Source organism: Macaca nemestrina, chromosome 20, assembly GCF_043159975.1.
Source record: "Macaca nemestrina isolate mMacNem1 chromosome 20, mMacNem.hap1, whole genome shotgun sequence".
NCBI lineage: Eukaryota > Metazoa > Chordata > Mammalia > Primates > Cercopithecidae > Macaca > Macaca nemestrina.
The window spans coordinates 62,160,834-62,449,191 of record NC_092144.1 but is presented as its reverse complement, the minus strand read 5'-3'; the positions used below and the strand labels follow the sequence as shown (position 1 = coordinate 62,449,191).

The window sequence follows — 288,358 nt, the reverse complement described above, 5'->3', positions numbered from 1 at the left end:
CTGGGAGGTGGAGGTTGCAGTGAGCCAAGATTGCATCACTGCACTCCAGCCTGGGCAAGAGTGAGACCCTGTCAAAAAAAATAATAAATAAATATATATATATATATATATACTCCTCTAGAATCACTCCAGGCACCAAAGTCTCTATTAGTCAGGGTTCTCTATAGGTACAGAACCAATGGGATACATGTATATATAAAAGGGAGTTTATAGGGAGAATTGGCTCACACAATTACAAGGCAAACATCCTAGGATAGGCTGTATGCAAGCTGGAGAAGAGAGAAGGTGGTAGTGGCTCAGTCCAAGTCTGAAAGCCTCACAACCAGGGAAGCCAACAGTGCAACCTTCAGTCTGTGGTCAAAGGCCCAAGAGATCTCAGGAAGCTGCTGGTTCAAGTCCCAGAGTCCAAAGACTGAAGAACCTATAGTCTGATGTCCAAGGGCAGGAGAAGCTTAAGCAAGCAACCAGCATGGGAAGAAGAAAGAGAGCCAGAAGACTCAGCAAGTGAGGTTATCCCACGTTCTTCCACCTGCTTTGTTCTAAACATACTGGCAGCCAGTTGGATGGTGCCCACTCACATTGAGGGTGGGTCTTCCTCTCCTAGTCCACTGACTCAAATAATCTCCTCTATCAACACCCTCACAGACATACCCGGAAACAGTATACTTTATCAACCATCTAGACACCCTTCAATTCACTCAAGTTGACACCTAATATTAACCATCACATTATTCAGACATCACAAAATGAAGTCTAACTCTTTAGGATAACACTGAATGTTTACTCTTGAAACTCCAGACTTGGTTAGGAGAGACTTCAATTTTCTTCATGGTAATAGCTTATTACATTCCTCTTGTGGCTGCACACATAGGTCCCATTGCACAATATGACTGTGGAAAATACTTGTGAAATATTGTTTAGTAAAACTGCCTAAGATATTTTTCATAGCAGTTCAGTGAAAATTATTGTGAAGTGTTTACTACATAATATATTATTATATAATTGTTATATAATAAATATGATTCTACAAGAAGAGCATTTTTCCAAAAGCTATGGAAATGTCATTTTTGATTATGGTATTAAGCAAAACATTCTCTGGTTCTTTTTCAATTGTAATAAAATTATTTTTTATTTTTGTATATAATTTAAAATTTTTTTTTTCTTTTCCATAGGTCGCAGTCTACATTCTATGTTTGATGCATTTCTTCCCTTTGTTACTGTAGTGAAAGGATTAGGGGACACATAAATGAGGCTGTTATTTGGAGAAAAAAATATGACATGAGTATGCACATAAGACCATGGCAGGTATAAACTAGGATTATTGTAAATACGAAGAAAGAAGGAAATACTTATACTACATTAGAAGCCTTGAAATCACATGAAATGATTCCAACACTTTATTTTTTTTCCAGATGTTTTAGGCATTCTAGTTTTTTCTCTTCTTTTGCCTTTCTACATAATTTTTTGGATAATCTTGTTAGTATCTACAAAATGGCTTGATAGGAAATGTATTAATATTGTGTATCAATTTGGTTAATTTCACATTGTTTCTATGTTGAGTCTTCCAATAAATTGACATTTTATATGTCTCCATTTGAGTGTTTTTGATTTCTTTCATCAGCACTTTGTAGCTTGTTTCCTTTCTTTCTTTTCTTTTTTTTTTAAAAGAGTTGGGGGTCTCACTCTATTTCCCACAGGCTGGAATACAGTGGTTTGATTATGCTTACTGCAGTCTCAACTGCTGCCCTCAAGTGATCCCCCCACCTCAGCCTCCCAAGCAGGTGGGACTACAGGTTTGTGCCACCATGCTCAGCTAATCTAAAAAAATTTTTTTTTTTTTTTTTTTTTTTTAGGTGACACTTCGCTCTTGTTGCCCAGACTGGAGCGCAGTGGCACGATCTCGGCTCACCATAACTTCCGCCTCCCAGGTTCAAAAAGTTACTAACAGATATAATCTACAAAGGTAAATTGAGGCATGGTGATTCATACCTGTAATCCCAGTCAGCATTTGGGAGGCTGAGACCAGTGGATTGCTTGAGGTCAAGGCTTCAAGACCAACCTGGCCAACATGGCAAAACCCCGTCTCAACTAAAAATACAAAAATCAACTAGGCATGTTGCCATGCACCTATAATCCCAGCTATTTGGGAGGCTGAGGCAGAAGAATCACTTGAACCTGGAAAGCAGAGGTTGCAGTGAGCCAAGATTGTGCTACTGCACTCCAGTCTGGGCAACAGAGTGAGACTCTGTCTCAAAAAAAAAAGAAAAAGTAAATCGAGAGAGGGTTGCCTGGTAAAACATGAAATGAGTTCAAGGATAACAACATGGAACTTCATGAAAGGTTATTATATATTCATTATATATGCACACATTATATACACACACATGCAAACACATATTACAGTACTATGCTTACTATTATTCAACTCAATGTGACAACACAGGAAAAATTTAAGGCCATGGAAACTATTGTAGAGATAATTTCAAGTGTTAAATATAAAACTTATTGATTAAATTATGATGAGTGTTTGATGAGAGCCATGACTTGCTCATCCATGCACTTGTGTAGACATATATATATATATACACAAGATTAAATTAACTCATATAACAGTTGTCTACCAATGAGTTTTTCAGCAACTTCTTAAAAATCACCATTTTTGTTTGTTTCTATTTCAGCACGTATGGAAAAATGAAATGTATCAACTGTTCTTAATTTAGTTCATCAACATTTTTCTATTTTAAGCTAGTAAAAAATGGTACAAACATTTTTAAAAAAATAGAGAAAACTATTGGGAAAAGGGCTTATGGGGTGCCTGTATAAACTGGTCATAAAAATATGGGACAATAAGCTGTGGAAAGCCACAAGAGGCCTCTGAGGAGGAAAGCCTCCTAATTGCCATCATGTTCCCATGCTCTAAGCAAGACCTACTCTCTTATCTGTAAACACTGTGTTCAAGGAGAAAGACACTCCTTTGAAGCATTGGAATGTGGCCAGACTTGCTGGCTTCTAGTTAAGCCCACTCCCCACAGCTGCTCTCCGATAAGTTAAAGAATAAATCAGTAGTAAAGTTTATGCTGCTTCAGCACAAAGAAAATTTACCTAAACTGCCACTGCTAAAGATTACGTGTATGACACATCACATCCCTTTCACCGTTTCACCCCTGAACATCTGCTTCTTATCAAAGTGATTGTACTCAATAAACAGTATGGAGACCAGAGCTCGGGTCTCCTAACTTGCATCTGGCCCCCTGATCCCCACCTTTATGCACTCTTAACTTGTCTCTTCTCATTCCTTCATCACCATCGGACTTTGGGTACCCTACGGGTGGTGTTGAGGCTGGTCCCCAACATCTTGGTGCCCAACAATGGGGCCCGAGAGAATCCGGTAAAGGAACGCTCAAGCGTGTGAAATGGAGGGCCAACGGATAGAGGACTCCTGAGGATGAAAAAGCTTTTAAGCTCTGCAGGTAAGTGAGGCACTTGGAGAAAGGCAGGGACACAAAGGGGACAAACTGAAAGTAAGTACGCCACGTATTTGAGCTTGCTACGGCAACTCTTGAAGCGTAGTGGGGCAAAAGTTGATCTGAAAAATCTTATGGATTGTTTCAAGCTGTGGAACAGTTTTGTCCTTGGTTCCCTAAACAGGGAACTTTGGAATTGAAAGATTGGGAAAGAGTTGGAAAGGACCTTAAAAGAGCACAGAGAGAAGGAAAGGAAATTCCTTTGCCTGTTTTGTCAGTTTGGTCATTGGTGCGGGCAGCACTGGAGGCTCTTCAGACAGACGATGAGGCCGAGTCAGAGGACGAAAGAGAGGAGTTTGATCATCAGAACTCTGAACCACCTCTACCAAGTACTAGCCAAAGGAGAGTCCAGGTGTGATTTATGCCAAGCCCCCGCACCCAGTCTCCCTAAACCTACTCAGAAAATTGTTCAACCCACAGCTCTTCCAGAGGAATGCCGGGAATGGCCACCTACTCCTCAACCAAGTGAGTGCTGGGGGAGGGGCCCCGAGACTCGGCTCAACTCGTCAATTATTGCCTGCCCCGCAGTTCATGATGGAGAGGGGGCGATTCAGGCTCGCCCTGCAGTTTACTACTGTCTCAGTCAAACAGCGGCCACTCCGTAAGGAATCGTTGGGAGGGCATATCATTAAATACTTAAAGAACTACTAGAAAAAGGACACGTTTCACCCACTTTCTCTCCTTGGAATTCCCCAATATTTGTAATTAAGAAAAAGTCTGGCAGATGGCGCACGCTGACTGACTTGGGCAGGGGGGTCAAAGCTGTAATTCAACTGATGGGAGCTTTACAACCCGGGCTTCCATCCCCTACCATGATCCCTAAAGACTGGCCACTTGTTATTATAGATTTAAAAGACTGCTTTTTTACAATTCCTTTAGCAGAGGCAGATTCTGAAAAATTTGCCTTTACCACCCCTGCTGTTAATAACAAAGAACCTGCAGTCAGATATCATTGGAAATTTTTACCCCAGGGTATGTTAAACAGTCCCACAATTTGTCAAACTTTTGTGGGCAGAACTATCCAGCCTGTTAGAGATCAATTTCCAGATTGTTACATCATTCATTATATGGATGATACACTATGTGCAACATAAAATAGAGACCAACTTATCTAATGTTATTCATCTTTACAAAAGGCAATTACAAATGATGGATTACTTATAGCACCTGACAAAATTCAAACGACTCTTTTTCAGTATTTGGGGATGCAAGTACAGGATAGAGCCATTAAGCCTCAAAAGGTTCAAATTAGAAAAAATGCTTTAAAAACCTTAAATGATTTTCAAAAATTGTTAGGAGATATTAATTATATTTGACCCACCTTAGGAATTCTTACTTATGCTATGTCTATCCCTTCTCAATATTGAGGGGAGATTCCAACTTACAGAGTAAAAGAGAACTAATGCCTGAGGCCATTAAAAAGTAAGAGTAATTGAAGAAAAAATTCAGCAAGCCCAAGTCAGTAGGATTGACTCAGACTTGCCTTTACAATTCATTGTGTTCCCTGCTTTGCACTCCCGAATGGTGGTTATTATTCAAAATGATGATTCAGTTGAATGGTCCTTTTTGCCACATAATACCATAAAAACATTTACAGTATATTTAGATCAGATGGCAATTTTAACTGAACAGGCTGGTATATGAATTGTTAAACTTTGTGGTACTGAGCCAAATAAGATTATAGTTCCAATGAATAAAAATCAAGTTAAACAGGCATTTATTAACTCAGTTACATGGTAAGTTAATTTAACAGAATTTGTTGGATGTATTGATAATCATTATCCTAAAAATAAAACTTTCCAGTTCTTAAAATTAATTACATGGATTCTTCTGAAAATTACCCATGATGTTCCTGTGGGAGAAGCCGTGACTATTTTTACTGATGGCTCCTGTACTGGGAAAATGGCATATGTGGGACCTTGTGATAAAGTTATCTACACTTACTTTTCCTCAGCCCAAAGAGCTAAATTACAGGTGGTGATTACAGTATTAGAAGATTTTAATCAGCCAGTTAATATTGTTTCAGATTTAGCTTATGTTGTGCAAGCTACTCTGCATATTAAAACTGCCTTAATTAAATATATTATTGAGGAACAGCTTTATCAGTTGTTCAACTCTGTACAAACAGCTGTGCATGCTTGGGAGTCTCCTTTCTATATAACTCATATCTGAGCACACACCAATCTTCCAGGACCCTTGGACTAAGGGTCATGAGCAAGCTGACTTGTTGGTTTCCCCCTCACTTACTGATGCCCAAAATTTCCACTCATTAACACACCTTAATGCAACAGGACTTAAAAACAAATACCAAATTACGTGGAAGCAGGCCAAGGACATTATACAGCATTGTCCTCAGTGCCAAGCTATTACCACATCAAGGAACTGGTGTTGAGCCTCGAAGGTTGGCATCTAACATGATCTGGCAAATGGATGTCACCCACGTTCCTACATTTGGCAAACTTTCTTATGTCCATTAACCATAGATACATATTCTCATTTTATATGGGCTACTTGCCAAACCGCTGAGACTGCAGCACATATAAAAAGACACTTGCTTACCTGTTTTGCTGTCATGGGAATTTCAAAAAAATTAAAACCAGACAATAGGCCTGGCGCAGTGGCTCACGCCTGTAATCCCAGCACTTTGGGAGGCCAAGGCAGGTGGATCACGAGGTCAGGAGATCGAGACCATCCTGGCTAACATGGTGAAACCCTGTCTCTACTAAAAATACAAAAAAATTAGCCATGTGTGGTGGCGAGCACCTGTATTCTCAGCTACTCAGGAGGCTGAGGCAGGAGAATGACTTGAACCCGGGAGGCGGAGGTTGCATTGAGCCGAGATCGCATCACTGCACCCCAGCCTGGGCGACAGAGCGAGACTCTGTCTCAAACAAAACAAAACAAAACAAAAACAAAAACAAAAAAAATCAGACAATGGACAGGTTACTGTAGTAAATCTTTCCAAACATTTTTCAAACAATGGAGCATTAAACACAGTACAAGTATCCCCTAAAATTCTCAAGGGCAAGCGATTGTTGAGTGAGCCAATCGAACCTTAAAAATTCAATTACATTAACAGAAAATAGGGGGAAATAGGGAAGATTCCACCCCTCATGTGCAATTATAATTGACTCTTGTTACCTTAACTTTTTGAACATCTCCCGGGATCAGGTTACTATAGTAGCTGAGCAGCATTTAACAGGACACAAGATAAATGTTCATGAAGGAAAATCTGTGTGGTGGAAGGACTTTAAAACAAAGACCTGGGAAAGAGGGTTTGCTTGTATTTCCCCAGGAGAAAACCAGCTTCCAGTTTGGGTACCTACAAAACATCTTAAACTCTACCATGAGCAAAATTCCAAAGGAAAGGATTTTGGAATCAAGATCTTGACCCCCCAGCACACTGATGGCTTGAATGAACATTTCAGCTGACCAGATGAAGACCAACAAAACCCGTCAAGCAAGCCCAACAACTTGGGACAGATCAAGAAGCTGACCCAACTTGCAGAGGAAAACCTGAAAAACCACTAAACTCTAGTAAGCTCATGGTGGCTATGATTGCAGTAATTGTTGTGGCGGTAAGTCTCCCTACGGCTACAGCAGACCAAAATTGTATCTATTGGGAATATGTCCCATTCCCACCTTTAACTAGGTCTGTCACTTGGTTGGAATCCCTGGTTGAGGTTTATGTTAATAATAGTGTTTGGATGCCTGAGCCTACAGATACTCATGGGCACTCTCACCCAGAGGAGGAAGGAATGTTGATAAATGTGTCCGTGGGTTATCAGTCCCCCCTCTTTGCATAGGGCCAGCTATCGGTTGCCTAAAAGGCTACCAACAATATTAGCTAGTTAAGACTCCGGGTCGTAATCAAAGACCAGTATCCTATAATTTATTTTCTGGATGGAGCCTGGTTCATTCACAGACTTTAGTCCAACTGGAACAGTTTAAGACCAGAAAAGAGAGGCCGGGCGCGGTGGCTCAAGCCTGTAATCCCAGCACTTTGGGAGGCCGAGACGGGCGGATCACGAGGTCAGGAGTTCGAGACCATCCTGGCTAACACAGTGAAACCCCGTCTCTACTAAAAAATACAAAAAACTAGCCGGGCGAGGTGGCGGGCGCCTGTAGTCCCGGCTACTCGGGAGGCTGAGGCAGGAGAATGGCGTAAAAACCCGGGATGCAGAGCTTGCAGTGAGCTGAGATCCGGCCACTGCACTCCAGCCTGGGCGACACAGCGAGACTCCGTCTCAAAAAAAAAAAAAAAAAAAAAAAAGACCAGAAAAGAGGTGCCAACAATCTCAACAATGGTCAAAGGATTTAGAAATGCTGATTTGGAAAGATTGCATGGCTGACCACGGTGTGTTACTGCAAAATAATTCCTATGGAATCATCATTGATTGGTCCCCTAAGGGGACCTTTGCAGTTAATTGTACCAATCAGAATGATAGATGCAAGACAAAACTAAAACAGGATCTATACTATCAAAGAGATGACACTACTTACACTGAAAAGCATGTTCATTTTCCCATAATTTTGACCAATTTTGATATGGCCGGCCCACATCCAAAAATAATTAATCCAATAATAGGCCCTGGACACCCTGAATTTGGAAGTTAATGATGGCCCGATCTCATATTAGGGTTTGGGAAGGAAAATATTATTTTGAGGGAAAAGGTGAGACTTCAATTTGTGTATCAGTTTTCTTCCAACCTAACAGTACCCATTCAGAGGTGTGTCAAGCCTCCTTTTATGTTGATGGTTGGAAATATTCATATTTGACCCAATTCTCAAACTATTAATTGTCAAAACTGTCACCTCTTCACCTGTATTGATTCCATGTTTGGTGTGAAAACATCTGTGTTGCTGGTAAGGGCTAGAAAAGGAACTTGGATACCGGTTTCCCTCAATAGACCTTGGGAAGCCTCTCCTTCCATTCATATCATCACAGAAATGTTAAGGGGGTGTTTACCACAACAAAAAGATTTATTTTACCATTATAGCAGTCATTATGAGCCTCACTGCAGTCACAGCTACCGCTGCAGTTGCTGGAATTGCTTTACATTCCTCTGTTCAAACTGCAGAATATATAAATAATTGGCAAAATAATTCCTTTAAATTATGGAATTCTCAGACTCAAATACATCAAAAATTGGCAAATCAAATAAATGATCTTAGACAGACTGTTATATGGATGGGAGATTGTATAATGAGCTTAGAGCATCGACTGCAAATGTAATGTGATTGGAAATACTTCTAATTTCTGCATAACTCCCCATTCATATAATGCTACAGAACATCATTGGGAAAAAGTTTGACATCATCTGGAAGAAAGGGATGGAAATTTAACATTGGATATAGCCAAATTAAATGAACAGGTTTTTGAAGCATCTCAGGCTCATTTAACTCTACTGCCTGGTACTGACATCCTAGCTGGAGCTGCTGATGGACTTTCAAACGTAAATCCTCTTAAATAGGTTAAGACCACTGTAGGATCAACTACTGCAAATTTTGCTTTAATGTGTATCTGTTTATGCTGTTTGCTTTCAGTCTGCAGACAGGGAAGACACCTCTGGAGAGAGACCAGACAACACGAACAAGCCATGATAGCAATGGTGGTTTTAAAAAAGAAAAAAGGGGTGGTGTTGAGGCTGGTCCTCAACAAAAACTATACCACTACTATTAATATAATTCAGGGCCGGGCGCAGTGGCTCAAGCCTGTAATCCCAGCACTTTGGGAGGCCGAGACGGGCGGATCACGAGGTCGGGAGATCGAGACCATCCTGGTTAACACGGTGAAACCCCGTCTCTACTAAAAAAATACAAAAAACTAGCCGGGCGAGGTGGCGGCGCCTGTAGTCCCAGCTACTCGGGAGGCTGAGGCAGGAGAATGGCGTGAACCCAGGAGGCGGAGCTTGCAGTGAGCTGAGATCCGGCCACTGCACTCCAGCCTGGGTGACAGAGCGAGACTCCGTCTCAAAAAAAAAAAAAAAATATATATATATATATATATATATAATTCAGGACAAAAACCATGCCATCATCTCAATTGATGCAAAAAGAGCATTAGGAAAAATTCAACAGCATTTCTGGATTAATACACTTAACAAACTAGGAATAGAAGAAAACCTCATGACATTGGTTTTGGAAAAGATTTCTTGGATATAATACCAAAAGCACATACAAGAAAAGCAAAAAACTAACAGATCTACATCCAACTTAAAAGCTTTTGCACTTCAAAGGAATCAATCAAAAGAAAGAAAAGGCAAACCTATGGAATGGGAGAAAAGTTGCAAATCATATATCTGGTAGGCATTAATAGATTATCAAGTAACTTCTACAACTCAACACCAAAAATAAATAGCCCAATTAATGAATGGGCAAAGGAACTGAATAGACATTATTCCAAAGAAGATGACAATATGGCCAACAAGCACATGATAAGATGCTCATCACCACCAATCATAAGACAAATGCAAATCAACATTACAATGAGGTATCACCTCACACCCATTAGGATGGCCATTATCAATAGGCAGGAGAATCACTTGAACCTGGGAGGCAGAGGTTGCAGTGAGCCAAGATCGCACCACTGCACTCCAGCCTGGCGACAGAGTAAGACTCTATCTCAAAAAAATAAAATAAAATAAAAAACATATATATATACACACACACATATATACACACACCCAGAAGTGAGACTGCCGGATCATATGGTAGCTGGATCATACACACATATATGTGTGTATATATGTGTGTGTGTGTGTATATATATGTGTGTATATATATATACACACATTAAAGACTTGAAAGCAGGCCCTCAAAGAGATATTTGCAAATCCCTGCTCATCACAGCATTATATTCAAGAGCTAAGAAGACGGAAAAACTAACATGTCTATCTACAGATGAATGGATAAAGAAAATGTGGTATACACATGTAATGGAATATTGTTCAGCTTTATAAAAGGAGAAAATCCTGTCATATGCTATAACATGGATGAACCATGAGGACATTACACTAGGGAAAATAAGACAGTCACAAAAGGACAAATACTGTGTGATTCCATTCACATGGGATACTAAAGTAGTCGAATGCATATAAACATGACGTAGAAAGATGAGTTGACAGAGGCTATAGTGAGGTCAGAAGGGATGTACTGTATTCTGGGTATACAGTTTCAGTTTTGCAAGATGAAAAATTCCTAGATATGTTGCACAGTAATATGAATGTACTTAACATTACTGAACTATAAACAGGCAAATAAACTTTACTAACAGACATAATAAAGACAGGAACATGGACCAGAAAACCCAATTCCTATTAGCAGATGTGGTGACACAAAGACCTCTCTGACTAGGAATCCACAGCCATTCAAATACAAAAGAAGTATATGAGTTTTTAATGACTGTGTCCTGTCAAAAGAGAACCAACATGATTTTGAAAAGAAAAACAAAATGGAGGGGTTTGCCAAATATGTAAGAACCTTTTATAACAAACATCTGTAATTTTATAATGAATCAAATAAAATACTTATGATATACACAAAAATTCAAATTAAACACAGATGTAAACAAAATTTTAAACAACAAAACTTTATTCCTAAATGAAACTTAGTACTTAATAATCATGCAAGGCCTTCCAAATCAAGATGAAACAAACAAAGGCACAACAAAACTCAGAAAGTATAAAGGAAAGATTTGTCTTACACTTAAAAAATGTATAACCTAAAATAAAAGACATCAGGGCATATGTAAAGAATAAAAACCACAGGAATTAAAACAGATACTAAAATACATGGAAAGAAAATTGAGCAAGGTATGAAAATTCATTTTATATATACATGTCCCCAAAACAATAAAACCTATGTAGACTGACAATAAATTGAAAAAATGAAAATATAGAGGGTTGTCATTTTCCCCAGATTTTCAAAATATATATATAAATATAGTAGCAAGTTTTTTTAAAATGAGGGGGAAAATCTAACATGTTCTTGGTGAGAGAGGTACCCTTGCAGTTGGGGATAACAGGAGAACCTTGCAAGATCTAAGAAAATAGGAAATGCCCCATCCTAGAAGAAGTATTACTCAAGTCTTACCATTTTCACCTGAAACATCTGTCTCACAAGAGTCTCTGTAGGAATAACACAGTCTCCACGGAATGGATGTACTTAGAATGGTTTAAAGAATCTCTTGTTGTTAAATATTTATTACAAATGGAGTATAAAATCAGGCAGAAAAGATTTCCTCTTCCTAATCTCTTCTTCCAAATTTTATCATGCATTTGTGCACATTAAGACTTCCACGTGCAGCTTCTATAATCCAGTCTACAGAGAGCTGGCAGTGCATCCACACCTGGTCCTTAAACAACCCCTCAATCCCTGCTGCCCAATAGCAGAGACACCATGGGGCCCACACCCTGTCTCCGTCCATGACTGGGTATAAGCCCTTCCCAATGGAGCCTCTTCACAAATTCCATATCACCGGTCACTGTGAGATGGAATTTAAGTGACATGAGAGGGACTGAGGGAAGACCATGGGTGAGCGTGAGCAAACATGACAGGCAGGATGCTTCAGACTCAGAGAAGACTGACATCTCCAATGCCCGGTGTGTACAGGGAAAGCTCTCCTCAAATCGTGTTTTTCCTCTACTCTCATACCACAACAATCATCAACACGGAAGACCTCTGTGACTAAATGTATGTGGGTTATTTACCCACATACCAAGCAGCAGACACTAGCTGGGTATCTTCCAATTTACTTTCAACATTGTCTCCCTGGACACAGTGTCAGATCACATGGGTTGATGGCTCAGTCTCCAAGACTGCCTCCACACACACCAGTCACAAGTCCAGGCCTTCAGAACTTATGACCACCCAGCTTCAAATTGGGGTTCCCATGACCCCCTTTTTGGGTTCAATTAACATGCTAGATTGGCTCACAGAACTCAGGGAAGCACTTACTTACCTTTACCAGTTTATTATAAAGGATACTGCAAAGGATACAGATGAAGAGGCACTTGTGGTAAGGTATGGAGGAAGGGGTGCAGGGCTTCCATGCCCCCTGAGGGGTGCAGAGTTTCCATGCCCCCACTGGGCTTACCAGCAGGCTTAACACACCCAACATTATAACAAAAGACTGTAACAAGGGCTATGGAGGTTATGAGCCAGGAACCATCAATGGAAACCGATATATATGATAACACCACCTGTGGCATTTCAAAAAGGAAAGAGACACGGAACAGTCCACTGAGAATATCACCATACCTGAGTAAGAGCCGTTCCTGATTCCTTTTCTTTCCTCTTCCTCCTCTTCTAGGCTTCTTCCTTAGGAGAGATGAAAGAGGCTTTAGAAGCTAATCCTGAAAGAAAAAAAAATTTTTTTAAAAGGAAGTTAAGCTGGAGTGTTCAAAATATGCTGTTTATTGCTAAAAATCAACACACCTGCTCCCTGTGCCACAACCACACACACAGGAGAGACCTCACCCTGTGGAAAGATGGGCCTCTGCTGCCCACAGCACCAGGGATGATGCAGACAAGAAAGTCCTACAGGAAGAACAAGTGAGTTTTTGAGTTCTTCAAAGCTTACCACCCTCCTAAAGAAGCCCACATACACATTGCAGCAGTAGGGTGCTGGACTGGACTGAGCTCCCCTTCAGGGCACAGATATGGCCCTGACCAAACCCCATGCAGAGCACAGCCTTTCCCCTCTCTGTGGATCACAGGCTGGAAGACACAGCACCCTGATGTTCAATGATGAATACAGATTAGAATCATGTGGGACACTGCACTCGAACCTATATGCATGGGAATCTCTGGAAAGGAGGCACAAGAGATATATTTGCAAAATGTCTCAGCATTCTAATGTGAAGCCAGGGTTGAGTTAAACTCAGAGGGAGCAAGCCCAGAACAACCCCCACCTTGTGGCTCTGCTCTCCTCTTGGGTCCTTGTTGTCACCAGGATCCAGACAGTGGACAGAAAAGGAGCAGAAAGAAACATCCAAGGCAGGCAATATGGGCCAGAGTTGGTGAGGGTGAGATAGGGAAGGGTCACATAAACCTCCACTGAGAAGGTGACATCAGAACACAGACCTAGGAAAGGGATGATGTTTGTCACCTGCAACTGAGGGGCTAGAGAGTCCTAGGCAGAGGGACAGCCCAGGTGAAGGCCCTGAGACAGGAGCAACCTCAGCTCCAGGAAAAGGAAAGAGGCCTGTGTGTCTGGAGCAGAGGGAGCAAGCTGACACAGGGAGGAGATGAGATCAGAGAGGTCCTGGGGGTGCAGATCAGATAGGGCAGAGGCCTTTTAACATCTTTCTCCCTCACCTCAAAAGAATTTTGGAAATGCTAGTTTCTCACCCATTTTAAGCAATCATGTAATTTTTTCTTTATATTATTCGTTAAAACACTTTCAAAAAGGAACTGTCTCCTAGACTTTAAATATATACCAATATGTTCACTTAAGCTCCCAGAAGTATGGGGTCACTCTTATCTGAGATAGGCAAGACTGCAGGGGGGTGTACATGGGAGAATTCAGGACGTCACTAGTGGACACGTAAATACGGAGATACCTGTTGGATGTCCCAGCAAAGAGTTGAGACAACTGGACACAGAATTCTAGAAATTAGGAGAGAAGTCTACAAGGGATGGAGACAGAAAGGTGGAGTTTAAAGCCATGAGATGAAATGATAAAGAAAGGCAGTGGCTGGGCGTGGTGGCTCAAGCCCATAATCCCAGCACTTTGGGAGGCCGAGGTGGGTGGATCATGAGGTCAGGAGTTTGAGACCAGCGTGACCAACATGGAGAATCCATCTCTACTAAATATACAAAAGTAACCAGGTGTGGTAGCACATGACTGTAATCCCAGCTACTCGGGAGATTGAGGCAGAAGAATCGTTTGAACCTGGGAGGTGGAGGTTGCCATGAGCTGAGATCACATCATTGCACTCAAGCCTGGACAACAAGAGCGAAACTCCGTCTCAAAAAAATGGTTGGAGAACTAAGCCATGGGTCACTCCCACATTCAGAAAACAGTGAGTCAGGACATACCGGCACAGAAAAATGGTAAGAGATGAAGATGACATCAAGAAAATTAAAGAGCAGGAACAGATCCTTTCCGGTCAATACTGAGTAGAAAGCACGGGGCTTGAGATAGGTGGGTGAACTTGTTACAAATATCTTCCCATCATCGAGACAGGAAACAACAAACTGTTTTTATTGCTCTCGTGCTCAACACAGAATACTTTACTTCTGGTCAAGAAAAGGTGTGGTTTTCCCTACACTGACAAGTTCCTTGCAGACTTCCACCTGAGAATCCTAAAATTTAGCTCAATTCTTACACTATCTACAAGGAGATAGTGTCAGATCCCATAGGTGAAAAGTTCAGTCCCATAAGACTACCCTTCACCTTAGAAGCTGTACATAAGTAGTAGTTGTCACCTCTACTTCTGACTGACCAGACAAACATCATGGTTCCCAAATCCCCTCCTGCATTCAATTAATTTTCTAGAACTGCTATTCCATCTGGCTGTTTATCTGCAACCTTTGTAATATCCTTTAAAACAAATGAGTACATCCATGTAAAACGTTTCTGAGTTCTGTGAGCTGCTCTGGCAAATTAATAAATACTGAAGATTGGGTCATGGGAATCCTCAATTTATACCCAGTAGCTTAGAAGTTCAGGTTCCAACCTGGGACTTGTAATTGACATCTGAAGTGGAGAAGTCTTGCGGACTGAGCCTTTAATCTGTGGGATCTGATGCTTACTCCAGGTAGAGCTGTCAGAAATGAGGTAAACTATGGGACACGGAGTTGGTGTCTGATAGAGAACTGCTTGTTAGTGGGGAGAAATCCCCACACATTCGGTGACCACAGGTGAAGTATTCTGGGTTCAGTGTTTACTATCGTGTTGAGTTTCAGAGGAGGAAAGACTAAATAAAGCGTTTTTCCTCTGGACGAGCACATTTTCCAGCGGGTACAATTTGGAACGAAAAAACACTGTCAAAAGTCAGGCCCCGTCAACTCCCTCAAAACGGGGTAAGGAATGCGGTGACCGTGAAGGGGAAACCTGGGGAACAGAAGGGCCCAGCCCAAGGAGGACAAGGGTTGGGGTGGATTAGGAGAGGGATGGGGTTTCCAAAACCCCGGGCCGGGCAGAGGACACGGCGCTGATGCATTCGGACTGCGGGGCTGAGCTCCAAGGGACCAGAAGGGCGAGACTTGGAGGACCCAGAGGACATGAATCCACCTCGTGGGTGAGGGCTTTTACCTGACGCGGGACCAAAGAAGTGGTCAGTAAAGGGTAAGCAGGTAAACGGGACAAAAAGCGTCTACGTGGCCTGAAGGCAGAGAACCCAGGGGCAGGACCAGCAGCGTCCGGGCGATTTAACCTCTGAATTTCTTGGCGACATATTAATTTACCTAGGGTGGAGGGAAAGGCGGGAGGACTTTAAGGTCAGTAGGAACCCCTCCACCAACACTGAGTACAGAAGCGCTGGAAGCGGATCTAATCTAAAGAAAGAGAAACTCAGCCAATGCTGTAAGACTGTCACCCCAAGCGAGCGACTTCCGGGTCTTCAGGAAACTGGGCTTGCGAGTTCACTCCCCACGATTCACTTCCGGGTTTGCAGGAAACGGTGCGCAGGGAAGCCAGGGCTGGGCGAGGCACGGGAGAAGTGAGGATGGGGCGAGGTGGAGCGGTGAGCGGCGGGGTCTGCGCTTCCTTCTTCCTCTCTGGGCGCGCCTGTTTTCCAGGTTTTTGAGCAAAGACCATATCGGTGACCAGCAGCCAAGCGGTCTGGGAACTGGGATCGCTATGAGAGGGTCAAAGTAGGGACAGTGATTGGACCTAAGATAGCTCCTGCAATTAAAGTTAATTTTAGTATTTTAATGTAAAAGCCCTGGAATTTTCTGGGACAGGGATGCGAACTAGAATGTGAAATGCAAAGCCCTGCGTGGGTGGAACATGCAAATTGATGCTGGCTCCCACAGAACAGTAGAAATCCTCTCCTCTTCTATTCTCCCTACATTCTGGAGTGTGAGGATCAACCCTGTGCTCAGCTCCTGAGAATTTCCCAGGGACAATGCCTTGGGCATGGACGGCTAAGGCCAGGGATAAGTTAGGTCCCCAACTGTTGCTTTTAAAATGGAAAGCTAAAACTTTTAGATGATAGATATAAATGACTCTTAAACTTTTAAACAATAGATATAAATAGCTCTCCCTTATGCCTGTTACTCTATTCCAAACTTCAGATGAATTAACCTCAAACACCTCTGAGATAAACTTTATTGACATCATAATGTCAATAATTTCTATATGTAGAGTGAATTTCAAATTTACATGCACTCTGAATGTAAATAGAAAAGATGCTTTTTGGCTGGGTGTGTTGGCTCATGGTTCTAATCCTGTAGCAGGACGAGTCACAGACAAAACTCCTCAGACACTGGATTAAAAATGGAAGAGGTTTTTATTCGGCTGGGAGCGTCAGCAGACTCGCATCTTAAGAGCTGAGCTCCCCGAAAAAGATATTCCTAGCCCTTTTAAGGGCTTACAACTCGAAGGGGTCCACTTGAAAGGGTCGTGATAGATCAAGTAAGCGTGAGGAATGTGACTGGGGGCTACATACATCAGCGTACAGAACAAAAAGTTTTACAGTGCTTTCTCATATGTCTGAAATTTACAGATAACACAAGTAGTTTTGGTCAGGGGTTAACATTAGTATTATTTTAACCACCAGGGCCAGGTGGTGGCACCAAGGTCATCTAGCTATTTATCTTACTTCTGTTTCTTTCCAACTTTTTGCTTTCTCCCTTTTCTCCTGTCTTACAAACTAGGGAAAAGGGATGTGGCAGAGAAGCTGGGAAGGACAACAGGAAAAGTGGTGGTCTCATTCCAATCCTAGCACTTTGGGAGGCTGAGATGGGAGGATCTCTTGAGGCTAAATGTTCAAGACTAGCCTGGGCAACAGAGCGAGTCCGTCTCTCTTAAAAATTACACACACAGCTGGGCAGTGGCTCACACCTGTAATCCCGGCACTTTGCGAGGCCAAGTCGAGCAGATCACCTGAGGTTGGGAGTTTGAGACCAGCCTGACCAACATGGAGAAATCCTGTGTCTTCTAAAAATACAAAATTAGCTGGGCTTTGTGGCACATGCCTGTAATCCCAGTTACTCAGGAGGCTGAGGCAGGAGAATGGCTTGAACCTGGGAGTTGGAGGTTGTGGAGAGCAGAGATCGGGCCATTGCCCTCCAGCCTGGGCAACAAGAGTGAAATTCCGTCTCCAAACAAAACAAAACAAAAAAACAAAAACCAAAAACACACAAAAAAACCAAAAACACACTTTTTGTTTTTTTTTAAGTTGCTGAAGGGGTGTCATTTCTTGAATTAAATAATGCAGGATTTTTTAAAAATCTGTAACTGATTTACATTTGATTTTTAGGAGACAGTGTTTACATCAGCTCACTACAAAGTAGATTTACATACAACTATTGCAGAAAAAGAAAGTTTCTTTGTGATCCAAACACAAAGAAATATTTTTTATGATCTTTTCCTTGATCATAAAAAAAAAATGCAGTACTTTTAGAAGGTAAAGCTAGTACTTTACAGAAGTGCAAAACACCAAAACACTTTAAGCAAAAACTCCATGTTTTTAAGAAAAAGGTATGACTTCTCGTTTTCTGTTCTTGGCATAAATTTTAATTCTTTCCAGTAGAACCAAAACCTCCTGAACCCCTTTTGGTGTCATCCAAAGCTTGAACTTCTTCTATTTCTGGATAGAACATCCGTTCACAAATGAGCTGTGCAATTCGATCACGTTATTTGACTTCAAACTTTTCTTTGCCAAAATTAAAGACTACAACACCAATATTTCCTCTATAATCTTCATCTGTGACACCAGCTCCTACATCTACAACGTGTTTTGCAGCCAAGCCAGACCGTGGAGCTACTCTTCCATAATACCGAGAAGAAAGTGCTATCTGAATGTCCATTTTCACAAGAGCCTTCTCCATAGGTGATATTGTGTAACCATAGGCACTGTACAGGTCATAGCGCGCATGCCCGAGAGCCAGGCAAAGCGGAGCTGTATGTTGCCCTCCTCCAAGGACTGGGCCCCCGTGCTGGGTGAAAGGGCGGGTCTTAGCTCCACAGCAGCCTCTGCTTAGGACAGCCGCCTGGGCGTCCAGTGCTGTACTGCGTGGATGAGGGGTGGGCCTGGCCCGGAGAGCCCTGCGGCCCCGGCCCCTTGCCGTGAGCCTCACGCGTTTTGCATCACCAAGCAAAGTAGAGAGGGAAGGAAATGCTAGCAGAGCGCGGGGCAAGGGCAGAGGGACTCATTTCCCCCAAAGTTTGGGCTGGTTGGCTCCTCGGCACCTCTGGACGTGTGCCAGGCTTCCACCCTGAAGACGCGCGCGTCCCAGGCCAGAAGTGAAAAATCTCTGGGTAGAAAATTATAAACAGTGATGAAAGAAGTGGAAAGGTTACACAAAAAGTAAAGACATCTCATCTTGATGGGTGGGAAAAATTAATATTGTGTATATGATCACACTACCAAACGCAATGTACAGCTTCAATACATTCTCTTTCAAAATATCCAAAGACATTATTCACAGAAATAGAAAAAAAAGAATCCTATGGCTGGGTGTGGTAGCTTATGCCCGTAATTCCAGCACTTTGGGACGCCAAGATGGGTGGATCGCCTGGCTCGGGAATTTGAGACCAGCCTGGGCAGCAATGCAAAACCCAACCCTACAAAAAATACAAAAATTAACCAGGTGCAGTGGTGCGCACCCGTGGTCCTAGCTACTCAGGAGACTGAGGTAGGTGAATCGCTTGAGCCTGGGAGGTAGAGATTGCAGTGAGCTGAAATCGCGCTATGGCACTCCAACCCTGGCAATAGAGAGAGACCACGTCTCAAAAAACAACAAAAAAAAAATCCTAAAATTCATAGGGAACTACAGAAGATCCAAAAAAGCCAAAGCAGTTTTGAGCAAAATGAACCAACCTGAGGGATATTACACTACCTGACTTCAAAATATACTAGAAAGTAATGGTATCCAAAACAGCTTGTTACTGGGATAAAAATAGACACATACACTAACTGAACAGAACAGAGAACAAAGAAATAAACCCACATCTTTGCAGCCAGCTGATTTTTGACAAAGAACATGCATTGGGAAAAACGACAGTCTCTTCAAAAAATTGTGCTGGCAAACTGGATATCCATATGCAGAAAAATAAAACTAGACCCCTATTTCTCACCATACACAAAAATAAAATCAGAATGGATTTGACATAAATGGAAGATCTGAAATTATAAAACTATAAGAAACAATAGGAAAACTCTTCAGGGCATTGATCTGGGCAAAGACGTCTTAGGTAAGACCTCAAAAACACAGGCAACAAGGGCAAAAATAGACAAAATGGATTATGTCAAACTAAAAAGATTCTGCACAGCACAGGAAACAGTCAAGATAGTGAAGAGACAAGTGACAGAATTGGAGAAAATATTTACAATCTATCCTTTTGACAAGGGATTAATAAACGGAATATATAAGAAACTCAAACACCTCAATTGCAATTTTTTTTTTTTGAGACGGACTCTCACTCTGTAACCCAGGCTGGAGTGCAGTGGCATGATCTTGGCTTACTGTAACCTACCCCCTCCCGGGTTCAAGTTATTCTCATGCCTCAGCCTGCCAAGTAGCTGGTATTACAGGGGTGCACCACCACGCCTGGCTAATTTTTGTATTTTTAGTAGAGACAGAGTTTCACCACCTTGGCCAGGCTGGGCTTCAACTCCTGACCTCGTGATCCACCTGCTTCGGCCTCCCAAAGTGCTGGGATTATACGTGTGACCCACCGCACCTGGCCACAAATAAATTTTTAAAGCCAATTGAAAAACGGAGCAATTACCTGAAAAGACATTTCTCAAAGGGAGACACACAAACGACCCACAAGCCTGTGAAAAAATGCTCAACATCACTAAGTATCAAGTAAATGCAAATGAAAACCACAGTGAAATATAACTTCACCTCATTAGAATGGACATCATCAAAAATACAAAAAATAACAAATGCTGGTGAATATGCAAAGGAAGAAAATGCTAGCACACTGGTTGGTGGGAATGCAAATTAGTATAGCCGTCATGGAAAATAGTATGGAGTTTCCTCAATAAACTACAAACAGAACTACCACATGATCCAACAATCCCACTGCTGGAAAGAGAGAAATAGAGAGAGAGTGAGAGCAAGCATGAGCAAGTGCACGATTGAGAGAGAGAGGCAATGAGAATAAATAGAAATCTGCACACGCATGTTTACTGCAGCACTGTTCTCAATAGCCAAGATATGGGATCAACTTACATTTTCATCACGAACAAATGGATAAAAAAGTATATATAGACAATGAAATACTGTTCATCCTTTAAAAAAAAGGAGGCCTAGCAGAAGGTCAACCAGAACAAAATTAGTACATTAAACAACCAAAACTCAGGACCCTCACAGAGTCCATTTCACCCCCCTGCCACCTACACTGGAGCAGGTCCTGGTGTCCACAGCTGAGAGACCCACAGACAGTTCACATCACAGGACTCTGTGCAGACAACTCCCAGTACCAGCCTGCAGCCTGGTAGATCTGCTGCTGGCTAGATCATCCAGATAGGAGATAACAATCACTACAGCTCGGCTCTCAGGAAGCCACATCCCTAGGAAAAGGGGGAGAGTACTACATCAAGGGAACACTCCGTGTGACAATCTGAACAACAGCCTTAAGCCCTAGACGTGCCCTCTGACACAGCCTAAGCAAATGAGAAGGAACCAAAGCCAACTCTGGTAATATAACAAAACAAGATTTTTTAACATCCTCCAAAAAATCATACTAGCTCACCAGCATTGGATACAAACCAAGAAGAAATCCCTGATTTACCTGAAATCAGGTCAGTTATTAAGCTAATCAAGGAGGCACTAGAGAAATAAATGATACTATAAATGAGGAGAGAAATTTCAGTTAAATAGATAGCACAAATAAAAAACAATCAAAACTTCAGGAAACAATGGATGTGCTTACAGAAATGCAACACACTCTGGAAAGTCTCAGCAAAAGAATCAAACAAGCAGAAGAAAGAATTTCAGAGCTCAAATACAAGGCATTTTTGTTTGTTTTGAGATGGAGTCTCACTCCATTGCCCAGGCTGGAGTACAGTGGCGAGATCTTGGCTCACTGCAACCTCCACCTCCCACGTTCAAGCAAATTCTTCTGCCTCAGCCCCCGGAGTAGCTGGGACTACAGGCACTCACTACCACACCCAGCTAATTTTTGTATTTTTAGTAGAGATGGGGTTTCACCATATTGGCCAGACTGGTCTTGAACTCCTGACCTTGTGGTCTGCCCATCTCAGCCTCCCAAAGTAAGACAAAGTTTTTGAATTAACGCAATCCAACAAAGACAAAGAAAAAATAGGAAAATATGAACAGCCGGGCGCGGTGGCTCACGCCTGTAATCCCAGCACTTTGGGAGGCCGAGGCGGGCGGATCACAAGGTCAGGAGATCGAGACCACGGTGAAACCCCGTTTCTACTAAAAATACAAAAAATTAGCCGGGCGCGGTGGCGGGCACCTGTAGTCCCAGCTACTCAGGAGGCTGAGGCAGGAGAATGGCGTGAACCCGGGAGGCGGAGCTTGCAGTGAGCCGAGATTGCGCCACTGCACTCCAGCCTGGGCGACAGAGCGAGACTCTGTCTCAAAAAAAAAAAAAAAAAAAAAAAAGGAAAATATGAACAAAGCCTTGAGGAAGTCTGGGATTATGTTAAACAATGAAACCTAAGAATAATCGGCATTTCTGAGGAAGATGAGAAATCTAAAAGTTTAGAAAACATATTTAGGGTAATAATTAAGGAAAGCTTTCCCAGCCTTGCTAGAGACCTAGACATCCAAACATAAGAAGCTCAAAGAACACATGGGAAATTCATCCCAAAAAGATAATCACCTAAGCACACTGTCATCAGGTTATCGAAAATTAATAACATTCCCATTCTGTGTGCTCAGACTTAAGAGAAAATGCATGTTTTCTCTTCCACTTCAAAAATAAGACTACTGTTTTCCATCTTTGCTAAACAGGAACTATTGCTATTCAATTGAGGAGGTAATCACCCCTTCCCCTGCATGATTTCTACCATGTAATCAGTACCGAACAACAATTATTCTCTTCCCATAAAAATGTCATGCCTTTAATGGCATGCTCTATTTTATGGCTATTAGAGCACAGAAGCACTACACCCTTGTCAAGAAAAGGGTGGGCGGAAGGCAATAAGCCTGACTGCTTCATGCAGTCATCATTTTATGTTATTCTCTACCCATGTCCCTGCTGTCTAAATCAGACAACATTTAATATAAAAAGGCAGTGTTCGGCCGGGCGCGGTGGCTCACGCCTGTAATCCCAGCACTTTGGGAGGCCGAGACGGGCGGATCACGAGGTCAGGAGATCGAGACCATCCTGGCTAACACGGTGAAACCCCGTCTCTACTAAAAAGAAGTACAAAAAACTAGCCGGGTGAGGTGGCGGGCGCCTGTAGTCCCAGCTACTCGGGAGGCTGAGGCGGGAGAATGGCGTAAACCCGGGAGGCGGAGCTTGCAGTGAGCGGAGATCCGGCCACTGCACTCCAGCCTGGGCGACAGAGCGGGACTCCATCTCAAAAAAAAAAAAAAAAAAAGGCAGTGTTGTTCTTCCAGGAAATTGAATAGAAATTATCTCCAGCTAGTGAAATAAGCCCTGTCATCCTATTGATTCTTTCAATTGATTCTTTCCCAGAGACCACAGTAAAAGGCTTGTAGAAGGAGGCACATATCAAGATCCCAAGTAGCTTTGTGCTGAGACCAGCTCAGTGGTGGAGACCCTAACCCAGCGGTGCTAAAGGACTTAACTTAAAGACACTCACACAGAAATATAGAGTGTGGAGTGGGAAATCAGGGGGCTGACAGCCTTCAGAACTGAGAACCACGAACAGAGTTTTACCCACATATTTATTGATAGCAAGCCAGTGATAAGCATTATAGATTATAGATTACATAAAAGCATTCCTTATGGGAAACAAAGGGATGGGCCAAAGGGATGGGCTCTGGTTATCTGCAGCAGGAACATGTCCTTAAGGCACAGATGGCACATGCTATTATTTGTGGTTCAGGGAAACCTTAAGCGGCTTTCTGCCCTGGATGGGCCACGTATTCTTTGACCTCATTCTGGTAAACAAACAACCTTCAGGGTGGGCGTCATGACCATCAAGAACATATCACAGCACTACAGATTTTGTTTATGGCCAGTTTTGGAGCCTGTTTCTGGCCAGATTTGGGGGCCTGTTCCCAACACTTATAGGAAAAAAGATAATAATTAAATTCTATCATTTTCTCCAGTAATGGTCCTTGGATATCCTCAGTATACACAATCCATCTGTGTGGTTTTATCCAAGAAGTGTATTTTGATTTCTAGTGATTTGGAAGGCCTCAGGAAAGCCTGGGTCACATACATTACATTTATATGATTTCTCCTTGGTATGGAATCTCTGATGTTCATTAATGCTAGAGCTCATGATGAGATTTCCATACACAGTTTGTAAGGACTCTTTCATGAATAAATTATCTGATGCTGTCCAAGGTGTGAATGGTGACTAAAACATCTTACCATGTACATTGCATTTGTAAGGTTTCTCTCCATTATGTGGTGATTTGCATTAGTAAGGTTTCTCTCCATTATGTGGTGATTTGCAAGGTGTGAATTTCAATTGGAGACATTGCCACATTCAAAGGTTTGTCTGCAGTATGGATTACAAGATGGGCAATAAGGCCTGAACATTATCTAAATGCTTTGCCACATTCACTGAATTTGTAAGGCTTCTCTGCAGTATGAATTCTATGGTGATTGGTTAAGGAATACTTGTGACTGATGACCTTTCACATTGTTTGTTCGCTGATTTGTTTCTTTGTTTTTCTAGATAGGGTCTCACTCTGTCACCCAGACTGGAGTTCAGCACTGCAAACATGACTCACGGCAGCCTCAACCTCCCAGGCTTAAATGATCCTTCTGCCTCAGTCTCCCAAATAGTTGGGAATACAGACATGTACCAACACACCTGGCAAATTTTTTATTTGTAGAGGTGGAGTTGTCCTTATGTTACCCAGGTGGGTCTGAAACCAGCCTGGCTAACATGGTGAAAACCTGTCTCTACTAAAAATACAAAAAAGTAGCCAGGCATGATGGCATCATGTGTTTGTAGTCCTAGCTACTTGGGAGGTAGAGACAGGAGAATCGCTTGAACCCAGGAGGTGGAGGTTGCAGTTAGCTGACATTGCACCACGGCACTCCAGGCTGAACATCAGAGCGAGACTCTGTTTCTTAAAAAAAGAAAAAAAAAAAAAAAGACTTCTCTCCACTATGAATTACAAGATAAACAGTAAGATCTGAACACCCTCTAAATACTCTGCCATATTCATTACATTTGTAATGCTTCCTTCCAGTATGAATTCTTTTTTTTGGGGGGGGGGGGGACGGAATCACACTGTCACACAGGCTGGAGTGTAGTAGCACATTCTTGGCTCACTGCAAACTCCGTCTCCCGGGTTTATGTGATTCTCCTGCCTCAGCCTCCTGAGTAGCTGGGATTACAGGCACCCACCACCACACCTGACTAATTTTTTTGTTTTTAGTAGTGATGGGGTTTCAACATGTCGGTCAGACTGGTCTCAAACTCCTGACCTCAACTGATCCATCTGCCTTGGCCTCCCAAAGGGATTACAGGCATGAGCAACTGCACCCAGCCTCCAGTATGAATTCTTTGATGTACAAGGAGTGAATTGTGACTTTGACCTTGTCACATTCATTACATTTAAAAGTTATCTCTGCAGTATGAATTTTCCAATGTTGTGCCAGGTGTGCATTTTATTTGAAGATGTCACATTCATTTGTAAGGTTTCTCTCCAGTGTGGATTCTAAGATAGTTTACAAGGTGTATATTTTAAGTGAAGACCTTGCTACACTTGTTACATGTTTACAGTCGATCACCAGCGTGAATTCTCTTGATGAGAGGTCAGGGGAAACATAAGCCTGGAGACCTTCATGTATTCTTTACATTTGTAAGGTTTCCTTCTAGTATGGATTAACAGATGGATAGAGACGCCTGATTTCGTAAGAAATTCTTTGCCATATTTATTACTTTTGTAAGGCTTCACCAATTTTTTTTTTTTTTTTTTGCTCCTCTTGCCCAGGTTGGAGTGCAATGGTGCGATCTTGGCTCACCACAACCTCGGCCTCCTGGGTTCAAGCAATTCTGCCTCAGCCTCCCAAGTAGCTGGAATCACAGGTGCCTGCCACTTCAGCCAACTAATTTTGTATTTTTAGTAGGGAAAGGATTTCTCCATGTTGGTCAGGCTGGTCTCGAACTTCCGACCTCAGGTGATCCGGCCCAGCCTCCCAAAGTACTGGGATTAAAGGCATGAGCCACCACGCCTGACAGCTTCACTAAATTTTTTTTTCTCTCTCTTTTTGAGACGGAGTTTCACTCTGTTGCCTAGGCTGGAGTACAGTGGCTCACTCGGCTCACTGCAGGCTCGACCTCCCAGGTTCATGCCATTCTCCTGCCTCAGCCTCCCAAGTTGCTGGGACTACAGGCACCTGCCACCATAGCCAGCTAATTTTTTTTTTTTTTTTTTTTTTAGTAGAGACAGGGTTTCACCATGTTAGCAAGGATGGTCTTGATCTCCTGACCCCATCATCCACCAACCTTGGACTCCCAAAGTAATGGGCATACAGGTGTAAGCCACTGTGCCCTGCCAGCTTCACTAAATTTTTAAGGTTTCTCTCTGGTATGAATTCTCCAATGTTGTACCAGGATTCAGTTTTTACTAAAGACCTTAACACACTCATTACAACTGTATGTCTTCTTTCCAGTATGAATATTCCTATGCTGTGCAAGGTGTGAATTCTGACTGAAGACCTTGCTACATTCATTTCATTTATAAAGCTTCTCTCCAGTATGAATTTTCCTATGTCGTGAAAGGTGTGAATTCCTACTGAAGACCTTGCCACATTCATTACAACTGTAAGCCTTCTCTCCAGTATGAATATTCCTATGTTGTGTAAGGTGTGAATTCTGACTGAAGACCTTGCCACATTCATTACATTTGTAAAGCTTCTCTCCAGTATGAATTTTTCTATGTCGTGCAAGGTGTGAATTCTGACGGAAGACCTTGCCACATTCGTTACATTTGCAAGGCTTCTCTCCAGTATGAATTCTAGAGTGATAAGTTAGGGAAGACTTGTGCCCGAAGACCTTGCCACACTCTATACATTCATAAGGTTTCTCTCCAGTATGGATTAGAAAATGGGCAGTGAGATCTGAATACTGTCTAAATGCTTTGCCACATTTATTACATTTGCAAGGCTTCTCCCCAGTATGAATTTTCCTATGTCGTGCAAGGCGTGAATTGCCAATAAAGACCTTGCCACACTCATTACATTTGTAAGGTTTCTCTCCAGTATGAACTTTCCAATGCCTTACAAGGAATGCAATTCGACTAAAGCCCTTGCCACATTCCTTACATTTGTATGGTCTCTGTGTAGTATGAATTGTCCGATGAATGGTTGGGGAACACTTGTGACTGAAGACCTTGCCACGTTCCTTACAATCATAAGGTTTCTCTCCAGTATGGATTAAAAGAGGAGCAGTAAGACTGGAACACACATTAAATGCTCTGCCACATTCACTACATTTGTAAGGCTTCTCTCCAGTATTAATTTTCCTATGTTGTGCAAGGTAGGCATGGTGACTAAAGACTTTGTCACATTCATTGCAATTGTAAGGTTTCTCTCCAGTATGAATTTTCTGATGTTGTGCAAGGTATGAATTCTGATTGAAGACCTTGCCACATTCATTACATTTGTAAGGCTTCTCTCCAGTATGGATTCCTTGATGTTGTGCAAGGTTTGAATTGCTACTAAACATCTCGCCACAGTCACTTTGTTTGTAAGGTACATCTGCAATATGGATTACTTGATGGTTAATAAGGCTTGAAGATGCTCTGAAGACTTTGCCATGCTCTTTACATCCATAAGGTTTTCCCCTAATGTGTATTTTCTGTTCTTGTGGGAGTATTGTAGAAAAAACAAAATCATTTTTGTAGTTATTACAAATATGGGTTTTGACATTGGAAAAATGTATTTGAACTGGTAAAACTGAAGAATTGTCACTGATAGATTTTTCAACATGCTTACATCCATAAACATTCCTTACAGCTTGAAGTGGCTGCCATTCAGCCAGATGTAACTCAAGAGTTAATCCATGTTGATTTTTAAGTGGCTTATTTCCTGCATTGCTTCCCAATTTAGAACTCTTCTCTAGAAAAGCAAGAAAACATTGGAACTTAATCCATGATTCTGGCATGTTTAAAGTCTGACAGAAAACAAGATTCTGGATCACTTGACTCAGACATTGAAAGTATCAGCATACTTTGCTTTTATTGAGATGGAGTCTCACACTGTCACCCAGGCCAGAGTGCAATGGTGTGATCTTAGCTCACTACAACCTCTGCCTCCTGGGTTTAAGCAATTCTACCTCCCGAGTAGCTGGGATTACAGGTGGCTGCCACCACGCCTGGCTAACTTTATGTATTTTAGTAGAGACGGGGTTTCACTATGTTGGTCAGGCTGGTCTCAAACTCCTGACTCGTGATCCACCTGCCTCAGCCTCCCAAAGTGCTGGGATTACAGGCATGAGCCACCGTGCCCGGCCAGTATCAGCATACTTTGTATAACATGTTGGTACTGCAGAAAACACAAGGGAGTGAGGTGATGTACTGGAGCATCTGGAATCTGCAGGAGTCAGGGGAACTATGGGAGAGCTTGAGAGAGATTATAAGCAGACAAATAAAAGAGAAACTAACAGCTTCTGTGAAAAAGCAGGGATAAGTCTCTTAAGGAAAATAAGATATTTAAGAGCAGCAGTGTAGACATTTGTAATACTACTTTCACAAAGTCAGGAAAGATATAGCCCAGAAAAGAATCGAGTGTTCATATACCCTTACAAGAAGGTCTCCCACAGCACATTATAAAAAATAACTGAAAAAAGTGGTTGTTTTCCCAAACCTAAACCAAAAACTACTATAAAGGCCTATGAAAAGATGAGAAAATATGGCTTAAAGAATAACAAATAAATATATAAATAAATAAAACTCCAGATACAAAAATAAAAGATAACAGAGACAGAAAATTAAATAAAATGAGAAAAATAATACGTGAAAAGAATGAGGATAACAAACATGGGAAATCATTAAAAACAAGAGAACAGGCTAGGCGCAGTGGCTCAAGCCTGTAATCCCAGCACTTTGGGAGGCCGAGACAGGTGGATCACGAGGTCAGGAGATCGAGACCATCCTGGCTAACCTGGTGAAACCCCATCTCTACTAAAAAATACAAAAAACTAGCCTGGCGTGGTGGCGGGCGCCTGTAGTCCCAGCTACTCGGGAGGCTGAGGCAGGAGAATGGCGTGAGTGAACCCGGGAGGCAGAGCTTGCAGTGAGCTGAGATCGCACCACTGCACTCCAGCCTGGGCGACCAAGCAAGACTCCGTCTCAAAAAAAAAAAAAAAAAAACAAAGACAATTGTCGTTCACAACTCAAAGGATTTCAACTTTGGTTTTCCCACAGAATTCTCCCACTTGCAGTTTCCCAAACACTATGTAATAGTGTGGCTTTGCAGAGTATAGTGGCTCAAGCCTGTAATCCCAACATTTTGGAAGACCAGCCAGAAGGATCATCCCTAAGTCCAGGAGTTTAAGGCTGCTGTGAGCTATGATTGCCACTGCACTCTAGCATAGATGACAAAGTGAGACCCTGTCTCAAAAAACAAAAATTATGGGGCCTCCACTCTGCCCACCCGAATTCTCACCTGTTTTCACACCTTTGATGTACTCCCTGCCATTTGGATTGTTTGCTACTTTCACATCACTCTGCAGAGTCCAGGGATCTCTCTTTTGCTCCAAAATGGAGATAACACTCAGGTCAGGAAGACAGATTCCTATTTATAAAAAGAAAGAATAAATGCGTGCTGTGGCATCTCCGAAGTCCAAGCCCTATATTTAGGTAAGAGAGAGCCTATTACAAATTAATCAAGAATATTTCACAAATTCATCCACTGACTGCCACCTTCTGAATGCTGAGGGAACATTGTAACATGTAGACATCAAGCCCCCTTTCAAGAACTACTGAATCAAAAGCACAGGGGTATAAAACAGGGAACTGAATAATTATTAAGTCTGTCATAAGGTTTCATGCTTACTTCAGCAGTGGTGCCACCAATGACGAATCATGAAGGAAGCAGAATATCTGAAGAAAGGGGACTTTTTTTTTTTTTTTTGAGACAGAGTCTCACTCTGTCGCCCAGGCTTGAGTGCAGTGGCATGATCTCAGCTCACTGCAGCCCCTGCCTCCCAGGTTCAAGCAATTCTTCTGCTTCAGCCTCCCGAGTGGCTGGGACTACAGGCATGTACCACCATGCCTGACTAATCTTTGTATTTTTAGTAGGGATGGGGTTTCACCATGTTGATCAGGCTGGTGTAAGGGGACATTTCAAGTCCAGAAAGGATAATGCTTTTCATTTCTCAGTCAACAGGTTTCAATCTCAGTCAAGCAATGCAGGGGCTCCCAAGAGACAGACAAGAGAAAATGCAAAAAGATATACCAGAGCAGATCCAGGCTTCTGGAGGAACATTATCCTCACCTAGGGAGATCAGGTTCCTGTAGTTCTCTAACATCACATCCCTGTATAAAGCTTTCTGCCCAGGGTTCAGGCATTTCCACTCCTCCTGAGAGAATTCTATGGCCACATCCCTGAATAACAATTGTCCCTAAAAGGAAATCCACATTTCAAAAACAGGATATGGAGAGAGTACTTATCTTCAAAGAGAATGAGAAGATAGTTGGAAGGATTGACTGCATTGAAGTGAGCATTGTGACAAATCCACATTAACATATTCTTGAGTTAGTTATGTGTCTGTGATTGTGTTTTATTACACTTTTCCATAAGAAGTGGTGACGTTCTGGCCGGGCGCGGTGGCTCACGCCTGTAATCCCAGCACTTTGGGAGGCCGAGGCAGGCGGATCACGAGGTCAGGAGATCGAGACCATCGGTGAAACCCCGTCTCTACTAAAAATGCAAAAAATTAGCCGGGCGAGGCGGCGGGCGCCTGTAGTCCCAGCTACTCGGGAGGCTGAGGCAGGAGAATGGCGTAAACCCGGGAGGCGGAGCTTGCAGTGAGCCGAGATCGCGCCATTGCACTCCAGCCTGGGCGACTAAGCGAGACTCTTTGTCTCAAAAAAAAAAAAAAGAAGTGGTGACGTTCTTTAAATCAGAGTACATGTTTCATTTTGTGGATAATACAAGTAATACAAACAAAAAATTAAACCAGGGTTATCTCTACAGAAATGTTAGGTATTATTGCCGGGCGCGGTGGCTCACGCCTGTAATCTCAGCACTTTGGGAGACAGAGGCGGGTGGATCATGAGGTCGAGATCAAGACCATCCCGGCCACACGGTGCAACCCCATCTCTACTAAATACAAAAAATTAGCCAGGCGTGGTGGGGGGCGCCTATAGTCTCAGCTACTCAGGAGGCTGAGGCAGGAGAATGGCGTGAATCCAGGAGATGGAGCTCGCAGTGAGCCGAGAATGCACCACTGTACTCCAGCTTCCACAACAGAGCGAGACTCCATCTCAAAAAAAAAAAAAAAAAAAAAGAAAAGAAAAGAAAAAGAGGCCGGGCGCGGTGGCTCAAGCCTGTAATCCCAGCACTTTGGGAGGCCGAGACGGGCGGATCACGAGGTCAGGAGATCGAGACCATCCTGGTTAACACGGTGAAACCCCGTCTCTACTAAAAAATACAAAAAACTAGCCAGCCGAGGTGGCGGACGCCTGTAGTCCCAGCTACTCGGGAGGCGGAGGCAGGAGAATGGCGAGAACCCGGGAGGCGGAGCTTGCAGTGAGCTGAGATCCGGCCACTGCACTCCAGCCTGGGTGACAGCGCGAGACTCCGTCTCAAAAAAAAAAAAAAAAAAAAAAAAAAAAAAAAAAAAAAGAAAAAGAAATGTGAGGTATTATTTTTGACACATCTAGTGATATTTAGTATCTACCTGAGATACAAGTGTGTCTTCAGAGATGACAATGTCTACAGTGCTCTTTCTCTTTTTGAGATAGGATCTTACTCTGTTTCCCAGACTGGAATGCAGGGGTGTGATATCGACTCACTGAAACCCCCGCCTCCCAGGCTCAAGTAATCCTCTAACCTCAGCCTCCCAAGTAGCAGGGACTACAGGCTCACACCACTATGCCCAGCTAATTTTTGTATGTTTTGTAGAGACAGAGTCTCATCAGGTTGTCCAAGCTGGTCTCAAACCCCTAAGCTCAAGCAATCCTCCCACCTCAGCCTACAAAAATGCTGGGATTACAGGCATGAGCTACCACATCCGACCTATAGTGGTTTTTAAAAATGGTCAAAATCTGGGCCGTGGGTGGTGACTCACGCCTGTAATCCCAGCACTTTGGGAGGCCGAAGCAGGTGGATCAGGAGCTCAGGAGTTCAAGACCAGCCTGGTCAACATGGTGAAACCCCATCTCTACTAAAAATACAAAAAATTAGCTGGGCATGGAGTTGTGCACCTCTAATCCCAGCTACTCAGGAGGCTGAGGCAGGAGAATGGCTTGAACGTGGGAGGCAGAGGTTGCAGTGAGCCGAGACTGTGCCATTGCACGCCAGCCTGGGTGACAGGGTGAGACCCTGTCTCAAAAAAAATAAAATATAATAAAATTTTAAAATGGCCAAAATCTGAAAACTGTGATGCTAACAGTAGCAATGGCTGAATAGAACACTTCCCATGTGATAGGCACTATTCTAAATGATTTACATGAACTAACTGGTATAGCAACAAAAGCCAATGAAAGAATGATCTGTTCCTATCTTACTGAAGAGACAACTCTTTCACATGCACGCTAGCTTGCCCCAGGTGTGAGGGCTGAAACAGCAGAGTAAGCACCAGATTCCAGGTCTCTGAGCATGAGAATCAAACCTAAAGAACCAAACAGTTAAGTAACAGATCAGCATCAATTGACAATTACCTAATTCACTAAATTCAAAACAACTTCAAGGATTAAAAACATGGAATTGCCGGCCGGGCGCGGTGGCTCAAGCCTGTAATCCCAGCACTTTGGGAGGCTGAGACGGGCGGATCACGAAGTCAGGGGATCGAGACCATCCTGGCTAACCCGGTGAAACCCCGTCTCTACTAAAAATACAAAAAACTAGCCGGGTGAGGTGGTGGGCGCCTGTAGTCCCAACTACTCGGGAGGCTGAGGCAGGAGAATGGCGTGAACCCGGGAGGCGGAGCTTGCAGTGAGCTGAGATCCCGCCACTGCACTCCAGCCTGGGCGGCAGAGCGAGACTCGGTCTCAAAAAAAAAAAACAAAAAACAAAAAACATGGAATTGCCTAAAAGTTCATCATATGTGCATATATATAATAGATATCCCCATAATACATTACTATAAGATTCTTTTAGCCATTGCCTCATTAACATAATGTAGAAAAATTTGAATATCCTGATGAATAGATATAATTTCAACTGATAAAAATATATATAAAATTATGACATGCTATTTATAAAACACTATAGGCTTGCTCATCTGTGCATTCATGCAAACATATCACATGTACACACTTATATATACTAACACTCATATACATTAGTACACATATACTAATGTGTATGTGTAGTATGTGTAGTACACATATACTAATGGCTGAGATCACAAAACCACACTCCAGCCTGGGCAACAGAGTGAGACTCTGTCTCAAAAAAAAAAAAAAAAAAAAAAAGGAATTCCACATGCAGCTTCTCTAATCCTAGTCCACAGAACACTCTCAGTGCATCCAGATGTGGCCCCTGAACAATCCCTGCTGCCCAACAGTACTGACACCACAGGGCCCTCATCCCATCTCCTTCCATGTCTGGATGTGAGCCCCTTGCAGGTCCATGCCCAGTGGGACCTCTTCCCAAGTTCATGTCACTGGGTAATAGGCAACTGGAATCTTAAGTGGAAGTGAAAGGAACTGGAAGAAGCCATGGGTAAGTGCAATGAAATGAGTCAGGCAGGATCCTTCAGAGTCAGAGATTGGCAACTCCAAGGCCTGGCATTTCAGGAAGAAACAGAGACAGAAGAATCCACTGAGAATATTACCTTACATGAGTGAGGGCCATTCCTGACTTCTTTTCTTTCCTCTTCTGAGTTGCTTCCTTGCATAATATGTCTCTTTGAAAGTGAATCCTAATATCAAAAATAATGCTGTTTAGGGCTTAGAATCAACACACCTACTTCCTGTGCCATAGCCTCACGTGTGGGGAAAAGAAAGAGATCAGCCTGTTACTGTGTCTATATAGAAAGAAGTAGACATAAGAGACTCCATTTTGTTCTGTATTTGAGATGCTGTTAATCTGTGACCCTACCCCCAACCTTGTCCTTGCAAGAGACATGCGCTGTGGTAACTCAAGGTTTAATGGATTTTGGGCTGTGCAGGATGTGTCTTTGTTAAACAAGTACCTGAAGGCAGCTTGCTGGTTAAAAGTCATCACCATTCTCTTAATTTCAACTACCCAGGGACCTCTGCCTAGGAAAGCTAGGTATTGTCCAAGGTTTCTCCCCATGTGATAGGCTGAAACAATGCTGCTGAAAGGTTTATGGAGATGTTTGCATATGCATCTCAAGGCACAGCATTTTCCTTTAAACTTATTCATGTCACAGAGATTTTTGTTCAAATGTCTTACTGCTGATTTCCTCCCTACAATGATCCTATTGTCCAGCCGCTCCCTTATTTTTAAGATGGTAAAGATAATTATCAATAAATACTAAGGGAACTCAGAGACCGGTGCTGGCGTGGGTCCTCTGTAAGCTGAGCGCCCATCCCCTGGGCCCACTTTTTCTTTCTCTATACTTTGTCTCTGAGTCTCATTTCTTTTGTCAAGTCTCTGGTTCCACCTAACGAGAAACACCCACAGGTGTGGAGGGGCAGGCCACCCCTTCATCTGGTGCCCAACATGGGAGCTTTTCTCTAAGGTGAAGGTACGCTGGAGCGTGGTCATTGAGGACAAGTCGCCAAGAGACTCCTGAGTACGTCTACAGTCAGCCTTGCAGTAAGCTTGTGCGCTCGGAAGAACCTAGGGTAACAATGGGGCAAACTAAAAGTAAATATGCCTCTTATCGCAGCTTTATTAAAATTCTCTTAAAAAGAGGGGGAGTTGGCCGGGCGCGGTGGCTCAAGCCTGTAATCCCAGCACTTTGGGAGGCCGAGACGGGTGGATCACGAGGTCAGGAGATCGAGACCATCCTGGCTAACACCGTGAAACCCCGTCTCCACTAAAAAATACAAAAAACTAGCCGGGCAAAGTGGCGGGCGCCTGTAGTCCCAGCTACTCGGGAGGCTGAGGCAGGAGAATGGCGTGAACCTGGGAGGCGGAGCTTGCAGTGAGCTGAGATCCGGCCACGGCACTCCAGCCTGGGCAACAGAGCAAGACTCCGTCTCAAAAAAAAAAAAAAAAGAGGGGGAGTTAAAGTCTCTACCAAAAATCTAATTACGCTATTTCAAACAATAGAACAGTTTTGTCCATGGTTTCCAGAACAGGGAACTTTAGATCTAAAAGACTGGGAAAAAATTGGCAAAGAATTGAAACAAGCAAGTAGGGAAGGTAAAATCATCCCACTTACAGTGTGGAATGATTGGGTCATTATTAAAGTAGCTTTAGAACCGTTGCAAACAGAAGATAGCGTTCCAGTTTCTGATGTCCCTAAAAGCTGTGCAGTAGATTGTGAAAAAGAGGCAGGGATAGAATCCCGGAAAGGAAAGTTCACACTGTAAATGTGTATCAGAGCCGGTAATGGCTTGGTCAATGCAAAATGTTTATGATAATCAATTACAGGAGGTAGTATATCCTGAGACGTTAAAATTAGAAGAAAAAGGTCCAGAATTAGCAGAGCCATCACAGTCTAAACCACGATGGCCAACTCCTCTTACAGCAGCTCAGATGCCTGTAACTTTACAACCTCAAATGCAGGTTAAACAAGTACAAACTGCAAAAGAAGATCAAATAGAAAAAGATAGAGTCTCTGTCATGGCAATGCCAATCCATATACAGTGTCCACAATATCAGCCAGTAGAAAATAAGACCCAGCCGCCAGTAGCCTATCAATACTGGCCGCCAGCCGAACTGCAGTATCGGCAGCCCCCAGAAAATCCGTATGGACAGCCAGGAACATTTCCAGTGCCACAGGGCAGGGCGCCATATCCTCAGCCGCCCACCATGAGACTTAATCCTACAGCACCGCCTAGTACACAGGGTAGTGCGTTACATAAAATTATTGATGAGGCAAGAAAACAAGGAGATATTGAGGCGTGGCAATTCCCGGTAATATTAGAAGCAAGACCACCTGGAGAAGAGGCCCAAGAGGGAGAGCCTCCTGTAACTGAAGCCAGGTATCAGTCCTTTTCTATAAAAATGCTAAAAGAAATGAAAGAGGGAGTAAAACAGTATGGACCCAACTCTCCTTACATGAGAACATTATTAGATTCCATTGCTCATGGACATAGACTCGTTCCTTATGATTGGGAGATTCTGACAAAATCCTCACTCTCACCCTCTCAATTTTTACAATTTAAGACTTGGTGGATTGATGGGGCACAAGTACAGGTCCGAAGAAATAGGACTGCCAATCCTCCAATTAACATAGATGCAGATCAACTATTAGGAATAGGTCAAAATTGGAGCACTGTTGTCCAACAAGTAATAATGCCAAATGAGGCCATTTAAGGCCCTGGGAGAAAATCCAAGACCCAGGAACTGCCTGCCCCTCCTTTAATACAATAAGACAAGGCTCTAAAGAGCCCTACCCTGATTTTGTAGCAAGACTTCAAGATGCTGCTCAAAAGTCAATTACGGATGAGAATGCCCGTAAGGTCATAGTGGAGTTGATGGCCTATGAAAACGCCAATCCTGAGTGTCAGTCAGCCATTAAGCCATTAAAAGGAAGGGTTCCCACAGGATCAGATGTAATCTCAGAGTATGTTAAAGCCTTCGATGGAACTGGAGGAGCTATGCATAAAGCTATGCTTATGGCTCAAGCAATCACAGGAGTTGCTTCAGGAGGACAAGTTAGAGCATTTGGGGGAAAATGTTATAATTGTGGTCAAATTGGTCATCTAAAAAAGAATTGTCGGCCGGGCGCGGTGGCTCAAGCCTGTAATCCCAGCACTTTGGGAGGCCGAGACGGGCGGATCACGAGGTCAGGAGATCGAGACCATCCTGGCTGACACTGTGAAACCCCGTCTCTACTAAAAACTACAAAAAACTAGCCAGGCGAGGTGGCGGGCGCCTGTAGTCCCAGCTACTCGGGAGGCTGAGGCAGGAGAATGGCGTGAACCCGGGAAGCGGAGCTTGCAGTGAGCCGAGATCACGCCACTGCACTCCAGCCTGGGTGGCAGAGCGAGACTCCGTCTCAAAAAAAAAAAAAAAAAAAAAAAAGAATTGTCTAGTCTCAAATAAACAAAATGTAACTACTCAAGCTACTACCACAACAGATAAAGAGCCACCTGGCCTATATCCAAGATGTAAAAAGGGAAAACATTGGGGTCATCAATGTCATTCTAAATTTGATAAAAATGGGCAACCACTGTCAGGAAACGAGAGGAGGGGCCGGCCTCAGGCCCTGCAACAAACTGGGGCATTCCAAATTCAGCCCTTTGTTCCTCAGGGTTTTCAGGAACAACAACCCCCACTGTCACAAGTGTCTCAGGGAATAAGCCAGTTATCACAATACAGCAATTATCCCCCGCCACAAGCGGCAATGCAGCGGTAGATTTATGCACCATCCAAGCAGTCTGCTTCCAGGGGAGCCTCCTCGAAAAATCCCCACAGGGGTATACGGCCCATTGCCTGAGGGGACTGTAGGACTAATCTTAGGAAGATCAAGTTTAAATCTAAAGGGAGTTCAAATTCATACTGATGTGGTTGATTCAGACTGTAAAGGCGAAATTCAATTGGTTATTAGTTCCTCAATTCCTTGGAGTGCCAGCCCAGGAGACAGGATCGCTCAATTATTACTCCTACCATATATTAAAGTTGGAAACAGTAAGATAAGAAGAACAGGAGGGTTTGGAAGCACTGATCCGGCAGGAAAGGCTGCATATTGGGCAAGTCAGGTCTCTGAGAGCAGACCTGTGTGTAAGGCCATTATTCAAGGAAAACAGTTTGAAGGGTTGGTAGACACTGGAGCAGATACCTCTGTCATTGCTTTAAATCAGTGGCCAAAAAATTGGCCTAAACAAAAGAGTGTTACAAGACTTGTCGGTGTAGGCACAGCTTCAGAAGTGTATGAAAGTACAATGATTTTACATTGTTTAGGACCAGATAATCAAGAAAGTACTGTTCAGCCAATGATTACTTCAATTCCTGTTAATCTATGGGGTCGAGATTTATTACAACAATGGGGTGTGGAAATCATTATGCCCGCTCCATTAAACAGCCCCACAAGTCAAAAAATCATGACTAAGATGGGATATATACCAGGAAAGGGATTAGGAAAAAATGAAAATGGCATTAAAGTCCCAATTGAGACTGGAAAAAATCAAGAAAGAAAAGGAATAGGGTATCCTTTTTAGGGGCGGCCACTGTAGAGCCTCCTAAACCCATTCCATTAACTAGGAAAACAGAAAAACCCGTATGGGTAAATCAGTGGCCGCTACCGAAGCAAAAACTGGAGGTTTTACATTTATTAACAAAGGAACAATTAGAAAAGGGACACATTGAGCCTTCATTCTCGCCCTGGAATTCTCCTGTATTTGTAATTCAGAAAAAAAAAATCAGGCAAATGGCGTATGTTAATGGACTTAAGAGCCGTAAATGCTGTAATTCAACCCATGGGGCCTCTTCAACCCGGATTGCCCTCTCTGGCCATGATCCCAAAAGACTGGCCTTTAATTATAATTGATCTAAAGAATTGCTTTTTTACCATTCCTCTGGCAGAGCAAGATTGTGAAAAATTTGCCTTTACTATACCAGCCATAAATAATAAAGAACCAGTCACCAGGTTTCAGTGGAAAGTATTACCTCAGGGATTGCTTAATAGTCCAACTATTTGTCAAACTTTCGTAGGTCAAGTCCTTCAACCAGTTAGAGACAAGTTTTCAGACTGTTATATCATTCACTATGTTGATGATATTTTGTGTGCTGCAAAAACAAGAGACAAATTAATTGACTGTAACACATTTCTGCACGCAGAGGTTGTCAGTGCAGGACTAACAATAGCATCTGATAAGATCCAAACCTCTGCTCCTTTTCATTATTTAGGGATGCAGATAGAAAAATAGAAAAATTAAGCCACAAAAAATAGAAATAAGAAAAGACACATTAAAAACATTGAATGACTTTCAAAAATTGTTAGGCGATATTAATTGGATTCAGCCAACTCTAGGCATTCCTACTTATGCCATGTCAAATTTGTTCTCTATCCTAAGAGGAGATCCAGACTTAAATAGTAAAAGAACATTAACCCCAGAGGCAACAAAAGAAATTAAATTAGTGGAAGAAAAAATTCAGTCAGCGCAAATAAGTAGAATAGATCCCTTAGACCCCCTCCAACTTTTGATTTTTGCTACTACACATTCTTCAACAGGCACCATTGTTCAAAATACTGATCTTGTGGAGTGGTCATTCGTTCCTCACAGTACAATTAAGACTTTTACATTGTACTTGGATCAAAGAGCTACATTAATTGGTCAGGCAAGATTACGAATAATAAAATTGTGTGGAAATGACCCAGACAAAATAGTTGTTCCTTTAAACAGGGAACAAGTTAGACAAGCCTTTATCGATTCTGGTGCATGGCAGACTGATCTTGCTGATTTTGTGGGAATTATTGATAACCATTACCCAAAAACAAAAATCTTCCAGTTTTTAAAACTGACTACTTGGATTTTACCTAAAATTACCAGACATGAACCTTTAGAAAATGCCCTGATAGTATTTACTGACAGTTCCAGCAATGGAAAAGCAGCTTACACAGCGCCAAAAGAGCGAGTAATCAAAACTCAATCTCAATCAGTTCAAAGGGCAGAGTTGGTTGCAGTCATTACAGTGTTACAAGATTTTAATCAACCTGTTAATATTATATCAGATTCTGCATATGTAGTACAGGCTACAAGGGATGTTGAGACAGCTCTAATTAAATATAGCATGGATGATCAGTTAAACCAGCTGTTCAATTTATTACAACAAACTGTAAGAAAAAGGAATTTCCCATTTTGTATTACTCATATTCGAGCACACACTAATTTACCAGGACCTTTAACTAAATTAAAGCAAATGAACAAGGTGACTTACTGGTATCCTCTGCATTCATAAAAGCCTGAGAACTTCATGCTTTGACTCATGTAAATGCAGCAGGGTTAAAAAACAAATTTGATGTCACATGGAAACAGGCAAAAGATATTGTACAACACTGCACCCAGTGTCAAGTACTACACCTGCCCACTCAAGAGGCAGGAGTTAGTCCCAGAGGTCTGCGTCCTAATGCATTGTGGCAAATGGATGTTACCCATGTACCTTCATTTGGAAAATTATCATATGTTCATGTAACAGTTGATACTTATTCACATTTCTTTTTTTTTTTTTTTGAGACAGAGTCTAGCTCTGTTGCCCAGGCTGGAGTGCAATGGCCGGATCTCAGCTCACTGCAAGCCCCGCCTCCCGGGTTCACGCCATTCTCCTGCCTCAGCCTCCCGAGTAGCTGGGACTACAGGCGCCCGCCACCTCGCCCGGCTAATTTTTTTTGTATTTTAGTAGAGACGGGGTTTCACCGTGTTAGCCAGGATGGTCTCGATCTCCTGACCTCGTGATCCGCCCGTCTCGGCCTCCCAAAGTGCTGGGATTACAGGCTTGAGCCACCGCGCCCGGCCATTTATTCACATTTCATATGGGCAACCTGCCAGACAGGAGAAAGTACTTCCCATGTTAAAAAACATTTATTATCTTGTTTTGCTGTAATGGGAGTTCCAGAAAAAAATTAAAACTGACAATGGACCAGGTTATTATAGTAAAGCTTTCCAAAAATTCTTAAATCAGTGGAATATTACACATACAACAGGAATTCCTTATAATTCCCAAGGACAGGCCATATTTGAAAGAACTAATAGAACACTCAAAACTCAGTTAGTTAAACAAAAAGAAGGGGGAGACAGTAAAGAGTGTACCACTCCTCAGATGCAGCTTAATCTAGCACTCTATACTTCAAATTTTTTAAACATTTATAGAAATCAGACTACTACTTCTGCAGAAAAACATCTTACTGGTAAAAAGAACAGCCCACATGAAGGAAAACTGATTGGTGGAAAGACAACAAAAATAAGACATGGGAAATAGGGAAGGTGATAACCTGGGGAAGAGGTTTTGCTTGTGTTTCACCAGGAGAAAATCAGCTTCCTGTTTGGATACCCACTAGACATTTGAAGTTCTACAATGAACCCATCAGAGATGCAAAGAAAAGCGCCTCCACGGAGACTGAAACACTGCAATCAAGCACCATTGACTCGCAAGATGAACCAAGTGGTGATATCAGAAGAACGGATGAAGTCGCCACGCACCAAGAAGGCGGCGCTGCCAACCTAGGCACAGTTAAAGAAGCTGACACCGTTAGCTGGAAAAAGCCTAGCTAGCACAAAGGTGACACAAACCCCAGAAAAAATGCTGCTTACAGCTTTAATGATTGTATCAACGGTGGTAAGTCTCCCCATGCCTGCAGGAGCAGCTGCAGCTAATTATACCTACTGGGCCTATGTGCCCTTCCCGCCCTTAATTCGGGCCGTTACATGGATGGAGAATCCTATTGAAGTATATGTTAATAATAGTGTGTGGGTTCCTGGTCCCACAGATGATCGTTGCCCTGCCAAACCGGAGGAAGAACGAATAATGATAAATATTTCCATTGGGTATCGTTATCCTCCTATTTGCCTAGGGAGAGCACCAGGATGTTTAACGCCTGCTATTCAAAATTGGTTGGTAGAAGTACCTACTGTCAGTCCCACCAGTAGATTTACTTATCACATGGTAAGCGGAATGTCACTCAAACCACAGGTAAACTATTTACAAGACTTTTCAGTCACAGCTACAGCCGCTGTGACAGGAGTTACATTGCACTCTTCTGTTCAGACAGTAAGCTTTGTTGACAATTGACAAAAGAATTCCACAAGGTTGTGGAATTCACAATCTGGTATCGATCAAAAATTGGCAAATCAAATTAATGATCTTAGACAAACAGTCATTTGGATGGGAGATAGGCTTATGAGCTTAGAACATCGTTTCCAGTTACAGTGTGACTGGAATACGTCAGATTTTCGTATTACACCCCAAGTTTATAATGAGTCTAAACATCACTGGGACATGGTTAGATGCCATCTACAGGGAAGAGAAGATAATCTCACTTTGGATATTTCTAAATTAAAAGAACAAATTTTTGAAGCCTCTCAAGGTCACTTAAATATTGTGCCTGGAGCTGAGGCATTAGATCAAGTGGCAAAACATCTTTATGGATTAAACCCCACGACTTGGATTCAGTCTATTGGGAACTCTACTGCGTAAATTTTGGAATTATGTGTCTCTGTTTAATCGGCTTGTTTTTAGTGTGCCAGACCAGTCGAAGAATCCTGCGTCAAAATCGAGAGAACGAACAAGCCTTCATCGCCATGGCACATTTATATAGAGGAAAAGGGAAAGAGAATGTTGCGGGAAGTCAGGGACCTTGAACGCAGGGACTGGCTGAAGCCACGGCAGAAAAACATAAAATGTGAAGATTTCATGGACATTTAATAGTTCTCCAAAATTAATACTTTTGTAATTTCTTATGTATGCCTTTACTTAGGTCTCTTAATTCTATCATCTTCTTTGTAAGCTGAGGAGGATATATGTCACCTCAGGACCCTGTGATGATTGCCTTAACTGCACAAATGGTATGTGGAGCATGTGTGTTTGAACAATATGAAATCTGGGCATCTTGAAAAAAGAATAAGATAACAGTGATGTTCAGGAAACAAGGGAGGTAACCTTGAACTGGCCGCCGGACGGAACAGAGCCATATTTCTTCTCTTTTCTTATGCAAATAGGAGAAATATCGCTGAATTCTTTTTCTCAGCAAGGAACATCCCTGAGAAAGAGAATGCGCTCTGAGGGTAGGCCTATAAACGACCCCCTTGGAAGCGTGCCACCTTTTACGGTTGAAGCCCAAGGGATGAAATAAGCCCCAGCCTCCTATAGCGCTCCCAGGCTTCTTAGGATGAGGAAATTCCCACCTAATAAATTTTGGTCAGACAGGTTGTCTGCTCTCAAACCCTGTTTCCTGATAAAATGTTATCAATGACTATGCATGCCCAAAATTTCATTTTTAATTTTAATTTTAACACCATCCTGTGATCTCATCCTGCCTCCACTTGTTTTGTGATATTTTATTAGTTTGTGAAGTATGTGATCTCTGTGTTGATACCAAAAACTGAGGCAATTGCAGGAGTTGCTGATGGCCTCGCAAATCTTAACACTGTCACTTCGTTTAAGACCATCTAAAGTACTGCTGTTGTAAATTTCATATTAATCCTTGTGTGCCTGTTCTGTCTGCTGTTAGTAGGCAGGTATACCCAACAGTTGCAAAGAGACAGTGACCAACGAGAACGAGCCATGATGACAATGGTGGTTTTGTTGAAAAGAAAAGGGGGAAATGTGGGGAAAAGAAGGAGATCAGCCTGTCACTGTGTCTATATAGAAAGAAGTAGACCTGGCCGGGCGCGGTGGCTCAAGCCTGTAATCCCAGCACTTTGGGAGGCCGAGGCGGGCGGATCACGAGGTCAGGAGATCGAGACCATCCTGGCTAACACGGTGAAACCCCGTCTCTACTAAAAAATACAAAAAACTAGCTGGGCGAGGTGGCGGGCGCCTGTAGTCCCAGCTACTCGGGAGGCTGAGGCAGGAGAATGGCGTAAACCCGGGAGGTGGAGCTTGCAGTGAGCCGAGATCGCGCCACTGCACTCCAGCCTGGGTGACAGAGCCAGACTCCGTTTCAAAAAAAAAAAAAAAAAAAAGAAAGAAGTAGACCTAAGAGATTCCATTTTGTTCTGTATTTGAGATGCTGTTAATCTGTGACCCTACCCCCAACCTTGTTCTTGCAAGAGACAAGTGCTGTGGTGACTCAAAGTTTAATGGATTTTGGGCTGTGCAGGATGTGTCTTTGTTAAACAAGTGCCTGAAGGCAGCTTGCTGGTTAAAAGTCATCACCATTCTCTTAAGGCCAAAGGTCGCAGGGACCTCTGCCTAGGAAAGCTAGGTATTGTCCAAGGTTTCTCCCCATGTGATAGGCTGAAACAATGCTGCTGAAAGATTTATGGAGATGTTTGCATATGCATCTCAAGGCACAGCATTTTCCTTTAAACTTATTCATGTCACAGAGATTTTTGTTCATAAATCTTACTGCTGATTTCCTCCCTACAATGATCCTATTGTCCAGCCACTCCCTTATCTTTAAGATGGTAAAGATAATTATCAATAAATACTAAGGGAACTCAGAGACCGGTGCCGGCGTGGGTCCTCTGTAAGCTGAGCGCCGGTCCCCTGGGCCCACTTTTTCTTTCTCTATACTTTGTCTCTGTGTCTCATTTCTTTTCTCAAGTCTCTCGTTCCACCTAACAACAAACACCCACCCACAGGTGTGGAGGGGCAGGCCACCCCTTCATCCACAAAAAGGGAAGACCTCACCCTTGATGGTCCTCTGCTGCCCACTGTTGATCTCCTACAGGAAAATCAACAAGTAAGTTTTTGACTCCCTTCCTCAAAACTCTCTCCTCTCTTGGTGAGCAACACACACGCTGCAGCAGTGTGGAGCTGGGCTGGACTAAGCTCCCCTTAAAAGCACAGACTTGGCCAGGCGCCATGACTCACACCTGTAATCCTAGCACTTTGGGAGGCCGAGGCAGGCAGACCATGAGACCAGCCTGGCCAACATAGGGAAACCCCCATCTCTACTAAAGATACAAAAAATTAGCTGGGTGTGGTGGCACGGGCCTGTAATCCCAGCTACTCGGGAAGCTGAGGCAGGAGAATCCCTTGAACTTAGGAGGCAGAGGTTGCAGTGAGCTGAGATCGCACCATTGCACTCCAGCCTGGGCGACAGGGTGAAACTCCGTCTTAAAAAAAGAAAAAGAAAAAAAGAGGCCAGGCGCGGTGGCTCACACATGTAATCCCAGCACTTTGGGAGGCCAAGGCGGGTGGATCACGAGGACAGGAGTTCAAGACCAGCCTGGCCAAGATGGTGAAACCCCGTCTCTCCTAAAAATACAAAACTTAGCTGGGAATGGTGCCAGGCACCTGTAATCCCAGCTCCTCGGGAGGCTGAGGCAGGAGAATTGCTTGAATCCCAGCGGCAGTGGTTGTAGTGAGCCAAGATTGTGACTCTGCACTCCAGCCTAGGCGACAGAGTGCAACTCCATCTCGGAAAAAAAAAGCACTGACTTAATCATCCTGACCAAACCTCATACAGAGCACACGCCCCTCAGCCCTCTGTGGATCACAGCGCTCAATTCTAGATACAGAATATAGTAGAATCCTTTTATCGGTGTGCACTATGTTCCAAGAGCTCCAGTGGATGCCTGAAACCTCCATCAGTACTGAATCCTATTAATTCCACTTAAAGACTCCATGTTACAGCTTCTCACTGGCATATCCAAATTGTCAGCATCAATACTCATGTGCGTGGAGGGCATTGTTAAGCGGGGGGAAAAAAAGATTACATAAAAAAAAAACACACTGAGATACTATAAAGGTGGATCTCATCAAAAAGAAGACTATTGGCCAGGTGCGGTGGCTCATGTCTGTAATCCCAGCACTTCAGGAGGATGAGGCAGGCAGATCACCTGAGGTCGGGAGTTGGAGACCAGTCTGGCCAGCATGGTGAAACCTCACCTCTACTAAAAATTCAAAATTAGAGAGGCATGTTGGTGCATGCCAGTAATCCCAGCTACTCGGGAGGCCGAGGCGGGAGAATCCCTTGACTCAGGGAGGCGCAGGTTGCAGTGAGCTGAGATCACGCCATCGCACTCCAGCCTGGGCAACAAGAGCAAACCTCAGACTCAAAAAAAAAAAAAGACTATTGGCCGGGCGCGGTGGCTCAAGCCTGTAATCCTAGCACTTTGGGAGGCCGAGACGGGCGGATCACGAGGTCAGGAGATCGAGACCATCCTGGCTAACACGATGAAACCCCGTCTCTACCAAAAAATACAAAAAACTAGCCGGGCGAGGTGGCGGGCGCCTGTAGTCCCAGCTACTCGGGAGGCTGAGGCAGGAGAATGGCGGGAACCCGGAAGGCGGAGCTTGCAGTGAGCTGAGATCCGGCCACTGCACTCCAGCCTGAAGGCAGAGCGAGACTCCGTCTCAAAAAAAAAAAAAAAAAAAAAGACTATTAAGTGAATAACGAGCAGATAGAGTCTAAAGTCAGCCCTTGGTATCTCTGGGGTCCACATCAATGGATTCAACCAACTACAGACTGAAATAATTACCAAAAAAATGGAAAAAAAAATAGCAAAGTGCTGGGATTACAGGCGTGAGCCACCGCGCCCGGCCCCGAAGCCTCCAATCGGTTTTAAGACGCAGGGAAGCGACCTCCAGACTCTCCAGAGGACGCCTGAATTTACTCGGAATGGATGGAGCTGTGCCGGGACTTCAAGGTCTGCATAAACCCTCAGATCGCGGGTGTAGAAGCACAGAGGAACTGGGCAGCCTAAATTTAATCTAGACAAAGACAAACTCACGCGGGGAGGCTAGACGGTCTTTCCACGCAATCGGCTGCCGGGTCTACAGGAAAAAGCGCATGAAATGTCCACTCTACGATCTCGACTTCCGGGTCTGCAGGCAATTGCGCGCGCATCCTACAGGCGGGGCCGGGAGCCGAGGGCGGGGCAGGGACAGGGCGGGGCAGGGACAGGGCGGGGCAGGGACAGGGCGGGCCCAGGACGGGGCCTGTGCTACTGTCAGCCTGACTCTGCGATCCTGTCTTAGGGTTTTGGAAGCGAGATCTGCTCAGCAGTCTGGAAACTGATATTGCTGGGGCAGAGCAAAATCGGTTGGTGATTAGATCCAGGAGAATTCCTGCTATTAAAATAAAGTTTAAGTCCCAGGTACTCTGGAAGCAGAGAGAGAAGAGAGAGTGAAAAGAATGCGAAAAGAAAGACAAGGCCGGGCGCGGTGGCTCACAGAATAGAAATACTTTTCATTTACATTCCCCATTCACTCCAGAGGGTGAGGTCAACCCTGTGCTCAATTCCAGAAACTTTCCCAGGGACACTACTTTGGGCTTAGAGGACTAAGGCCAGTGTGAAGTTAGGTCAACAACTCTTTCTTTTTAAAAAAAGCCAATAACTGTTAAAAATAGGTATAAATTATTTAGTTTAAGACTTTTTTTTTTTTTTTTTTTTGAAGACAGGGTCTCACTCTGACACCCAGGCTGGAGTGCAGTGGCACAATCATAGCTCACTACAACCTTGACTTCCTGGGGTCATGGTCGCCTCCTACCTTAGCCTCCCAAGTAGCTGGAAGTACAGGCCTGTGACATTGGACTGTGCTAATTTTTTAGTTTTATATCATTATTACTTTGTAGAGATGGAGTCTCACTTTGTTGCCCAGCCAGGTGTCCAAGTTCTGACCTCAAGTGATCCTTCTGTCTACACTCCCAAAGTACTCAAATTATAGGCATGAGTCACTGTGCACAGGAGGTAAGAATCCCACATCAGGACCTCAAGTATTATTGAAATACAAATACATAAGACCCACAAGCAGGACTATTGGCTGGAGACAGTGGGGTCACCTGAAGAAAATTTATTTGACCTGAATAGCAACTCCTCACCTAGGTCACTGGGATCCTGGACTATGGCACTGCTCCAGGCAGGCCTGGTTATCCTGCTTGAGACAGCTATACTCTTGAGCCTAGTGAAATGCAACTGGCTGTACCTCAATGATGTTGCACCGAGATTCTGCCAGTCAACGTATTACTTCAGTCTCCTGAGACCAGCCTCTTCTTCCAGATCCAGGAAGGTCAGTGCAGACGTGAATGGACTAGCTTTATTAAAGGGGATACTGAGTTGGTGGGGAGACTGCAAGACAGCACTCAAGTGGGGTTGAACTGGCCCAGTTGCGTCTGACTTCTCACTTGTAGTTCAAAAGAATGAATACAGAATGTTCTAGAAAAGCAACATCCTGAGAGGAAGGACAGGATCCTGTACACCCTGACCAGAGAAGGGCAGGATCTGTTCCAGTCCCCCCAGAACAGGATGCCCTTCATTGTTTTAGGCAAACGCACCATACATCCCTGGAGCATGAAACTTGGGCTGGGCTGCCTTCCAGCCTCCCTCAGCTGTGATGCAAGTGGAGCACACACAGAGACTGAATCTGCACTGGGTGGTTTTCCTGAACCTTCGGGAGCAGCATGCACGAACCCCAGGCATCTGTTGTCCCTTGCTGCCAATCTATAAGTAAGAAATTCACAGGCCGGGCGCGGTGGCTCAAGCCTGTAATCCCAGCACTTTGGGAGGCCGAGGCGGGTGGATCACGAGGTCAGGAGATCGAGACTATCCTGGCTAACATGGTGAAACCCCGTCTCTACTAAAAATACAAAAAACTAGCCGGGCGTGGTGGCGGGCGCCTGTAGTCTCAGCTACTTGGGAGGCTGAGGCGGGAGAATGGCGTGAACCCGGGAGGCGGAGCTTGCAGTGAGCCGAGATCACGCCACTGCACTCCAGCCTGGGAGACACAGCGAGACTCCGTCTCAAAAAAAAAAAAAAAAAAAAAAAAAAAAAAGAAATTCACTTCCTGTAACTTACTGTGTGTGCACGGCAAGATTTCTCACTCAACTCAAACACATTGGTAACCAGTGTGCAGTGAACCTGCTTCACAAGCAAGGTTGTGGAGAAATTGTAATCTTCATACATTTGGTGGGAATTGAAAATTCTGATGAACGCTTACGCCCGGTTCGCGCAGGAGCATAGTTTTTGTTGTGAGGGTTACAAGGTGGGAACAATCCCAGACGTAGAAATACCCTGCCATGGGTGAAACTTCCTGAGGATTTGAAAGATCCAGAGGTGCTCCTGGTCCAGATGCGGCTGCTGGAAGCCATGTTCGGCCCGGACGGATCTCAAATCCCTTACATCGAGCAGGTGAGCAAGATCATGCTCATGCGGAAGGCTCTGGAGTCTTCAGACCTCACCGAGGTTGTCGTTTACGGCTTCTATTTGTGCAAGTGCCGGACCAAGTGGATGCTCCAGTCCATGACTGAGTGGCATTGCCAGCACCAGGAGCGAGGGATGCTCAAACTTGCGGAAAGCATGACTGCGGTTGAACTAGGCCCTTGGGTGAAGTGAGTCAGCTTCCAGCCAATGCAAAGAAGGCCAAGATGTAGAGATCAGGTTGTGGCCAGAGCTGGAATGGTAACTCCAGCTTGGTTTAAACTCTGCTCCAGCCTGATGAATTAAAATTAAAAAAAAAAACACTGGGTGCCATGGCTCATGCCTGTTATCCAGCACTTTGGGAGGCTGAGGCAGGTGGATCACCTGAGGTTGGGAGCTTGGGAGCAGCCTGAACAACATAGAGAAACCCCGTCTACTAAAAATAAAAAAAAAAATTAGCTGGGTGTGGTGGTGCATGCCTGTAATCCCAGCTACTTGGGAGGCTGAGGTAGGAAAATCACTACAACCTGGGAGGCAGAGGTGAGCCAAGATGTGCCATTGCACTCCAGCCTGAGCAACAAGAGCAAAACTATCTCTCAAAAAGAAAGACGAAAGAAAGAAAGAAAGAAAGAAAGAAAGAAAGAAAGAAAGAAAGAAAGAAAGAAAGAAAGAAGAGAGAGAGAGAGAGAGAGAGAGAGAGAGAGAGAGAGAGAGAGAGAGAGAGAGAGAGAGAGAAAGAAAGAAAGAAAAGAAAAAACCATCTGTCTGGGGGTTTCTGCCCTTGTTCTAAGTCTTGTGAATATCACTTTTGAAGGTTGCCAATAAAAAAAGTTATTTTTCAGAAAAACGAGACTGCAGTCTGTATGGAAAACAGTATCATGGGACATTTCCTCAACTCAAGATCACCCAGCAATTCATAAAGGACCATCATACATTCTGGTGAAAGACATAAAGATTCCCCCAGGGGTAGAGAATGAGGCAAGGAAGTCCACTCTTATCACTACTATTCTACACAGTATGAAAAGTTCCAGCCAGTGAAATAAAGGAAGAAAAGGAAATTAAAGTTACAGGCTGGATGTGGTATCTGAGGCCTGTAATCGCAGCACCTTGGGAGATTCATGAAGAATCACAGAACTGTGGACCCATATTAGATATGTTACCTACAGAATTGTAGAAGAATACATTTTTCTTCTTTTAAGCCAATCACTGTATGGTAGCAATGAGGAAGGAGGGTGGCTTGAGGACAGGAGAAAAAAAATAGTGTACTCTCAGAAAATATGATGGTTGCACAGGTCATCCCTGTAACCTGTTACTGGATATGTTTTCATATCCTCATCCCTGTAACATGTGTTACTGGATATGTCAAAAGGGAGTCTGCAAATGTGGTCTAGTTAAGGATCTTTAGATAGACATTATCCTCGATTATATGGTCAAAGTGATAGAACCACAAGGTTCAATATCAGAAGGATGCAGGTAGACCCTGAGGGACAGTGGTGATCTGTTGCAAATAGAAAGATAAAGCCAATTTTATCTCGCCTTTAAAAATAGAGGAAGCAGGCCGGGCGCTGTGGCTCACGCCTGTAATCCAGCACTTTGGGAGGCCGAGGCAGGCGGATCCCAAGGTCAAGAGATCGAGACTATCCTGGTTAATGTGGGGAAAGGAAAGAGATCAGCCTGTGACTGTATCTATATAGAAAGAAGTAGACATGAGACTCCATTTTGTTCTGTATTTGAGATGCTGTTAATCTGTGACCCCACCCCCAACCTTGTCCTTGCAAGAGACATGTGCTGTGGTGACTCAAGGTTTAATGGATTTTGGGTTGTGCAGGATGTGTCTTTGTTAAACAAGTGCCTGAAGGCAGCTTGCTGGTTAAAAGTCATCACCATTCTCTTAATTTCAACTACCCAGGGACACGTACATGGCCAATCGTCGCAGGGACCTCTGCCTAGGAAAGCTAGGTATTGTCCAAGGTTTCTCCCCATGTGATAGGCCGAAACAATGCTGCTGAAAGGTTTATGGAGATGTTTGCATATGCATCTCAAGGCACAGCATTTTCCTTTAAACTTATGTCACAGAGATTTATGTTCATATGTCTTACTGCTGATTTCCTCTCTACAATGATCCTATTGTCCAGCCACTCCCTTATCTTTAAGATGGTAAAGATAATTATCAATAAATACTAAGGGAACTCAGAGACCGGTGCCGGCGTGGGTCCTCTGTAAGCTGAGTGCCAGTCCCCTGGGCCCACTTTTTCTTTCTCTATACTTTGTCTCTGTGTCTCATTTCTTTTCTCAAGTCTCTCATTCCACCTAACGAGAAATGCCCACAGGTGTGGAGGGGAAGGCCACCCCTTCAGGTTAACATGATGAAACCCTGTCTCTACTGAAAATACAAAACATTATCTGGGTGTGCCTGTAGTCCCAGCTACTCGGGAGGCTGAGGAAGAGAATCGCTTGAATCAGGGAGGTGGAAGTTGCAGTAAGCCAAGATCATGCCACTGCACTTCATCCAGGGACACAAGAGTGAAACTCTGTCTCAGAAAAAAACAGGGAGGAAGTGGACTATAAGTCAGAGGATGTAAGTGGCCTCTGGAACCTATAAAGGGTAAGGAAATAAATTCTTCCCTGGAGATTCATGAAGAATCACAGAACTGTGGACTCATATTAGATATGTGACCTACAGAATTGTGAAAGAATAAATCTTTGTTTTAAGCCAATCACTGTGTGGTAGCAGTAAGAATCTGATGAAATAATTTTATGTAGAAAATTCCAAAAAATCTACAAAAATCTCTAAACAAGGAAAATGTAAAGGTGGCAAGGTGTAAGATCAACATACAGCAATCTTGTATATTTCATCAGCCAGGCATGGCAGCTCACGCCTGTAATCCCAGCACTTTGAAAGGCCAAGGCAGGTGGATCGCTTGAGTGCAGGAGTTTGAGACCAGCCTGGGTAACATGGCAAAACCCTGTCTCTACAAAACACGAAAATTAGCAGGCCATGGTGGCACGCACCTGCAGTCTCAGCTACTCGGGCACCAGGGGTGGGAGGATCACTTAAGGCTGCAGGACACAGGTTCCACTTAGCTGACATCGTTCCACTGCACTATACCCTGGTGACAGAGTAAGACCTTGTCTCAAAAAAATAATAATCTTGCATATTTCTGTACACTAGCAATTTACACATGAAAGCTGATATTAAAAATAAAATACCATGTATGATTGCTCCATTAAAAATGTAGGTCAGCCGGGCATGGAGGCTCATGACTGTAATTCCAGCACTTTGGGAGGCCAAGGCGGGCAGATCACTTGAGGTCAGGAGTTTGAGACCAGCCTGGCCAACATGGTGAAACCCCATCTCTACTAAAAATACAAAGATTAGCCACAGTGATGGTGTGCGCCCGTAATCCCAGCTAATTGGGGGGCTGAGGGAAGAGAATTGGTTGAACTCAGGAGACAGAGGTTGCAGTGAGCCAAGACCACATCACTGTACCCCAGCCAGGCCAAAAGTGAGATTGTGTCTCAAAAAAAAAAAAAAAAAAAAAGTCAAAGAAATACGTGTCAAAATATTCACAGAACTGTTATGTTAAAACTAAAAATGCTGATGAAGGAAACCAAAGACACCAAATACAGACACATATACAATGTACATTTATTGGAAGATTCTACTGAAAGCAATATGAAATTATACCAAATTGGCCGGGCGCGGTGGCTCAAGCCTGTAATCCCAGCACTTTGGGAGGCCGAGGCGGGTGGATCACGAGGTCAGGAGATCGAGACCATCCTGGCTAACACGGTGAAACCCCGTCTCTACTAAAAATACAAAAAACAGACCGGGCGCGGTGGCTCAAGCCTGTAATCCCAGCACTTTGGGAGGCCGAGGCGGGCGGATCACGAGGTCAGGAGATCGAGACCACAGTGAAACCCCGTCTCTACTAAAAATACAAAAAATTAGCCAGGCGCGGTGGCGGGCGCCTGTAGTCCCAGCTACTCGGAGGCTGAGGCAGGAGAATGGCGTGAACCTGGGAGGTGGAGCTTGCAGTGAGCCGAGATCGCGCCACTGCACTCCAGCCTGGGCAACAGCGTGAGACTCCGTCTCAAAAAAAAAAAAAAAAAAAAAAAAAAAAATACAAAAAACTAGCCGGGCGTGGTGGCGGGCGCCTGTAGTCCCAGCTACTCGGAGACTGAGGCAGGAGAATGGCGTGAACCTGGGAGGCGGAGCTTGCAGTGAGCCGAGATCGCGCCACTGCACTCCAGCCTGGGTGACACAGCGCGAGACTCTGTCGCAAAAAAAAAAAAAAAAAAAAAAAAAGAAATGTGTTAATCCTATGTGTCAATTTGGTATAATTTCTTTTTTTTTTTTTTTTTTTGAGACTGAGTCTCACTCTGTCGCCCAGGCTGGAGTGCAGTGGCTGGATCTCAGCTCACTGCAAGCTCCGCTTCCCGGGTTTACGCCATTCTCCTGCCTCAGCCTCCCGAGTAGCTGGGACTACAGGCGCCCGCCACCTCGCCCGGCTAGTTTTTTGTATTTTTAGTAGACACGGGGTTTCACCATGTTAGCCAGGATGGTCTCGATCTCCTGACCTTGTGATCCGCCCATCTCGGCCTCCCAAAGTGCTGGGATTACAGGCTTGAGCCACCGCGCCCGGCCTGGATTAACACATTTCCTAATCAAGGCATTCTGCAGATACTAACAAAGTTATCCAATTATGTAGAAAGGCAATGAAACAAACAAAAAACCCCAAACCCCGAAATCTAAAATAGCTAAAACATCCCAATCAAAACAGAAAGACTGAAATCACTTCATGTGATTTTAAGTCTTCTAACATAGTAAAAGCACTTTTTTCCTTTTTCATATTTACAGGAAACCTAGTTTGTACTTCCCATTGTCTCGTGTTGCATACTAATGTCACAACATTTTCTTTCCAAACAACAGCCACATTTATGTGGCCTCTAAATTTTCACTCAAGTAACACACTGAAGAAACGTATTAAACAAGTAATCTGGGCTGCAATTTTTTTTTTTTTTTTTTCTTTTTTTTTTTTTGAGATGGAGTCTCGCTCTGTCGCCCAGGCTGGAGTGCAGTGGCGCAATCTCGGCTCACTGCAAGCTCCGCCTCCCGGGTTCACGCCATTCTCCTGCCTCAGCCTCCCGAGTAGCTGGGACTACAGGCGCCCGCCCCTGCGCCCGGCTAATTTTTTCTATTTTTAGTAGAGACGGGGTTTCACCATGGTCTCGATCTCCTGACCTTGTGATCCGCCCACCTCGGCCTCCCACAGTGCTGGGATTACAGGCGTGAGCCACCACGCCCGGCCGCTGCAATTTATAAAAAAGATTTTTAGTGGCCGGGTGCGGTGGCTCAAGCCTGTAATCCCAGCACTTTGGGAGGCTGAGACGGGCGGATCACGAGATCAGGAGATCAAGACCATCCTGGCTAACACGGTGAAACCCCTTCTCTACTAAAAAATACAAAAAAACTAGCCAGGCGAGGTGGCGGGCGCCTGTAGTCCCAGCTACTCGGGAGGCTGAGGCAGGAGAATGGCATAAACCCGGGAGGCGGAGCTTGCAGTGAGCTGAGATCTGGCCGCTGCACTCCAGCCTGGGCGACAGAGCGAGACTCTGTCTCAAAAAAAAAAAAAAAAAAAACTAGCTGGGCGAGGTGGTGGACGCCTGTAGTCCCAGCTACTTCGGAGGCTGAGGCAGGAGAATGGTGTGAACCCGCGAGGCGGAGCTTGCAATGAGCCGAGATCATGCCAATGCACTCCAGCCTGGGCGACAGAGCGAGACTCCCTCTCAAAAAAAAAAAAAAAGATTTTTAGTGTAACTCATATAAAGAAGCACAAAATAAATTTTTTCGAGACAGTGTCTCCTTTTGTCATCCAGGCTGGAGTACAGTCGTACAATCAAGGAAGACTGCAGCCTCAACCTTCTGGGATCAAGCGATCCTCCTACTGCAGCACCCCTAAAAAGTTGAGACCACAAGTGTGCGTGACTCCACCCGGCTATTTTTAAAATTTTTTTGTAGATATGAGCTTTTGCTCTGTTGCCCAGGCTGGTCTTCAACTTCTGGGCTCAAGTGATTTTTCCCACCTTGGCCTCTCGAAGTGCTGAGGTTACAGGTGTGAGCCACCCCACTCAGCCCGAAAAAAATTGCTTCATACCATAATCTGACAACGACATTTCCACAGCTTTTGGCAAAATGCTCTTCTAGTAAAATCTTATCTATTGTATAATAAATATATATCAATAAATATTTGAACAAATACTGATTTTATAATAAACACTTTTGTACAATAATTTTCATGGAACTAGGGTAAAATATATCTCAGGCAACTTCATTGGACACTTTACTAAACAGTAATTCACAAGCATTTTCAACAATCACAGGTGCAGTGAAACCTACATGTCCAGCCAAGAGGAATGTAACCAGCTATCACCACGAAGAAAATTGGGGTCTTTCCCAACCAAGAAGTGCTCCCTCATTTGGCACCGGGTGGAAGTTCAAACCACAAGTATGTACCCAAATCCCAGCCTTACCCTTCAACAATCATAACACCCAAAGTAGTCACCTATCCCAGTTCTTTCATGACATTTTTGGACTAACTGGGGAAGTCTAACCTGCTTTCCTCAGAAAGCCTTATTATGTAATAAACATTCTCAGACCACTTCAGTACATAGCATCATCATTCCCAATATCCAAGTCAAACCTTAGGTGGACGTCAAACAAGTTCTAGTGGAGGCCAGGTGCATGGCTCACGCCTGTAATCCTAGCACTTTGGGAAGCTGAGGTGATTTGAGCCCAAGAGTTGCAGTCCAGCTGGGCAACATTGTGAAGCATCTTTAACAAAAAACAACCCAAAATTAGCTGGGTGTGTTGGTGTGCGCCTGCAGTCACAGCTATTCATAAGGCTAAAGTAGGAGGATCACTTGAGCCGGGGAGGTTGAGGCTGCAGTGAACCCTAATCGTGCCACTGCACTCCAGCCTGTGCAAGAGACCTTGTCTCAAATTTTTAAAAAAATTTTTTTCAAGGTTCTAGTGGAGTGGGCAAAAGTTCAAACTACCACAAAGGTTGTGAGGGTGAATATATGAAGTTCCAAGTTAAAATACCAAACAAAGCAAAACACAATTCCCTTCTGTGTGTCCACCCTTACGAGGAAATTTATGAACATTAATAATTTCAAATTATGTCACTGAGCACAAGAACAAAAAATAGATTGTGTTACACTATTTTTAACCTTATCCCCACATTTTTATCTCATGTCATATTTGTATTTTTGCTTCATAAAAGTGAAAGTGTGTGCCATGGGTCTGATTTGGCACACAAGAAAAAGGCACATAGAAATATGACACAGCGAACATTCGCCAATGGCGATGAACACATTTGAGGGTATAGGATGCTGGAATTGCACTGCTATGGGATTTTCACTGTACCCACAGAAGCATTCTAGGGCAGAGTACAGACACAATCATTCAAGTACTAAATATGATTGCTCATATTCACATTTACCTAAGGATATGTACCCAAAGGACATGTTGTTTCATTTCACAACCAGAAAACTTGCTCTGGATGCTCCAATCTTAAAATCCCAATGGTGCACTACTGTGTGCAAGTATCCATCTTCCTGAGGTGGGATGAAATTATGATGGTAGAAAAGACATGATTCGGCCGGGCACGGTGGCTCAAGCCTGTAATCCCAGCACTTTGGGAGGCCGAGACGGGCGGATCACGAGGTCAGGAGATCGAGACCATCCTGGCTAACATGGTGAAACCCCGTCTCTACTAAAAATACAAAAAACTAGCCGGGCGAGGTGGCGGGCGCCTGTAGTCCCAGCTACTCAGGAGGCTGAGGCAGGAGAATGGCGCAAACCTGGGAGGCGGAGCTTGCAGTGAGCTGAGATCCGGCCACTGCACTCCAGCCCGGGCTACAGAGCAAGACTCCGTCTCAAAAAAAAAAAAAAAAAAAAAAAAGAAAAGACATGATTCACTCACTTAGGAAAAATGAAACTTTATTAGTACAAACATGAGAGCTACATACATTCTAAATCAAACAGTTGCAACTTATAATGCCAAGAACTAAATGTGAATCCTACTCAAGAATATGCTGATCTGGCTGGGCTCGGTGGCTCATGCCTGTAATCCCAGCACTTTCAGGCTAAGGCGGATAGATCACCTGAGGTCAGGAGTTTGAGACCAGCGTGGCCAACATGGTGAAACCCCATCTCCACTAAAAATACGCACCTGTAATCCCAGCTACTTGGGAGGCTGAGACAGAAGAATTGCTTGAAACAGGGAGGCAGAGGTTGTAGTGAGCCGAGATTGTGCCACCACACTCCAGCCTGGGTGACAAGGGTGAGACTCTGTGTCATATAAAAAAAAGAATATGCTGATCTGGTCATTTTGATTAAACGCTCAACTGTGATATCTGTTCTTTCTTCCATTTCAAAAATGAAGCTGGGCGCAATGGCTCATGCCTGTAATCCCAGCACTTTGGGAGGCTGAGGTGAATGTATCACTTGAGGTCAGGAGTTGGAGACCTGCTTGGCCAACATGGTAAACCCTGTCTCTACAAAAAATACAAAAATGAACTGGGTGTGGTGGCACACACCTGTAGTCTCAGCTACTTAGAAGGCTAAGGCAGAAGGATTGCTTGAACCCAGGAGGCGGAGGGTGCAGTGACCCAAGAACACACCACTACACTCCAGCCTTGGCAACAGAGTGAGACACTATCTCGGGGGAAAAAAAAAAACAAAACTATTTCTCATCAGTCTTTGCTAAACAGCAGCTACTGCTATTCAATGGAGAAAGCGTCTACCTTTTTCCTTGCATTATTTCTACTATATAATCAGACACTAGCAACCTATTACTCTCTTCCCATTAATAACCTATGCCTTAAGATCACGGCATACTCTATTTCATGGTCAGTTGGTGGCAACTGAAGCACTGTGCACTTAGGTCGGGAGAAAGTGTGTTGACTGCAACAGTATGATGATGGTCATCAGAGTTTTATGTTACTCTGCCCACTTCTCCATGCTCTCTAAATCAGACAATATTTAATCTGAAAAGGCAATGTCCTTCTTCATCAGGAAACTGGATAGAAATAATCCTCAGCTAATGAATTCAGTCCTGTCATCCTACTGATTCTTTCCCAGGAACCACAGTGAATGGCCTGTATGGAAGGCACGTGAAGAGATTTTAAAGTCATAAAGTAGCCTTTTCTACGGACCCCAAATAATTGAATTTTTTGTAGCCTGAATAAAACTGGTCATTTACATACCGTTGCACCTTTGATATACATCATGTCATGAGAATCAACATACGTTGACTTAGCATTATTCTGCAGAATGCAATATCATAAATATCAGAGAACTAGAGATTGAGTTCCTTCTTGTGTAAATCCTATCTGTGTTCTATAGTAACGGTCCTTGAATAATGACCCGAGTACACACAATCCATCTGTGTGGTTTCACCCTCCACAGTGATGTGGTGATGTCTAGTGACTTGGCAGGCCTTGATAAAGCCTGTGTCACACACATTTATGATTTCCAGTTAGTATGGACTCTCTGATGTTGATTAATGCTAGAATTCATGATGATGGTTTGCCATACACAGTTTGTAGGGAGTCTCATGAATGAATTCTCTGATGCTGTGCGAGGTCGGAATTGTGACTAAAGACCTTAATGCACAGGGTGCATTTGTAAGGCTTCTCTCCAATATGAATTCTATGGTGATTGGTGAGGGAAGACTTGTGAGTGAAGATCTTGCCACATTCTTTACACTCATGAGATTTCTTCTCAGTATGGATTGCAAGATGGGCAGTAAGGCCTGAACACCCTCGAAATGCTTTGCCACATTTATTACATCTGTAAGGCCTCTCTCCAGTATGAATTATTTGATGTCTTGTAAGGTATGACGCTTGATTAAAGACCTTGCCACATTCATTACATTTGTAAGGCTTCTCTCCTGTATGAATTTTCTGATGGCATACGAGGTTTGAACTCCGACTGAAGACCTTGCCACATTTGTTACATTTGTAAGGCTTCTCTCCAGTATGAATTCTATGATGACTGGTTAGAGAAGACTTGTACCTGAAGACTTTGCCACATTCTTTACATTCGTAAGGTTTCTCTCCACTATGGATTAGAAAATGGGCAGTAAGGTCTGAAAACTCTCTAAACGCTGTGCCACATTTATTACATTTGTAAGGTTTCTCATCAGTATGAATTTTTCGATGTCGTATAAGGTCTGATTTCTGACTAAAGATCTTGCCACACTGATTGCATCCGTAAGGTCTCTCTCTAGTATGAATTCTCTGATGAGAGGTCAGTAAACACTTGCGCCCAAACACCTTGTCACATTCTTTACATTTGTAAGGTTTCCTTCCAGTGTGAATTAGCTGATGGGTTATGAGGCTGGAACGCACTGAAAATGCTTTGCCACATTCTTTACATTTGTAAGGTTTCTCACCAGTATGAACTGTTTGATGTTCTGCTAGATATGAATGGCGACTAAAGACCTTGCCACATTTATTACAACTGTAAGGTTTCTCTCCAGTATGAATTTTTTCATGTCGTACAAGGTGTGCAATTTGATTGAAGACCTTGTCACATTCATGACATTTGTAAGGCTTCTCTCCTGTATGAATTCTTTGATGTTGTGCAAGTTTTGAACTGCTTCGAAAGACCTTGTCACATTCATGACATTTGTAAGGTTTCTCTCCAGTATGAATTCTTTGATGTTGTGAAAGGTTTGAATTGCTACTAAAGAGCTTGCCACATTCATAACATTTGTAAGGCTTCTCTCCAGTATGCATTCTTCGATGTATCACAAGCTTTGAACTGCAACTAAAGACCTTGCCACATTCATTGCACTGGTAAGGATTATCTGCATTACGGATTACTTGATGGTTAGAAAGGCTTGCAGATGCTCTAAAGACTTGGCCAAGCTCATTACATTTATAAGCTTTTTCCCTAATGTGTGCTTTCTGTTTTTGTGGAAGTAATGGAGCATCATCAAAATTATTTCTATGTTTATTTAAAAGGTGGGATTTGACACTGGAAGAAATTTTTTCCAGCAGTGAAACTGAGGAGTTGTCATTGATGAGTTTTTCAATATGCTTAGACCCAGAAATTTTCCTTTCAGCTTGAAATAGCTGCAGATCATTCAGATGTAACTGAGAAGTGAATCCAAGTTGACTTTTACAAGGCTTGTTTCCTGCATTACTTCCCAATTTAGAGCTCCTCTCTAAAACAGAAAGAAAAGAATGGAACTTCAACCCATGATAATGGCATCTTTAGTGTCTGACAGAGGGTCCAGATTCTGCCTCACCTAACTCAGACATTGGTAGGAGTTTCAGCATATTGTGTATATCATGCTGGCAGTGCAGAAAAGAGAAGGAACTGAGGTGATGCATTGGAGCAGTGGGGAATCTGCAGGAGTCAAGAGAATTATGGGTAAATCTGAAAGAGATTATGAGCAGAGAAATACAACAGAAACTGAAAACTTCTGGGAAGAAGCAGGGATGAGCCTCTTAGGGAAAATCAGAAAGCCGAGAGCAGCTGCATAGACATTAATAATGGTACTTCCACAAACCAGAAAAATCACATCCCCAGAAAAGGACTGAGTGTTCCCACATGTAGGAAGCTAAAGGCCCAAGAGATGTGACCAACTCAGCATTCCACTGGAGAATATATGATCAAACAGCAAACTGTTTATCATGAATGCAGGATGTGGGCAAACTCAGGACTGTACCTGCCACCAGAAGATTTGCTGAAGGCAATCACTCCCTGGGGCCGTGCTCATTGAAATTATCTACTGGGACATCTAGAGCCTATTGCTTGAATGCAGTATTGCAAGCCTGCTGCAAATTAAGCCGCTGACCAATAATCACCACCCCCCTTTCCCTATCTCCTTTACCTAATAAAATGCAAAGGGCTCTAAAGCTCAGGGTCCTTGTTTAATAGAAGCCAGGAGCCCCCAACCCCTTCTTCCAAATATACTCCTTTGTCTTTTATTCTCACATTTGCCCCCTTTGTTCAGTCCCCCAAGGTCTGTGCAGGTGGCAACTGGTGACCCAGAACAGGGACTCCAAGGATGTCTACAAGTGGCCTCCGAACACAGGACTTTGAGGACACAAAGAAGGTCCTGCTGGAGCAGAGGAACTGAAATTGACAAGGTGAACGCGGAACCCTGGATGAGTATGCTGGCAGCAGATATAAGGTCAGTGCCCTAAAGAGGTACTAAGAGCGATACAAGGTCACTGCTCTAAAGTAGTGGGAACGGTAAGTTTTCTGAATTAGGGTAACATGGGGCAGAATTTCTCTGCTGAAGAAAAACAGTATGTGCAGTTGTTTAATCTATTGAGACAGTCTGGAGCTCAGGTTAATTCACAGACATTAAGCCTCTGTAGGAGATTATTATGCATAACCCATGGTTTCCACAGGCAGGCGCTCTTGATGTGGAAAACTAGCACAGAGCAGAAAGATTAAAAAAGGCTCATCATAAAGGTCTTAAAGTTTATTCTTCTGTCTTCTCCACGTGGAGTCTAGTTTGTACTGTTCTGCCATTATCTCATTATTCTGCTGGGCAGCAGGTTGAGTCTAAAAATCTAAATCTAGCCAGGCGCCGTGGCTCAAGCCTGTAATCCCAGCACTTTGGGAGGCCGAGATGGGCGGATCACAAGGTCAGGAGATCGAGACCATCCTGGCTAACATGGTGAAACCCCGTCTCTACTAAAAAAATACAAAAAACTAGCCGGGCGAGGTCGCGGGCGTCTGTAGTCCCAGCTACTCGGGAGGCTGAGGCAGGAGAATGGCGTGAACCCGGGAGGTGGAGCTTGCAGTGAGCTGAGATCCGGCCACTGCACTCCAGCTTGGGTGACACAGTGAGACTCCGTCTCAAAAAAATAAAAATAAATAAAAATAAAAATAAAATAAAAATAAAAATCTGAATCTGTTGTCCCACCCACAGATCCAATTGAAAATAAAAAACAGGAGAGGGAAGATAAAAATTGTTTTTTACCGCCCCCTCCAGTTGCAGGAACAACTGTACCACTTCCTTCGGGAGCAGAAATAGAGACCCCAGTACAAAGAATTTTACACTCTGCTGCCACAGCTGGAGAGTCCTTAGGACCTTGCACTTTTCCTGTTTCCATAAGGCCTGATCCAATCTGCACCACTTTGTTCATGAAAATACCCTGCTAGAGTTTAGTTGTTGAAGGAATTAAAAACGACTGTAGTTAATAATGGAATACTGAACTCACTCACTTTAGGATTGCTAGAATCCGTATTCAGTGCTATGTGCCTTCTACTTTTTGATGTAAAACATTTTGGCTCAAACTTGTCTGCTAGTGCATATCTGACATGGAATTTAAACTAGCAAGAACTGTGCAGACCAAGCTAGACAGAATCTTGCCGCTTGTCAAGGAGACATTACAGAGGATATGCTATTGGGTAATGACCCTTATTCAGACCTGGAACATTAAATGGCACTCCCAAATCCTGCTTATCAGCAGTGTTCACAGGCTGCTAAATGCATATGGGTCACAATTCCAGAAGCAGGAGTCCCAGTACAATTCTTTTTGCATATCATGCAAGGGTTGTAGGAGCCCTATGCGCAATTTCTTGCAAGATTACAAAAGGCAGTGAAGCGTCAAATTCCTCACACTGCTGCTGCCGAAATGTTAACCTTAACTTTAGCTTTTGAGAAGGCAAACATGGATTGCAAATGTGCACTGACACCTGTAAAGTGTACAAAAAACGTGGGAAACTTTCTCAGAGCTTGTCAGGATGTAGGAACTGAGCTTCATCACTCTTCAATGTTAGCTGAAGCATGGCTAATTTAGTACTTGACAAATCTAAAAGCAGCAAAGGATCAAACCCTAAAGTGGAAAAATGTTATACCTGCAGAAAAACCAGACATTGAAAAAAGGAATGCCGCCAGATTTCAGGACAGAAAGGACCTTACAATGCAGTGCCCCCATCCAGTGGAAAAAACGGCAGGACTCTGCCCTCACTGTAACAAACGAAATCACTGGGCTAATCAGTGCCACTCAAGATTTCATCAGAATGGCACCCCGCCCCCCTAGGTTGGGAAACAAGAAGGGGGCCTGGACCCAGGCACCTCAAACAATGAGGTCATTCTCAGTTCAGACCACAACCCCATTTCAGGGGTGGGTCCCAGGAGAAACATTGATTCTCTCACCCCAGAAACACCAGGAAGTACAGGATTAGATCTCCCAGTCAGAGAAATAACAGTAGTTGGTGGAGACAAACCCACCAAAATTCCCACTGGCATTTGAGGACATTTACCAACAGGATACATGGGACTAATTTTAGGCAAAAGCCGCCTTAACTTGCAAGGCATCACTGTAGTCCCAGGACTGATTGACTCCGATTATGAAGGAGAAATTCAAGTAATTTTAATGTTATAAGATCTTTGGGTTTTTGAACCGGGAGAATATACTGCTCAGCTATTGCTTAGTCCCTGCAAATTACACCCGTCTTCACAAAACGAGAAATGAGGAAATAAAGGCTTTGGGAGCACAATTACATGGGAAATCTATCCCAACCCACAGCCTCTAACAGACCCACCTGCGTAGTACAAATTAAAGGAAAGAAATTGTATGGGTGAATGGACACAGGAGCTGATGTGTCAGTAATATCCAGTAAAGACTGGCGCCCAGCATGGTCTCTGAGACTAACCTCCACATCCCTAGTGGGAGTAGGAGCAGCTAAAAGTGTTCAACAGAGTGGTGAGATTTTACCTTGTCTTGGTCCGGATGGACAAGCACGTACTTTCCAGCCTTATGTTGCAAATACAGCCATCAATTGACAGGGTCAAGACTTACAGCATGGGATATGAGACTTACGAATGAAAACATTGGTAACCCAGGATTTAAAATGTTGAAGGACATGGGATATCAGAGTAGAAAAGGCTTAGGGAAATTCCTACAAGGAAACCCTAATCCGTTATCAGTAACTGGAAAAACAGAAAAGGGCTAAGACGTCAGGATTTCTGACAGGGGTCATTGATATTTCTCCTCCGCCCACTGCCTTACCATTAGAATGGCTTAGTGACAAATCTGTGTAGGTGGATCGATGGCCCCTAACACAGGAGAAGCTAGATTGACTTCAACTGTTGGTAAAAGAACAACTGAACGCAGGACATATACAGCAGTCAGTCCGTGGAATTCACCAGTATTTGTTATTCCAAAGAAGTCTGGAAGATGGTGATTGGGGCATGATTTGAGAGCTATTAATGCACAAATTAAACCAATGGGTGCATTCCAGCAGGGTTTTACCTTCCCCGGCGGCCACAGACTGGCCTCCTGTAGTAATAGATTTCAAGGATTGTTTCTTTACCATTACACGAGAAGGATAAGCCTCAATTTGCCTTCTCTGTGCCTTCTGTTAATCATAGAGAACCTGTTTCTTGCTATCAATGGAAAGTTTTACTTCAAGGCTTGCTTAACAGTCCTACATTATGTCAGCATTTTGTGGGAAGAGCATTAGAGGAGCCTCAAAATATGTTTGCCACTGCGTATATCATTCATTTTATGGATGATATTCTTTTGGCCGCTCCTACAGATCAAATTTTACATCAATTATTCAGAGATGTAATGCAAGCTCTTGTTAAATGGAATCCCAAAATTGTTCCAGAGAAAGTGCAAATAACTTCCCCATACCATTATGAAGGAAATATTGTTACAGAGAGGAGTGTACGGCCTCAGAAAACAGTTCTTGGTAAAGACACATTATAGACTTTAAATGATTTTCAACAATTACTAGGAGATATTAATTGGCTACACCCAATGCTAGGTATTGCCACCAATCAACTTACACATCTTTACCAAACCCTGCAAGGAGATTCTTCCTTCAATTCCCCATGGCAATGAAGAGGCTGAAGAAGAATTATGGCTTGTAGAGCAAATGCTTCAGCAGAGAAATGCCTCCTGGCTACAGCTACAGAAACCTTTGCTTTTATTCTACCTACCCCCTATTTCCTATAGAACTTTTAGGTAGGCCAATGCTTAGATAAATCTGTAACAGTAATACATAAACACAAAGGGGAAGACATAGGGAGCCGATGGCCCGAGAGACGTGACCAACTCAGCATTCCATTGGAGGCTTTATGACCAAACAGCAAACTATTTATCATGAATGCAGGATGTGGGCAAACTCATGACTGCGCCTGCCACCATAAGGTTTGCTGAAAGCAATCATTCCCTGGTGCTGTGCTCATTACCTACTGGGACATCTTGAGCCTATTGTTTAAAGAATGCAGTCTTGTAAGCCTGCTGTAAATCAAGCCACTGACTGACAACCACCACCCCCTTCTCCCTCTATCCTTTACCCAATAAATTGTGAAGGGCTCTAAAGCTCAGGGCCCTTGTTTACTAGAAGCAAGGAGCCCCCTAACCTTTTCTTCCAAATATACTCTATTGTCTTTGTCTTTTATTCCCACATTTGCTCCCTTTGTTCAGTCCCCCAAGGTCCATGCAGGTGGCACCCACATCCTTTACAACAGGTTGATTTGTAAAGGTCTCACCCTGTACAATTCTTAGACAAAGGAACTGGAACAGTCAGTGCAGTGGCTCATGCCTGTAATCCCAGCACTTTGGGAAACCAAGGCAGGCTGGACAACTTGAGGTCAGTAGTTAGAGACCCGGCTGGGCATGGTGGCTGATGTCTATAATCCCAGCACTTTTGGAGGCAGAGATGAGTGGATCACCTGAGGTCAGGAGTTCAAGACCAGCCTGACCAATAAGGTGAAACCCCGTCTCTACTAAAAATACAAAAATTAGCCAGGCGTGGTGGTGTGCGCCCAGAGTCTCAGCTACTCAGGAGGCTGAGACAAGACAATTACTTGAATCTGGGAGGTGGAGGTTGAAGTGAGCCAAGATCACACCACTGCACTCCAGTCTGGGCAACAAAGACTCTGTGTCAAACAAGAAAAAAAAAAAAAAAAAAAAAAAAAAAAAAAATTGGAAGAAGTGGTTGTTTTAGCAAACCTAAAACAAAAATTACAAGGCCTACATAAGGACATGGAAATATGGCTAAAATTATAATTAAAAAAAATTTTTTTCCACAAACCCGACCTAGAAAAAGGCAGCCTTCTGATTACTTGACAAACTGAAAGCAACTTTTTTTTTTTTTTTGAGACGGAGTCTCACTCTGTCGCCCAGGCTGGAGTGCAATGGTGCAAGTTCTGCCGCCTCCCAGGTTCAAGCCATTCTCCTGCCTCAGCCTCCCTAGAAGCTGGGACTACAGGCGCCCGCCACCACACCTGGCTAATTTTTTTTTTTTTGTATTTTTAGTAGAGACGGGGTTTCACCGTGTTCGCCAGGATGGTCTTGATCTCCTGACCTCATGATCCGCCCGCCTTGGCCTCCCAAAGTGCTGGGATTACAGGCTTGAGCCACCGCGCCCAGCCGAAAGCAACTGTCTTAAGATGCTTAACGAGCTAAAACATAAATGAGATAGACAACTAAATGAAATCAGGAAAACAATGCATGAAAAAGAGACTATCATGGCAGGTGCCTGTAATCCCAGCTACCTGTGAGGCTGATGCAGGAGAATCGCTTAAACCCAGGATGGGGAGGTTGCAGTGAGCCAATATCATGCCATTGCACTCCAGCCTGGGCAACAAGAGTGAAACGCCATCTCAAAAAAAGAAAGAGAAACTTGATCATTCTAACTAAAATTAACCCAAATACATTCACACAGAGACATACTATAAAGTAATTATCAAAAGTCAAAAAAAGACAAAGACAAAATATTGACAGTAGCAACAAAAAAGAGACTTGTCAGACAATAGGAAACTGTCAGATTATATGTATTTTCCAGCAGACATCTTCAGGCTAGAAGGCAGTGAGGTGACATACCGACAGTGCTTAAAGAAAAACAGGCAAAAACAGCAATGAAGAATATTACACTTAGCAAATCTCACCTGCAAAAATAAAGGCGAATTTTAGACTTTCCTAAAGAAAGCCTGAGGAAGTTAATTAGTATTCTAGACCTGTCCAAGAAGAAATGCTGAAACGAGGATTCAAGATGAAATGAAAGCACTCCGGATAGGATCTTGAACCCAAACGAAAATATAAAGGTCATCATAGGCAGGGCGCGGTGGCTCATGCCTGTAATCCCAGCAATTTGGGAGGCCGAGGTGGGTGGATCACCTGAGGTCAGGAGCTCGAGACGAGCCTGGCCAACATGGTGAAACCCCGTTTCTCCTAAAAATACAAAAACTAGCTGGGCATGGTGTCTGTAATCCCAGCTACTCGGGCGGCTGTGGCAGGAGAATCACTTGAACCCAGGAGGCAGAGGTTGCAGTGAGCCAAGATCCTCCCATTGCATGCCAGCCTGGGCAACAGAGAGAAACTCCATCCCCTAAAAATAAAAATAAAAAGCTCATCATAAAAGGTCAACAAATGATCAAATACAGAAACATGTATTGTTGCACATTTCATTTGTAGCTTGACTTTTAATTCTTTCCTACAATTTAAAAGACACAATCAGGCCAGGTACAGTGGCTCATGCCTGTAATTCCAGCACTGTGGGAGGCCAAGGCAGGTGGATCACTTGAGGTCAGGAATTGGAGAGCAGCCTGGCAAACATGGAAAAAACCTGTCTCTACTAAAAATACAAAAATTAGCTGGGGATGGGGATGGGTGCCTGTAATCCCAGCTACTCAGGAGGCTGAGGCAGGAGAATCACTTGGACCAGGGAGGCAGAGGCTGTAATGAGCCGAGATCAGCCTAGGAGATAGAAGGAGACTCCATCTCAAAAAAAAAAAAAAAAAAAGAAACCACTCTCATTTAAACAGTATTAAAAACATATGTTAATGGGAACATAAAATATATAGGATTAATTTCTGCCAGTAATAACAGAAAGCGAGAACACAGTTGTTAAGCAGAGCTTTGGGTACCTAATCAAAGATAAGCTGTTAACATTTAAAATAGAATGTTTTGGGCTGGGTGAAGTGGCTCACACCTGTAATCCCAAGCACTTTGGGAGGCTAAGGGAGGATAATCACATAAGGCCAGGAGTTCGAGACCAGCCTGCCCAACATGGAAAAATCCCATCTCTATTCAAAGTACAAAAATTAGCCAGGCGTGGTGGTGCACGGCTGTAATCCTAGCTACTCCGGAGGTGGAGGCATGTAATGTTGAAATTAACAAAAGAAAAAAAATGTATTTTTTTTTTTTTTGAGACAGGGTCTCACTCCATCACCCAAGCCAGGGTGCAATGGCGTAATCTTGGCTCACTGCAACCTCTGCCTCCTGGATTCCAGCGATTCTCCTGCCTGAGCCTCCTGAGTAGCTGGGATTACAGGCACCTGCCACCACACCCAGTTGATTTTTGTTATTTTAGCAGAGGCAGCGTTTCACCATATTGGCCAGACTGGTCTTGAACTCCTAGCCTTAAGTGATCTGCCTGCCTCGGCCTCCCAAAGTGCTGGGATTACAGGCATGAGACACCGTGCCCAGACAAAAGAAGAAAAATTTAAAGATCCACAAATATGTGTCAATTAAACAACACACTTTGCTGGTTACAGTGGCTCACACCTATAATCCCAACACTTTCGGAAGCTGAGGCAGGCAGACTGCTTGAGCCCAGGAGTTCAAGACCAGCCTGGGTAACATGGTGAAACCCCATCTCCACAGAAAATACAAAAAATTAGCCAGGCATGGTGGCGTACACCTGTAGTCCCCGCTATTCAGGAGGCTGAGGTGGGAGAATCACTTAAGCCCAGGAAGTCCAGGATGCAGCAAGCCGTAATCGCGCCACTACACTCTGGCCTGGGCGACCCAAGAGAGATCCTATCTCCAAGAAGAAATAGGAAAATAAAGAAAAATATCTGTTCAGAAATCACAAGATTTCAACTTTTGTTTTCCCACAGAATTCTCCCATTTGCAGGGAGTTTCCCAAATACTATGTAATAGGGTGGCTTTGCAGGGCACAGTGGCTCCTGGCTGTAATCCCAACACTTTGGAAGAGCAAGCCAGAGGGATCCCTTAAGTCCAGGAATTCAAGGCTGCAGTGAGCTATGATTGCCACTGCTCTAGCCTGGATGAGAGAGTGAGACCCTGTCTCAAAAAATAAAAAATATGGGGCCTCCACTCTGCCCACCCGAGCTCTCACCTGTGTTCACACCTTTGATGCATTCCCTGCCATCTGGATTGTTTGCTATTTTCTCTTCACTCTGCAGGATCCAGGGATCTTTCTTTTCCTCTAACGTGGAGATAACACTCAGGTCAGGCAGACAGATTCCTATTTATAAAAGAAAGAATAAATGTGTGCTGTGGCATCTCCCAAGTCCAAGCTCTATATTTAGGGAGGAGAGAGGATATTACTAATAAGTCAAAAATAGTATTTAGGCCGGGCGCGGTGGCTCAAGCCTGTAATCCCAGCACTTTGGGAGGCCGAGACAGGCAGATCACAAGGTCAGGAGATCGAGACCATCCTGGCTAACACGGTGAAACCCCGTCTCTACTAAAAAAATACAAAAAAAACTAGCTGGGCAAGGTGGCGGGCGCCTGTAGTCCCAGCTATTCAGCAGGCTGAGGCAGGAGAATGGCATAAACCTGGGAGGCGGAGCTTGCAGTGAGCCGACATCCGGCCACTGCACTCCAGCCTGGGCGATAGAGCGAGACTCCGTCACAAAAAAAAAAAAAAAAAGTATTTCACAAATTCATCTACTGACTGCCTCTTTCTGAGCACTTAGGGAATATTGTAACATGCAGACATAGATCCCCCTTCCAAGAACTACAGAATCAAAAGCACAGGGCTAGAAAACAGGAAATTGGATATTTTTAAAGTTTGTCATAAGGTTTCATGCATACTTCAGCCCTGGTGCCACCAATGATGAATCGTGAAGGCAGGAGAACACCTGAAAAAAGGGGACATTTCAAGTCCGGAAAGTGTAATAGAGCTTTTCAATTCTGAGTCAACGAGGGTTCAATCTCAGTCAAGCAATGCAGGAGCTTCCAAGAGGCACACACGACACCAATGCAGAGATCCACCAGGGCAGATCCCAGCTTCTGAAGCGACATTATCCTCACCCAGGGAGACCAGGTTCCTATAGTTCTCCAACATCACGTCCCTGTACAGAGTCCTCTGAGCAGGCTCCAGGCATTTCCACTCCTCCTGAGAGAATTCTATAGCCACATCCATGAATTTCAGGGGTCCCTAAAAGAAAATCCACATTTCAGCAACAGGGTATGCAGGCAGTACTCACCGCCACACAGAACGGGAAGACAGGATTGACTCCACTGATGTGAGCACTGTGAAAAATCCGTATTAAGGTACGCTTGAGCCAGTTCTGTGTAATTGTTGTTTTATTACACTTCTCCATAAGAAATTAAGGCATTCTTTAAATCAGTGTAGATGTCTCATTTTTGAACAATACAAACAAAAATTTAATCCAGGGTGATCTCTATAGGAGTGTTAGGTGCTTTTAGACACCAAGTGATATCCAGTATCTACCTGAGATGCAATTCAAGTGGTGTCTTCAGAGATCACGATGTCTACAGTGGTTCTGTATTTTTTCTGAGACAGGGTGTCACTCTGTCACCCACTGGAGTGCAGTGGCACAATCTTGACTCACTGCAACCTCTGCCTCCCAAATGCAAGTGATCCTCCAACCTCAGCCTCTGGAGTAGCCAGGACTACAGGCTCATGACACCATGCCTGGCTTATTTTTGTATTTTTTAATAAATATGGTGTCTCACCATGTTGCCCAGGCTGGTCTTGAGCTCCTAAGCTCAAGCCATCCTCCCACCTTGGCCTCCCAAAGTCCTGAGACAGGGATGAGCCACCGCACCCAACCTACAACCTACTGTAGTTTTGGGCTTGTTTGTTTGTTTGAGACGGTGTTTTGCTCTTTTTGCCCAGGCTGGAGTGCAATGGCGTGATATCGGCTCACTGCAACCTCCACCTCCCAGGTTCAAGTGATTCTCCTGCCTCAGCCTCCCATGTAGCTGGGATTACAGGTACCTGCCACCACGACCGGCTAATTTTTTGTATTTTTAGTAGAGATGGGGTTTCACCATGTTGGCCAGGATGGTCTCGATCTCTTGACCTCCTGATCTGCCCGCCTTGGCCTCCCAAATTGCTGGGATTACAGATGTCAGCCACCATGCCCGGCCCCAACCTACTGTAGTTTTTAAGAATGGACAAAATCTTGGCCAGGTACAGTGGCTCATGCCTGTAATCCCAGCACTTTGGGAGGCCAAGGCAGGTGGATCACCTGAGGTCAGGAGTTCAAGACCAGCCTGGCCAACATGGTAAAACCCTGTCTCTACTAAAAATAGAAAAAACTTAGCCAGGTGTGGTGGTGAGAGCCTGTAATCCTAGCTACTCAGGAGGCTGAGACAGGAGAATCTCTTGAACCTGGGAGACGGAGTCTGCAGTGAGCTGAGATCATGCCACTGCACTCCAGCCTGGGCAACAGACAAGAGTAACACTCTGACTCAAAAAAACAAATAAATAAAATAAAAAATGGTCAAAATCTGAAAGCTGTGATAACAATAGCAATGGCTGAATGGAACATTTTCCATGTGATAGGCACTATTCTAAATGCTTTACATGAACTGGAGGATCACAAGGCAGGCGGATCACAAGGTCAAGAGATTGAGAGCATCCTGGCCAACATGGTGAAACTCAGTCTCTGCTAAAAATACAAAAATTAGCTGGGTGTGGTAGCACACACCTGTAATCCCAGCTACTTGGGAGGCTGAGGCAGGAGAATTGCATGAACCTGGGAGGTGGAGGTTGCAGTGAGCCAAGATCTCGCCACTGCACTCCAGAATGGGTGATAGAGCAAGACTCCATCTAAAAAAAAACAACAAAAAAAAGAAAGAATGGTCTGTTCCTATCTTACTGAAGAGACAACTCTTTCACATATATTCTAGGAAACTCCCCCCAGGAGTCAGGACTAAAAATGGCAGTGTAAGCACCGGATCCCAGGTGTCTGGACATTAGAATCAAACCTAAAGAATCAAACAGTTAAGTAACAGATAGCATCAAAAGAAAATTGACATTTACCTAATTCAGTAAACTTAAAATAAGTTCAAGGATTAAAAACACCAAACTGCCTAAAAGGTCATTATCTCTGCGTATATATAATATATTATATGTCACCATAATACATTCTTATTCTTATAGCTATCAGCTCATTAGCATGATAGTATAGAAAAATTTGAACCTGGTAAATACTTAAGACGTAATCTGAACTCATTAAAAAATATAAAATTTATATAAAATGACATGCCATTCATAAAAATCATAGGCTTGCTCATCTGTGCACTCATCCACACACCACATGTACACACTTATACACATTAACACTCATATACATTAGTACACATATACACTTACACACATCAGCTGAAATAAGAGGAGTTGTCTCTCTGACCTATTTTTTTTTTTTTGAGATGGAGTCTTGCCCTGTTGCCCAGGCTGGAGTGCAGTGGCGCGATCTCGGCTCACCACTACAAACTCCGCCTCCTAGGTTCAAGCGATTCTCCTACCTCAGCTGCCCATGTAGACGGGACTACAGGCACGCGCCACCACGCCTGGCTAATTTTTGTACTTTTAGTAGAGACGGGGTTTCACTATGTTGGCCACGCTGGTTTCAAACTCCTGACCTTTTGATCCACCCACCTCGGCCTCCCGAAGTGCTGGGATTACAGGCATGAGCCACTGCACCCAGCCCCAGTGACCTATTTTTTACATGATATTTTTCATCAATAGTTTGGTTTGCAATTTTTAGACACAGGGTCTCAATACAGTGTCCAAATTGGATGGCAGTGGCTATTCATAGTGCACCACAACCTTGAACTCCTGGCGTCAAAGGATCCTTCCTCGTCAGTCTCCCAAGTGGGAAACTAAAGGCATGCACTACTGTGCCTACTTGTAAGTACTATTTTTCCTAATGTGTATTTCAGCATGTTTGCAACAATAAAAATGTATAAATTGTACCAATTTAGTTTATAAACATATGGTAGGTGATTAAAAATGGGAGACCATGTAAAACTACAGAAACTTGAACTCCAATCTCTACTGAATATCCATATTCAAAAATATAATATTTTTAAAATTTCAGACAGGGTCTCACTAGGTTGTCCAGAATAGTTTCAAACCTGGGCTGAATGGATCCTCCCGCCTCAGCTCCCCCAAGAAGCTAGGATTATAGGCACACGTCACTGCTTCTGGCCTATAAATATAGATTGGTCCATTAAAATATTGTTATTTAGATATTAACAAAATTCAATGAAATTTACTAATTTATTCCATTAATGAAAAGGTGGTATGTTACAGGAAATTAGTATATTAAGTTGACATATTAAGGTCAAAGAAAATACCTCAGCACCCTATACCTTAAGAAATTACTAGATATGGCTGGGAGTGGTGGCTCATGCCCGTAATCCCAGCACTTTGGGAGGCTGAGGCAGGTGGATCATGAGGTCAGGAGATCAAGACCATCCTGGCTCACACAGTGAAACCCCGCCTCTAATAAAAATACAAAAAATTAGCCGGGCGTGGTGTCAGGTGCCTGTAGTCCCAGATGGTTGGGAGGCTGAGGCAGGAGAATGGCATGAACCTCGGAGGAAGAGCTTACAATGAGCCGAGATCGCACCACTGCCCTCCAGCCTGTGTGACAGAGTGAGACTCTGACTCAAAAAAAAAGAAAAAAGAAATTACTCCATATTGGCCGGACGCAGTGGCTCATATCAATAAGCATTTTGGAAGGCAGAGGCAGGCAGATCACATGAGGTCAGGAATTTGAGACCAACCTAGCCAACATGGCGAAACTACGTCTCTCCTACAAATACAAAAATTAGCCGAATGTGGTGGCACACACCTGTAATCCCAGCTACTTCATAGGCTGAGGCACGGCAATTGCTTAAGCCTAGGAGGTGGAGGTGAAGTGAGTTGAGATTGTGCCACTGCACTTGAGTCTGGGTGACAGAGAGACTCTGTCTCAAAAAAAAAAAGGCTGGGTGCAGTGGCTCAAGTCTGTAATCCCAGCACTTTGGGAGGCCGAGACGGGCGGATCACGAGGTCAGGAGATCGAGACCATCCTGGCTAACACGGTGAAACCCCGTCTCTACTAAAAATACAAAACACTAGCCAGGCGAGGTGGCAGGCGCCTGTAGTCCCAGCTGCTCAGGAGGCTGAGGCAGGAGAATGGCATGAACCCGGGAGGTGGAGCTTGCAGTGAGCTGAGATCCGGCCACTGCACTCCAGTCTGGGTGACAGAGCGACACTCCGTCTCGGAAAAAAAAAAAAAAAAAAAAATCAAGCCAAAACCAAACTGGAAAACAAAACAAGAAAAACCCCTCATGATATTAAGCAAGAACATCTCACGAAAGATCTTAATTAGCAGTAAACATGGAATAGATTTCCTCTACTTTAAGAGATGGAAAAGGGGGCTGGTCTACGCTGTAGCCAATCCTCACTACACGGGATGCCTGAGCAGAGACAAGAAGCAGAGGGACAAGGTAGAAAGAAAAAGTGACAGAAAAGAGCTGGATCTGTTAATACTAATGAATGACATGACTGTAATCAAGAAAAAGAATGCAATCTTAGCATATTAACCAAGAACAATATATTGAAAACAAGTTTCCTTCGTTAGCAGCACTATTTATACAATGACATACACACAAAGAAACATCCTACATCTCCCTCAGTAAATCTACAAGGCATCTAACTAAAAGACATTCCAGACCCGTGTATGAAATCTACAAGTATACTCAAAGAGTCCTATCAGCAAGATACAGGAATAGGAAGCCACAGACCATTTTATCTCCATGGAGATACAAATTCAACAACAGATAGGCCAACTGCCTTTGTGAGAAATCCAGAAGCCACTCAGGAAGTTCTTGCACCCAGAGAGGCACCAGCACCAAGTGAACCTGCTGGGAGCCCCACGGGAAAAATGTGTGACACCCATTTGCTGGAGCCCCTGCCTGGCATGACGTGGCATCATGCAGAGGAAACCACAAACTCCTGACTTTTCTCTCCTTTTTTGGGGGGCGGGGGGAGGGCAGTGGTGCAATTTCAGCTTATTGTAGCCTCGGCCTCCCAAGTTCAAGCAATTCCTCAGCCTCAGCCTCCTGAGTACCTGGGATTACAGGCACCTGCCACCACACCTGGCTAATTTTTTTTTTTTTTTTTTTTACCAGTAGAGACAGGGTTTCACTATGTTGGCCAGGCTGGTCTTGAACTCTTGGGCTCAGGTGATCCACCTGCCTTGGCATCTCAAAGTGCTGAGATTATAGGTGTGAGCCACCACACCCAACTAATGTTTTTTTTTTTTGAGACAGAGTTTCGCTTTGTCACCCAGGCTGGAGTGCAGTGGCGTGATCTCAGCTCACTGCAACCTCCACCTCCCAGGTTCAATCAATTCTTCTGCCTCAGCCTCCCGAGTACCTGGAATTACAGGCGCCTGCCACCACACCTGGCTAATTTTTGTATTTTTTAGTAGAGATGGGGTTTCACCATCTTGGCCAGGCTGATCTTGGAACTCCCGACCTCATGTTTCACCGGCCTCAGCATCCCAAAGTGCTGGGATTACAGGCGTGAGCCACCACGCGTGGCCTTACTAATTTTTTGTATTTTTGGTAGAGACGGGTTTTTATCACGTTGGCCAGCTTGGTCTCGAACTTCTGAGAGAGGTGACTGATTTCTAATTCAGAGAACATTCACATGAGGATGTAAAGGGCAAGCAATCCATCTTCCTAACATGAAAACACACAAATTTTCACAACTTTCAGAATAAAATATCACAACAAAACAACCACTGAGGACTTAAAAGCATGTTATCACAATGCTATGTAAATACATTTGTCTAGGACTTGAGAGGACTCTTGACACAGAGCTGACAACAGTGGCTCCCCAATGAGATATGAGAGAGAGTGGAAGGCTGGACAGCGGATGGGATGCTTTGTATTTGCTGTGCTAATAAGCTGCATGTTTTTTTGGACTTTTCCTATTAAAAAATACACATAATTTCATTGCTTAAAATAAAAAATTCTTCATAATAATTGGTGGTACAAGAATATGATTTCCTCCTCTCTAGAGAGAAAGAAATTCTAGGCTGGGCACAGTGGCTCACACCTGTAATCCCAGCGCTTTGGGAGGCCAAGGCAGGAAGATGGCTTGATCCCACAAGTACAAAACCAGCCTAGGCAACAGAGTGAGATTCCATCTCCTTTTTTTTTAAAAAAAAAAAAAAAAAAGAAAAAAGGAGAGAAAAGGAAGGGGAGGAAAGGGGAAGGGTGGGGAAGGGAGGGGAGAGGAGGGGAGGGGAAATTCTACTGCAATCTCTAAGCAAAATTATAACCTTTTTCGACTAGCACAGCAGTTGTACAAGACTTCCTGCAGGAGCACCAGTCTCTGTGGAAGGGATGTGCTAAGAATGACAACAGAATGTCCTCCCTGAACCAAGTCAGAGACAGAGACAAAAAACAGGAAAAGGTGACAGATTTGTAAATGCTTTTGAATCTCTTGCTGTTAAGACATTAAACTTGATTTCATATTTTAAAATAGAACAGTTTATAAAGGGAATAAAACACTATCACTGATGTCTTTATCTAAACATTCCATTACTTTACCAAACATTAAGATAATCTGAGTTAAGTTACTCACTTGTTTAGCTTCCACTGTAATCCAAAATCAGGCAGAAAATATTTCCCTTTTGTGAACTCTTTTTCCAGAATTTACCAAATACTCACGCACATTAATATGTAACTTGTGGCTGGGTGAGGTGGCTCATGCCTGTAAACCCAGCACTTCGGGAGGCCGAGCTGACCGAATCACTTCAGGCTGGCATTCAAGATCAACCTGACCAACATGGCGAAACCCCATCTCTACTAGAAACACAAAAATTAGACTGGAGTGGTGGTGCACACCTGTAATCCCAGCTACACGAGAGGCTGAGGTGGAAGAAACCTTTGAACCTGGGAGGCGGAGGTTGCAATGAGCAGGGATCATGCCACTGCACTCCAGTCTGGGCAACAAAGCAAGACTCTGTCTCAAAAAAAAAAAAAAAAAAAAAAGAAAAGAAAGGAAAAACGAAAGAAAGGAACTTGAAACTATGACACGCAGCTTCTCTAATTCTAGTCCACAGAACACTGACAGTGCATCCAGATGTGATCCCTTAAAAATCCCGCTGCCCAGCAGCACTGACACCATGGGACCCATACCCCATATCCATCCATGTCTGGGTGTGAGCCCTTCCCAGGACCATGCCCAGTGCAGGCTCTTTCCAAGTTCGTGTCACTGGGTCACAGTGAACTGAAATCTCAAGTGGAAATGAAGGACTGGAAGAAGCCATGGGTAAGTGCCAGCAAACGTGTCAGGCAGGATGCTTCAGAGTCAAAGATTAGCAACTCCAAGGCCTGGCATTTTAGGAAGAAACAGAGACAGAACAATCCACTGAGAATATTACCTTACCTGAGTAAGGGCCATTCCTGACTCCTTCTCTTTCATTTTCCGAGTTGCTTCCTTGCATAATATGTCTCTTTGGAAGTGAATCCTGAATGCCAAAATACGCTGTTTAGGGCTGAGAATCAACATACATCCTTCCTGTGTCATAGCTACACAAAAAGGGAAGACCTCCCCATGAGGTAATCCTCAAACTGTGACTTTCTACATAGGCCTGGTTTAGCCTAACTCAGCAAACAGATGTTAACCATTTTGGAATTCACCCACCATGTAGTTAAGGTACCTCATCTGTTGAGTGGATTCCCTCTGAGATTTCTCCACTTTATTCTCCCTTTCTTAAAATTTGTGAACCTAAAAAAAAATAATAAAAAATAAAAATAAAAATAAATTCTTCATGTGGCAATAAACTGTGTGATTCCTACAATCATACTTCGATCAAGCACTTATTTTAAAAATACAAAACGCTCTCGGAAAAGGAAAGGGGGCTGTCTAGTTGCAGCAGAGGGAGCGGGAAGAACAGAGGCAGGAGATGAGGTCAGAGAGGTCCTGGGGAAGCAGATCAGGCAGGGTTGAGCTCTTCAAATATTTTCTCCCACACATCAAAAGAAATTTTGAAACAATCAATTTCCTCAATCATTTTAAGTAAACATGTCATTTATTCTTTACCTTAGAAATTAAAACATAAATAGTATCTCATATATTTTAAGCACATTTTGACAGGTTTAGTTAACCCCCAGAAAGTACAAGGCATCCGTCATCTGAGCTACGCAGCACTGTAGGGAGAACACGTTTGAGGGAGTTCAGGAGGTCTCTTTTGGACACGTAGAGGTGGAGATCCCTGTGGATGTCCCAGCAGAGATGTTGAGAACACCACTGGATACAGGATTTTGGAATTCAGGGGACCGGGGTGGGTGGTGAGGGAAAATGGAGACATGGTGGTGGTGTTTAAAGCCATAGATGAGATCAAAAGGAAAAGCAGAGGGTGTGGGCAGACAGAACAGGTTTAACGACTAAACTGGGTGACATTTCCATATTCAGAGAAGACACGTCAGAAGACACCAGCAGAGGTAACTGGTAAGATACTACAGTGATGAGAAAAATTTTAAACAGATTTTTAAAAATATGAGCAGTATCTTCAAAGCTGAGAAAAAATAGAGTGATCAGCTGTGAAACATGCTGCTGACAGAAAAAGACAGATGCGGACGGAAAATTCAAAGTCGGATTTAAGCAGGGTACAGGGGCTGGTGCCTCTAATCCCAGCACGCTGGGACTTGTTTGCAGGATGGCTAGAAGTCAGAAGTTCAAGACCAGCCTGGGCAATGTAGTAAGACTCTGTCTCTAAAAAAAATTTTTTTAATCAGCCAGGTAGAGGGACAGGCCCATAGTCCTTCTACTCCAGAGGCTGAGATGGGAGGATTGCTGGAGCCCAGGGGTTTGAGGTTATGGTGAACTATGACTGTGCCACTGCATGCCAGCTTGGGTGACACAGCAAGACTTTGTCTCTAAAAATTAAATGAAAAAATAACTAGATTTAGAAACAGAGATGTCACTGGTGACTCATAAAAAAAAGGAGCAGGCCGGGCGCGGTGGCTCAAGCCTGTAATCCCAGCACTTTGGGAGGCCGAGACGGGCGGATCACAAGGTCAGGAGATCGAGACCATCCTGGCTAACACGGTGAAACCCCGTCTCTATTAAGAAATACAAAAAACTGGCCGGGCGCGGTGGCTCAAGCCTGTAATCCCAGCACTTTGGGAGGCCGAGACGGGCGGATCACGAGGTCAGGAGATCGAGACCTTCCTGGCTAACATGGTGAAACCCCGTCTCTACTAAAAAATACAAAAAACTAGCCGGGCGACGTGGCGGGCGCCTGTAGTCCCAGCTGCTCGGGAGGCTGAGGCAGGAGAATGGCGTGAACCCAGGAGGCGGAGCTTGCAGTGAGCTGAGATCCGGCCACTGCACTCCAGCCTGGGCGGCAGAGCGAGACTCCGTCTCAAAAAAATAAAAAATAAAAAATAAAAAATAAAAATAAAAAAAAAAAGGCCGGGCGCGGTGGCTCAAGCCTGTAATCCCAGCACTTTGGGAGGCCGAGGCGGGCGGATCACAAGGTCAGGAGATCGAGACCACAGTGAAACCCCGTCTCTACTAAAAATACAAAAAATTAGCCGGGCGCGGTGGCGGGCGCCTGTAGTCCCAGCTACTCAGGAGGCTGAGGCAGGAGAATGGCGGGAACCCGGGAGACGGAGCTTGCAGTGAGCCGAGATCGCGCCACTGCACTCCAGCCTGGGCAACAGCGTGAGACTCCGTCTCAAAAAAAAAAAAGAAATACAAAAAACTAGCCGGGCGAGGTGGCGGGCGCCTGTAGTCCCAGCTACTCGGGAGGCTGAGGCCGGAGAATGGCGTAAACCCGGGAGGCGGAGCTTGCAGTGAGCTGAGATCCGGCCACTGCACTCCAGCCTGGGTGACAGAGCGAGACTCCGTCTCAAAAAAAGAAAAAAAAAAAAAGGAGCAGAGGAGTGGTTGATGTCAAAAACTGATTGGATGCGGTCAAGCAAGAAGTGGAGGAAAGAGTGAGAGACAGCGTAAACAAGATTTTGGTATATTGTGCTCTTACATGGAGCACAGAAGAGGCAGACTTACTGCAAGTAAAAATGTAGCTAATACTTTGTTTTTTCTTTTGAGGATGAAATAGTGGGAAAAATAAAGGTATGTGCGTGTGTTTTAATGGGCAACAGCTCCATCTGGATACAATAACCAAAATAATTCCCTTGAAATAAAAATTGATGACACTGTGGAGGAGGGGTGCCATGGCATCAGGAGAGTGTGAATGGGGCTGGCCTCTGGCACACAGTCTCAGAGTCAGCAGCAGCCAGGAGCAGGGACAGACAATTCCCAGTCACTACTGAGTAAGAACACAGTCCTAGAGACAGGTGGGTGGGCCTATTGGAAAATTCTTGCCCTTACTGTTTGAGACAGGAAAAAAACCACAGTTTTTACTACTCTCACACCCAAGAGAATACCTCACCTCTCGTGATCAAAATGTGTGTGTGACTGTTCCTACACTAACCAGTTAAACTGAGTAAAATTACAGAACACCCAGGTGCTGTCTGATGAAGAATTGCTTGTTGGTGACAAGTAATTCCCATATGATTTTGGTGAGCAGAGATGAGGCATTCTGGGTGCTGTGCTCTGTATTGTATTCACTGTGAGCACAAAAACCACTTTAGTTTTTCCTATCTTATACACTCGCTCACGCCCTAGTCCATCCAAAGAAAAGAGAAGAGAGTGAACCACACCTGAATGAGCCAAGTCACCGCCCCCTAGCAGAATACAGATTACAAGCGGAAGCTAACCTCTGATGCCAGGAATTATAAAACGCACATGCCTTAGAAATAGTGTTCCAATTCTCATCTTCATCTGTGGTTATTATTATTATTATTATTATTTTTTTTTTTTTTGAGACGGAGTCTCGCTGTGTCACCCAGGCTGGAGTGCAGTGGCGCGATCTCGGCTCACTGCAAGCTCTGCCTCCCGGGTTTACGCCATTCTCCTGCCTCAGCCTCCGAGTAGCTGGGACTACAGGCGCCTGCCACCACGCCCGGCTAGTTTTTTGTATTTTTAGTAGAGACGGGGTTTCACCATGTTAGCCAGGATGGTCTCGATCTCCTGACTTCGTGATCCACCCGCCTCGGCCTCCCAAAGTACTGGGATTACAGGCTTGAGCCACCGCGCCCGGCCTTATTTTTTTTTTTTGAGATGGAGTCTTGCTCTGTCACCTAACCTGGAGTGTAGTGACGCAATCTCAGCTCACTGCAACCTCTGCCTCCCAGGATTAAGCAATTCTCCTGCCTCAGCCTCCTGAGTAGCTGGGATTACAGGCCCAGGCCACCAGGCCCAGCTAATTTTTGTATTTTTACTAGAGACAGGGTTTCACCATGTTGGCCAGACTGGTCTCACTCAACTCCTGACCTCAAGTGATCTGCCCACCTCAGCCTCCCAAAGTACTGGTATTACACGTGTTAGCCACAGCCCCTAGCCTCATGTATTTTAAACAGATTTTATAGAGAAATTAATACGTCACAATTCAATCATAATTTCCAATCAACTCACCACTCATCTGTAACCAGTGTCCCCCTTTCCTCACTACTGTTTCCCTCCCTCATTCTGTACATATCTCTCATTCTCATCTTTTTTCCCTAGCTGTTTTTTTCCTCTTTATTTTTCCCTAGGATTGTGTTCATCTTGAGTCCCTCCTCTTCTCTTTGTCCCATTCTTCTTTCTATTCTTTCTCTCCCGCCTGTTCTGATCCATTTTTACAACTTGTTTCACCTCTTGATTCCTCTTTCTGCCCAATCTTTCACTGTCCCTAATCTCCATATATTTCTGCCTCTTTCCTCCCACATTTTGGCTCCCCTTGGGCTCTCCCTGTTAAATTCAATCTTCGATGTTACACAACCCTGTCCCCACTCTCTGGCACCCTCAGATCCCAGGCCTCCCCCTGCTGTGGTTCTCCCTCTGTTCTCCTTGTGACCAGCTGCCCGCTCTGGCTGTCCCAGCGCCACGCTGCTCTATCTGACCTGGCTCCAAATCCCTCCTCCTCTCCCCCACTCTCTGTCTGAGAAGCCTTCCCTATCTTGTTGAACTTCATCTTTCTACAGACCCAGGTTTGTCTATCTTTTTAGTTACTTTTCTCCCCCTGCTTTTTTCTCGGCACCTTCTTTCACTGTGCCGCCGCGAACCCCTCACTCACCTTCTACTTTGCCGTCTGTCAATGGTTCTCTCATTCTTCATTTCTCTTTCAAAATTTCTCTATTTCCTCTGACTCGTTCCCATCTCTTTTTCTCCACACATTCACAGGGAGGGTATTGGAATAAGATGCCCATCTCCGGAAAAGCTCATTTTCGGTGGGCTGGAAGCTGGCTCGAGAGAACACTGGATGTCAGGAGACTGAAGTCACTCCCCACATTCGGGGTCAGGAGAACCAGTGGCTGGGAAAGGGAGGCCTGGGGAACAGAGGGTCCAGATTAAGGAGGAAAAAGGCAAGAGTGGGTCAGAAGAGGGGTGGAGTCTGCAGAAACCAGGTCCGGGCAGAGGACGCGGCCTCTCGTGCCCCGCTGGGGCGCTGAGCTCCAGCGGGCAAGAAGGGTGAGGCTGGGGGAACGGACAGTGAGGATTTTACATGGTGCGGGGCGTGTGTAGGGGTTACTAAAGGACTTGAAGCAGGAAAAGCCCACGATAGGAGGTGTCTACGTGGGCATATGACAAAAAGACCGGGCACAGGACCAGCCTCCAAGCGATTTTAACACGCACAAAGCGACTCCCAGACTCTCAAAGGACATCTGAATTTATTTGGGATGGGGGAAGCAGTGCCGCGATTTCAAGGTCTGCACGCCCCTAAGATTCCGGGTATAGAAGCGCAGAAGAACGGGGTAGCCTAGATTTAATAGGGACAAAAGGAAACTCACGGGCTCCTACGAAACAGTTCCTCCACGCGATGGGCTTCCGGGTCTACCGGAAACTGCGCTCTAGGCGTTCACCCCCAACGGTCCGCTTCCGGGTTTGCGGGAAATTGCGCGCGCATCCTAGAGGCCGGACTGGCTGGGACCACGGCGGACCGGGACAAGGCCTGGGCGGGGCCTGCGCTTCTGTTTGCCTGACTGGCCGCGCTTGTTTTCAGGGTTTTGGAGGCAAGATCCGCTTAGAGATCTCAAAACGGATCTTGCCTGCGCAGAGCAAAATCGGTTGTTGATTATATCCACGCAAATTCCTTCTATTAACATGAATTTCAAGTCCCACCTACCCTGGAAGCAGAAAGAGAGAGAAGAGAGAGAGTAAAGAGAGATAAAGAGAAAACAGAGAAGTTGAAAAAGAGAAAACCAAGAAAGAAAGAGAGAAAAAACGAAAATAAATGGACAAGAAAGAAAAGTAAGGAGGAAAGGGAAGGGAGGAAGGGAAGGGAAGCTTTAGGAATTGAATTAACACACTTTGGAATTGTCTGTGAAGGGGATGCAAGCTAAAATGTGAAATGCAAAACCCTGCCAGGGTAGAATGTTCTATTTCATGCCAATGTCCCACAGAAGATATATACTTTTCATTTATCTTCCCCATTCACTCTAGAAGGTGAAAGTCAACCCTGTGCTCAATTCCAGAGACTTTCCTTGGGACATCATGTTGGGCATGGAGGACTAAGGCCTGTGTAAAGAGAAGTTACCAACTGTTTCTTTAAAAAAAAAAAAAAAGAAAAGAAACAATAACTTTTAAAAATAGTCATAAACAACTAAGTTTTTGTTGTTGTTGAGACAGAGTTTCCCTCTGTCGCCCAGGCTGGAGTACAGTGGCACGCACTCAGCTCACTGTAACCTTTGCCTCCTCGGTTCAAGTGATTCCCCTGCCCCAGCCTCCAGAGTAGCCACCATGGCCGGCCCAACTTAGTTTTTTAATGCTTTTTAAAATGTTAAGACAGGGTCTCTGCCACCCAGGCTGGAAAGCAGTGGCACAATCATCGCTCACTGCAACCTTGACTTCCTGGGGTCCTGGGCACCTCCCATCTCAGCCTGGCAAGTAGCTGGAAGTAAAGGCCTGTGCCTCTCCACTGTGCTAATTTTCTGTGTTTGTTTTTAATAGAGATGTAGTCTGGCTTTGTTGCCCAGGCTGGTCTCCAGCTTCTAGCCTCAAGCAATCTTCCCATCTGCTCCTCCCGAAGTGCTGGGATTATAGGCATGAGTCACCTTGCATGGGAGATGAGGACCCCACATCAGGACCTCAGGTTATTTTTGAAACGCAAATACCTAAGACCCACAAGCAGGCCCACTGGCTGCAGACAGTGGGGTCACCTGAAGAACTTTTCTTTGATCTGAGTACCAACTTCTCACCTCGGTCACTGGGATCCTGGACTATGGCACTGCTCCAGGCAGGCCTGGTTATCCTGCTGGAGGCAGCAATCCTCTTGAGCCTAGTGAAATGCAACTGGCTGTACCTCAATGATGTTGCCCTGAGATTCTGCCAGTCAAGGTATTACTTCAATCTCCTGAGACCAGCCTCTACCTCCAGATCCAGGGAGGTCAGTGGACTAGCTTTATTAAAGGGGATATCTGGGCCAGGCGTGGTGGCTCATGCCTGTAATCCCAACACTTTGGGAGGCCGAGGCAGGCAGATCACCTGAGGTCGGGAGTTAGAGACCAGCCTGGCCGACATGGTGAAACCGCATCTCTACTAAAAATACGAAATATGTATATGTATATATATATATATATAGGCCAGGGATGGTGGCACATGCCTGTAGTCCCAGCTACTTGAGAGGCTGAGACACAAGAATTGCTTGAATCCAGGAGGTGGAGGTGCAGTAAGCCAAGATTGCATCACTGCACTCCAGCCTGGGAGACAGAGCGAGACGCTGTCTCAAAAAATATAAAAATAAAAGGGTATCTGGATTGGCGGAGAGACTGCAGGACAGCATTCAAGTGGGGTTGAATTGGCCCAGTTGCATCTGACTTCTCACTTGTAGTTCCCAAGAATGAATATAGAATGTGCTGGAAAAGCAACATCCTGAGAGGAAGGGAGCGGTGAGAAAAGGACAGGATGTGTTCCAGACCCCCAGAACAGGATGCCCTTTGTTGCTTTAGGCCAATGTGCCATGCATCCCTGGAGCATGAAACCCAGGATGGGCTGCCTTCCAGCCTCCCGCAACTGTGATGCAAGTTGTGATGCAAGTTGAACACACAGAGAGAGACTGCATCTGCACTGGGTGTTTTTCCTGAGCCTTGGGGAGCAGAACACATGAATCCTAGGCATCTGCTGATCTGTATGTAACAAATCCACTTCATGTAACTTACTGTGTTTGCGTGAGATTCTCTCTCACTCAACTCAGGCACATTGGCAACCAGTGTGCAGTGAACCTGCTTCACAAGCAAGGATGTGGAGAAACTATCTTGGTACATGTTGTGGGAATCTGAAATACTGCAGTCAGTATGGAAAACAGTATCATGGGAAACTTCCTCAACTCAAGATCACCTACCAACCCTTACAGAATCATCATACATACTGGGGAAAGCAGAGTTTCCCCCAGAGGTTGGGATGATGGCAAGGATGTCTCCTCTCATCACTACTGTTCCACACAATATCAAAGGTTCCAGCCAGTGAAATAAAGGAAAATGAAATAAAAGTGACAGGCTGGATGTGGTGTCCGAGGCCTGTAATCACAGTGCTTTGGGAGGCTGGGGAAGGAGGGTGGCCTGAGGACAGGAGAAAAAACAATAGTGTACCAACAGAAAATACGATGGTTGTGCAGGCTAATACCTTCCCCAAAGGAAGGTATCTTCATCCCTGTAACATGTGTTACTGGACATGTCAAAAGGGAGTTTGCAAATGTGGTCTAGTTAAGAATGTTTAGATAAAACATTATCCTGAATTATATGGTCAAAGGGATAGAATCACAAAGTTCAATATCAGAAGGGTGCAGGTGGACACCAAGGGACAGAGACAGTGGTGACGTGTTGAAAATAGAGGGATAGGCCGGGCGCGGTGGCTCAAGCCTGTAATCCCAGCACTTTGGGAGGCCGAGGCGGGCGGATCACAAGGTCAGGAGATCGAGACCACAGTGAAACCCCGTCTCTACTAAAAATACAAAAAAATTAGCCGGGCGCGGTGGCGGGCGCCTGTAGTCCCAGCTACTCAGGAGGCTGAGGCAGGAGAATGGCGGGAACCCGGGAGGCGGAGCTTGCAGTGAGCCGAGATCGCGCCACTGCACTCCAGCCTGGGCAACAGCGTGAGACTCCGTCTCAAAAAAAAAAAAAAAAAAAAAAAAAAAAAAGAGAGGGATAAAGAGATTTTTTTCTCGCCTTTAAAGATGGAGGAAGTGGACCATGAGTCAAAGGATGTAAGTGGCCTCTGGAACCTACAAAAGGTAAGGAAACAAATTCTCCCCTGGAGATTCATGAAGAGTCACAGAACTGTGGACCCATATTAGATATGTGACTTACAGAATTGCAAAATAATAAATTTTTGTTGTTTTAAGCCAAGCGCTGTGTATAGCAATAGGAAACTGATGAAATGATTTTATGTAGAAAATTCCAAAAAAAAATCTACAAAAATCTCTAGAACAAGAAAAATGTAAAGGTAGCAAAGTATAAGATCAACCTACAAAAATATCGTATATTTCATCAGCCAGGCATGGTGGCTTATGCCTGTAATCCCAGCACTTTGGGAGGCCAAGGTGGGCACATCTCTCGAGCTCAGGAGTTTGAGACCAGCTGGGTAACATGGTGAAACCCACTATAAAACCCAAAAATTTAACAGGCCATGGTGGCCCATGCCTGCAGTGCCAGCTACTCGGGAAGCTGAGGTGGGAGGATGACTTAAGCCTGCAGGATAGAAGTTGCAGTAGCTGAGACTGCTCCATTGCACTCCAGCCTGGATGACAGAGTAAGATCCTGTCTCATAATAATAATCATCATCTTGTATATTTCTATACACTAGGAATTTATACATGAAACCTGATATTAAAAATAAAATACTATGTATGATTGCTCCATTAAAAAAAAGGTCAAAGAAATACATGTCAAACATTCATAGAACTGTTATGTTACAACTACCAAATGCTGATGAAAGAAGTCAAAGACAGCATATAGAGACATATACCATATACATTTATTCGAAGACTCCATATAAAACAATATGAAATTACACAAACCTGACACATAGGGTTAATAGCTTTCCTAATTAAGGCATTCTGCAGATACTAACAAGGTTAGCAGTTATGTAGAAAGACAAAACCAAACACTTAAAATAGCTAAAACAACAACAACAAAAGACTGGAATCCCTTCATGCGATTTCAAGTCTTCTAATACAGTAAAAGCATTTTTTCCCTTTCTCATATTTACAGTAAACCTAGTTTGTACTTGCCATTGTCTCGGAGCGAGAACCTGTCCCAGAAAAAAAAAAAAAAGAAAATTTCCATTCAAAACTAACAGGATTTAGGCCAGGCACGGTGGCTCACACCTGTAATCCCAGCACTTTGGGAGGCTGAGGCAGGCGGATCAACTGAGGACAGGAGTTCAAGACCAGCCTGGCCAACTTGGTGAAACCCCATCTCTACTCAAAATACAAAAATTAGCCAAGGATGGTGGCAGGCACCAGTAATCCCAGCTACTCAGGAGGCTGAGGCAGGACACTAGCTTGAACCTGTGAGGCAGAGGTTGCAGTGAGCCAAGATTGTGCGACAGCACTCCAGCCTGGGCAACAGAGTGAGACTGTCTCAGAAAACACACACACACACACACACACACACACACACAAACCAGGATTTATACTATACTATACTATACTATACTATACTATACTATACTATACTATACTATACTATTTATACTGGTTTTCCACAGAATTCTCCCAGTTGCAGAGTTTCCCAAGCACTATTTATTAGTGTGGCTTTGCAGGGTGCAATGGCTCACACCTGTAATCTCACCAGTTTGGGAGGCAGAGGAAGGAGGATGACTTGAGTCCAAGAGTTCCAGGCTGCAATGAGCTATGATTGCCACTGCACTCCAACCTGGCTAACAGAGCAAGACCCTGTCTCAAAAAAAAAAAAAAAAAAAAATCATGCAGCTTCTACTCTGCCCATCTGAGCTCTTACCTGTGTTCACACCTTTGATCCGTTCCCTCCCATCTGGATTTTTTGCTATTTTCCCTTCACTCTGCAGAGTCCAGCGCTCTCTCCTTTGTTCTCACATAGAGATAATACTCAGGTCGGGAAGACAAATTCCTGTTTATAAAAAAAAGAGAACCAAGGTGTACTGTGACACCTTTAAAACTCAAGCCCTGGGCTGGGTCAGTGGCCCACGCCTGTAATCCCAGCACTTTGGGAGGCCGAGGCAGGCAGATCACTTGAGGTCAGGAGTTCAAGACCAGCCTGGCCAACATGGCAATACCCTGTCTCTACTAAAAATATAAAAATTAGCCAGGCATGGTGGCAGACGCCTGTAATCCCAGCTACTTGGGAGTCTGAGGCAGAAGAATCACTTGAACCCAGGAGGTAGAGGTTGCAGTGAGCCGAGATAGCACCACTGCACTCCAGCTTGGGTGACAGAGCGAGGCTCCATCTAAGTAAAAAAAAGAAAGAAAATCCATGGTTTCCAAAACATACTTGTTTCCATTAATTTATTAGGAACGCTCTTCCGTCTGGCTGTTCATCTGTATCCTGTGTAATATCCTTTATAACAAAAGGTACACCTAAGTAAACTGTTTCTCCGAGTTGTGTAAATCTCTCTAGCAAATTCTGGGGGCAGTTTTGTGCAACTGAGCCCCTCAGCCTCCTGTGAGATCTAATGCTAACTCCCTATAAATGGTGTCAAATTGAGTTCAATTACAGAACACCCAGTTTTTATCTGATGAAAAATTCCTTGTTGGTGGGAAGTAATGCTCACACTTTTTTTTTTTTTTTTTTTTTTTGAGACGGAGTCTCGCTCTGCCGCCCAGGCTGGAGTGCAGTGGCCGGATCTCAGCTCACTGCAAGCTCCGCCTCCCGGGTTTACGCCATTCTCCTGCCTCAGCCTCCCCAGTAGCTGGGATTACAGGCGCCGCCACCTCGCCCGGCTAGTTTTTTGTATTTTTTAGTAGAGACGGGGTTTCACCATGTTAGCCAGGATGGTCTCGATCTCCCGACCTCGTGATCCGCCCGTCTCGGCCTCCCAAAGTGCTGGGATTACAGGCTTGAGCCACCGCGCCCGGCCCCTTGAGCCACCGCACCCGGCCCTATGCTCACACATTTTGATGACCAGAGATGAGGCATTTTGTGTTGAGTGTTCACTATTGTGTTGATTGTGCGAGTAGAAAAAACACTTTGGTTTTTCCTCCTATCTTATACACTCGCCCACAGCCTACCCCATCCCAAGAGAAGTGAAGATAGTAACCCACACCTGAATGAGTCAAGTCACTGCCCTCTGGCAGAATAAGGACAGCAAGTGGAAGCTAACCTCTGATACCAAGAATGATGAATTGCACATGCCTTATAGACAGTTTTCCAGTTCTCATCTTCATCTGTATATTTTAAACAAATTTTATGTTTATTATAAAGAAATTAATCATAATATCCAATCAATTCATCATTCATCTGGACTGAGCGTGCCCCGTTTCCTTATTACTGTGTTTCCTTCCCTCATTCTCTACCTATGTCTCATTCTCACCTTCTTTTCCTAGCTCTTGTTTTTCTCTTTATTTTTCCCCTAGGATTCTGCTCATTTCAAGCCCTTCTTCCTTCTCCCGCTCTTCCCTCTATCCTTCTCTTCCACTTGTTCTGCTCCTTTCTCACTTCTTTCACCTCTTATTCTTCTTTCTGCCCAATCTTTGTCTCCAATCTTCATATATTTCTGCCTCTTTCTTCCCCCGTCTCTTGCTGCCGCTTAGGTTCCCCTGTTAAATTCCCTCTTCCCTGCTACACCCCCCATCCCCACTCTCTGGCACCCCCAGATCCCAGGTCTCCCCGGCTGTGGTTCTCCCTCTGCTCTCCTCACTGGCTGCCCCTCTTGCTGCCCCCCAGCACCATGCTGCTCTGTCTGCCCTGGCTCCAAATCCCTCCTTCTCTCCCCAAGTCTCACATCTGGGAGGAGCCTCCTCCTTTCTGCCCCTCTCCCTATCTTGCAGAACTCTATCTCTCTAGAAACCCAGTTTTTCTCTAAATTTCTCTAGTTGCTTTTCTCCCTCTGCTCCTTTCTCAGCATCTTCATTCACTGTCTCTGCAAATCCTTCATCCACCATCTACTTTGCCATCTGTTTTCTGGTTTTTGTTTGTTTGAGATGGAGCTTTGCTCTTGTCGCCCAGGCTGGAGTGCAATGGTGCGATCTTGGATCACCACAACCTCCGCCTCCCGGGTACAAGCAATTCTCCTGTCTCAGCCTCCAGAGTAGCTGGGATTACAGGCATGTGCCACCACACCCGGCTAATTTTGTATTTTTTATAGAGACGGGGTTTCTCAATGTTAGTCAGGCAGGTCTTGAACTCCCGACCTCAGGTAATCTGCCCGCCTCAGCTTCCCAAAGTGCTGAGATTACAGGCATGAGCCATCGCGCCCGGCTGCCATCTGTTTATGGGTCTCCTTCATTCTTCTTTCCCATCTCACCATTTTTTCTATTTCCTCTCCTTCACACATTCACAGGGAAGGGATTAGAGTCAGATCCCCACCTCAAGAGCACCTTTTCTGTGGGATGGAATTTGGGATGAGAGAAACCTTAATGTCCTGAGATAGAAGTCACGTCCCCACACTCGAAATCAGGAGAAGCAGTGGCCAGAAAGGGGAGACCTGGGGAGCAGAAGGGCCCCCAATCAAGGAGGAAAAAGGCAGGAGAAAGTCAGGAGAGGGCGGGGTCTGCAGGATCCCAGGACCAGGAAGAGTTCGCGGCCTCCCTGGGACTGGGGCTGCGTCCCTGCTCTCCAGGGGCCGATGAGGGAGCGGCTGGGAAGCACCCAGGGCGGGAATCAACCTTGCCGTGAGGACCTTAGAAAAGCTGCAGGCGAGTGTAGGGGACACTGAAGGATTTGAGGCAGGAAAACTCCACGATAAGAGCTGTCTACATGGCCCTGTGGCAGAAGCTCAGAGGACACGACCTTGTGGAATTGAGTCCATTAAACCTCTTTGTCTTCATAAATTACCCAGTCTTGGGTATTTCTTTATTAGCAGCATGAGAACAGACTAATACAGTAAATTGGTAATGGTAGAGTGGGGTGCTGCTATAAGGATACCTCAAAATGCGGAAGCAAATTTGGAACTGGGTAACCGGCAAAGGCTGCAACAGTTTGGAGGGCTCAAAAGAAGACAGGAAGATGTGGGAAAGTTTGGAGCCTCCTAGAGAATGGTGTTGAATGGTTCCGACCAAAAAGTCCAGGCTGAAGGTGGTCTCAGATGGAGATGAGGAACTTTATTGGGAACTGGAGCAGAGGTGTGCTGCAGGGGCAGAGCCCTCATGGAGAACCTCTGCTAGAGCAGTGCAGAAGTAAAATGTGGGGTTGGAGCCCCCACACAGAATACTCACTGGGGCACTAACTAGTGAAGCTGTGAGAAAAGGGCCACCCTCCTCCAGATCCCAGAATGGTACATTCACCGACAGCTTGGAGCGTGTACCTGGAAAAGTAGCAGACACTCAACACCAGCCTGTGAAAACAGCCAGGAGAGCAGCTGTACCCTGCAAAGTCACAGGTGCAGAGGTGTCCAAGACCATGGGAACCCACCTCTTGCATCAGTGTGACCTGGATGTGAGACATGGAGTCAAAAGAGATCATTTCAGAGCTTTAAGATTTGACTGCCCTGCTGGATTTCAGACTTGCATGGGGCCTGTGACCTGTTTTGGCCAATTTCTCCCATTTGGAATGGGTGTTATTTATCCAATGCCTGTACCTCAATTGTACCTAGGAAATAACTAACTTGCTTTTGATTTTACAGGCTCATAAGCAGAAGAGACTTGCTTGTCTCAGATGAAACTTTGGACTGTGGACTTTTGAGTTAATGCTGAAATAAGACTTTGGAGGACTGCTGGGAAGGCATGATTGGTTTTGAAATGTAAGGACGTGAGATTTGGGAGGGACCAGGGGCAAAATGATATGGTTTGGCTGTGTCCCCACCAAATCCCATCTTGAATTGTAGCTCCCATAATCCCCACATGTTGTGGGACGGACCAAGTGGGAGGTACGTGAATCATGGGGGTGGGATTTTCCCATACTGTTCTCATGATAGTGAATAAATGTCATGAGATCTTATGGTTTTGTAAAGGGCAGTTTCCCTACATAGGCTCTCTCTTGCCCGCCACCATGTAAAACATGCGTATGCTCCTCCTTCACCCTCCGCCATGATTGTGAGGTATCTCTAACCCTGTGGAACTGCTAGTCCATTAAACCCCTTTTTCTTTATAAATTACACAGTCTTGGGTATGTCTGTATTAGCAGCATGAGAACAGACTAATACAATATCCCAGGCTACTCACCTATCCCTGTTCTCCAATTTGGACCAGCTGGGGAAGTCCATCCTGCTTTTCCCAGAAAGCCTCATTATGTAGTAAACATTCACAGACCATGTCAGTCTATGGCATCACCATTCTCAATATCTAAACCAAACTTTAGGTGGACTTCAAACAAATTCCAGTAGAGCAGTCAAAAGTTCAAATTATCAACCAGGCATGGTGGCTCACACCTATAATCCCAGTACTTTGGGAGGCTGAGGTGGGCGGATCACAAGGTGAAGAGATCAAGACCACCCTCGCCAACATGGTGAAACCCCGTCTCTATTAAAAATACAAAAATTAGCTGGGCGCGGTGGCTCAAGCCTATAATCCCAGCACTTCGGGAGGCCGAGGCAGGTGGATCACGAGGTCAGGAGATCGAGACCATCCTGGCTAACACAGTGAAACCGCGTCTCTACTAAAAATACAAAAAAATAGCTAGGTGAGGTGACAGGCACCTGTAGTTCCATCTACTCAGGAGGCTGAGGAGAATGGCATGAACCCAGGGGCAGAGCTTGCAGTGAGCCGAGATCGCGTCACTGCACTCTAGCCTGGGCGACAGAGACTCAGTCTCAAAAAAAAGAAAAAAATTTATGAATATTAATATTTTTCCACTTATGTCACCAAGGACTACTAGGAAAAAAAAAAGGCCAGGCACGGTGGCTCAAGCCTGTAATCCCAGCACTTTGGGAGGCCGAGATGGGCGGATCACAAGGTCAGGAGATCGAGACCATCCTGGCTAACCTGGTGAAACCCCGTCTCTACTAAAGAATACAAAAAACTAGCCGGGCGAGGTGGCGGGCGCCTGTAGTCCCAGCTACTCCAGAGGCTGAGGCAGGAGAATGGCGTGAACCCGGGAGGCGGAGCTTGCAGTGAGCTGAGATCCGGCCACTGCACTCCAGCCTGGGCGACAGAGCAAGACTCCGTCTCAAAAAAAAAAAAAAAAAAGACATTGTGGTACAGTAATTTCACTCTTATTCAATACCTTCATTTAATAGTATTTGTCATATATTTGTATTTTCGTGTTATAAAAATTAAGGTGCATGCCATGAGTCTTCTTTGGCACACTTAGGCACACAGAAATATAATGAACAGTGAAATGTTTGATGGACTTTTGAGGGTGTATGAGGCTGAAGTGGCACTGTTATGGATTATATGTACCCATATAAGCATTCTTTGCCAAAGCACAGAGAGAATAACTCAAGTATTAAGTATGATTAGTCTAAATTATACTTACCCAAGGTTATGCACTCACAAGTGTATGCATATGTTGTTTCATTTCACACATACACAAAACTGTTCTGGATGCGTCAACCTTAAAATTCTTTTTTTTTTTTTTTTTTTTTTTTGAGACGGAGTCTCACGCTGTTGCCCAGGCTGGAGTGCAGTGGCGCGATCTCGGCTCACTGCAAGCTCCGCCTCCTGGGTTCACGCCATTCTCCTGCCTCAGCCTCCTGAGTAGCTAGGACTACAGGCGCCCGCCACTGCGCCCGGCTAATTTTTTTTTTTGTTTTTTTTTTTTTTAGTAGAGACGGGGTTTCACTGTGGTCTCGATCTCCTGACCTTGTGATCCGCCCGCCTCGGCCTCCCAAAGTGCTGGGATTACAGGCTTGAGCCACCGCGCCCGGCCAACCTTAAAATTCTAATGGTGCATTTTTTTAAATGCCTATTTTATACTAGAGTAGTTAGACACATATCACTGCTACATAGCTCGGTGTGAAGACCAAAAAAACCAAATTGCAGAGTATTTACTATTAATGGTGCATTATTGTGCAGTATATTCTCCTAAGGGGGAATAAAACAGTTGGTAAAAATGATGTGATTCATACTTAGGAAGATTTTAATTTTATTAATTAAAACATGAGAACTATGTACATTCTAAATCAAACAGTTGGAAATTATGCCAACAGTTAAATGTAAATGCTACTCAAGAACATGGCATACTGGTAGTTTAAATTCTCTAATCTAACTCTTCTCTCTTCCATTTCAAAAATGACCACTGTTTTTTTTTTTTGTTTTTTTTTGAGACAGAGTTTTGCTCTTGTCACCCAAGCTGGAGTGCAATGGTGCGATCTTGGCTTACTGCAACCTCTGCCTCCCAGGTTCAAGCGATTCTCCTGCCTCAGCCTCCAGAGTAGCTGGGATTACAATAATCTGCCACCACACTCAGCTAACTTTTGTATTTTTAGTAGAGAAGGGGTTTGGCGATGTTGGCCAGGCTGGTCTCAAACTCCTGACCTCAAGTGATCCACCCACCTCAGCATCCCGAAGTGCTGGGATTATAGGTGTGAGCCACCGCACCCAGCCAAAAATGACTACTTTTTAATCATTCTTGCCTAAACAGTGATTGCTATGCAATTCATGTGGCCACCATCTCCCTTGCATTGTTTCTACAGATACGCTGTATTTCATGGCTAGTTGGTAGAGCACAGAAGCACTGTGCCCTTCTGTCAGGAAAAATGTGCTCAGCAACAGTATGATGACTGCCATCATAGTTTTATATGATTCCTCCCCAGCTCCATGCTCTCTAAATCAGACAATAATCTGAAAACACAGTGTCCTTCTTCCTCGGGAAACTGACAGAAATGATTTTCAGCCAATGAAGTCATCCCTGTCATCCTACTGATTCTTTTTTTTTTTTTTTTTTTGAGACCGAGTCTCACTCTATCACCCAGGCTGGAGTGCAGTGGCGCAATCTCAGCTCATTACAAGCTCCACCTCCCGGGTTCATGCCATTCTCTTGCCTCAGCCTCCCAAGTAGCTGGGACTACAGGTGTCTGCCACCACGCCCGGCTAATTTTCTGTGTTTTTAGTAGGGACAGGGTTTCACTGTGTTAGCCAGGATGGTCTCGATCTCCTAACCTCATGATCCGCCTGCCTCAGCCTCCCAAAGTACTGGGATTACAGGCATGAGCCACCGTGCCTGGCATCCTACTGATTCTTTTCAAGAGACCACAGTGAAAGGTCTGTCAAGAAATCACATGAAGTGATTTCAAAGTTGAGGATGAAAGTCATAAAATGTAAAGTAGCCTTTCCAAAAAACCCCATATGATTATGTTTTTTAATTGCCTGAATATAACTGACCATTTCCACATGCCCTTGGACCTTTGACATACATCACATCATGAGATTCAACATATTTGGAGCTGTGATTTTTCTGCAGCATGCAATATCATAAATATTGGAGAACTAGAGCCTGAGTTACCGCTTGTGTAAATCTTATGTTCCATAGTAATGGTCCTTGAATAATAGCCTCAGCACACACAATCCATCTGTGTGGTTTCATCCAAGATGTATATTTTGATATCGAGTCATTTGGCAGGCCTCAAGTGACCTGTGTCACATACATTGCTGTGATTTCTCTTTAGTATGGAATCTCTGATGTTGATTAATGCTAGATCTCAGGATGAAGAGTTTGCCATACTCAGTTTGTAAGAACTCTCTCATGAATGAATTCTCTCATGCTGTGCAAGGTGTCAATTATTACTAAAGATCTTACCACACACATTTCATCTGTACAGCTTCTCTCCAGTATGGATTCTGTGATGATCTGCAAGGTTTGAATTTCGAGTGAAGTCCTTACCGCATTCATGACATCTGTAGGGTTTCTCTCTAGTATGAATTCTCTCATGTTTTGTTAGGTATAACTTGTGGCTGAAGACCTTGCCACATTCATTGCATTTGTAAGGCTTCTCTCCAGTATGAATTTGCCGGTGTCGTGCAAGGTGTGAATTGTGACCAAAGACTTTGCCACATTCACTACATTTGTAAGGTTTCTCTCCAGTATGGATTCTGTGATGATTTGCAAGGTTTGAATTTCGAGTGAAGTCCTTGCCACATTCATTACATCTGTAAGGTTTCTCTCCAGTATGAAATCTCTGATGATTGCTTAGGGATAATCTATGCCTGAAGACCTTGGCACATTCTTTACATTTGTAAGGTTTCTCTCCAGTATGAATTAGTAGATGGGCAGTAAGGCCTGAACAGTCTCTAAATGCTTTGCCACATTCATTACATTTGTAAGGTTTCTCTCCAGTATGAACTCTTTGATGTCGTGTAAGGCATGAAAGTCGACTAAATACCTTGCCACAGTCACTGCATTTGTAAGGTTTCTCTCCAGTATGTATTCTCTGATGTTGTGCAAGGTGTGAATTGTAACTGAAGACTTTGCCACATTCATTACATTTGTAAGGCTGCTCTCCTGTGTGTGTTCTATGATGATTGGTTAGACAAAACTTGTGCCTGAAGACTTTGCCACATTCTTTACACTCATAAGGTTTCTCTCCAGTATGGATTCTTTGATGTCTGGTAAGGTGTGCATTTCGATTGAAGACCTTGCCACATTTATTACATTTGTAAAGTTTCTCTCCAGTGTGAATTACAAGATGAGCAGTAAGGCCTGAACCCCCTGAAAATGCTTTGCCACATTCCTTACATTTGTAAGGTTTCTCTCCACTATGAATTTTCTGATGTCGTGCAAGGTGTGCATTTCTATTGAAGACCTTGCCACACTCATTACATTTGTAAGGTTTCTCTCCAGTATGGATTCTGTGATGATTTGCAAGGTGAGAATTTTGAGTGAAGACTTTGCCACACTCATTACATTTGTAAGGTTTCTCTCCAGTATGGATTCTCTGATGTCGTGCAAGGAGTGAAATTCGATTGAAGAGCTTGCCACATTCATGACACTTGTAAGGCTTCTCACCAGTATGAATTCTTTGATGTTGTACAAGGTTTGAACTGTTACTAAAGACCTTGTCACATTCATTACATTTGTAAGGGTTATCTGCAGTGTGGATTACTTGATGGTTAGCAAGGCTTGAAGACACACTAAAGACTTTGCCGTGCTCATTACATTCACAAGGTTTTCCCCTAAATTGTGCTTTTTGTTCTTGTGGGAGAAATGGAGAATCATCAAAATCATTTCTATATTTATTTAAAATGTGGGATTTGACAGTAGAATAAATTTTTTGAAGTGGTGAAACTAAGGAATTGTTGTTAGGTTTTTGGATAGGTTTACATCCAGAAATATTCCTTTCAGCTTGAAATACCTGCAGTTCACTCAGATGTAATTGAAAGGTTAATCCAAGTTGATTTTTAAGAGATTTGTTTTCTGTATTGCTTCCCAAGTTTGAGCTGCTCTCTAAAAAAGAAAGAAAAAAGTGGAACTTCAACCCATGACAATGGCATGTTCAGTGTCTGACAGAGAGCCCAGATTCTGCCTCACCTGACTCAGACACTGGAAGGAATATGAGCATACTGTGTGTAGCATGCTGGCAGTACAGAAAACAAAAGGGATGGAGGGATGCATTAGAGCAGTGGGGAACCTGCAAGAGTCAGGTGGATTATGGGTGAGTTTGAGAGAGATTATGAGCAGAGAAATACAACAGAAATTGAAAGCTTCTGAGAAAAAGCAGGGATGAGCCTCTTACAGAAAATCAGAACTTTTAGATCAGCTGTATAGTCATTAGTAAGCCAGAAAAAAATACATCCCCAGAAAAGGAGTAACTGTTCCTACACCCTTTATAGCAGGCTAATTAGTAAAGGTATCCTCCTGCACAATTCTTATATAAAATACCTGGGAGAAGTGGTGGCTTTACCAAACCTAAACCAAAAATTATGAGGGCTACAAAAGGACAGGGAAATATGGCTAAAATTATGATCAATCAATCAAGCTCCACAAAACAAGCCGAAAAATAGGCAGCCCTCTGAATTACTTGACGGGTATTTAAAGCAACTGCCTTAAGATGCTTAATGAGCTAAAAAGGATAACAGAGATAGATAACTAAATAAAATCTGGCAAACATTACATGAAAAGAAAAAGAATATCAATCACAGGAGAAACTACTAAAACCAAAAGAACAGAAATTCTGGAGCTGAAATATGATAACTGAAGTAATAATTCACTAAGGGATTCAACAGCAGACTGCAAAAGGAACAGAAAACAATGAGCAAACTGAAAGATACATTATTCGAAAGAATCAGCTCCATAGAGCAAAAAGAAAAAATGATGAAGAAAACCAACCCTAGTACATTTTTGAGATACTATCAGGTGGAACAATATACAAACTATTGGAGATTCACAGGAAGACAGAGGATTCGAAATCACCATTGTAGAAATAATGTTCAAACATCCTCAATCTAAGGAAAGAAATGAATATACAAATTCAAGAAGCTTGACCATGCTAACTAAAACTAACCCAAGGACATTCACACAGAGACATACTATAAAGAAATTATCAAAAGTCAAAGACAAAGAAACAATCTTGATAGTAGCGACAAAAAAAGACTTGCCATATAAAGGGAAACTGTATAACATTATGTATATTCTTCAACAGAAACTTTGTAGGCTAGAAGGCAGTGAGAGGATATGTTGAAAACATTTAAAGAAAAAAATGGCAAAAATACCAAGAATACTATATTTAGTAACATTCACCTGCAAAAATAAGAAATGTAGATGTTCTTAGAAAATGAAGAGCTGAGGGAGTGCACTGGTATTCTAGACTTGCCCAACAAGAAATGCTAAAGGGAATGCATCAATGTAAAATAAAAGGTCTCTAAATAGTATCTTTAACCTCAATGAAAATAGAAAGTTCACCATTAAAGGTCAGTAAATAATCAAATATAGAGATATTTATTATTACCCTTTTCTCTTGTAACTTGACTTTTAATGGTTTTTGTGTTTGTTTTTTGAGACAGAGTCTTGCTCTGTCACCCAGGCTGGAGTGCAGTGGTGCGATCTCGGCTCACTGCAACCTCTACCTCCCGAGTTCAAGCAATTCTCCCACCTCAGCCTCCCAAGTAGTAGCTGGGATTATAGGCATGCATTTTTGTATTTTTGTATTTTTAGTAGAGATGGGGTTTTGCCATATCAGCCAGGCATGACCTCAGGTGATCCACCTGCCTCAGCCTCCCATAATTCTTTCCTAGCAATTAAAAGACAAAATCATTTTAAAAGCGCTATATATGTATGTTAATGGGACCATAACGTATATCAAAATAATGTCTGCCATTAATAACAGAAAGTGAGAGTAGAGTTGTGAAATAGACCTTTCTGTACCTAATAAAAGTTACGCTGTTAATATTTCAAAATAGAATGTTTTAATTTCACAGTATTTGAAGTACCTGCAATGCTAACCACAAAAAGAAAATATATCAGACACACACACGAGATGGGATTCAAGTCTGTCACTACAATGAAACAAGCAAAACACTACAGAAGGCAGTAAGAAAGAAACGTAAGAAAAAGATCTACAAGATATTAAATAATCTACAGATAATAATCTAATATGTATTCTTTCGTGTTTTTTTTGAGACGGAGTCTCGCTCTGTCGCACAGGCTGGAGTGCAGTGGCGCGATCTCAGCTCACTGCAAGCTCCGCCTCCCAGGTTCACGCCATTCTCCTACCTCAGCCTCTTTTGTTTTTAATAGTTTCTATGTTTGATACTCTCCTTCTTTTCATGTAATGTTGGCCTGATTTAACTTTGGAATCAGAAGAAAACAAGATTTACTAAATCCTATCTGCAAGAAACTCCCTTTAATTCTAAGGACACAAACAAGCTGAAATGGAAAGGATGGAAAAATATATTCCATGCAAACAGTAACCAGCAGAAAGTACAGGTGGCAGTGTTAATATGAGAGAACAGACTTCTACTCAGAAATCATGAGAGACAAAGATTATTATAAAATGATGAAAGACTCGATTCACCAAGAAGATATAACAATTATAAATATATAAACACCAAGTGTCAGAGCTCCTAAGTACAGAATGATGCTGGGTGCAGTGGCTCATGCCTGTAATCCCAGCCCTTTGGGAGACTGAGGCAGGAGGATTACTAGAGCCTAAGAGTTTGACATAAGCCTGAGCAACATACTGAGACTCCATCTCTATTAAAAGTAGTAAGTAAATAAATAAAAACTAAGTATAGAATGGAAACTTGGGCCGGGCGCGGTGGCTCAAGCCTGTAATCCCAGCACTTTGGGAGGCCGAGATGGGCGGATCATAAGGTTGGGAGATCGAGACCATCCTGGCTAACCCGGTGAAACCCTGTCTCTACTAAAAAATAAAAAAAATTAGCCGGGCATGGTGGCGGGCGCCTATAGTCCCAGCTACTCAGGAGGCTGAGGCAGGAGAATGGCGTGAACCCGGGAGGCGGAGCTTGCAGTGAGCTGAGATCCAGCCACTGCACTCCACCCTGGGTGACAGAGCGAGACTCCGTCTCAAAAAAAAAAAAAAAAAAAGAAAGGAAACTTGATAGAACTCCAAAGAGAAATATTGTTCCACAATATTATAGTTGAATTCAATATTCTAGTTCTGAAAATGGATAGAACCAGACAGAAGAACAATAAAGAAACTGAGGATTCTGGTTGGGAGCAGTGGCTCCTGCTTGTAATTAAACACTTTGAAAGGCTGAGGTGGGAAGATCACTTGATCCTAGGGGTTCAAGTCCAGCCTGGGCAACAAAGCAAGACCCTGTCTCCACAAAAAAATTTTAAAAATTAGCGAGGCATGGTAGTGCATGGTACTTGCACTTGGGTACTTGGGAGGCTGAGGCAGGAGGATCACTTGAAGCCAGGAGATGCAGGCTACTATGAGGTATGACAGTGCCACTGCACTCCAGCCTGGGCAGAAGAGCAAGAATATATCTAAAACGGGGAAAAAAAAAAGGAAATGGAAGACTCAAACACCACTACAGACCCATGAGACATACGAGATATATACAGAACACACCACCCAAAACAGCAGAATACAAATTTTTCTCCAATTTCCATGGAACAACTTCCAGAATAGACCTCACAGTAGAATATAAAATGAATTTTTGATGATTTAAGGCCGAGCATAGTGGCTCATGCCTATAATCACAGCACTTTGAGAGGCCGAGGTGGGTGGATTGCTTGAGCTCAGGAAGTCGAGGCTGCAGTGAGCAGTGATCATGCTAATGCATGGCCTGGGCAACAGAGTGAGACTTGGTCTTAAAAGAACAAAAAAATCTGAAATCATGTAAACGATTGATTCCCATCATCATGAAACATAACCAGAAATTAACAGCAGAGGAAAAATGTATTAAGTCCACAAATATGTGCAATTTTAACAACACACTTAAAAAACCCAAGGGTTGAAAAAAGAAATCACAAGAAAAATTAGAAAATATCTTGATACAAAGAAAAACAGAAACACAATACACTAGAACTTGGAATGTAACAACAACAGTACTGGGAAGGATATTATGACACTGTCTGTTTACATTAAAAAACAAACAAACAAATGGGCCAGGCACACTGGCTCGCACTTGTAACCTCAGCACTGTGAGAGGCCAAGCAGAAGCCCAGTTCAAGACCAGCTTAAGTAACACAGCAAGACCCCATCTCTACTAAAAATTAAAAAAATTACCTGGGCATAGTGGCACATGCCTGTGATCCCCACTAATGGAGAGGCTGAAGCAGGAGAATTGCTTGAGCTCAGGAGTTCGAGGTTAAGTGAACCACGATCGTGTCATTGAACTTCAGCCTTATTACCAGGCTACCTTCATCGAAACAGAACTCTAGTTCTTCAAACTTATTACCAAGCTACCTTCATCAAAACAGAACTCTAGTTCTTCAAACTTATTACCAAGCTACCTTCATCAAAACAGAACTGTAGTGACATGAAGACAGATGTATAAACTAAGGGAGAACAGAGAGGCCAGAAACAAACCCTGAAAAATGTGGTTAAATCGTGTTCCATAAAAATGCCAAAACCACGTGAGGAGAAAAGGACAGTCACTTCAACAGAGAGTGCTCCGGAAATTGGATATCTACATGCAAAGGAATGAAGCTGAACCCTTACTTTACACCCTATGCACAAATTAACTTAAGAATTGATTTATGACCTAAAATTAAGATTGAAAACTATAAAACTCCTGGAAAAAATAATAGATAAAAAGCTTTATGACAGTGGATTCAACAATGTTTTTTCCTGGCTATAACCTCAATGGAACAAGAAAGAAGGTAAAAATACATAAAATGCACTACAATAAGACAGATAATGATTGTGAATGAAGGAAAACAATTGCCAGAGTGAAAAGGAAACTTACTAAATGTAACAAAATATTTGCAAATCAAATCTCTAAGACATTAATATCTAAGATATATGTAACTCATACGAATAAAAAGATATTTCATTTAATATTATTGAATAAAAGTAAATGAAAAATTAAGAAATAAGGAAGAGTGGAATACACATTTCTCCAGAGGTGATATACAAACAACTAACAACCATATGAAAACATGCAAAATATCACTAATCATTAGAAAAATGCAAAGAAAACCCGAATGTTTATTGTTTAAAAAAAACCCAAAAAACAAACCAAAAAAAAAAAAAAAAAACAGTAAATCACAAATGGCAAAAATGTGCAGAAATGGGAGACTTATATCCTGTTGTTGGAAATGTAAAATGGTGCAAAGAAGTATGGGCCAGGTGCGGTGGCTCACGCCTGTAATCTCAGCACTTTGGGAGGCTGAGGTGGGTGGATCACCTGAGGCCAAGAGTTGGAGACCAGCCTGACCAACATGGTAAAACCCTGTCTCTATTAAAGAAGTACAAAAATTAGATGGGGATGGAGGCACATGCCTGTAATCCCAGCTACTCGGGAGGATGAGGCACAAGAATCACTTGAACCTGGGAGATGGAGGTTGCAGTGAACTGAGATTGTATACCGCACTCCATCCTGGGTGACAGAGTGAGACCCTGTCTCGAAAATAAAAAAATAATAATAAACAAGTATGACATTTTCTCAGATAATCCAAAATCAAATTACCAATATAGGCAACAATTCCTCATCTGGGTATATATACAAAAATTAGCTAGGCGTGGTGATGCGTGCCTGTAATCCCAGCTACTCAGAAGGCCAAGGCAGGAGAATGGCTTGAGCTTGGGAGGTGGAAGTTGCAGAGGGCCAAGATTGTGGCACTGCACTCTAGCCTGGGTGACAGAGCAAGATTCTGTCTCAAAAACAAACAAACAAACAAAAAAACAAACACCAAAAGGACTGGGTTAGAAAGCTTCTGGAAAGCTGAACACATGGAGGCTGACAGGAAGGTGAATGAGAACTCATCCAAGTACTAAAAGGGTGGCACACCCCGACTCCAGGGGACAGACAATCCTATGTTTGAGACCCTTCCAGAACTCACCCTATGTATGTTTCCATCTGAATGTTAATTTGTGTCTTTTATTTAAAAAAAAAAGTTTTTTGGCCGGTGCAGTGGCTCATGCCTGTAATCCCAGCACTTTTGAGGGCTGAAGCGGGTGGATCACTTGAGGTTGGGAGTTCGAGACCAGCCTGGCCAACATGGTGAAACCCCATCTCTACTAAAAATATAAAAATTAGCCGGGTGCCGTGGTGGGTTCCTGTAATCCCAATTATTTGGGAGGCTGAGGCACAAGAATCGCTTGAACCCGGTAGGCGGAGGTTGCAGTGAGCTGAGATTACGCCACTGCACTCCAATCTCAACAACAGACCGAGATGCTCTCAAAAAATATGTAAATACCTTTTGTAATAAACCTGTAAATTTAAATGTTTCTCTGAGCTCTGTGAATGGTTCTAGCACATTAATTGAACCTGAAGAGGAAGTCATTGGAAACCCAACTTGGAGCCAGTTCTGGGAGGTCTAGATTTGGGACTGCTGTCTAAAGTGGGGGCAGTCTTGTGGATTCAATGCTCACCACGTGGGATTTGATGCCTGTATTAGTCTGTTTTCACACTGCTATAAAGACATACTCAAGACTGGGTAATTCCTGTAATCTTAGCACTTTGGGAGGCTGAGGCAGGCAGATCACGAGGTCAAGAGTTCAAGATCAGCCTGGCCAACATAGTGAAACCCCATCTTTACTAAAAATACGAAAATTAACCAAGCATGATGGCGCACTCCTAAGTCCCAGCTACTCGGGAGGCTGAGGCAGGAGAATCACTTGAACCCGGGAGGCGGAGACTGTGGTGAGCCGAAATCGCACTACTACACCCCAGCCTGGGTAACACAGCGAGACTCTGTCTAAAAAAAAAAAAAATGGGTAATTTATAAAGAAAAGAAGTTTAATAGACTCAGTTCTGTGTGGCTGGGGAGGTCTCAGGAAACTTACGATCATGGTCAAAGGCAAAGGGGAAGCAAGGCATGTCTTATATGGTGGCAGGAGAGGGAGGGAGGAAATGCCACACTCTGAAACCATCAGATCTCATGAGAACTCACTCACTATCACGAGAACAGCATGGCGGAAACCACCCCCATGATCTAACACCTCCTACCAGGTCCCTCCATGACAAGTGGGGATTACAATTGGAGATGAGATTTGGGTGGGGACACAGAGCCAAACCATATCAATGCTATCTCTAGCTACACAATGTCAGAATTTATTGAAGTCACAATCCACTGCAGAACTGACTGCTTGCTCATTAGAGGAGAAAATCCTACATATTTGGTCAAATAAATTTTCTGCATTTATTGTTGTTAGGTGTGAGACCAAACAGGGATCAAACACAGTTTGAGTTCTTCCTCTCAAACTTAAATAACAACTTACGGTGAGTCAATGTGTTGGTATTTCTGGGCTTAAGATGGTAACAATTTTAAAACAGTATATTCTTGAGATATCAAAAATTCATGGCTGGGTGTGGTGGCTCACACTTGTAATCTCAGCACTTTGGAAGGCTGAGATGAGACAGTTGTTTGAAGCCAGTTCAACACCAATGTACTGGCATAACTAACAGTCCCAGGTATGGGGGAGGGTGAGCTGGGAAGAGCACTTTTGCCCTGAAAGTCAAGGATGCAGTGACCTGAACTGCACCACTGCCATCTAGCCTGGGACGCAGAATGAAACCCTGTCTGTAAAAAAATTAAAAATGAGGCCAGGTGCAGTAGCTCACGCCTGTAATCCCAGCACTTTGGGAGGCTGAGGCGGGTGGATCATCTGAGGTCAGGAGTTTGAGACCAGCCTGGCCAACATGGCAAAACCCTATCTCTACTAAAAATACAAAAAATTAGCTGGGTGTGCTGGCAGGCACCTATAATCCCAGCTACTTGGGAGGCTAAGGAAGGAGAATTGCTTGAACCCGGGAGGCTGAGGTTGCAGTGAGCTGAAATCACATCGCTGCACTCCAGCCTGGGCAACAGAGCGAGATGTATTAAAAAAAAATTAAAAATTAAATTCCCAATTTATACATTCTAATAAACTTAACTGACAAAAATATACTTTAATATCTAAATCAGATAAAGGAAAGGAAAAGAAATATTTATACTACCCAATCCAAAACTCCTAGAGTGTGTATAGGTGTTAGAGAAACTCCTAGGCAAAAAAAAAAGAGAAACGTCCTCAAAAATATATAAATCAATGGCTATTCCCTGATACAACATCCCCACACATATAAAACAAAGAAGACAAAGAGTAACATATGGAACCACTGACTAAATAGTAATGTCAAGTTCACTTATTTTTAAATTTTCTTCTTCTTTTTTTTCTGAGACAGGGTCTTACTCTGTAACTAAGGCTCACGTGCAGTGACACAATCATGGTTCACTGCTGCCTCGAACTCCTGGGCTCAGGTGATTCTCCCACCTCAGCCTCCTGAGTAGCTGGGACTACAGTTGTGCACCATCACAGCCAGCTAATTTTCATATGTTTTGTAGAGACAAGGTCTTGCAGTGTTACTCAGGATGGTCTCAAACTCCTGGGCTCAAGCGATCCACCTACCTCAGCCTCCCAAAGTGCTCAGATTACAGGTATGAGCCACCGTGCCCAGCCCCAAGTTCATTTCTAATACACGCAAAAGCCCAAAATAAAATCATCATTCCAGTGAGCTGTTCTCTCACGAGGACTCGGGCATCCAATAAAGGATCTTTTTTTTTTTTTTTTTTTTTTTTTTTTTTTTTTGAGACGGAGTCTCACTCTGTTGCCAGGCTGGAATGCAGTGGCACGATCTTGGCTCACTGCAACCTCTGCCTCCTGGGTTCAAGTGATTCTCCTGCCTCAGCCTCCCCAATAGCTGGGACCACAGGCACATACCACCACGCCCAGCTAATTTTGTTTTATATTATTAGTAGAGATGGGGTTTTACCATATTGGCCATGATGGTTTCGATCCACGGACCTCCTGATCCGCCCAACTCAGCCTCCCAAAGTGCTGGGATTACAGGCATGAGACACCGCCCCAGACCTAAAGGATCTTGCAGTCGACTGTCTTTCCCATTGTGCTGAGTAAAAATCTCAGAAGAGCTACCTACACCTGTTACACACACCAGTAAAGTATGGACAAAGCACAACTGAAGAACGGCTGAGGAACCTTGTAAAAGAAGAAGAAATGCATATGTCGGTTTCTTCATTGGTTTCTGACACAGAGCTCCTAACTTCTTGGGATGTTCTAGGCGAGAGGAACGTGATTTGTTCTAATGAGGCAACCTCTCTAGGTTCCCTGGACTGGGTTGATCATCAGAAAGACCAGGCCATGATTACAGGCATCAAAGTGTCAGCCCCATCCACTATCCTCCAGGAAGGGAAGAGGGGCTGGAGACTGAGTTAATATCAGTCATGCCTATGTGATGAAGACTCCATAAAAAATCCCTGAACTAAGAGAATCACTTGAACCGGGAGGCGGAGATTGCAGTGAGCTGAGATTGTGCCACTTCACTCTAGCCTGGGTGATAGGGCAAGACGCCGTCTCAAAATAAAAAACACCCCTGAACTTTGGGGTCATGAGATCTTCCAAATGGTGACACACGCAGGTGCCTGGAGGGTGGCGCACCCAGTGAATCTTCCTACATGCCCGCCCCTGTGAATCTCTTCATCCAGCTGTTCATCTGTATCCTTCCAAAACACCCTTCAGCGTGAACCAATGAGCCTAAGAATGTGTTTTACTGAGTTCTGTGAGCCACTCTAGCAAAGTAATCAAACCCAACAAGGGGCCTCAGGGAACCCCAACCTGTAGCTGGTTGGTAAGAAGGACAGATGACAACTTACTATCTGTGATTGGTGGCTGAGGTAGGGGACAGGTTTGGGAACTCAACCCTTTGCCTGTGGGATCTGACTCTAATTCCAGATAGATAATATCAGAAAGGAGTCACAGAAAACTATTAGATGGCCGCTGAAAAACTGGTTGTTGGTGGGGAGAAATCTCCGCCCATTCAGTTGACCAGAAGTGAAGCGCTCTCTGCTGAGTAGCATTTGAGAGTAAGAAAAACACTGGATTGTCCCTATCCCCGCAAGACCTGAAGAAGCAAAGAGGGGCTGAGATGCCTTCATGCTATTTGTGAGCCCCACACACAAAAAACAGAGCCGCCAATGTTTTCTTATCTCCTGATGAGGCCTTCCTAGTATAGGATATTGTGTGGACCATACATAGGTCAAGGAGGCAGGTCTACGCATACCTCAGGTTTGATGTATAAACTTAGCATTAGATAAAATCACGACAGAAACAGAGACCACAGGGAAAACAGACCCCTCTGACACAGCCCTCCCTGTGTCCTTCAGAATGATGAATCAAAGAATCATAAGCCATATGAGAGGGTGCTGTCCATCATGATAAAGACTTCGCCTTGGCACAGCAAAAGAAATAATCAGCAGAGTAAACAGACAACCCATAGAGTGGGAGAAAATCTTCAAAAACTATGTATCTGACAAAGGACTAATACCCAGAATCTACAAGGAACTCAAACAAATCAGCAAGAAAAAAACAAACACTCCTATCAAAAAGTGGGCTAAGGACATGAACAGACAGTTGTCAAAAGAAGATACAGAAATGACCAACAAACAGATGAAGAAAGACTCAACATCACCAATTCTCAGAGAAACACAAATTAAAACTACAATGCAATACCATCTTACTCCTGCAAGAATGGCCGTAATACATAAATAATACATATTGGCGTGGATGTGATGAAAAGGGACCACTTGACACTGCTGATGGGAATGGAAACTAGTACAACCACTATGGAAAACAGTGTGGAGATTCCTTAAAGGTCTAAAAGTAGATCTACCATTTGATAAAGGAAAACCACTCCTGGTATCTACCCAGAGGAAAAGAAGTCATTATGCAAAAGAGACACTTGCACACGCATGTTTATAGCAGCACAATTCACAAGTGCAAAAACAGAGGACCAGCTCAAATGCCCATCAAGAAGTAGATAAAGAAAATATGGTATACATGTAATATGGAATACTACTCAGTCATAAAAAGGAATGAAATAATGGCATTTGCAGCAACCTGGACAGAATTGAAGACCATTATTCTTTTTTTTTTTTTTTTTTTTTTTTTTTTTTGATATGGAGTCTCACTCTGTCCCCCTTGCTGGAGTGCAGTGGCCGGATCTCAGCTCACTGCAAGCTCCGCCTCCCGGGTTCAGGCCATTCTCCTGCCTCAGCCTCCCGAGTAGCTGGGACAACAGGCGCCCGCCACCTCGCCCGGCTAGTTTTTTTGTATTTTTTAGTAGAGACGGGGTTTCACTGTGTTAGCCAGGATGGTCTCGATCTCCTGACCTCGTGATCCACCCGTCTCGGCCTCCCAAAGTGCTGGGATTACAGGCTTGAGCCACCGCGCCCGGCCAAAGACCATTATTCTAAGTGAACTAACTCAGGAATGGAAAACCAAACATTGTATGTTCTCACTCATAAGTGGGAGTTAAACTAGGAGGATGCAAAGGTGTGAAATGATACAATGGACTTTGAGGTCTCAGGGAAAAGGGTGGGAGGTGAGGGATAAAAGACTATATATACATTGAATACAGTGTACAATGCTCGGGTGATGGGTGCACCAAAATCTCAGAAATCACCACTAAAGAACTTACGCATGTAACCAAACACCACTTGTTCCCCAAAAACCTACTGAAATAAATAATGGTAATATGGCCAGGAGCAGTGGCTCATGCTTGTAATCCCAGCACTTTAGGAGGCCAAGGTGGGTGGATCACTTGAGGTCAGGAGTTCAAGACCCTGTTTCTACTAAAAATACAGAAAAAATTTAGCCAGGCTCGGTGGTGCACACCTGTAATCCCAGCTACTTGGGAGGCTAAGGCACGAGAATGGCTTGAACCCAAGAGGCAGAGGTTGCAGTGAGCCAACATCGTGCCACTGCATTCCAGCCTGGACGACAGAGCAAGACTCTGTCTCACAATAAAAAAATTTCATAAAAATAAATTTAAAAATTAAAAAATAACAATACCAGCTTGGGTAACAGAGTAAGACTCTGTCTCCAAAAAAAAAAAAAAAAAGAAAAGAAAAAACCCAAAATCCAAGAAACCAAAAACAAAGAACACAGCAGTAAGAGGGGGCCAAGAAAAATTTCCCTTCTACGCCAGGCATGGTGGGTCATGCCTACAATCCCAGCACTTTGGCAGGCCAGCTAGGAGGAATACTTGAGGCCAGGAGTTCAAGACAAGTCTGGGCAACATAGTGAGACCTCATCTCCAGAAAACATTTTTTTTTTTTTTTGAGACGGAGTCTCAGGCTGTTGCCCAGGCTGGAGTGCAGTGGCGCGATCTCGGCTCACTGCAAGCTCCGCCTCCTGGGTTCCCGCCATTCTCCTGCCTCAGCCTCCTGAGTAGCTGGGACTACAGGCGCCCGCCACCGCGCCCGGCTAATTTTTTGTATTTTTAGTAGAGACGGGGTTTCACTGTGGTCTCGATCTCCTGACCTTGTGATCCGCCCGCCTCGGCCTCCCAAAGTGCTGGGATTACAGGCTTGAGCCACCTCGCCCGGCTCCAGAAAACATTTTAAAAATTAGTGAGGTGCAGTGGCACGTGCCTATAGTCCCAGCGACTTGGCAGGCAGAGACAAGAAGATCATATGAGCCCAAAGACTGAGGGTACAGTGAGCCATGATCACACCACCACTACACTCCAGCCTAGGCAACAGAGCAAGAACTTGTCTCAAAACAAAACAAAACAAACTCCAATCAGAAGTCACAGGATTTAAACTTTTATTTTCCCAAAGAATTCTCCTACTTGCAGAGAGCTCCCAAACAGAATCTCAAAGTGTGGTTCTGCAGGGTGCAGTGGCTCATGCTTCTAATCCCGCCACTTTGGGAAGCAGAAGAAGGAGGATCACTTGAGTCCAGGAATTTGACGCTATGAGTTGAGCCACGACTGCCACTGTACGACAGCATGGGTGACAGAGCAAGACCCTGTTAAAAAAAAAAAAATTATGGGGCTGCCACTCTGCCCTTCCAAGCTCTTACCTGTGTTCACGCCTTTGATGCATTCCCTGCCATCTGGATTGTTTGCTATTTTCACTTCACTCTGCAGATTCCGGGGATCTCTCCTTTGCTCCAACATGGAGATAATACTCACGTCAGGAAGACAGATTCCTATTTATAAAAAGAAAGAAAAATAAAGAATAAATGTGTGTTGTGGCATCTCCAAAATCCAAGCCCCATGTCTAGGTAGGAGAGATGATACTATAAACGGGTCAAGAATAGTATTTTGCCAGGCGCGGTGGCTCATGCCTGTAACCCCAGCACTTTGGGAGGCCAAGGCAGGCGGACTATGAGGTCAGGAGTTCAAGACTGGCCTGACCAATATGGTGAAACCCCGCCTCTACTAAAAATACAAAAATTAGCCAGGCGCGGTGACGCGCACCTGTAGTCCTAGCTACTCGGGAGATGGAGGCAGGAGAATCACTTGAACCTGGGAGGCAGAGGTTGCAGTGAGCCAAGATCCTGCCACTCCACGCCAGCCTGGCAACCCAGCGAGACTGTGTCTCAAACAAACAAACAAACAAACAAACAAAAGAACAATATTTCACATAAATTCATCCACTGCCTCCTTCTGAATGCTGAGGGAACATTGTAACATGCAGACATCGAGCTCTCTTGCAAAAACTAATGAATCATAAGCACAGGGGTGGATGACAGACAACTGGATATCTTAAGTCTGTCGGAAGGTTTGATGCATACTTAAGCCCTGGTACCACTCAATGATGAATCATGAAGGGGGCAGAATGTTTGAAGAAAGCAGTTATTTTAAGTCTAGAAGGCATTATGGAGCTTATTGTTTCTGAAAAATACAGCATTATAAAGCATTATGGAGGTTTTCATTTCTGAGTCAACAGGGTTTTAATCTCAGTCAAGCGGTACATTGACTCCTAAAATGCTAAGAGGCACACAACAAAATGCAAAAATACACCAGGGCAGATCCTGACTTCTGGAGGGACATTATCCTCACCCAGGAAGACCAGGTTCCTATAATTCTCCAGCATCACGTCTCTGTATAGAGTCCTCTGAGCAGGGTCCAGGCATTTCCACTCCTCCTGAGAGAATTCTATGGCCACATCCCTGAATGTCAAGTGTCCCTAAAATGAAAAACACATTTCACCAATAGGGTATCATCACAAAATGAGAAGACAGTTGTAAGGACTGACTTAATTGAAGGGAATGTTTTGACAAATCCACATTAAGGTATTTTTTAGCTAGTTATGTGTTTCTAATTGTGTTTTATTATACTTCTCTATTAGAAGTTATGATATTCTTTAAATTAGTATAGATCTCTAATTTTGTGGACAATACAAAAAATACAAAAATTAACCCACAGTTATTTCTATAGATGTGTCAGATACTACATATATATATTTTTCAGAGAGAGTCTCTCTTTGTTGCCCAGGCTGGAGTGCAGTGGCACAATCTTGGCTCAATGCAACATCTGCCTCCCAGGTTCAAGTGATTCTCCTGCCTAAGCCTCCAGAGTAGCTGGGACTACAGGAACCCACCACCATGCCCAACTAATTTTTGTATTTTTAGTAGAGACGGGGTTTCACTATGTTGGTGAGGCTGGTCTCGAACTCCTGACCTCAAGCAATCCACCCACCTCAGCCTCGCAAAGTGCTGGGATTACAGGCATGAGCCACCAAGCACAGCCAGGATGAAGCTTTTGAACACTTCCCATGTGATAGGAACTATTCTAAATGTTTTTGTTTTTTTAGACGGTGTCTCGCTCTGTCACCCAGGCTGGAGTGCAGTGGCGAGATCTCGGCTCACTGCAAGCTCCGCCCCCTGGGTTCACGCCATTCTCCTACCTCAGCCTCCCAAGTAGCTGGGAGTACAGGTGCCCGCCACCACGCCCGGCTAATTTTTTGTATTTTTAGTAGAGACGGGGTTTCACTGTGTTAGCCAGGATGGTCTCGATCTCCTGACCTTGTGATCCGCCTGCCTTGGCCTCCCAAAGTGCTGGGATTACAGGTGTGAGCCACCTCACCTGGCATATTCTAAATGTTTTACATGTAACTAACTGCTATTACAACAAAAGCCCATGAAAGAACAATCTGTTCCCATCCTACTGAAGAGACAACTCTTTCACAGACATTCTAAGAAACTTGCCCCAGGTGTGAAGGCTAAAAATGGCAGAGTAAGCACAGATCCCAGGTGTCTGGGCATTAGAATCAAACTTTAAGAATTAGGCCAGGCACAGTGGCTCACTCCTGTAATCCCAGCACTTTGGGAGGCCAAGGCAGGTGGATCATTTGAAGTCAGGAGTTGAAGACCATCCTAGCCAACATGGTGAAACCCTGTCTCTACCAAAAATAACAAAAGTTAGCTGGGCATGGCACCTGTAATCCCAGGTACTCGGGAGGCTGAGATAGGAGGATCACTTGAACTCGGGAGGCGGAGGTTGCAGTGACCTGAGATGGTGCCACTGCACTCCAGCCTGGGTGACAAAGAGAGACTCCGTCTCAAAAAAAAAAAAAAAGAAAGATCAAACAATAAAGTAACAGATCAGCATCAAAAGTAAATTGACAGACAACGACCTAATTGAGTACAGTTAAAGCAAGTTCCTGTATTAAAATCAAGAAACTGTCACACATGTATCCCCATAATAAGTTACTATCCTTACAGCCATCGACTCATTATCATAACAGTGTAGAACAATTTTAAGGTCATGAAAATATATAAGATGTAATGTCAACTGTTAAAAGATATAAGCTGTATATAAACTGATGATGTGCCTTTGATAAAAACAATAGACTTACTCATCTGTGCACTCATGCACAATCACATACACACACTTATTCATATACATATATACACTCACACACATATACTCTAGTAAACATATACATGACACCTGAAAGAGTTGTCTCTCAATGACCTCTTTTTTAGATATTTGTCTTTTTGTTTTTTTGTTTTTTTTTTTTTTTTTTGAGACGGAATCTCGCTCTGTCGCCCAGGCTGGAGTGCAGTGGCCAGATCTCAGCTCACTGCAAGCTCCGCCTCCCGGGTTCACGCCATTCTCCTGCCTCAGCCTCCCGAGTAGCTGGGACTACAGGCGCCGCCACCTCGCCCGGCTAATTTTTTGTGTTTTTAGTAGAGACGGGGTTTCGCCGTGTTAGCCAGGATGGTCTCGATCTCCTGACCTTGTGATCCTCCCGTCTCGGCCTCCCAAAGTGCTGGGATTACAGGCTTGAGCCACCGCGCCCGGCCCTTTATGTTTGTTTTTTAAGGTGTCCAGGTTGCAGTGCAATGGCTTATTCATTGCACATTACAGCCTTGAACTCCTAGCCTCAAATGATAACCCTCTCCGAGTAACTAGAATGATAGGTGTGCACCACTGTGCCTGGCTGTCACTGTTATTTTTAATAATGTGCATTTCAGCATGTTTGCAACAATAAAAATGTATAAACTGTGCTCAATTCAGTTAATAAACGTTATTGTATATTAAACTATTTCAAAAAGTTAGACCATGTAAAAACACAAAAACTTTAATTCCAGTCTCTATTAAATACCCATACTGAAAAATATGTTTCAAAAATTGAGACGGGGGTCTCACTATGTTGTCCAGAGTGGTCTCAAACTCTTGTGCTCAAGGAATTCTCCAGCCTTAGTTTCCGGAGAAGATGGAATTCCAGCCCTGGCCCATAAATATTAGGTTGTTGCAAAGTGATCGCGGTTTTGTCATTACTTTTGCACTAACCTAAACATAATTTTGTCCACTAAATATTTAGGTGTTAGCAAAAGCCCAAGGGAGACGGAAACATCACAATCAGCAGTAAACATCAGATAGATTTCTTCTCATTTACGGCACAGAAAAGAGGGCCAGGCTTGGGGGACCGGAAAGACTTGGATCCATCTCGCGGGTGAGAACTTTACGCCGCGCGGGGCGTGTCTAGGGGGTCACTGAAGGATCTGAAGCGGGAAAACTCTGCGATAGGAGCTGTCTACATGGCCCTATGGTGAAAGACCGGGGACAGGACCAGCCTCCGTCCAATTTTAACACTCAGGGAAGCGACCGCCGGACTCTCATTAGAACGTCTGAGTTTACTCGGGGTGGAGGGAGCGGTGCCGAGATTTCAAGGTCTGTGTGACCCCTGAGATGCTGGGTACCGAAGCGCAGGGAACTCAGCATCCCAGATTTAATCTAAACAAAGGGAAACTCACACGCCGCAGCATGACTGTCATTCCACGTAATCTGCTTCCGGGTCTCCAGGAAACTGCGCGCGCAGCTGAGAGGCCAGGCCGGGGTGGAATTGGGCGGGGCCTGCGCTTCCCTCCGCCTAGCTCCTAGCTCCTGTCGTTTTGGAGGCGAGTCCTGCCGTGGTGACTGAAGCAGCTCACCTATCTGGAAACAGTGCCCCCGCAGAGGGAAAGTCTGTTGATGATTAGATCCACGAAAATTCCTGCTATTAAAATTAATTTTAAAACGGCCGTAGAGGCGCTCGCATGTCGTCCTAGATACCCGATGCTGAGGCGGGAGGCTCGCTTGAGCCCATGAGGTGGAGGCTACAGTGAGCCGAGGTCCTGCCGCTGCACGGGCGCCTGAGAGAAACCTTGTGCCTAATAAATAAATGAATACATAATCATACATAAATAAATTGGAAGCAAATAAAATAAATATAAATGAATAATAAACGGTAGTTTTCAGAATTTTAAAGCTCTGGAATTGTTTGAGAAGGGAATGCAAATTAAACTTTGAAATGCAAAACCCTGCTAGGGCGGAATGTGTAATTTCCTTTTTTTTTTTTTTTTTTTTTGAGACAGAGTTTCGCTCTTTTGCCCAGGCTGAAGTGGCGCGATCTTGGCCCACTGCAACCTTCGCCCCCCGGGTTCAAGCGATTATCCTGCCTCAGCCTCCTGAGTAGCTGGGATTACAGGCTCCCGCCACCACGCCGGGCTACTGTCTTGTATTTTTAATAGAGACGGGGTTTTTTCCATGTTGGCCAGGCTGGTCTTGAACTCCTGACCTCCTGATCCGCCTGCCTCGGCCTCCCAAAATGCTGGGATTACAGGCGTGAGCTACTGCACCCGGCCAAGTGTTTTCTTTTTCATATTTATGTTAATCCTAGTGTATACCTGCCATTGTCTTATGGACATACTCATGTCACAACGGTTTTTTTTTTTGAGACGGTCTCCCTCTGTCGCCCAGGCTGAAGTGCAGTACCACAATCACGGCTCACTAACTGTAGCTTCAACCTCCTGGGATCAAGTGATCCTCCCACCTCAGCCTCCCAAGTAGCTGGGACTACAGGTGCATGCCACTATGCCCAGTCTCATGTCACAAAATTTTGTCTCCAAACAGCACCCTCATTTGTCCCCTAAAGTTTTCAGCAGAGCAAAACAGAGAAGAAATGTATTAAACATAGAATTTGGAGGCAATGTAGGAAAAAGATGTGAAAATATGTATGTAGGCCGGGCGCGGTGGCTCAAGCCTGTAATCCCAGCACTTTGGGAGGCCGAGGCGGGCGGATCACAAGGTCAGGAGATCGAGACCACAGTGAAACCCCGTCTCTACTAAAAAAAATACAAAAAATTAGCCGGGCGCGGTGGCGGGCGCCTGTAGTCCCAGCTACTCAGGAGGCTGAGGCAGGAGAATGGCGTGAACCCAGGAGGCGGAGCTTGCAGTGAGCCGAGATCGCGCCACTGCACTCCAGCCTGGGCAACAGCATGAGACTCCGTCTCCAAAAAAAAAAAAAAAAAAAGAAAATATGTATGTATACAAAAAATATAATTTTATTACAATTGAAAATGAAGCATGGAATATATTGCATAATACCATAATCTGAAAATGACATATCCATAGCTTTTGGAAAAATGCTCTTGTAGTAAAATTATATTTATCGTATAATAAATATAGATGACAAAATTGTTATTGTGTAATACATTACAAAATTATGTCACATTTATTGTAGATATTATGAAATTATATGGTGTCATATTATAAACACTTCCCCACAATAATTTTCATTGAACTACTGTAAAAAACAAACAAAAACAAAAACCTTAGGCAATTTTACTAAACTCTATTTCACAAGCATTTTCAACAATCATATTGTGCAATGAAATCTGTATCTGTATCCATAAAAGGAATATAGTAAGATATTACCATGAAGAAAATTGGGGGTCTTTCCTAACCAAGATGGCAGGAGTTCCAGAGGAAGCACTCAGTGTTGTACTAGAGTTCACTGCATTTTGTGATGTCTGAACACTAACGCCTTTTACACCTCTGCACTCCCTCTTCCTATTCTGCCCATCTGGTCAACTGATAATAAAGCCTCAGTGCTCACTCCTTTGGAACCAACTGAAGTTCAAACCACAAGGGGGTACCCCCGCCCCAGCCCTACCCTTTAGCAATCATGACACCCCAAGCCCATCACCTATCCCAGTTCTCTGAAGCCACCTTTGGACCAGCTGGAAAAGTACACCCTGCTTTCCCCCACAAAGCCTCATTATATAATAAAACACTCTCAAACCATATCAGTGTATGGGATCATCATTCTCAAGATCCAAGCCAAACCTTAGGGGGACTTCAAACAAGTTCCAGAAAAGTAGTCAAAAATTCAAATCACCAAAAAAGTTGTGAGGGTGACTATATGAAGTTTCTAGTTAATGTACCAAAACAAAATTTCCTTTCTGTGTGCTTCGACTTAAAAGAAAATGGATGAACATTAATGTTTTCAAATGGTGTCACTGAACACTACAAGTACAAAAAGAAATTGTGTTACAGTAGTTTTTGTTTGTTTGTTTTTGAGACAGAGCCTTGCTCTGTCGCCAGGCTGGAGTGCAGTGGTGCAATCTCAGTTCACTGCAACCTCTGCCTCCCAGGTTCAAGCAATTCTCCTGCCTCAGCCTCCCAAGTAGCTGGGATTACAGGTGCACACCACCATGCCCAGCTAATTTTTTTTTTTTTTTTTTTGTATTTTTAGTAGAGATGGGGTTTCACCATGTTGGCCAGGATGGTCTTGATCTGCTGACCTCAGGATCCGCCCAACTCAGCCTCTCGAAGTGCTGAGATTACAGGCGTGAGCCCCCACACCCGACCATGTTACAGTATTTTTACCTTCAACCCATACTTTCTTTTTTTTTAAATTAATTTATTTTTTTTTGAGACGGAGTTTCGCTCTTGTTGCCCAGGCTGGAGTGCAATGGCACGATCTCGTCTCACCACAACCTCTTCCTCCCAGGTTCAAGTGATTCTCCTGCCTCAGTCTCCCAAGTAGCTAGGATTACAGGCATGTGCCACCACGCCCGGCTAATTCTGTATTTTTAGTAGAGACAGGGTTTCTCCATGTTGGTCAGGCTGGTCTCAAACTCCCGATCTCAGCTAATCCACCTGCCTCGGCCTCCCAAAGTGCTGGGATTATAGGCGTGAGCCACCGTGCCCGGCCCCACTTTCTATTTCCTAATATTTGTCATATTACTATTTATTTTTGCTGCATGAAAATGAAGGTACATGCCATAGGTCTTATTTGGCACACAAGAAAGAGGCATATAGAAACATAATACAGGGCATACTCATTAACAGTGATGCACATTTGAGGGTGTACAAGGCTGACATTGCACTGCTATTCACAAAGTGATTTTGACTTCACCCACATAAGCATCCTTCGCCAGAGTACGCAGAGACTAACTCAAGTACTAAGTGTAATTACTCAAAATCATACTTACCTAAGTATATGCACCCAAAAGCGTACGTTGTTTTGTCTCTCTCTCTCACACACACACACATTGTTCTGGTTGCTTCAACCTTAAAATCCTAATGGGACATTATTCTCTACTATAAAGTATCCTCCTGAGGTAATATTAAACAATGTTGGTAGAAAGGATGTGATTCATTCCCACTAAGAAAAAGTTAAACAAGGCCAGGCGCTGTGGCTCACACCTGTAATCCCAGCACTTTGGGAGGCCAAGGCCAATGGATCACTTGAGGTCAAGAGTTTGAGACCAGCCTGGCCAACATGGGGAAACCCCGTCTCTACTAAAAATACAAAAATTAGCTGGGCAGTAGTGGCGTATGCCTGTAATCCCAGCTACTGAGGAGGCTGAGGCGGGAGAATCGCTTGAACCCGGGAGGCAGAGGTTGCAGTGAGTCAAGATCATGCCACTGCACTCCAGCCTCGGTGATACAGCGAGACTTGGTCTCAAAAAAAAAAAAAAAAAAAAAAGGAAAAAAAAACCTCTAAACTTTGTTACTTAAAACTTGAGAAGTATGTACATTCTAAATCAAAGAGTTACAAATTATAGTGCCAGCAGTTAAACGTGAATCCTACTTAAGAATATGCTATACTGGTAGTTTTCATTAAATGCTCTATTCTGATATAACTCTTCTCTCTTTATTGATTATTTGTACGTGTGTGTGTATATGTTATTAACTTTACATTTGTAAGGTTTCCTTTCAGCATAGATCAAGAGACGGGTGATGAGGCTTGAAGGCAAACTACATTCTTTGCCACATTTATGATATTTGTAAGGTTTTTCTCCTGAGTCCTCCAATGCTGTGCTAGGTGTGAACTGTAACTAAAGACTTTGCCACATTCATTGCCTCTGTAAGGTACGCAGTGAATTCTCTCCAGCATGAATTTTCCGATGGCGTGAAAGGTGTGGATTTTGATTGAAGACCTTGCCACAGGCATTACACCTGTAAGGTCTCTCTCCAGTATGAATTCTTTGATGGTTCGTTAAGTATAATTTGCGTCCAAAGACTTTGTCACATTCATTACATTTGTAAGGTTTCTCCCCGGTATGGGTTAGAAGATGGGCCATAAGGCCCGGACGCTTGCGAAACGCTCTTCCACATTCGTTACATTTGTAGGGCTTCTCTGTACTATGAATTATTTGATGCCGTGCAAGGTATGAAAGCAGACTAAAGACCTTGCCACATTCATTACATTTATAAGGTTTTTCTGCCGTGTGACTTCTCTGATGATTGGTTAGAGAAAATTTGTGTCTGAAGTTCTTGCCACACTCATTGCATTTGTAAGGTTTCTCTCCAGTATGGATTACAAGATGGGTAGTAAGCCCTGAACACTCTCTAAATGCTTTGCCACATTCATTACATTTGTGAGGCTTCTCTCCAGTATGAATTCTTTGATGTCGTGCAAGGTTTGAATTGCGATTAAACACCTTGTCACATTCACTACATTTGTAAGGCTTCTGTCCAGTATGAATCCTCCAATGTTCTACAAGATGTGAATTGCGACTGAAGACCTTGCCACATTCAGTACATTTGTAAGGTTTCTCTGCATTATGGATTACTTGATGGTTAGTAAGGCTTGCAGGGACTCTAAAAACTTCACCATCTTCACTATATTCATAAGAGTTTCCTCTAACGTATGCTTTCTCTTCTTGTGGGAGTAATGGGAAATCAATAAAATCATTCCTATATTTATTAAACATGTGTGTCGTGAAAGTAGAAGGAATTTTTGGCAGTGGTGAAACTGAGGAACGATGGTTTGTAAACTTTTCAACTTGATTCCTTCCAAAAATTTTCCTTCCAGCTTCAAACAGCTGCAGTTCAGACAGATGTGACTCAAGGGTAAATCCAAGTTGATTTTTAATAGGCTTGTTTTCTGCATTGCTTCCCAATATACAGCTCCTCCCTAGAAAAGAAGACATGAACCCATGATTCTGGCATGTTTCCAGTCTGGTGCAGGGACTAGAATCTGCCTCACTCAACTCAGACATTGGAAGAAGTATCAGCATACTTTGGATGTCACATTGTGAGAGCTGAAAACACAAGGGGGTGACGTGATGCATTGGAGCAGTGGGGAATCTGCAGGACTCGGGAGGATTATGGGTGACTTTGAGAAAGATTAAGGGCAGAGAAATAGAGCAGAAACTGAAAGCTTCTCAGAAAAAGGAGGGATGAGTCTCTTAGAGAAAATAAGACATTTAAGAGCAGTTGTATAGACATTAGTAATAGTATAATATATGCATAAAGCTCTTGTGCTGGGGACCCTCCCAGACCTGACCCTATGATCTCTCCATCTGTTAATTTATCCTTCTCTATCTACTTAGAATAAGGTCTTGCTCTGTCACCCAGGCTACAGTGCAGTGGCGTGATCACAGCTCACAGCAGCCTTAAACTCCTGGGCTCAAGCGTCCTCCTGCGTAGTTGAGACTACAAGGTATGCACTACCGTGCCTGGCTAATTTTTAAATTTTTTGTAGAAATAAGGTCTCATTATGTTGCTGGTTTCAAACTCCTGGGATCAAGCAATCCGCCCACCTCAGCCTCAAAAAATTCTTGGGTTACAGATGTGAGCCACCATGCCGGGCCTGGATCCTTTAAAATACTCTGTATAATAAACCCTGTAAATTTTTTTTTTTTTTTTTTTTTTGAGACGGAGTCTCGCTCTGCTGCCCAGGCTGGAGTGCAGTGGCCGGATCTCAGCTCACTGCAAGCTCCGCCTCCCGGGTTCACGCCATTCTCCTGCCTCAGCCTCCCGAGTAGTTGGGACTACAGGCGCCCGCCACCGCGCCCGGCTAGTTTTTTGTATTTTTTAGTAGAGACGGGGTTTCACCGTGTTAGCCAGGATGGTCTCGATCTCCTGACCTCGTGATCCGCCCGTCTCGGCCTCCCAAAGTGCTGGGATTACAGGCTTGAGCCACCGCGCCCGGCCTCTGTAAATGTTAAGTATGTATTACCATGAGTTCTGTGAACCACTCTAGCAAATTAATCAAACCCAAAGAGGGAGCAATGGGAACCCCAACTTTTGAAGCTGGTTGGTCGAAAGTTGCAGAGGTCTGGACTTATGACCAGTGTCTGAAAGGGGGCAGTATTGGAGACTGAGCCCTCAACCTGTGGGATGTGATGTGCTCTCCAGGTACACAGCATCAGAATCGAATCCAAGGGAACCCAGTGAGCATCCGCTGCAGAACTGACTGCTTATTGGTGGAAGAAAACTCACATTCGGTCACATAAGTTTTCTGTGTTTCTTGTTGTGTGGTGCAAGACCAGACAGAGGAAGATATGGTTTGAGTTTTGCCCCTCAGTCTTAAATAACAAATTATGGCAAGTCAACGTAATGGTATTTCTGAGATTAAGATGGCAATAACTTTAAAAGAGCATATTCTTAAGATATGAAAAATTTCCATATTATACACTGTAACAAATTTAATTGGCAAAAGTGCTGTTTAATAGTAGCTACTAAGTCAGGTAAAACGAAGGAAAACAAATATTTAAACTCCCATTCAAACATTTCTGGAGTGTCTATAGGTTTTAGAGAATCTCCTGCTGAGGCACACCCTGTGCCATTAAAAAAAAAAAAAAACTCATAAATATATAAACCAATGGGCCATTCCCTGATACTATAGCCCCACAGATACAAAATAATAAACACAAAGAGTATCATATGAAATATAGAACTGCTGATTAAATATACAAAAACCAAGTTGATTTGTAATACATGGAAAGGTACAAGATGAAAGTAACAGTGGTTTGAACAAATGACGGTAGTGTTAAAACCAGAGGCATCATCTGGTGGCTATTTTGTGCCATGCTCCCCACGAGGATCTAGGGATCCAACACGGGGTCTTTCTGTTGACTGTCTTTCCCACTCAGCTGAGTAACCATCTCAGAAGAGCCACCTACTCCCCTGTGACACACAGCAGTAAAGTGTGGATGAAGCACAACTGAAGAATGGCTGAGGGGCCTTGTGGAATAAGAAGAAATGCATATGTTGGTCTATTCCCCGGTTCCTGACACAGAGCTCCAAAGACCTTGGGATGTCCTGGGTGGTGTGAGTGTGATCTGCTCTAATGAGGCAACCTTTGTGGGTTCCTGGATGGGGCTGATCACCAGAAAGACCAGGCCATACTTAGAAGCATGAAACTGTCAGCCTCACCCACTATCTTCTAGGAGAGGGGCTGGAGATTGAGTTAATATCAGTCACGCCTATGTGATGAAGCCTCCATAAAGATCCCTGAACTATGGGGTCATGAGCTTCCAAATGCTGAAGACAGGCAGGTGCCTGGAGGGTGGCACACCCGGTGACTCTTCCCACATGCCTTGCCCTGTGAATCTCCTCATCTGGCTGTCCGTCTGTATCCTTAGAAACATACTTCATCATGAACCAATGAACCTAACAAAGTGTTTCACTGAGTTCTGTGAGCCACCCTAGCAAAGTAATCAACCCAAGAAGGGGGTTGAGGGAACCCAACTTACAGCTGGTTGGTCAGACGGAAAGGTGACAACCTACTACTAGCAAGCGGTGGCTGAGGTGGGCGACTCTCAGCCTGTGGGATCTGATTCTAACTCCAGGTAGACAGTGTTAGAAACGAATTATAGAAAACCCAGTAAAGATCCAGTGAAAAATTATTTGTTGATGGGGAGAAATCCCCACACATTTTGGTGACCAGAAGTGAAATGTTCTGTGCTGAGCGGCATGTGAGAATAGGAAAATCACTGGCTTTTTCCCATCTCAAACAGACCTGAACAGGCAGAGGGGGCTGGAGGCACCTGTAGTTTCCAGGACCCAGATGCAAAAAAGAGTAGCTCGTGTTTTCCCATTTCCTGATTACGTCTTCCCAGTACAGGAAATGGGGTGGACCATGAATAGGTCAAGGGGGTAGGTCTATGAAGACCTCAGCTTTGACCTATAGGGACAGAAACTGAGCATCAGATGGAATCAAGCACAGAAAGAAAGACCACAGGCGAAAGAGACCCGTGGCAACAATGCTCCCTGTGTTCTTCAGAATCATGGAACAGAAGTTCATAGAAGCCACATGACAGGGTGCTGTCCATCATGATAAAGACTTTGCTTTTGTCTCTGGGCTGGAACACCACTCACGGGTGAAAAGATGAAACTATTACACATTTGTAGAGCTGAATGAGAGAGCAAAGAATATTTCCATTCAGAATGCCTAGGATTTAAGCTTTTCTTTTCTCACAGAACGTCCCACCCGTAGAGAGTTTCCCACACACTCTTTTAAGAGTTAGTATGGGCTGGGTGCGGTGGCTCACGTCTGTAATCCCAGGACTTTGGGAGGCTGAGGCAGGCAGATCACTTGAGGTCAGGAGTTTGAGAACAGCCTGTCCAACATAGTGAAACCGCGTCCTTCCTAAAAGTACAAAAATTAGCTGGGTGTGGTGACACATGCCTGTAATCCCAGCTACTGGGGAGGCTGAGGCAGGAGAATTGCTTGAATCTGGGAGGCAGAAGTTGCAGTGAGCTGAGATCACACCACTGCGCTCCAGCCTGAGCAACAGAGCGAGACAACATCTCAAAAAAAAAAAAAAAAAAAAAAAGTATGGCTTTGCAAGGTGCAGTAGCTGTAATCTGTAATCTACAACTTTGGGAGGCCAAGGCAGGAGGATTGCTTGAGTCCAGGAGTTTGAGGCTGCAGTGAGCTATGACTGCCACTGCACTACAGCCTGGGTGATAGTGGAACACCCTGGCTCAAAAATAAAAAAATAAAAACTATGGCTTCCACACTGCCCATCAGAGCTGTTACCTGTGTTCACGCTTCTGACACATTCCCTTCCATCTGGATTTTTTACTATTTTAACTTCACTCTGCAGAGTCAAGGGCTCTCTCCTTTGCTTCAACATGGAAATAATACTTAGGTCAGGAAGACAGATTCCTGTTAATAAAAAGAAAGAAACAAGATGTGCTGGGGCATTTCCAAAATCCAAGCCCTATGTTTAGGTAAGAGAGGGGATATTGCAAATGGATCAAGAATAATATTTCACAAGTTCACCCACAGACTGGCTCCTTCTGAATGCTTAGGGAATACTGTAATATGTAGACATCGAGATCTCTTCCAAGAACTACTGACTTGTAAGCACAGGGGAGAAAACAGAGAACTGGTTATCTGGTGCCACCTAATGACATATCATGAAGGGGGCAGACCATCTGAAGACAGGACACATTTCAAATCCAGAGAGCATAATAGAACTTTTCATTTGAGTCAACAAGGTTTCTACCTCAGTTAAGCAATTTAGGGGCTCCTAAGAGGCAACCAAGAGAAAATGCAAAGATAGATTAAAGCAGATCCCGGCTTCTGGAGGGAAGGTATCCTCACCCAGAGAGACCAGGTTCCTGTAGTTCTCCAACATCACGTCTCTGTACAAAGCCCTCTGTCCAGGGTCCAGGCATTTCCACTCCTCCTGAGAGAATTCGATGGCCACGTCCATGAACGTCAAGTGTCCCTAAAATGAGGACCGCATTGTTTGCAACACTAAAAATGTATAAATTGTATGCAATTTAGTTTATAAACATTTTTGAATATTAAGCTATTGAAAATGGCAGATCATTAAAAAACATAGAAACTTCAACTCCAATCTCTAGTAAATACCCACATTCAAAAATATATAGTATTTTTAAAAATTCAGATGGGGTTTTACTAGGTTGCCCAGAAAGATCGCAAACTCCTAGATTCAAGGGAAGAGTTTAATCCTTCCCCAGCCTCCCAAGAAGGTGGGATTATAGGCATACACCACTAACCCTGCCCTACAAATACACTTTTGTCCATTAAAGTCTACATATGTAGGTATTAGCAAACGCCAATGGAGTTTATTGATTTATTTCATTAATAAAACAGTGATACATGACACAAAATTTAAGAATATTATACACTAATTTAACAAATAGGACGGGCGCAGTGGCTCACGCCTATAATCCCAGCACTCTGGAAGGCCGAAGCAGATGGATCACCTGAGGTCAGGAGTTTGAGACGAGCCTGGCCAACATGGTGAAACCCCGTCTCTACTAAAAATACAAAAATTAGCCAGGCATGGTGCTGGGCGCCTGTAATGCCGACTACTCGGGAGGCTGAGACAGGAGAATTGCTTGAACCTGGGAGACAGAGGTTGCAGTGAGCCGAGTTCATGCCATTACACTCCAGCCTCAGCAACAAGAGTAAAACACTCCATCTCAAAAAAAAAAAAAAAAAGAAAGAAAGAAAGAAAACAAGTGTCCTTCTTTAGCAGCACTAATTATAAATGACACACACACAAGAAACATCCTACCTGTCCCTTAGCAAATATACATGGCCCCTAACTAAAAGACATTGCAGACCTGTGTACGAAATCCACAACTCTACTAAAAGAGTAATGTCAGCAAGACAGAGGAATACGAAGCCACAGACCTTTCTGTCCCCATGGAGACAAAAATTAAACAATACACAGACCAATTGGCTTTGTGAGAAATGTAGAAGGCCCTTAGCAAGTTCCTGCACCCCAAAGAAGCACCAAGTCAACGTGCTGGGAGCCCAGTGGGAAAATGCATGAACACATTAGCCTGAGCCCCTGCTCAGGCATGATTGCCATCATCCAGAGGAAACCACAAACTCCAGACTTCTCCTGAGGGACAACGTTCTGTCTTGGTTGAACAGAAGCTCTGAACTAACAGCGCCCCAGATCAGGAAGCCACTGAGAACAAAGGCACCAGCATAAATCAGAGCCCGCAGTAACGCAGGCAGACACTAGGTGGCAGTGCGGACCCCAGCTTCCTATGGCCTCACACAGGCTGCAAAGCAGGTGCAGAAAGGGGAGCTCCTGAGCAGAACCTGGTCACCCTCTTCAGTGAGGAGGTGACAAGCAAAGTCCAGAGAGGACACATCGAAGACAAAGCTCAGGACTTCCAGAGACTCCTCCTGGGCTGATTGGTGCGCGTGGTCCCTGAACCACGCCAAGCACAAAAAACAAGAGAGGTGACTGATTTATTTTCTTTTTCTTTTTCTTTTGAGACGCTCTGTCGCTCAGGCTGGAGTGCAATGGCGCCATCTCGACTCACTGAAACCTCTGTCTCTTGGGTTCAAAGGATTCTCCTGCCTAAGCCTCCCAAGTAACTGGGATTACAGGCGTGTACCACCACACCAGCCTAATTTTGTATTTTTAGTAGAGACAAGGTTTCACTATGTTGGCCAGGCTGGTCTCCCTGACCTCAGGTGATCTGCCTGCGTTGGCATCCCAAAGTGCTGGGATTACAGGCGTGAGCCACTGTGCCCGGCCAATGCTGTAAAAATAAATTTCTACAGGACTTGCTCTCGCTCTTGACACAGAGCTGACAGCAGTGGGTCGCCAGTGACACACAGGGAGGGTGGGAAACTGCACAGGGCAGGGCAGGGGAGACTTGGTATGCGATGGCCTACGCTGCACGTTTGGTGTCTTCTATAAAACAAATATATACATAGTTTGATGTTTAACATAAAAAATATAACAATAATTGCTGAACAAGAATGAATATAATTTCCACCTCTTTAATGACAAAAAAAATTCTGCTTCAATCTCTGTGCAAAATTACAGCTTTTTTTCACCTAACCCAGATGCCGTACCAGACTCCCTGCAGGAACACCACTCTCCATGGGAGGACCGTGCTGAGAAAGAAGAAACAATGTCCTCCCTGAACCAAGCCAGACACAAGAAAGTAGGAAAGGTGTTTAGCTTCAAATGTAGTAAAAATCAGACAGAAATTATTTCTCCTTCCTGAACTCCTTTTCCAGAATTTACCAGGTACTTGTGCACATGAATACGTGACTTCCAGTGGCAGCTGCTCTAATCCTGGTCCACAGAGAGCTGACAGTGCATCCAGATGTGGCCCCTGAACAATCCCTGCTGCCCAACAGCACTGACACCACGGGACCCTCACCCCGTCTCCATCCATGTCTGGTGTGAGCCCTTCCCAGGCCCATGCCCAGTGCAGCCTCTTCCCAACTTCATGTCACTGGGTCACGAGAGATGGAAGCTAAGCAAGATGAGAGGGTGAGGGTGAGCAAACCTGTCAGGCAGGACACTTCAGACATTTCAGAAAGAAACAGAGATAGAAAAATCCGCCGAGAATATCCGTTCACCTGAGGAAGAGCCATCCCTCACTCCTTTGCTTCCCTCTTCTGGGCTTCTTCATCGCATAGCATGACTGTTTAGAAGTCAATCCTAAATGTCAAAAATAGGCTGATTACTGCTCAGAATCAACACGTTCCCCTTCCTGTGCCACAACCACACACACAGGTGAGACCTCACCCTGTGGAAAATGTCCTCTGCTGCCCACTGCACCAGAGTTGATGCAGGGACAAGAAACTCCTACCAGAAGAACGAGTGAAGTTTTTACTTGTTTATTCAGGACTCGTTTCCCTCCTGGAGAAGCCCGCACGCACGCTGCAGCAGCACGGAACCGGGCTGGACTGAGCCGCCTCATTCAGGGAACAGACCCAGCTGTGACCAAACTCCATGGAGAGCACAGCCCCCCTCCCCTCTCTGTGGAGCCCAGGCTCATGTAATCCCTCAGAACTGGAGGACATAGAGCCTTGGTGCTCAGCGCCAGACACAGAACACAGTGGAATCTCCTTATCCATGGGGGATATGTTCCAAGATGCCCAGTGGATGCCTGGAACCTCAAACAGTACTGACCTCTATTTACTCCACTTAAATTATGCATGTAACAGCTTCTCACTGGCATATCCAAACTGCCAGCATCAATATTCACATGCTTGGGGAATACTAAAGCAAAAGGACTGAGATACCCCAAAAGTGGACCAGATCAAAAAGACTATTCACTGACTAATGGGCAGACAGAGTCTACACTCGGCCCTCAGGATTTCTAGGGTCCAAATCCAGAGATTCAACCAACGACAGACTGAAATAATTACAAAAAAAGGGGAAAGAAACCAAAAAGTAACAAACAATGAAAATAACACAAGAAAACAACAGAGTATAACAACTATATAGCATTTATAAATTTCATTAATCCATTATAAGTTTCATCAATCCATTATAAGTAATCAAGAGATTTTTTAAAGTCTATGGGAGGATGTGTGTAATTTATACGCAAATACAGTCATACACTGCTTAGTAACGGGGCCTGTTCTGTGAAATGTGTTTTCAGACCATTTCATTACAGACTACACGACATAAACCAAGATGGTTTATGTCTACTACAGGTTAAGTCTACTACACATCTAGGGTATATGGTATAGCCTATTGCTAAAAACCTGCACATCATGTTATGTACTGAATACTACAGGCAACTATGACACAGTGGTATGTACTTGTAAATAAAAACATGTCTCAACATAGAAAAGGTACAGTACTAATATGATATAAATGTTTAAAAAATGGTACAACTGTCTAGGGCACTTACCATGAATGGTGCTTGCAAGACTAGAAATTGCTCTGGATGAGTCGGTGAGTGTGTGGTGATCGAATGTGATGGCCTACGACATAACTGTGTACCACTGTAGATTTTATAAATACTGAATACTCAGCCAGGCGTGGTGGCTCATGCCTGTAATCTCAGCACATTTGGAGAACGAGGTAGGCAGATTGCTTGAGCCCAGAAGTTCGAGACCAGTTTGGGCAACATGAGACTCCCGTGTCTACAAAAAAAAAAATACAAAAAATAAGTTGAGGCATAGTGGAACACACCTGTAGTCCCAGCTACCCAGGAAGCTGTGGTGGGACGATCACCTGAACTTAAGAGGTTGAGGCTGCAGTGAGCCATAATCGCACCACTGCATTCCAGCCTGGGCGACAGTGTGAGAGGCTGTCACAAAAATAAATACGTACATACATACTTACTGTATATTTAGGCTACACTAACATAAAAAATATTTTTTTCTCAATAACAAATTAACCTCAGCTTACTGTAACTTTTTGACATTATAAACTTCTAAATTTAACTTTTTGACTTTTATAATAACATTTAGCTTAAAACACACATTGTATAGCTGTACAAAAGTATTTTGTCTTTATATCTCTATTCTATAAGTTTTTCCCATTTAAAATTTTGTTTTCCCCATTTAAACTTTTTGTCAACAACCAGGACACAAACACATACATTAGCCTAGGCCTACACAGGGTCAGGATCAATGTCATTGTCTTCCAGTGCCACATCTTGTCCCATTGGAAGATTCTCAGGGGCAATAATATGTATGGAGCTGTCATCTGGGACAACAATGCCTTCTTCTGGATACCTTTTGAAGAACTTGCCTGAGGCTCTTCTAGGTGAGGAGGTACTCCTTTCAGAAATACGTCTGTGGTGTGAATCTGAAAGTCAGCTGAGGGCCTGGTGCAGTAGCTCATGCCAGTAATCCCCGCACACTGGGAGGCCGGGGTGGGCGGATCATGAGGTCAAGAGATCGAGACCATCCTGGCCAACATGGTGAAACCCCATCTCTACTAAAAATACAAAAATTAGCTAGGAGTGGTGGCGCATGCTTGTAGTCCCAACTACTTGGTAGGTTGAGGCAGGAGAGTCGCTTGAACCCGGGAGGTGGAGGTTCCAGTGAGCCAAGACCACACCACTGCACTCCAGCCTGGTGACAGAGCGAGACTTGGTATCAAAAAAAAAAATCAGCTGATTAGGAAATGAGATAGGAAGAAAAATATCCATGGTGGTTTACTTGCTTATTTTTTCTTCCTAAATGTTATTGTGAGCAGTTAATGCACCATAAACTTTCCTTTCCATTAATAAACACCTTCTGGGGTTGGGTGCGGTGGCTCACTCCTGTAACCCCAGAACTTTGGGAGGCCGAGGCAGGCAGATCACACCAGGTCAAGAGTTTGGGACTAGCCTGGCCAAAATGGTGAATCCCCATCTCTACTAAAAATACAGACATTAGGCCACGTGCTGTGGCTCAGGCCTGCAATCCAAGCACTTTGGGAGGCCGAGGCGGGCAGATCACGAGGTCAGGAGTTTGACACCAGCCTGACCAACATGGTGAAACCTCGTCCCTACTAAAAATACAAAAATTAGCTGGGCATGGTGGCATACGCCTGTAATCCCAGCTACTCAGGAGGCTGAGGCAGGAGAATCACTTGAACTTGGGAGGCTGAGGTTGCAGTGAACCGAGCCTGCATAACAGAGTGAGACTCCATCTCAAAAAAAAAAAAAAAAAAATACAGACATTAGCCGGGTGTAATGGCAGGCACCTATAATCCCAGCTACTCAGGAGGCTGAGGCAGGAGAACCGCTTGAATCCGGGAGGCTGAGGTTGCAGTGAGCCGAGCCTGGGTAACAGAGTGAGACTCCATCTCAAAAAAAAAAAAAAAAAAAAATTAGCCGGGCATAATGGCAGGCACCTGTAATCCCAGCTACTCAGGAACCTGAGGCAGGAGAATTGCTTGAACCTGGGAAGCAGAGATTGCAGTGAGCCAAGATCACACTACTACACTCCAGTCTGGGTGACAGAACAAGACCCTGTCTCAAAAAATAAGATAAAGAAATAAATAAACACCTTTTGGTGTTGGAGTTCATGTTTTCAAACTTTTAAAGAAGCTTGTGGAGGTCTGTACCAGTTTCTGCTAAACCCTTCACTGTGAAATTTCCTGGATTTTTTTTTCCTTTCCTTCACTTTCCTATCCTCTCACCTGTTCTTCAGCTATGTGTTCTTGTATCAGTTCCAACAACTTATTCGTCCATTCCTCATGAACCACCTCTAAGAGCATCACAGTGTCATCCTCACCCACAGCCAGGTTAAAGCTGCCTGGCAAAGATCCAGGTTTGTTTCCCCCAGCATCACCACAGACACAAGGAATGCACTGCACTATGACGTCATGACTGCTCTGATGTAGCTAGGCAACAGGAATTTTTCAGCTCCAGTGTAACAGTGTAATCTTATGGAACTACCATCATACAGTTGATCGTTGACCAAAATGTCATTATGCAGTGTATGGCTGTACTGCGCAACTTTACATAAAGGACTTGAAGATCACCTGACTTTGGTATCCTCAGGGGTCATGGAAGTAATCCCTCTGATACTGAGGGATGACTGTACTGCCTAGATATACCAGAAAAGGAGATGATTCAAGTCCTAGGCAAAAGAGAATGGGACTGGCTGGGTACAGTGGCTCACACCTGTAATCCTAGCACTTTGGGAGGCCAAGGTAGGTGGATTGCCTGAGCTCAGGAGTTCAAGACCAGCCTGGGCAACATGGTGAAACTCTATCTCTACTAGAAATACAAAAAATTAGTGAGGTGTGGTGGTATATGCCTGTAATCCCAGCTACTTGGGAGGCTGAGGCATGAGAATCACTTGAACCCGGGAGGCAGAGGTTGCAGTGAGCCGATATTGTGCCACTGCACTCCAGCCTGGGCGATGGAGTGAGACTCCTCAAAAACAGAGTGGGACAGTGCTAGATTTCAGCACACTACTTGGAATGGTGGGAAATTTAAAAGTTGTGCATTCTTCATTTTTGGAACTTTCTGTGTCATATTTTCAGACCACAGTTAAACTCGAGTATCAAGAAATCAAACCAGCAGATAGGGAGCAACTACTGTAGCATCAACTTTAAATATTAGGCCTGGCCTCCACCTGAGTATTGAAATTAGAATCTCTGTAAGGACGCACAAGAGATGTTTCTGCAAAATACCTCAGCACTCAAATGTGAAGCTAGGACTGAGCTCCGCCCAGAGGGGTTGAGCCCAGCGCAGTCCCCGCTTCTGGCTCTTGGCTCCCCTTGGGCCCTTGCTGTCACCAGGATCCAGACAGTGGCAGGAAAAGGGAAAGAAATAAACACAGAACTTCAAAATGGAGGAGAGTTGGGGTGGGGTCAGGCTGGAGTGTTAAATCGGGGGCTACGGCGGGGGGGTCACAGAATCCTAAGAAGGTACTACCAGAACAAAGGCCTGGGGAAGGAAGGGTGTTTGTCACCAGCAGCTGAGCGGCCAGAGAGTTCCAGGCAGAGGGACAGCCCAGATGAAGCCTCTGAGGCAGGAGAAACCTGGGCCCCCTGTTATGTAGGTTTCAAATAATTCCACTTACATAGTTTGCTATATGAATGACATGTGTGCTGTGATAAGAACTTGGAGTGCGTTCCTCCTTCCTTCATGAGAGATGCATCACCCCTTAGTAGCCCCCATAGATGACAAATGGAGTAAACTTCCCTCCCACCCAGAGAATGTGGTTGGACTCCGCCCTCCCCTGGAGAATGTTATATGGCACCTTCTCAGACCCCATACACGAGATTCTGACCTCGACTACTGGAATTCAAAATACACGGAAATTCAAGAGGTTGACAGTCACTGTGAGAGCCGAGGCTGTGGCACACTCTGCTGTCAGGGGCCTCTCTGAAGACATGTAGGCTACACTGAGAGGTGGCTGCATGTCAGCTGTTCTCCAGTGATCACACCGTTAGCCTTCAAGGTGACCTCCGGAGCCTCGACCAACACCAGCACTGCCCTCTAGCGGGCATGTATGGACATGACCTGTTCTTGCGGGTCTCCACTGGGCTGGATGCCATTTCTCCCAGGAAACTGCTTCTATGAATGTACAACTCAGACATTAACTGTACTTTTCCATATAGGCCTATTTCCATCCTAACCGAGCAAATACTTTTTTTGTTTTTTTTTTTTTTTTTTGAGACAAAAATCTCACTCAGTCACCCAGGCTGAAGTGCAATGGCATATCAGCTCACTGCAACCTCTGCCTCCCAGGTTCAAGCAATTCTCCTGCCTCAGCCTCCCAGAGTAGCTGGGACTACAGGCGGCCGCCACCACGCCCAGCTAATTTTGTGTGTGTGTGTTTGCGAGACAGGGTCTCACTCTGTCGCACAGGCTGGAGTGCAGGGCGTGATCTTGGCTTACTGCAACCTCTGCCCCCTGGGTTCAAGCGATTTGCCTGCCTTAGCCCAAGTAGCTGGGATTACAGGAGTGTAAATAAATGTGTGATTTATTGTTTGTATTATAAACGAAAACACAAATAAGAAAATAGCTCCTATTTTTAAAAACATTTGACAGGTTTACTTAATCCCCAGAAAGTACAGGGTGTCCCTCACCCGAGATGTGCAGGACTGCTGGGGCAAGGTGTTTGGGGAGTTCAGGGAGTATCTGTTGGACATATGAAGGTGGAGATGCCTGTGGATGCCCCAGCAGAGATGTCCAGAATGCGAATGGACACGATTCTGGAATTCAGGGGAGAGGGGTGGGTAGAGAGGGAAAATTGAGACAGGCAGGTGGTGTTTTGAAGCCATAAGATGAGATCATAAGGAAAGGTAGAGGGTGTGGGCAGAGAGAACAGGTTTAAGGACTAAATTGTGGGACACTGCCATATTCACAGAAGACAGTTCAGGAGACCTGAAGGTGATGACAAAAATGTTAAACAGGGACCAGGCGTGGTGGCTCACGCCTGTAATCCCAGCACTTTGGGAGGCCGAGGCGGATGGATCACAAGGTCAGGAGGGCAAGACCAGCCTGGCCAACACAGTGAAACTCCGTCTATACTAAAAATACAAAAATTAGCCAGGTGTGGTGGCGCGCGCCTGTAGTCCCAGCTCGGGACTACACAGGAGGCTGAGGCGGGAGAATTGCTTAAACCGGGGAGGCGGAGGTTGCAATGAGCTGCGATCGTGCCACTACACTCCAGCCTGGGTGATAGAGTAAGACTCCATCTCAAAAAAAAAAAAAAAATGTTAGACAGATTTTTTAAATTATGAAGAATCTCTTCAAAGCCAAGAAAAAAGAAGAGGAAGTGATCGGCTGTGCAAATTGCTGCTGACAGGGAAAGAAAGACGAGGACAAAAATTTAAAAAGTGTATTAAGCCTGGTGCAGGGGCTCATCCCTGTAATTCTAGAGCTCTGGGAGCACAGAGGAGGGGTACTTCCTAGACGAAGAAATGTAGTTAATATTTTTTGTTTTAAAGATAGAAGGAAAATAAAGCCTTTATTGTATGTAGGAGTGTGTTTTAATGAATGACGCCTCCATCTGGGTACATTTTGGGAGGCTGAGGTGGGAAAATCACTTGAGCTCAGGAGTTTAAGACCAGTCTGGACAACACAGCAAGATCCTAACTCTACAAAAAATCAAAATATCAGCATGGCACAGTGGCATGAACCTGTAGTCCTGGCTACCCGGGTGGCCAAGATAGGAGAATCGCTTGAGCCCAGGAAATTGAGACCAGCCTAGGCAACATAGCAAGACCCCAACTCTACAAAAAACACAAAATATTAGCGGCATACTGGCATGCGCCTGTAGTCCCAGCTATTCAGGAAGCTGAGGTGGGAGAATTGTTTGAGCCCAGGAAGTCGAGGTTACAGTGAGCTACGATTATGCCACTGCACTCCAGCCTGGGAGACAGAGCAAGACTCTGCCTCAAAAACAAATAAATAAGTAAATAAATAAAAATATTAGCCAGGCATAGTGGTACACACCTATAGTCCTACTTACTTGGGAGACTGAGGCAGGAGGATCACTTGAGCCTAGGAGTTCGAGGTTACAGTGAGCTATGACTGCCTCACTGCACTCCAGCCTGTGCAACAGAGTGAGATCCCATCCCTTAAAAAAATAAATAATTAAAAATAAATTTAGGGGCCAGTCGCGGTGGCTCATGCCTATAAACCCAGCACTTTGGGAGGTCGAGGCAGGCAGATTACAAGGTCAAGAGATCAAGACCATCCTGGCCAACGTGGTGAAACTCCGTCTCTACTAAAAATACAAAAATTAGCCAGGCGTGGTGGTGTGCGCTTGTAATCCCAGCTACTCAGGAGGCTGAGGCAGGAAAATCACTTGAACCCAGGAGGCAGAGGTTGCAGTAAGCCTAGATCATGCCACTGCACTCCAGTCTGACAACAGAGTGAGTCTCTGTCTCAAAAAAATAAAAAATAAAAAATAAAATTAAAAAAATAAAAATAAATTTAGAAACAGGTAGGTGGCTGGAGCAATGGAATGGGTGGATGCGATAACTTGATTAGATGGAGTCAACCAAGAACTGGGGGCAAGAATTGAAGACAGAATATAAACAAGATTTTAGTGTACTGTGATCTTAAAATAGAGCATGCAAGAGGGGGTACTTACTGCAGGGAGAAATGTAAATACAGTATTTTTTGTTTTAAAGATTGAAGAATGGAAAGAAAATAAAGGCTTCAGCGAGTGAGTATGTGAGTGTGTGTGTGTTTTAATGGACAATACCTCCACTTCAGTATGCTGACCAAAATAATTTCCTAAGCCAGGAGCAGTGGCTCCCGCCTGTAATCCCAGCATTTTGGGAGGCCAAGGCGGGCAGATCACCTGAAGTCAGGAGTTCGAGACCAGCCTGGCCAACATGGTGAAACCCCGTCTCTACTAAAAATACACAAATTAGCCGGGCGTGGTGGCACATGCCTATAGTCCCAGACACTTGGGAGGCTGAGGGAGGAGAATCGCTTGAACCCAGGAGGCAGAGGTTGTAGTGAGCGGAGACTGTGCCATTGGACTCCAGCCTGGGTGACAGAGCGAGACTCCGTCTCAAAAAATAATAATAATAATAATTTTATAGACAAAAAAATTAATGATACCATGAGGAAGGATGTCATGCCATTCTGGGACTGTGAGTGGGGCTGGCACATGGGGCACAATCTCAGTATCAGCAGCAGCCAGGAGCAGGCACAGATCATTCCCAGTCACTACTGAGTAGGCATCACAGGCCCTGAGACTGGTGAGTGGGCCAAGTCTCTTCCCTTTACTGTTTGAGGTAAGAAAAAAACATAGTGTTTTTGCTACGCTCATATGCAGCACAGAATACTACACCGCTCGTCACCAAAAATGTGTGTTTTCCCCAAGTTTGAGACGGAGTTTCACTGTCGCCCAGGCTGGAGTGCAGTGGCGCAGTCTCAGCTCACCACAACCTCCGCCTCCAGGGTTCAAGCGATTCTCCTGCCTCAGCCTCCCGAGTCACTGGGATTACAGACACATGCCACTACTCCCAGCTAATTTTTGTATTTTTCATCATGTTGGCCAGGCTAGTCTTGAACTCCTGACCTCAAGTGATCTGCTCAAATCACCCTCCCAAAGTGTTGGGATTACAGGCGTGAGCCACCGCGTCTGGCCCATGCTGACGAGTTCTGTGTCACGCTCGCAGCTGTGTGTCCCACAAGTTAACTCAATTTTGATACTGTCTACCTGGAGACAGGTACAGATTCCACAGGTTAAAGATGCAGTGCCACATGGTTGCCTCTCAGTTTAGATGCAGATAAAAAGCATGGTTTCCAGCCAGGACCAGTGGCTCACGCCTGTAATCCCAGCACTTTGGGAGGCCGAGGTGGGTGGATCGCCTGAGGTCGGGAGTTCAAGACCAGTCTGAACAACATGGAGAAACCCCACCTCTATTAAAAATACAAGGTTGGCCAGGCATGGTGGCGGGTACCTGTAATCCCAGCTACTGGAGAGGCTGAGGCAGGAGAATCGCTTGAACCCGGGAGGCGATGGTTATGGTGAGCCAAGATGGCACCATCACATGCCAGCCAGGGCAACAAGAAACTCCGTCTCAAAAGAAAAAAAAAAAAAGCATGCTTACTAAGAGCCTTTTTTTTTTTTTTTTTTTTTTTTTTGAGACACAGTCTCCCTCTTACCCAGGCTGGAGTGCAGCGGTGCGATCTCGGCTCACTGCAACCTCCACCTCTTGGGATCAAGAGATTCTTGTGCCTCAGTCAAGTAGGTGGGATTACAGGCACACGCCACCATGGTAGCTAATTTTTGTATTTTTAGTAGAGACCGGGTTTCACCACGTTGGCCAGGCTCGTCTTGAACTCCTGACCTTAAGTGATCTGCCCACCTTGGCTTCCCAAAGTGCTGGGATTGTAAGTGAGATCCACTGCGCCTGGTCCAAAAGCCCCTCATTTTGATTAGTTTGCTAGGAAGGCTCTTCCATCTGCCTGTTTCTTGCCCTCCCTATCTCTGCTTCCTCTCTGTTCTCCCTGTTAAATTCCCTCTTCCCTGCTACACTCACTTGTCCCCACTCTCTGGTGCCCCCGGATCCCAGGCCTCCCCATGCTGTGGTTCTCCCTCTGCTCTCCTTGTCATCGGCTGCCCCCTCTTGCTGTCCCAGCACCACGCTGTTCTGTCTGCCCTGGCTTCAAATCCCTCCTCCTCTCCCAAACTCTCTGTGTGAGGAGCCTCCCCCTTTCTGCCCCTCTCCCTACCTTTCTGCCCTTCATCTCTCTGGACATCGAGCTTTTCTCTACGTTTCTCCAGTTACTTTTCTCTCCCTGCTACGTTCTCGGCTTCACTCACTGTCTCTGTAAATCTCTTAGCTACTCTCTGCCGTCTGCTTATGGATCTCCCTCATGCTTCTTTTTCAAAATTTTTCTATTTCCTACCACTCTTTCACCATCTTTCTCCACATATTCATAGGGAGGGGAGTACAATAAGGTGCCCACCTCCGTCAAGAGCACATTTTTAGTGGGATGCAATTTGGGACGGAAGAATCCTGGATGTCTTGAGACAAAAGTCACGTCCCCACACGATCAGGAGTAGCGATGGCTGGGAAGGCGAGGCCTGGGGAGTAGGAAGGCCCGGATCAAGGAGGAAAAGGATGGGGACTGAATTATTAGAGGCGTGTGGTGTCAAGGATCCCAGGACCCGGCACAGGCCTCCCCCGCCGGGACTGGGGCTGGGGCCAGGTTGGGAGGCTCCCCGGGCGGGAATCCACCTTGCGGTGAGGACTTTTAAAAGCGCGGGGCAGAAGGATGGGTCAGTAAAGAGTTTTAAGCGGAAAGGAGTCTCGAAAAACCGTGTTTACCTGGCCCAAGGCAGAACGACCGGGGACAGGACCCGTCGCCGAGCAATTTTAACACACAGGGAAGCGACCGCCGGACTCTCACGGAGACGCCTGAATTTACACGGGGTGGAGGGAGCGGTGCGGGAATTTCAAGGTCTGTGTTGACTCTCAGATCCCGGGTACAGAAGCGCGGGGGAGCTGGGAAGCCCAGATTGAATCTAAACAAAGGGAAACTGACGCGCTGCGGTGTGACCTTCTATCCACGCGATCCGCTTCCGGGTCTGCAAAAAACTGCGCGCGCCGCCGTGAGGGCGGGGCGGGGCGGGGCGGGGCGGGGAGGGGCTTCCCTAGGCCACGCTCCCGGTGCCTCTGTTTTGCGGGTTTTGCTGGCAGTGAAACTGGAGCAGCTCAGCCGTCTGCAAACTGGGATCCTGCCGGGGCAAAGCAGCCTCGGTTGATGATTAGATCCAGGAAATTTCCTGCTATTAAAATGAATTTTAAGCCTGCCGTGGTGGCAGGCCCCTGTAGTCCCAGCGACTTGAGAGGCTGAGGCTGGAGGTCCGATTCAACCCAAGAGTTCGAGTCTACACTGAGCTATCATGGCCACTGTACTCCAGCCTGGGCGTAGTGTAGATCCAGTGCTATACTCAGTGTAGACTCTGTCCTAAAATAAATAAGTAAATAAAAACTAATTTTTTTTTTTTTTTGAGACGGAGTCTCGCTCTGTTGCCCAGGCTGGAGTGCAGTGGCCGGATCTCAGCTCACTGCAAGCTCCGCCTCCCGGGTTCACGCCATTCTCCTGCCTCAGCCTCCCGAGTAGCTGGGACTACAGGCGCCCGCCACCTCGCCCGGCTAGTTTTTTGTATTTTTTAGTAGAGACGGGGTTTCACCATGTTAGCCAGGATGGTCTCGATCTCCTGACCTCGTGATCCGCCCGTCTCAGCCTCCCAAAGTGCTGGGATTACAGGCTTGAGCCACCGCGCCCGGCAATAAAAACTAATGTTAACAATTTAATTTAAAAGGCCTGGAATTCTCTGTGAAGACGATGCAAGTTAAAATGTGAAATGCAAAGCCCTGCCTGCGCAGCATGTGCGATTTCATGCTGACGACCCACGGAACAGAATAGAAATCTTCTCCCTTTCCATCATCATCTCTATCTCCAGCACGGGAGAAAGATGTAGGCTGGGAGGTTAAGCCCGTCTACTCTTTTCACGTTCTTCTGCCTGCTTTTATTCTGACTGCTGGCAGCTGATTAGATTGTGCCCACCCCAATTGAAGTGGGTCTGCCTTTCCCAGTCCACTGAGTCATCTCTAGAGTGCTCATCTCTAGAGAGTTTCCGAGGGACAACGCCAAGTGCTTTGGAGGGTTAAGGCCAACCCTGGGAATCCGTGTTTACCTGGCCCAAGGTGGAACGACCGGGACATCTCCATCGGCGTCGCTCGGCGGCATCTCCGTCGGCATGGGCGATGGGTCCTGTCCCCGAGGATGTTAGGCCACCAACTGCTTTTTTTTTTTTTTTTTTTGAGACAGAGTCTTGCTCTGTCGCCCAGGCTGGGGTGCAGTGGCCGGATCTCAGCTCACTGCAAGCTCCGCCTCCCGGGTTTAGACCATTCTCCTGCCTCAGCCTCCCGAGTAGCTGGGACTACAGGCGTCCGCCACCTCGCCCGGCTAGTTTTTTGTATTTTTTAGTAGAGACGGGGTTTCACCGTGTTAGCCAGGATGGTCTCGATCTCCTGACCTCGTGATCCGCCCGTCTCGGCCTCCCAAAGTGCTGGGATTACAGGCTTGAGCCACCGTGCCCGGCCTGCTTTTTTTTTTTTTTTTTTTTTTTTTTTTGAGACGGAATCTCGCTCCGCCTCCCGGGTTCACGCCATTCTCCTGCCTCAGCCTCCTGAGCAGCTGGGACCACAGGCACCCACCACTACGCCTGCCTAATTTTTTGTATTTTTAGTAGAGATGGGGTTTCACCGTGTTAGCCAGGATGGTCTTGGTCTCCTGACCTCGTGATCCGCCCGTCTCGGCCTCCCAAAGTGCTGGGATTACAGGCTTGAGCCACAGCGCCCTGCAACTTATTCATAATTTATTCTGATTTCCTTAACTTTAACTCATGTTCTTTTCTGCAGGGAGCTGAAGGCCCATGGGACGTGACCAAGTTTATGGATTTTAATCAGGCAAAGGTCTTGAAAACAGTGACTCCCTAGCTGGGGAACTCAATTTAGGACTCTTAGCAAGTACAAATCAAAGACTATCTGTAATCAATGGGTTAAGACATTCATTCATGCATAAGTTTTCACTGCACTTACATACAACTTTTCTTCACTTTCTGAGAAGGGCACAGCATTTTTAGCTTTCAATTTAACAAATACCATTTAATTAGGTTTAAAGTTCTCCTTTAAAGGGTAATGTGTGGTTTTACATGCCTAGCTTTTAATTACTCTGTAACTAATTCACGGGCCCTCTGTGATCGCTCTCCCTTCAGACGTTACTACTTTACTGAAATTGAATTTGGAAAGCTATGTCAGGGGTAGAAGAGAGATAATAACAGTGGTCATTATTAGAAAAGAGGTTTTTCAAATTCTTACATTTTACTTAAATCTTAGCAGAGAATCATATAGCCTGGGACATAACATATGAAATTTTGCTATGGGCTGCCCGCAGAGCCAGAGGGCAGCGGTGCAGGTCCTGGGAGGCAACCATGTTGTACTTGCTTAGGCTTTGCCTGTGTCTGCACCGGTCCCTCCCTCCTTTGCCAGGGGGATGCTGCCAGCCTGGGCGGACCTTGTTGGCTTGGTCGCCAGGAGCTTTTCTGTTGCTGAGCCTTCTCCTCCACCTACTGCCTGCTTGGCTGAGCAGTTTCGGCTTCTAATGCATTTTTTGTTATCTTTTTATAAACATACACCTGATTGTCTTGCCGATTTTGCATTACTGAGCAGGTTAAGAGCTCTCCTTCTAATGCTGCCTACTTAACACAGGGACTGATAGCTGTAGCAATCCTCTGTCCTTTGTCCTATCTGTTGGAAGAGGAGGCTTAGGTAAGACTTCCACTTCCCCTTTGTTATTTTGGCCTGATGATACTGGGGCTGAGGGAAGAGGAGTTGATAAGGCAAGTTACGTTTTCTCCTCCCTCCTCTTTTTAGGCTCTTCTCTGTGTAACTGAGCCAAGGCTGATCTAATTAAAGCCCATAACATTAAAGATTTTACTGGGACCTGATGCCTTTGCACCTGATGTTGTTTAAGATTTCTCCCCACTTGCTCCCAGAGTTCTACATCTAGCGTTCCTTCCTCCAGGAACCACAGGCTTTGTACTCAGTTATTGACCACACTCGTTTTTAATTCCTTCAACAACTTAAATTCTAGCGGGGTGTGTTCATGAATAAACTGCTGTGGATTATTTGGATCAGGCCTTATGGAAATAGGAAAAGCACAAGGTCTTAAGGGCTCTCTAGCTATGACAGCAGAGCATAAAATTCTTTGTATTGGCGTCTCTTATTTCTGCCACCAAAGGAGGTGGTACAAATGTTTCTGCAATTGGAGGAGGCAATATAGGCCAATTTTTACCCTCCTCCTGTTTTTCTATTTTCAGTTGGAGGTGTGGGTAGAACAACATATTCTTTCAGATTTTTAGATTCAGCCTGCTGTCCCACAGAGTAAGAAGAAGATAATGGCAGGAGTACAGTACAAACTGAACTCCAAGTGGAAAAAACTGAAGAATCAACTTTGAAACCTTTTTGATGAGCCTGTTTTAATCCTTCGCCTGCTCTATCCCAGTTTTCCACATCAAGAGTGCCTCCCTGTGGAAACCATGGGTTATGCGTAATAACCTTTTGTGGCTTCTGCAGGAGGTTATTTAGTGCCTGTGAATTAACCTGAGCTCCAGACTGCCTCGACAGAACTTTAAGCAACTGCAAATAACGTTTTTCTTCAACAGACAAATTATTCCCCTTGTTTCCTGATTCAGAAAACTTCCCGTTCCCAGTACTTCTTTAAAGCACTGTTCCCAGTACCTCTTTAGGACACTGACCTTATATCCACAGCTGGCAGACTCGTCCTGGGGTCTCCGTTCGCCTTGTCAATTTCAGTTCCTCTGCTCCAGCAGACCTTCTTCATTCACATCCCGGAAGTCTCAAGTTTGGATGCCACTGTCGCCATGCAGGGCGCCACTTCGTGAGGCCACTTATAAAGCACCCAATTCTGTCCCTGTTCAGGTGCCACTTGTAACCTGCATGTACCTAGGGGGACTGAACAAAGGGGGCGAATGTAGGAATAAAAGACAGGAGAGTATATTTGCCTCTAGGGGACAAGGGCTCTGAGCTTTACACAGCCCCCCATATTTATTAGGTAAAAGAGATAGTGAGAAAGGGGGGATGACTGTTGGGTAATTGTCAGTCAGCCCTTTGGTTCACAGCAGGCTTGCAAGACTGCATCCTTTGAATAATAGGCGCTAGATTTCTCATTAGATAACTTCAAGGAGCCCGGTGCCAGGAAGTGATGTCCCTCAGCAAACCTTTTGGTGGCAGGGAAGTTTGAGTTTGCCCACATCCTGCATTAATGATAAACACTTTGCTGTTTGATCATACAGCCTCCGGTGGAATTCTGAGTTGGTCACATCCCATGGGCCTTCAGCCCCCTGCACTTTTCTCTGCCTGGATCCTGTCCAGGCCACCACATTACTTTTAGCCATTATGTGTCTTTAGGCTCCCCTTGGCTCTAACAGATTCTCATACTCTTCTTGTTTTTTATAATCTGGTCAGCTTTGAGGAGTACTGGTTAGGCAGCAGGACTGTCGATGTGTTATTGCGGGCAGCCACTCTATTGGGATTTGTCTGATGTTTCCCATGATTAGACAAAGGTTAGGGACATTGGGGAGAAAGACCAATGAGAAATGCCATTTTTATCACATCCTATCAAAGGTGCGTACTATTAACATTACTTAATCCCCTGTGGATGTCGACCTTGATCATCTGTCTGAGGCTGTATCTGTCAGGTTTCTCAGCTATAAAATTCCTCTCATTCTCTCCCTGCCATACTGTAGTGTTTAAAAGGAAGCAGCCCTGTGCAGCCTGCATTTGTGGAGTCGGGAGTTATGCGTATTCCACCTCCTTGGAGGCGGAGTGTCTACAAGAGTTATTTGGAATTCTTCTGCATAGGAGTTTGGTCTCTTCTCTCCCAATTATTTATTTAATCATTCATGTATATCAGAAAGTGCCATTTAATGTTTCAAACCATCAATTATTGACATCACATTCTTCCTTTTACTCTTAGTGCATTAATAGATCCTTCTTGGTCTCTTCATGGTAGCCCATTTGCCTTCCCATAATCTAGAAGGGGTCTAGAAGCATATGGTTCTCAGAGTCAGGAAAAAGATTTTGAGCAGAACTCAAGGAAGCAGAAGGTCCCGTGAGATGTACACTTTGCTGAGAGTCCCTCATGGCTCAGACCTCAGCATGTCCTGCACTCTCCACGTGAGCCCCTGTCTGCTTCCAGGGTCCATGGAAATAAAAAAGCCTCTTCCAAATACTGCACCAATGTCTTTGGAGTTGCTCACTAGACACTGTAATTGTTTCTGGTAATTGAGAACTGAGACAAATTATTAGAAAAAAATATTTTTGACTTTCCTAGCATGCACTGCCATTGTGGTAAAAGTAAACTAATAACTGTGGTTCTTCGGGGAAGTGAGCTTGCAGAATCACAAACCTTTATCTCAGGGCCTGGCTGTCTCCCTCTCTAAGATATACTGGCTGTTATAATGTTCACACTGAGCCCACCGTCCTGGGAGCAGAAAGGAGTCTGGTGAGTATTTTCTATTTTATTCTGAGAGACGCATCTGTGAAGGGAAGGAGGCCTTCAGGAATCTGGAGAAGTGCTTATGTCAGAAAATTCTTCATAAAAACTGGTCCAGCTGGGTGTGGTGGCTCACGCCTGTAATCCTAGCACTTTGGGAGGCCGCAGCAGGTGGATCACGAAGTCAAGAGATAGAGACTATCCTGGCAAACATGGTGAAACCCCGTCTCTATTAAAAATATAAAAATTAGCTGGGCATGGTGGTGCGTGCCTATAGTCCCAGCCACTCAGAAGGCTGAGGCAGGAGAATCACTTGAACCCAGGAGGTGGAGGTTGCAGTGAGTTGAGATCAACCACTGCACTCCAGCATAGGCGACAGAGTGAGACTCCATCTCAAAAAAAAAAAAAAAAAAGAAAAGAAAAGAAATTAAAACTGGTCTAGAGCTACATCCCAATGAGTTGTTGAATGTTGAAATAATTTCTGGAGCATTTGGTCCTCCCGTCTATACAAATCCCTGATGCCTATGACAGTAATTTAATGTAATCCACACTTGTGGTGATGGTTGATGTTTTATTGTATACTATTATCTGATACTTAAGTCACACTGCAATTGTAGTTGTGAAGTTTATCCAGCCTACAAAAATTACAAACACGATTTTCAGGATAATAGAGGTGTCAGTATAAGGCCTCTTTTCATGTCATGATGAATGAATATAACTATGTGACAATTATATCAAAAAACTGAATGTCTGAGAGGCAATGGCTACAATATAAATAACTTATTTTTTTTCTGAAAGGTGGGCATATTATATGCTTTATGGATTCAGTACTATCCACAGAAAATAACTGTGGTCTGCTGAGTATAGTGAAACTGTTATCCCTCTTGGTCTTAGTCAATATCTGTTTATAGAAAAGTTAGCACTATGATGAGTTTCAGATGAAAAAAAATCTGGAAATTGGCAGTTTGCAAGTTCAGATGTATCTTGTGATAGTTCTCTGTTAAAAAGAAAAGAAAAAACAACTGGTGGATGGGTGTGGTGGCTCATGCCTGCAATCTCAGCATTTTGGGAGACCAAGGTCAGAGGCTCCCTTGAGCCCAGGAGTTCTAAACCAGCCTGGCAACATAGTAACACTCTGTCTCTACTAAATAAATATTAGCCAGGTATGGTGGTGCAAGGCTGTGGTCCCTGCTACTTGGGAGTCTGGGAGGTTGAAGCAACAGTGAATTGTGTTTATGCCACTGTACTCCAGTTTGGGCCACGGAGCAAGACCCCGTCTCAAAAAATCTAGATGCCACTTTTAGTGTTTGTTTTGTCTTCAATTTTTTTTTTTTTTTTTTTTTTTTTTAAGATGGAGTCTCACTCTGTCGCTGAGGCTGGAGTGCAGTGGCATGATCTCGACTCACTGCAACCTCTGTCTGCTGGGTTCAAGCGATTCTCCTGCCTCAGCCTCCTGAGTAGCTGGGATTACAGACACCTGCCAACATGCCTGGCTAATTTTTTTTGTATTTTTAGTAGAGATAGGGTTTTGCTATGTTAGTCAGACTGGTTTTGAATTCCTGACCTCGTGATCTGCCCGCCTCGGCCTCCCAAAGTACTGGGATTACAGGTGTGAGCCACTGCCCCCAGCCCAGTCAATTTCAGTAATTACATTATTCCTAAATTAAATGTGCCTGCATTATTAATCCATTATATGATATGTAATCAGTAATAATTTAACCTCAGTCTTACAGTAGTTTGTCTCTTAACATGTTTCAGAAACCCATTACTTATCCTACCATATTATGGTATAAAGATCTCCATCACTTTAAAATGGCAAAAGACATCAGTAAAAATAAGTAGTCATGCACCACAGAATGATGTCTTGGTCAACTACTGACCACATATACAACGGTGGTACCATAAGATTACAATAGAGCTGAAAAATTCCTAATTCCTAGTGATGCTGTAGCCATGGTAACATCACAGCACACTTTATTTTTTAAAAATAAATTTAATGTAGCCTAAGTGTACAGTTTTTTTTTTTTTTTTTTGAGACAGAGTCTTGCTCTGTTGCCCAGGCTGGAGTGCAATGTCGTGATCTCGGCTCACTGCAACCTCCACCTTCCGGATTCAAGCGATTCTCCCACCTCAGCCTCCTGAGGATCTGAGAGAACAGGCGTGTGCCACCACGCCAGGCTAATTTTTTTGTAATCTTAGTATTGACGAGATTTCACCATGTTTGTCAGGCTTGTCTCAAACTCCTGACCTTGTGATCTGTCCGCCTCGGCCTCCCAGTGTTGGGATTACAGGCGTGAGCCACCGCGCCCAGCTGTGTAGTGTTTTTAAAGCCTACAGTAGTGTGGAGTATGTCCTAGGCCTCTACATTCACTCACCACTCCTCACTGTCTCACCCAGAGTAACTTCCAGTTCTGGAAGCTCCACTCATGGTAAGTGCCCTAAACAGGTGCACTTTGTTTCTATCTTTTATATGGCATTTAATGTGTGGTGATCTTGGCTCACCGCAACCTCATCTCCTGGGTTCAAGCAATTCTCCTGCCTCAGGCTCCCAAGTAGCTGGGATTACAGGTATGCACCACCACGCCTGGCTAATTTTGTACTTTTAGCAGAGACGGGGTTTCTCCATCTTGATCACGCTGGTCTTGAACTCCCGACCTCAGGTGATGTGCCTACCTCAGCCTCCAAAAATGATGGGATTATAGGCATGAGCCACCATGCTTGGCCTGATACGGTATTCTTACGGTAACTTTTCTGTGTATAGACACAGAAATGCCATTTTATTACAATTGCCTACAGTATTCAGTAGTGTAACCTGCTGTACAGGTTTATAGCACTGTGCCTGTGAGGAACAGGGTTTGCTGCACACACTAAGTATGATGACTGATACACAGTTTTGTTATTCTCTGCTCACCTCCATGCTGTCTAAATCAAACAATATTTAACCTGAAAAGGCAATGTCCTTCTTCCAGGAAACTGGATAGAAATGCTCCTCAGCTAACAAAGTCAGCCCTGTCATCCTAGTGATTCTTTCCCAGAGACCACAGTGAAAGGCCTGTAGGAAAAGCACATAATGAGAGTTCTAAGTTTAGGCTGAAAGTCATAAAGAGTAAAGTAGCCTTTCCAAAACACCCAAGGGATTAAATATTTTAATAACCTGAATAAAAATCGCAATTTCCACATGTCCTTGCATCATGAGGCTTGGTATCTTTCAGCTTGTAATTTTTCTGCAACATGCTATGTCATATATTAATACAGAAGTACTAGAGACTGAGTTATTTCTTCCATAAATGCTCAAAGCTCTCATGTTCGATAGTAATGGTCCTTGATGAATACCCTTTGCATCCACAATCCACAATCTAGCTTTATGGTTTGCTTTTCTTTTTTGAGACAGAGTCCCACTCTGTTTCCCAGGCTGGAATGCAATGGCCCCAATCTTGGCTCACTGCAACTTCCACCTCCCGGGTTCAAGTTATTCTCCTGCCTCAGCCACCCCAGTAGCTAGGATTACAGGCTCATTCCACCATGCCCAGCTAATTTTTGTGTTTTTAGTAGAGATGGGGTTTCACCATGTTGGCCAGGTTGGTCTTGACCTCAAGTGATCCTGACCTCAAGTGATCCGCCCACCTTGGCCTCCCAAAGTGCTGGGATTACAGGCGTGAGCCACCGTGTCCGGCCTATGGTTTCCTCAAAGATGTATGTGTTGACGTCCAGTGACTTGGTAGGGCTGGATAAAGCCTGTGTCACATACATTTATATGATTTCCCTCTAGTACAACACTCTGATACTGATTAATATCAGAACTCATAATAAAGAGTTTGCCATACTCTGTAAGGACTCTCGTGAATGAATCATCTGATGCTGTGGAAGGTGTGAATTGTGATTAAAGACCTTACCACGCATGTTGCATTTGTAAGGCTGCTCTCCAGCATGGAGTCTGTGATGATTTGCAAGGTTTGAAATCTGAGTAAAGACCTTGCCACAGTTTTTTTTTTTTTTTTGAGACAGTCTCACTTTGTCGCCCAGACTGGCACACAGTGGCTTGATCTCTACTCACTACAGCCTCTGCCTCCCAGGTTCAAGCGATTCTCCTGCCTCAGCTCCTGAGTAGCTGGGATTACAGGTGCAGGCCACCACGCCCAGCTAATTTTTGTATTTTTAGTAGAGACGGGTTTTCGCCATGCTGGCCAGGCTGGTCTTGAGCTCCTGACCTCAGGTGATCCATCTACCTTGGTCTCCCAATGTGCTGGGATTACAGGTGTGAGCCACTGTGCCCAGCCCCACATCCATTACAACTGTAAGGTAGGTTTCTCTGCATTACAGATTATCTGATGAATATTAAGACTTGAAGGCACACTAAATGTTTTGCTACATACATTTGTAAGGTTTCTGTGCAATATAAATTCCTTGATGTTTTACAAGGCGTGAAATTTATTTTTTTTCATGTTTTATTTTAGGTTCAAGGAGTATGTGTACATCGGTCAACTGCATGTTGCAGGAGTTTGGTGTACAGTTAATTTTGTCACCAGGTAATCAGTATAATTATAATACTCAACAGGTAATTATTCAATCTTCATGCTCTTCCCAACCTCCACCCGTAAGCCCCAGTGTCTACTGTTCCCTTGAGTCCATGTGTAATCAATGTTTAGCTCCCACTTATAAGTGAGAACATGGGGTATTTTGTTTTCTGTTCCTGCATTAATTCACTTAGGATAAGAGCCTCAGCTCCATCCATACTGCTGTAAAGGACACAATCTTGTTCCTTTTTATGGCTGCATAGTATTCCATAGTGTATATGTACCACATTTTCTTTATCTGGTCTACTGTTGATGGGCATTTACGTTGATTCCACGTCTTTGCTATTGTGAATAGTGCTGCATGAACATACACGTGTTTGTCTTTATGGCAGAATGATTATATTCCTTTAGGTATACACCCAGTAACAGGATGCTGGGTTGAATGCTATGTGCTTTTAGGTCTTTGAGAAATCGCTGCACTGCTTTCCACAATGGCTGGATTAATTTACATTCCCACCAGCAGTGTATAAGCATTTCCTTTTCTCTGCAGCCTCATTAGCATCTATGTTTTGATTTTTTAATAATGCCCATTCTGATAATACCCATTCAGACAGGTCTGAGATGGTATCTCATTGTGGCTTTGAGTGCATTTCCTTAATGATTAGCAATATTAATCATTTTTTATATGCTTATTGCCACATGTATGTCTTCTTTTGAGAAACATCTATTCATGTGCTTTGCCCAGCTTTTAATGGGGTTGTTTTTTCATTGTTGATTTGAGTTCTTTATGAGAGATTCTGGATTAGATATTTGTCAGATGCAATTTGTAAACATTTTCTCCCATTCTGTAGTCTGTTTACTCTGTTAATAGCTTCTTTCACTGTGCAGAAGTTATTTAGTTTAATTAGGTCCCACTTGTCAATTTTTGTTTTTGTTACAATTGCTTTGGGGTCTTCATCATTAAGTCTTTTCCAGTGCTTAAATCCAGAATGGCATTTCCTGGGTTTTCTTCTAGGGATTTAATAGTTTTAGGTTTTATATTTAAGTCTTTACTCCATCTTGAGTTGATTTTTGTATATCGTGAAGGACAGGGGTCCAGTTTCAATGTTCTGCATATGGCTAGCCAGTTATGCCAGCACCACTTATTGAATGAAGTTCTTATTTCATTGCTTGTCAGCTTTGTTGAGGATCACATGATATATGCCTCTATTTCTGGGTTCTCTTACCTGTTCCATTGATCTATGTTTCTTTTTGTACCAGTACCATGCTGTTTTAGTTACTGTAGCCTTGTAGTATGGTTTGAAGTTGGGTAGTGTGATACCTCAAACTTTGCTCTTTTTGCTTAGGATTGCTTTTACTCTTTAGGTTGGGCTTTTGTGGTTCCAAATAAATTTTAGAATGTTTTCTTCTAATTCTGTGAAAAATGCCATTGGTAGTTTGACAGAAATAGTATTGACACTGGAAATTGCTTTGGGCAGTATTTTCACAATATTGATTCTTCCTATCCATGAGCATGGGCTATTTTTCAGTTTGTATTGTTTCTGATTTCTTTGAGCACTGCTTTGTAATTCTCATTGCAGAAATCTTTCACGTACCTGGTTGGCTGTATTCCTAGGTATTTATACTTTTTACAAAAAGCTACAGCTACTGTGAATGGGAATCCATTATTGATTTGGCTCATAGTTGGACATTACTGGTGTATAGAAATGCAACTAATTTTTGTACATAGCTTTTGTATCCTGAAACTTTTTTGAAGTTGTTTATCAGATCTTAGGAGCCTTTGGGCAGAGACTACAGGTTTTCTAAATATAGAATTATGTCTCCTGCAAGAGAAACTGACTTCCTCTCTTCGTATTTTTATATGCCTTTTATTTCTTTATCTTGCCTGACCACTAAGCTTAGGACTTCCAGTACTATGTAGAATCAGAGTGGTGAGAGTAGTCATCCCTGTCGTGTTCCAGTTCTCAAGGACAATGCTTCCAGCTTTCACTCATTCAGTACTGTTTTGGCTGTGGGTCCATCATAGATGGTTCTTATTGAAGTATGTTCCCTCAATGTGTAATTTGTGGAGGGTTTTTAACATGAAGGGATGTTGAATTTTATTAAAACCCTTTCTGCATCTAAAGAGATGATCATGGTCATGTGGTTGTTTTTAGTTCTGTGTATGTGATAAATCACATTTATTGATTTGTGTATACTGAACCAACCTTGCAGCCCAACACTAAAGCATGCTTGATTATGTTGGATTAGCTTTTTGATGTGCTGATGGATCTGGTTTACTAGTATTTTGTTGAGGATTTTTTCACCTATATTAATCAGGAATACCAGCCTGAAGTTTTCTTTTTTCATTGTGTCTGTCAGGTTTTGGTATTAGAATGATGCTGGCCTCATAGAATCAGATAGGGAGGAGACCCTCTGCATCCACATTTTTGAACAGTTTCAGTAAGACTGGTAACAGCTTTTCTTTATACGTCCCGTAGGATTCAGCTATAAATCTGTCTGGTCCAGAGCTTTTTTGTTTGACAGGTTTTTAATTACTGATTCAATTTTGGAACTCATTGTCTGTTCAGGGTTGCAATTTCTTCTTGGTTCAATCTTTGGGGGTTACATTTTTCCAGGAATTTATTAATTTCTTCTAGGTTTTCTAGTTTGTGTGCATACAGGTGTTTATAGTAATCTTTGAGGGTTTTTTGTATTTTTGTGGGGTTGGTGGTAATGTCCCCTTTGTCATTTCTGATTGTGTTTTTTTAGATCTCCTTTTGCAAGGTGTGAAATTTTGTTGAAGACTTTTCCACACATTCATTACAATGGGGAAGTCTCTGCAGTATAAATTATCTAATGAATTATTAGAGAAACTTGTGTTTGAATACCTTGTCATATTCTTTGCATTTGCAAAATGTCTTTGTGGTATGGAATAAAATATGAGTAGTAACGCTTGAGTGCACACTAAATTTTTTTTTTTTTTTTTTTTTTTTTGAGACGGAGTCCCGCTCTGTCGCCCAGGCTGGAGTGCAGTGGCCAGATCTCAGCTCACTGCAAGCTCCGCACCCTGGGTTTACACCATTCTCCTGCCTCAGCCTCCCAAGTAGCTGGGACTACAGGCACCCGCCACCTCGCCCGGCTAGTTTTTTTTTTGTATTAATTAGTAGAGATGGGGTTTCACCGTGTTAGCCAGGATGATCTCAATCTCCTGACCTTGTAATCCACTCGTCTCGGCCTCCCAAAGTGCTGGGATTACAGGCTTGAGCCACCGCGCCCGGCCCACACTAAATTCTTTGACATATTTGTTACATTTGTAGTTTCTATCCCATATGAATAGTCCAATGTTGTGCTAGGTATGAAATGCGACTAAAGGCCTTGCCACACTCACTACATTTGTAAGGTTTCTCTCCAGTATGAATTTTCCGATGTCGTGCAAGGTGTGCAATTCGATTGAAGACCTTGCCACATTCATTACATTTGTAAGGTCTTTCTCCAGTGTGGATTCTCTGATGATTGGTTAGGGATAACTTGTGTCTGAATGCCTTGCCACATTCATTACATTTGTAAGGTTTCTCTCCAGTGTGGATTACAAGATGGGCTGAAAGGCCTGAATACTCACTAAATGCTTTACCACATTCATTACATTTGTAAGGCTTCTCTCCAGTATGAATTCTTCGATGTCGTGCAAGATTTGAAAGTTGATTAAATACTTTTCCACATTCATTACATTTGTAAGGTTTCTCTCCTGTATGAATTCTCCAATGTTGTGCTAGGTGTGAATTTTGAATAAAGACCTTACCACATTCATTACATTTGTAAGGTTTCTCTCCAGTATGAATTTTCTGATGTCGTACAAGGAGCGCAATTCTATAGAAGGCCTTGCCACATTCATCACATTTGTAAGGCTTCTCTCCAGTATATATTCTCCAATGATTTGCTAGAGATGATTTGTGACTGAAGCCCTTACCACATTCATTACATTTGTAAGGTTTCTCTTCAGCATGAATTCTTTGATGTCGTGCAAGGTAAGAATTATTGCTGAAGACTTTACCACATTCATTACATTCAAACGGCTTCTCTCTGGTATGAATTCTTTGATGTCGTGCAAAGTTTGAATTGTAACTAAAAACCTTGCCACAGTCATTACATTTGTAAGGCTTCTCTCCAGTATGAATTCTCCAATGTTCTGCAAGGTGTGAATTGCGACTAAAGACCTTGCCACATTCATTACATTTGTAAGGTTTCTCTGCAGTATGGATTACTTGATGTTTGGTAAGGCTGGAAGACACTCTAAAGACTTTGCTATGCTCATTACATTCATAAGGTTTTTCCCCAATGTGTTCTTTCTGTTCTTGTGGGAGAAATGAAGAATCATCAAAATCATTCCTATTAAAAATGGGGGTTTTGACACTGGAAGAAATTTCTTGAAGAGAGGAAACAGAGGAACTGTGGTTGATAAAGTTTTCAACTTGATTACATCCATTTATTACCCTTTCATCTGGAAATAGCTCCAGTTCAGACAGATGTAAATGAAAGGATACTCCAAGTTGTTTTTTAATTGGTTTGTCTTTTGCATTGCTTCCCAAGGCGTAGCTGCTCCCTAGGAAAGCAAGAAAAGAGTAAAATTCAGACCCCATAATTCTGGCATGTTTAGAGTCTGATTAAAAAACTAGAATCTGCCTCATCTAACTCAGACATTGGAAGAAATATCAGCACACTCTGTACATCATGTTGGCAGTGCTGAAAACAGAAAAGGGTAAGGTGACGCACTGGAGTGCTGGGAAATCTGTAGGAGCCAGAGGATTATGGGTGAGTTTGAGAGGGATTATGAGCAGAGAGATAGAACAGGAATTGAAACCTTCTGAGAAAAAGAAGGGACAAGTCTCTTAGGGAAAATAAGACACTTAAGAGAAGTGGTATACACAATAACAGTACATGCACAAAACTAGGAAAGGCACATCCCTGGAAAAGGAGTGAGTGTTCCCACACCCTTTACAACAGGCTAATTAGAAAAGATCTCCCTCTGACCAAGTCTTATACAAAACAACTGAGAGAAGCAGTTATTTTACCAAACCTAATCCAAAAATTACACAAAAGGAAAGAGAATTATCGCTAAAAAATAAATAAAGCCAAACCTAGAAAAAGACAGGCAGCTCTCTAAATTACTAGACAAATATTTATTTAGCCGCTTCAGCCTCCCAAAGTGCTAGGATTACCGGTATGAGCCACCGCACTCAGCCTCAGCAAGTTTTTTTTGTGTTCTTTAGAGACAAGGTCTCATGACATTGCCTAGACTTCTTGGCTCAAGTGATCCTCCTGCCTTGGCCTCCCAAAATGATGGGATTACAGGCACAAGGCACTGCACCTGGCCCTTGACAAATATTTAAAGCAACTGCCTTAAGATTCTTAATAAGCTAAAAGTTATCAGAGAGAGATAAACAACTAAATGAAATCAGAAAAATAATACATGAGAAGGAGGATATTAAAGGAGGAAACATAAAAAACATTCTGGAGCTGAAATACAATAAAGTAAAAATTCATTAGGTGCTCAACAACAGATGGATAGAGCACAGAAAAGAATGAGCAAACTTAAAGATCGGTTATTCAAAAGTATCAGCTCCACCAGGCACAGTGGCTCATGCTTGTAATCCCAGCACTTTGGGAGGCCAAGGCAGGCAGATCACGAGGTCAGGAGTTCGAGACCAGGCTGATCAACATGGTGAAACCCCGTTTCTACTAAAAATACAAAAAGTAGACAGGTGTGGGGGCACGTGCCTGTAATCCCAGCTACTCAAGAGGCTGTAGCAGGAGAATCGCTTGAACCCAGGAGGCAGAGGTTGCAGTTAGGCAAGATCGTGCCATTGCAAGAGTGATAGTCTGTCCCCCCCGCAAAAAAAAATATATATATAAATATATACACACACACATATATATACACACACACACACACATATATATACACACACACACACATATATAATCAGCTCCAAATACCAAAAACAAAAAACAATGAAGAAAAGCAAATAAATGCTAACAGGTTTTTTGGATGCTCTCAAGCACAACAATATACAAATTATTAGAGGTTCATAAGGGGAAGACAGAGGATCAGAAATTGCAATTGAAGAAATAATGTCCAAATAATTGTCCAAATCCCAATTCTGAAGAAAGACCTGAATATACAATTCAAAAACCTTGACCATTCAAATTAAAATTAACCCAAGGACGTTCACGCAGAGATAAATTATAAACAAATTATCAAACATCAAAGACAGAGGAAGAATTTTGACAGCAGCAACAAAAAAGATATTTGCCATTTAGAGGAAAATGTGTAAGACTATGTACTTTTTTTCAGCAGAAACTTTGCATGCCAGAAGACAGTGAGATAACATACTGAAAGTGCTTAAAATCAACCAAGAATACTATGTGGAGCAAAAGTAAGCTGCAAAAATAAAGAAGAAATTTAGACTTTCCTCGATAAAGAAGAGTTAAGGAAGTTCATTAGTACCCTAGACCTGTCCAACAAGAAATGCTACAGAAAGACCTTCAAAATGAAATAAAAGGATTCCAGACAGTACCGGTAAACCAAATGAGAGGATAAAATTCTCTATTAAAAGTAAAAAATGACCCAGGCGCGGTGGCTCACACCTGAAATCCTAGCAGTCTGGGAGGCCGAGGCAGGCAGATTGCTTGAGGTCAGCAGTTTGAGACCAGACTGCCTAACATGATGAAACCCCATCCCTACTGAAAATACAAAAAGTAGCCAAGCATGGTGGCGCATGCCTGTAATCCCAGCTACTTGGGAGGCTGAGGCAGGAGAATCACTGGAACCCAGGAGGCAGAGGTCGCAGTGAACCGAGATCACACAGCTGCACTCCAGCATGGGCAACAGAGTGATAATCCATACCCTCATAAAAAAAAAAAAAAGCAAGAACAGAGAAGTCAGAAACAAACCCTCAAATACTTGGTCGAATGATGTTCAATCAAAATGCCAAGATCATGTAATAAGGAAAGGACAGTCATTTCATCATAAATAGTGCTGAAGAAAAAGGATGCCCATATGCAAAGGAATGAGGCTGAACCCTTACTTTACACCCTGTGCAAAAATTAACTTAAAGTCTATTCATGACCTAAAATGATAAAACTCCTAGAAAAAACCATAGGTAAAAAGCTTCATGAGATTGGATTCAATGTTTCCCCAGATATAACACTGACAGTATGGGAAAGAAGGTAAAAATACACACGATGCACTATGACAAAATTGACAACTATTGTGGATGGAAGAAAACAATTACCAAAATGTAAAGAAAACCTACCATATGTGAGAAAATATTTGCATAACATATCTGTAATAAAAACTTAATATCTAAAATATATATAGGCCGGATGTGGTGGCTCATGTCTATAATCCCAGCACTTTGAGAGGCAGCTGCAGGTGGATCACCTGACGTCAGGAGTTCAAGACTAGCCTGGCCAACATAGTGAAACCCCAACTGTATTAAAGATACAAAAATTTAGCCGGGCACGGTGGTGTGCATCTGTAATCCCAACTACTTGGGAGGCTGAGGTGGGAGAATTGCTTGAACCTGGGAGGCACAGGTACCAGTGAGCTGAGATCACGCCACTGCATCCAGCCTCGGTGACAGAGCAAGACTCCATCTTAAATAAATAAATAAATAAATAAATAAATAAATAAATAAAATAATAAAATAAAAATATATAAATAACTCTTATAAAGCAAAACAAATAATCCAATTAAGAAATGTAGAAAGAAATACACATTTTTCCAAAGGTGATATATGACCATAGAGAAAATGCAAAATATCACAAATCATTAGAGAAATGCAAATAGAAAACATAGGATATTTTTCCTCACACACATACAGAATATCACCTCATACCCATATAGAATATTTATTGTCAAGAAAGGAAAAAAAAAATGAAACACCAGAAAATCACAAGTGTTGTCGAAAATACGGCGAAATAGGAGAATTCTGTGCTCCTGTTAGTGGAAATGTGAAATGGTGCGGTCACTTTGTAAATAAGTATGACATTTTCTGAAAGAATCTAAAATCAAATAATTAGTATACGCAACAACTCCACATCTGGGTATACAGATTAAAAACTAGAAAGTCAGGCACAATGGTTCGTGCCTGTAATGTTACTACTTTCGGAGGCCGAGACAGGTGGATCACCTGAGGTGGGGAGTTTGAGACCAGCCTAGCCAACATGGTGAAACCCTATCTCTACTAATAATACAAAAATTAGCTGGGTGTGGTGGTGCACACCCATAATCCCAGCCGCTCAGGAGGCTGAGGCAAGAGAATTGCTTGAACCTAGGAGGTGGAGGTTGCAGTGAGCCGAGATTGTGCCATTGCACTCCAGCCTGGACAACAAGAGCGAAACTCCATCTCAAACAAACAAACAAACACACACACACACAAATGAAAAATAAAATAAAAATAAAGACAGCATCTTGAAGAGATACTTACAAATCCATGTTCAAGGCCAGGCACGATGGCTCATGCCTATAATCCCAGCACTTTGGGAGGCCGAGGTAGGTGGATCATGAGGTCAGGAGTTTGAGACTAGCCTGGCCAATATGGTGAAACCCTGTCTCTACAAAAAATACAAAAATTAGCTGGGCATGGTGGTGGGCACCTGTAGTCCCAGCTGTTTGGGAGGCTGAGGCAGGAGAATCACTTGAACCCTGGGGGCAGATGTTGCAGTGAGCCAAGATCACACCACTGCACTCCAGCCTGGGCGAGACAGCGAGACTCCGTCTCAAAAAACAACAACAACAACAACAAAAACCCATGTTCATAGCAGCATTATTAAAAATAATAAAGAGGTAGGCGCAATGCAGGTGTCCACCAATGGATGAATAGTTAAACTGTGGTACAGACAAATAGAAAAACATTATTCAGTCCTGAAAGAGTATACAAATTTCTTGATGTGCTACAAAATAGATGAACCTGAAAGACACTACACTAAGTGAGATAAGCCCGTCATAAAAAGACATATACTGTATGATTCCATTTGAGTATCTAAAATACCGAAATTCATACAAACAGAACAGAAAGGGAGGGGGGAGAGAGTGAAATTGTAGGAGGAATGAGTTAAATATTACTGGTAATCAATTAAATCTAAATTCAAAAAAAAAAAAAATAAGACTAGGCATCGTGGCTCACGCCCATAATCAGAGTACTTACGGAGGCTGAGAAAGGAGGATTGCTTGAGCCCAGGTGTTCAAAATCAACATAGGCAACATAGCAAGACCCCTGTATCTGAAAAACAAAAATAAGCTGGGCACAATAGCTCATGCCTGTAATCCCAGCACTTTGGGAGGCTGAGGCGGGCGGATCACTTAAGGTCAGGAGTTCGAGACCAGTCTGGACATGGTGAAACCCCGTCTCTACTAAAAATACAAACAAAAATTAGCTGGGCCTGGTGGCAGGTGCCTGTAATCACAGATACCTGGAAGGCTGAGGCAGCAGAATCCCTTGAAGCTGGGAGGCGGACGTTGCAGTGAGCTGAGATAGCGACACTGCACTCCAGCTTGGGAAACAGAGCAAAATTCTGGAAGGAAGGAAGGAAGGAAGGAAGGAAGGAAGGAAGGAGGGAGGGAGGGAGGGAGGGAGGGAGGGAGGGAAGGAAGGAAGGAAGGAAGGAAGGAAGGAAGGAAGGAAGGAAGGAAGGAAGGAAGGAAAGAAGGAAGGAAAGGAAGGGTCTCCAGTCAAATAAACAAAAAATATATATATTTATTTATTTGAAACCGAGTCTTGCTCCATCTCTCAGGTTCTGTTTCACAACAGAGTGAAACTCCATCTCAAAAAAAAAAAACAAACACAAAAATAAAAACAAAAAAACAAAATTAGACAAAAGAAAACAAAACAAAAAGCCCAAACAACAGCATGGCTTCCACCCTGCCCATCTGAGCTCTTACCTGTGTTCACACCTTTGATGTGCTCCTTCCCATCTGAATTTTTTGCTATTTTCACTTCACTCTCACCAGACCAGGGCTCCCTCCTTTGCTCCAACATGGAGTTAATATTCAGGTCAGGAAGAGAGATTCCTGTTTGTAAAAAAAGAATCAAAATGTGCTGTGGCATCTCCAAAATCCAAGCCCTATGTGTAGGAAGGAGAAAGGATATCACAAATGAATCAAGAATAACGTTTCACAAATTAATCCACAGACTGCCTCCTTCTGAATGCTTAGGGAATGTAATAACAAGCAGACATCGAGCCCCTTTCCAGTAACTACTGAGTATAAAGCACAGGAGTAGAGGCCAGGTGCAGTGGCTCACACCTGTAATCGCAGCACTTTGGGAGGCTGAAGCGGGCGGATCACCTGAAGCTGAGAGTTCGAGACCAGCCTGACCAACACGGAGAAACTCCGTCTCTACTAAAAATACAAAAACAAAACCAAAAAAATAGCCAAGTGTGGTGGCGCATGCCTGTAATCCCAGCTACTCGGGCAGCTGAGGCAGGAGAATCGCTTGAACCCAGGAGGCGGAGGTTGCGGTGACCTGAGATCGCGCCATTGCACTCCAGCCTCCAAGAGTGAAACACTCCGTCTCAAAAAAACAAAACATTAAAAAAAGCACAGGAGTAGAAAACAGGGAAGTGGGTATCTGAAGTTTGCCATAAGGTTTTATGCAGCTGGGTGCTCATGCCTGTAATCCCAGCACTTCGGGAGGCTGAGGCAGGTGGATGGCTTGAGCCCAGGAGTTTGAGACCAGCCTGGCCAACATTGTAAAAATGAAAAATACAAAAATTAGCCGGGTGTGGTGGCAGGCGCCTGTAATCCTAGTTACTAGGGAGGCTAAGGCGAATTGCTTAAGCCTGGGAGGTGGAGGCTGCAGTGAGCCAAGATCATATCAGTGCCCTCCAGCCTGGGTGACAGCAAGACTCAATCTCAAAAACCAACAAAAAAGGTTTTATGCATAGTTCAGCCCTGGTATCACCCAATGATGTATAATGAAGGGGACAGAACCTCTGAAGAAAATCGACATTTCAACTCCAGAAAACACTATGGAGCTTTTCATTTCTGAGTCAACAAGATTTTTAGATTTTTTTTTTTCTTTTCTTTTTTTTTTTTTTTATGAGACTGAGTTTCGCTCTTGTTGCCCAGGCTGGAGTGCAATGGTGCGATCTCAGCTCACCACAACCTCCAACTCCCAGGTTCAAGCAATTCTCCTGCCTCAGCCTCCCAAGTAACTGGGATTACAGGCATGTGCCACAAAGCCCAGCTAATTTTGTATTTTTAGAAGACACAGGATTTATCCATGTTGGTCAGGCTGGTCTTGAACTCCCAACCTCAGGTGATCTGCTCGACTTGGCCTCGCAAAGTGCCGGGATTACAGGTGTGAGCCACTGTGCCCAGCTGTGTGTGTAATTTTTAAGAGAGACTGGGACTCGCTCTGTTGCCCAGGCTAGTCTTGAACATTTAGCCTCAAGAGGTCCTCCCATCTCAGCCTCCCAAAGTGCTAGGATTGGAATGAGACCACCACTTTTCCTGTTGTCCTTCCCAGCTTCTCTGCCACATCCCTTTTCCCTAGTTTATAAGACAAGAGAAAAGGGAGAAAGCAAGGATCACTCTTGTTGCCCAGGCTGGAGTGTAATGGCTTGATCTCAGCTCACCACAACCTCCACCTCCCAGGTTCAAGCAATTCTCCTGCCTCAGCCGCCCAAGTAGCTGGGATTACAGGCACACACCACCATGCCCAGCTAGTTTTGCCTTTTTAGTAGAGATGAGGTTTCTCCATGTTGGTCAGGCTTGTCTTGAACTCCCGACCTCAGGTGATCCTCCTGCCTTAGCCTCCCAAAGTGCTGGGATTACAGGTGTGAGCCATTGGTCCCAGCCCGAGTCAATAAGGTTTTTTTTTGGTTTTTTTTTGTTTGTTTTTTGGGGGGAGGACAGAGTTTCGCTCTTGTTGCCCTGGCTGGCTATGACGTGATCTTGGCTCACCGCAACCTCTGCCTCCCAGGTTCAAGTGATTCTCCTGCTTAATGTCAGTCAAACAATGCAGGCGCTCCCAGGAGGCACACAAGGGAAAATGCTGAAATAACCAAGGGCAGATCCCGGCTTCTGCAGGGGCACAATCCTCACCCAGGGATACCAGGTTCCTGTAGTTCTCCAACATCACATCCTTGTATAAAGCCCTCTGAGCAGGGTCCAGGCATTTCCACTCCGCCTGAGAAAATTCTATGGCCACATCCCTGAATGTCAAATGTCCCTAAAATGAAAAACATATTTCACCAACAGGATATGTAAAGGGTATTTATCTTCACTCAAAATGAGAAGGGAGTTATAAAGATTAACTCGATTGAAGAGAATGCTCTGACGAATCTAATTAAGGTATTTGTGATGTAGTTATGTGTCTGTAAATGTTTTTTTTTTCTTTTTGAGACAGAGTCTTGCTCTGTTGCTCAGGCTGAAGTGCAGTGGTGTGATCTCGGCTCACTGCAACCTCCATTTCCTGGGTTCAATCAACTCTTGTGCCTCAGTCTCCCAAGTAGCTGGGACTACAGGTGCACACGATCACACCAGCTAATTTTTGTATTTTCAGAAGAGACAGAATTTCACTATGTTGGCCAGGCTGGTCTTGAACTCCTGATCTCAAGTGGTCCAAACATCTCAGCCTCCCTAAGTGCTGGGATTACAGGTGTGAGCCACCATCCCAGCCTGTGAGTTGTGTTTTATTATGCTTTTCCAAAATAAGTTATATTTTAAAAATCAATATAGATTTTTCATTTTGTGGACATACAAGAAATACAAATAAAAAGTAACCCATGGTAATCTCTATAGAAGGATTAGATATTATTTTTTACACTCCAAGTGATATTCAGTATCTACCTGATCTGAATATCTACCAATAACACCACCACTACTATACAAGTGGTGTCTTCGGAGAGGACGATGTCCACAGTGGCTTCAAAAAAAAAAAAAAAAAGAATTATAAGCATGGTGGCTAATGCTTGTAATCCCAGTACTTTGGGAGGCCACGGCAGCAGATCACCTGAGGTCAGGAGTTCGAGACCATCTTGGCCAACGTGGTGAAACCCCGTCTCTACTAAAAATACAAAAATCAGCTGGGTGTACTGGTGGGTGCCTGTAACCCCAGTTACTCAGGAGGCTGAGGCAAGAGAATCGCTTGAACCCAGGAGGCGGAAGTTGCAATGAGCCAACATCAACGCCACTTGCACTCCAGCCTAGGCTACAGAGTGAGACTCTGACTCAAAAAAAAAAAAAAAAAAAGAAGTATAAAACTGTGATGATAAAATAGCAATGACTAAAGCTTTTGAACGCTTCCCATGAGACACGCACTACTCTAAATGCTTTACATGTACTAACTGCTATAACAACTAAAGCCCAGGAAAGAAACACCTGTCCCTGTCTTACTGAGAAGACAACTGTGTCACAGATACTCTAAGAAACTCGCCCCAGGTGTAAGGACTAAAAACAGCAGAGTAAGCACTGCCTCCCAGGTGTCCGGGCATTAGAACCAAACCAAAGAAATCGAACAATGAACAGATCAGCATCAAAAGTAAATTGACAATTACCTAAGAAAAAAGTTAAAACAAGTTTAGGGATAAAATCATGGACCTTCATAAAAGGTCATTATATATGAGTACACACATGTATCCCATAATATGCTACTATTCACAGCTATCAACTCATTAACATGATAATGTAGGATAATATCTGAGGTCATGGAAAATATTTGAAATGTAATTTCAACTGTTAAAAAAATAAAATACAGCCGGGCGCGGTGGCTCAAGCCTGTAATCCCAGCACTTTGGGAGGCCGAGACGGGTGGATCACAAGGTCAGGAGATCGAGACCATCCTGGCTAACCCGGTGAAACCCCGTCTCTACTAAAAAATACAAAAAACTAGCCGGGCGAGGTGGCAGGCGCCTGTAGTCCCAGCTACTCAGGAGGCTGAGGCAGGAGAATGGCGTGAACCCGGGAGGCGGAGCTTGCAGTGAGCTGAGATCCGGCCACTGCACTCCAGCCTGGGTGACAGAGCGAGACCCCGTCTCAAAAAATAAAAAAAATAAATAAAAAAAAATACATAAAAATGATGATGTGTCTTAATAAAACCATAGGCTTGCTCATCTGTGCAGTCATGGACACATGTCACATGTACACACATAAATATGTACACTTAGACCCATATACACTAGCACACGTATACACTTATACACATTAACTGAAATAGGAGTTGTCTGTCAATAATCTATTTTTTAGATGACATTTGTCATCACTTTTGTTTTTTAATTCTTAGAGACAGGGTCTCATTATGTTGTCCAGGCTGCATGGTGGTGGCTTATTCACAGTGTACTACAGCCTTGAACTCCTAGGGCTCAAATGTTTCTCCCTCCTCAGCCTCCCAAGTATATGGAACTAAAGATTTGTACCACTGCACCCACCTGTCATTGTTATTTTTGCTATGTACATTTCAGCATGTTTGCAACAAAAATGTAAAAGCTGTACTCAATTTAGTTTATAAACATGGTTGTATATTAAGCCATTAAAAAATTATAGACGATAAAAAAACACAGAAAGTTGAACTCCAATCTCTATTAAATACCCAGATTCAAAAATATAAATGCAGGCTGGGCATGGTAGCTCTACCTGTAATCCCAGGACTTTGGGAGGCCAAGGTGGGAGGCCTGCTTGAGGACAGGGGTTTGAGAACAGCCTGGGCAACACAGAAAGATCCCATCTCTATTTATATAAAAAATATGATTATATATAATACTTCAAAAAATTGAGATGGGGTTTCAGTACGTTGCCTAGGGTGGTCTCAAACTCCTGCGTTCAAGGGATCCTCCTGCCTCAGCTTTCCAAGAAGCTGGGATTCTACACACATGTGATTGACCCCAACTTACATAAATATAATAATTATGTCCATAAAATTTACGTGTTTAGGTATTTACAAAAGCCCAATGGGGCTTATCAATATATTCCATTAATAAAATAAAACATTAATGCATGATAGAAAATTTATTATTATATAATAATTTAACAAAATAAGTCAAAGAAAATATCTCAGCAGTATACATCTTTTTTTTTTTTTTTTTTTTTTTGAGACGGAGTCTCGCTCTGTCGCCCAGGCTGGAGTGCAGTGGCCGGGTCTCAGCTCACTGCAAGCTCCGCCTCCCGGGTTCACGCCATTCTCCTGCCTCAGCCTCCGGAGTAGCTGGGACTACAGGCGCCCGCCACCTCGCCCAGCTAGTTTTTTGTATTTTTAGTAGAGACGGGGTTTCACCATGTTAGCCAGGATGGTCTCGATCTCCTGACCTTGTGATCCGCCCGTCTCGGCCTCCCAAAGTGCTGGGATTACAGGCTTGAGCCACCGCGCCCGGCCTAGCAGTATACATCTTAAGAAATTACTAGATAATTAAAAACAAGGCCAAAAATAAAATTCAAAAACAAAAACAACAATATCATTAAGCAAGAACATGTCATGAAACACGATAATCAGCAGTAAACATGGCAGACATTTGCTCGACTTTAAGGCAGGGAAAAGGGGGCTGGTCTGTGCTACAGCCAATCACCACTGCACAGGATGCCTGAGCAGGGACCAGAAGGAGAGGTTAAAAAAAGAAAAAATTAGTGGGGCTGGGGGCAGGAAAAAGCTGTATTTAAAAATATATATAATTAATAAAATTATTGTAACCAAGACAAAGAATGTCATTTTAGCATATTAACTAATAAGAATATATTAGCCTGGTGCAGTGGCTCACGCCTGTAATCCCAGCATTTTGGGAGGCTGACGCAGGTGGATCACTTGAGGTCAGGAGTTCGAGACCAGCCTGGCCAACATGGTGAAACCCCATCTCTACTAAAAATATAAACAATTAGCTGGGCGTGGTGGTAGGCACCTGTAATCTCAGGTACTCGTGAGGCTGAGGCATGAGAATTGCTTGAACCCAGAAGTCAGAAGTTGCAGTGAGCTGACATCTTGCCATGGCACTCCAGTCTGGGTGACACAGCAAGACTCTGTCTCAAAAAGAAAGAAAAAAGAGTTAAAAGAAGAAAATAAATTTTAAAAAAATATATTATATTGAAAAAAGTTTCCTTCTTTAGCAGCAATATTTATAAAATGACACATACAGTAAAGATACATCTGACATCTCCCTTAGGAAATATACATGGCCCCTAACTAGAAGGCATTCCAGACCTGTGTAAGAAATCTGCAACTCTACTAAAAGAGTAATGTCAGCAAGACAGAGGAACAGGAAGCCCTAGACCATTTTTAATCCATGTAGACACAACTTAAACAAGAATATGTGGGCCAATTGCCTTTGTGAGAAATCTAGAAGACACTCAGGAGGCTGCACCGAGAGGTGCACCAGTACCAAGTCAAGCTACTGGGAGCTGATTGTGAAAATATGTGACACACGCTCACCAGAACCCCTGCCCAGGCATGACATGCCATCATCCAGAGGATACTACGAACTCTAGATTTCTCCTGAGAGAGGAAAACAATGGGAATGTCTTTCCAACCTTCTGACTTTTCAGGGTACTGAGTAAGCTTTGAAGTAACAGGGCCCCAGGTCAGGAAGCCACTGAGAACAAAGGCACCAGCATAAACCAGAGCCAGCAGTAATGCAGGCAGACACTAGGTGGCGGTGCAGACCCCAGCTTCCTATTGCCCCACACAGGCTGCAGAGCAGGTGCAGAAAGGGGAGCTCCTGAGCAGAACCTGGTCATCCCCTTCAGTGAGGAGGTAACAAGCAAAGCCCAGAGAGGACGCATCCCAGATAAGGCGCGGGACCTCCAGAGTCTCCAGCTGGGCTGTCCAGAATGCATCCTCCCTGAACCAAGTCAGACACTAAAAACAGAGAGGTGAATGATTTTTAATTCAGACAACGTTCACATGAGGGTGTAAAGGAGCAAATTTTCACAACCTACAGAATAAAGTATCATAAAACAATCACCGAGAATTTTACGTAAAACACCATAATGTTGTATAAATATAATTCTACAGGACTTGCTCTCACTCCTGACAGAGCTGACAGCAGTGGGTCCCCAGTGAGACTGAGGGAGGGTTGAAGACTCCCTCCCATAACAACTATTTACATGTCACTTAGACATTTAGGACAGGGAATGCTTTGTATTTGATGGCCTAACCTGTACATTTGGAGTTTTCCTGTAAGACAAATGTATATATAACTTGATGTTGAAAAAAATGATAATAATTGGTGGACAAGAATATTATTTCCTCCTCTCTAATTAAAAAAAAAAAAAAATCTGCTCCAATCTCTGAGCAAAATTACCATATTCTTTGCCTAACATAGCTGGTGCAGGAGACCCCCTGAAGGAAAATCAGTCTCTGGGAGAGGTACATGCTGAGGATGATGAGAGAACGTCCTCCCTGAACCAAGCTAGACGTAAAAAACTGGGAAAGGCATTTAGCTTCAAATGTAGTAAAAATCAGGCAGGAAGGCTGGGCATGGTGGCTCACACCTATAATCCCAGCACTTTGGGAAGGTGAGGCAGGTGGATCAACTGAGGTCGGGAGTTCAGGACCAGCCTGGCCAGTATGTTGAAACCCCATTTCTACTAAAAATACAAAAATTAGCCAGGTGTGGTGGTGGGCACCTGGCATCCCAGCTACTCGGGACACTGAGGCACAAGAATTACTTGAACCAGGGAGACAGAAGTTGTAGTGAGCTGAGATCGCACCACTGCATTCCAGCCTGGATGACAGAGACTCAGTCTCAAAAAACAAAACAAACAAAAAAAAAATCAGGCAGAAAAGGTTTCTGCTTCCTGTACTCTTTCCTACAATTTACTAGGTGCTTGTGCACAATAATACATGACTTCTATGTGCAGTTCTGGTCTACAGAGAGGTGATGGTGCACTCAGATGTGGCCCCTGAACAATCCCTACTGTCCAACAGCTCTAATGCCACGGGGCCCACACCCCATCTCCATCCATGTTAGGGAATAAGCCCTTCCCAGAACCATGCCCGGTGGAGCCTCATCCCCAGTTCATGTCACTGGGTAATGGGAGATGGAATCTAAGTGAGATAAGAGGGACTGAGGTGCTGACAACAGGCCCTAAGCTTGTCATAAACAGGCTTTAAAGAAACTGGCCATAAACAGGATTTCTGCAGCAATGAAACATGCTCGTGATGGCTATGACGCACACTGCTACAAGTTGTTGGTTTACTGGAGCAAGGCAAGGAATACCTGGCCTGCCCGGAGTGGAAAACTGCTCAAACGACAAACAATAGCATGAGTGGCCTGGGCCTTAACAACATGTTTTTGCTGCAGATAATTAGCCAGAGCCCGTTTCTCTACTCCTCGCTAAGAATGTTTTGTTTCCCATAAGGAACGCTTTTAGTTACCCTAGAATCTATAGAAACAATGCTTATCAATGGCTAGCTGTCAATAAATATGTGGGTCAAACTCTGTTCACAGCTCTCAGCTCTGAAGGCTGTTGGCCCCGATTCTACTTTACACTCTATTCTTATGTCTATGTCTTTAATTCCTCTAGTTCCGCTAGGTTAGGGTCCCCACAACTGAGCTGGTCCCTGCAAGTGGCGCCCAATGTGGGACTCGAACCCAAATCAAAGGGTCGCCAGAGCTGGAGAACGTGGAACTATGCTGGAGGACACCCGAGTACTCTTAAGCAATCCCCATGGTAAAAGAGGAGCTCAGAAGCATCAGGGTAACAATGGGAAAAGGGTCAAGCAGACATGAGGCTTATTTGAGCCTGCTTTGGCAGCTCCTAAGAAAAGGAGGAATAAAGGTTAGCACTAGCTGACTCATGCAGGTTTTTAGGTGTGGTAAAGAAATATTGCCCCTGGTTTCCGGACCGAGGAACTATGAATGTAGAGGTCTGGGAAAAGGTAGGCAGCACACTAAAGAAGGCATATAACGATGGTACTGAGGATATTCCTATAACTGTCTGGTCAGTGTGGGCTCTGGTTTGTTCCACCTTGGAGCCTTTCCACACAGATGACGAGGAGGAGGAATCAGAGGAAGAAAGAGCATGTAACGAAGTAACAGAAGAAGTGACAGAGCAGGTTTCCTTACCAGCTAAAGCAGCAAAGGAGGGAGAGGTTTGTCCGTACCCATCTACATCCCCTCATCATTTTGAAGAAAAAGAGTGGCCTGACCCTCCAGATCTTTCTTTTCCAGAGGACACTGGGTGAAAAGTAGTTGCCCCAGTGACTGTTCAAGGAGCACCTCAAGGGACTGCTCTCGGTTCTATTCAGGCAGGAATCCAGGAAGCTAGATGAGAGGGTGGTGTGGATGCTTGGCAGTTCCCTGTTAGAATACACCCACCTGATCAACAGGGGAATATTATGGCTACATTTGAGCCTCTTCCTTTTAAAATACTTAAACAATTTAAACAAGCTATTAATCAATATGCACCAGGTTCTCCTTTTGTAATGGGATTGTTAAAGAATGTTGCTGTCTCCATTCAAATGATTCCTACTGATTGGGATGCACTTACTTGAGCTTGTCTAACTCCTGCTCAGTTCTTACAATTTAAAACTTGGTGGGCAGATGAGGCTTATGCAGGATGATGCCATAGAGCAGCTTAGAGGACTGTGCATTAGAGCTTGGGAAAAAAATCACCTCAGGCGGGAACAATACCCCTCAAGTGCTGTAAAGCAGGGACTGAAAGAACTGTATACAGGTTTTATAACTAAATTACAGGAGTCTCTTAAAAAGGTGATCGCAGATTCAGCTGCTGAGGACATAGTATTGCAGTTATTAGCTTTCGACAATGCCAATCCTGAGTGCCAAGTCACTCTGCGACTTATTAGGGGAAAAGCACATTTGGTTGACTATGTTAAACCTTGTGATGGTATCGGAGGTAATCTGCATAAGGCTACTCTGCTAGCCCAGGCAATGGCAGGAATGAAAGTGGGTAAAGGAAATACTCCATTTCCTGGAGCTTGTTTTAATGTGGGAAACATGGTCATACTAAAAAAGGCTGTAGAAAAAATCACCAAGTCAGGCCACCAGTTTGGGGGGAAAAAGATAACTGCTAAGCCTGGAATATGTCCAAAATGCAAAAAAGGAAAACAATGGGACGATATTCTTTGTGCTGCCCCCACTCAGGAAATATTACTCCAATGTTACAATCACTTACAAAATTTGATTTCTCGTGCCAGTTTAATTATAGCTCCTGACGAAATTCAGGACAAGTACTCCTTACTCCGACTTGGGGAGTAAATGACACTACAATAGTAAATGACACTACTTAGTAAATGACACTACAGTACTGCCACAGAAAGTAATCATATGTAAGGATCAATTGAAAACACTGAATGACTTTCAAAAATTACTAGGGGACATTAATTAGTTACGACCTGCTCTAGGCATTCCTACTTATGCAATGAGTAATCTATTTTCTATCCTTAAAGGAGATCCTAGTCTCACTAGCCCTTGGCAATTAACAAAGGAGGCTGAGGCAGAGTTACAACTGATTGAAAAACAAGTATATAAAGCTCAAATAAATAGAGTAGATCCAGAAAAGACTTTAGACTTACTGATTTTTCCAACTCAGCATTCACCTACTGGTGTTATTGTCCAAGAGCAGGACTTGGTAGAATGGCTCTTTCTTCCCCATACTAATTCGTGGATGCTAAGTCCTTATTTGGATCAAATTGCTACTCTGATAGGCAATAGGAGAACTTGAATTGCTAAATTGCATGGAATTGCGAAATTGCATGGATATGATCCTTTTACGAAGGCACAAATACAACAAGCCTTTATAAATAATCTTACTTCGCAAACCCAGTTAGCTGATTTCGTGGGTGTTCTTAATAATCACTTTCCAAAAACAAAATTATTTCAATTTTTAAAATTAACTAGATTCTCCCTAGAATAACTAAATTTAAACAAATTAAAAGTGCTGAAAATGTTTTTACAGATGGGTCTAGTAATAGTAAATCTTTTTATTCTGCATCAAAAACTAAAATTTTCCAGACACCCTATACTTCAGCTCAAAAAGGAGCTTGTAGCTGTAATTAAGCTACTGACTGCTTTTAAGCTGCCTGTCAATGTAATTTCTAATTCTTCATATGTAGTCCATTCCACACAATTAATTAAAAACGCTCAGTTACGATTTCATACAGATTAACAACTAATGACTTTATTTACCCAATTACAAACCAGTTAGGAATAGAATGCACCCTTTTACATTACTCATATTGGAACTCACACACACTTTATAGGACTTTTAACTGTAGGGAATCAAATGGTTGATTGCCTAGTTGCTACTGCAGTATCTAACTCTAGACACTTTCACAATTTAACCCATGTTAATGCCTCTGGTCTCAAATGCAGATACAGCATTACCTGGGAAGAAGCTAAAGCTATTATCCAGCAATGCCCAACTTGCCAAATGGTGCATTCCTCATCTTTTACAGGAGAAGTTAATTCTCGAGGATTGGAACCTAATTGTCTTTGGCAAATGGATGTCATTTATGTTCCTTCTTTTGGTAAATTGGCTTATGTGCATGCATGTGTAGATACCTTTTCTCACTTTGTTTAGGCTACCTGTCAAACAAGGGAATCTTCTGCCTGTGTTAAATGGCATTTTCTGCAATGCTTTGCAGTGATAGGCATTCCAGCTTCTGTTAAAACAGATGATGCCCCAGGCTGTACTAGTGAAGCTCCAGCTAGATTTTTCTCTCTATAGCATATTAAACACATTACTGGCATCCCATATAATTCACAAGGACAATCCATTGTGGAAAGAATGAATCTCCCCCTAAAATAGCAATTACAAAAACAGAAAGGGGGGAACAGTGATTATAGAACCCAAAATATGCAATTGAATCTAGCATTATTGACTTTAAATTTTTTGAGCCTGCCTAAAGTCCAGATGCTATCAGCAACTAACAGCATCTACAGAAATCAGCTGCAAAGATGGAAGTGCAACAACTGATTTGGTGGAGAGATCCGATAACAAAAAGTTGGGAAATAGGTAAAATAATAACTTGGGGTAGAAGTTATGCTTGTGTATCTCCAGGCCAAAACCAGCAGCCGATTTGGATATCATCAAGACACCTGAAGCCTTATCATGAGCCAGATGCTGAGGAAGAGATTTTTGGGAGGAACGTGAGGACCCCCCAGTTGCAGCCATGTCAAGACTGACAATAAGGCCTCCTTTCCTGTTTGTAGTGGGTGATTTAAAACCTGATGTCCCGGCCGGGCGCGGTGGCTCAAGCCTGTAATCCCAGCACTTTGGGAGGCCGAGACGGGCGGATCACGAGGTCAGGAGATCGAGACCATCCTGGCTGACACGGTGAAACCCCGTCTCTACTAAAAAATACAAAAAAACTAGCCGGGCGAGGTGGCGGGCGCCTGTAGTCCCAGCTACTCGGGAGGCTGAGGCAGGAGAATGGCGTGAACCCGGGAGGCGGAGCTTGCAGTGAGCCAAGATCACGCCACTGCACTCCAGCCTGGGCGGCAGAGCGAGACTCTGTCTCAAAAAAAAAAAAAAAAAAAAAAAAAAAAAAAAAAAAACCTGATGTCCCTAACTATCATGTGACTTGTCAAGAATGTAGATTGTTTTCTTGTGTGAATTCTTCCTTGTATACTATTGATCATTCTATTTTAGTGGTAACAGCCCAAGAAGGAGTATGGATACCCATAAAGCTTTCCTGTCCTTAGGAAGCCTCTCCTTCTGTACATATTATTACTGAAATTCTTCAAAAGAATTCAGCTGGGCGTGGTGGCTCACACCTGTAATCCCAGCACTTTCAGAGGCCGAGGCGGTCTGATCACGAGGTCAGGAGATCAAGACCATCCTGGCTAACATGGTGAAACCCCATCTCTACTAAAAATACAAAAAATTAGCTGGGCATGGTGGTGGGCACCTGTAGTCCCAGCTACTCAGGAGGCTGAGGCAGGAGAATGGCATGAACCCGGGAGGCAGGGATGGCAGTGAGCCGAGATCACACCACTGTACTCCAGCCTGGGTGACAGAGCGAGACTCCGTCTCAAAAAGAAAAAAGAATTTGAGGTGCTCTCGGCGTTTCATTGCCACTTTAATTTTAATCATCATGGGATTGATTGCTGTCACAGCTACTGCCACAGTAGCTGGAGTTACTTTGCATTCCACAGTACAAACAGCAGACTATGTAAATAATCGGCAGAAAAATTCTACTTTGCTGTGGAATTCCCAAACTAATACAGACCAAAAACTACCTAATCAAATCAGTGATTTCCAACAAACTGTAATGTGGCTAGGAGATCGAGTAGTTAGTTAGTCTAGAATATAGAATGCGGTTACAATGTGATTGGAATACTTCTGATTCTTACATTACTCCTCATCTGTATAATGAAACAGAGCAAGAGTAGGAAAGAGTTAAGAGACATTTAAAGGGTCATACTGGAAATTTATCTTTGGATATTGCAAAACTGAAGGAACAAGTACTTCAAGTCTCTCAGGCACATCTGATGCTAATTCCAGGAACTAAAGAGCTTGAAGGAGCTGCAGACAGATTAGCAGCTATTAACCCATTAAAACGGATCGAGACACTTGGAGGCTCTGATTTCAACGATGATTGTGCTTTTAATCTGTGTTGTTTGTCTTTGTGTAGTTTGCAGATCTGGATCCCAAATCCTGTGAGAAGTAACCCACCATGACAAAGCAGCCTTTGCCTTTATCGCTTTGCAAAAACAGAAAGGGGGACATGCTAGCAACAGGCCCTAAGCCTGTCATAAACAGGCTTTAAAGAAACTGGCCATAAACAGGATTTTTGCAGCAATGAAACATGCTTGTGATGGCTATGACGCACACTGCTACAAGTTGTTGGATTATTGGAGCAGGGCAAGGAACACCTGGCCTGCCCGGAGTGGAAAACTGCTCAAGCCACAAACAATAGCATGAGTGGCCTGTGCCTTAACAACACATTTTTGCTGCAGATAATTAGCCAGAGCCTGTTTCTCTACTCCTCATTAAGAATGTTTTGTTTACTGTAAGGAATGCTTTTAGTTAATCTATAATCTATAGAAACAATCCTTATCAACGTTTTGCTGTCAATAACTACATGGGTCAAACTCTGTTTGCAGCTCTCAGCTGTAAAGGCTGTTGGCCCCTGATCCTACTTTTGTCTTGTGTCTGTGTCTTTAATTCCTCTACCGCCAGTAGGTTAGGGTCCCCCTGACCGAGCTGGTCTCAGCACTGAGGGAAGGCATAGATGAGTGCAAGCAAACCTGTCAGACTCAGAGAAGATTCCCAACTCCAAGGCCCAACGTTTCTGAAACAAAGGAGACAGAAAAATCCACCAAGAATATCACCTCACCTGAGGAAGAGCCGTCCCTGACTCCTTTGCTTTCCTCTTCCTTCTCTTCTGGGCTTTTTCATCACACAGCATGACTCTTTAGAAGTCAATCCGAAATGTCAAAAATATGCTGTTTAGGGCTTAGAATCACACCCTCTTCCTGTGCCACAACCACACACACAGGTTAGACCTCACCCTGTGGAAAATGTCCTCTGCTATCCACTGCACCAGAGTTGATGCAGGGACAAGAAACTCCTACAGAAAGAACAACAAGTGAGTTTTTTACTCTTTTCTTCAGAATCTGCTCCCCTCCTAGGGATGCCCACATGCATGCTGCAGCAGTGGGGAGCTGGCCTGGACTAAGCTCCCCTTCAGGGCCAGACCCAGCCCTGACCAAACCCCATGCAGAGCACAGCCCCACTCCCATCTCTATGGATCCCAGACTCATGTAATCACTCAGAAATGGAGGACACAGAGCCTTGGTGCTCAGCGCCAGATACAGAACACAGTGGAATCTGCTTATCCATGAGGGACATGTCCCAAGTCCCCCATTGGATGCCTGGAACTTCAAACAGTACCGAACTCTATTTATTCCACTTAAAAGATGCATGTGATAGCTTCTCATTGGCATATCTAAACTGCCAGTGTCAGCCAGGCATGGTGGCTCATGCCTGTAATCCCAACAGTTTGGGAGGCTGAGGCAGGTGGATCACCTGAGGTCAGGAGTTCAAGACCACCCTGGCCAACATGGTGAAACCTCATCTCTACTAAAAATACAAAAATTAGCTGGGCATGGTGGCACATACCTATAATCCCAGCTTCTTGGCAGGCTGAGGCAAGAGAAATGCTTGAAACTGGGAGGTGGAGGTTGTGGTGAGCTGGGATCACACCATTGCACTCCAGCCTGGGCAACAAGAATGAAACTCTGTCTCAAAAAGAAAAAAAAAAATCAGGGTATCCCAAAGCCCCTTCTTTTGATTAATTTGCTAGGAGGATTCTTCCATCGGGCTATTCATCTGTATCTTTTGCAATATTCTTCATAGCAAATGGATAAAACTAAACAAATGCTTCCTTGAGTTCTGTGAACCAGGCTAACAAATTAATAAAATCTGAGCAAAGGGTCAAGGGAATCCTCAATTTTTAGATGTTTGGTTGAAGTTCAGATCCCAACCTGGAACTTACAACCAGCACATGAAATAGGGGCAGGCTTGTGGAACTGAGCCCCCAACCTGTGGGATCTGATGCTAACTCCATGTAGACAGTGTCAACTTGAGTGAAATTACAGATCCCCCAGGCGGTGTCTGACGAATTGCTTATTGGTGGGAAGAAATCCCCACACATTTTTTTCAACAGATATGAAGCATTCTGTGTTAAGTGTTCATTATTGTGTTGATTGCAAGAGTAGGAAGAACACTGGTTTTCCTGCTATCTTATACATTTGCCCACACCATACCCCATCCCAGGAAAAGGAAAGTGGGTGACCCACACCTGAATGACTCAAGTCACTGACCTGTGCCTGAATAGGGAATGTGAGTGGAAGCTAAAATCTGATGCCAAGAATTATAAAATGCACCAGCCTCACAGACAGGAGTTTTGCACATCTCATCTTCATCTGTATTTTTAAAGCACATTTCATATAATCAGATTAATCAATGTCACAACTTCATCATAATAGCCAATCAACTCACCGTTCATCTGCACCCAGGGTTCCCTCTATTCTCACTACTGTGTTTCCCTCCCTCATTCTGTACGCATCTATCATTCTCACCTTCTTTCTCTAGCTTTTTTTCCCCCTCTTTACTTTTCCCCTAAGATTCTGCTCACTTTGAGCCTCTCTCTTCTCCTAATGTTTCTCCCCTTATTCCTTCTCTTCCTTCTCTTCCACCTGTTCTGCTCCATTCTGGCAACTTGTTCCACACCTTTTCCAAACTTTCTGCTCAATCTTTGATCATCCCAATCTCCACCTATTTCTGCCTCTTACTTTTTGTTGTTGTTGCTGTTGTTGTTGTTTTCTGAGACGGAGTTTTGCTCTTGTCGCCCAGGCTGGAGTTCAATGGCACGATCTCAGCTCACTGCAACCTCCGCCTCCAGGGTTCAAGCGATTGTCCTGCCTCAGCCTCCTGAGTAGCTAGGATTACAGGCGCGTGCCACGATGCCCGGCTAATTTTTGTATTTTTATTAGAGACGGGGTTTCATCCTGTTGACCAGGCTGGTCTCAAACTCCTGACCTCAGGTGATCCACCCACTTCGGCCTCCCAAACTGCTGGGATTACAGGCATGAGCCACCGTGCCCGGTCCTGCCTCTTTCCCTGTCTCTGTTCCCCCTCTGCTCTCCCTGTTAAACCCCTTCTTTCCTGTTGCACCCCTTGTCCCCACTCTCTGGCACCCGGAGATCCCAGCCCTCCCCCTGGTGTGGTTCTCCCTCTGCTCTCCTTGTCACCAGCTGACCCCTCTTGCTGTCCCAGCACTACGCTGCTCTGTCTGCCCTGGCTCCAAATCCCTCCTCCTCTCCCCCACTCTCAAACTGAGGAACTTCCCACTTTGCTGCCCCTCTCACTATCTTGCAGTCCTTCATCTCTCCGGAGATGGCACTTTTCTCTGCATTTCTTCAGTTGCTTTTCTCCCCCTGCTACTTTCTCGGCTTCATTCGCTGTCTCTGCAAATGCCCCATCCATTTTCTACTTTGCCATCTGCTTAGGGCTCTCCCTCAATCTTCCTTTCTCCTTCAAGATGTTTCTCTTTCTTCTCCCTCGCTCTCCAGATCTCTCTTTCTGCACACATGCACATGGAAGGAATTGGGATCAGATGCCCACATGCAGAAGAACCTTTTCAGTGGGGTGTTATTTAGACTGCAAGAACACTGGATGCCAAAAGACAGAGTAAGTCACCTCCCCACACCCAGGGTCAGGAGAAGCGGTGGCTGGGAAGAGGAGGCCTGGGAAGTAGCGGGGCCCCGGATCAAGGAGGGTCTGGATCAAGGGAGGGGTGGCGTCTGCAGAATCCCAGGACTCGGCAGAAGACGCGGCTTCTCCTGGACTGCGATTGGAGCGCTGCGCTCCAGGGTCAACAAAGGCGAGGCTTGGGGGACCTGATAGACCGGAATCCACCTAGCGGGGGAGGACTTTACGCGGTGCGGGGCGGATGTAGGCATCACAGAAGAATTTGAAGCAGGAAAACTCCTCGATAGGAGGTGACTACATGGCCCTGTGGCAGAAAGACGGGGGACAGGACCCGCCGCCGAGCGATTTAAACACACAGGGAAGCGACCGCGGGACTCTCACAGAGACGCCTGAATTTGGTCGGGGTAGAGGGAGCGGTGCCAGGATTTCAAGGTCTGTGTGGCCTCTCAGATCCCGGGTACAGAAGCGCGGGGGAGCTGGGAAGCTCAGATTTTAATTTACACAAAGGGAAACTCACGCGCCGCGGCGTGACCTTCACTCCACGCGATCCGCTTCCGGGTTTGTGGGAAACTGCGCGCGCAGCGGAGAGGTCGCAGCAGGGCGGCCTGGCCGGGGCGGGGTGGGGCGGGGCTTGCGCTTCCCTCCGCCTCGCTTCCAGCGCCTGTTTTCCGGGTTTTGCAGGAGACCTGCCAAGGCGGCTGAAGCAACTCAGCTGTCTCCGCACTGTACTCTTGCCGGGACAGAGCAAAGTCTGCTGATGATTAGATCCAGGAAAATTCCTGCTATTAAAGTTAACCTTAAGCCGGCTGTGGGGTGGGGCACCTGTACCAGCTACCCCGAAGACTGAGGCAGGAGGATCGCTTGAGCCCAGGAGTTCGAGTTTACACTGAGTTATAATGGCCACTGCGCTCCAGCTTGGGCGACAGAGACTCAGGCTCTAAAATACATACATGAAAAACTAATTTTAGCAATTTAATTAAAAAGCCCTGGGATTGTCTGTGAAAGCTGTGGGGAAAAGAAAGAGAGATCAGATTGTTACTGTGTCTATGTAGAAAAGGAAGATATGAGAAACTCCATTTTGATCTGTACTAAGAAAAATTGTTTCTGTTTTTCTGCTAACCTGTAGATGCTGTTAACCTGTAACTTTAGCCCCAACCCTGTGCTCACAGAAACATGTGCTGTAATGAATCAAAGTTTAATGGATTTAGGGCTATGCAGGATGTGCCTTGTTAACAGTATGTTTGCAGGCAGTGTGCTTGGTAAAAGTCATCGCCATTCTCCATTCTCGATTAACCAGGGACACAATGCACTGCGGAAAGCCGCAGGGACCTCTGCCCAAGAAAGCCTGGGTATTGTCCAAAGTTTCCCCCCATGGAGACAGCCTGAGATATGGCCTCCTGGGAAAGGAGAGACCTTACATCCCCCAGCCCGACACCCATAAAGGATCTGTGCCTACACTGAGATGTTTGGGTAAAGAGAAACATAAATCTAGCCTATGTGCACATCCGGGCACAGCACCTTTCCTTGAACTTATTCATGATACAGATTCCTTTGCTCACATGTTTCCCTGCTGACCTTCTCCCCACCTGTTGCCCTGCTACACTCCCCTCACTAAGATAGTAAAAATAGTGATCAATAAATACTGAGGGAACTCAGTACAGTACCGGCGCCAGTGCAGGTCCTCCGTATGCTGAGCGCCGGTCCCCTGGGCCCACTGTTCTTTCTTTATACTTTGTCTCTGTGTCTTATTTCTTTTCTCAGTCTCTCATCCCACCTGAGGAGAAATACTCACAGGTGTGGAGGGGCTGGCCCCCTTCAAAAACCAGGCAAGTGAATACGTGAACTGCAAAGCCCTGTCTGGGTGGAATGTGCAATTTCATGCTGATGGCTCACAAAGCAGAATAGAAATCCTCTCCTTTTCTATTCCCTGTTCTTATGGGAGGGACAGAGGTAACCCTGTGCTCAGCTCCAGAGAGTTTCCGAGTGACAGCACCTGGGGCATGGAGGGCTAAGGCCAGTGAGAATTCAGGTCACCAATTGTTGCTTTTAAAAAAGCGTTAACTGACCGGGCGAGGTGGCTCACACCTGTAATCCCAGCACTTTGGGAGGCCAAGGCAGGTGGATCACTTGAGGTCAGGAGTTCGAGACCAGCCTGGCCATGATGGTGAAACCCTGTCTCTACTAAAAATACAAAAATTAACCGGGCGTGGTGGCGCATGCGTGTAATCCCAGCTACTTGAGGTGGAGGCAGGAGAATCGCTTGAACCCCGGAGGCAGAGGTTGCAGTGAGCCAAGATCCTGCCACTGCACTCCAGCCTGGGTGACAGAGCAAGAGATTAAAAAAAAAAAAAAAAAACTTTTAAAAATAGATGTAAATTACATAGTTCTTATTTACATTTGTTATTGTATGTTATTCTATTCCAATTTGAGATGAATGAACCTCAAATCCCTTTCAGATAAACTTAGTTGACATTGTAATATGCTTACATCAATAATTTCTAAGTATACTCTAATTTCAAATTCACTTTATATGCATTCTGAAAGTAACTAGAAAATGTACTTTTAACAATTGTGATCCTTTTTTAGGTGTTTTCTTTTCTTAATATTCTCTCATGTGGGAATAACAAAGCCTGTAGAGAGTCTTCAGAAGACTACTGGATTGATTTTCACCAAAGAACAATTTTGCAATAATGTTAAGATTATTTGGTGAGCAAGTTATTCTTTTTCATGTGAACGTAGAAGAAAGTAAAACTAAATTATCAAAATTTAAACAGCCTCGTGTCTACTGGCAATAATTTTATGGCAATATTTGTGAATTCACATGTACTAATAAATACGCTTTTCTCTCACATCCCTATTATTGGAAGGTTGCATTCATCTTGAAGTGCTAATTAATTGAAATATGATCCTGTTGGCCAGGCAAGGGTATATAATCCTAGCACTTTGGGAGGTTGAGTCGGTGGATCCCTTGAGGTCAGGAATTCGAGACCAGCCTGGTCAACATGGTGAAGCCTCATCTCTACTAAACATGCAAAAGTTAGCTGGGCGTGGTTGTGCATGCCTGTAATCCCAGCTACTCGGGAGACTGAGGCAGGAGAATCGCTGGAACCCAGGAGGCGGAGGTTGCAGTAACCCAAGATCAGGTCACTGCACTCCAGCCTGGGTGACAGTGTGAGACTCCATCTATCCTTCTAAGAAAAACAAAACAAAACAAAACCCAAATATGATCCTATTAGGATATAAAATTAGCATAAAATTTTCAAGAGACCAACATGGATATAGTTTTTTCTCTAATAAGTAAAAATGGGTATTTCCTCAGTCAGAGATCTTAACATACGCTTACCCTGTAACATCATTATAACACAGATGCAAATCATTGAGGATTCAAAATATTTTACTAAAGTAGGAACTATTTTCAACTGTTGAGTATATTTTATAGCCTATGCCACACACAAATACAAAAGAATGAACAGATCTCAACACAGATGGCATAATGAAAATATTTACGTCTCTCAAAACACAAATTCATACTTTAGTTGGGAGAGATTGTATTCAAAAGGATTATTACAGTAGGAAGGATACTCCAACCACAAGCTCTCCACATGACCAAAAGCCACAAAGAAAAGTTTTTTTTTTTTTTGAGACGGAGTCTCACTCTGTCGCCCGGGCTGGAGTGCAGTCGCACGATCTCAGCTCACTGCAAGCTCCAGCTCCCGGGTTTACGCCATTCTCCTGCCTCAGCCTCCTGTGTAGCTGGGACTACAGGCGCCCGCCACCTCGCCCGGCTAGTTTTTTGTATTTTTTAGTAGAGGCGGGGTTTTACCCTGTTAGCCAGGATGGTCTCGATCTCCTGACCTCGTGATCCGCCTGTCTCGGCCTCCCAAAGTGCTGGGATTACAGGCTTGAGCCACCGCGCCCGGCTGAAAAGTTTTTCTTTTATGTGGAGCAGGGAGCAAGGCTAGAAAGGATCAGGTATGGGGCAGTGCATGAGCACCTGGCAATGAGGACAAACAATCCAGTAATCCTCGATGTCAAAGAATGCGAATTTGGAAGATCTCTGTCTGGCTTTTACTTTTGTAAACAAGGTGGGGATCATTAGACTTAATGAAGTGCTATGAGGAAGAGTAATTCTTCATTGCTGGTTCTTTCCAGTAAGCTGTTCCTAGGAAAACAAAGGTGAGACAGGGAGGAAGGGGCGGGTGGGAGGGTGCTCTGGTAGTTGTTTAACCCTTGCTATTTTCTTTTCTTTTTTTTTTTTTTTTTTTTTTGTGAGATGGAGTCTCATCTTGTCGCCCAGGCTGGAGTGCAGTGGCGTGCTCTTGGCTCGCTGCAAGCTCCGCCTCCCGGGTTCGAGCGATTCTCCTGCCTCAGCCTCCCCAGTAGCTGGAATTACAGGGACACTCCACCATGCCTGGCTAATTTTTTGTATTTTTAGTAGAGACGGGGTTTCACCATGTTGGCCAGGCTGGTCTTGAACTGCTGACCTCAAGTGATCTGCCCACCTCGGCCTCCCAGAGTGCTGGGATTACAGGCGTAAGCCACTGAACCTGATTCCTTTTTTTTTTTTTTTTAATCACGGGGTCTTGCTCTGTTGCCCAGGCTGGAGTGCAGTGGTGCGACTGGGGTTCACTGCAGCCTGGACCAGTCTCAAGAGATCCTCCACTTTAGCCTCCTGAGTAACCAGGATCACCAGCACAAATAATTTTTATTTTTATTCTATTTTATTTATTTTTTTTTCTTTTTTTTTTTTTTTTTTTTTTTTTTGAGACAGGGTCTCGCTCTGTCACCTAGACTGGAGTGCAGGGCTCACTGCAGCCTTGACTTCCCCAGGTGCAGGTGATCCTCCTACGTCAGCGTCCAGAGTAGCTAGGATCACGGGTGTATGCCAGCATGCTCTGGTAATTTAAAAAAACAAAATAAAACAAAACACTTTGTAGAGATGGGGCCTACCTCTGTTGCTCAGGGTGGTCTTGAACTCCTGGGCTCAAGCAAGCCTCCTTCTTCAGCCTCCCAAAATGCTGGGATCACAGGTGTGGGCCATGGCACCCGGCCACTCTTTGCTTATTTTCTAGGAATTTAGGAGTGGAGTCAGTTTCAACATTGTCACCACATATTCTAACATGAAAAATTGCAAACATAATAAACACACATTATAATTGTCAAATGGAACATGAAAAAGTTTAAACTGATAATAATGTCGGCATACACTTCGCCCATACCTCTTTGAATGGTATTGAGGAACCCTAAGTATTCATGTTGGTTGTCTGGTATCTGTTCCTGTCACATACAAGAGACAACACTAGACGGGCACAGTGACACAGGCCTGTGATCCCAGCTACTCAGGACTATGAGGCAGGAGAATTGCTTGAGCCCAGAAGTTCGAGCCCAGCCTGGGCAACATAAGGAGACCTCCTTTCAAAGAGAGCGATATTAGATATAAATTGTTGCAAAGTGTGCTTGATCAATTTCCATTGTTAGGGTCTGTGTACCTGTTAAATGGAACAAAAACTTAGAATTACATTTAGGCTGGGCATGGTGGCTCACACCTGTAATCCCAGCACTTTGTGAGGCTGAAGGTGGATCACCTGAGGTTTGTAGTTTGACAGCAGCCTGGCCAAAATGGGGAAACCCTGTCTCTACTAAAAATACAAAAATTAGCCTGGCGTGGTGGTGCACAACTGTAATCCCAGCTACTTGGGAGGCTAAGGGAGGAGAATTGCTTCAACCCAGAGGCGGAGGTTGCAGTGAGCTGAGATTGTGCCACTGCACTCCAGCCTGGGCAACAGAGTGAGACTCTGTTTCAAGAAAAAAAAAAAGTTTTTCTCTTTCCTACTTTCCTACTAATCATGGGGAAACAGCATATAGAATTATGAATTCTTTGGTCTTACTAGAAGATACAAGCAGTAATTAAAATGTCATGTCTATGTAACATTAAAAAAATTAAATTATCGTGATATTTTCTCTTGTACCATCTGAGCCCTGCTGAAGACAAGAGAAGACGTTTTCTTTATCGGAGAAGTGAGTTGATAAAAATAAACTTTTATTTATTAATTCAAAGAAGAGTCTGTTTTCTGTAACCAGGAAAAAAAAAGGCTATAATTGAATTTGAATTCAGACTGTGTATGTAGAGAGTACATATAGATGTGGATGAACTAGCCATTACTTTAAAATTATTTTCGTCAGCCGGGCACGGTGGCTCATGCCTGTAATACCAGCACTTTGGGAGGCCAAGGCGAGTGGATCGCCTGAGGTCAGGAGTTGGAGACCAGCCTGGCCAACATGGTAAAACCCTGTCTCTACTAAAAATACACAAATTAGTCAGGTGTTGTGGGCAATGGCTGTAATCCCAGCTACTTGGGAGGCTGAGGCAGGAGAATCGCCTGGACCCAGGAGGCACAGGTTGCAGTGAGCAGAGATCACACCACTGCACTCCAGCCTGGGCAACAGATTGAGACCCTAAGAAAAAAAAAAAAAAAGGCAAACGACAACAACAACAACAACAAAGAAGGCTCACCCTTGTATATGACCCATTATGTACTTGTTTTTTCTTTCTTTTTTTCTGAGACGGAGTTTCGCTCTTGTTTCCCAGATTGGGATGCAATGGTGCGATCTCACTGTAACTTCCGCCTTGCGGGTTCCAGCGATCCTCCTGCCTCACCTCCCAAGTACCTGGGATCAAAGGCACCCGCCACCAAGCCTGGTTAATTTTTGTATTTTTGGTAGGGACAAGGTTTCACCATGCTGGCCAGGCTGGTCTCGAACTCCTGAACTCAAGTGATCCACTTGCCTCAGCGTCCCAAAGTGCTGGGGTTATAGGCATGAGCCACCATACCTGGGCAAGAATACATTTTTTCTTGTTTTAAGGCATTCACTCCAGTAGCAAGAGGAAACTAACAAAATAGCTGTATGTAGAATATTCCAAAAAAAATCTACAAAAGTCTCCAAACTAAAATTTAAAGGTCTCAAGGTACAACATCAACATACAAAAATCTTGTATATTTCTTTTTTCTTTTTTTTTCTTTGAGACGGAGTCTCGCTCTGTCACCCAGGCTGGAGTGCAGTGGCACGATCTTGGCTCACTGCAAGCTCCGCCTCCCGGGTTCATGCCATTCTCCTGCCTCAGCCTCCTGAGTAGCTGGGACTACAGGCACCCGCCACCACGCCCAGCTAACTTTTTTTTTAAGTTTTAGTAGAGACGGGGTTTCACCATGTTAGCCAGGATGGTCTCGATCTCCTGAACTTGTGATCCGCCCGCCTCGGCCTCCCAAAGTGCTGGAATTACAGGCGTGAGCCACTGTGCCCGGCCAAAAATCTTGTATATTTGTATCCACTAGCAATTAACACATGGAACCTGAAATTAAAAATACAATACTACATATGATTGCTCAATAGAAAGGTCAATGAAGGCCAGGCGTGGTGGCTTAGGCCTGTAATCCCAGCACTTTGGGAGGTCGAAGTGGGTGTATCATTTGAGGTCAGGAGTTCAATACCAGCATGGCCAACATGGTAAAACCCCATCTCTACTAAAAATACAAAAATTAGCCGGGCATGGTGGCATACTCGGGAAGCTGACGCAGGAGAATCGCTTGAACCTGTAAGGTGGAGGCTGTAGTGAGCTGAGATCGCACCACTGCACTCCAGACCAGGCAACAGAGCAAGACTCTGTCTCAAAAAAAAAAAAAAAAAAAAAGTAAAAAAAATGTTAATTTAACATTCTCAGGATTTTAAAACTACAAAATGCTGATGAAAGACATCAAAGACACCCAGATAGAGACATATACAGTATCAATTTATTGATAGACTCAACATAGAAAAAATGTGAAATTACCCCAAATTGATACACACGGTTAATATATTTACTATCAAGGCACTTTGTAGATACTGACAAGATTATCCAAACAATTATGTAGAAAGGCAAAAAACCTGGAATAGCTCAAACATCTGAAAAAAAAGATAGAGGAGCACGCTCCCAGGAGGTGAAGGTTGCAGTGGGCTGAGATCGCGCCATTGCACTCAAGCTTGGGCAACAAGAGTGAAACTCCATCTCAAAAAAATAAATAAATATTAAAATAAATAAATAAAGGGTTGAAATCACTTCACATTATTTCAAGTCCTCTAATATAATGAAAGCATTTTTCCTTTTTCATATTTACAATAAAACGTTTATACCTGCCATTGTCTTGTGCATACTCTTGTCACAAAATATTATCTCTAAACAACAGTCTCATTTTTGTGTCCCCTAAAGTTTTACTACAGTGACACTGGGAAAAAATGTATTAAGCACAGCATCTGGCCAGGCGCAGTGGCTCATGCCTGTAATCCCAGCACTTTGGGAGGCTGAGGTAGGCGGGTCACCTGAGGTCAGGAGTTCAAGACCATGCCTGGCCAACATGGTGAACCCCATCTCTATTAAAAATACAAAAATTAGCCAGGTGTGGTGATGTTGCACATCTGTAATCCCAGCTCTTCGGGAGGCTGAGGCAGGAGAATCACTTGAGCCCGGGAGGTGGAGGCTGCAGTGAGCCAAGATCACGCCACTGCACTCCAGCCTGGGTGACAGAGCAAGACTCTGTCTCAAAGAAAAAAATACAAGCATAGCATCTGGATGCAATGTATAGAAAAAGAAAAAAGTAAAAAAAAAAAAAATGTGTGTGTATATATATATATATACACATAAAGACAAAATATAATTTTATTAGAGTTGAAAATGAACCATAGAATATATTGCTTAATGCTATAATGGGAAAATGACATTTCCATAGTTTTTAGAAAAATGCCCTTCTAGTAATATATTTATAATAAATATATTTTAATAAATCATATTATATAATACATTATATTATAAACCCTTCCACACAATAATTTTCATTGTCTACTGTAAAAAGTAACTTAGGCAATTTTACTACAAAATATTTCACAAGCATTTTCAACAATCATATTGTGCAATGAGACTTGCATCTGTAGCTATAAAAGGAACATAAGATATTATCATGAAGAAAATTTGGGGTCTTTCCTAACCAAGATGGCAGGAGTTCCAGAGGAAACATTCAGTGTTGTACTAGACTTGACTGCATTTTGTGATGTCTGAACACTAACGCCTTTGACACCTCTGCACTCCCTCTTCCTATTCTGCCCATCTGGCCAACTGAAAAATCCTCAGTGCCCACTCCTTTGGCACCAGCTGGAAGTTCAAACCACAAGTGGGCACCCCTGCCCCAGCCATATCCCTTAACAATCATCTTACCCCAAGCCAGTCACCTGTGCCGATTCCCTAAAGTCATTTTTGAACCAGCTGGGGAAGTCTACCCTGCTCTCCCCAGAAAGCCTCATTATGGGTAAACATTTTCAGATCACGTTACTGAATGGCATCATCATTCTCAAAATCCGAACCAAACTTCAGGTGGATGTCAAAGCAGTTCCAGAAGAGTGATCAAAAGTTCAAATAACCAAAAATATTATGAGGGCGAAAATATGAAGTTTCTAGTTAATCTACCAAAGGAAAACAAAATTCCCATTCTGTATGTTCATCCTTAAGAGAACATTTCTGAACATTAATATTTTCAAATTATGTCACTGAGCACTACAAGGTCAATAGCAATATTGTTACAATATTTTCATCCTGAAGTCCACACTTTGTCCTATTTTCCACATTACTGTATCTGTGTTTTTGCTTCCTGAAAATGAAGGTGCTTGCCACAGGTCTTATTTAGCACACAAGAAAAAGGCACATAGAAACATAATACAGTGCATGTTCATCAACAATGATGAACACAGAGGGTGTTGATGAAGTTGATGATGAAGTTGCGCTGTTATGTGATTTTTCACTTTATCCACATAAGCATCTTACGGCAGAGTAGAGAGGTAAGCCAAGTGCGGTGGCTCACACCTATAATTCCAGCACTTTGAGAGGCCGAGGTGAGCAGATCACCTGAGGTCAGGAGTTTGAGACCAGCCTCATCAACATGGAGAAACCCTCTCTCTACTAAAAATACAAAATTAGCCAGGCATGGTAGCATATGACTGTAATCCCAGCTACTCGAGAGGCTGACACAGGAGAATCGCTTGAACCTGGAAGGCGGAAGTTGCGGTGAGCCAATATCACACCATTGAACTCCAGCCTGGACAACAAGAGCGAAACTCCATCACAAAACAAACGAAACAAAAAACAAAAACAAAGAGTACAGAGAATAACTTCAGTACTAAGTATTACCCAAAATCATACTTACCTAAGTGTATATACCCAAAAGTGTATGTCATTTCATTTCACACACAAAATTGTTGTGGATGCTTCAACCTTAAAAATCCTGGTCAGGTATGGTGGCTCACGCCTATCATCTTAGCACTTTAGGAACCCAAGGCGGCCAGATCACCTGAGGTCAGGAGTTCGAGACCAGCCTGGCCAACATGGTGAAACCCCATCTCTACTAAAAATACAAAAAATGTGCCAGGTGTGGTGGTGTATGCCTGTAATCCCAGCTACTTGGGAGGCATAGACAGGAGAATCGCTTGAACCCAGGAGGCAGAGGTTGCAGTGAGCCAAGATCGTGCCACTGCACTCCAGCCTGAGCAACAGAGCAAAACTTCATCTCAGAAAAAAAAAAAAAAAAAAAGGAATACTATGCAGCCATAAAAAGGATGAGTTCACGTCCTTTGCAGGGACATAGATGAAGCTGGAAACCATCATTCTCAGCAAACTATCACAGTGACAGAAAACCAAACACGCCATGTTCTCACTCATAGGTGGCAACTAAACAATGAGAACACCTGGACACAGGGCGGGAAAGATCACACACCGGGGCCTGTCGGGAGGTGGCGGGCTTGGGGAGGGATAGCATTAGGAGAAATACCTAATGTAAATGACAAGTTGACAGGTGTGGCAAACCAACATGGCACATGTATACCTAGGTAATAAACCTGCATGTTGTGCACATGTACCCTAGAATTTTAAGTATAATAAAAAAAATAATAAAATGCTAATGGTGCCTCATTATTGTCTGCTATAAAGTATCCTCCTGAGATAAACAATATGGTAGAAAGAAGGTGAATCATTCACACTTTGGAAAATTTCAACTTTATTGTTCCAAACATGAGAACTATGGACATTCTAAATCAAACAGAAGCAAATTATGCCAGCAGTTAAACATGAATCCTACTCAAGAACATGTTCCATTGGTAGTTTTGATTAAACTCTCTACTCTGATGTAACTGTTCTCTCTTCCATTTCAAAAATAAGAGTACTTTTTAATCAGTCTTTGCTAAACAGGAGCTATTGCTATTCAATGGAGAAGGTGGCCACCATTTCCCCTGCATTGTCTCTACTACGTAATCAGTCCCTAATGACTTGACTCTCTTCCCATAAAAATCCCTGTGTCCTAAAGTCATGGCATGCTGTATTTCATGGTCACTTGTAGAGCACAGCAGCACTGTGCCCATCAGGAAAATAGTGTGCTAACTGCAATAAACATGATGACTACCATCACGGTTTTGTTCTTCTCTGTCCATCTCCATGGCCTCTAAATCAGACAATCTTTAATCTGAAAAGGAAGAGTCCTTATTCTTCCAGGAAATTGGATAGAAACGCTCCTCAGCTAATGAAGTCAGCCCTGTCATCTGACTGATTCTTTCCCAGAGACCACAGTGAAAGGCCTGTAGGGAAGGCACATGAAGAGATTTCAAAGTTCAGGTTGAAGTCATAAAAACTAGCCTTTTTTTTTGCTTTCTTTTGAGACAGGGACTCGTTCTGTCACCCAAGCTGGAGTACAAATTGCAAGATCAGAGCTCACTGCTCAAACTCTCAAACTCCTGGGCTTGAGCAATCCTCTTGCTTCGGCCACTTGAGTAGCTGGAACTACAGACACATGCCAAGGGCTTGGGTTTTTTATTTTGTAGAGATAGGCCTTGCTACGTAGCCCATGATGATCTTGATCTCATGGCATCAAGTGACCCTCCTGTCTTGGTTTTCTATTGTGCTGAGATTATAGGCATGAACCACTGCACCTGGCCTTTCAAATCCAAATAATTACATTTTTAATAACCCGAATATAACAGACCATTTCCACGTGTCCTTGCACCCTTTATACACATCATATCATCAGGTTCAACAGATTTTGACTTGTTAGCCTTGGCACACACCATCCATTTGTGTGGTTTCACCAAAGACGAATGTTTTGATGTCTACTGATTTGGTAGGTGTCGATATAGCCTGTGCCATAGATAGTATATTTAAATGATTTCTTTCTAGTATGGACTCTTGGATGTTGATTAATGCTAGAACTCATGATAGAGTTTGCCAAACTCAGTTTGTAAGGACTCTCTCATGAATGCTTCTCTGATGCTGTACAAGCCATGAGCTGTGCCTAAAGACCTTACCGCACACACGGCATTTGTAAGGTTTCTCTCCAGTATGGATTCTCTGATGATTTGCAAGGTGTGAATTCTGAGTGAAGACTTTGCCACACTCATTACATTTGTAAGGTTTCTCTCCAGTGTGAATTTTCTGATGTCGTGCAAGGTGTGAAACTTGAGTGAAGACTTTGCCACATTCATGACATTTGTAAGGTTTCTCTCCATTATGATTTCTCTGATGAACTGTTAGGGAGAACTTGTGCCTAAAAGCCTTGTCACATTCTTTACATTTGTAAGGTTTCTCTCCAGTGTGGATTAACAGATGGGTGGTGAGGCTTGAATGTCCACTAAATTCTTTGCCACATTTATTACATTTGTAAAGTTTCTCTCCTGTATGAATTCTCCAATGTTGTGCTAGGTATGAACTGCTACTATAAACCTTGCCACATTCGTTACATTTATGAGGTTTCTCTCCAGTATGAATTTTCTGATGTCGTACAAGGTATGTAATACGACTGAAGACCTTGCCACACTCATTACATTTGTAAGGACTCTCTCCAGTATGCAGTTTCTCATGTCGTGCAAGGTATGCAATTCGATTGAAGAGCTTGCCACATTCTTTACATTTGTAAGGTTTCTCTCCCGGACGAATTTTCCAGTGTTCTGCAAGGCCTGACTTGTACCTGAAGGCTTTACCACATTGATGACATCTGTTAGGTTTATCTGCAGTGTGGATTACTTGATGATTAGGAAGGCTTGAAGACACTCTGAAGACCTTGCCCTGCTCATTACATTCGTAAGGTTTTCTCCTAATGTGTGCTTTCTGTTCTTGTGACAGCAATGGAAAATCAACAAAATCACTCCTGTGTTTATAAAAAATGTGGGTTTTGACCCCAGAATAAAATATTTGAAGTGGTGAAACTGAAGAACTGTGGCTGATGAACTTTTCAACTTGATTACATTCATAAATCTTCCCTTCACCTTGAAATATCTCCAGTTCTGGCAGAGGTAACTGAAAGGTTAATCCAAGTTGATTTGTAATAGGCTTGTTTCCTGCTTTGCTTCTCATTGCACAGCACCTCCCTAGGAAAGCAAGTAAAGAGTGTAATTGGAACCCATGGTTCTGGTATGTTTAGACCCTGACGGAGGGACTGGAATCTGCCTCATCTGACTTAGACACTAGAAGAAATACCAGCATACTTCGTATTATCACACTGGCAGTGGAGAAAACCCAAAAGGTGGGGTGATGCACTGAGCAGTGGGGAATCTGCAGGAGTCAGCTGAGTTTGAGAGGGATTATGAGCAGAAAAATACAACAGAAATTGAAAGCTTCTAAGGAAAAGCAGGATGAGCCTCTCAGGGAAAATAAGACACTTAAGAGCAGCTGCATAGGCCAGGTGCGGTGGCTGTAATCCCAGCACTTTGGAAGGGCGAGGCGGGTGGATCACTTGAGGTCAGGAGTTCGAGACCAGCCTGGCCAACATGGTGAAACCCCATCTCCACCTAAAAATACAAAAATTAGCCAAGTATGGTGGCATGTGCCTGTAATCCCAGCTACTCAGGAAGCTGAGGCAGGAGAACTGCTCGAACCTGGGAGGCAGAGGTTGCGGTGAGTTGAGACTATGCCACTGTACTCCAGCCTGAGTGATAGAATGAGACTACGTTTCCAAAAAATAAAAATAAAAGCCGGGTGCGGTGGCTCACGCCTGTAATCCCAGCACTTTGGGAGGCCAAGGCAGGTGGATCATGAGGTCAGGAATTCAAGACCAGCCTGACCAACATGGTGAAACCCTGACTCTACTAAAAATACAAAAAAAAAAAAAAAAAAAAAATTAGCCGGGTGTGATGACGGTGTGTGTGCCTGTAATCCTAGCTACTCAGCAGGCTGAGGCAGGAGAAGAATCACTTGAACCCGGGAGGCGGAGGTTGCAGTGAGCCAAGATCATGCCACTGCACACTGCACTCCACCTTGGGCGACAGAGTGAGACTCCATCTCAAAATAAATAAATAAAAGTAAATAAATAAATAAAAATAAAAGGAAAATTAGAAAATATCTTGATATAAAAGAAAATATAAATATAACACAGCAGAACTCATGAAATGCAACAAAAATAGTGCTGGAAGGGATATTGTAATGATGTATATGCATACATGAAAAATAAAGAAATGGCTGGGTGGCTCACACCTGTAATCTCAGCACTTTGGGAGGCTGAGGTGGGAGGATCTCTTGAAGCCAGGAGTTACAGACCAGCCTAGGCAACAAAGTAAGATCCCCTATCTCTAAACAAAATAAATAAAATAAAATACATTCCTGTTTTAATTAGTGAGGCACAGTGTCGTGTGCTTGTAGTCCCAACTACTCAGGAGGCTAAAGTGAGATCATCACTGGATCCCAGGATCTATAATCATGCCGCTGCACTCAAGCCTAAGTGACACAGTGAGACCCTATCTCTTAAAAAATAAATAACTAAACTAGAATAAAATAACATATAAAAAAACCTAACTTTATACCTCAAAAAGAAAAACATGAACATGGCTGGGCGCAGCGGCTTACGTCTATAATCCCAGCACTTTGGGAGGCCGAGGCAGGCGGACTGCCTGAACTCAGGATTTCAAGACTAGCCTGAGCAACACGATGTAGCCTCATCTCTACTAAAATTCAAAAAATTAGCCGGGCATGGTGGCGTGCGCCCATAGTCCCAGCTACTTGGGAGGTTGAGGCAGGAGAATTGCTTGAACCTGAGAGGCAGAGGTTGCAGTAAGCTGAGATCGTGGGCCGGGCGCGGTGGCTCAAGCCTGTAATCCCAGCACTTTGGGAGGCCGAGACGGGCGGATCACGAGGTCAGGAGATCAAGACCATCCTGGCTAACACGGTGAAACCCCGTCTCTACTAAAAAATACAAAAAACTAGCCGGGCGAGGTGGCGGGCGCCTGTAGTCCCAACTACTCGGGAGGCTGAGGCAGGAGAATGGCGTGAACCCGGGAGGCGGAGCTTGCAGTGAGCCGAGATCCGGCCACTGCACTCCAGCCTGGGCGACAGAGCAAGACTCCGTCTCAAAAAAAAAAAAAAAAAAAAAAAAAAAAAGCTGAGATCGTACCACTGCACTCCAGCCTGGGTGACAGAGCAGGACTCCGTCTAAAAAAAAATGAAAAAGAAAAAAATGAACACAAAGATAGCAGAAAGAAAAAATAAAGGTTATAAAACAAAGAAAACAGCAGAGAAGCACTAGAGAAAGTCAGGAAAGTGAGTTCACACTTTGAATAAGACTGACAAATCCTTACCTAGATAAACTAGAAAAAAGAAACATGAAGCATACGACCGAAAAAACTACAATGAGAAAGGTAAAAGAGGACATTACAAACAAGTCTATACAAATAAAAATGGAAGTTAAATGAGACTCAACAATTACATAACAAAAAATATGATAACCAAGAAAAAAATGGATACATTTGTAGATAGACACCACTTACCAAGACTTAACGATGAAGAAGTAGAAAATCTAAACACACCAGTAACAAATAAGAAGACCGAATCAGTTATCAAATACCTACCAACTAAAACAGCAATGGACCAGATGACTTCAGTGTAAAATTCTATCAAATATTGAAAAAGATTTAACACTAATCCTCCTCAAAACATGCCATAAGCTTGATGAGGAGAACCACTTCTACACTCATTCAGTGAGGCCGGTGTTACCTTGAAAGCAGAGGCAAAGGCCCTAAAGAAAACCGCAGGGCAGGCTGGGCACGGTGGCTCACACCTGTAATCCCAGCACTTAGGGGGGCTGAGGCAGGCAGATCACCTGAAGTCAGGAGTTCGAGACCAGCTTGGCCAACATAGTGAAACCGTCTCTATTGAAAATATAAAAGTTACCCGGGTATAGTGAGAGGTACCTGTAGTCTCAGCTACTTGGGAGGTTGAGAGAGGAGAATCACTTGAGCCCAGGAGGTGGAGGCTGCAGTGGGCCGAGATCACACCACTGCACTCCAGCTTGGGCCACAGAGTGAGACTCCATCTTAAAACAAAACAAAACAAAACTGCAGAGCAATATTACTGATTAATCTAATGCAAAAATCCTCAACCAAATGGTAGCAAAATAAATTTAGCAGCGTAGTAAAATGGATCACACCTCATGACCAAGCAAAATTTATTTCAGGAATACAAGAAGGATGCAACTTTGGAACATCAGTCCATGTAAAACCCCACAATAACAGAATAAAGAAAAAGAAATCCATGCAATAATCTCAGCTGATGCAGAAAAACATTTGAAAAACCTCAGCAATCATTATGATAAAAACACTCGCCAGGCATGGCGGCTCATGCCTATGATCCAAATACTTTGGAAGGCCAAGATGGGGGGATCACTTGAGATCAGGAATTCCAGACCGGCCTGGCTAACATAGCGAAACTCCACCTCTACAAAAAATACAAAAATCAGCCAAGCGTGTGGCCTTGGTCACAGCTATTCAGGCGGTTGAGGTGGGAGGACCATTTGAGCCTGGGAGGTAGAGGTTGCAGTGAGCCGAGATCGAGATCATGACAGCAAGAGACACCCCCTCAAAAGAAAAGGAAAACAACACTCAACACACTAGGAATACAAGGAACCTGCTTAATAGAGGCCATATATAAAAAGCCGAAAGGTAACATACTCAATATTGAAAGAATGAAGGCTTTTCCTTTATAATTAGGGGGGAAAAAAAAAGTCCGCTTGGATTCTTTCTTTTTTTTTTTTTTTTAATTGAGGGCTTCCGGGATCCAGGTCTTTCTTGACTTTCTGGTCTTACGTCATCTAAGTGCAGTGGTACCCACTTGTGCTTATTAGCTCTCTTTCACTGATTACTGACTGGGCGCACAGCCATTATTTCTATTCAGAATACCTCCCTAGGTATCCAGGGAGGACACGTTCCAGGCTCCTCTGTGTGGTGTTATGATACACACATACATTGGTTTTTGTCCGCAGTTCCTGGCTCATAACTCCCATAGCCCTTGCTGCAGTCTTTGGTTATGTTGGCTTAGGCCTTCTGTGCAGGCCTTAAGAAAAATAACCTCTCCAACCTTCTCCTCCTCTCCTTTCACCTGCTCTAAGGCAGGATTCTATAACTTCCCCCCCACCTTTCTGATTGCTGGTCTTACGACCTCCCCAGAGAGGGTCCTGCTGTATACGCTGGGGGAAGGAATGCTGATGTCACAAAGCTTCCATCAAAACCCAAGAGGATTAGGTTCCAAGAGCTTCGGGATGTCGGAACACATGGCGGTTTCCTAGAGAGTGGCACGCCCAGGGAGGGCATGGAAGTTCCACAGTTCTTCCCCCATACCTGTCCCATATGTCCCTTCATTTGTATCATTTGCAATATCCTTCATAATAAACTGGTAAACGTCAGTGTTTCTGTGAGCTGCTCCAATAAATTAATTGGGCCCAAAGAGGGGATCGTGGAAACCTCAACTGGAAGCCAGTTGGTCAGAAGTTCTGGGGACCCAGACTTGCAACTAGTGGGAAGTGGGGCAAGTCTTGGAGACTGAGCCCTAAGCCTGTGGGACCTGGCCCTATCTCCAGGTAGTGTTGGAAGTGAGTTGGAGGACACCCAGTTGCTGTCTGCTGCTTGGTATATGGGGAAAAATCCCCACACCTTTGGTCAGAGAAGTCTTCTTCTGTGTTGGTAATTGCGGTGGTGTGAGAGCAGAGGAAAAACATGGTTTGCGAGTTTTGTGCTAAAAAACCCTAAGATACCGAATGTGTGATGCTCAAGTCCCTTACTATTGGCCTTCATATCCATGGTTTCTGTATCTGCAGATATAGAAAGCCCAGAAAGACCAGGCCATGGTTAGAAGCATGGAATTGTCAGCACCAACCACCATCCTCCAGGAAGGGCACAGGGGCTGGAGACTGAGTTAATATCAATCATGTCTATGTAATGAAGCCTCCATAAAAATTCCTGAGAGCTTTCAAATGCTGAACACATGCGGTGGGACTGGAGGATGGCACAGCCAGTGAATCTCCCCACGTGCCTACCCTGTGAATCTCCTCATCTGGCTGTCCATCTGTATCCTTGGAAACATCCTTCATCATGAAGCAATGAACATAACGAAGTGTTTCACTGAGTTTTGTGAGCCACCCTAGCAAAGTAACCAAACAGAAGAAGGGGGTCAAGGGAACCCTGACTTGCGGCTGGTCAGGTGGAAAGGTGACTACCCACTACTGGCAACTGGTGGCTTAGGTGGGGGACAGGCTTGGGAACTCAACCCTTACCCTGTGGGATGCGACTCTAACTCAGGTAGACAGTGTCACGAATGAATTGCAGGAAACCCCAAAACTGGTTTTTGGTGGGGAGAAATCTCCACACATTTTGGTGACCAGAAATGAAGCATTCTGTGCCAAGCAGCATGTGAGAGTAGGAAAATCACTGACTTTTTCCCACCTCAAACAGACCAGAACAGGCAAAGTGGGCTTGAAACAGCTCTATGCAGTTTCCAGGCCCCAGAAGCAAAAGACAACAACCGATGTTTTCCCTTCTCCCCATCAGGTCTTCCCAATACAGGAAATGGGCGGATCATGAATAAGTCAAGGAGGCAGGTCTATGCAGACCTCAGCTCTGATGTTTAAGGACAGAGAACTGAGCAACAGATAAAATCCCATACAGAAAGAGACCACAGGGGAAAGAAACTCCTTTGAAATGGCACTTCCCTTTGCCCCGCAGAATCAAGGAACTAAAGAGTTGACACAAGCCACATGACAGGATATTGTCCATCATGATAAAAGGCTTTGATTTTGCTTCTGTTTGGGCTGCAGTAACACTGGAGGGCAAAAACATAAAACTATTACACATTTAAATGAAAGGGTGGGCTGGGCGCAGTGGCTGACGCCATAATCCCAGCACTTTGGGATGCCGAGGTGGGCAGCTCACGAGGTAAAGAGACTGAGACCATCCTGGCTAACAAGGTGAAATCCCGTCTCTACTAAAAATACAAAAATTAGCTGGGCATGCTACTCGGGAGGCTGAGGCAGGGGAATCACTTGAATCCAGGAGGCAGAGGTTGCAGTGAGCTGAGATCGCACCACTGCACTCCAGCCTGGAGACAGAGCGAGACTCTCTTTCTGAATAAATAAATAAGCAAATAAATAAATAAAGGACATGGTGACAGGTGCGGGTAAAGAAAGATTTCTCTTAAGAACTCACAGGATTTCAACTCCTATTTCTCCACATAGTTCTCCCACTTACAGAGAGTTTCCCAAACACTATTTAATAGTGTGGCTCTGGTAGGCATGGGGCACGTGCCTATAATCACATCACTTTGGGAGGCCAAAGCAGGAGGACTGCTGAAGCCCAGGAGTTCAAGGCTGCAGTGAGCTGTGATGGCCACTGAACTCCAGCGTGGGGGACAGAGACTGTGTCAAAAAAAAAAAAAAAAAAAAAGTGTGGCTTCCACTCTGTCCATCTGAGCTCTTACCTGTGTTGATATCTTTGATACCTTCCCACCTAACGGGATTTTTTGCTACTTTCATTTCATTCTCCACAGTCCAGGGCTCTGTCCTTTGCTTCATCATGGAGATAATACTCAGATCAGGAAGACATATCCCTGTTTATAAAAGAAAGAATCAAGATGTGCTGTGATGTCTCCAAAATCCAAGCCCTCTGTTTAGGCAGGAGAGACGGTATTAAAAATTAATCCTTTTACGCCAGTTAGAACGGCGATCATTAAAAAGTCAGGAAACAACAGATGCTGGAGACAATGTGGAGAAACAGGAACGCTTTTACACTGTTGGTGGGAGTGTAAATTAGTTCGACCATTGTGGAAGACAATGTGGCAATTCCTCAAGGATCTAGAACCAGAAATACCATTTGACCCAGCAACCCCATTACTGGGTATATACTCAAAGGATTATAAGTCATTCTACTATAAATTAAAAAACAAAAAAAACTGATCAAGATTTCAAGAAAAACGTTTCACAAATTCACCCACAGAGTGTCTCCTTCTGAATGCTTAGGGAACCCTGTAATAATTGGATATCGAACTCTCTTCCAAGAACTACAGAATCAAAATCACAGGGGTAGAAAACAGGGAACTGGATATTTTAAAAGTTTGTCATAAGGTTTTACACACACGTAAGCCCAGGTACCAACCCAAAGGTGCATCATGAAGGAGACAGAAGATCTGAAGAAAGGGGGCATTTCAAGTCCAGAAAGTATACGGGAGCTTTTCATTTCTGAGTCAACAGGCTTTCTTTTTTTTTTGAGACAGAATCTTGCTCTGTTGCCCAGGCTGGAATGCAGTGGCATGATCTCAGCTCCCTGCAACCTCTGCCTCCTGGGTTCAAGCAGTTCTCTTGTCTCAGCCTCCCGTGTAGCTGAGATTACAGGCATATGCCGCCATGCCTGGCTAATTTTTGTATTTTTAGTAGAGATGGGGTTTCATCATGTTGGTCAGATTGGTCTCGAACTCCTGACCTCAAGCAATCCACCCACCTCGGCCTCCCAAAGTGCTGGGATTAGAGGCATGAGCCACTGCGCCCAGCCAAGTCAACAGGGTTTCAATCTCAGTCAAGCAATGCAGGGGCTCCCAATAGGCACACAAGGGAAAATGCAGAGATACTAAGGGCAGACTCCAACTTCTGAGGGGCATTATCCTTACCTAGGGAGACCAGGTTCCTGTAGTTCTCCAACATCACATCCCTGTATAAAGCCTTCTGCACAGGGTCCAGGCATTTCCACTCCTCCTGAGAGAATTCTATGGCCACGTCCCTGAATGTCAAGTGTCCCTAAAATGAAAGATGCATTTGACCAACAGGGTATGGAGAGAGTAATTATGTTCACACAAAACGAGAAGAAGGTTGTAAGGATTGACTCAACTGAAGTGCTGACGTGAACATTCTGACATATCCACATTAAGGTATTTTTGAGCTAGTTATGTGTCTGTGATTGAGTTTTATTTTACTTTTCCACAAAAAGTTATGATAGTCTTTAAAGCAGTGTAGATTTTCCATTCAGTATCTACCTGAGCTAGAATACAAGTGTCTCTGAAGACACCAACTACTTGTATTCTAGCTCAGGTAGATGATGCGTATCAGTTGGTGTGTTGAACATAATACCTAACACTTCTATAGAGATAACTGTGGGTTAATTTTGTGTCTGGGCATTAGAATCAAACCTAAAGAATCAAACTGTTAAGTAACAGATCAGCATCAAAAGTAAACTGACAATTACCTGAGTAAAGTTAAGTTCATGAACAAAAACCTAAATCTGCATAAAAGGTCATTATATATGCATATACACGTATCCTCCTCGTAATACATTACTATTCTTACTGTCATTAACTCATTAATGTGATAGTGTAGAACACATTTTTTTTTTGACAGAGTCTCCAGTCTGTCACCCAGGCTGGAGTGCAGTGGCGCGATCTCCGCTCACTGCAACCTCTGCCTTCCAGATTCAAGTAATTCTCCTGCCTCAGCCTCCCGAGCAGCTAGGATTATAGGCATGCGCCATCATACCTGGCTAATTTTTATATTTTTAGTAGAGACAGGGTTTCACCAAACCCTGGTTGGCCAGGCTGGTCTTGAACTCCTGACCTCATGTGAGCCACCCTTCTCGGCCTCCCAAAACACTGGGATTACAGGCATGAGCCCCGTGCCCGGACCAATAGTGTAGAACACTTATAAGGTCATGGAAAGTATTTCAGATGTAATTTCAACTGTTCAAAAATATAAATTTTTTGTTTTTGACATGGAGTTTTGCTCTCGCTGCCCAGGCTCAAGTGCAATGGTGTGATCTCAGTTCACCACAACCTCTGCCTCCCAGGTTCAAGGGATTCTCCTGCCTAGCCTCCCGAGTAGCTAGGATTACAGGTATGTGCCACCACACCCAGCTAATCTTGTATTTTTAGTAGAGACAGCGTTTCTCCATTGGTCAGGTTGGTCTCAAACTCCCGACCTCAGGTGATATGCCCGCCTCGGCCTCCCAAAGTGCTGGGATTACAGGCGTGAGCCAACACACATGGCCAAAAGTATTGGCTAACGCCTGTAATCCCACCACTTTGGGACGCCAAGGCGGGCAGATCACAGGGTCAGGAGATCAAGACCATCCTGGCCAACACGGTGAAACCCCATCTCTATTAAAAATATAATAATTAGCTGGGTGTGGCGGCGCACGCCTGTAGTCCCAGCTACTCGGGAGGCTGAGGCAGGAGAATCACTTGAACCCGGGAGGCGGAGGCTGCAGTGAACCGTGATCACGCCACTGCACTCCAGTCTGGGCGACAGAGCGAGACTCTGTTTCAAAAAAATAAAAAATAAAATTAAAATTAAAATTAAAAAATTCATATAAAAATGATGTTGTACCTTAACTATAGGCTTGCTTATCCATGCACTCATGCAAACACATCACAGGTACACACTTACACACACTTAGCTTATAAAGTAATAAACATATGCACTTTACATATAAATTAAATAAAGAGTTGTCTCTCAATGACTATTTTTTAGATGACATTTGTCATCTTTTTAAAAAACAAATCTTACAGACCAGGTCTTGCTATGTTGTTCAGGTTGGGGTGCAGTGAGTAATCACAGCACAGTACAGCTTTGAACTCCTGATCTCAAATGATCCTACCTCCTCAGCCTCCCAAGAAACTGAGACTAATGGTGCACATACGGCCCGGCAGTCATTATTATTTTTGCTAATGTGTATTTCAGCATGTTTGCAACAATAAAAATGTATAAATAGTACTCAGTTTAGTTTACAAACATTACTGTATATTAAGCTATTAAAAAAAAAAAGTAGACTGGCTGGGCACAGTGGCTCACGCCTATAATCCCAACACTTTGGGAGGCTGAGGCGGGCAGATCACCTGAGGTCAGGAGTTTGAGACCAGCCTGGCCAATATGCTGAAACTCCGTCTCTACTAAAAATGCAAAAATTAGCTAGGCCTGATGGCAGGCGCCTGTAATCCCAGCTACTCGCAAGGCTGAGGTAGGAGAATTGTTTGAACCCAGGAGATGGAGGTTGCACTGAGCCGAGATCACATCACTGCACTCCAGCCTAGACAAAAGAGTGAGACTCCGTCTCAAAAAAAAAAAAAAAAAAAAAAAAAAAAAGGAGATCATGAAAAAAACATAGAAACTTGAACTCCAGTCACAAATGCCTATTTTCAAAAATATAAATATAATCTGTTTTAAAATTTATGTGAGGTCTCACTATATTGCCCAGGGTGGTCTCAAACTTAAGAGATCCTCCCATCTCAGCCTCCCAAGAAGGTCAAGAAGCTCAAATTACAGGCTTATACTACTACACTAACCCACTGCTTTGTCCATTAAAATTTAGATTATTCTCTACAGTGAGAATTACAAACCACCGCTCAAATTGAAATCAGAGAAGACACAAACGGAAAAATATCCCATGCTCATGGATAAGAAGAATCAATATAATTAAAATGATCATACTGCCCAAAGAATTTACAGATTGAATGCTAATCCTAACGATGTTCTTTGCAGAACTAGAAAAAACTATTTTAAAATTCATATGCAACCAAAAAAGAGCCTGAATAGCCAAGGCAATCCTAAGCAAAAAGAACAAAGCTGGAGGCATCAAGTTATCCAACTTCAAACTATACCACAAGGCTACAGTAACCAAAACAATATGGTACCGGTACAAAAACAGGCACAAAGACCAATGGAACAGAATAGTCAGCTCAGAAATAAGGCCGCACATCTATGACCAACTGATCTTTGACAAAGCTGACAAAAACAAGCAATGGGGAAAAGACTCCCTATTTCATAAACAGTGCTGGATAACCGGCTAGCCACATGCAGAAGACTGAAGCTGGACACCTTCCTTACACGATATACAAAAATCAACTCAAGATGGATTAAAGACTTCAATGTAAAACCCAAAACTATAAAAACCTTGGAAGACAACTCAGATAATACCATCCTGGACACAGGAATGGGCAAAGATTTCACGACAAAGACACCAAAAGCAATCGTAACAAAAACAACAATTGACAAGCAGTATCCAATTAAGAGCTTCTGCACAGCAAAACAAACTATCAACAGAGTGAGCAGACAACCTACAGAATGGGAGAAAATTTTTGCAAACTATGCATCTAACAAAGGTCTACTATCCAGCATCTACAAGGAACTTAAACAAATTTACAAGAGAAAAACAACCCCATTAAAAAAGTGGGCAAAGGGCCAGGTGCAGTGACTCATGCTTATAATCCCAGCACTTTGGGACACCGAGGCAGGTGGATCACCTGAGGTCAGAAGTTGCGAGACCAGCCCGGCCACCACGGTGAAACCCCGTCTCTACTAAAAATACAAAAATTAGCTGAGTGTGCTGGCAGGAGCCTGTAATCCCAGCTACTAGGGAGGCTGAGACAGGAGAATCGCTTGAACTCAGGAGACAGAAGTTGCAGTGAGCTGAGATCGCACCATTGCACTCCCTCCTGGGCGACAAGAGCGAAAGTCCTTCTCAAACAAACGAAAAAAGTGGGCAAGGGACATGAACAGACACCTATCAAATGAAGACATACATGTAGCCAACAAGCATATGGAAAAAAAGCTCATTATCACTGATCATTAGAGAAATGCAAATCAAAACCACAACGAGATACCATCTCATTAGTCAGAATGGCTATTACTAAAAGTCAAAAAAGGCCAGGCGTGATCATGCCTGTAATTCCAGCACTTTGGGAGGCTGAGGTGGGTGGAGATGGCGAAACCACATCTCTACCAAAAATTCAAAAAATTGCCGGGCATAGTGGTACGCATTTGTGGTCCCAGCTACTCAAGAGGCTGAGGTGGGAGGATCGCTTGAGCCTGGGAGGTAGAGGTTGCAGTGAGCCGAGATTGCACCACTATACGCCAGCTTGGACGACAGAGCGAGATTCTTGTCTTAAAAAAAAAAAAAAAAAAAAGGCACAAAATCTTCCTAATTTTTTATTGCACAAGTTACCAGGTACTTGTGCACATTAATACGTGACTTCTGTGGGCAGCTCCTCTAATCCTGGTCCACAGAGAGCTGACAGTGCATCCAGATGTGACCCCTGAACAATCCCTGCTGCCCAACAGCACTGACACCACGGGGCCCTCACCCCGTCCCCATCCATGCCTGGTGTGAGCCCTTCCCAGGCCCATGCCCAGGGTCGCCTCTTCCCAAGTTCATGTCACTGGGTCACGAGGGATGGAATCTAAGTGAGATGAGAGGGACTGAGGGAAGGCATGGGTGAGTGTGAGCAAACCTGTCAGGCAGGACGCTTCAGACTCAGAAGACTCTCAACTCCAGTACTCTGCATTTCAGGAAGAAATAAGAAACAGAACAATCAACTGAGAATATCACTTTACCTGAGTAAGTGGCATCCCTGACTCCTTTGCTTTCCTCTTCTGCGCTTCTCCTTCACATAACATGACTCTTTAGAAGTCAGTCCTGAATGTCAAAAACATGCTGTTTAGGGTTTAGAATGAACATACTTTCTTCCTGTGCCACAACCACACACATAGGGGAGACCTCACCCTGTGGAAATACAGTCCTCTGCTGCCCACTGCAACAGAGTTGATGCTGGGACAACAAACTCCTACAGGAAGAACAAGTGAGTTTTTGGCCCCTTTCTTCAGAACCCGCTCCCCTCCTGGAGAAGCCCGAGCACACACTGCAGCAGTGGGGAGCTGGGCTGGACTCAGATTCCCTTTAGGGCACAGACCTGGCTCTGACCAAACCCCATGCAGAGCACAGTACCCCTCACCTCTTTGTGAATCAGAGGCTGAGCTCAGCCTTCTGAAATGAGGACACGGCTTCGGTGCTCAATGCTGGATACAGAATACAGTAAAATCCCTTTATCCAAGGGGATATGTTGCAAAACCCTGAATGAATGGAAGTTGGAACAGTACTAAACCCTATCTACTCCATGTAAAGGATGCACGTGACAGATGCTCACTGGCATATCCAAACTGCCAACATCAATGCTCATGTGCTTGGGGGCCATGTTAAATAAAATAAGGATTACTTAAACAAAACCACTCAGATACCAAAGATTGGATCTGATCAAAAAGACTGCTATTAAAAACAAAACAAAACAAAACAAAAAAGAAGACTATCAACGGATTGATGGGCAGACAGAGTATACAGTGCATGGGGTCTGTATCCAAGGATTCAACCAATTATAGACTTAAATAATTAAAAAAAAAGGAAGCAACATACCAATATAAAACAGCAATAAAAAAATATATAAAATAAAAATAATACAAGAAAACCAGCCAGAATAACAAGTATTTACATAGCACTTATATTTAATTAGGTATTACAAGTAATCAGATGGTTTACTGTGGGGAAAAGAAAGTGAAATTAGACTGTTACTGTGTCTATGTAGAAAGAAGTAGACATAAGAGACTCGATTTTGTTCTGTACTAAAAAAATTTTTCTGCCTTGAGATGCTGTTAATCTGTAACCCTAGCCCTGACCCTGTGCTTGCAGAGACATGTGCTGTGTTCACTCAAGTCTTAATGGATTTAGGGCTATGCAGGATGTGCTTTGTTGAACAATTGCTTGAAGGCAGTATGCTTGGTAAAAGTCATCGCCATTCTCTAATCTCAAGTACCCAGGGACACAAACACTGCTCTGCCTAGGAAAGCCAGGTATTGTCCAAGGTTTCTCCCCATGTGATAGTCTGAAATGTGGCCTCGTGGGAAGGGAAAGACCTGACCGCCCCCAAGCCTGACACCCGTAAAGGGTCTGTGCTGAGGAGGATGAGTGAAAGAGGAAGGCCTCTTTGCAGTTGAGATAAGAGGAAGGCATCTGTCTCCTGCTCATCCCTGGGCAATGGAATGTCTCAGTGTATGTTCTATTTACTGAGATAGGAGAAAACCACCTTAGGGCTGGAGGTGAGACTTGCTGGTGGCAATACTGCTCTTTAATGCACCGAGATGTTTATGTATGTGCACATCAAAGCACAGCACCTTTTTCTTAAGATTGTTTATGACACAGAGACATTTGTTCACATGTTCTCCTGCTGACCCTCTCCCCACTATTACCCTATTGTCCTGTCACATCTCCCTCTCCAAGATGGTGGAGATAATGATCAATAAATACTGAGGGAACTCAGAGACCAGTGCCCGTGCGGGTCCTCCGTATGCTGAGCGCCGGTCCCCTGGGCCCACTTTTCTTTCTCTATACTTTGTGTCTCTTTCTTTTCTCAAGTCTCTCCTTCCACCTGATGAGAAACGCCCACAGGTGTGGAGAGGCTGGCCCCCTTGGGTTTACAGTATATGGGGGGATGGGGAGGATGTGCATAGGTTATATGCAAATACAGTCACACATTGCTTAATAACAGGGACATGTTCTGAGAAACACATTTTCAGACCATTTCATTACAGAGTGAACTTACACAAACCAAGATAGCATAGCCTACTACACATCTGGTATATATAACATAGCTTACTGCTAAAAACCTGTAGGGCATGCTATGTCCTGAATACTACAGTCAACTGTAACAATGCTAAGTACTCGTAAGTCAAAACATATCTAAATATAGAAAAGGTACAGTAAGGCCAGGCACGGTGGCTCACGCCTGTAATCTCAACACTTTGGGAGACCAAGGCAGGTGGATCATCTGAGGTAGGGAGTTTGAGACCAGCCTGGCCAACATGGGGAAACCCCGTTTCTACCAAAAACACAAAAATTAGCCGGGCATGATGATGGGTGCCTGTAATCCCAGTTACTCGGGAGGCTGAGGCAGGAGAATCACTTGAACCCAGGAGGCAGAGGTTGCAGTGAGCTAAGATTACACCACTGCACTCCAGCCTGGGTGACAGAGTGAGACTCTGTCTCCAAAAAGAAAAATAAAAGAAAAAAAATACGGTAGTCATTTGGTATAAGAGTTTAAAAAATGGTACACTTGTCTAAGGCACTTACCATGAATGGAGCTTGCAGGACTGGAAATTGCTCTGGGTGAGTCAGTGAGTGATGAATGAATGCGAAGGCCTAGGTCATGACTATACACTTCTACAGGCCTTATAAACACTGCACATACACTGCACATTTAGGCTACGCTAACTTCACCAAAAAATACTTTTCTCTTCAGTAATAAACTAAGCTTATTTATTGCAACTGTTGTACCGTACAAACTTTTAAATTTAACTTTTTGACCCTTTTCCAACAACAGCTTAAAACACAAACATGTTGTACAGCTATACAAAAATATTTTATCTTTTTACCTTAATTCTCTAAACTTTTTCTTGTTTTCAATATTTTTTTTTTTTTTGAGACGGAGTCTCGCTCTGTCGCCCAGGCTGGAGTGCAGTGGCCGGATCTCAGCTCACTGCAAGCTCCGCCTCCCGGGTTTACGCCATTCTCCTGCCTCAGCCTCCCGAATAGCTGGGACTACAGGCGCCCGCCACCTCGCCCGGCTAGTTTTTTGTATTTTTTTAGTAGAGACGGGGTTTCACTGTGTTAGCCAGGATGGTCTTGATCTCCTGACCTCGTGATCCGCCCGTCTCGGCCTCCCAAAGTGCTGGGATTACAGGCGTGAGCCACCGCGCCCAGCCTTGTTTTCAATTTTTTAACCTTTTTAAACATTTTTGTCAACAACTAAGACACAAACACACACATCAGCCTACGCCTGCACAGGGTCAGGACCATCAGTGTCACTGTCTTCCAGTGCCACATCTTGTCCCACCAGAAAGTCCTCCTGTGGTAACAATGGTTTCTCCCAGACGCCTCCTGAAAGACCTGCCTGAAGTTCTCCTTTCAGAATAGTCCGCGGTAGTTTGCTTGCTTTGTTTCTTTTGTCTTCCTAAATGTTCTTATGAGCAGATAATGCATCATGGACGTTCCTTTCTATTAATGAAATCTTTAGGTGTTGGTGCCTATGTTTTCAAACCTTTTAAGGAGCTTGTCAAGGTCTGCAAAAGCTTCTGCTATATATTTAACTGTGAATTGCCTTGAGAGTTCTTTCTTTTTCTTCAGTTTCCTATTGGCTCATTCTCTTTTTTTTTTTTTTTTTTTGAGATGGAGTCTCACTCTGTCGCTTGGGCTGGAGTGCAGTGGCGCGACCTTGGCTCACTGCAACCTCCGCCTCCTGGGTTCAAGTGATTCTCCTACCTCAGCTTCCCGAGTAGCTGGGATCACAGGCATGTGCCACCACTCCTGACACCACTGACCTCAAGTGATCCACCTGCCTCGGCCTCCCAAAGTACAGGGATTACAGATGTGTGCCACTACGCCCAGCCAGTTCCCTATTCTCTTGCCTCTTCTTCAGCTATGCATTCCTGTATCGGTTCCAATGACTCCTCATTAACCCATTCCTCATGAACCACCTCTAAGAGATTCTCAATGTTATCCTCCTCCACATCCAGTTAAAGCTGTCTGGTAACGCACTAGGTTTGTTTCCCCTAGCATCACCACCAACACTGCACTATGATGTCATGACTGCTCTGAGGTAGCCAGGCAACAGGAATTTTTCAGCTCCAGCGTAATCTTATGGACCACCATCATAGGCGTGGTCTGTTGTTGACCGAAATGTCCTTATGTGGCCGTATTATGCAATTTTATATAAGGGTCTTGCAGATCATCTGATTTGGGTAATCTTGGGGGGGATCTTGGAAGCAAATCCTATGTGATACCGAGGGATGACTGTACAGGAGGACATACTGGACAAAGAGATGATTCAAGTCCTGGACAAAACAGAGTGGGACAGTGAGAGACTGCATCATCCTACTAAGAAGAGTGAGAAATTTAACACTTATGAATTCTTCATTTCTGGAACTTTCCATATAATATCCTTGGACTACTAAAACTGTGGTTGACCATGAGTAACTGGAACCTCAGAAAGTACACTGGAAGATAAGGAGCAACTACCGTAGAATCAACTTCAAATATTAATGCTGAGCCCAACCTGAGTATGTGAATGGGAATCTCAGGTAAGAGACTGGAGGCACAAGACGTGTATCTGCACTCCAATGTGAAGCCAGGGGTGAGCTCCACTCAGACAGCGGAAATCCAGCACACCCCCACCTTCTGGCTCTGCTCTATCCTTGGGTCTTGTTACCAGGATTTAGGTAGTGGAGCAGAAAGAAATATCCAGAGCAGGCAATGTGGACCACAGTGGGGGTGAGGGTGTAGCTGGAGTGTTAAACGTGGGGTGGAGAGGAACACAGAAGCCTCCATGAAGGAGGTAATATCAGAACAAAGACTTGGGGAAGAAAAGGTGTTTGTACCTGCAGCTGACAGGCTAGAGATGTCCAGGCAGAGGGACAGCCCAGGTGGAAGCCCTGAGTCAGGAGCAACCCTGGCTCCAGGAAAGAGGCCTGTGTGGCTGCAGCAGAGGGAACGAGGGGGACACAGGCAGGTGAGCTCAGAGAGGTCCTGGGGCACAGATCACACAGGGACAAGGCCGCAAACATTTTCTCCCATACCTCAAAGGAATTTCGGAAACAACAAATTTCCTCACCTGTTTTAGTAAATATGTAATTATTTATGTTAAATTAATGTACTTACAGGCTGGGCGTGGTGCCTCACGCCTGTAATCCCAGCACTTTGGGAGGCCAAGGCGGGCGGATCACAAAGTCAAGAGATCAAGACCATCCTGGCCAGCATGGTGAAACCTTGTCTCTACTAAAAATACAATTAGCCAGGCGTCGTGGTGCATGCCTGTAGTCCCAGCTACTCGGGAGGCTGAGACAGGAGAATTGCTTGAACCTGGGAGGCGGAGGTTACGCTGAGCCAAGATCGTGCCACTGCACTCCAGCTTGACGACAGAGCAAGACTCCATCTCAAAAAAAAAAAAAAAAAATCTAATGTACTTACAATGTAATATCTTACATATTTTGACTATATGACAAGAAGTTCAGCTAAGCCCCAGGAAGTACAGGGTCACCCTCATCTGAGATGTGCAGGACTGCAAGGGAATGCATTTGGGGGAGCTCAGAAAGTGGCACATACGAGGTGGAGATGCCTGTTAGGCAGAAGTGAGGGGACAACTGAACACAGGTTTCTAGACCTCAGGCCAGAGGTCTGCAGGGGACATGGAGACAGGTAGATGGGGTTCAAAGCCATGAGATGAGATGATAAGGAACAGTAGTGTGTGTGGACAGAGATGAGAAGAGTTTTGAGATCTAAGCCTATTCAACATAGGGAAACCCAGTTTGTACTAAAAAATTTAAAAATTACTCGGGTGTGGTGGTGTGCACCTAGAGTCCCAGCTACTTGGGAGGCTGGGGCAGGAGGACCTCCTGAGGCTAGGAGTTCGAGGCTGCAGGAAGCTATGATTGCACGATGGCACTCCAGTCTGGGTGACAGGGTGAGACTGTCTTAAAAACAAAAACAAAAATGAAAAAGACCTAAATCACGGAACACTCCCACATTCAGAGAAGACAGCTTCAGGAGACACCAGCAGAGGAAACTGGTAAGACAAAAATCTGAAACAAAGTAATCAAATAAATTTAGAGCTAAGAAAAAAGAACAGGGAATGATCAGCTGTGCAACATGTTGCTAACTCAAAAAGATGAGGATAAGAAATTCAAAATTGGACTTCGAAACACAGAGGTCACTGGTGCAGTCTGGAAAAAAAAGGATCAAAGGAATGGTGGAGGTGAAAGTTTAATTGGAAGGGGGTAAATCAAGAACTTGAGGCAAGACTGGAGACAGAGTATATAAACAAGATTTTAGTGTACTGTGTTCTCAAATGGAGCATTGAAGCGGGGTGCTAACTACAGGGAGAAATGTAATTAGTAGAATATTTTTTGTTTTAATCATGGAGGAGTAGCAAGAAATAAAGATTTCATTCTGTGCCTTTTTTTTTTTTTTTTTTAGACACCGTCTCACTCTTGCCACCCAGGCTGGAGTGCAGTGGTGCAATGTCGGCTCATTGCAACCTCCACCTCTAGGGTTCAAGTGATTCTCCTATCTCAGCCTCCCGAGTAGCGGGAATACAGGTGCGCGTCACCACGCCCAGCTAATTTTTGTATTTTTAGTAGAGGTGGGCTTTCACCGTGTTGGCCAGGCTGGTCTGGAAGTCCTAGTCATAAGTGATCTGCCCACCTTGGCCTCCTAAAGTGCTGAGATTACAGGCATGAGCTACTGCACCCAGCCAGCGTGTCTGTGTGTGTTTTAATGGACAATACCTCCACGTGGGTACACTAACCAAAGTAATCCCTTGAAGTAAATATTGGTGATGCCACAGAGAAAGGATGCCACACTGTCCTGAGATTGTGAGTAGGGCTGGCACATGGTGCACAATTGCAGGGTCAGCAACAGCCAGGGGGAGGGACAGACCATTCCCAGTTACTACAGAGTAGAGATCGCAGGCCCTGAGACAGGTGGGTGGGCCGGTTGGAGATCTCTTCCCTTTACTGTTTGAGGTGGAAATGTACACGTGTTTTTTCCCCTGCTGAACAGTTCTCTGGCACACTCCCAGCTGGATGACCTACAATTTAACTCAATTTGGATAGTATCTACCTGGAGATAGAATCAGATCCCAGTTAAGGACTCAGTCCCACATGACTGCCCCTCACTTCAGATACGGATAAAATTAACGGTTTCCAAAACCCACTCCACTGTTTTGATTTGTTAGGACGGCTCTTCCATCTATATCCTTTGTCATAACCTTCATAACCAATAGTAAACCTAAGTAAAATTTTCTCTGAGTTCTGGGAACCATTCTACCAAATTAATGTGAGGAGGCCAGGCAAGGTGGCTCAAACCTGTAATCCCAGCACTTTGGGAGGCCGAGGTGGGCAGATCACCTGACGTCTCAAGAGCTCAGGACCAGTCAGGCCAACATGGTGAAACCCTGTCTCTATTAAAACTACAAAATTAGCCAGGTGTGGTGGCGGGCACCTGTAATCCCAGCTACTCGGGAGGCTGAGGCAGGAGAATCGCTTGAACTCAGTAGGCTAAGGTTGCAGTGAGCCCAGATTTTGAGCCCCTCTCCTCTCCCAGTTTCTCCCCTTCTTCCCTCTATTCCTTCTTTTCCACCTGATCTGCTCCATCTTGCAATTTCTTTCCTTTTGTTGCTCTTTCTCTCCAATCTTTTGATTTTCTCCAATCTCCATATATTTCTGCCTCTTTCTTCTCCCATCTGTGCTCCTCCTGTTAAATTCCCTCTTCTCTGTTATGCCCCCTTCTCCCCACTGTCTGGCAACCCCAGATCCCTGGGGTGGTTCTCCCTCTGCTCTCCTTGTCACCGGCTGCCACCTCTTGCTGTCCCTGCACCACGCTGCTCAGTCTGCCCTGGCTCCAAATCCCTCCTTCTCTCCCCAACTTTGTCTGAAGAGCCTCCCGCTTTGCTGCCCCTCTCCCTACCTTGCAGTCCTTCATCTGTCTAGAAATACAACTTTTCTCTACATTTCTCCAGTTGCTTTTCTCTCCCTGCTACTTCCTGGGGTGCTTCTTTCACTTTGCCAATCTCTCACCGTCCCTCTACGTTGCCGTCTTGATATGGATCTCCTTCATTATTTTCTCTCTAAATTTTTCTGTTTCCTCTACCTTGCTCTCCATCTCTTTCACTACACATTCACAGGGAGGGGACTGGAATAAAATGCCCACCTCCTCAAGAGCACAGTTTCCAACGGGAGGAATTTGGGACAGAAGAACACTGAGTGCCCTATGATAGGTCCCGGCCACCTCCCCCAACACAGGGTCAGGAGAAGCCGTGACTGCGAAGAGGCCTGGGGACAGAAGGGTCCAGCCCAAGGAGGTCTAGGGCGGCAGGCAGATCAGGGGTGGGGTCTGCAGAATCTCCAGGACAAGCAGAGGACGCGGCCCCTCCCGATTTGCGGCTGTGGCGCTGCGCCCCCAGGGGCCGACAAGGGCGAGGCTCGGGACCCGGAGGGCGTGGATCGGGCTCGCAGGTGGGGACTTTACGTGGCGCGGGGCTGGCGGAGGGGTCACTGAAGGGTTTTAAGCAGGAAAACGACGCGAAAGCAGCTGCCTACGCGGCCCTCCGGCAGAACGACCGGGGACAGAACCAACCCTAGGGCGATTTTAACACACAGGGAAGCGAACCCCGGTATTCTGACGGGACGCGTGAATTTACTCGGGGTGGAGGGAGCGGTGCGGAGATTTCAAGGTCTGTACCGCCCCCCACATCCCGGGTACAGAAGCGTGAGGGCACCGCTAAACGAACACTTAATCTAAACAAAGGAAAACTCACGCGCCGCAGTTGCGCCATCTCTCCACGCCATCCACTTCCGGGTCTGCAGGCGACTGCGCGCGGACCCAGAGGCCAGGCCTGGGCGGGGCCAGCGAGGTGGTGGGCGGGGCCTGAATGCTTATGGGCAGGGCCTGCGCTTCCCTCCTCCTATCTCTGGGCGTGTCTCGCTTTTCCGGAGTTTGCAAGCAACACTTCCCAGTCAGGCTGGAGCCGCTCCACGGTTTGTGACCTGGGATCTCACTAGGAGGGTCAACGTCTGCTGTTTGGATCCAGGAAAGTTCCCACAATTAAAATTAAGGAATTCAGGCCTGGCGCGGTGGCTCACGCTTGTAATCCCAGCACTTTGGGAGCCCGAGGCGGGCGGATCACGAGGTCAGGAGATCCAGATCATCCTGGCTAACACGGTGAAACCCCGTCTCTACTAAAAATACAAAAAATTAGCCAGGCATGGTGGCGGGCGCCTGTAATCCCAGCTACTCGGGAGGCTGAGGCAGGAGAATGGTGTGAACCCGGGAGGCAGAGCTTGCAGTGAGCCGAGATCGTGCCACTGCACTCCAGCCTGGGCGACAGAGCAAGACTCCGTCTCAAAAAAATAAATAAATAAATAAATAAATAAATAAATAAATAAATAAATAAAATTAAGGAATTCAATTAAAATTTAGAAATGTAATTGAAAAACCCTTAAATTGCCTGTGAAAGGAATGCAAACTAAAATACAATATGCAAACTCAGCCTGTGCGGAATGTGTAATTTCATGCTGATGCCCCACAGAATAGCATAGAAATCCTCTCCATTTCTGTTCCCCGTTCACTCTGGAGAATAGAGTTCCAAAGAGTTTCCTAGGGACACCTCTGGGGCGTGGAGGGATAAGGCCAGTGAGAAGTCAGGTCACCAACTGTTGCTTTTAAAAAAGCAGTAGAGGCTGGGCGAGTGGCTCACGCCTGTAATCCCAGCACTTTGGGAGGCCGAGGAGGTCGGATCACCGGAGGTCAGGAATTCGACACCAGCCTGACCAAAATGGAGAAACCCCGCCCCTACTCAAAATACAAAAATTAGCCGGGCGTGATGACACACGCCTATAATCCCAGCTACTTGGGAGACTAAGGCAGGAGAATTGCTTGAACCCTGGAGACGGAGGTTGCAGTGAGCCGAGATCGCCATTGCACTCCAGCCTGGGCGACAAAAGCAAAACTCCGTCTAAATAAATAAATAAGCAAAAGCTTTTAAAAGTATATGTAAATTACTTCTTCCTTTCACTTGTTCTATTCCACACGAGTTATTTTAAACACCTTTGAAATATGCTTAGGTCAATATTTTCTAAAAATACTGTAATTTCAGATTCACTTTAGGTGCATTCTGAAAGTAATAAGAAAACATACTTTTTATTTTAAAATTGTCATCTCTTTTAAATCTTGTTTGTTTTCGTTTCTCCAATGTGCTGGCACCTCTAGATAATAAAGCCCTTAAAATAGTCTTCGGAAGACAATTGTTATTTATTGATCTAAAGAATAATTCTGCAGTAATTCTAAGTGTATTTGGTAGGCAGATTATTCTTTTATAGAACCGTGATAGAAGTAAAACTAGATTATCAAATTTTAAATAGCCTTACATCTGCCGCCAATAATTTTATGGCAATATTTTTGAATTAACAGGTACTAATAAGTATGTTTTTCTGTCATATCTCACCTCCCCAACTTTTTTTTTTCTTAAGACAGAGTCTCACTCTGTCACCCAAGCTGGAGTACAGTGGCACGCTCTCAGCTCACTGCAACCTCCACCTCCTGGGTTCAAGCAATTCTCCTGCCTCAGCCTCTCGAGTAGCTGGGATTACAGGTGCGCGCCACCACGCCTGGCTAATTTTTGTATTTTTAGTAGAGAGGGAGTTTTGCCATGTTGGCCAGTCTGGTCTCAAACTCCTGACCTCAGGTGATCATCTGCCCACCTTGGCCTGCAGAGTGCTGAGATTACAGGCGTGAGACTCTGCACCCGGTCTTAGATCCCTACTTTTGGATCCCTTCATCCATCTTGAAGTATGATCATGTTTAGATATGAAAATGAACATATTTAAAATATTAGCAAGTTAAAATGAGAATAATATAGTGATGTGTCACAAAGATGGATACGAGATGACATATCAGCATTTTTTTTTTATTTTTTTCAGACGGAATCTCGCGCTGTCGCCCAGGCTGGAGGGCTGCCGCGTGACCTCCGCTCACTGCAACCTCCGCCTCTGGGATTCAAGCGATTCTCATGCCTTAGCCTCCCGAGTAGCTGAGATTACAGGCACCTGCCACCATGCCCAGCTAATTTTTTGTATTTTTAGTAGAGACGCAGTTTCACCATATTGGCCAGGCTGGTCTCCAACTCCTGACCTCGTGATCTGCCCACATTGGCCTCCCAAAGCACTGGGATTACAGGCGTGATCCACTGCACCCGACCCATATCAGCATATTTTACTTCAATTATTATTTTTTTTTCTTAGAGGCAGGGTCTCACTGTGATTTCCCGGCTGCATATGAACTCCTGAGCTCAAGAAATCCTCTTGCCTCAGTCTCTTAAGTAGCTGGGACTCCAGGCACACTCCACGGTGCCCTAAGTCAGCATTTTGTTGTTGTTGTTGTTGTTGAGATGGAGTCTCCCGCTGTTGCCCAGGCTGGAGGGCAGTGGCGCAATCTTGGCTCACTGCAAGCTCCTCCTCCTGGGTTCACGCCATTCTCCTGCCTCAGCCTCCCAAGTGACTGGGACTACAGGCGCCCGCCACAATGCCCAGCTAATTTTTTGTATTTTTAGTAGAGACGGGGTTTCACCTTATTAGCCAGGATGGTCTCCATCTCCTGACCTCGTGATCCGCCCACCTCGGCCTCCCAGAGTGCTGAGATTACAGGCGTGAGCCACTGCGCCCGGCCAGCATTATTTTTTGAAGATGCAGTATCTGGGATAGATTTTGGGATCTGTACAAGACAGATATCTATATTATGCAATATTGCTAAATAGCTATGTTGCCACAAAACAACTTTTAGCATTGACTTCTATGATCTGAAGCAAAGAGTTTCACTGTTGTCACCCAGACTGGAGTGCAGGGGCACAATCTTGGCTCACTGCAACCTCCGCCTTCCCAGGTTCAAGCAATTCTCCTGCCTCAGCCTCCCGAGTAGCTGGGATTATGGACGCCCACCACCACGCCCAGCTAAATTTTTTTATTTTTTAATTTTTTTTTTATTTTTAGTAGAAACAGGGTTTCACCATGTTGGCCAGGCTGGTCTTGAACTCCTGACCTCAGGTGATCCACCCACTTCGGCCTCCCAAAATGCTGGGATTACAGGCGTGAGCTACCACGCCCAGCCTGAGGGCTTTTCTTGATATGGGTTGAGGATCAGGAGACTTCTCAGGCTTAATTTTTTCCCTGGAGCTCCAAAATTCTTGACTTTGGGGGATATTGCTGTTTCTTGGCTGGAGTCTCTTATTACTCTGTACAGCAAACACATCTGTCCTGTACCCCAAAAAGGTAACACTATCTCTATCATTCAAGTCTCCTTATTAGTATAAACGTTCATGAAAAGAAAGTCCAGAGCAAATTGCACGTGTCTCTGCCTATAAGATCTGCACATGTACAGGTAGCCCACAGAGAATTGTCTTACAACTTCATCCACCACCCATTTCTTCACCATATTTACTTTTGGCAAATATTTTCATCGGTACATCGTGTACTAAACCACCCCAATTCGTCAGATGCAGGAGGTAAAACAAAACACATTTAGTTCCCTCAAGTAACATTTGATTAAGACTGCTGTAAACGGGATAATACACACCAGAATTAGGCTAACCTGCTTAAATCAACTCCACTCTGCTCATGGAGGTACCACATTCAGCCAGTGGAAGAAACTCCAATAACCATGAGGGTTTATCCCAGAAATTAATGTGGCTTCTCCTTCAATTTCAATATCGACTTTTTGAGGATGATGAGCAAATAAACTACTCAACACTGTGCAAAAATATAAAGTTTATGTATTTCTAATAACATGATGGAATTTTTTATTCCTTGTCCAGACAAAAAAGAGCCTGGACACATTGGAATCACAGCTCATGAGCAGAAAGGGGCTGACAGTTGGAAAACATAGAGAAATTAATTTAGAGATGTTTGCCAACCACAGCTGAGATTATGAAAGAGGGCGATAGAAGTGTGAAACATGGAGGAGAGGGTGTAGGAAGATACAAAGGTGCTCGCCAGGACGAGGATGCTTTTGGTGGCTCTGGACTCGGGGGAGGATCCAGGAGAAGCATGAGTTCTGTGAATGTACTGGACCTGCTGCTTGTGCCTGTACAGAATGAAAATCATTGAGCCACTCGCCCAGATTATAAGCACAGAAAATAAAACTTCAAGAAGCACTATCAATGCTGTATACACGGAGCCAGTGATTTTCTCATGATCTTCTCATGATCAAGTACAAAACAGTATCCCAAATCTCTTGTCTTCAAGATGTTTGGGGGGATCCATTTGCTCGACAAGTACAAAAAACATATGAGGAAAATAAAATTGACTACCATGTGTAGGATCCAGCAAAGGGAAATTGAGAAGCCAATATACTTTGGAGCTTTTACTTTAAGATCCTTCAGACAAGAGTTCACAGGGCTGATCATGATGGTCTGGAAGACACTCAAGAGGCAGGTGTTGCCAATGGACACTCCCCTGCCCACTATCTGAACATACAAAAGAAGGTTGCATTCAAAATCATTGATGAAATATTTCAATCCAAAGGCTACTATTGTCTGGGGAACTCCATTATAGAGAAGGATCAAGCAGTTGGCTATAGCCAGGTGCTTGAAAATCAAATCTGTGCACCTCAGCCTGCATACGGTGTGGTCAAGGAAGAGATAATGGTAAAGAAGAGAGAAATTGCCCAGGATTCCAATGGTTGTCTGTGATAAGAACATCATTCCTATTGCCACGTCCCTGGAAGATGTTCTGTCATTCAGCACACTTTCCTTTAAATTATAGCAGCAATCATTCCTCTGAGCAAAATGGCTCATTGCAAAGTTTTGACACCAAGTATAACATTGGAGATATGCTCTTCTGAGATCACCAAAGACTTCAAAGAACAGGACGAGAGCACTTTATGGAGAAGTCAACACTAAGAATAAGGCAGCAATAACCTGTGTAAAAAAATGACAAGTGGGAGCAAATGGACAGAGAGCAATATCTAACATTTTCGGAATAACCTGGAATGTATCCTAGTCATATTTGAGAAAGAAAAACCTCAAACATTACCTACATCATATAATAAATCAAGTCTGACTGGACTGTTGATCCAGCAGTTTAAACTAAATTATAAAGGTTTTAAGGGGAGAAGAGCCTATTATCTGTGGTCTAAGGAGAAAATATTTCTTACAAAAAACAAAACACATTAGCCATATAAATTAAATAAAGATTATCTTAAAACTATTGGGCCTTCTTAGCAAAAAACATACACATAGGGACATGTAGGGGAGGAGACAGAGAGAGACAGAGAGACAGATGAAGACTTGTATCCATCATGAAAGAACTTTAACAAACCACACAAGAGATTACAAAATGGGCAAAATGTTCCTCTTGAAACTGTAAAAAGCAAGTTAGTCAGTGGCTAAGGAATATGTGAAAAGTACTCAATGTCTTCAGTAATCAGGAAAATTCAAATGAAACAGATACCTACTACCCTCATACACCAAACAGTAAGTGCAAATGAAAATGACAGGAAATGGCCCAGCATGGTGGCTCACACCTGTAATCCCAGCACTTTGGGAGGCCAAGGAGGGTGGATCACCTGAGGTCAGGAGTTCGAGACCAACCTGGCCAACATGGGAAAACCCTGTCTCTACTAAAAATACAAAAATTAGCTGGGCATGGTGGCAGGCACCTGTAATCCCAGCTACTCAGGAGGCTCAGGCAGGAGAATCACTTGAACCCAAGAGGTGGAGGTTGCAGTGATGTGAGAGCTGAGAACATACCATTGCACCCCAGCCTGGGTGACAGAGTGGGACTTTGTCTCAAAAAAAAAAAAAAAAAAAAAAGAAAGAAAAAGAAAAAAGAAAAAAAGAAAATCACAGAAAATATTAAGTGTGGCAAGGATGTAAATAAACCCAGAACTCCTGCACTGCTGGCGGGTGCTGAAATGGATACAAGCATTTTGGAAAACTGTTTGGTGGTGGCTACGTAAGCCTGCCAGATGTCAATTTATGCTGCAATAATATCACTTCTGTGAATTTATCCATCATAAATTCATATATATATATACACACACACACACATACACACATATATATCACCAAAAGACAAGTTACATAGTTTATATAAGTAGGATTATTCATTACTTATAAAACCCACAAACTCAAAATTACCACATGCCCTTTAACAATAGTATAACTGGGCTGGGCACTGTGGCTCATGCCTGTAATCCCAGCACTGTGGGAGGCCAAGATGGGTGGATCACCTGAGGTCCGAAGTTCAACACCAGCCTGGCCAACATGGTGAAACCCCATCTCTACCAAAAACACACAAAAAAATTAGCCGGGTGTTGTGGCGGGCACCTGTAATCCCAGCTACTCAGGAGGCTGAGGCAGGAGAATCACTTGAACCCGGGAGGCGGAGGTTGCAGTGAGCCGAGATCATGCCATTGCCCTCCAGCATGGGTGACAAGAGCCGAGACTCTGTGTCAAAAACAAACAAACAAAAGTAAAAAACAAACAAAATAGTATGACTCAATCATCTGATTATTCATACAGTGGAATCATAGGAACCAATGCTAATGAATATCACCAATAGAATGCAATAATTAAGGTATGTTCACACAAAACAAATTCTAATGGAATGGATATAAAAGCTAAATATAAAAGAATTCATGTTGATTCCATTTATATATAGTAGCAAACAGGCCAAAATAATCTAATCCCTTAAATACCAGAAGAGATGTAAACCAAAATCTCAAGAGTTCCACTCCTGCAAATAGAAACAACAGAATTATAATGTCGTGGGTAGTGACTTAGAGGGCAAAGAAGGAGCTTCCTGTGAACAGAACAATGTTCTGTTTTTGCATCTATATATTGCATAAAGAGCTATGTTTGTTTGCAAAATTCCAATGAGCTGTGATTTATAACCTGTGATGGGTCTTTAATTTGATAAAAATACGTATGACCAAAAGGAGTTAAAATAATTTTGGTGTGGGTAGGGAATATTGGTGCTAAGATTATGAATGACCTTCCACTTATGTCTGTACAGGAGAAAACTTATAGAGTCACAGATTAAGAAACACGGGACAGGCCGGGCGCAGTGGCTCACGCCTGTAATCCCAGCACTTTGGGAGGCGGAGGCAGGTGGATCATGAGATCAGGAGATCGAGACCATCCTGGCTAATAAGGTGAAACCCCGTCTCTACCAAAAACACAAAAAATTAGCCGGGCGTTGTGGCGGGCACCTGTAGTCCCAGCTACTCGGCAGGAGAATGGAGTGAACCCGGGAGGTGGAGGTTGCAGTGAGTCGAGATCGCACCACTGCACTCCAGCCTGGGTGACAGATATAGGCTCTGTCTAAAAAAAAAAAAAAAAAGAAAGAAACACAGGACATGTTAGGGAATAATAACAATGTTGTAGACATTGACCCTCTGATTTGATTTTGTCATGAATACAGCAGAAAAGTATCCTACCTTCTTTTCTTTGTGATGTTTTTGCTGCTATATTTGGCAATTATAACATAGGAAAAATCCTTTTTTTTTTTTTTTTTTTTTTTTTTTGAGACAGCCTCGCTTTGTCACCCAGGCTGGAGTGCAGTGGCATGATCTCGGCACACTACAACCTCCACCTCCTGGGTTCAAGTAATTCCCGTGTCCTGGGTTCAAGTAATTCCCGTGTCTCAGCCTCCCAGGTAGTTGGGATTACAGACCTGCACCACCACACCTGGTTAATTTTCATATTTTTCGTAGAGATGGGGTTTCACCATGTTGGCCAGGCTGGTCTCCAGCTCCTGGCCTCAAGTGATCTGCCCACCTCGGCCTCCCAAAGTGCTGGGGTTACAGGTGTGAAATAATGACTGTGCCCAGAGATGGTGGCTTTTGAGGTGTCACTGCATCATCCCCAGACTGTGCTTGTTAGACCTGTGGCAGCTTCCCATGTGCTGAGTGCCCTCTACATGGACACTCACAGGAGGAGCAGCTGGGTGTATTTGAAGCATTGGGCCTCAAAGCTGCAGCTTGCAGAGATCTGGTAAGAATTTAGCCCATACTGAAGAGAGAGATGATCTGATGAGATGGAAATCAGTAGAGCTTCACTAAGGAAATGTGGTACCAGGACCTCCTATTTCAGAGGAAAAGACTCCCCAAGTCCTGAACACAGGTGTAGGAGAAAAGCATGTGGACAAGACAATCTATTCCTGTCAGAGAAAGAACAAACTCTTTCAAAAGTTCAATTACGGCCAGGCATGGTGGCTCATGCCTGTAATCCCAGCACTTTGGCAGGCCGAGACAGGTAGATCACTTGAGGTGAGGCTTTCGAGACCAGCCTGGCCAACATGGTGAAACCCCGTTTGTACTAAAAATACAAAAATTAGCTGGGCCTGGTGGCAGGCACCTGTAATCCCAGCACTTTGGGAGGCCGAGGCAGGCAGATCATCTGAGGTCAGGAATTCAAAACCAGCCTGGTCAACATGGTGAAACCCTGTCTCTCCTAAAAATACAAAAATCAGTCGGGCCTGGTGGCAAGTGCCTGTAATCCCAGCTACTCGGGAGGCTGAGGCAGGAGAATAGCTTGAATCCGGGAGGTGGAGGTTGCAGTGAGCCAAGGTCATGCCATTGCACTCCAGCCTGGGGGACAAGAGTGAGACTTTGTCTCAAAAAAAAAAAAAAAAAAAAAAGACTAGAAGTGAAGTTTTTGGGAAAAAAAAAAAAAAAACCCCAGGATTTCTCTTTCTTTTTGTGACAAACTCTGTTTTAAATATGTTTCTTTAGATTTTGTATTTGTCTGTTTGGCACCTGTCCATCACAGGACTAATTATATTTATTATATTTCCTTATTTTCTGTGTTCTTGGTGCTGTGACTGTGTCATCCCTGACCAGGCAGAGACTGCCCATCTTGGGGCTAGCAAATTCTTAGAGGTAGAAGTGGGTTTCCTGAATCCAGCCTTTCCTATGAAAATTTACCCACCCAGAGCCCATGCCCCAACCCTCTCCTTGTCAAACTCTGAGACACCAAGCCAATATTCTGCTGTCCTAAGTCAACACAAAGTCAGGTACTAGAGAACTAGGAACAGCCCCTTTCCCCAAGGCCCTCAGAAATGCTTCAATCTGGCCAATCCTAAACCGTGTACCCTGCTCTGCCCTGCCTTTCCTTTAAAAATCCATTGGCCTCTCTGTATCATCACTCGGTCACTTTTCTAAATTAAGACCCATACACTGAATAATGTCAGAGCTAGAAGATAGAAGGCTGCTTCTCATGTGGTGAAAATTAAGAACAAAGAGATTTTACAGAAGGTTGAGAAAAATGCCCTTTTTGGTTGAATCCTGTAATTTTAGATTCTGTGAGCATCAGAAATCAGGAAGAAGATGAAAACATCTATGACTATAATATGAAGCCTCACACATGTGCAGTGATTTATATTTACCACCTCCTTTCACATGCAGAATGCCCTGGGAGACTCACAGTATCCCTGCGAGGAATGACAACAACATGCTATATCACTGGAAGATTCAGACTTAGAAAAGTTACCATTTGTTGGCCGGGCGCGGTGGCTCACGCCTGTAATTCCAGCACTTAGGAAGGCCGAGACGGGCGGATCACAAGGTCATGAGATCGAGACCAGCCTGACTAACACGGTGAAACCCCGTCTCTACCAAAAAAAATACAAAAAAACTAGCCGGGCGAGGTGGCGGGCGCCTGTAGTCCCAGTTACTCGGGAGGCGGAGGCAGGAGAATGGCGTGAACCCGGGAGGCGGAGCTTGCAGTGAGCTGAGATCCCGCCACTGCACTCCAGCCTGGGTGACAGAGCGAGACTCTGTCTCAAAAAAAAAAAAAAAGAAAAGTTACCATTTGTCCAAAGTCAGTAACAGGAAGTTCTGCCTCTAAAACCAATCAATACTCTTCACGCTGCATCTCAATAGTTTCCCTCTAATGGAGAAGACCCCTTGCTGACTTTGTTATCCTTTAATTCCTGCAAATGGGCAAACAATATAATGGGAGATGTATCCCCAGGTTCTGTTTTCTTTATGCCTCCCTGTGAAGCCTCTCCTGAGAGGGTCAAGCTGTAAGAACCTCAGAGACTGGGAACCTGGAACTCATGAGAATGAGATATTATGAGAAACTCATAGAGGTATCAGCATTGAAAAGGGAGATTCTGCTGGGTGCAGTGGCTCACACCTGTAATACCAGGACTTCGGGAGGCTGAGGCGTGTGGATCACTTGAGGTCAGGGGTTTGAGACCACCCTGGGCAACATGGCAAAACTCCGTCTCTATTAAAAATACAAATAGCCCGCCAGGCGCGGTGGCTCAAGCCTGTAATCCCAGCACTTTGGGAGGCCGAGACGGGCGGATCACGAGGTCAGAAGATCCAGACCATCCTGGCTAACACGGTGAAACCCCGTCTCTACTAAAAAATACAAAAAACTAGCCGGGCGAGGTGGCGGGCGCCTGTAGTCCCAGCTACTCGGGAGGCTGAGGCAGGAGAATGGCGTGAACCCGGGAGGCGGAGCTTGCAGTGAGCGGAGATCGCGCCACTCCACTCCAGCCTGGGCGACAGAGCGAGACTCCGTCTCAAAAAAAAAAAAAAACAAAAAAACAAATAGCCAGGCGTGGTGGCGGGTCCCTGTAATTCCAGCTACTGGGGAGGCTGAGGCAGGACAATCGCTTGAACCCAGGAGGCAGAGGTTGCAGTGAGCCGAGATGGTGCCACTGCACTCCAGCCTGGGCGATAGAGAGAGAGCCTGTCTCAAAAAAATAAATAAAATAAAATAAAATAAGAAAAGAAAAGAAAAAAGAAAAGGCAGATTCTTACCTTGTGTATTAATCCACTCAGGCTGCCATAACAAAATGCCATTGACTGGGTAGCATAAACAACAGAAATTAATTTTCTTACTGTTGTGGAGACTGGAAGTTCAAGATTGAGGTGAAGGCAGGCTTGTTGTTTTCTCCTTGGTGTGCAGATGGTCACCATTATGAAGTGTCCTCAAAGTCTTTATGTGCACAACACTCTGGTGTCTCTGTGTCCATACTTTCCCTTTCTATAGGAGCATCAGTCAGATTGATTGGATCCCACTCTAACACCCTCATTTTAATGTAATCGCCCTTCAAATGTTCTATTTCAAAATACAGTCACATTCTAAGGTACTGGAGATTTGGGGCACTTCGATATTTGGATTTGGGTAGCAGCACAAAATTTCTCACATAACACCTTTCGGTGATCCACCCTTTGGCCCTTTTGCCTGAGCAAGGTGGCTTATGCCTGCCTGTAATCTGAGCACTTGTGGAGGCTGAGGTGGAAAAATCCCTTGGGCCGAGTTCAAGGCTGCAGTGAGCCATGATCGCCACTGGGTGGCAGAGCAAGATCCCATGTATTGAAGCAAAAAATGAATTAATCAAGGAATTTAGGATACCCATCATATTAAATGCTTATCATTTATTTGCGTTGAGAACATTTTAGATCGTCTCTTAGCTATTTTGAAATGTATTGTTAACAATAATCTCTACTGTGCTAACAATAGAACTTATTCATTCTAACCATATCTTTGTACTAATCAAAATTTCTTCACAACCACCACCCCAACTTTTTTTTTTTTTTTTTTTTTTTTTGAGACGGAGTCTGGCTCTGTCACCCAGGCTGGAGTGCAGTGGCGCGATCTCGGCTCACTGCAAGCTCCGCCTCCCGGGTTCACGCCATTCTCCTGCCTCAGCCTCCCGAGTAGCTGGGACTACAGGCGCCCGCCACCTCGCCCGGCTAGTTTTTTGTATTTTTTAGTAGAGACGGGGTTTCACCGTATTAGCCAGGATGGTCTCGATCTCCTGACCTCTTGATCCGCCCGTCTCGGCCTCCCAAAGTGCTGGGATTACAGGCTTGAGCCACCGCGCCCGGCCTTTTTTTTTTTTTTTGAGACGGAGTCTCACGCTGTTGCCCAGGCTGGAGTGCAGTGGCGCGATCTCGGCTCACTGCAAGCTCCGCCTCCCGGGTTCCCGCCATTCTCCTGCCTCAGCCTCCTGAGTAGCTGGGACTACAGGCGCCCGCCACCGCGCCCGGCTAATTTTTTGTATTTTTAGTAGAGACGGGGTTTCACTGTGGTCTCGATCTCCTGACCTTGTGATCCGCCCGCCTCGGCCTCCCAAAGTGCTGGGATTACAGGCTTGACCCACCGCGCCCGGCCTACCACCCCAACTTTTTGCTGTACAGTTTTTTATATAATCCCAGTTGTCTATTTTTGCTTTCATTGACTGTACTTTTAGGGTCATATCCAAAAATCATTGCTTGGACAAATATGATGTAGCTCTCCTCCTATGAATTCTAGTAGTTTTATAGTTTCAGACCTTATAGTTTAAGTTGTTAATGCATTTTGAGGCAATATTTGAATAAAAATCGGATTAAAAAAACAATGTTATTGTTTTTCTATGTAGATATCCAAATGCATCCTTCCACATCATGTGTTCTTGGCACTGTTGTTGAAGTCAATTGACCATGAATGCAAGGGTTTATTGCTGAGCTCTCTATTCCATCCCATTGGTCCATGTGTATGTTTTTATGCCAGTGTCATGTGTTTTGATTAGTATAGCTTTGGAGTAGATGTTGAAATCAGGTAGTGTTACAGCTTTGTTTCCTTTACCCAAGATTACTTTGGAAAATTTGGGGGGTTTGGGGTTTCATATGAATTTCAAGATTTTTTTTCTATTACTGTGAATAGTATCATTAGAATTTTGATAGGGATTGCACTGAATCTGCAGATTGATTAGTATGCTTTGGTTAGATGGACATTTTAACATTGTTAATTCTTCCATTTCCCAACCATGACATATCTTTTCATTTTTTCGTATATTCTTCATTGTTTTATCAACATTTTATAATTTTCTGCTTACAGATTATACACCTCTTTAGATAAAATCACTTCTATGTATTTTATTGTTTTTCTGGTTATTGAAAATAAGATTGTTTTGATTTCTTTACAGAGAGTTCATTGTTAGTATATAAAAATGCAACAAATTTTGCTCACCAACTTCATATCTTCAAACTTTAAAGTTCATTTATTATCACTTATTATTTCTAACAGTATTTTTGTTTAGTCTTGAGTTTTCTGTGTATAAGGTCATTAACAAACAAGAATAATTTCACTTCTTCACTTCTTTCTTTTTTATTTGAATGTTTTATATTACTTTTTCTTGCCTAATTACTCTGGCAAGGACATTCACCACTATGTTAAATAAAAGTGGTGAGAGTGTGCATCCTTGTCCTGTTCCTAATCATAGAGGCAAGGCTTTCAACTGTTTATCTTTGGGCATAGTATTAGCTGTGGGTTGGTCATATGTGGCCTTTGTTGTGCTGAGGTACATTCCTTCTATACCTAATTTGATGAGAGTTTTCATCATGGAAGAATATTGAATTTTGTCCAATGCATTCAGTGAATCTGTTGAGATGCTCATATGGATTATGTCTTCATTCTTCGTATGTGGAGCATCACAATCACAGATTTGCATAGGTTGACCCATCCTTCTTCCAGGGATAACCTACCACTTCATTATGGTAAATAATCCTTTAATATGTTGCTTTTTTTTTTTTTTTTTTTTTTTTGAGATGGAGTCTCATTCTGCCACCCAGGCTGGAGTGCAATGGCACTATCTGGGCTCACTGCCTCAGCCACCTGAGTAGCTGGGATTACAGGCACCTGCCAGCACGCCCAGCTAATGTTTGTATTTTTAGTAGAGACAGAGTTTCACCATGTTGGCCAGGCTGGTCTCAAACTCCTGACCTCAGGCGATCCACCCGCTTCAGCCTCCCAAAATGCTGGGATTACCGGTGTGAAGCCACCATGCAGGCCAATTTTTTTTTTCTTTGCTAGTATTCTGTTGAGGATTTTTGTATCTAAGTTCATAGGGAATGTTGACCTGTAGCTTTTTCTTGTAGTATTCTTGTGTGTAGCTTTGTCATCGGGGTAATGCTGGCCTCAAAAAAGAGAATGGAAATGTTTTCTACTCTTAAATATTTTGAAGGAATTTGAGAATGATTAGCATTACTCTCTTCTTAATGTTTGGTAGAATGCTTCAAAGAACACATCACATCCTGGACTTTACTTGGATGCGAGTGTTTTATTACTGATTGAATCTCGTTTCTCATTCTTGGTCAGTTCTGATTTTTAATTTGTTTTCGGGTTTTTTTTAATTTTTTTATTTTTTTTATTTTTATTTTGAGACAAGAGTCTCCCTCTGTTGCCCAGGCTGATGTGCAGTGGTGCGATCTAGGCTCACTGCAACCTCCACCTCCCGGGTTAAAGTGATTATTGTGCCTCAGCCTCCCAAGTAGCTGGGATTACAAGCATGCACCACCAAACAAGCTAATTTTTGTATTTTTAGTAAAGACATCGTTTTGCCATGTTGGCCAGGTTGGCCTCAAAATCCTCACCTCAAGTGATCTGCCTGCCTCAGCCTCCCAAAGTGGTGGGATTACAAGGGTGAGCCACTGTACCTGGCCTAATTTGTTTTCCTTGATGCTGCATTAATGAAAGATATTTTCTATTTCCTCATGATTCAGTCTTAGCAGGTTTTCTCTTTCTAGAAATTTCTCCACTTCTTTTAGATTGTCTAACTTGTTGGCATATAATTGTGGATAATGTTGTCTTATGACCTTTTGTATTCCTGCGATATTAAGTGTAATGTCTCATCTTCCATGTCTGATATTATTTGAATCTTCTTTGTTCTTGGTTTGGCTAAAGGTTTGTGATTTATCTTTTCAGAAAAGCAATCTTAGTTTCAAAGATCTTTTCAACTGTGTTTTTCTGCTCTTCCATTTTTTTCTGATTACATTGGATCTTTATTACTTCCTTCTTTTTACTGACTTCAAGTTTAGTTTGCTTGTCTTTTTCTAGTTCCTTAGGGTGTAATGTTAGGTTGTTTACTTGAGAGACCTTTTTTGTTGTTGTTGTAGGTATTTATTGCTCTAATCTTCCCCCTTAGAACTGCTCTTGCTGCATTCCATAAGATTTAGTATGTTGTGTTTCTACTGGTTTGTTTCAAGATATTTTAAAATCTCTCTTGTGATTTCTTTTTTGACCCATTGTTTGTTCGGGAGCATGTGGTTTAATTTTCCCCATATCCCTCCATCTTAAAATTCCTCATTATTGATTTCTAATTTTGTCCCATTGTAGTAGGAATACTTGATATAACTTCAATTAAATTTGATAAGATTTGCTTTGTCTTATCTATACAATCTGTCCTGGCGAATATTCCATATGCGCTTGAGAAGAATGATACTCTGGTACTATTTCATGGAATGTTCTGTGTATGTCTATCAGGGTACATTTGGTCTAAAGAACAGTGTGCATCCAACAATTCCTTACTGATTTTCTGTCTGAATGATCTGTCCACTGTGGAAAGTGAGATATTTAAGTTCTCTACTAGTATTGCATTGCAGTCTGTCTCTCCCTTCAGATTTATTAATAATTGCTTTATCTATTAAGGTTCTCTGATGGTAGGCATATCTACAATTCTTATATCCTCTTGATGAATTCACCTCTTTATCATTGTATAATGACAATTTTTGTACTGTTACAGTTTTTCCTTAATGTTTATTCAACCTCTACTCTGTTTTGGTTTCTATTTGCATAGAATATCTTTTTCTAGTTCTTCACTTTGTGTTCTTTTTTTTTTTGATATTTCTTTTTTTTTTTTTTTTTTTTTGAGACGGAGTCTTGCTCTGCCACCCAGGCTGGGGTGCAGTGGCCGGATCTCAGCTCACTGCAAGCTCCGCCTCCCAGGTTTACGCCATTCTCCTGCCTCAGCCTCCCGAGTAGCTGGGACTACAGGCGCCTGCCACCTCGCCCGGCTAGTTTTTTGTATTTTTTAGTAGAGACGGGGTTTCACCATGTTAGCCAGGATGGTCTCGATCTCCTGACCTCGTGATCCGCCCGTCTCGGCCTCCCAAAGTGCTGGGATTACAGGCTTGAGCCACCGCGCCCGGCCCACTTTGTGTTCTTAATGGTGAAGTTAGTCTCTTCTCACAGCATATACCTGGGTCTTTTGAAAAATTATTATGACATTCTGTGTCCTTAGATAAAATAACTTAATCCATTTACATTCAAGGCAATTATTTATTTATTTTTAATTTTTTTTTTAGATGGAGTTTTGCTCTTGTTGCGCAGGCTGGAATGCAATGGTGCAATTTCGGCTCACAGCAACCTCCGCCTCCTGGGTTCAAGCGATTCTTCTGCCTCAGCCTCCCAAGTATCTGGGATTACAAGTGCCCGCCACCACACCTAGCTAATTTTTTGTATTTTTAGTAGAGACAGGGTTTCACCATGTTGGCCAGGCTCGTCTTGAACTCCTGAGCTCAGGTGATCCACCCGCCTCAGCCTCCCAAAGTGCCGGAACTACAGGCTTGGGCCACCACACCCGGCCTCATTCAAGGTAATTATTGATAGTTAAGAACTTACTCTTTTCATGTTATTATTTCCTCATTGTTTTGTAGATTTTGTTTCTTCCTACTCACTTGCTGTCTTTGCTATTAGATGCATTTATGAACTGGTATGTTTATATTTCTTACTTTTTATCTTTTGAATACTTACTATAGGTTTTTTTGCTTCATGATTAGCATCTTACATATAACACATTTTACTTATAAAAGGCTATTTTAACCTGATAAAAAGTTAACTTCTATCACATAGAAAACACTACACTTTTATTCTTCCACTCACATTTTATATTTTTGATATTAGACTTATATCTCTTTTATATTGTATGTCCCTAAACAAGTTAATATACCTATTAAGTTTTGCCTTTCAGACTTTATACTCAATATATGTGATTATCATAATTCCATTAGTGTGAGAGTATCCTGAAATTTGATTCTGCATTTACTTTTATCAGAGTTCTATCCTTTTACATGTTTCCATGTTACTACTTAATGTCCTTTTATTTAAAAAACTCCCTTTATCATTTTCATAAGACAGGCCTAGAAGTGATAAACTCGCTTACATTTTGTTTGTATGGGAAAGTCCTTATACTGTCCTTCGTTTCTAAAGGACAGCTTGCTAGGTAAATTATTCCTAGCTGCCAGGTTTTTTTCTTCTGTGATTTAATAATATCATCCTACTGTCCTTCTGGACCATAGAGTTTTTACTGAGAAGACTGTTGATAGCTTTATAGAGTTCCATTGCAAATGATGAGTCTTCTTTTGTGCTCTTAAAACTCTGTCTTTGGGCCGGGTGCGGTGGTTGATGCCTGTAATCCCAGCACTTTGGGAGGCCAAGGCAGATCACTTGAGGCCAGGAGTTTGAGACCAGCCTGGCCAACATGGTGAAACCCTATTTCTACTAAAAAAAATACAAAAATTAGCCACGTGTGGTGGTGCACACCTGTAGTCCCAGCTGCTTGGGAGACTCAGGCACAAAAATCGCTTGAACCTGGGAGGCGAAGGTTGCAATGAGCCAAGATGGCGCCACTGCACTCCAGTCTGGGTAACAGAGCAAGACTCTGGCTCAAAACAACGAAAACCAAAAACCCTCTTCTTTTGTCTTTGACTTCTGACTGTTTATTATAACATGTCTTGCTGAAGTTTTATTTGAATTAAAACTAATTGGAGACCTTTAAGCTTCCTACACCTAGACATTTATATCTTTTCCCAGATAGAGACATTTTTGGCTACTATCTTTAAATAAGCTTTCTATAGCCTTCTTTCTCCTTTCCTTCTTGAAATCCTGTAATGCGAACTTGGCTCTTTTGGTGCTATCCCATACATCCTGATGACTTTTTTTTTAATATTCTTTTTTCTTTCTTCTCCTGTGAGCATGTATTTTCATACAACCTATAGTTGGGAAAAGGGCTTGTGGGAAAAGAGCTTGTGGGGTGCCTGCACAAACTGGCCATAAAAATATGGGACAATAAGTTGTGGAAAGCCATGAGAGGCCTCTGAGGAGGAAAGCCTTCTAATTGCCATCATGTTCCCATGCTCAGAGTGAGACCTGCTCTCTTATATGTAAACAGTGTTCAAGGCGAAAGACACTCCTTTGAAACACTGGAATGTGAACAGATGTGCAGGCTCCCAGTTAAGCCCACTCCCACTAGCTACTCTCCAATAAGTTAAAGATACGCTGTTTGAGCACAAAGAAGATTCATTTAAACTGCTATTGCTACAGATTATGCCTATGACATACTGCCTCCCTTTCACTGTTTCGCCCTGAACATCTGCTTCTTAGATCTAAGTGATTGTACTCAATAGTGTGGAGACCACAGCTTGGGGCATTTTGCAACCTCCAATTTGTAACTGGACCCCTGGCTCCCACCTTTAACCTGTCTCTTCTCAATCCTTTGTCGCCACTGGACTTCGGATACCCTACAGGTAGTGTTAAGACTGTGGGCGGCAAGCCACCCAGGTGCCGAGGCAAGAGATCAAGGGCACGAGCTGTTCCAGTATAATAAAATATATAAAATAAGAATAGTTATACTAGATATAGATAATAGATGTGATTATATATGAATATCATTAATCATTAGTTTGTAGCAATTACTCTTTATTTCAGTCTTATAATAATCCTTGCTCTACACTTATAACCTAGGAACAACCAGGCCAGAGATAGGAGCTGAGGGGACATAGTGAGAAGTGACTGGAAGACAAGTGTGAGCCTTCTGTTATGCCCAGACAGGGCCACTAGAGGGCTTCCTGGTCTAGCAGTAATGCCAGCGTCTGGGAAGATGCCTGTTGCCAAGCGAACCATGGTCTAGCGGTAGCGTCAGTGTCAAGGAAAAACACCCGCTAGGGAAAGTCTCCCTTTCCCCAGAGGAGTTCAGAGAAGACTCTATTCCTCCACCTCTTGTGGAGGGCCTGACTGATGTCAGGCCCTCCCGCAGTTATCCGGAGGCCTAATCGTCTCCCTGTGATGCTGTGCTTCAGTGGTCACGCTCCTAGTCCGCCTTCATGCTCCATCCTGTACACCTGGCTCTGCCTTTTAGATAATAGTAGCAAATTAGTGAAAGTACTAAAAGTCTCTGATATGCAGAAATAATGGCGTAAGCTGTCTCTCTCTCTCCCCTCTCTCTGCCTCGGCTGCCGGGCAGGGAAGGGCCCCCTGTTCAGTGGACACGTGACCCACATGACCTTACCTGTCATTGGAGGTGGCTCACACTCCTTACCCTGCCCCTTTGTCTTGTATCCAATAAATATCAGCGCAGCCTGGCATTCGGGGCCACTACTGGTCTCCGCATCTTGGTGGTAGTGGTCCCCCGGGCCCAGCTGTCTTTTCTTTCATCTGTCTTGTGTTTCTATTCCTACAATCTCTCGTCTCCACACACGGGGAGAAAAACCCACCGACCTTGTGGGACTGGACCCTACAGAGACTGGTCCCCAACACCTATCTTCAAGTTCACAAATTCTTTCTTCTCCTTGTTCAGTACTGTTGTTACCCCTCTCTATTGCTTTTCTCATTTCACACACTGGCTTTTTCAGCTCCACAATTTCTGGTTTTTTTTTTTTTTTTTTTTTTTTTTTTTTGAGACGGAGTCTCGCTCTGTCTCCCAGGCTGGAGTGCAGTGGCCGGATCTCAGCTCACTGCAAGCTCCGCCTCCCGGGTTCCCGCCATTCTCCTGCCTCAGCCTCCCGAGTAGCTGGGACTACAGGCGCCCGCCACCTCGCCCGGCTAGTTTTTTTGTATTTTTTTAGTAGAGACGGGGTTTCGCCGTGTTAGCCAGGATGGTCTCGATCTCCCGACCTCGTGATCCGCCCGTCTCGGCCTCCCAAAGTGCTGGGATTACAGGCTTGAGCCACCGCGCCCGGCCCACAATTTCTGGTTTTGATTAGGTCAGAGTATACACAGATATCTAAGAGATGAGGCAGTACAGCTGATGTTTGGGCTACATACAGAATAGCAGGGGAGTTATTAGTGTACATAAAGTATGATGAGAGAATGAAGGTGGAAAGTAAGGAGGCCCAGGAAACATCAAGTGGGGTTAGGACAGGTGGTAGTGAACCCATGCCCAAAGAGTTAAATAAACCAGTAACTAACAAAAATTATTAATTTACAGAACAGCAGGTAAGAAATAACTTTCTGAAATGCTCAAACGCCCTCTACAAAACTGGTCAAAATTGGTTGAAACCAATATGGCCAAATGGAGTTGGCACAGACCAAGCGTGCTGATGTCACAGCCTCAATTTCCACACCATGTTTCAAACTAACTCCCCCTAAATTTGCACATGACGCATGAGGAGACATGAAGAGAACCGTGCATGCCAGAAGACTTTCCAGACCTCTCCTTTCCTTCTACCCTCATCTGAGAACCCCAGAATCCACCTCCTAAACGTTTTATAGTTAAATTACTGCCTTAAAGCCAGCACAGGGAGACAGACTTGAGCTCGACTCATCTTGTGAGTCAACTTACAATAAAAAGTTTTTCTTTCTCAAAAACCTGGTGTCAAAATATTGGCTTCCAGTGCCTCAGGGAGACAGCTCCTTTTGCTTGATAACAGCAGTATCAATTAGACCAGATGGTATAACAGGGGCTACAGGTTCATCTTCTCTTAGTGCCTTTCCCCACCCTTAAGAATCCTTTGGGACTGTTCTATTGCTGTGTGATGCAGGCACAGAACTCAAGAGTGAACACGCAGAGAATTCTCAATGCCAGGCTTCCCAAGGCCACAGTGAGCTTCAGATAAGGGAGAACTATTCCTTTGTTCTGAAAAGACTCCATGACTCAGGGCTGAGCTCTATCTAAATGACATGCAGCATTTATTTCATTTTCTACTTACTATGTAGTCTGGGGTTCCTCCTGTTTTCCACCTAGAGATCAATTCATTTTTATCAGTATTTGGGAAAATCAGCAACATAAATCAGGTAAGGGGACCCTATACCCAGCTTCCAGTATCCTGCCCTTTGCCTGTTGCTCTTCCCACATTACTCAATCAATTACATTAGCACAGAAACATACTGATACGCAGACTCTCAGGAGGTAACAGCACATGAGCCTTTGAGAGCAGTTTGGGCATGACAGGTATCAGAATGAGGGCTAGGGCTGGGGCTTTTGTCCAAAGTTCATAATCTGTGTGTGGTGGCTAGCTCCCGGGAAAACCCCAAGGTTATTTCTGTGGCCATAGAGATTATTAAGAGGGTAGGATCCCTGCAGAATGGTGTCTCCCGGACACTTGTTTATCATTTCCCTTTTCATGTGAAGGTCTCTGGACCAGGCCTCCGTGATAGGGCTGATCTGGAGACCAATGTGGATGTTGTGAAAGCCTCTGATCACATAGGAGAGTAAGCTCCAGCCTCAGGAAGGAGGATCCTATCTAAAGCTCCACGCTCCTGGAGGTAAGATTCTGTACCCTTCCTCAGTACACGACCCCAGGCTGAATAATCGAGAATCGCAAATCTTTTAGTTTCCCAAAGAAGAAAAGAAAAAAAGTATTTTTACCCATGTTTAAGAGTAACAGTAGCTACTCAGGAGGCTGAGACAGGAGAATCACTTCAACCCAGGAGGCAGAGGTTGCAGTGAGCCAAGATCGCACCACTGCACTCCAGCCTAGGCAATACAGTGAGACTCCATCTCAAGAAATGAACAAAAAATAAAATAAAGCTTAGTATCTGTATAAAATATATGAAAAAAGAGGAGTAACAGCAAAGAATACAGCCCTGAATTAGCTCAACATAGAAAGCCAGAGTATTCATGAGTAATAATCATCTGCCATTTGCCTAGAGAAAGAGTGAGATTGGAATTCTAGGCCCCTCATTCTTATTTTCAGCATCAGGGAAGGTCCATTCTCTACTGCTCTGGAGTATGCACAGGGTAGAGGAACAGCAGAGCAGCGGCTAAGGCTAAGCCCAAGCTAAGCGGTGGGTGGGAAGCAGATTCCCGCTCCTCAGTTTTTTTTTCAGGAAAGGCATGTGCTTGGGGACGGAGCGCAGTGATTCCCCAGGAAGACTTAGGGTCTCGGGTTTTCCTTCATTCCTCCAGTCTGGGAAGGACCCAATTAGCCAACCCAAACTTCCAGTTTCGTTTTGTGACATGTGAAGCTACCAGTCTCTTACCCTTCCTGGAGGCTGACTGGGAAAAATCCAGCCCTATGAAGCCTGTAACCCCACATCACCTTGCAGCTCTGTACGGTAAGGCCTGCTGGAGTCAGGACCTGGCACTGAATCTTCACTGGATTTTCTCTTTTTTACAAGTTCCTGATTTTTTTTTCAGATGGAGTCTCGTTCTGTTGCCCAGGCTCGAGTACAGTGGCGTGATCTTGGCTCACTGCAACCCCTGTTTCCCAGATTCAAGCAATCTTCCTGCCTTAGCCTCCTGAGTAGCTGGGATTACAGGCGCCCTCCAGCATGCCCAGTTAATTTTTTCATATTTTTAGTAGAGACGAGGTTTCACCACATTGGTCAGGCTGGTCTCAAACTCCTGACCTCAGGTGATCCACCCACCTCGGCTTCCCAAAGTGTTGGGATTACAGGCATGAGCCACCGCTTCCGCCCTATTTTTTTTTTTATTTATGCCTGATGCCACCGGCTTAGGTAGATGAACCTGGTGTCCTCCTTCCCTCCAGTCCTGATGGCCATATGCAGGATCTTGTCCATTCCCTGCAGTTCGCTTCTAGGGTCTGAGGCACCACCTCGTGATCCTCACCTGCCCAGGGTAGCCATGGTTAATTTTCCTCCAGTGACAACCACAGCTCAAGCACCACAGGCAGATTCTGCACCTTGAGTCAAGGGCACAGTGATTCTAGAGCTCTCCTCGTGCCCCTATGCGTTAGCCAAAGAAACCAAATGACTCAGCAACCTCATCCGCATCCAGATGTCTGGGTCAAAGCAGTGGAAGGAAGGGGTCAGTGAAGAGATTGTTGGCGAAAACAGCCAAAGTGGTGCAGTCATCACAAAAGGAGACAAAATTTGTGTGTGGGCTCTGGAGAACAGTGCTGTGGAAGGAACCATTAGAGACAGCCAACGTAACTGCTGGGATTTAGGCCTAGAGAGGGGGAGAAACAGGCCAGTACTGTGCGTCTTGGCTCCAGGCAGTCTCTCCACCCTGACCCAGCTCCAGCATCAAAGGCTTCGAGGGGCCAACTTCAGCTACTACAGAGAGGGCCAGGTGTACGAAGCAAACAAAGCCTGCAGCCTGGGAGATTAGGAACTGCTCCTACCACCACCACATTCATCACCTGATTGGGTTCTCCCAACTCAAAGTTCACAGAAGTTGAGTTAACCTCAGCCTCCTTTGCCTGAGAGCACTAAGAAAGACACTTGAATGAGTCTCCACTTGTGCTCTGCTTCTAGAGCACGTGACCCAAGACACCAGGCAACTCCTGGTTAACTCAGGACTCTGCTGAAGTTCAACAACTCAGGCTGTCCTTCACCCTTGTCTCTCATACTCACTCCTGTGGTCGCTGAATATCACCTCATTACCCAGCCCATCCAGGGTATCCGTTGCACCTCCACCTCCTGTAATGATCCCATTCCATCAGTCGCCCAATCTTGCAGCCCCAAGACATCCCTGAGCCTTGTCTACATATGCGTGCCCAATTCTAGACCCCACCTCTGAGCCATAGCGCATCCTCAGCCCTAGATCCAGGCAGCATTAACCTCACTCTCAAGAGAGAAAAACTGGGTTAAAGTGTTTAAGGCACGACTTCTCAAACTTCAGTGTGCAGATGAACCTGGGCATCTTGTTAAAATGAAGGCTCTGAATGAGCAGGTCCAGGCAAGGGGCGAGAGGTTCTACATTTCTAACAAGCTCCTGAGAATGCGTAGGCTGCTGGTCCACTGCACTCTTGTTGCAATGGACCAGCAGCGTTAACCACAGGGAAGCCAAGATTTAATGTCAGACTTTCATGCTTAGTTACATGTGTGTTTGCATTTCTAGAGCAGTGGTTCTCAACTAGGAAAGAGTTTATTGCCCAGGGCAAAAATGGTAATTCCTAAAGATGCTTTTTGGTCTCCTTCAGCCTCATCTCCTAGGGCACAATAAAGTCTAACAGAGTAGGGATGTGGTAATATGAGGGCTAAGCTGGTGAAATCACCTTGTCACTCAAAGCCACATTTCCCTTCCACCACCTGTGCCAAAATGTGCTCAAGCACCACGTCCTCTGCGAAACCCTTCCATGCAGACATCACCAGCCTTACGTCCCTTGCTCCTTTCTCCAGGGTGCTCCAGGCCCCTCCCTGCATCAGTTAGAATTCGGGTCACCTTCAAGTGATGAAACCCCAAATGAACAGGCACTTAATCAGTTGAATTCTCCCAGGTGACAATACTGGCGTGGCTCTTCACAGCCTCAGGGAGCCAGGCTCCTTCCATCTTGTCCTGTCTTCCTTGACCTTCACTCCTAAGATCATTTTCTGGCCCAAGGTGGCAGCTTCTACTCTAGCCATCTGGTCCACATTCCAGAGTGCAGGAGTGCAGGAAGGAGGAAAGGTAGGGGATCATGCCTTCACCCTTAAGAACACTTCCTAGAAGCTGCACATACCACTTTTGTTCAACATCTTTTTGACTAGAATTTGGTCACAGTACCACACCTAATCTCAAGAGACACTAGGAAAATACCTGGAATGCATATAGTCATGTGCCCAGCTAAAAATCAGAGCTTCTATATTAGGAAGGGGAGAATAGATACTGAGAGACAACTGGTCTATCTTGCCATAGTTCTCTCTCTAGTACAATCCTGACAGACCTCCTGGGGACAGGGTCAGAGCCCAAGTCTTCTTCAAGAACACAGGAAATGGCCCACAGGGGGTTCTCTGGCAATGTACAGCTAACTCTGCTTCCCATGTTGTGTACTTCTCATGTTGAAACTGTTACACACTTACCAGGTACTAATTCACTTGGTCCTCGCCACCCACCCTGCAATCTAGGTACTAATGTCACTCTCATTTTACACAATACAAAACTGAGCTCATAAAGACTTAACAAGCTACTCCTAGTCACACGTCTATTAACTGAAGGAGCCAAAATTTGGACCCAGGTAGTCTGGTTCCAAGGCACCTGCTCTTAACCCCCAAAATACTCGGCCAACATCTATGAAACTGAACTGCACTACAGGACAGCAGCCAGAGCACCTCGTGGACCCTCTGCTCCACAGGCCAGCAGCACTCCTGGGGGGATCCCCAGAGAATTCTCTCGGGACATAGGGGTATAATGGGTCCTGTAACAAGATCTTCTCCAGAGAAAAGGGCAGATGTTATGACTCTGGGGTGGTGTCCCCTCCTCCATGCTGATGACTAAGGCCAGAGGACTGACTACTTCTAGACCTTTATTTCTCTGTGAAAAGGGGGAAAATAAAAGGAACAAAATAAAAATGGCACAGTTGACACACAAAAAAAAACCAATGAGGGGAAGGACGGGAGGTGGAGAAGTAAATGGGGGAGGGGTTCCCATTACAGCAGCAGGATCCAGTGACCCGGGATGCTCACATCTCTCCCCGACGTGGGCGGAGTAGCCCCTTCCTCCCAGGGTCGCTGTCCTGTCCAACCCCGTGCTCCCCCAGCCCACTGGGAAGTGGACAGTGAGACATCTTCCCAGGCTGGGGAGAGGAGGAACCGTGCTGGGGGAAGGGGCCTGGGGTCAGACCATGCACAGGGAGTGACAGCCAAAGGCCCCCCAGTGTCTCTCCAAAGAGGGACTTGTGGGGGTTGGAGGTGGACACTAGAGGCCAGTGTTTGCTCCTCTTCCAGCATCAGGCGAGAGACAGAACTAGGAAAACAGGAACAGGCAAGAATCAGAACCACAGCCCTCTCTCTGCCCACAATGCCATGGTACCTCCCCCTCCCAGAAGCTGCGACCTTGTTCTCAAAGGACAGCCTAGCACCTGTCCTCAAAAGTCCACCCTCCTGCTAGGGCTCCCTGCTTTCTAGGTCTTACCAGTCAGAGCCTCCTGGGCAAAGTATTTGACGTCCACATCCTGGTCCTGGGTCAGCTTCTCTAGGATGGGCTTGACTTCACTCTGCAGGGTGCTGGAAAGCGAAAAGGAGACAGGGAAAGGGAGCGTACTGGGGCAACAGGTGGGCACAGGGCTCTTGAGCAAGAGGGTATACACAGACATGGATACACCAAACCCAAGGTGGGAGGAGTCTCAAGAATCCAGGACATACACAGGAATGAGAAATCTCCGCTCAATGCACAGGAAGGTGACCATAGTTAACAATAATATTTTGCATATTTCAAAACAGCTATAAGAGAAGATTTTGAATGTTCTCATTACAAAGAAACGGTAAACATTTAAGGTGATAGATATGCTAATTATCCTAATTTGATAATTACACATTTGCACACATTATCAAAACACTACTATACCCCCATAAATATGTATAATTATGTGTATATTAAAAGTAAAATCAGGCCTGGCATGGTGGCTCACATCTGTAATCCCAGCACTTTGGGAGCCCAAGGTGGGTGGATCATCTGAGGTCGGGAGTTTGAGACCAGCCCGGCCAACATGGAAAAACCCTGTCTCTACTAAAAATACAAAATTAGTAGGGTGTGGTGGTGCACGCCTGTGATCCTAGCTACTTGGGAGACTGAGGCAGGAGAATCGCTGGAGCCTGGGAGGTGGAGGTTGTGGTGAGCCAAGATTGCGTCATTGCATTCCAACCTGGGCAACAAGAGTGAAACTCCGTCTCAAAAAAAAAAAAAAAAAAAAAAAGTAAAATCAAGGCCAGGCGCGGTGGCTCATGCCTGCAATCCTAGCACTTTGGGAGGCCAAGGTGGGCAGACCACTTGAGGCCAGGAGTTCAAGACCAGCCTAGACAACATGGCAAAACCCCCATCTCTACTGAAAGTACAAAAATTAGCCAAGCATGGTGGTGCACACCTGTAATCCCAGCAACTTAAGAGGCTGAGACACAAAAACTGCCTGAACCCAGGAGGCAGACGTTGCAGTGAGCCGAGATTGCACCACTGCACTCCAGCCTGGGCGACAGAGCGAGATTCTGTCTCAAAGGAAAACCAAACAAACTGCAAAAAAACCAACCAACCAACCAACCAATTACTTTAAAAGTCAGAAGTATGACAAACAACAACAGACTTCTCTGGGGCCCCAAACAGGGAGATCAGAGCAGGCTGGGAAAGGAGAACAGAATCACAGAACTCCCAAGTCTCTGAGGCCCAACAAATGGGTATCTTTCATTGATTTCACACATATTCACTGAGGCCTACAATGTATATGGAATGAATACGGAGCTAAATCACTCGTTTCTTGCCATGAGGCATCCGGGCCAGGAGCAAGACAGAGACCAAACTGCTACGTAAGAAGGGAGTGGTAAGTGGTCCCAAGGGAAAGTTCCTGGTCCTCCAGGAGCCCAGAGGAGGCAACCACTCTCATCTATGGGGCCCAGGGAACTCCGCCTGCACCGAGTCAATTGTTTTGGGAAATGGAGGAGGACTTCGGAGAGAAACTAAAGCTGAGGTTGTGTCCTGGAACAGATTCAGACAGAAATCAAAAGTGCAGGCTTTGTGGGTCCCCCACTTTCACTTGACAGCTCCCTGTTCTCCCCAAATAACCACTATTCTTACTTCCATCATCTCGATTCTTTCATTCTGCCTGTTTCTGAACTTGACATAAATGGTGTGTTTTCTTGAGTTTGGCTCCTCACTCAACATGGTATCTGTGAGAGCCACCTGTGTTGCCGCCTACAGCAGGCATTTGATTTTTCACTGCTGAATAGTTTTCCACTGTATGAATGAACTAAAATTTATCTGCTCTACTGTGGGCAGACATGGAGGTTTTTTCTGTTTTTATGGCTACTATGAATAAAGCTACCATAAACATTCTTCGGACAGAAACAGCACTCATTTCTCCTGGATAGAGACCCAGGAGTGGAAGGGCTGTTTCACAGGGTGTTTGTATAACAAGCTTCACCAAATTCCACTCCAGTTCCACTCCCGTTTTCAGAGTGATCAAACCCTAAATACACAGCCTCACGTGCAATGGATGAGAGTTCCAGCTCTATGTCTTCAACATTTGCACCATTGAGTCTTTTTTAATATTGGCTGTTCTGGGAGGTGTGTAGTGATATGTCACTGAGCTTTAATTTGCACTTTCCTGAAGGCTGATGATGCTGAACACCTTGTCATATGCTTACAAGCTATTTGGAGATCCTTTTTCAAGTGCCGATTCAAGTCTTTTTTCCCATCTCTTTCTTGCCCTGCCTGATTTTAGACAGGTATTGTGGATGAGTCCTTTCTCAGAAACATACATTGCAGACATCTTCCTCCAGTCAAGGGCTTGCATTTTACTCTCAAAATGCTGTCTTTTGAGAAATAGTGCTACATTTTACAGAAGGTCAACTTACCTATCAATTCCTCTGGTTTGCTGTGCCTACGCTAACTCATGAAGATATTTTCCTACATTTTCTTCTAGATGTTTTATTTTTTAAATCTTTCTGGTTCTGGTCTGTCATCTCAAATTAATTTGTTTATGCATTGAGGCGAGGCCTCTTTTTTTTTTTTTTTTTTTTTTTGAGACAGAGTCTGGCTCTGTCACCCAAGCTGGAGTGCAGTGGCCAGATCTCGGCTCACTGCAAGCTCCGCCTCTCGGGTTTACGCCATTCTCCTGCTTCAGCCTCCCGAGTAGCTGGGACTACAGGCGCCCGCCAGAGGCGAGGCTTCTTTTATTCCTACATGGATATCAAATTGACCCAGCTATGTTTTTTAAAAAATATATATTTCTCCACTGAACTACAGAGGTGCCTGCTGTTAAACACACGTGGGACTGTTTCCGTGCCCTTGATTCCATCCTATTGGGCGATTTAAATATTCTTGTATTCACATCTATTTTAATTACTGTGGTGTCGTAACTCTTGGTCTCTGGTAGTATAAATCATCCAACTTTGTTCATTAGAAGTGTCAATTTTCCACTAAAGAACCTGTTGAGATTTAATGGGCTTATACTGAATCTAAAGATGAGTTCAGGGAACTGTCCCACACACGAATATTATGTAGGTCTGTTTTAATTTTTTTTGAGACAGAGTCTCGCTCTATCGCCCAGGCTGGAGTGCAGTGGTGTGATCTCAGTTCACTGCAACCTCCACCTCCTGGATTCAAGTGGTTCTCTTGCCTTCAGGCTCCCAAACAGCTAGGATTACACGTGTGTGCTACCACACCGGCTAATTTTTTGTATTTTTAGTAAAGACAGGGTTTCGCAATGTTGACCAGGCTGGTCGTGAACTCCTGACCACAAATGATCTGCCCACCTTGGTCAGGTCTGCTTTAATTTCTCACAGTAGTGTTTTACAGTTTACACTAGAGGTGTTACACATCTTTCACTGAATTTATTCCTGGCTATTTAATATTTTTGGTGCAATTATAAATTATACAAATACTTACATATAAAACATTAGGTGATTTCATTTTCTAATGACTTGTTGCTAGTATGTAAGACTGCCATCCCATCACCCCCCTTTCTATTTCATTCTGTGACGTTCATTTTACAGTTGAGAAAACAGACCTTGAGAAGGGAAAGGAGCCAAGGTCACACAGCAAGCAAGGAGTGGTGCCAGGCCTCTGACCCTGGGCTCTACCCTCAAAGGTCAAAGATGAAGGTGCCCACAAGCCCTTGCCAGTGTGTGTGGGAGTATCCAGACCTCACCTGTTGTCCAGGATGGGCCCTATCTTCTGCAGAGACTTGGCCACATTGAAGCGGACATTGGCCACCGGGTCCCCAGCCATACGCAGAACCGTGGGCAGCATGTGCTTGGTGGTGATGTCTTGCCCACAGACCTCAGACAGCACCTGGGGGCCAGTGAGTAGCAGGGGTGAGTGCAAAGCTTCTGGCTAACTCTCATCTCCCACTGCCTCTGACCAGGCCACTCTGGTGATTATCAGGCCCTACAGAGGCTGAGCAACACAGGGACTCAGTTCAGTGTTACAGGAGTGGATCTCCCAACTCCACTAACACCATCCTAATACCACGTCTCCATTCTGTGATGTCCCAGTTTCTCTGTCCTCAGGCTTCCTTTAATTACTCTGGAGATGGACCTTAATTACCAAGTCCTATGATTCATACTGGTAATCACAGCCTGGTGAGTATAAAGATTAATCAGGTTATACATGCACAGGGCTTAGAACAGTTAGGCTACAGATAGGAAGTGCTCCTGTCTATTTGCTTTTCCTACGATTATAATTATCTCATGTACTGATTTATGTGTAAACCATACAAAGAGCTAGAAATGAAAGAATGGGGTTTAAAAATAAACACAACTAAGTGTTCTGATCATTTCTTCCCACGCCACACTCTGGAGGTCACTGCTGTAAGGATCCTAGGGTAATCATCATTTGTAAAGGACCCCTCCTTACAAAGACCGAAGCATCAAGGGGTAACTATCCAAGGTAGTTATGTAACTATCCAAGGTCCATAGCTAAAGTATGGCCCTGCCAGAATTTAAAACTAGGTCTGACCTAGAGCCTGTACACTCACCCACCACAGAGAGAGACACAAATAACTAGGTCTGACCTAGAGCCTGTACACTCACCCACCACAGAGAGAGACACACACTCTTCAGGGAAGGGGAGGGGTGCTCACAAAGCTTGAGATCACTGCTCCAACAGGTCAAGTCTCCCAGGCCCTGGGTCCCTCACCATCCAAGTCCCCAGTCCCAGAGGCCCTATGACCCTGACCCTGGGAGCCCCACCCCCTTGCCTGCAGTTCCCCAAGGACTCATCTCTGAATAGAAGATCTCCTCCATGTCTCCATTCCTAAGCCAGGTGTCTCCCTTGGGGAACCCTCTACCATCCTTCCTCTCCCAGGCACTGCAGTTCCCTAGGGATGGGCCAGCAGGCAGGTGGGGGGCTCACATTGATGCAGAAGAGCGTGGTCATGCGGTGCAGGTAGTTAGGGTCTCCGGACATGGCCAAGACCTTGGGAATGATCGTGGCATGGGCCCACTCCTTCCCAAACTTTTCCACTAGCTTCTTCAGGTTGCTGGTGGCTGCTTCGCGGATGGCATATACTGCAGAAGGGTGAGGGTGAGAGAGACAAGGATTTGGAGGTGAAGAACTGATGTGGGCAAGATGTAGGTCACACTTACCATGGCTTACAAAGCAGCCCCGAGGTGCCAGGCTGCATGTGAGCCAAAGAGAGAAAAAAGAGCTTACTATGTGCTCTATCTAGTAATTGTTTTTTAACACAGTATCTTTCAACCACTCCAAGAGGTAGATTCCACTATTGGCCTCATTTTACAGATGGGCAAACTAAGGCTCCAACAAGTGATTTGCCTAAATTATGTGGCACTTATTACTTCAAACAGGGCTTCACAGAGACAAACATTGCCTTTTATTTTTTACCTCTCTTAGTGTAAACAATGAGCAATTCTCATAATGGCCCCAAGGGACTGGAATAAGAAGTTTTAAAGAATGAGTGTGGGGCTCATTCAGAGACAGCAGGTGACTTTAGATTTGAATCCTGACCTTGGAGCTGTCAGAACCCCGGTCTGGCTGCTCAGTGGCCCTCTGGCTCTCCACTATACCAGGCAACCCCTGGGTGATCTGTTTCGTCCTCCTCCCACTCAACACTTCTCTAGGACTCTGAAGAGCACATGAGCTGGTCCGTATGAGCATCCAGTGGCACGGGGAGTGACTCCAGCCTCCTCCACTGCCCGCCACAACCCCAGCCAATCCATCCTTCCTTTCTGGAGCTTCCATCTCCTCTTGCTGCTCCTGTGGAGGTACTCACCATGATCCACAAGCCAGGCCATGCACAAGGAGTTAAGTTTCTCATCAAAGAACTCCACTCCCTACAGGAGAAACCAAGGGTTCCAAGGTAAGGGTTCCAGGGAGAGCAGACAAGGGGAGCTGCTAGCCACACCCCATGGAACCTACACCCACCCCAGAAAGACCGGATACTTCTCAACTTTGTCTGAGGTGCTCCTTTCCCTCTTCTTATTGAATCCAATGCATCTTTTAAGGCCCTATTTCCTGGGTCCCTTCCTTTGACTCCCCAGGCATTGTCACAGCCTCCACTAAGCCTCCAAGGCACGCATTTCCCTATTACAGCCCTGGACATACTGCAGCTCCTCTGAGGCAGCACTGCCTGGCCCCCAGGCCTCGTCACTCACCAGCTGTCCAGCCAGCAGGGGCATGTACTCAATGATGGCCAGCCGCACCCGCCACTTGGCATCCTCAGCCAGCTCCACAATGGCAGGGAGCAGGGACTGGGACAGCTGCCGGATGCCAATCACCTCATTCACACAGTCCAGGTTGGAGATGATGTTCAGCCGTACCTCAGGGCACTGAGGAGAGGAAAGAAGGATTCTGAGAGAATGCAATGTCCATAGAATCCCAGGATGAAAAAAGCTCAGCTGCATCAACTTTGTATAATGGACATCTCCCAACGCCCTACTCCTGCCCAAACCTAGCTCCCAGTCCCAGGGGCACATTAAAGGCACACAAAAAGCAGGCAGCATGGACTGCTAAGTTAAGCAGATTCTTAAACCTTACAATAGTATCACAAGAAATGTTTAACCATTTTGAAAGGACTTTTAAGAATCACAGTAGGAAAAGACAGCCCCCTGGAAAAAATAGGCAGACATGATTCTTCTAATCCTAGCTCTGCTGCTTGCTAACATGGGTTCCTTTCTGGACATCAATCCACAACATGGGAGAGGGGAAGGAAGAAAACTATTTCCTTATTAAAGCTACTCTAGTCTAAAAAAAATAAATAAACAAAGGAGCACTGAAATGAATCAATAAACCAAGTGAACAAGCCTGGCAGGCCTGGGCTGTTGAAACCCTGCACATTCCAAAGATAGGACTGGCCCTTGCCCGGCTCCAGCCCTTGGTGTGTGAGCCTCAAGGTGCTGAACGCATGAGAAGAGAAGGCTCAGAGACTATATACCTTACCCATTTAAAAAGACTTCTTTTTGGTGCACCAAAAAGGTAGCCTTTTTTATTTAGACAAGCTTATACATTCCGGGGAGAGTCAAAATGTGAAATATAAATTTTATACATCTAAAATGGAAATCCCGAACATAAGTCAGATTAATTCCTCATACCAAGAAAACCATGCTGGCTCTTCTCTTCTTAAGATAAGCTGCCCTGAGACAGGCTGGCTGCCAGCACATGATTACCATATAGTGCTTGCTGAAGGTGAAACTGGAGCAAAAAATGCTCTAGTCCTAGCAAGCGCTGTAAGTGCACTTGCATCATGTATGGGCTTGCCTTCACACTGGGCTGAGCCCGGATCCTTCCCTGATGCCAGAGGCAAAATGCTCTCCAAAACTCTGGAAAGGTGTGAAATGACATAGCAGACAGGTTGAGGGGCTCTCACCTGCCAAATTATGCCCATTAAAGCATCAAAAACACAAATTACAGTTATATCTATAAAACACGATTATAAAAGAAAATACGTGCAAGTGAAGGATAACTCAGATAAATTACTTAAGTCATAAAATGTGTCATGAATATTAATGATTCAAACTTTTAGCAACTGACGTAAATAACTGATTTAAAATAGTACACTGTTAATCACCCACTAATACGGAAAAACAAAAAGAATAAAAAATACATTAAAAATAGCGCACTCTTTTCAATGTTTTAAAAAATTGACTATAATTCTGCGGCTAAGAGATTACTCCACTGTAGCGGAACTGAGTAACATAACTTTTAGGGGCATGTGGGACTGAAGTGTGATGTAATACTTTCTGTTGCAGTATTTCCTCCAACTTTCTAGCACACTATGTATGTGCCTGTGTATAAGAAAGGGATGGGGAAGAGAGAAAGACTGAGGCCTTTGGGAACAAAGATGTCACACACTGGCAAACAATCTGCCCAGTTCTTCACTACCAAGGCAAAAACCACCACGTGGTCCCTTCTGCCTCCTGAACAATCTTGAATCCTTCCATACCACTGCAGCCTCATCTCTACATACCACTTAGTCTATCCTCAGCCTTCCAGACTCCCACAGCACCCTCCAGTTTGGTCTTCCTACACTTCTGCTGGCCACCTCACTTCAATCTTTCCTTCACATAAGCCCAGGGTGCTTTCTAATACCAACTCTACTCTGGCTCTTCCACTTGCCCACAGTCAAGTCCAAGCTCCTTCCCCATGGTCACCCTGATGCTCTCTACAGTCATCACCCAGCACCGCCTCTCATCCTCTGTAATCCAGGCAACCTGAACTGCTGGTGTGGTCATGTGACCCTCCCTGGCCAATGGGTGTATGGGGTGCAAGCACATGTGAAGAATCTCGTCCTTCAGAGGACCGGGCCTGCTGTGGTCTGTGCCTGACCCCTCCATGCTGACTAAGAGATGCTAAAACTGGAGAAGTTGCCTGAGACTCAGAGACAGTTGAGGTCAGCAGGACTAACCCACCAGTGTAGGACTACCTATACTGTTATGAGAGAGAGAAAAAAAATCCTCCATCTAATTTAAGCCAGAATGTATTCTAGGGTCTCTATTACAGCACCTTAGCCTAAACCCTAAAAAACATGAACTCGTCCTTAACAGCACCTGTAACACCTTAATGGCATCATGGGACTGCTTGTCTTCTCCAATGTCAGTCTCTGAAGACTTGTGAGGATCAAAACTGTCTTATTCTAGGCTGGGTGCAGCGGCTCACACCTATAATCCCAGGCCTTTGGAGGCCAAGGCAGGAGGATCGCTTGAGACCAGGAGTTCAAGACAAACCTGGGCAACCTAGCAAGACCTCGTCTCTATAGAACATGTTTTTAAAAATTAGCTGGATGTGGCGGCTCTTACCTGTAGCCCCAGCTACTTGGGAGGCTAAAGTGGGAGGATCACTTGAGCCTAGAAGGTGGAGGCTGCAGTGGACCATGATCACACCACTGTGCTGCAGTGTGGGCAACAAAGTAAGACACTATCTCAAAACATAAATAAATAATTTTTTTTTTTTTTGAGACAGAGTCTTGCCCTGTTGTCCAGGCTGGAGTGCAGTGGTGTGATCTCGGCTCACTGCAACCTCTGCCTCCTGAATTCAAGTGATTCTCCTGCCTCGGCTTCCCGAATAGCTGAGATTACAGGCACCCGCCACCATGCCTGGTTAATTTTTGCATTTTCAGTAGAGACGGGGTTTCACCATGTTGCCCAGGCTGGTCTCAAACTCCTGACCTCAGGTGATCCACCCGCCTCAGCCTCCCAAAGTGCTGGGATTACGGGTGTGAGCCACCGCACCCAGCCATAAATAAAAACTTTTTAAAATTTCTGGCTCTATTATTCATATCTTTAATGCCCAGGAAAGGACTCATGCAGACTGCCAGGAGTAATGAATGCATGAACACACGGCTATGCCCACAAACAGGCAACTCAGCAAAGGTCTGGATGTCTGTTGAGATATCAGGAGATTCCTGGTCAATCCAGGTAACCTGTCCCCTCCACAAACCCAGAGCTGAGATCCTGGCACCCTTACCTCATCCTTCAGCTGAGCCAGGAAGAGGGGCAAGAGGTGCTCGATGGTGTTGTCTTTGCCCAAGATGGGAGAGAGGCCCATGATGACCGAGGCCAGGGCTGACTTGACATGTTGGTTGGCGTCGGACACCAGCTCCTGGGAAAGAGAAGGCGTAGGCACAGGGATCAGGGCAACCCCTGCATCAGCAGTGGCCAAGCAGATGCCAACCCCTAAAAGACAATAACCTGCTTCTGCCCCTCTCATTCGTGGAGCATGGGATGGCTTAGGGTACAGGGGAAATCACTGTTCCTTATGCGTACCACCTACTTAGATTCAATGACCCCTGCTCTCAGCAGCCCCCACTCCAACCCCAAAACCCTGTGAATGAGAGGACTCAGTGAACTTTGAGGTTCTAGAAAGTACTTCCACCTCTAAGGTCAGCCTCAAGCTGCAGTCAGGACCCTAATTGCTTGAAACCCAAGAGCTGCCTGGTCCCAGAGGGCTGGGAACCTAGTTTGCAGCTGACGATCCCCAAAGCCTTGTCTCCAGCCCCTCTTTTTAGCAGGCTCAGATCCACTTGGTTCCTCCCATCAAACTCTCTGTTACCTTGATGCAGGGCAAGATCTGGGACATGATCACATTCTCCCGACAGTCAGCTGAGAGGTTTTCACAGAACTCTGTGGGCAGGGAGAGGGAGGCAAAGGGAAGTGAGATCCAACGTTTTAGTTCCACTTCCAGCCCCTCGGACACCCACCCCACTTGCTGTGTTCCGGCTGCCAGCACCAACCTTTGACCTTGTGGGAGGCTGCGGCCCTCACCTCGGCCTCACAGTCTTTCATCAGGTTCTGGAAGGCGGGGACCAGGTCTGTCTTGGTGATCTCAGGCCCCACTGCTTTCTGGAGCTGCAGACAGGAAAGAGGAGGGGGAGAGTGAGAGGGCCTAGTAGGTACTCTGGGCTAAGGAAGCCAAAATCAAAGAGAAGGGGCCAGAATTAGAGGCCAGAGCGTGGGCCTTGGAAGCAGTGTTAAGATCTAATCCAAGCGCCAAGTCTGGCCCTGGGTCAAGGCTCTTCACCTCGCTGAGCCTCTTTTGCTTCTGAAGAAAACTGAGGACTGCAAGGGCACCTACCTCACAGTGTTGTCAGCATTAAAAATAACAGATTTCCATATTGTTCAGGCTACTGGGGTTTTCTGTTACATGATCCAAAAACATTCAAACAACATAGTGACTGCAACTTTTTGATTTATATATGGTTGTATTTCTTAAAGATCTGTTACCAGAAGCATGAATTACTTTTGTAATGAAAAAAAAAAAACAACAGGCCAAGCACAGTGGCTTATGCCTATAATCCCAGCACTTTGGGAAGCCGAGGTGGGCAGACTGCTTGAGTCCAAGAGATCAAGACCAGCCCGGGCAACACAGTGAAACCCTGACTCTACATAGGAGGCTGAGGTAGGAGGATCACCTGAGCCCAGGAGGTCAAGACTGCAGTGAGTCATGACCATGCCACTGGGTGGCAGCAGCCTGGGTGACGGTGTGAGACCCTGCCTCAAAATAAAAATAAAACAATAAAGATTGACAGGGAAGAAGGCACTCTGGGGCCGGGGGCAGTGGCTTACACCTGTAATCCCAGCACTTTGGGAGACCGAGGTGGGTGGATCACTTGAGGCCAGGAATTCGAGACCAGCCTGGCCAACATGGTGAAACCCCATCTCTACTAAAAATACAAAAATTAGCTGGGTGTGGTGGTGTACATCTGTAATTCCAGCTACTTGGGAGGCTGAGGCACAAGAATCACTTAAGTCTGGGAGACGGAGGTTGCAGTGAGCTGAGATTGTGTCACTGTACTCCAGCCTGGGCAAAAGAGTGAGGCTCTCTTAAAAAAAAAAAAAAAAAAAAAAAAAAAGGAGGCACGCTTGGCTCCTGCCTGTTTCATGGCATGAGGCATGGAAAGACACATGACTCTTGCTGCAAAGCTGGTTCCTGAAGACCTGGTAGGAAGCAGAACAGTTCATTATGAGGAAGGGAATGAACAAATAAAAAAACCTTGAAGGACCTTTTGGGAAAATATTGCCTTTTATTCATCTTGCAAATATTTACTGAATGCCTACTGTGTGCCAAGAACTAGTTTAACAGCCTAAAATTCCTGTCCTCATGGAATTTGTACTCGAAGACCCAGCGTGACACAGTTTATGCACCTCAGGAGACAAGGATGGGAAGAACCTTCCCTAAATGTGGTGATGGTATGCTATTCTGAGGCTGAGTCCTTCCTACAAATGCCAGTGGGAACCAGCACAATTACAGGCAAAGGGCGCCTCAGGGTGCAGCAGCACTCGAGGCCTCTCTGATCCCACCCTGCCCTCTCTCCTGCTTTCTCTCAGGCTAGGCCGTCAAGATCAGGCCTGAATGTTCCTGCTAGCACTTGCTCTCGCCTCCCAGGGTTCTTTGTCCTCTTGCTGGAGCAAAGTTCCTATCTTAGCCCTCACCAACTCATCTTCTAGAACCAGCTGCAACACCACCTCCCCTCCTCAATGCTTCCAAGGCCCCACATCTGTCTGTCTGTCCCACACCTGTGACACTTTATTATCAAATTTCCCCCCAAGTCAATCTTCCCCTTCAGACTGCCTGGCTCCGTGAAGGCCAGGAATGTGCCAAATTCACTGGCCCAGCAAATAGCTGGTGCTCAGCAGACATGTTTGTGGGATGAGGCAATCTGGATCCCCGCGGAAGGAGCACCGTGGGAGACACAGAGCTGGAGTCTTGCCCCCTTTCTGCCTGGCTGGTAGTGTCACTCTGATCAGTTAATTAAACTTTCTGGGGCCAGGCACGGTGGCTAACACCTGTAATCCCAGCACTCTGGGAGACCAAGGCAGGCGGATCACTTGAGGTCAGGCGTTCAAGACCAGCCTGGCTAACATGGTGAAACCCTGTCTCTACTAAAAATACAAAAACTAGCCGGGCGTCGTGGTGGGCATCTGTAATCCTAGTCCCTCAGGAGGCTGAGGCAGGAGAATTGCCTGAACCCGGGAGGGAGAGGTTGCAGTGAGCCAAGATTGCGCCACCACACTCCAGCTGGGCAACAGCACTCTAGCCTGGAGGACAGAATGAGACCCCGTCTCAAAACAAACAAACAAACAAACAAAAAACTGCACCTTTTTGGGCTGCGTCTTCCCCTTTGTGAAAGGACAGCTTGATTATGTCAGGAACACCCCACATGTGCTACCCTTCTCTGCTCCTGTGGCACTTTCCTCCGTGAAGCCTTAACTTAGCCTCAGAATCCTTCTCAAGGCAGCACTTCAAGATGCCATGTCAATCAACCAGGATTGGCATATAAAGTGAGATGAAGTTAGACGATCACAGAGATCTTATTGCTCAAACGCCCAATGATTCCGTCGGCCTAATGGTAAACCTCAGCTCCTATATGCTTCCCTTCTGAGGGTGTCAGTGTCCCCCACCAGTGGGACAGTGTCAACGGTCGCTCACCTACCTCTGTGAACTTGTCGGCCACCATGTAGCGGACGCGCCAGGACTTGTCTTCAGCGGCCTGGCGCAGAGTGGGCATCACCAGGGCCTCCAGATCCTCCTGGGGTAGGAGCTGAGCAATGTTCACGCACGCCTCCACCGCCAGCAGCCGCACCGAGTCCTGGGGAGAGGAGAGGAATGCAGGAGGGCAGCAGCGGCCTTGCTGAACTCTGAGATTCTCTTTCACGGGCAGGGGCCAGCAGAAGGAGGTGAGAGCAGAGAGGTCCAGGGAGCAAAACTCACCTGCTCGTCAGAGGCCAGGTTGGAGAACATGGGGATGATCTCACTCTTGACGTTGTCCAGCTCCAGCACCTTGGCAAACTCCCCCAGCTTGGAGGCTGCGGCCCGCCGCACCATGGGGGTGTCATCTGAGCACAGGTTCCGGAAGTACCTGGGAGTCGGGGATGGGGATCATGAGGCAGCAGGCAGTACGGCAGAGAGGAGCAAGCACAGACTGCAGTTGTGTGGGTCCAGGATTTAGCTGAATGACCTTGGGCAAGTGATGACTCCGTCTGTCTTCCCAGCCCTATGAAAAGGCGCTGATAGTAACAGTAACTACCCCACAGGTCTGCATGAGGTTTCAATGAAATAATGTGTGTGGGACACTTCGCAGACTGCACATAATAAATCCAGTCAATGGTAAGTGCTGACAATTACATTATCATGACCATAAAAATTGCTTAACCAATGGGCCTGGTACAGTGGCTCATACCTGTAATCTGAACACTCTGGAAGACCAAGGCAGGAGGATTGCTTGAGCCCAGGAGTTCAAGACCCGCCTGAGCAACATAGTGAGACCCCATCTCTCACAAAAATAAAAAATGAGCCCAGCGTGGTGGTGCACACCTGTGGTCCCAGCTATTTGAGAGGCTAAGGCAGGAGGAATGCTTGAGCCCAAGAGGTTGAGGCTGCAGTGGGCTATGATTCTATCAGTGCACTTCAGCCTGGATGACAGAGCAAGATCTTATCTCAAAAACAAACGAAAAACTGCTTAACTAAGAGGCTAGTCTAGAGCCACAGAAAGGCTTTATTTTACAGCAGCAATTGCTTCGGTCAAAGATGGTCAGGGCCAGTGTAAGTATCTAAGCATCTGTGCAGCCGTAAATCAGAGTTCTGGAGTGAGCCACGGCTCAAACCTGGGCATGATGGTCAACTGTTTGCAAAGTAGAGGAGCAGGAGGCTGAAAACTGAAGTGGTTTACCTGCCAAAGGCACCGGACCTGGGACAGGCTGGAGACACCATCAGATGTGATGTGCTGAAAGTTTTTATGTTCCAGATTTTGCTCTAAGCACTTTATATGTGATAATTCCTTTTTTTGTTAGACGGAGTTTCACTGGTGTCGCCCAGGTTGGAGTGCAACGGCATGATCTCGGCTCACCGCAATCTCTGCCTCCTGTGTTCAAGCGACTCTCCTGCCTTAGCCTCCCAAGTAGCTGGGACTACAGGAGTGCGCCACCATGCCCGGCTAATTTTTGTATGTTTAGTAGAGACAGGGTTTCACCATCTTGGTCAGGCTGGTCTCGAACTTCTGACCTCACGATCCACCCGCCTTGGCCTCCCAAAGTGCTGGGATTACAGGCGTGAACCACTGCATCTGGCCTATATGTGATAATTCTTTTAAATCCTCACATTAACCAGTGGGAAGGAGGACCTGTCATCATCTCAATTCCTACGTGAGCAAGGGGGCAGAGGTGGTAAATTGACACGCGGCTGTGTCCAGAGACCAACTCTCAAGGATGTGGCCTACCACGTGGTAAGCAGGAGTGGGACTGGAGAGAGTTCAGGGGCGTGTGGGCCCTAGGTAGACCGAAAGGAGGCTGAGGCTTTAGAGAAGGGGACCGAGCTGAGGGGGGAGCTTGGAGCTTCCAAGGGGGGCAGAGACTCACTGTCGAAGTTCCGCCTTGACAGCACTGGACACTCGGGGGTAGCAGACGGAGAAGAGGCCGCAGGCCGAGGTGCGGGAGGTGAACCAGTCGCCGCCCGCCAGCCGCTTCACCAGCGGCACAAAGTGTGCCTCCAGGTCAGAGGGCGAGTGCTCGTGTGAGATGGCCCGTAAGGACTCCACTGCCTTGTCCCGCACCACTGTCTCCTCCACTGTGGCCAGCGACTCCAGGGGTGGCTGTCGTGAGAATATGAAGTCACTGGACAGCTCCCTCTCTACCATCCCCGGCCCTGGACCCCCATCCTGCAACCCCCTCATGGGCTCATCTCCTCAGAGAAACCTTCCCTATTACCCATCCCAGCCTTCATTAAAAGAGCATTTTAAAATGGTTGCAGTGAATGATTCAAAGGAAAAACGTAATATTATGCCAGCCAGCAGAAGGTCTCTGTCAGCGTGCCTTCCACAAAGGTTCTTACTTAGGGGTCCTTGAAGAAGTTTCACTGGGGTCCATGAATCTGAAAATTACACACATCACTTTCTGAGGAGAAAGTTCTTAGCCTCTCAAAGTGCAATGATCATCACTGACACTGCGTAGAACATCAGTTCACTGTGTGTACTAGGCAGGACCACCGTGTTGTACCAGGGGTGCTTGTTCTTCCTCACTGAATTCTATAAAGCAAGTCCTGATTTTAAAGAAGAGAAAACTGAGGTACGGACTGGCTTGCCCAAGCTAATAATGGCTACAGGTCAGGATCGAAAACCTGACCTGAGTTTCCCATGAACAGGTACAGTTGTGCTGTCTCATACAACTCTGGTGACTGAACTGGGATCTCATGTTTCTGGGGGACTATGGGGCTCGGGACGGCTCGCTGGTTGTTACTGTGGGCCTAGAATGACTGTGCTCCTTCAGATATATATGACTGGCTCTCCACTGTATCCCCAGAGCCCAGCAGCACTCTTAGCACAAGACAGGAACTCTTAATTAGCGACCTACTGAAGGGAGACTCAACTTATCCCAATATGTTCAAATAAAGGTACAGAGGTCTCTGGTTTGAAATTCAACTTGGGCTGACAGATATTTAAGACAGGAAAAAAAAAAAGTCATAAATGGAAATGCCTCCAGGGCCCAGTCAAGTAACAGAATGAAGCTATCAATCAAGGTGACAAGCGGAGGTGGCAGGGGGCGTGAACAGGAAGAGGCAGGCACTGGGGCACCTTGGAGAGCCATGTAGTCCAGGGAGGGCAGGTGCTCCCCAGCTCCAGGGACTGTCACTATGGGAGGATGCAGCTGGCAATAAGCAAATCTGGTTTTCCAAATGCAGTCCTCAGAAAAACTCGAGAGTTTTTTTTTTTTTTTTTTTTTTTGAGACGGAGTCTCGCTGTGTCTCCCAGGCTGGAGTGCAGTGGCGTGATCTTGGCTCACTGCAAGCTCCGCCCCCTGGGTTCACGCCATTCTCCCGACTCAGCCTCCCAAGTAGCTGGGACTACAGGCGCCCGCTACCACGCCCGGCTAATTTTTTTGTATTTTTAGTAGAGACGGGGTTTCACCGTGTTAGCCAGGATAGTCTCGATCTCCTGACCTCGTGATCCACCCGCCTCGGCCTCCCAAAGTGCTGGGATTACAGGCTTGAGCCACCGCGCCCGGCCAAGAGTTTTGTATGTGAGAAATCTCATGGAACACATGCTACAACACGGATGAACCTTGAAGACATTATGCTAAGGGAAATCAGCTAAAAGTCAGAAGGACAAATATTTTCTGACTCCACTTATATGAGGAATCTAGAACAGTCAAACCCATAAAGTAGAACGGTGGCTGCCAGGGGCTCGGGGAGAGGAAACGGGGAGTTCATGTTCAATAGGTCTGCGATTTCAGTTTGGGGAGATGAAAAATTCTGGAGATGGATGGTGATAATGGCTGCACAATGTGAATAAACTTACTGCCACAGAGCTACACACTTTAAAATAATTAAAATAGCACATTCTACATATATTTTTACAGTAAAACTATTAACAACAAAAACAAATGTTTAAAAATAGTTACAATGAATGATTCAAAGGAAAAATGTAATACTAAGCAAGCCAGCGTAATGTCACTGTCACAGGTCCTCGTGCTATCGTGAGGTCTCAGGTTCAGGATGGTCTCATGGGAGTGTGACCATAGGTGTGGTGTGACTGGGATATGCAGGGACAGAGTTCCTCTTGTTCACCTCGGCTCTCCCATCACGTGGGCTGGCACAGAGAAGGCACTCAATCAACACCTGCCAAGTGACTAGAGGTGGAGCTTATGGCAATCTGTTATAAGGAGGCCTCGGGACAGAGGCTGAGCAGTGATTATATAAGCCAAGGTTCTCTTCTTCAGTAGGTTACTGTAGGAAGTAGTTCTCAAAGTAAGATCCCTGACCACCCTGCAGCAGAATCACCCAGGAGGCCTATCCCAGCGCGGACCAAAACAGTCAGAGTATCTGGAGGCAGGGCCCAGGAAGGTACACATTTAAGAAACTACAATTGATGCCTTTGCACAGTGAAGACTCACTACTGTAAAGCCTCTCTGTGAAGTCTGGGGGCAAGGGTTCTCAAACTGGAGACCACACAGGGTAGCGAAGAGTGTGACCCACCTAAAATCCTGTGTACTTTTATAAGAAGAGGGTCCGGAATTTAACAGATTCTCAAAGGGATCCACAATTCCAAACGAGTTAGGAGCTGCTGGCCGGATGCAGTGGCTCACGCCTGTAATCCCAGAACTCTGGGAGGCCAACACAGGTGATCACTTGAGGCCAGGAGTTCCAGACCAGCCTGACCAACATGGTGAAACCCTGTCTCTACTAAAAATACAAAAATTAGCCCAGCGTGGTGATGGGTGCCTGTAATGCTAGCTACTTGGGAGGCTGAGGCTTGAGAATCGCTTGAACCCAGGAGGCAGAGGCTGCAGTGAGCTGAGATCGCAACACTGCACTCCAGCCTGGGTGACAGAGCAAGACTCTTTTTCTTTTTCTTTTTTTTTTTTTTTTTTTGAGACGGAGTCTGGCTCTGTCGCCCGGGCTGGAGTGCAGTGGCCGGATCTCAGCTCACTGCAAGCTCCGCCCCCCGGGTTTATGCCATTCTCCTGCCTCAGCCTCCCGAGTAGCTGGGACTACAGGCGCCCGCCGCCTCGCCCGGCTAGTTTTTTGTATTTTTTAGTAGAGACGGGGTTTCACCGTGTTCGCCAGGATGGTCTCGATCTCCTGACCTCGTGATCCGCCCGTCTCGGCCTCCCAAAGTGCTGGGATTACAGGCTTGAGCCACCGCGCCCGGCCAAGACTCTTTTTCAAAGAAAAAATAAAATAAAAATAAAAAGAGCTGCTGACACAGAAACAACCCTCACACCCAGGCACAGTGGCTCACACCTGTAATCCCAGCACTTCGGGAGGCCGGGGTGGGTGGATCACCTGAGGTCAGGATTCTGAGACCAGTGTGACCAACAAGGTGAAATCCCGTCTCTACTAAAAATGCAAAAAGTAGCTGGGTGTGGTGGCACACACCTGTAATCCCAGCTACTGGGGAGGCTGAGGCAGGAGAATCGCCTGAACCTGGGAGGCAGAGGTTGCAGTGGGCCGAGATTACGCCATTGTACTCCAGCCTGTGTAATGAGTGAAACTCCATCTCGGGGAAAAAAACAAAACAAACAAATGAAAAAAAAAAAAAAAAAAAAAACAATCCTCACACTGCAGCTACAGGAGTCTCTGTAATTAATTCCATTTTACCACTGCTGAGAGCGAGGGCTGGGAGTGGGTCTGACACATCCCTGGGTTTCCACAGCCTAGAGACTTTGCTCAATGTTTGTGGAATGAAGAAACTACACAAAGCCCTTTTCTATTTCCTATAACCTGTTAAAATCCAGGTTAACAGCCACCTCCTCCAGGAAGCCTTCCCTGACAACTTCCCATCCCACCTAAGCAGGTTAGGTATCTACCCTGAGTTTTAAGGGCCCCCTGCCTCCCTTGTTTACAGCGTTGACAGCAACCAGGAGCCTTCTGAGGAGAGTACATAGGAGTGGCTAAGAATTAGCCACTAATCTAATCTGGACTCTGCCTCTTCCCAGCTTGGGCAATTCACTTAAACCAACCTGTGCCTCAGTTTCCTCATCTGAGCAACAGAGCTAACATCAGTGCACAATTGTGTAATTGTGGATGAGCACTGCAGGCAACGAGCAAGCACAAGCTATTCTTTTTTTTTTTTTTTTTTTTTTTTGTGAGACGGAGTCTCGCTCTGTCGCCCAGGCTGGAGTGCAGTGGCGCGATCTCGGCTCACTGCAAGCTCCGCCTCCCGGGTTTACGCCATTCTCCTGCCTCAGCCTCCGAGTAGCTGGGACTACAGGCGCCCGCCACCACGCCCGGCTAGTTTTTTTTTTGTATTTTTAGTAGAGACGGGGTTTCACCATGTTAGCCAGGATGGTCTCGATCTGCTGACTTCGTGATCCACCCGCCTCGGCCTCCCAAAGTACTGGGATTACAGGCTTGAGCCACCGCGCCCGGCCTGCACAAGCTATTCTGATCTGACTCTTCTCTGGTTTCCAGCACTGCCTGGTCCAGAGAGCCCCAGGATGTCTGCAGGCTGACATGAACATCATACGCATCGGTCACAGGGAATTGCTTCCCAAAAGGAAGCGTGGGTTGACTGGGACTTTCCTCACTGAGAATGTTCTGTTGGGAGACCCTGGCCAGGTAGGAGAAGGATCCGTGGGTCCCAGCCCAGCTCCAAAGCAAGCTTGAGTCCCAAGCTCAGTTGCAGACCCTGGGGGCCTTTGTTGAAGCCTTGGGGTTTCATAAAAATGATGTCTTCTGCTCCTAAGTCCTCTGAGAAGCTACTGAAAGCTATGAATTCACTGCTCAGAAGTTCCACCTGACAAATATCAGCCAGGGGCTACAGACAATTTTGTGAAATTCAAGGAACCCCTTCTAGGCTGGCCCCCAAACCTTATCATGCTCATGTGAAGAAGTCCTGTTTTTTGTAAAATGTATGAAACGATCTCATTTATGTACAATTTTCTGTGTGTCCATATGCACAAATCATACACATACGCCCAGATGAAAGCTGAGATACCAGAATTTAATGGTAACTATCAAGTTTCCTTAGACAATGCTGTTTGGGAAAAAACGAATTACTGTATTTGCTCAAATCCCAAGATCCCAACAATGATAAGCACCATTCTTTTACACACCACTAAGAGGGAGAAAGGCTGCTGCTATAAAACACCATCAAGGGCTGGTGCCACATTGTATCTCTAACAACAGTGAAATACAGAATCACTGGGGGAGTGGGGCGGAGGCAGAGGCAGCAGCAGTGGCCCAGGGCTCTGAGAACAGTGAAAACCAGGGGACTCGGCAACTTGTAAGGCCTTCCTTCCCAGATCATCTTCTCTCAAACAATGCTTCTTGTTGGGATCTGACCCATCTTTGTGTCCCTAGCCATCACCTAGCACGGGACACACAGGCAGGCAGTGGGGTGGGAATGTGGCAGAGAGTCAAATAGACAGACCAAGAATCCCAGCTCTGCCATCTACAAGGCATACAATCTTGAAGAGACACTTAACCTCTCAGTGCTCCAGGTGGCTCACCCATAAACAGGGAATCTCTCCTACCCCAAAGGCTGGATATGATGTCACAGCAACAATAATGACAATTGCAGTTAACATCTGTTAGTACTTACTAAGTGCCAAGTACTGTGCAAGGGCTCAAGATAATTTTAAAAGGTTTTCATAATCCCATTTTGCAGATGAGAAAGGTACAACACAGAGAGGTTAAGTAATTCTCTTACAAGTCATACAGCAAATAAGTGGTAGAACCCAGCCTGACTCCAAACCCACAGCCCTGTATGTAGAATCCCAGATGAGGCCTGGCACTGGGTACCTACCTGACCACTAAACAGAAAGGATGACAACTGCACCCTGAGTTCACAATATTAAAAGCCACTACTGGCTGGGCACGGTGGCTCAAGCCTGTAATCCCAGCACTTTGGGAGGCTGAGGTGGGTGGATCACGAGGTCAGGAGATCAAGACCATCCTGGCTAACACGGTGAAACCTCGTCTCTACTAAAAATACAAAAAACTAGCCGGGCGTGGTGGCGGGCGCCTATAGTCCCAGCTACTTGGGAGGCTGAGGCAGAAGAATGGTGTGAACCCGGGAGGCGGAGCTTGCAGTGAGCCGAGATCACGCCACTGCACTCCAGCCTGGGTGACAGAGCAAGACTCCGTCTCACAAAAAAATAAAATAAAATAAAATAAAATAAAATAAAATAAAAGCCACTACTGACTTGTTGGATTAAAGCAGATGTCCACGGAATAGCTGTTCTGACGTGATCCCCATGCTCTCCAACATGCTCCCCTCCCTGCCCTAGGTCGGCAGGGCCATGGGCCTGACCCTAAGGGGTGGGCAAGAGGACTTCCTGCCTTCCACTCACCAGCAGGCAGTGCACATACTCTGGGCCTCCCACCAGGGTAGTGAAGGTTCCCAGCTGTTCTGCCAGGGCCAGGAGGACCTCATCTTCATCATAGATGGTATCTGTGGAACCAAGACAGACTTCGTGACTATCCCACCTCGACTCTGACCCCAGCCGAAGCTCAGAACTCACGGACGCCATTCTGCTTCCTCAGGCTGTCAGCACTCAGTTTCCCCATCCGCCCACTTGCTCCCCACTCTCCACCTGGGCTGACACAGAGATCACGGCACAGGCTTGGCTGGGATGAGAGAACCCTAAGTCCTGCTTCTGCCCTCTAGCAGGTGCGGAACACTGACTGAGTGATTCCACCTCTCTGAATCCCAGCTTCTGTGTCGGTAAAATGGTGTTCACCATCCCTCCCTTGTAGCAAGGGTTACAGTGAGGAGCAAATATGACCAGGTGTATAAAGCACAGAGCAACGTCAACGAGAGCTTTTTTGGGGTGCAGCTTCTCCCCTCAGCACTGTTCTCTCTGCCAGAAATTTCTTTTTATCCTTGGAGATTCAGTTTAGCTACCCCTTCTTGGAAGATTTCTAGGATGTCCGCTGGAACACCTTCTCTGGGCTCAGTCTCCCTCTCCTTCCATGCCACCTTTACCCACACCCTTAACATAGGCTATAATCAGCGAGCCCAGGACTGGCTCCTCTCTATGCCCCAGTTCCTGCCAGAGCTGAGCACAGACAGACAGCAATTCAGGTTTGCTGAAAGAATGAATATGTGAAGGAAAAATCTGTTCCGTCCCTAATGCCCACATCCAAAGGCCTCTCTCTTAAGCTCCATCCTCTCATCCCTGAGGCAGTGGGAACTGCTAATCCCTGCATAGCACAAGATGCTAATATCCCTGGCATCTATTACCACTTAAACCTCCTGCATTTAAGCTGGGTATATGGCAATCCAGCAACAGACTACATTTCCCAGATGCCCTTGCAGTTGGCAAGGCCATGTGACCTTGCTCTGGCCAATGGGATGTGAGTGTTAAGTGGTGAGTTCAACTTCTGCATCACCTCTTTATCACAACCGTCTCATTTAAGTAGTCATTATCATCATCCCCATTTTATGGTGGGTCCAAATATTGCTTTACTGTTGGGTGCTTATACAGCAACTCACTTCATCTCTCTGAGCCTTTCTCATCCCCCAAATCACAACAGGCCGTTCTCACTTCACAGGGTTGTTCTGAGACTAAAGGGAAATAAATGCTTTCAGTGAAGAGTTCAGCACAGAGCCCAGTAGGAGGGTTAGCATCTCTGCCTCTTCCTTCAATAAATTCTCGCCAATATGACTGTTCTTAGGCTCATTCCCAGCCTCAGTTTCCCTGGCTCCCTCTGCACACAGTTAAAACCACCCTCACTGTTTTCTTTGTCTCCTGAAGACCTTATACATATCCACAGACTCAATTCTTATTCATCTCTATCTCCAGTCTAGACCTTATAGCCAAGCAATGCTGCCGAAGGCCAAACACCTGGGAGCTGCCAGCACCCTGCCTTCCCACCAATCCACACAGAACTATCCTCCTTGGAAGGGACGGCAGCTCCTTCTGAGCCAAGTCCGTCAACCCTCCTAACCTAAGGTCACTCTGATCATCACTAGCTGTCAGCTGGGAGACTGCAACAGCTTCTTACCTGGTTTTCCCGCTTCCACCTTTGCCCCTACACCATCTGGATCTCCCAGAACCCAGAGTGACTCTTTCAGGTGTAAAAGAAATCCTGACACTCTTTCATTTCAATCTGCCAATAGTTCCAAAGAAACCTGATCTCACATGTTGTGGTCACTGTTCTTCTCCAACCTCATGTCCTAGTCTCACTCTCCCTTAACAATCTTACTCAACTCATGGCTACCTCACTGCTATTCTTCCAACATGCTGAGCATACACCTGTCTCTTCTCACAGCCTGAAATGCTCTTCCCACAGAGTCCCACGTGGCTGGCACCTCCGTTCCACTCAGGACCCTCTCCCATTAAGCTTCCATAAAAACCCAGAGGGTTCAGATAGCTTCCAGATGGAGAAACATGTGGAGGCTCTTGAAGGGTGGTGGGCTCAGGGAGGACAAGGAAACTCCAGGCCCTTTCCCCCATACCTCACTCTATGCATCTCTTCATCTGTATCCTTTGCGATATCCTTTATAATAAACGGGTAAACATAAGTGTTTCCCTGAGTTCTGTGGGCCTAATCAAACCCAAAGAGGGGGTCATCGGAACCCCAACTTGAAGCTGATCAGTCAGAAGTTCCAAAGGACCTGCGACTGGTGGGCAGGGTTGGGGACAGTCTTGGGGACTGAGCCATCAATCTGTGGGATCTGACACTATCTCTGCATAGACAGTGTTGGAACTGAATTAGAGGACAACCAGCTGCTGTCCACTGCTCAGTTTGGGGGAAAAACCCCAGACATATGGTCACAGAAGTCATGTTCTGTGATATGATTGCTCTGGTATGAAAGCAGAGGAAAGACACAGAGTTTTCCTTACACACCCCGACTGTTAGGTACTGCTCTTATTAGACTCCTTTACAGATAAGGGAAATGAGGCTAAGAAAGGTGGAGTGACTTACTCAGCTTTCCTAGCAAGTCGGCGGCATAGCTGCCTGTTTCAAACCCAGGTCGCTCCAACATTTTTCCTCTACAACTTCTTCACCACTTTATTATCCTGCCATGCCTCAGCATTCTAAAGCTTTCAAGTCTCCCCAACAGTTCACCAATAGAAGCCACCTGGTTTGGGGCCATTTGTTCAGTGTCATATGAGCAGACTCTTCATGTAGCGTTCAGTCAGACACACCTGCACCCCTCAGTCACTAGCTGTGCCACTGCAGGCGAGTCACTGCACCTCTTTAGGCTCCAATACCCTATGTGTCCAGTGCGGGGAGGGGTAACAATCTCAAGCTCCTTCCTCCCCAGGATCATCACTAGGTCCAACTAAGACGATCCCATACACAAGAGTTTAATTAGTGACAAAGCATTCTAAACCTTCAGCTGTGATTTCCGCTGGTATTAAGTATAAAGCATGAAGTAGTAATGGGAATAATGATAACAGAGGATTTACCATTAATTGGTAGTCCAGTCTGTGTCAGACAGTGTACTAAGTGCTTTACCTACATCCTCACAGACAGCAGTGCTTAGTAACAGCCTGGCAGCTAACGCTTCGGCAGCACGTACTGCACAGTGTCATAAGCACCTTACAGTATCTTACTTAGTCTTCGTGTTAGGTTACATAATTATGCCCATTTCACATGTGAAGAATCTGAAGCAGGTAAATGTAAAATATCTTGCCCAAAGTCACACACCTAGAAAGTGGTAGAGCTCGGATTTGAAATCAGTCATTAACCAATGCTGTCAAGTTAAAGGCCAGAATGACTAGATAAATATCCCTTCTCAGTTACCTCCTAACTGCATGACCTTGGGCAAATGAATCACTTCACCTCTCTACACCTTGGTTTCTTCACCTACAAAATGGGGACAGTAGTATTACCTGCTTAAGGCACTGCTGTGAGATTAACTGGGTGAAAGGACGGTGATGTATGTTTACTGAGTACAGGCAGCTTTCTAAACACTTCATATGAACTCAATCCTCACAAGATACAGTGTAGAACACCACCTGGCATATAGTAAGCATATCATAAATATTAGCAATTGTTATTAATATTGAATGTTCAGATCAACACTATGGCACATAGATGATTATCCCAATCTACAGATGAAAAACGTAAGAAACAAATAAACTAACTTGTCTAAAGTCACCAGCTTCCAACTGTTGGAACTGCACCTCAAACCTGGTTCTATCTGCCCCTAGATCCCTCTCACCAATGTCTGCCTCCAGCCTTCCAGACCATTCTTTTAGAGCAAGACTGCACTTCTCTGAATCCCTCTTCCCACTCCATAATGTCTAGCACAGGGCAGACATTCACAAACCATATGTTAAATCCACAAGTCTTCTCTTATCTAGTGAAAACCACTTCCCAAGAGTCCCCACATCTGGTCCCAGGGGTCCCCTTCGTTACCTGTAAGGAAAGGCAGAAGCTCACTTCGGGTCCTTTCGACCCCAAGGGCCAAGGCGATGGTGGACAGCTTCTTGATGCTGTTGAGGCGAAGCTAATGAGAGAACAAGAAGAGGAGGGGAAAATGTTAGACATTCCAGACACACATGAGTTCGGACAGCTCCGAACCCAGTCAGCCCCTGGAAGCCTTGCTTGGTTACGTGTGAAGATGCTCAACAGTAATTTGGCAAACACCCATCAAGAGACCCTGTGACCTCGAGCTAATCATTAAATAACAACAATAGTAGTGGCAGCAGCAACAAATGCAAAAGAACATCCCTTGGTTCTTATGGAAGCGACACCTCCTCAGTTGAACTTTCCAAGACCGCTCTGTTGAAAACTGTACTCCCTCTCCTCCTCTCTCTTCATCACCTTCTCCTGTACTTAGTATCACACACCATGCTAATACACTGTACTTTAACAGCAGCAGCCACTTTATAACATGCTTCCTCTGTGCCAGGTCCTCGGCTAAACACATCCACACACCTGCACCCCTGTCACTAGCTGGAGTCCCATTTTACAGACAGGGAAACAGGCTCGGGGAACAAAAGCCCCTCTCAGGGTCAGAGAGCTAACATCACATGGAGCAGGATTTAAAGCCAGGATTGCTGGCTACGAGATTATAAAAGAACAAACAACACTCCAGCCTGGGCAACAGAGTGAGACTCTGTCTCAAAAAAAATAAAGAACAAACAATATTACAATAAAATGACGACAAAAACAAGAGTAGCATTAGCAGTAGTAATAATACCACCAGTATAGGAGGCTGAATGGCAGCCTCAAAAAGTTACATCCCAGTGATGAGCACGTCAAAATAGAGTCTTTGCAGACGTAGTTAAGTGTGTCCAGATCATTCTAAATGGAGGGTTAGCCTTAAATCCAATGACAGTGTCCTTCTAAGAGACAGAAAGGAAGACAGATACACAGAGGGGAAGGCAAGGATGTGAAGATGGGTGGAGAGACCAGGTGATGCATCCACAAGCCAGGGAACACAAGGAATTGCTGGCACCACCGGAAGTCCTAACTTCCAGAAAGGCATGGAATGGGTCTCCCTCAGAGCCTCCAAAGGAACCAACCCTGCTAAGACCTTGATTTCAGACTTCTGGCCTCCAAAACTTGTTGTGTTAAGCTACCCAGTTCATGGTGATTTGCTGTGGCAGTCCTAGAGAACTATTTTATTTGGCTAACAAACATAATAGATCTCATGCCAAGCATTTACATGTTGGGACTTCATTTGATTCTCTAGATCCTAGAAGAAAAGCATGGCTAATGTCCTCTTTTCACCACTTTGGAAAGTGAGGCTCACAGAGGTAAAGACACCTGCCAAAGCCAGCACCAAGGGAGTGTGGGATCCAAAGCCAGCTGCTCTGACTGCAGGCCAGACTGTGGAACTCTCCCCTCATTTCTTCATCTCCACCACCATGCCTCTCCTATTATTAACAGCTCCCAGCACTGTCACAAGAATGGAATGAGCTCATGTGTGTGGGAGTGGGAGGAAATGCTTTCGCGAGTGGGAGAGTGACTAATAGTCCCACAGGGGGCCTTTCTTCCTGGATAGAGGCAGAACAGGTAGGGACAGGGCGAGGTTGAGGAGCAGGACCTCCCTTAGCCTATTCTGTTCTGAGGCCCCACGTAACTGAGACGAGGTCTACAAGTGACTAAGATCCTGCGTGAGTGGTTCTCCGGTCCAGGAGTTGAAGAGTATCTTTGGGATTACAGACGATGAGCATCTGATGAAGTGCTGTGATGGTCTCTCCTCAGAAAAATGCACACAGTTAATCTTTCATACAGGTGGTCCAAAACTTACCATTCTGGCATTAAACGGACCTCAGGATAGAGTACTACAAAACCTGCAACTGATTTTCAGCTAAAAAATAAAACATATATAGAGACAGACCTATAGAAAGATAAACAACTAATATGGCAAACACTAACAATCACTGACCTGGGGTGTGTAAGTATAGAGGTGCTCACTGCACTAGGCTAAAAGTCAGCAAAACTTATTCTATACATTCCCAGACAGTAATTATTTTCAGCTTTGCAAACCTAACTACTGAACTCTGCCTGTGCGGCATTGAAAGCAACCATAGAACCAGAACTAGAGAAGCAAACAGGCATAGCTATGTTCCAATAACTTTATTTGCAAAAGCAGACAGTGGGCTGAATTTGGCCCATGGACTGTAGTCTGCTGACCCTTGTATTAGTCTTCCAACGTTATGCAAGTCTGAAAACTTTCATAATGAAATACCATGGGGAGGCCGGACATGGTGGCTCACGCCTGTAATCCTAGCAATTTGGGAGGCCGAGGCAGGCGGATCACGAGGTCATGAGATTGAGACCATCCTGGCTAACACGGTGAAACCCTCTCTCTACCATAAATACAAAAAGAAATTAGCCAGGCGTGGTGGCACGTACCTGTAATCCCAGCTACTTGGGAGGCTGAGGCAAGAGAATGGTGTGAACCCGGGAGGCGGAGCTTGCAGTGAGCAGAGATCACGCCACTGCAATCCAGCCTGGGTGACAGAGCAAGACTCCGTCTCAAAAACATAAAAAAATTAATTAATTAATTAAAATAAAACAAAATAAAATACTGTGGGGAGTATTGACCTAGTTGTCTATTTCTTTCCTCTTTGTTTTCTCCAAGTTGATCTGTGTGTTCTTCTCTTAGCTGAGCTATGGGGAAATATACACATGGGCTAGCGCCACACTAGGTGAGCAGCAGTCCTGAGGACAATGAGATGGTACAGGGAATAATCACAATTAATAATCATAATCGTAAATGTCAGAACCATAGCAACAAACATTTACTGTTTGCTATGTGCTTGGCAGCATTCCAAGTTATTGACATGGATGATTAACACATTGAAGCCTCCTAACTGCTCGGAAGTATGTATTGTTAGTAGCATACCCACTTCACCGGTGAGGACACTGATGCGCAGAGGCGAGGCTGTCACTTACTGAAGCCGGGCAGCCTGACTCAATTTCAACATCATGCTGTCATTTAGGCAAAAATGTCTGTATGACAAAGCTTCCACAAAAACCAAAGGATAGGATTCAGGATAGGATTCAGAGAGCTTCCCAAGAGCGGAACACACAGATTCTTGGAGGGTGGCATTCCCAGGGATGGCATGAAAGCTCCCCGTCCCTTCCCCCATAGCTTACCCTATGCATCTCCTCATCTGCATCCTTTGCAATATTCTTTATAATAAACTGGTAAATCTAAGTGTTTCCTGAGTTCTGTGAGCTGCTCCAGCAAATTAATCAAACCCAACAAGGGGGTCGTGGGAACCCCAACTTGAAGCTGGGGATGCCCAAGAGGTGGGCCCATGACAATCAGGCTGCTCTCCCATGGCACAGAGTCCCCTTCCTCCCACTGCTGTTCTTCCAGATTCTGCTTTTGGTTTCATTAAATGTGTTTCTTCAGGCAGACAGCATCATCAACGCTTGAGAAAGGTGGCCTAGGGTGGTACTACAGGGCTGCAAAGTCCAGGTTCAAGGCTAAACTGCTTACATATTAGCTGTGGAATCTTGGGCAATCCTTGTACCTTTCTGAGCCTCAATTTTCTCATCTGTGAAGTGGGGATGATGAGAATACCTACCCTCAGAGGGTTGTCCTGAGTACAAAATGACATTCTACAGGGACACCCTAGCACTAGGGGAAGATTAATAATGGCAGCCGTGGCAAGCACGCCTCACTGACAGCATCCTGATTTTGTTCAGATTATTAAGAAGGACACTGTGGCAGCTGGTCCACTTATGTTTCTTTTCCCTTTTTCCACCATGACAGAATAATAACAGCAAATATTTCCTTAATCTCTACTACGCCCCAGGCTTTAATGTTTTAACTCATTTAACCCTCACAATCCCATGAGGGAAATACAGAATCCCCCATCTTAAGGCAGAGAACACAAAGGTACAGGGAGGTAAACTGCATACAGCTTACTGGTGGCAAAGCCAGGATTTGAATCCTAGCCACCAGGTTCTTAACCAGTACTATGGATTCATATTTGCTCTTTTTTCTTTTTTGTTGTTCTTGCTGTTGTTTTGAGACAGGGTCTCGCTCTGTCACCCAGGATGGAGTGCAGTGGCACGATCGCAGCTCACTGTAGCCTTGACCTCCCGGGCTCAAGTGATTCTCCCACCTCAGTTACCCAAGTAGATGGGTCTACGGGCAGGTGTCACCAAGCCCAGCTAGTTTTTTAACTTTTTGTAGGGATGAGGCTTCACTACGTTGCCCAAGCTGCCCTCAAACTCCTGAGCTCAAGCGATCCTCCCGCCTCGATCTCCCAAAATGCTAGGATTACAGGCATGAACCACTGCGCCCAGCTTTGTTTTTTGGGGTTTTTTCTTTGTAGAGGGGTGGGGTGGTGCCATGAATCCCTTTAGTAGGTCTAATAATGAACACAATTTTGAAACAGAGATGAACATAAACGACACTAGAAGGTATGTATAATAGTAGAAATGACATGTGAACACATTCTGGCGACAGTCACAGGTTTTGCTAATACTATCTATGATATACCATAGGGATATTATAATTCATAACAGAAGGGAAGTTAAATATAAGTTAGAGGTTAATGAAAATAAAGATGTTATAATTCCCAGGAAGGTCCAAACTCATGGACCCGCCTGGGAATTGCAGATGATCCCCAAGTTAAGAGGTCCTATACTGGGCTACACTGCTGCTCATCATCCTTGGTTTTCAGCTGTACACATGACCCTTGGAAAAGACATTTCTGAATTGCCTTTGCATCTGAATGTGACTATAAGACTAACATCTGGGCCGGGCGCGGTGGCTCAAGCCTGTAATCCCAGCACTTTGGGAGGCCGAGACGGGCGGATCACGAGGTCAGGAGATCGAGACCATCCTGGTGAACACGGTGAAACCCCGTCTCTACTAAAAAATACAAAAAACTAGCCAGGCGCGGTGGTGGGCGCCTGTAGTCCCAACTACTCGGGAGGCTGAGGCAGGAGAATGGCGTGAACCCGGGAGGCGGAGCTTGCAGTGAGCTGAGATCCGGCCACTGCACTCCAGCCTGGGCGGCAGAGCGAGACTCCGTCTCAAAAAAAAAAAAAAAGACTAACATCTGGCCAATAAAATCCAAGTGGAAATGTTTTGTGCAACTTATAGGGATGGGGTTCACACTTATCTTCCCTCCTTCCTGTCTGGAATGGAGTTATAATGGTTGGGGCTTCCGCAGCCAACTTGGGGACCTGAGGTAACCTGGGGGACAGGGAGGGTAGAATGGAGGACACAAGCAGCATATAATGGTAAGAGCCTGGGACCCTGACACCATGAAGTGCCACAGCAGCCTGGACTGCCACCAGACATTTTGGTCATCAGTCAGAAATAAACTTCAAGCTCACTTAAGCCCCTGTTATTTAGAGTTTTCCTACTACTTATAGCCAAACTTAACCTCAACTAACTCTGCACATGACCTAGTTCTGGGCAAAGAGATATACAAGCAAGTCTGCTGAGGAGATTCAGGAGAGATGTTCCTCCTTCATAAAAGGGAGGTGGGGAAGAACCTCTGTGTCCTAAGCTGGCCCCTGGTAAACTGCACGAAAAAGTGCAGTCCCACTAGGACAGCAGATGCTGCTGGAATCTTATAACCAAAATAGGCCAGTCAAAAAAAACCGCATTTCTGTGATATCTTTAAGCCGACCCAATTCTGTGATAGCTTTGAGCTGCTGAACTTGCTATATGAGAAATAAAAAGAACTCTCACTTGTTTAAACAACTCTTGGTTGGGGTTCCTGTCACATTCCTGACAGAAAAGCTACTAATATCATCATTAAGAAATCTTGACTGGCGGTTGATCATGTCATATTCTGAGGAGAATGCCCTGTGTACTGACTATCTCCCAAGCGTGTCCCCACCAAGCACTTGCTACAGTTGTGATACTGTGAAATACAGATTTGGGCTCCATCCCCATTTCCTTGCATACAACTCTTCAAATCCTTGGAATCTCCAAGGTGGGTTTTGTATGCTAATGTTGACTGACACCTTCAGGATGGGGTCCATGGTCACTGGGAAGACAGTCATGGAAAACACAGAGACGTGATTAGAGGGTTGGGATTTTCAGCCCCACCCCACATCCTCCATGGAGCGGACAGGGGCTGAAGGTCAAGGTGATCACCAGGTTCAATCAACCCTGCCTACCTAACAATGCCTTTATAAAAACCCATAAGGACAGGGCCTGGGAGCGTCAACACAGCTGAACACACACAGGTTCCTGGAGGGTGGTGCACCCAAGAAGGGCATGGAAGCTCCACACCCCTTCCACCATAGCTCACCCTATGCCTCTCTTCATTTGTATTCTTTATACTATCCTTTATAATAAACTGATAAACTTAAGTGTTTCCCTGAGTTCTGAGAGCTGCTCTAGCATATTAATCAAACCCCAAAGGCAGGGTGGTCATGGGAACTCCAACTTGAAGCAGGTAGATCAGAAGTTCTGAAGGCCCAGAATGGCAACTGAAGGCGAAGGTCAAGGGGCAGTGAGGCCTGAGCCCTTAACCTGTGAGACCCAACACTGTCTCCAGGTCGTGTCTGAACTGAGCTGGAGGACACCCAGTTGGTGTGCGCTGCAGAACTGATTGCTTGCTTGGTGGTGGAGAAGAATCCCTCCCCCAACAACACACATTTAGTCACGGAAGTCTTCTTCTGTGTTGTTGATTGTTGGGTTGAGAGAATAGGAATTGGGATTTTCCAAAGAGTCCACCTATATATATGATTCCACGACAGCACTTACCACCCGAGACTGGGACTCTCTGTGTCCCAGCAGGCCTCAGCACAGAGCCTGCTCTGTGGTGACTTAACAAATAAAATCCCCCTTTCCACTACATGCGCCTTTGGAAAGGGGACCCACTTTTAAAGACCCATCCTGCATTCAACCCATGGAGCCTTCCATAATATGAATCTATATGGTATATCCCACATGTAGTATGTCTTCCCTTCACAATCAGAATAAAAGCTAAGGCCCTACTCTGGCCTACAAGGCCCAACACAATCTGACTCTAGTCTATTGATCCATTCTCACTGGGCCTGGCTTGTCACAATGGCTTCCTTGATAGTAACCAAAAAAACAAACAAACAGCCCAGTGTATTCCCAACCCAGGCCTTAGCACTTGCTGATGTGGTCCCACAAGGTTCCCCAGATGCCCCATTTCCTCAGGTCTACTCAATCCCAGCCATATGACTACCGTAGGTAAACCAGCACACTGAACAAGCCAATTTCACATGCCCCATAAGCCAATTTCACTGCATCTTCACAACCAGGCACATGCTGATTCTTCATCATTATCCCCATTTTGCAGACGAGGAATCTAGGCCCAAAGAGGGGAAAGTACTGCTCCAGGGGCACACAGGGAGCAAACTGATAGAGCAAGGGTTCAAACTTCAGTCATCTTCAACTCTTCCCTCTGCATCACCCACCAGGAAATCCCATCAGCTCCCCTCAACATGTCCTGACTGTAACCACACTTCCCCACTACATGCTAACACTGGTCCTGGGTGCTCTGTAAAGGCACCTCAACAGGACCAGTGTTCCTGCCCAACCCCTATGACAGCCAGAGGAAGGATCCTTTAAAATTATATCAGAACCCATCATTCCTACTCAAAGCCTTGCAATTCCCCGCTCCCCCGCCCACCCCCCGCTTCAAGGCCTTCACCTTGGCCCACAGGCCTCACCTGATCTAGTCCTGGTCTAGTCCTCACCTCCCACCACTTTGCCATTCTCTCTGCCTCAGTTGGCCTTTTTGCTGTGCTTTGAACGCATCAAGCATCCTCCCACTCCTGGTCTTTGTATCAACCATTCCCTCTGCCCAGACTGCTCTTCCATGACCTGTTCATTTCATTCAAATCCTTGTTCAACACCACTTCCTCAGAGCAGCTTTCTCTAACCTCCCTATCTAACACGGCAGCCCCAGGAGCTTGCTCCATTCCTTGTACCTGTCTTATTTTGTTCTTTTTTTTTTTTTAGAGACAGGGTCTTGCTGTCACCCAGGCTCTCACCGCAGCCTCGATCTCTCTTACTGTCACCCAGGCTCTCACCGCAGCCTTGACCTCCCTGATTCAAGCGATCCTCCAACCTCAGTCTCCTGAGTAGCTGGGACCACAGGCCTGTGGCATCACACCAGCTAACTTTTTTTTTTTTTTGGTAGATACAGGGTCTCACTTTGTTGCCCAGGCTGGTCTTAAACTCCTGGGCTCAAGCGATCCTTTCACCTTGGCCTTCCAAAGTGCTAGAACTGGTCAGGCGCAGTGGCTCATGCCTGTAATCCCAGCACTTTGGGAGGCTGAGGCAGGCAGGGAGTTTGAGACCAGCCTGACCAACATGGTGAAACCCACTCTCTACTAATACAAAAATTAGCCAGATGTGGTGGCGGGCACCTGTAATCCTAGTCACTTGGGAGGCTGAGGCAGGAGAATCACTTGAACCCGGGAGGCAGAGGTTGCAATGAGCAGAGACGGCCTGGACAACAGAGTGAGACTCTGTCTCAAAAAAAAAAAAATATAATATAACCAAAGTGTTAGAATTTGGCTTGAGCCACTATGCCCAGCAATTTTTCTTCTTAGCAATTACTGCCACTGACATCCCATTACAGATCTACTGTCTTCCATATCAGAATGTAAACCCCGGAAGGGCAGCTTTATTCCCTACTGTACGTCTAGTATCTAAAATAGAGTCTGGCACATAGGAGGTGTTGATAAATATTTGCCGAATAAATAAATCAAGACTACAGGATTTCATATCCTGTGTTCCTTCTAGTATCCTGAACTATCTCAGACACAACTAAAATATCTGGCATATGAATATAATCAGCAACCGTGTGTCCCACCCCAGACTCTATTCCACCCTTAGGTCCTACTTCCTTTCCTGACTCCTCCACTTCTCAGCTACACAGCTTTGGCCACGTTATTTATGGTGCTTCAGTTTCCTCATCTGGAAAGTGTGGACAAGGACAGGACCTACTTCAAAGAGTGATTATGAGAATTCAATAAGATTGTCAGTGTTATTCCTCTGCACTGTACCTAGCATTGAGCAAGCACCCAGTAATTTGTTATTCAGATGGTTTAAGTCAGAGGTTGGCAATTTTTTCCCTGCAACGGGCTAGACAGCAAATATTTTAAGCTTTGAGGGCCAGACCATCTCTGTTACAACTACGCAACTCTGGGCTGTAGCACAAAAGTAGTCCATAGGAGCTTCCAGACAGATGAACACCTAGTGGCTCCTAGAAGGTGGAATGCCCAGGGAGGACATGGAAGCACCACACATCTTCCCCCAAACCTCACCCTATGTGTGTCTTCATCTGTATCCTTTGTAATATCCTTTAGAATAAACCGGTAAGCTGCCTAGCTCTGATCCTGGCACAAAAACAACTCCCTACAAATGTTTGCTGGTTAGTGGATGGATGGATGGATGGAAGGATGGAATGATAGACAGCTGAAGGAAGTGATCCTGGAGTTAAAAAAAACAAACTGGCTGGGCACAGTGGCTCACACCTGTAATTCCAGCACTGTGGGAGGCTGAGGCAGGAGGATCACCTGAGATCAGGAGTCTGAGACCAGCCTGGCCAACACGGGGAAACCCAGTCTCTTCTAAAAACACACACCCAAAAATTAGCCAGGGGTGGTGGCCTGCGCCTGTAGTCCCAGCTACTCAGGAGACTGAGGTGGGAGAATTGCTTGAACCCGGGAGACAGAGGTTGCAGTGAGCCGAGATCACGTCAGTGCACTCCAGCCTGGGCAACAGAGTGAGACTCCATCTCAAAAAACAAAACAAAACAATAACAACAAAAAACTATGGCCATATCTGTTCCCTCTTCCTGGGCAGCTCTTTCCCACCTTCTTTCTATCTCTTCTTAAATTCTGCATCCTCAGAGGGGCCTTGCCTGATTGGCCTACTTAAAATGGATCTGCCCCACCCCACTTTGTACTTGCTGTGCCCTCTGCCTTTAGGTGTGTTCTCAAACTTGATCTCAACAAGGCCTCCCCTCACCACACTTTAAAACTGCATCCCCCAGGCCGGGCACAGTGGGATTACATGCCTGTAATCCCAGCACTTTGGGAGGTCAAGGTGGGTGGATTACCTGAGGTCGGGAATTTGAGACCAGCCTGACCAACACGGAGAAACCCCATCTCTACTAAAAATACAAAATTAGTTGGGAGTGGTGGCACATGCCTGTAATCCCAGCTACTTGGGAGGCCGAGGCAGGAGAATCGTTTGAACCCGGGAGGCAGAGGTTGCAGTGAGCCGAGATTGCGCCACTGAAATCCAGCCTGGGCAACAAGAGTGAAACTCCGTCTCAAAAACAAACAAAAAAAACCCCTGCATCCCCCATCTCTCTTATTTTTATTTATCTCCCTACTGCTTATCTCCAGTATACTCTGTTTATTATCTCTCCTCACTGCAAAGTAAACTCCCCTACTGCATGCCAGTGCTTATAACAGTGACCTGCACAGAATAGAAGGCCAATTCAATATGGATTCACTGCCACAACATCCTGTTTGTTTCCTTCCCATCACTTTTCACACACTCTGTTGACCTGTTTCACACCTGAATCCTGTATAGCAACTGGTGTCTCCACTATATCCCCAGCATCATACCTGATACATGGCACGTGTTTACTGAACAAAAGAATTCATACAACCGCCCTACGAACTAGGTAATTATCCCCATAAAAGAGAAGAGGAAATAGGCTTAGAGAGATTAACTGACTTGCGCATGTCAATCAGTGAGAAGTGGAAGGGCCAGGAATACAACCACAGCCGGTCTGCCCCCAGAAACAGTGATATACCAGGAACCTAGGAGGCGGGACCCACGTTTGGCAGGTTACCCAGTGCACCTTGTTCAATTTTATAAATGCGAAAACTGAGACCTAAAGGGAGGATGGGACCTCTTTAATCACCACTCCCAATAATCACAGTTAATATGTATCAGGCCCTTACAACAGGTCTGACACCATTCGACTTTTTATTTGTGCCATAATTCGTTCAGTCCCTCACAAGTCCCTCCAGCAAGACCAGGACTACAATTAGCCCATATTTTATGGAACACGGAGGCCCAAAGCGGTGAAGTAATTTGCACAAGGTCACACAGCGGGTGGCAGCCCTGCTCAGAGCCTTGGGCCACCGCATCCCATAACCAGGAATGTTCATCCGGGCTGGGCGCCGTGGCTCACGCCTGTAATTCCAACACTTTGGGAGGCCGAGGCGGGTGGATCGCTTGAGGTCAGGAGTTCCAGACCAAGCCTGGCCAACATGGCGAAACCCGTCTCTACTAAAAACACAAAAATTAGATGGGCGTGGTGGCTCGCGCCGGTAATCTGAGCTACTTAGGGGGCTGAGGTGCGAGGATCGTTTGAACCCGGGACGCAGAGGTTGCACTGAGCCAAGATCGCGCCACTGCACCCCAGCCTGGGCGACACAGAGGCTGTCTCAAAGAAAGAATGAAATGTTCATCCGCTTAGCAAATCCTTCACCCCCTATCCTGATCAATGGGAGGATCTGGGGAGATGGGGAAGCGGGTTTCTACAACGTAATTCGTTCTTCAATTTGGCTAGTCCCCACCTTTGGTGGGGGGGGGGTGTTTTTGCGTCCCCGTCCTCTCAGGACACCTAAACCAAAATGAGACGTGGAGAAAGAGCAGGAATTGGGATGGCAGGCCTTCGCCTCTCGGTCCCCACTTGGGCCAGCAGTCGAAACCCAGAAAAGAAAAAAACCTTCCCAGGTCCTGACCCATCAGGCGGCTCTCCCCCACTCGGAGCAAGTCACGAGCGCCCCACATCTCCAAGGGGCCATTCAGAGGCCGCCGCCAATCACGGAGCCCTCCTCTCTCCCGGACCCAGTCCGCCGACCCCAGCCCTGGCCGCAACCTCCCAGGACCGCGGATCGCGGACCGCGGACCGCCGCGCGCACTGAGCAGGCCCGGGACCCTCGAGGCTAGCGCAGGCCCCCGCCCTTCACTGGGCCAACACCCAATTGAGGGCGCCGTCTCAATGAGTCCGGGCACCCGGGGAGATAAGAGACGCACGTTGATTGGCCGCCGCCCCTTCCGCCACTCCCAGCGAACGCTGAGTCTTCTCCGCGAGGGCTGCCCATGCCCCCAGGTACCCCTCCCCGTCTTCCCCAAGTCCCCCGTAGCCTCCGTACCTGAACGTCCTCGTTGCGGAGTTCGTCTATGAGCACCGCGATGGGGTACAGCGAGTCGTCGCCGTCGGCCGCCGCCATCTTGGCTCCGTCCCGTTCCTGTCAGACTGCGGCCAGCGCTCTGCTGAAACGGGGGGGCAGAGCTGGGAGGAGGAGGAAAAGCACGCGTGGGGGCGCCCGAACCAGTTTACAGGGGCTGCTCCACGGCCATTGGCCGCGCTACGCCGGCCTAAACCCGCGTTTCTTTGGTCCGGACTAGTGAAGTCCCGCCCACTTCCCATTTGCCATTGGTCGAGTGAACGAGATTTGACTAGTTTGAGCCTAGGGGAGGGGGAAGAAAAGCGGAAGTCAGCCGTGTCCTAGCGACCAAGATTGAACCCGCCTTCGTCGCTGCTAACAACGACCGGGACGAGCAGTTGTTTCTAGCCAATGAGGGGCGATATGGGGAGGACGCTAAGCCTGACCTTTGGTGGGTCCCGGGAATGGTTTCTGCGCGTGCGTAAGTGGTAATACGTGACGTCATGTGGGGAGCGGGAGGGTGTGCAGGTTTTGGGTTACCAGGCCATGGTTCCGCTGGCTGGCAGGCTGGCTCCCCGCGCCTTTGCGCGGCCGGAGGAGGGAGTGAGACTTTTATTTGTGTTTGATTTATGCCAAGGCCCAGAGAAGGGAGCGGCTTGCCCTGCTGTCTCTCTTTTTCTTTTTCTTTCTTTTTTTTTTTGCTTTTTTAAAGACAGGGTCTCGCTCTGTTCCCCATGCTGGAGTGCAGTGGCGCGATCTTGGCTCACTGCCGCCTGGACCTCCCCGGGCTCAAACGATCCTCAGGCCTCAGTCTGCAGAAATAGCTGGGATTATAGGCTCGCGCCGCTAGGCCCGGCCAGTTTTTTAAAGAATTTTTGTGGAGACGGAGTCACTGTGTTGAGCTCAGTTGCCTTGCTCTTTGGATGAAACCCAAGTTCCTCGGGCCGGTATTCAATACCTTGTCTAGGCGCGTCTCCCGCCTCCGTTTTTTACCTTTTGTCTGATGTCCTGGAAAATCAGAGCTGCCTGAGCACATCTTGCGTTTTCGTGCCAGCAAGCCTCCTTGCCCAAGCTGTACGTTCTGCCTTTCTTATTCACTTCTCAGATCTCTGCGTAAATGCTCTTGTTCTCTAGGCTTCCAGAGCCACCAGAACCTCTCTCTCTGTCTCTCCAATCCCATCTATGTGTCTCAATCCCAGAGCCTGGGCTGTGACTATGCATTCGAATCTGTTTCCTCCATAGAGTGGGAGCAGGATTGGATCTGACTAATCTCTGTTTTTAACCTCTTCAACAAAGCCCCACCCCCACCGCAATCTTAGGACCACTCTGAGGGAGTTGGATGGGGATGGTAAGGCCTGGGATGCTCTCTCTCCCTTTATTCTACTACTTGAAGTGCTGGGCTGAGCTAGCACTCTGGCAGCTCTGAATACCCACAGCATCTATTTCTTTTTTCTTTCCTTCTTTCTTTTTCTTTCTTTCTTTTCTTTTCTCCTTCTTCTTCTTTTTTTTTTTTTTTTTTTTTTTTTGAGACGGAGGCTCGCTCTGTCGCCCAGGCTAGAATGCAGTGGCCGGATCTTGGCACACTGCTGCCTCTGCCTCCCGTGTTCAAGCAATTCTCCTGCCACAAACTCCCGAGTACCTGGGATTACAGGCGCCCACCACAACGCCCGGCTAATTTTGGTATTTTTAGTAGAGACGGGATTTCACTACTTTGGGCCAGGCTGGTCTCAAACTCTGGACCTCAGGGTGATCTGCCTGCCTTGGCTTCCCAAAGTGCTGGGATTACAGGTGTGAGCAACCGTGCCTGGCCCAGCATCTATTTCAGATACCCTTACCCACTCCAGTTAGGAAACTACTGCTCATAAAAGTGGGGATGGGGGTTGAATATTTCAGTCCCAGCCCTCCACATTCCCAGGATTCCCCTCAGCCCCAAGGCCTCTGAGGCTAGGGATCTTTTTAGCTACGCGTGCCTGTCTTGGTGTCAGGCTGCTTGGGATGTTGGGCTGGGGGCCTTTGAAGTGCCTAGGGCCTAGGAATTTTCAAAGGCTTATGAGCCATTATAAATCTCAGAAATAAAATAGAAACAAATTATGGATTCCAAAATGCCAAAACAAAACTGCAAACTAATAAGTATTCAGCAAATACCTATACAAATCAATACCTATACAGATCAATGCCAATGATAATAGCTACAGTAAAGTGTATTCAATAAATTCATTCATTTAACCCTGACAACAACTCTATGAGATATATAAAGTACCAGCATCATCCTAATTTTATGGATGAGGAAACTGAGGCATAGAGAACTTTAGGAATTTGTCCAATGTCTCATAGATGGTAATAGTGGTGCTGGGATTTGTTTGTTTGAGAGAGGGGCTTGCCTTGTTGCTAGGCTGGGAGTGCAGGGACGCAATCCGTGCTCAGTGCAGTCTTGATCTCCCAGGCTCAAGTGGTCCTCTCACCTCAGCGCCTCCCTCCCAACCCCCAGTAGCTAGGACTACAGGTATGTGTGACCGTGCCCGGGTAATTTTTAAATTTTTGTGGAGATCCCTGGGGTCTCGCTATATTGCCCAGGCTGGTCTCAAACTCCTGGGTTCAAATGATCCACCTGCCTTGGCTCCCAAAGTGCTGGGATTACAAACATGAGCCACCCCACTCCTCTGGTGCTGGAATTTGAACCAGGGCAGTCTGACTCCAAAGGCTTGCTTGACTAAAACTCAGCTTTAATATAATGATACAGGCCAGGTGTGGTGGTGGCTTATGCTTGTAATCTCAACACTTTGGGAGTCCAATCCTTTGGGAAGAATTGCTTGAAGCCAGGAGGTCAAGACCAGCCTGGGTAACATAGCAAGACCCCTGTCACTGCAAAAAAGAAAATTAAAGTTAACTGGGTGTGTTGGCACATGCCTGTAGTACATCAGGTACATCCCTGTAGTACTCAGGAGGCAGAGGCAAGAGGATCACTTGAGCCCAGGAGATCGAGGCTGCAGTGAGCCATGATCACACCACTGCACTGTAGCCTGGGCAACAACCAAGACCCTGTCTCAAAAAAAATTAAAATAAAAAAATATATATATACACATATAATATTTAATGCGGCATTTCAGATTATTTTACTATACCTGAGTTCATAGAGGGGTGGGGTGTACAAAAGCAAGAGATTCTGGGACTAGGAGACATGCCTGATGTTGGGTCTTGGGCTTTCCTAATCCTCAGTTTCCTTTTTTGTTTGAGACAGAGCTTTGCTCTTGTTGCCCCGGCTAGAGTGCAATGACGCAATCTCGGCTCACCTCAGCCTCTGCCTCCCGGGTTCAAACAATTCTCGTGCCTCAACTTCCCGAGTAGGTGCGATTACAGGCATGCGTAGCCACACCCGGCTAATTTTTGTATTATCAGTAGAGACGGGGTTTCACCAAGTTGGCCAGGCTAATCTTGAACTCCTTACCTCAAGGGATCCACGTACCTCGGCCTCCCAAAGTGCTAGGATTACACGCGTGAGCCACTGCACCCGTCCTGTTTTTTATTTTTGTAGAGACAAGTTCTCCCTATGTTGCCCAGGCCTATTTTGCGGTTTTCTTTTTTTTTTTTTTTTTGAGACGGAGTCTAGCTCTGTTGCCCAGGCTGGAGTGCAGTGGCCGGATCTCAGCTCACTGCAAGCCCCGCCTCCCGGGTTCACGCCATTCTCCTGCCTTAGCCTCCCGAGTAGCTGGGAGTACAGGCGCCCACCACCTCGCCCGGCTAATTTTTTTTGTATTTTAGTAGAGACGGGGTTTCACCGTGTTAGCCAGGATGGTCTCGATCTCCTGAACTCGTGATCCGCCCGTCTCGGCCTCCCAAAGTGCTGGGATTACAGGCTTGAGCCACCGCGCCCGGCCTATTTTGTGGTTTTCAATAGCACCATGTTACTGTCAAGAATTAGGAAAGTTGCCGTGCGCGGTGGCTGAAGCCTGTAATCCCAGCACTTTGGGAGGCCAAGATGGGTGGATCACGAGGTCAGGAAATCGAGACCATCCTGGCTAACACAGTGAAACCCCATCTCTACTAAAAAATACAAAAAACTAGCTGAGCAAGGTGGCAGGCACCTGTAGTCCCAGCTACTCGGGAGGCTGAGGCAGGAGAATGGCGTAAACCCAGGAGGTGGAGCTTGCAGTAAGCTGAGATCCGGCCACTGCACCCCAGCCTGGGCAACAGAGCGAGACTCCGTTTTAAAAAAAAAAAAAAAAAAAGAAAGAAATAGGAAAGTTTCAGAGGCCAGGGGCAGTGGCTCACGCCTGTAATCCCAGCACTTTGGGAGGCTGAGGCCAGCGGATCACTTGAGGTCAGGAGTTTGAGACCAGCCCGACCAACATGGTGAAACCCTGTCTCTACTAACAAATACAAAAATTAGCCAGGTGTGGTGGTGCACACCTGTTATCCCAGCTACTCGGGAGGCTGAGGCAGGAGAATTGCTTGAACCCTGGAGGCGGATGTTGCAGTGGGCCGAGATCTCGCCACTGCACTCCAGCCTGGGCAATGAAGCAAGACTCAGTCTCAAAAAAAAAAAAAAAAAAAGAATTATGAAAGTTTCAAGATTTTAGCTGTTTGTAAGCTAACAATTTACTTGGTTAAAATTTCAAGGATAAGGCCAAGCGCAGTGGCTCATGCCTGTAATCCCAACACTATATGGGTAGCTGAGTCGGGTGGATCACTTGAGGCCAGAAGTTCGAGACCACAACATGGTGAAACCTCGTCTCTACTAAAAATACAAAAATGAGCTGGGCATGGTGGCACACGCCTGTAATCCCAGCTACTTAGGAGGCAGAGGCACAAGAATCCCTTGAACCCAGGAGATAGAGGTTGCAGTGAGTCGAGATTGCGCCACGCACTCCAGCCTGGGCAACAAAGACACTATGTCTAAAAAAAAAAAAAAATTCAAGTTTGCTTGAAGAAGACATGAGACTCTGGTGTCAGGTCCAACAGACTTTATTACTGACAACACAAGAAAGAAGCAGAAACTTGATACTCAGGTCAATCCTCTTGCACTTCAAGTCCAACAGGACTGATGAGAAAGGGTCTGGACAGATGCTTTGCATATAGTGAGTGTGTGATGCAGTGAGCGTGTGTCACAATGAGGAATCCTGAGTTTATAAAGCAGTCTTTTAAGAGGGCTATAGGAAAACCTCCCCAACCTTTGCTTCACACATAGGCATCATTATATGCATATTTTACAGTGGTTAGGCAACAAATTTGCCTTTGGCCATGGGGACTCGCTATTGCTATCTTCCTAAACTGTTTGCTACACAAACATTCTTGGCTGGGCGCTGTGGCTCATGCCTGTAATCCCAGCACTTTGGGAGGCCGAGGCTGGTGGATCACCTGAGATCAGGAGTTCGAAACCAGCCTGACCAACATGGTAAAACCCCTGTCTCTACTAAAAATACAAAAATTAGCGGGGCATGGTGGCGGGTGCCTATAGTCCTAGCTGCTTGGGAGGCTGAGGCAGGAGAATCGCTTGAACCCAGGAGATGGAGGTTGCAGTGAGGGGAGATGGAGACATTGCATTCCAGTCTGGGCAACAAGAGCAAAACTCTGCAAAAAAAAACCACAAAAAACAAAAAAAAAACCCACACACACAAACAGGCCGGGTGTGGTGGCTCACGTCTGTAATCCCAGCACATTGGGAGGCCGAGGTGGGCAGATCATGAGGTCAGGAGTTCGAGATCAGCCTGGCCAGCATGGTGAAACCTTGTCTCTACTAAAAAAATACAAAAAATTAGCCGGGCATGGTGGTACGCACCTGTAATCTGAGCTACTCTGGAGGCTGCTGCAGGAGAATTACTTGAACCTGGGAGGTGGAGGTTGCAGTGGGCCAAGTTCACATTACTGCACTCCAGCCTGGGCGACAGAGTAAGACTGCGTCTCAAATAAAAAGGAAAAAAATGGAAATCTTGTCATTTGTGAAGAGTTGGACGAAACTAAAGGACATTATGCATAGTAAAATAAGGCAGACACAGAAAGACAAATAATGTATGATCTCATCTTTTTTTTGTTTGTTTTTTTCTGAGACGGAGTCTTGCTCTGTTACCCAGGCTGGAATGCAGTGGCGCAATCTCATCTCACCACAAGCTCCGCCTCCTGGGTTCACACCATTCTCCCATCTCTGCCTCCTGAGTAGCAGCGACTACAGGCGCCCGCCCCCATGCCCAGCTAATTTTGTTTTTGTATTTTTAGTAGAGATGGGGTTTTACTATGTTGACCAAGCTGGTCTTGAACCCCTGACGTTGTGATCTGCCTGCCTCAGCCTCCCAAAGTGCTTGGATTACGGGCATGAGCCACCGTGCCTAGCCATATGACCTCGTTTATATGTGGAATCCGAAATAGTCAAACACATAGAAGCAGAAAGTAGAATAGTGGTTGCAAGAGGCTGAGAGGTGGGAGGAAAGGAAAAGGTGTTGGTAAAGTGTGCAAAATTTCTGATGAAGCTGGGGAAATTAAAAAAGCAAAATGCAAAAACAAACAAACAAACAAAAAAAAACAAAAAGGAAAGTGTACAAAGTTTCCGTCCTGCAAGATAAACAAGTTCTGGAGATCTGCTGTACAACATAGGGCGCGTGATTAACAAATACTTGTGTTGTACATTTAAAACTTTGCTGAAATAGTGGATCTTATATAAGATCTTATGTTATCGCAAAAAGAAAAACACAACCAAAGCAGAGTAAAGAAATGAACTGGAAGGGAATTTTTGGAGGTAATTGATAAGTTTATGGCATTAGTTGTGATAATAGTTTCAAGGATGTATACTTATTTCCAAACACATGAAGTTGTATATGTTAAATATCTACAGTTTTTGATATGTCAGTCATACCTCAATAAAGTAGTCTCTCTCTCTCTCTCTCTCTCTCTCTCTCTCTCTCTCTCTTTCTTGAGGTGGAGTTTTGCTCTTGTTGCCCAGGCTGGAGTGCAATAGCATGATCTCAGCTCACTGCAACCTCTGCCTCCTGGTTCAAGCGATGATTCTCCTGCCTCAGCCTCCCAAGTAGCTGGGATTACAGGCATGTGCGACCACGTCTGGATGATTTTGTATTTTTAGTAGAGATGGGGTTTCACCATGTTGGTCAGGCTGGTCTCAAACTCCCAACCTCAGGTTATCCACCCACCTCAGCCTCCCAAAGTGCTGGGATTACAGGCATGAGCCACCACACCCAGCCTAATAAGGTAGTTTTTAAAAGCTCAAAGAACCCTGCAGAGCCAAGACTCCTAGGAAAAAAAAAAACAACAAAAAGAAAAACGCAACAAAATAGTATTACCATATAAAACTAACTGCTCTCATAAGGGACACAATTATGTTGAAGGGAAGACTCATACATTCTCCAAATCAAAATGAGTCGAACTGTACAAATTGGAGAATAGATTTGGGAGAAAATTGACCTATATAGATGGAGAATATAAAATGTTGAGGTAGAGAGGAACCACGAGAGAGAAGAGCAGGACAGCAGGGTAAGGGGCTGCATAGGTAAAAGGGAAGAGCTTCAAGCCCCCAATGGCAGAGCAGCCCAGAAGGGACGGGAAGAAAAATAATTACAATAAGATTATGAAACTGTATCCCATGGAGCTGGATGGCATCTCTTTCCTTGTGTGTCAGTCATACAGTATCTTTAATAAAGACCGGGGTTGGGCATGGTGGCTCACACCTGCAATCCCAACTGTTTGGGTGTCCAAGGCAGGAGGATCACTGTGGCCAGAAGTTTGAGGCCAGCCTGGACAACATAGCGAGACCCCATGTCTAAAAAAAAAAAGCCCAATGTGGTGGCTCATGCCTGTAATCCCAGCACTTTGAGAGGCCAGGGCAGGAGTTATCACTTGACCCAGGGGTTTCAGAACAGCCTGGGAAACATGGTGAGACCTCGTCTTCACAAAAAGTCCAAAAATTAGCCAGGCATGGTGGCGTGTGCCTGTGTTCCCAGCTACTCAGGAGGCTGAGACAAGAGTATCACTTGAGCCCAGGAGGTTGAGGCTGCAGTAAGCTATGATCATAGCATTGTAATCCAGCCTGGGTGACAGAGCAAGACCCTGTCTCCAAAAACAAAAAACAAAACAAAACAAAACAAAACAAAAAATAGCTGGGTGTTACGTGCGTCCGTGTGAAGAGACTACCAACAGGCTTTGTGTGAGCGATAAAGCTTTTTAATCACCCCGGTACAGGCGGGCTGAGTCCAAAAAGAGTCAGTGAAGGGAGATGGGTTGGGGCCGTTATATAGGATTTGTGTAGGTAGTGGAAAATTATAGTCAAAGGGGGTTGTTCTCTTGCAGGCAGGGGCAGGGGTCACAAGGTGCTCAGTGGGGGAGCTTCTGAGCCATGAGAAGGAATCACACAAGGTAATGTCATCAGTTAAGGCAGGAACCGGCCATTTTCACTTCTTTTTTTTTTTTTTTTTTTTTTTGAGACGGAGTCTCGCTGTGTCGCCCAGGCTGGAGTGCAGTGGCGCGATCTCGGCTCACTGCAAGCTCCGCCTCCCGGGTTCACGCCATTCTCCTGCCTCAGCCTCCGAGTAGCTGGGACTACAGGCGCCCGCCACCACTCCCAGCTAGTTTTTTGTATTTTTAGTAGAGACGGGGTTTCACCGTGTTAGCCAGGATGGTCTCGATCTCCTGACCTCGTGATCCACCCGCCTCGGCCTCCCAAAGTGCTGGGATTACAGGCTTGAGCCACCGCGCCCGGCCATTTTCACTTCTTTTGTGATTCTTCAGTTGCTTCAGACCATCTGGATGTATACGTGCAGGCTTGGGCTCAGAGGCCTGATACTGTGCCTGGTGGCATACATCTGTGATCCCACCTACTCAGAAGGCTGAGGTAGGAGGATCCCTTGAGCCCAGGAGTTTGAAGCTGTAGTGAGCTAGGATCCATCCCTGCACCACAGCCTGGGTGACAGTGAGACCCTGTCTCAAAATAAAAATAAATAAAGGCCAAATGGCTAAGTGAGGCTTTTCTGTGAATGTGGTTTTTTTGAGGGCTACTAGAAAGAAAGGCTGTGTTAATTTAAGGCAAAGACATGTTTTACAAGAAAGCTTGAATAGAGGACATAGTAGATCCTGAGAATATAAATCCCCGGGAATTAGCAAACATTTGTGGGAAAACGCTGGACTTTCAGGACGATAGATCAATGAGGTTAAAGTCTAGCTCTCTAAGAGTGATGCTAGACCCATATGAGATCTGAGTTACGTGTTGAATAAATAAAGTTGTACCAAGGGATATGTTTTATTTATTTATTTATTTAAGACAGGGTCTCACTCTGTCGCCCAGGCTGGAGTGCAGTGGAACAATCTCAGCTCACTACAACCTCTGTCTCCCAGGTTCAAGCGAGTCTTCTGCCTCAGCCTCCTGAGTAGCTAGGAGTACAGGTGGGCACCACCACACCCAGCTAATTTTTGTATTTCTAGTAGAGATAGGGTTTCACCATGTTGCTCAGGATGGTCTCGAACTCCTGACCTCAAGTGATCTGCCCACCTTCGTCCTCCCAAAGTGCTGGGATTACAGGTGTGAGCCACCATGCCAGGCCCAAAGAGTATGTTTGATATGATGAGGGGATGGAAGTGGAATAGATAGAGGCTTAGACAACAGTGAAGGGACCACATGCAAGCGGCACACGCCTATAATCCCAGCACTTTAGGAGACAGAGGCAGAAGGATCCCTTGAACCCAGGTGTGTGAGACCAGCCTAGGCAACGTAGTGGAACCCCATCTCTACAAAACAACAAAAAAAGTAATCGGGTGTGTGTAGCTGGCATGGACCTGGGGGGACTGGACAAAGGAGGGTGAACGCAGCAATAAAAAACAAAGACAAGAGAGTATATTTGGAAGAAGGGGTCTTTTGCCTGTAGTGGACAAGGGCTCTGAGCTTTACACAGCCCTCCTACATAGCCCTCTGTATTTATTAGGCAAAAGAGATAGCGAGAGGCCGGGCACGGTGGCTCACCCCTGTAATCCCAGCACTTTGGGAGGCCGAGGCGGGTGGATCACAAGGTCAAGAGATCGAGACCATCCTGGCCAAGATGGTGAAACCCCATCTCTAATAAAAGTACAAAAATTAGCCAGGCATGGTGGTGTGCACCTGTAGTCCCAGCTACTAGGGAGGCTGAGGCAGGAGAATTGCTTGAACCCGGGAGGCAGAGCTTGCAGTGAGCCGAGATTGCACCACTGCACTCCAGCCTGCCAACAGAGTGAGACTCCAACTCAAAAAAAAAAAAAAAAAAAAGAGATAGCAAGAGCAATGGGGGATTGCAGTTTGATTCTCAGCAGGCTTGCGAGACTGCATTCTTTGAACAATAGGCGCTAGATTTCACAATAGATAACTTCAAGGAGCCCAGTGCCAGGGAGTAAGGCCCTCAGCAAACCTTTTGGTGGCAGGGAAGTGTGAGTTTGCCCGCATCCTGCATTCATGATAAGCAGTTTGCTGTTTGATCATATAGCCTCCAGCAGAATACTGAGTTGGTCAGGATCCCTTTGGCCTTTTCGGCTCCCAACAGGTGTGGTGGTGCATGCCTGTAGTCCCAACCACTGGGAGGCTGAAGTCGGAGCATCACCTGAGCCCAGGATGTCAATGCTGTGGTGATCATACCACTGCACTCCAGCCTAGGTGACAGAGCAAGACCCTGTCTAAAAAAAAAAAGAAAAGAGAAAAAACTAAAATATATAATATTTTTTAGAGTTAAAAAAAAGAACAGTGGGCTGGGCATGGTGGTTCACACCTATAAATCCCAGCACTTTGGGAGGCTGTGGTGGGTAGATAGCTTGAGCCCTGGAGTTTGAAGCCAGCCTGGGAAACATAGTAAGACCCCGTCTCTAAAAAAATCAAAAATTAGCTGGGTGTGGTGGTGCACACCTGTAGTACCAGAGTCGCAGCTACTTACAGGCTAAAGTGGGAGGATCACTTGAGCCTGGAGGTGTTGAAGCTGCAGTGAGCCGTGATCACGTCACAGCATTCTAGCTGGAGCAACAGAGTAAACCACCGTCTCACAAGAAAAAGGAAAAAGAACAGTGAAGGGATTGGGTTGGTTTCAGACGTTTTCTGGGGTTTGCTAGACTGGATGGTGGGAGGAGGAGGGGCAGGGCTCGAGCACCTTCTCCTTTTTATCTCTTCTCCACCCTAAAGAACCTTTGTGCTGTTCCGTCGCTCTGTGATGCAGGCCTAGAACTCCGGTCTGAGATGCACGCTCTCCGTGTCCAGTAGCTCCAGGCAGCAGTGCCAACAAGAGTGCACTTCAGGCCCGGCACGGTGGCTCACGCCTGTAATCCCAGCACTTTGGGAGGCCGAGGCAGGTGGATCACGAGGTCAGGGGATCGAGACCATCCTGGCTAACACGATGAAACTCCATCTCTACTAAAAATACAAAAAAATTAGCCAGATGCGGTGGCGGGCGCCTGTAGTCCCAGCTACCTGGGAGGCCAAGGCAGGAGAATGGGGTGAACCCGGGAGGTGGAGCTTGCAGTGAGCCGAGATAGGACCACTGCAGTCCGGCCTGGGCAAAAGAGTGAGACTCCGTCTCAAAGAAAAAAAAAAAAGAGTGCACCTCAAGTAATAGGGAGCCGTTTCTTTGTTGGAGAACACTCGGTGCCTATGGCTGAACTCAAACTGGACTCCATGTGGCATAGATTCCACCTGTGTGGGCTGGAGCTCCTCCTCCTCTTGTTTTTCTGCCATCCAGAGGGGAATACATTTTTATCAATATTTGAGTAAATCAGAGACCCAAGTCAAGTAAGAGATCACTAGATCCCATCACCAGCATAAACTGACATTTGCCTAGTTGTCTTCTTTGCTAAATCAATAACATCAGTGCAAAGAGACACGAGATTGGTGTCCTCAGAGAATATCATCCTTCTAGAGGTGCAGGTTGGGCAGGGCTCAGAGTGATACACATAGCTTTTTTTTTTTTTTTTTTTGATACAGAGTCTCGCTCTGTCACCCAAGCTGGAGTACAGTGGTGCAATCTCGGCTCACTGCCACCTCTGCCTCCTGGGTTCAAGAGAATCTCCTACCTCAGCCTCTGGAGTACCTGGGATTACAGGTATGCACCACCATGCCTGGCTAAGTTTTGTATTTTTTTTTTTTTTTTTTAGTAGAGATGGGGTTTCACCATGTTAGCCAGACTGGTCTTTAACTCCTGACCTCAAGTGATCCCCCTGCCTTGGCCTCCCAAAGTACTGGGATTACAGGCATGAGCCATCGCGCTCGGCCCAAACAGACCTTTTGTCCAAAAATGCCAGTCTATGTATGTATGGAAGACAGATCTAGGAAAAATTCTAGAGTGTTTCAGTGGTCCTGGAGGAAATTATTAAGGGGCTGCAAGATCCCTGCAAGAGAACCGCATCCAACAGTATTTGTTCATAAGATACCTTCCCATGTCAGCTGTCTCTAGGCTAAGCTCGTGTGATGGTGTTGATCTGAAAAGTAATGCAGAGCCTCTAAAAGCCTCTGATCACATGGGAAAGATGAAGTTCTGGTCGCAGGGAGAAGAATCCACCCATAGAATGTCACACTCCTGTGGGTCACAGCAAAGGACCACTGACTGAAAATTCAGTTGAGGATCACATACTGATCAGCCTTCTTTGAATTTCTCAAGGAAGGAAAAACATTGTTTATTTATTTATTGAGATGGAGTATTGCTCTGTCGCCCAGGCTGGAGTGCAGTGGTACCACCTCGGCTCACTGCAACCTCCGCCTCCTGGGTTCAAGGGATTCTCCTGCCCCAGTCTTCTGAGTAGATGGGATTACAGGCGCCCACCACCGGGCCTGCCTGATTTTTGTATTTTTGGTAGAGTCAGGGTTTCACAATGTCAGCCAGTCTGATTTTGAACTCCTGACCTCGGGTGATCTACCCACCTCAGCCTCCCAGAGTGCTGGGATTACAGGCGTGAGCCGCCATGCCCGGCCCTTTTTGAAATTTATATTTCTTTCTTACTTAATTACCTACTCATCTGAAAGGGAAATATATTTTTTAAAAAATTTATCTACTTTACAGTTTGGGCGGCCAAGGCAGGAGGCTTACTTGAGCCCAGGAGTTCAAGACCAGCATGGGCAAGAATGTGAAACCCTGTCTCTACAAAAAATTGCAAATTAGCCAGGTGTGGTGGCACATGACTATAGTGCCAGTATATTAGTTTGTTCTCACATTGCCATAAAAAAATACCTGAGACTGGGGGGTAATTTATAAAGAAAAGAGGTTTAATTGGCTTATGACTCTGCAGGCTGTACAGGAAATGCTGGAATCTACTTGGCTTCTGCAGAGGCCTCAGGAAACTTACAATTATGGCAGAAGGTGAAGGGGAAGCAGGCACTTCACATGCCCAGACAGGAGGAAGACAGAGAATGGGGAGATGCTACACATTTTTTTTTTGTTTTGTTTTTGAGACAGAGTCTCGCTTTTTCGTCTAGGCTGGAGTGCAGTGGCACGATCTTGACTCACTGCAACCTCCGCCTCCCGGGTTCAAGCGATTCTCCTGCCTCAACCTCCCAAGTAGCTGAGATTGCAGGCGTGTGACACCACGCCTGGCTAATTTTTCTACTTTTAATAGAGACAGGGTTTCACCATGTTGGTCAGGCTAGTCTTGAACTCCTGACCTCAGGTGATCCTCCTGCCTCGGCCTCCCAAAGTGCTGGGATTACAGGTGTGAGCCATCGCGCCCAGCTGCCACACACTTTTAAACAGCCAGAACTCACAATAACTCACTATCATGAGAATACCACCGAGGGAATGGTATTAAACCATTCATGAGAAATCCACTGCCACCATGATCCAATCACCTGCCACCAGACCCCAGTCCCCACCTCCAATACTAAGGATTACAATTCCATGTCGATTTAAGATGCTAATGAGACATGCGACATATTTACAGGCATGTATAGCTGCTGCTCATGTGCACCCAGAGGACCACCCAGAACATGCTTACTAGTAACACCTCTTCCCACGTCCTTATGAATAATCATGTAAGATTCCCTTTGTGCCAGTCTGTGCTGCCTCACCCATATGAGCAGCCTGCCCTGATTTCTGTCTCTCTCAGAGTGTTCTGTCTATTCTGCCCTTAACTTTCAAAATATTATTTTTCCTTTGCAACAAATTATGCTCACCTCTTTTGCTGTGTGTCTCTTGCTTAAATTATTTTAAACTAAGAAGACAAGAACTGAGGTATTACAACAACTGTTAACAGAAGGAGGCATTATTTATTAAACAACTGAGGGCATGTGAGTTCCGGGAATAGAGTCACTTAGCAACCAGGACATTCCAGCCACCAATCTTTCTAGAGAACTCTAGGAAGACCAGAACAATTGACCAGTCATCAGTAACTCCCAGATCCCAAGATCCTGGAAACTATGACTAGCAGAACTTTAGGGATCTCTTGTCTCTGCATAGCAAATCTTTGGTGGCTACTGTCCTAGTCTCTGGTAACTCTTCCCCACTGATGTCTCTCTTTATCCTCCTCTTTTTTTGAGATGGAGTTCCGCTCTGTGGCCCAGGCTGGAATACAGTGGCGTGGTCTCAGCTCACTGCATCCTCCGCCTCCCAGGTTCAGTGATTCTCCTGTCTCAGCCTCCCAAGTAGCTGAGATTACAGGCGCCTGCCACCATGTCCAGCTCCTTTTTGCATTTTTAGTAGAGACAGGGTTTCACCATGTTGGCCAGGCTGGTCTCGAACTCCTGACCTCAGATGATCTGCCTGCCATGACCTCCCAAAGTACTGGGACTACAGGCCACTGTGCCCAGCCTCTCTCTTTGACTTATTTAATATCTAATGCTCCTCTAGTCCTATATAGGCTAAATGACCCCCCCAAAGTCTCACAACCCCAGCTCTGCCTTTACTCCAAACTCCAGCCCCAGCTCTTGCTTGGAATACTGATGCTGTCATAGCTTCTATATCAAACTCCAGTGAAGCCCCAGACCCACCTTCATTCCTTCATTCCACTCCCTCCAATATCTCTATCCACTGAGGGTCTA

The 288,358-nt window shown here is 44.8% G+C and overlaps 7 protein-coding genes, 4 long non-coding RNA genes and 1 pseudogene across 34 annotated transcripts; 5 read left to right on the top strand and 7 right to left on the bottom strand.

The window, feature by feature from the left end:
- Positions 1–16,340: 16,340 nt before the first annotated feature.
- On the bottom strand, positions 16,341–24,938 carry LOC139360179 (deoxyuridine 5'-triphosphate nucleotidohydrolase pseudogene; annotated as a pseudogene).
- Positions 24,939–25,043: 105 nt separating this feature from the next.
- Positions 25,044–46,515, bottom strand: LOC105497330 (zinc finger protein 534). Its single transcript, XM_071086123.1, has 6 exons — positions 46,431–46,515; positions 38,701–38,820; positions 33,785–33,871; positions 30,238–30,403; positions 29,446–29,574; positions 25,044–27,897 (listed from the first exon to the last, which is right to left on the bottom strand). Exons 3-6 carry the CDS (start codon positions 33,845–33,847, stop codon positions 26,513–26,515), a joined length of 1,743 nt encoding a protein of 580 aa, XP_070942224.1. The 5' UTR covers positions 33,848–33,871; positions 38,701–38,820; positions 46,431–46,515; the 3' UTR covers positions 25,044–26,512.
- Positions 44,388–49,031, top strand: LOC105496814 (developmental pluripotency-associated 5 protein-like). Its single transcript, XM_071086210.1, has 2 exons — positions 44,388–44,434; positions 48,698–49,031. Exons 1-2 carry the CDS (start codon positions 44,388–44,390, stop codon positions 49,029–49,031), a joined length of 381 nt encoding a protein of 126 aa, XP_070942311.1.
- A 7,773-nt stretch (positions 49,032–56,804) lies between these two features.
- Positions 56,805–82,884, bottom strand: LOC105497073 (zinc finger protein 528). Of its 5 annotated transcripts, none has more exons than XM_011767788.2 (7): positions 82,749–82,883; positions 82,034–82,286; positions 77,554–77,637; positions 77,296–77,377; positions 69,897–70,023; positions 68,977–69,105; positions 56,811–60,076 (listed from the first exon to the last, which is right to left on the bottom strand). In XM_011767788.2, exons 4-7 carry the CDS (start codon positions 77,329–77,331, stop codon positions 58,458–58,460), a joined length of 1,911 nt encoding a protein of 636 aa, XP_011766090.2. In that variant the 5' UTR covers positions 77,332–77,377; positions 77,554–77,637; positions 82,034–82,286; positions 82,749–82,883; the 3' UTR covers positions 56,811–58,457. The 5 variants fall into 5 exon arrangements, with proteins under 5 accessions (XP_070942208.1, XP_070942207.1, XP_011766091.2 ...); XM_011767786.2 differs by having other exon boundaries at positions 77,570–77,637; XM_071086106.1 differs by lacking the exon at positions 77,296–77,377 and having other exon boundaries at positions 56,809–60,076; positions 77,570–77,637; positions 82,749–82,884.
- Positions 82,885–83,119: 235 nt separating this feature from the next.
- LOC139360184 (uncharacterized) lies at positions 83,120–92,184 on the top strand. Its single transcript, XR_011617393.1, has 2 exons — positions 83,120–83,208; positions 83,908–92,184. It is a non-coding gene; the product is annotated as an uncharacterized lncRNA (long non-coding RNA).
- On the bottom strand, positions 87,647–175,960 carry LOC105497072 (zinc finger protein 480). Of its 15 annotated transcripts, none has more exons than XM_071086111.1 (8): positions 175,857–175,933; positions 173,950–174,636; positions 173,246–173,364; positions 172,461–172,694; positions 160,277–160,403; positions 158,111–158,239; positions 95,766–97,409; positions 87,647–88,043 (listed from the first exon to the last, which is right to left on the bottom strand). In XM_071086111.1, exons 4-7 carry the CDS (start codon positions 172,530–172,532, stop codon positions 95,776–95,778), a joined length of 1,962 nt encoding a protein of 653 aa, XP_070942212.1. In that variant the 5' UTR covers positions 172,533–172,694; positions 173,246–173,364; positions 173,950–174,636; positions 175,857–175,933; the 3' UTR covers positions 87,647–88,043; positions 95,766–95,775. The 15 variants fall into 15 exon arrangements, with proteins under 15 accessions (XP_070942212.1, XP_070942220.1, XP_070942211.1 ...); XM_071086119.1 differs by lacking the exon at positions 87,647–88,043 and adding an exon at positions 164,059–164,176 and having other exon boundaries at positions 94,893–97,409; positions 158,111–158,292; positions 175,857–175,936; XM_071086110.1 differs by lacking the exon at positions 87,647–88,043 and having other exon boundaries at positions 94,893–97,409; positions 173,950–174,051; positions 174,421–174,636; positions 175,857–175,931.
- LOC105497071 (zinc finger protein 610) lies at positions 118,666–138,166 on the bottom strand. 3 transcript variants are annotated; one of them, XM_071086146.1, is made up of 7 exons: positions 137,911–138,166; positions 137,549–137,666; positions 128,561–128,795; positions 127,275–127,356; positions 124,506–124,632; positions 123,936–124,064; positions 118,666–120,080 (listed from the first exon to the last, which is right to left on the bottom strand). In XM_071086146.1, the coding sequence occupies exons 4-7, from the start codon at positions 127,287–127,289 to the stop codon at positions 119,017–119,019; spliced, it is 1,335 nt and encodes a 444-aa protein (XP_070942247.1). In that variant the 5' UTR covers positions 127,290–127,356; positions 128,561–128,795; positions 137,549–137,666; positions 137,911–138,166; the 3' UTR covers positions 118,666–119,016. The 3 variants fall into 3 exon arrangements, with proteins under 3 accessions (XP_070942247.1, XP_070942245.1, XP_011766080.2); XM_071086144.1 differs by lacking the exon at positions 137,549–137,666; XM_011767778.2 differs by lacking the exons at positions 137,549–137,666; positions 137,911–138,166 and adding an exon at positions 130,789–130,944.
- On the top strand, positions 174,981–177,069 carry LOC139360186 (uncharacterized). 2 transcript variants are annotated; one of them, XR_011617395.1, is made up of 2 exons: positions 174,981–175,318; positions 176,021–177,069. It is a non-coding gene; the product is annotated as an uncharacterized lncRNA (long non-coding RNA). The 2 variants fall into 2 exon arrangements; XR_011617396.1 differs by lacking the exon at positions 174,981–175,318 and adding an exon at positions 175,448–175,771.
- A 9,322-nt stretch (positions 177,070–186,391) lies between these two features.
- Positions 186,392–209,916, bottom strand: LOC105497069 (zinc finger protein 766). 3 transcript variants are annotated; one of them, XM_011767775.2, is made up of 5 exons: positions 209,823–209,915; positions 201,022–201,103; positions 196,314–196,440; positions 195,132–195,260; positions 186,392–188,767 (listed from the first exon to the last, which is right to left on the bottom strand). In XM_011767775.2, the coding sequence occupies exons 2-5, from the start codon at positions 201,082–201,084 to the stop codon at positions 187,635–187,637; spliced, it is 1,452 nt and encodes a 483-aa protein (XP_011766077.1). In that variant the 5' UTR covers positions 201,085–201,103; positions 209,823–209,915; the 3' UTR covers positions 186,392–187,634. The 3 variants fall into 3 exon arrangements, with proteins under 3 accessions (XP_011766077.1, XP_070942229.1, XP_011766078.1); XM_071086128.1 differs by lacking the exon at positions 209,823–209,915 and adding an exon at positions 203,585–203,895; XM_011767776.2 differs by lacking the exon at positions 195,132–195,260 and having other exon boundaries at positions 209,823–209,916.
- Positions 209,917–230,709: 20,793 nt separating this feature from the next.
- Positions 230,710–239,553, top strand: LOC139360451 (uncharacterized). Its single transcript, XR_011617865.1, has 3 exons — positions 230,710–230,846; positions 231,184–231,317; positions 239,418–239,553. It is a non-coding gene; the product is annotated as an uncharacterized lncRNA (long non-coding RNA).
- Positions 235,224–273,537, bottom strand: LOC105497074 (protein phosphatase 2 scaffold subunit Aalpha). The gene is made up of 15 exons (XM_011767790.2): positions 273,379–273,537; positions 261,187–261,277; positions 257,163–257,263; positions 250,731–250,963; positions 249,088–249,235; positions 248,810–248,965; positions 246,110–246,224; positions 245,929–245,999; positions 245,344–245,478; positions 242,037–242,210; positions 241,655–241,715; positions 240,778–240,932; positions 239,573–239,715; positions 235,849–235,940; positions 235,224–235,680 (listed from the first exon to the last, which is right to left on the bottom strand). The coding sequence occupies exons 1-15, from the start codon at positions 273,454–273,456 to the stop codon at positions 235,664–235,666; spliced, it is 1,770 nt and encodes a 589-aa protein (XP_011766092.1). The 5' UTR covers positions 273,457–273,537; the 3' UTR covers positions 235,224–235,663.
- On the top strand, positions 239,603–242,096 carry LOC139360453 (uncharacterized). The gene is made up of 3 exons (XR_011617867.1): positions 239,603–239,738; positions 241,503–241,741; positions 241,975–242,096. It is a non-coding gene; the product is annotated as an uncharacterized lncRNA (long non-coding RNA).
- Positions 273,538–288,358: the final 14,821 nt, after the last annotated feature.

Bases quoted from the DNA above. Each gene is read 5' to 3' on its own strand.
- LOC105496814 (XM_071086210.1), top strand. From the start codon at position 44,388: ATGGTCCTCTGCTGCCCACTGTTGATCTCCTACAGGAAAATCAACAA. The intron at 44,435-48,697 runs GTAAGTTTTTGA...GAACAATCCCAG, and splicing joins TCCTACAGGAAAATCAACAA to ACGTAGAAATACCCTGCCAT.
- LOC105497069 (XM_011767775.2), bottom strand. From the start codon at position 201,084: ATGTTATGTGAAGGAGAAGCGCAGAAGAGGAAAGCAAAGGAGTCAGGG. The intron at 196,441-201,021 runs GTAAAGTGATAT...CTTTCATTTTAG, and splicing joins CAGGGATGCCACTTACTCAG to GGACACTTGACATTCAGGGA. The intron at 195,261-196,313 runs GTAAGGATAATG...TTTTATAAACAG, and splicing joins CAGGAACCTGGTCTCCCTAG to GGATATGTCTTCCTGATCTG.
- LOC105497074 (XM_011767790.2), bottom strand. From the start codon at position 273,456: ATGGCGGCGGCCGACGGCGACGACTCGCTGTACCCCATCGCGGTGCTC. The intron at 248,966-249,087 runs GTGAGTTTTGCT...TCCTCTCCCCAG, and splicing joins ACCTGGCCTCTGACGAGCAG to GACTCGGTGCGGCTGCTGGC. The intron at 241,716-242,036 runs GTGAGTGACGAG...TTTCTCCTGTAG, and splicing joins CCCTGCTGGCTGGACAGCTG to GGAGTGGAGTTCTTTGATGA.
- LOC105497071 (XM_071086146.1), bottom strand. The intron at 124,065-124,505 runs GTGAGGATACCT...TTTTATTAACAG, and splicing joins CAGGAACCTGGTCTCTCTGG to GAATCTGTCTTCCTGACCTA. The intron at 120,081-123,935 runs GTAACAGCTCTG...CTTCTTTTCTAG, and splicing joins TGTCAGAAGCGTGAACACAG to GGAGGAGCTGTATATTGGGA.
- LOC105497330 (XM_071086123.1), bottom strand. From the start codon at position 33,847: ATGCAAGGAAGCAACTCAGAAGAGGAAAGAAAAGAAGTCAGGAATGGC. The intron at 30,404-33,784 runs GTAATATTCTCA...ATTTCCTTTTAG, and splicing joins ATGGCCCTCACTCATGTAAG to GGACAATTGTTATTCAGGGA. The intron at 27,898-29,445 runs GTGAGAATTCGG...TTGCTTTTCTAG, and splicing joins CATCAAAGGTGTGAAAACAG to AGAAGAGTTCTAAATTGGGA.
- LOC105497073 (XM_011767786.2), bottom strand. The intron at 69,106-69,896 runs GTGAGGATAATG...TTTTATAAATAG, and splicing joins TAGGAACCTGGTCTCCCTGG to GAATCTGTCTGCCTGACCTG. The intron at 60,077-68,976 runs GTGAGAGCTCGG...TTTCTGTTTTAG, and splicing joins CATCAAAGGTGTGAACACAG to AGAGGAGCTCTAAATTGGGA.
- LOC105497072 (XM_071086115.1), bottom strand. From the start codon at position 172,532: ATGCTGTGTGATGAAAAAGCCCAGAAGAGAAGGAAGAGGAAAGCAAAG. The intron at 158,240-160,276 runs GTGAGGATTGTG...TTTTACAAACAG, and splicing joins CAGGAACCTGGTATCCCTGG to GAATCTCTCTTCCTGACCTG. The intron at 97,410-158,110 runs GTAAGAGCTCAG...TTTCTTTTTTAG, and splicing joins CATCAAAGGTGTGAACACAG to AGAGCAGCTCAAACTTGGGA.